Source organism: Dromaius novaehollandiae, chromosome 18 (genome assembly GCF_036370855.1).
Source record: "Dromaius novaehollandiae isolate bDroNov1 chromosome 18, bDroNov1.hap1, whole genome shotgun sequence".
Classification (NCBI taxonomy): domain Eukaryota; kingdom Metazoa; phylum Chordata; class Aves; order Casuariiformes; family Dromaiidae; genus Dromaius; species Dromaius novaehollandiae.
Window position 1 is genome coordinate 11993165 of NC_088115.1, and position 284954 is coordinate 12278118.

A 284954-nucleotide genomic window follows, 5' to 3' on the forward strand; every position below is an offset into this window, starting at 1 on the left:
GCACAACCGCGCGTCAGGCGGCCGGACGCGGGCCACGGGCCGGGCCGGAGCGCGGCGGGAGCGGGCGGCGCAGCCCTCTGCTTCCCTGCGCGTTTGCCCGGAGAAACGTCCCAGCCGGCAGCACGGGGACAAGCGAACGCCACGCTGCCGGGCGCCGCGCAGCCGCTCCGCTGCCGCGGGGGGAGCGACACGGGGGGGGAGCCGGCGGCGGCGCGGGGGGGCGGCGGCGCGGGCGGGACGCTGCGCCGACGACGCCCGACGCCGGCGGACGCCGCCCAACGCTGCCCGACGCCGCGCGACGCCGGCGGACGCTGCCCAACGCTGCCCGACGCCGGCGGGCGTTGGCGGCGCGCGGGCGGGACGCCGCCTTCCACTGGCTGCGCGCGGCTGCTGCTAGCCCGTCAGGCGCGGTGGCCAAGTGGTAAGGCGTCGGTCTCGTAAACCGAAGATCGCGGGTTCGAACCCCGTCCGTGCCTGCCGAGGGAGCGCGGCGCGCTGGCCGCTCTGCGGCGGGGGGGCCGCGGACGGCGCCTTCTTTGCTGCCGCTTTTTGTGCCCGGGGGCCGCGCTGCGGGGGGGGCGGGGGCCGCTGCCCCGGGTCGGGGCGCGGAGCGTCCTCGCCCTGCTCCCAGGGAGCCCCCAGGGGCCGGGGGGGCCGCGCACCCCCCCCGCGGAGCCGGCCCGGTGGCCACGGACGCTGCAGGTCCCCAGCGTGGAGCTGCCAGGCCGCTGCCTGCGCCGCCCCCCCGCCCCGAGCGAGACCTGCCCCTGCTCTGCGTGGGTCCCCTCGCTGGATGCACCGCTGGGAGCGGCGCGTTTCCACAGGTAAAGCAAAAAAACCACCAAAAAAGCAAAGAGAAAAGGTGCTGGAGATGGAGCAGGGGCGCGTCGGGCTGCTCCCCACTCGCCCTCCCTGGCTGGGGCCGGGGGTCTCGGCAGCTCCCCCCTCGCTGGCCGTGGAGGGGTCGCGTCTGCTCGCCCTCCCGCCCCGCTCCCAGCCACTGCATTGCGCTCGGTCAAGAAACACATCTCGTTCGGCCTCTTTTAAAAAAACAACTGCGGCTCTGGAGCGTCTGTGAACTTTAACCGGGGCAGCGGCACGGGCACGGCCGGGCGCCTGGTTCTGCTTGCCTTGGACCCAAGTCCTGCCCGAAACACGTGCAGCCTCACGGGTGGCCCCCCCGGAGGTGCTTTGAGACACTTTGATTTTCTTTCCCCCCCCCCGGGAAGACAGTGAGCGCCCGCCCTCTGCATGCAGCTCCTCTCTCCAGTGCGGAGTTAGTGAATGAGGAGTAAAGAGAGGTCCCTTTAGTTGCCTAATAAAAACACGTTGCAATTAATACGGACTAAATGATCGTTTCTGCTGAATATCTTGGCCGTGTTTAGAAGCAGAGCGTCCCGAGCTCCCCGCGTTGGTGAGCCGATCGTTCAGCGTCCGGACGTCTCTGGGACCCCCCTAAAACGTCGCTCGGAGTCAGTGCAGAGAGGACCCGACCGTGGTGGGGCTGCGGAGGAGATGTGGGGCGCACCGAGCCGAGCCGCGCTGCCGTCCCGCACAGCCCGGAGAACAGCGGCCGCCGAGGCCCCGCTACGCGGCCACGTAACCCAACCGCGAGCAGATAACCCCGCTGCGGGAATCGTCCCGCGGCCCCGGCACCGGGAGCCCCTTCCCGTCGCGCGCCGAGGTTAACGACTACATTTGTCCTGCCGGCGGAGCGGCTTCGTGTTTGCAGCTAATACCCCATTGAATGCCGCGGTGTTTCTAAAATCGCATTAAGAAAATGATAGAGATAGGAAATGAGAATTTGCAGAAAGGGTTTTTTTTCCCCTCCCCGGAAAGCTGCGTCCGTGGCCGTCACGCCGAGTCGGCCGTGGATGGCTGCAGCTCCCGGCCCACGAGTCGCCGTCCCCGAGCGGGGGTCATTTCCCCCGCGCTGGGCACCGCGGCGCCCGCGAGCTCGGGGAGCATGTGTTTCGCTTTAGGGAGGCGACGGCAGCCCCGTCTCGCGCTCCGGCGGCGGCGGCGGAAGGACAGACACGGGGCCACCGGGGCCGGGCGCCCGCTGCCCCGCTCCCCCGCCGCGCAGGAACCCCCCGGGCTGCGGAGGTGCCGCGCCGGGCTCCCGCTTCGTGGAGCCTTTGGGAGGACCTGGAAAGAAGCTCCTACACTGGCTCATGGCTCCTGTAAAGAAGGACCGGTGGGGGCAAGACGAAGACAAGGCGACATGCGCGAGGCTGCTGAAAACAGCGAATTCAGCCGTTGGTCAGCCCGTGAGCGAAGCAGCATGCCGCCAGCTCAACCAGGGAGGAACTTCATTCCTGGCTCGCGCTCCTCCCTCCGTGCGTCAAGGTACGTTATCTCCTGTGATTCCTTGTGCTACGCATCGGTCTGGTTGTTATGAGCAGCTTTTGGTACAGCTACGGAGCAAGAATGTTACTAAGAGCGAAGGCCAGCGCGTGCTGATACGAGGGCGCGTGGCTGGCGGGTGTCACCTGCCGTCTCTGCAGGCAGCAGCCGCGTCGTTTTCTGAAAGCCGTTGAAGACTTTTCTCGTTCAACCCAAGCGATTTCTGCAGCCCCCCCGCCAATTATCTGAGAAACGGCTCCTGGCTTTTGCACCGTCCTTAAGACCTGCTGGTCCTCACCGGGCACCGCCACCGTAGCACAAGTTACTGGGTGCTGCCATCCCGGGTGCTCAAGAAATGCTTCATTTCGGTGCATCTCGTTTCCAGAGTGCTCGTACGCCCCGTTCCCTCCGCCAGACCTTTCTGCCCGTGGTCGGTGATTCACTTTGCGTTTGCTCTGCTTCAAACAGCGTGTTCCCTGGCTCCGAGCGCTCCTCGGGCTGCCGGCCAGGGAACACTGTCTTCTGCGGGGGGGACTGCTCCGCAGCGCTCATCCAAGGGAGCAGCCAGGCGACAGATTCGGCGGTGTCCCCTCGGTGCCGCTCCGGCCGCGCGAGCCGCCAGGAGCCACCGGCCACCTCCGTGGCGGTGCTGGTGCCGCGAAGCGCCGAGTGCGCCCAGGCTCCAGCGGGATCGCTGCGCACGCGGCTGGTGCACGCGGCCTCCGTAGGGATACGGGAGAAAACCCCGGTGCAGACACCGGGGTGGGCACCCGGACGTGGAAGGGCTTTTGCAGGCCGGAACCTTTCGAGCCGCCCCGGAGGGCTGCTCAACGCCGCGCTGCCGCTGCCGCTGCCGAGCAGGCTGCGCCCGGGACGGTCGTGCAGCGGGGCTGGAGCCCGCCGTGTCGGAGGAGTAACGCAAGGCCAGGGAGCAGGAATGGAGCGAACTCTGCTGCTCGCGGTGTGCCGGCCGTCCCTCCCGACATCACCTCGCACCGCTGAGGGCCTGGGGACGGCTTCGTGACACCCTTTCTGCGCCGAGTGCGGGGATGAGCGCCGGGGCCGTGCGCGCAGGGACGGTGCGCGGCTTTCCCGGGAACACGCTCACGGTCACGGTCACGGTCACGGTCACGGTCACGGTCACGCCGCCTTGCCGGGGCGCCAGCAAAGGCCGCTGCCGTCTTCGCGACGGGCCAACGCGGCGCTGCGCTGGGGCCCGCGGGGACGCAGAGCCTGTGGCGGGGCTGCGCGGGGCACCCAGCTGCGCTGCGGCCGGCGGCAGCGGTCGGCCCGGCGGAGCGGCGCGGAGCGGCGCGGAGGAGCGCGGCGCGGCCGCCAGGGGGCGCCCTACACCCGCGGCCGCGGGGCGGTGCGCGGCGCTGCGCGGCTGCCCCGGCGGAGCCGCCGCCGGGCGGAGCGCGGAGAAAGGGAAAAGGGAGGGAAAGAAAAAGAAAAAGAAAAGAAAAAGGGGTGGGGGGGGAAGGCGACTGGCCGCGGCGCGGGCGGCGGCGGCGCTTCCTGCGCGGGGCCGGATGGGCCGCGGCCGCCCGCGGAGGGCAGCGGTGGGCAGGGCGCCGGGTGCGCGGCCGCTGCGCGCCGCGGGGGTGGGACCGGCCGCGGCCTTAAACGGCGCGGGAGCGGCGCAACACGTGGAGCCAACTTTCGAGGGATGCGCGGGCGCTGCGCCGCTCTGCTCGCCGCGAGCCGCTTTGGTGCTTTTTTGGGTGGTTTTGTTTTTTTTTTAATCGCTGCTTTGGGGTATTTCCCCCCCCCCCTTTTTTTTTCCTTCTCTCGCCCGCTTCTCCTCCGCTGCTCACCGCGCTGGGACTTTTCAAGCACGCCGGGGCGAGCGCGGCGTTTGGAAAACCGAGAGAAATGTTGCAACGTCCCCTGTGGCACGGATTTCTGTTTTTTTTTTTTCCTTTCCCTTTTGCAAGGGCAAAGAGGAAGGGTGGAAAAAAATCCCTCGGCGTGATCAATACCGGCTTGAATATCCGTCTGCTGCCGACTCGGCTGGCGGGGAGGAAAGGGGCACCGGGAGCCCCCCCCCCTCCCCCGGCGCTGCTCCGCACTTAGTTGCGGCTCCCGTCCGAGCCCCCGGCGCACGGGGGGGCCGCGGGGTCCCCTCCTCGTTCCGATCAGGTAACGGAGGGGCTCGGGGTTAGTGTCGTTATTATTATTTTTGTTAATCCGGGCTGTCGGAGCCGCGCGGGGCTGCTTTCCCTCCGCGGAGCTCCCGCAGGAGCGGGCCGGGCCCGGCGGTGCCGAGTCACGGTGCGCCGCGGGGCCGGGCCGGGCTGCGGGGCCGGGCTGGGCCGGGCCGGGCGGCTGCGGGGCCGGGCCGGGCCTCCCCCCTCCACCCCGCCGCGGGCCGGGCCAGCTCGCAAGTTTGGGGAGGGGGCGGTGCGGAGCGGTGCCTCTTCCCCCCCCCCCCCCGCGGCCGGGGCGCTGCTGCGGAGCGGCGGGCGCGGCTCTGCGCCTCGGGGAGGCACCGGGCGGCGAAAGGAGGGAAATTACAGATATTAAAAAAAACAAAAAAAAACAAAAAAGCAGTATCGCAGGCGGCGACCGACGGGGCGCGTTGAGGGCTGGGTCTTTGCGGGCGAGATGAGAGGTTCGTGTCTTCAACTGGCCTACAAAGTCCCAGTCCTCGGCGCCCAGGACCTGCCGCGGGCGACGACGGGGCCGCGCCGCGGGGCCCGGCCCGACCCAGCCCGGCCCGACCCGACCCGGCCCAGCCCGGCCCGGCTGCTCGGGCGCGGCGGCGGCGGGGGTCCCGGTGCCTGCGAGGACGGAGCCGGTTCTCCGAGCCGTAAGTGCGCTTCGCTCCCGCGGGGCCCGGCGCATCCTTCCTCCCGGCTTTCACTTTCGGGAAACGCACCCGCTTCTTTTTATTTATTTATTTTTTCAATAGAAACCCGCTCCCTCGCCCCCGGCGCGGCCTGGCTCCCTCCTCGCTCCTTCAGTGCTTTTCCCCTCGTCCTCCCCCCGCGCCCTCTTACCGGCTTTGATTTCACTCCGGCGAGCGCAGGGCGTTGCTCCGCGCTGCTTTTCTCGGGCACGGTGTTCGGCACGTACATACAGCCCTGTGCATGTGTGTGTATGTATATATGTGTGTGTGTGTGTATATATATATATATATATATCGGTTCTTGCTTATATAACACCGTCCTTACAACTGCGCCCTTCTGTGCTACGTTGCTTGTTGAGGTCCTACCTGAGAGTTATTTGGAGGCTCCTCGCAATTTTTTCGCGTGTAGGTGTTTTGTGCAGTTGAGGGTATTGATCTAGCGTAAGGGAGGAGGACGAGTGGCAACGGCGTTCTCATGGAAAAGTTGTATAAAAGGGAAAATTCTACTCTTCCTATGTGTTTTTGAGCCACTTAGTGTTGAATTTTGTCTCTGCCGTAGGGTCGAGCAGGGCTCTGCACCGTGTGTGGGGGTACACGGGTGCACACACCGCGCACGCACACAGCCTCCGAGCTCCCGTCCCGTGAGCGTTTTGAAGCCCTGATTTCTGATCTGCCTTCTGCACAATTTGCCCGTTAAAACGATGATTAATATTTACGTAGTGTTCTGCTGTTTGCAAAGACTTGCAAGCAGTGTTACAGGGCTCCGCATACTGGTTTTCCTCCTTCAGCCCTGTGTAGCCCAGCAGTCGTGCACCGCTTACCAGGCGTGTGCGAGTGCGAGTGGTCGCTGCTGCGACCGGTGCTGGGGTGTGCGGCCCTCGCCGCACCCGAACGACTCCCGCCCGCCTCTGTTGCGGTCGCCCGTTGGGGTTCCGGGGCGCTGACTCTGGCTCGTGTCCATTTGCTCCATAAACCTGGCCTAAGTGCTGGTTGGGAGCTTTCTTTGAAAGCGAATTTAAAAGGGAGGGTGTTTTGCGGGTTTCTTCTCCCCACCACCCGATTTTTTCCGGAGAGGTCTGTCTAGCGGCCACGGAAAGGAAAAGCGTGTGAAAGCGAGGAGAAAAGGCAGAAACACCGCCCGTCACTGCTTTGGAGAGGCTGCAGTGGGGGAAAGTGCTGCTGGCCCGCTCGCAGCCCTCTGCTCCCCGCAGATCTTCCGCTTTTAGCGAACGTAATCTGCAGTGAAATCACAGAAACCCGATTCTCGCCATCCGCCCTGGAAGAGGCCGGGCGCAGCGCAGAAGGGCTCCGCGCGCAGAGCCGCGGCGTCAGCACCGGGGCCGGGGGGGCCGGGGGCCGTGTCCCAGCGCTCGGCAGCCCCCCGGCCCCCCCGGCCCCACGCATCGCGTCTGGCCCGGCGGCGCGTTCGGGGGGCGGCTGGCACTGCTGCCGCCGGCCCGGGCGCCTGGACGCGGTGCCGGGTGGGAGCGGGGTTTCCCTTTCGCCGGAGACTTTCTCGGTCGCGGGTTGCTTCGTGGGCCGGGCAGGCTGCTGGGCTCGGCTTCTGCCAGACTCCTCACGATCTGGGAAACTTTCTTCCTGCAGTAATTGTTTTCTTCTTGCCTTTAGGAAACTTTGGCAAGTTTTGCCTCCCCTCCTCCCCCCAGTCTGCAAAGCTATACAGCACAGTTCGGGCGAACTATTTTTCTGCTTTAGGTGCTTCGTTCAGGATCCAGTAAAAGCCTGGTTCCTTTCGGGAGCGAGCGCTCAGCACTTTGCAGTCATCAGGACTCATTAAATATGTTCATCCGAGCTCCCAGCCCCCCAGTCACTTTAATTTGGTTTTTCCTTTCTCAGTGTCATTTGCCAAGGTGAAAGGACATGTATTTTTTTTTCCAAGCAACATTCATCTGTTTGAACTCGCGTGGATGTGGTTGTTCGTAGCTGCTAGGGCTCGCTGATATAGGCATGTATCTTTTCTCCCTTCCTCCCCGTTATGGGTGGCTGTTTCGGGTGCAGCTGTCCGTGCGGCGCCGACGGCTCCCGGGCAGCGTTCAGGGTGCCCCGAGGATTTATTAATACTGCTCCGAAGGCCGGGCTGGGGGGGGCCGCGGCTGAGCAGCCTCCAGACGCTGGAGAGGATGGTTCGAGCTGCTGCAAGCTGTGGACCAGCTCCTACGCTGCTGCTTGAGCTCTGCGACTTTCTTTAACATGCTTCGCTCCCGGGGTGCAGGTCCCCCCCCCATAATGGGGCTTTGGTTTATTTTCACCCCTAAACTCGCTGCCCCTCGCCGGTCTCCCCGCGCGTGCGAGGGTCCCCCCGGCCGGCGCGGCACCGCGCCGCTTATCGGGGCCTTCCGGGGAAGGTCGCGCGCTGCAGGGGTGGCACTCGCGGGGCGGGTAAATGTTTGGCAGCTTCTCCTGCTGCAACAAAAAAGGGCCATATTTTATCTGCGATAAGGCCTGGAAGAAAACTGCCTTAAGCACCCCGAGCGATGCCGAAACTTCATAAACGAGGGCCGGGCCCAGCTGGCAGTGCCCTGCCGCGGCTCCGGCCCCGCGCCGCGGGTTTTCGCTGCTTGGCGGAGGGGTTGTGGCTTTGGCTCGCGTCCGATGGTTTGGGGGAGCGAGAGGGGTTGTGCACGTGCGTGTGTGTGCCTGTCTGTGCATGCATGTGTGGCTGTGCATGTGTGTGCATGTGTGTGCATGCACATGTGTGCATGCGTGTGCACGGCGCGGTGCTCGCGGGAGGGCTGCCGCTCCGTACCGCAGAGAGGGGCAGGGAGCCCTTGCAGAGGGCTCGGTGCCGTCGCCAGGCTGCACGTTGGCACGGGCCGGCAGCGCCGGGGAAAATACCCATGGCCGCGGCGGGCGGGAAGCGAGCCAGCGGCGGGGGCTGCGTCCTCCTCCCAGCCCCGCGTGGGCGAGCGGGGCAGAAGCGGGATAACCGCAGGATCCCTGTGTTTCCCGCGCGGATTTGTTGGGGGCTGCGTCTGCAGGGTTCGTCCCGGGAGTCTTGACTTGGCGGTGCCACCGGCGTTGTCCTTCCTCGCTGGTGTTGATGCCCGACCGGGATCTGGCGAGTGAAATCAGGCGACTTTGAGGAAACACGATTTTTTATTCTTTGCTTCGGACCCCCGGTGAAGCTGCGATGGCCCCGTGGGCAGGTGGCTCGTGCCGGGGCCGGTTGGGGCCACGGAGCTGCTGGAAGAATCTTGTGCGAGAAGCCAGCTCGTCTCGTAAAGGAGACCTCGAATGCAGCTCGGTTAAAATCTGCAGGGTTTAAAACTCTTGCTGCTACTTGGACAGGCTGCGAAGGGGCAAGTGCCCCAGCTCTGCCTTCGCGGGCGCAGTTTGCACTCGAAGGACGCTGCGAAAGCGGGTTGCACGTCTCGGTTGCATTTCAAGTATTTTGTATTACAAAACCCGCTCGCACTACAGGGGCGGTTTGTGTGGTCGCGACCGCGCCTGTTAATTCCGAGGGAGGTATTTCGGGGGGGGGGGGGGGGGACGCTGTCACGCGCGTGTGGCGGTGCGGAGCGGGAGGCCGAGGGGTGATCAGTCGCGGGCCGGCTCGCCCGTTTCGCTTGCATTTACTTTGGACCGCAAAACTGAACAAATAACCTAACTAGTGAAAAACCTAGATATTCATGGTATCTAGTTTTTTTTCAATCTCATTGTGGATTATTTAGCAATAGTTGATGGTATTTTGTGTATTACGTTTTTAACATAGTGGGAGTGTTTGTTTGACTTACCTTATGGGCCTGAAAGACGGCCTGAATCTAAGTTTTAAAAATAATTTCTATTAATATTTTTAAAGCAATTGCACTGAGGAACAAAATTCAGCTGCACAACAGTAGCTGAAGTGCTTAAATCTGCGTTAGCAAAGTGCTTCTAAAACTTCGTCCCAAAGACACGGTCACAAACCGTTTCGCACGGGCTGTGGCTGTGACGCCAAGCGCTGTGCTAAGCTTGGGCTTACGTCACGCCAAGTCCCGGCCTAAATTTAGCTCTGGACTCGAGTGCTGCCTCCTTCCAGGACTTTAATTTCTGTATCGATGGCCACTAAAGGCAGCGAGAAGCAATGAAACGACGTTTTTTCCTGACAGCGTTCGCAGGTGTCTCTGCAAACACAGCAAGAAGCTTCTCCCCTTGGGGTTCCCAGCGGCACGGGCTTCCCCGTGCGCGTAACTGCGGGCGGTAGCTGCTGGTTCACGTGCCCCAAATAAAGCTGTAATAACTCCAAAGAGCAAGGAAAAGGCTTGCGAGACGGCCTAGGGTGTTATGTAATAGTTACATAAAGTGTTGGATGCTTTTATGCTTTTAAGATATTATTGCCTTTAAAAAAAGAAAAAAAAAAAAAAGGGGACATACACTGTAGTTTCATTGCGAAACATCTGGTAGGAGTTTAATCTTGAAATAGGGACTGGGGTTGCAGGTCGTCCGCATCCCAGGATGAGTTTTCAGCTCTGCAGAGCAGTAGCAGCCGGGCCCGTCGCGGGACGCAGTGCCTGCCCCCCCGTCCCACGCAGCTCCCCTCCCGCGCCAGCCGGGATCTGTGCCACGCTCTGAAGTCCCGGTGACCGGTAGTGTTCTTTGGTGAGCAGCCTTGAGCACATCGCTCTTCAGAGCTGCGTGTTTGTAAACAAAGTGTAAATTCTGTAACTCGCAGACTTTCGCTAATTTTTTCCAGATAATGGAAATACTTTATACCTACCGGTGCTGCATTAGCGCTGAGTTACAGTCAGTTGATGGCAGGCAGCAAGCGCAGAGTCAGGCACTTAAGGACAGAGGCGACGAGGCCGCTGCAGAGCGGCTGCGGGTCGGTGCGCGCGGGCAGGGGGGCTGCGGGCGGCCCCCGTGCGGGATCCGTCCCCCCGGGGCTGCCCGGCATCGGCAGCATCGCGGCGGCGCTGGCCCGACCGCCGGGAAGGGAAGCGCTGAAAACAAAAGCGAAACCGAGCGCGCGGGTGAGGGCGGCCGAGCCGAAGCTGGACGCGCACGTGTTTCTCGGCGCGTCGAACAGCCGTCGCTGCGGACCGGGGCGCCGGGAGAGGGGCAGCACCGACAGCACCTCATCGCTGCAGAACAGCCCGGGGGCTCCTGAATCCCGTGAAATGGAGTTAAATGACCCTTATTCAGCTGAAGAGCGGGTCTGCTCGCGGGCGCTCGGGACGGGGGTTTCGCCACCTCGCGCCGTGCTCCTGGACGTGCCGGTGCCCATCTTTGTCGGCCGCGTGGGAGTTGTCCCGGCGGAGCCGCCGCCGTGCAGCGTCGCTCCGAGGAGCAGCGGGCCTTGCCTGGGGGCTGCGGCCGTGTTCAGCAGCCCCGTCCCCGCGGAAGGACGCTCCGGAGCGACCGTCGTGCAGGAGGACTGAAATGGGGGGGAAAAAAGTCACGTGAAGCCCCCCAGACCTGGGAGCGGCACAAGCCCGCGCAGCGAGCACGGCGGCCAAGCAAGGAGGGCCCCTAATAATAGACTTCGTTTTATTTTTCTAGGGAAGATTTTATTGCGTATTGTGCAAAAAAAGCTGGTCGTGGGGTTGAGCGCTGCCGCGTTCCCCCGGGGCCGGCGCAGACCCCCTCGGACCCGGGTCCGCTGACGCCCGGATGCGCGGGTGGAGGAGCGTGAGCTGCTACCTGACGCCCTGCTCCAGCCCCGTAAAAACTCAGCCCAGAGCTTTTAAAACCTTGCTAATGATTAGCTCGTGTTTTAGTGCTGATAAATGCTGATAATATCCGTACTGTCGTAATACCCATAATCGGTGTTGGTGGAGGCGTGGGGAGAATAGGTACAAAAGTTAGCGTAAGACTATATATATTCATAAAAATATAGAGAATATATATATCTATATCAGAAACCAGACTTTGGGGGAATTCTTGGGCACGTGTGACTGCAGGAATGTTTTTATACTCGTGTCACTTATTAGGCCACAAAGAGCTGAGAAACGGCACACGAGGATACCTGCTAGGCCAACTTCAGGCGCCAGCTCAGCAGCAGGCTTAAGCGTGTGCTTAGCTTTAGGCATATGCTCAATCGCATCCCTGGTGCCCCGCTCATGGCTGAGCGTCCTGCCCGGCCGAGGTCTGCCCGCGCGCGGCTTCACCTGCTCCTCCGGCCCCTCCGCTCGCCCCGGGGTGCTGGCGGCCGGCGACGTCGCGTGCTCCCCCCGGCCGGGTTTGTGCCTTGGAGCGCGGCAGGGAGCTGGTCCCTGTGCCGGTGTCCTGACTCGCGCCTTGCTCCGTGCACCTTGCGCCGTGCCCGCTCCCCTCGCGCCTTGCTCCATGCCGCACTCCGGCTTTTATGCTTCCTTTAGGACCCCAACGTCGTTGCCATCCATAGGACTGCTGCTTTTTTATTATTATTATATTGCTGTTGTATTTTTTTTTTTTTAAGATGCAAATAATATTTGGATGGGAATCATGGCCCATGTTTTATTGCCAAATCAGGGCACACGGCTGGCTTTGATTTGACCCCCCCCAAAGCCCTGGAGGAGAGCGCGGGGGGGGGGCTGCAGGCGAGCGCGGGCCGGGGCATGGCGGGGGGAGCTGCTCCGCGCGCCTCTTGCCTGCTCGCGGGTTTGCAGAGCTGCTGAGCCTCCCTCGTTCTTCCCAACCTGTCACTGGGGGGAAAGCGTCCCTGCGAGGGAGCGGCAGCCTTCATGCAGGCAAAAAAAAGTGATGCATCCTCAGGGGCCCCCCCGAGGCCCCGCAGCCCTCACGCGCAGCCCGGGGCCCTGCAGGCAGCCCGTCCATGGAAGCGGCCAGCAGAAACGCTGCGGGAATCGGCCCCTGGTTTTCTGTCGAGTCCGGCTCCATCAAAATTCAAACGGCTGCTGCGTTAAAAGGAGAGTGTTGCTGCTCGCCCCAAGCAGGCGCGGGGCTGGGATCGCCGAGGGGACTCGTGAGCGAGCGCCGAAAAATCCCCGCCAGGCACTTTGCGCTTTTTTAGTCAGAAACCTAAAATCCCGTAGCTCGCTTTAAAAAAAACGACTTAAGCTGAATGCTGTTGAGAAATTGGTAGTAATCTCCTAACGACAATCCCAGCTTTACTAATAATTGAAAAGCGGTGGGTCCTGCCCCCCCCCCCCCCCGGTCCGGGGGCTTGGGCGAGGGGCTTGGGCTGCCTGTGGCACGAGCTTGCCGGCTCTCAGCTGGAGAAGGGCCCTTTTCGGGAGCAAGCGCCGGCGCTCAGCCCATCGCCGACACGTCGTGCGTTTGTAGGAGACGGTGCTGCTGCCTCTCGCCCCGACGGCGGGCGTTCGACGGCCGCCTCCGCCTCGGCACGCCGGGCTTGGGACGGGGCGTCCGCCGGGACGGGCGCCTGGGCGGCGCAGGAGGAGCCGGTCGCATCCCCGCGCTGCCGGGGACCTGGAGGGGACCGAGCGGCAGCAAGAAAAATGAGGGACTTTCAGGGGCAGCTGTGTTTTACTAACCCAGTCATAATGCCCCTAAAAATCCTTATTGTTCTTGCAATGGTCAACTGTGAGCCCGGCCCGGGGCGGCCTCGCGCGTGGGGGGCCTCGCAGGTAAGCGGTGCGTGGGGGGGCTGCCCCCTTCTCTCCTCGCCCCCCCTTCTCTCCTCGCCCCCCTTCTCTCCTCCTCCTCCAGCTGAACGCCCCGAGGTCCCTGCAGGTCTCTGCCGCTCTGCTCCCCTTCCCCAGCGCGTTGTTCCCGCTCTCATTTCGCAGCTCAGCGTATGATGCAGCCGTTGCACGGGAAGCTGTCAGCTGTTAAACAACCACACTAGTCTATTCTTTGCCATCTTTATGCATTTTGACACTTTATCTGCATTTTCTGAGAGCTTCTGTACGTTGAGCAAACATTTTGTTTTCATTGCACGCTGCAGTGATGCCAGTTTGCTCACTGCCTTCTTGGAAAGGCTTTGTTAAAACTTTTTGTGATGTTTATCAATTAATTGATATATTTATCAATCAGTTCTGCTTTATCTACCCGCTTTTGCCAATAGAGTAGAAATGCATGTACTTTTTTCTCTGCGCTGACTGCCTGGACTTGCCTTCACACTTCGCTTTTCCCTGTTCTCACTTGGGTCGTGCAGCTCTGAAGCAAGATTTACTCATTTGTTGTCTGTTATTCTCAGGAGCTTTTCCACCACTTTTCTTAAAGTTTAATCCTTTGTAAAGGAGCAGCAGCTGGAAACCCCAGGCTGCGGCCCGGGCCGTAACCGTGCCAGGCCCAGGGACGTGCTGCCGTAGGGGCGAACCCGGAGCGGTGCCCGCTGCTGGGGATGCCCGTCCGCGGGGAGCCCTTCCGCGGGGGCTGTTGCAGAACCGTCGCTCGACGTGGGTAAACCGGCCCCCAAACACCCCCCGCACCCCGGGGCTTCGCCAGCAGAGAGGCCAGACGAGGGGCACGTTGCTGTCAGCACCTCTGGGTTCTTCTTACCGAACCGGGGACGAGGAGACTCGCCCGCTGCAGCCCTGCAGGAGCGGCCGGAGCTCAGCCGAGAGCCTCCGTCGCGGCGGGCGGACGCCAGCACCGGGCTGCTTCTGGGACTGCTGCTGCGGGACGTCGTGTTTTGCCGCCTTTGATTTGGGGGATCGCCGCGTCGTGGGACGTCCTCGACCCTCTGCTCCTCTCCACGAGCATGTCCTCACCTAGCAGCAACCCAGTCGTCACCGGATGCTGGAACAAGATGGAAAGGGCTGAGCGGTTCCCTCGGCAAAACGTGTGGCTGGAATTAGTTTCCTCTGGTTTGGGTCTGGTACCTGCCAAAGCGACTAGACCCGCTCACCTCAGCTGCTAACGGGCTGGAGACCTCAACCCGCCCGAGTGGAATATTCGTGTGCCGAAAGCAGGAGGATCCGGAATGTGGTTTTGTAACTTTTTTTTCAAGTGTTTCTATGTTACGATTTTTATCTTTAGTATCTGCATCTTGCTCCAAGTACGAGTATTTATATGTTAAAATAAAGAGTTGCTCTGGAGTGCTGCAGGGAGCTGCCCCAACGTCTCCTTCCCGTCTCGGCTCCAGCGAGGAAGAGGAGGCCAGCCCTGGATGCGGACGTCGGCGGGAGCAGCGCACAGAGCCCGTCCCACCACGCGTCCCCGAGCCGCTGCCCGGCCGAGTGGAGCTTCACCCGCGGGCGCCGGGGGTTCGGCCGGTGGACGTGCCCGAGGAGCTGCGTCCATGGACGGCAACCTTGCTCGCACGCCGCCTGCTCCCCCCGCGCCGGCTGCACATGCACCTGGGGCCGGTGCTCTCTGCGCTCGCCGGGGGCAGCCGCTGGCACATGTGTCCCCCCACGGCGGCGGGGGACCGAGGGCCCTGGGGACGCTGCCGGCCGCGGGGGGAGAGCAGCCCTGCCGCCCCCTCTTCCCCCCGGAGCACCATCTCAGCCGGCCCATGGGGCCACGTCCCCGTGCCCCCGCTAAGGAGCTGTGATTTTTTTAAGGACAATTTTTGGCTCTTTTCTGTAAGGCCGTTTAGCACCTCTGACCTGGCTGGGGAAAATGCAGAAATACCTAAACTAACAGCAGTAAGGGGTTTTTTGGGGAGTCAGTGTGGGGTGATGGCAGCAGCCTCTGCTGCCCTGAGCCACCCCCCAGCCTGCCTTTGAGCTGCCCCCTCTATTGCATGTGAAGTAGTAGATATATTAAAGTAGACCCTACAAAAACAAACCCCCCGGTACGTACACACACACACACACACACACACACACACACACACACACACACACACACACACACACGAAGCCGGAGCCGCCCTCCCCGTTGCTCTGCGCACCCATGGGAGACGCGGAGCCTCTGGGCTGACAGCAGCGTTGCAGCAGCCCCCGAAGCCTAAACCAGCAGCAGCCCAGGGCAGGGGCTGCGGGGGGGGGGATCCCCGCTGGGGGTGGGGGAAAGTCAAATTGCTCCTCAAGTACCAGCAGCTCTATTAATGCCTTTCAAGCGGCAGGTTCCCGCGGCAGAGAGGCGGCCGCGGCGGGGGAGGCTTTCTGAGCTGCCCGGTAGCGTCAGCAGCTGCTTTCAGGGCACAGCTCCTGTCCCGGATAATTTCGCGTGGGACGTTCAATCAAACGGCAAGCGCCCGTCAGCCGCGTGAGCGGGACTCGACCCGTACAGGAAATACACTTTGCAGGCAAAGGTGCTGCGTGCTTTCGCTGGAGCCCTTTGCTACGTTGCTGCAGCTCCGGATGAATAGCTGCTTCACGCAGGAACTATGGTTATTAAGTCAAACTTCACTTTCCTTACAGTTTAAACGTTTAATTTTTTGGAAGACTGGTGAAATCCAGGCTCTCAAGAATCCTGTCGTTTTTGGCACATTGCTCGGTTTTGTCCTTTTAATTGGACCAGGTTTGGCCCCGTTTAAACGCGAGAGCGTTTGCAGGAGCTGGTGGGAAGCGAGCGGGTTGGCCGGCCTTCGCGAGAGCCGGACCCCGTCGCGGTGCCCAGTTCGCACTGCTGGGGGGCCAAGGGCTGGCGGCCGGGGCTTTGTAAGGGGGGAAACCCCAAACCCTCTCCCGGCCCCCCCGCGAAACAGCCTTCCCCGAGGCGCAGGCCAAGCGCCCGGCTGGTTCAGGAGGTTGGGGCGTGTGCGCTTGCCGTGAAGCATCCAGCTCGAAACCCTTCCCACCTGTTTGCACCTGGGTTTGGCTTCCCGAGCCGAAAGCCGGGCAGCCGGTTTTTTTCCCCTTAAACTTCTCATGACTTCAGCTCAGCGTTTTTTAAAGGGAAAATTAAAGGGAGCGCGCTGGTTCCTGCAGCCTGCGGATTAGCGCTGCGCTGCCGGGTGAGTCGGTCACCGCCCCGCGGCACAGCGGCCTCCCTAGCTGGGACCCGGTCTGCAAAGGGCAGCTTTGATCAGCACGTAACACAGCGGAGCACCAGCGGCCTGGGGACACGGCAGGGCATGGTGACGGCCTCCCGGCCCCCCCTACCCCCCCCGGCCGGGTCTGCCGAGGAGCAGAGCCTGTAGCAGCCGTGCCGCGCTCGCCGGTCACCGCGCATGGAGGCAGAGGCACGCCGATAGCCGCAGCACCGGCCTCGCGCTCCACGACACGAGCCGCAAACCCGCAGCGCCCCGTGTTTGCGCGTCCGCGTAGCTGTGGGTTGCTCTTAATCGGGGAAAGGCGGCCGAAGGAAGCCATGTGCAGCGGCGTCAAGTACCCTTTTAGGAGTGGGAGCTGCATGTGTGCACGGTGATTAAAACAGCTGCGGAGCAGGGCACGCCGGTGACTAATGGGCTCTTTCTGCGGGCTGACACGCCGTGTCCTGCAGCCCCTGGTGTCCTCAGAGAGGCCCATGAAGCTCAGTTTGGCCAAGACCTCCTAAAGGCCCAGGCTGTTTGCTCGGCTCTTGTGGTCCCTGTGGTGCAGGGCAGCTGCACCCTGAGGCCGGAATCACCAGGCAGGTCCAAAGTGTGAGTTACGTATGAGGAGCCACAAGCCAACGCGGGCCAGCGCTTGCTGCTGCCGCCTTGGCGGTGCCGAGCCGCCTGCCAGCCGGGCGCCCGGGAAGCGGCACGGTGCGGACGGGGACGGCGTCAGGAAAACGGAGAGGCGCCGGAATACCTGCTGCCGTGGTGGGCTCGTGCGGCCCGAGATTAACGTGTGCTGCTCAGCGGCCTCGCGACAAACGAGTGCAAGGTGTTAAGGAAGGAAGCGCTGGTGGCACAGAGCCGGCTGGAGCAACGCGGAGAGAGCAAACACGTGGGCGCGTGTGTCCCCCCCGCCCGCTCCCAGCCCGGTTGATGCCGTGCAGACACGCTGGCTTGTTTCCAGGCCGTGGCCTGGAGCATCCCGCCAGGCTGGCCACCGGCAGGGAGGAGGCACCACGAAGCCGAGCAGAGGACAAGGCACAACAGGACAAGGCACACCGGGACAAGGCACACCAGGACAAGGCACACCAGGACAAGGCACACCGGGACAAGACACACCAGGACAAGGCACACCAGGACAAGACACATCACAGCAAGACACACCAGGGCAAGACACACCAGGTCAGTCCTGTTCTAGAGCGAGGAGAAGACTGGAAAGGACATGAGCAGGGAACTTTTGGGAATTCCTCAGGTTTTTCCAGCTGCAGAGTAGGGTGAAAACTATCAGCTATAAAAGCATTACAGTTGATGCTGTTAAACAAATCATCATTTGTCAACAGGCAGCTGAATTATATGCAATCCAGCCAACAGAGCCAAAACTGATTCCCCCCCCAATACTATTGTACAGTAACAGCTGGCAAAAACCTGGCAAGCAGGGCTGGGCCGGGCTGCTGGATGAGCCGGGTCGCGGGATGAGCCGGGTCGCGGGAGCGGCTGCCGCCCGTGCAGGAATGCGCTGTACAAGCGCTTGCTAACAGTCGCTGAACAGGCGGTGCAACTGCCCGATGAAAAAGTACTAGAAAAAATGTTATTTAAGTAAGACACAGATTTCCTAGGATTAGCAAAAGAACACATCAGGTTTTAGGCCCAGGACTACGCAACCCCCAGCAGCAAACGTGAGCGTTTCTTTGCAGGCGTTTTATTCTTATCGTGGGTAAGAGGAGGAATGTGTGTGTCTGCGAGAGGCTGAGTGCGGGGCTGCAGCGCGGTGCGAGTGACGGATCGGCCGGAAACCTGGAGTAGATTAAATTAGGGGGCTAAAGGCTGAATATTAAAACATTTCAAACTTTGGATTCTTTAAAGCAGCAACTATGGGATAATGAAGCAGCCTGACAAAATTAGCAGGTCCAGAGTGCGAAAGGGCTCGGCTACGGGGGACTCGTTTATTGATGGAGATTTAAAAGGATTTTTTTATTATTTTTATTAGTAGCTGTATATGTCAACATGCTGTTTTCTCAGTGCATTTTGAGTCCAGCTTAGCTGAAGTTTTAGGTGTTGGCAGACTCGCTACAATAGAAGGGAAATGCCAATGGAATAACTTTAAACATGATCCAATCCCTGATGATTCATGGGATGTGTTAAAGTTTCCTTTGAGACCATGTAAGTAATGCGGGGCCGGGAGCGCAGCGCGCCGGTGACTCAGCTCCGCGCGGCCGCGGGAGGATGTCGGGATTACTCACGGGGACAGCAGGAATCTCATTTAGCTATTTATAGGCAAGGCCGCGATGAGCTCGGACCATTAAAGAGCTGAGTTTGCCAGTTCCCATGGGGGGCGGGGGCTTGTTTTAGCTGGTGAAATAAAAGCTTCGGTATCAGCCTCTCGTCTTTTCATTTCCATTTTCGAGCCCGCCGGCTCCGGCCGCGTTGCCTTGCCCTCGGCCCCGCGACCAGGAAGCTGCCGACGCCGGGCCGGCGGCTCCTCGGCACCGTGTCCGCCGGGTCGGCTCCGGCTCGGGAGGGGGGGGCTGGTGGCGTTTTGGGGTGAAGAGCACGAGCTCCGACCCGCAGCAGCATGTTTTAGCGGCCCTGGCTCCGTAACGGCACCCCTCGCTTTCCAGGGAGGCAGGCGCTCCGTGCCTGGCCGCGGTGCTCCCTCGCCGGGAAGCCTCGGCGGCGTTCCTCGGGGCTGTGCCTTGCGGTGCCGGCTCCCTGCCCACCAGCCGGGGACAGGGGACGCGCCAGCCCTGAGCCAGGCCCCACCGCTGCAGCCAGTTACATCATAGCCCACGTTTTGGCAGGCTCCTCCAGCGCTTCATTTCAGATCTCCAGCCCTAATGTCATTTGTTCTTGTGCCAGCAGCGTAATTTGGTTTGAACACTTCTCTTTTTCCCTCTGATCTTCACCTATCAGCTATATTTACTGCAAACAAGCCTATCTCCTCGCATCTTTGTTTCGAGGCACTAAAATGAAGCTCTCCTGGTCTCCCCTTGTTCTGAGCCCTCCGCTCATCCTCAGTGCCCTGCTCTGCACCCGCTATTCCTCCTCCAACGCGAGGGACCCACGTCTCCTCGGACTGCGTCGGCCTCCCCGCATCAGCCGGGGGCTCACGGTCCTCCCTGCGAGCAGCCAGGTCTGAGGCTTTTCCCCACCAAGTGAGTAATGGGATATTCTAGTTAGTCATGTCTAAGTGCCCGTCTTCATACTTTGTCTACTCCGTTTCAGCCAAATTCTGCCGTTCGGCGACTGCCGATTGCTACGCTGAGCCGCCTGCGTGTTGACGACGCCCGCGTCCTCGGCACCGCGGTCCCACTGCCCTGCCAGGGCGTTAGCGAAGCGAGTGAGCCCCATCTCGAGCCTGGCCCTCGAGGAGCTCCACTTACCGAGTGCCGTGCGGGCTAGTGTTTCCCTGCCACCGAGCTCCCTGTCAGCTCCGCTTTAGCAGCTCTGCACGCACCGTCCGCGCTAATCCCCGGCTTCTCAACTTCGGCTAGTAATTTCCCATGTGGCACAGTATCAGATCCTCCGCTCAAGTCTGGCTGGAGTAAATCACCTGTGTTTCATTTGTCTAGAAAAAAAATCCGTCATCAAAGAGAAATACCAGGTTAAGCTGAACCTATTTAATGTGCCAGCTCTTTCCAAACCCGGGGTGGAAATCTGCCAGCGCACCTTCATCTGAGCGTGCTGGATTCGCTAAGCCTTTCCTGCCGGCTTCCACGCCATAGTTTTCCTTCCCTTATGTACGTTCCCACTGAAAATCCTGTCTCTGCCCTGCCGTTCAATATGATCGCCTCTACTGAAAAGGTAGGCAGTGTTTTTAATTCATTTTTTTTTAGACCATATGTAGACTTCTGTCAATCTCAACCCCGTTCTCACTATATAATGACCACATTTCTCCTCTTCTGCGTTTATCTAGCCGAAACCTGCTGCCATCTGTTTTAATTTCCTTTTCAAAGTCTAAAGCAACTTTACTTTTGACACTTCTCATCCTACCGCTACATTTGCTGACCTTAGCAAATTAAAGCCGGATGACTGAAGCAAACGCTGCCTCCAGTCTCCTGCCCCACCACCCTTCTCTCATGCCGCCCTTGTGGCCCAGATGAGGGGACAACTCCTAAAGCAGGTCCGGAATCGCTGGGCTGAACCCGGCACTGAGCCGGCCGCTGTGCGGGAGCTGCTCGGAGAGCTGCTCCGTCCGGCCTGGGCGGCGGTGGTGGTCTCCATCCAAGGGCAAAGCAGATGGTTGCTCCCGACAGTGCTTCCCCTCCAGAGAGCTGATGTCAGCCCGGGGTTGCGTGAAAGCTCACACCATCCGCCCTCGGAGCACCCGCTTGCCGGTCAGACCTGCCCCGGCCTCGCAGGCTCCCACTAACCCCCGCATGTGTTTGGGGCGGGGTATTTACCCCACCAGGTTTGGAGCCGCTCGCGGCAGGGTTCATCCTCCTGCTTGTCCCAGCTAGTTTTGGAACCCCAGTTTCCATCACATTCAGCTCCTCAGCACAGCTCACGCTGCTAATTAGGTCCCTTAATTCCCCAATATTTGCCCTTTCTGAGATGAGCGTGCTGTGGTGTGCGGGTCCGGACAGGGCTGGAGACTCAGCCCTAACGAGGTGCCTTTAAAAGCTCCTGCTTCTAAACCAGAGTCTTCAGAGGCTCTGGTGGACTCAGCCCATTGCTTTAGGGGTGGTGGAAGATCTCCCCTTGCCTTCCCGTGTGTGACGCCCATCATCAAAGCGCAGCGTTAATGGCATGAGAAAACACGAGTATCTCTGTTTCATGGACGACTGAGACACCAAGAGCCCAAAGACCAAGTTTCAAACGATGCTCCGCTGTGTGGAGACTTAATTAAGTAGCTCAGGTGACCTCCCGAGCTCCTGCGCGCACGGAAAACGGAAAAAGGAAGAGACGAAACGGAAGAGCAAAGCAAACTCCCCTGCTCTCCCTCGGCCTCTCCCTCTTGCTCCTCTCCGCTCCCCTCTCTTGAAGGCGCTTTGCTGGGGGGCAGCGTGCCCCCCCCCAGGCCATGCCAGCCCCGCGTGGCCCCGCTCCGCTGGGCACCTACTGCCCTTGGCACTGGCACAGGGCTCATGTGGTTTTCCAGAAGAGTAACCTCCTTGTGAACAGGCTCCCGGCTCCGGGAGACACAAAGCCGGCTTGTCTTCCACGTGTCCGAGGCTTCTTTCCACGTCTGTTTATCCCTTCACTAGCATTTATTTTTGGCCCTGCAAGAAAAACACGACTCCACATTAAAGGGACGGCGTCCAGCTGCGAGCCGCAGGCTGCACCAGCCCTTTGCTCCCCGGGCAGGAGGCAGGGCAGGAGCCCGCGAGCAGGGCGAGCGCTAGGGAAGTCGCTGGCCCGGTGGGCACAGCACTGCTTTCCGCAGAGGAAGGGGCAGGGCAGCCTCGGAGGCACGCAGCACTGGTCAGACGGGACGCGGCTGGATGGCCGAGGCGTGTTCTGCCTCCGGGCTCAGCACGCATGGGGCCACGTGGCCGTCTGTCCCGGCACGTCCCTCCAGCTGGGGTTACCGGAGGAGCTCAGGGCAGCGGGACACCCCCGTTCCCCGACGCGGGATTCGGTTGTGCAGCTCTTCGGCAATCCCGGCCCCTGCAGCACGGCGCGTAGCCGTGTGACCGGGTCGGGACAGCGTGCGACGCCTCGCCTGCCCTGGCTCCGCAGCCTCTCGCCTGGAGAGGGCCGGTGCGTCCCGGCGCGGCTTGCTGTGCTGCGGGGAAGAGCTTGGGGGGCTGCAGGGCATCCCGGCCTCCCGGGATGAGGCCAGGGCTGGTGGGAAGCCACGCCGAGCCGCCCAGGCCACCCGTGGCGCGTGCTCACGTGTTGGACTCTGCAGCGGAGAGGCCCTCACGCAGCCAGTGCCCGGGCGGCTGCCGGAGGGCTCGAGGAGCCACAGCCCAAGGCGTGAAGCTCGGGGCAGCGCTCCTGCGTCCGCAGCGTGTGCTCAAGCCCAGCGTTCCCCCGGGGAGAGGAGGAGGAGGCGAGCCGGGCGGCATCACGAGCGCGTCACGCTGAATTTGCAAGGGGGACTAAGCTCACCTTGGCACCGTCCGTGTTCTGGGCCACCCGGCAGCCCTCGGCAGCCACGTCAGGCGGCGGCAGTGACCTCCCGCAGCGCAGCGCGTCAGCCGGGCCCCCGAGAACAGACCCCACCAGCGCCGGCTCCGGGGAGCATCACCCAGCAGCCACCCCGGCCCCGGTTCACCTCGCTCCTACATCAGCCCCTCGCCTTCGTAACGCCACTGACTCCCATAGAATCGGAGCTGGGGGGGGGCCGCAACCCTTGGCCACGATGGAGACGGACACCTCCGGAGGGGCTGTGCCTGGCTTGCACGCTCAGCCAGTGCTGCGTGCGCGGCTGACGTTGGCGAGGGGCACTTTGAGGAGGAACGAACTGCTTTTTCATTGCTGAGCATCTCCCTCCAGCCATAAGGGGAGCCCCCGGGATGCTGGTGACATATTGGTGCTGTCGTCGGAGAACAGCGGGGGCGAGGGCCTTACACCGCTGAACGGCATAAACAACCCTCGCCCCTGAACAGCACCTCAGTCCGGACCCAGGATTTACAAACGCAGAGATGGCCACAGGTGGGCTGTTCTCCCATTAGCCCACGAATCCAGCAAGAGAAAGAATAAGCAATTTTGTACTTTTTCCTTTGCATATAAAAGTATAAATTATTTTTAAAAAAATCATTAAAAATAATTAGAAAACCAGATGCATTGTATCAGTGACGAGCAAATTAAGAATTCAGTGGCGGTTGTTCAGGAACTCGCAGCCTCCTTGCAATACCAATAGTGATTATTTATCGCCTGCTAGGCAGGGAAATCAGTCCAGAGAAGGTGACTGGCTATAATGCAGTAGGGTCACCCAAGGGAGACGTCTGGCGCGAGGTGCAGGCAGCCAAGACACCATTTTCTTGTCTTGAATTAGGAAGCTTTTGTGAGTAGCGCCTGCAGGTTTGGTACAGAATGTCCTGGTTCCTCTGCAACACACGCTCATTTTATTCCTGCTGACTTTCCTTGACGTTACCCCTGATTTACACCTAAGAGCAGAGGCAGACCCATGCTGCCACTTCATATGTACCTCCTCAGCTGTCTGTCCGCGGGGACGTGCAGCTCTGCAGCAGGAGCTGAGAGACGAGCCGCTCGTCCGCATGCTCTTACCGCGGCCCCTGGACACGCGACGTGCTGTACGGGCACGCGGTGGGAAAGTCGCTGCCCTTGGAAGGGGCTGACAAGGAAAACGCGCAGAAGGCGGGAGGTGAAACAGGGCCGCAGAGAGAGCGGGAGCTGCCCGGCGTCACGTGCGGGCGACGGAGCGAGGCAGGAGCAGAGCCCGTCTCTCGGCCCTGCCTTTCGCCCTTTCTATTCCTGCACGTGGATGCGACTTATCTTTAACTAGAAGCTCAATCCAGACAAAGCCCTGTTTTCCTTCCCAGCAAGGAAATCTCGCTGATAGAGCTGAGGAGCATTGGGTTTTCACCACCACTAAGGACTGCCCAACTGGTCCAACTTCACTCCTGTTTTCTCTATAGAGTCAGATTGTACTAGTCTGGTCTTAACAAAAAGAAATGGGGATTAAATGCAATATATTCTGAAGCCGTGAAAAGTCCTAGCGACAGCCGAAAGGGAAGTGGAATTCATAAACGCCTCTTTCATCTTTCTCAAATTACTACTCAGCGCCGTTACATTCATTAATAACAACATCCCTTAAACCATGTTGTGAAAATCCATTAGCAATAAATGCCCGAAAACGTACGCCAGGCTGGAACAGATGATTTATTGAAGGCTCAAACAATTAAATGGTATAAGAGCAGAGTGTGCATTTTTATGGACTGTTGAGCTTGCCAGAGGGCTGTTATGATACAGGCAGAAGTGGACTGTTGCATGGTGGAACTCAACTCTTCTCCTGAATTCAGTCCTCTGCATCAGCGAGGGGAAGCACAGCTAATAGCATCCTCTGAGTTCTTCCTCATCTCGGGTCCCTGCGTACCGCCCCGCATCCCGCTGCTGATGGCCGTGGTTGCCCCCGCGGCGTTTGCCCCGGGCCGGGCTGCTGCTCCGAGGGGCTCCGAGGGCGCCGCGATGGCCCCGCGCGGGAAGGACCCCGGCGGGAGCCGTGCAGCCGGCCCGGGAGCGTCGGGCCCACCAGGACGGCCCGGAGGCGATGGCCGCGCTGCCTACCTACGCGGGCCAAGCGCGGGCAAGCGCAGCCACGCATGGCTGGTGCTGAGCCGCCAACGCGTAGCTCCTGGGGGAGAAAGGAACAGAAGAATGACGAGCGCATTTACAGCCCGGGACGTCCAGCCGGAGAGCTTGCGGCTTGCGGGCTGGCGCAGAGGGAAAGGCGAAAATCTCCTGGGAGCAGCGACAGACTGTGTGGCCTGAGATACGGAGACGTGTGTCACTGCTCGAGATGGTCGGCTCGCCTCGTCCAGCCAGACGAAGGCTGGTGAGACCACACCGGGCATCTCTCCGGCACAGCCGCGCTTGGCTGCAGCGTCCCCCCCGCCCCGGTTCGCTGCCCCCTTCCCTGCTCCGGACCCCCAGCGAGGGAGGAAGGGGCTGGACGGGGAGAGGACGGAGGAGGCAGCGGCTGCTGCCCGGGAGGGCAGGAGGGGAGCGGGGACGGGGGCGAAATGGATACCCTTCCCCTCCGGGAGGGTGGGCTGAGCCGAGGTGAGCAAAAACGGGCAAAAATGGAAGGGAGGAAGGCAGAGAAGAAAGATGGAACGAGGGAGACCAGAGCGGGCAAGGGGCAGCAGCGGCTGGGGGGGGCGGCGAAGGCTGGGGCTGGCGGGGAAGAGCGAGCAGGGAGAAAAACCGTGAGGAACACTGCAAAAGGCAGAGAGCGTATAAAAATTGGCATATAGGAGTGGCAGGTACCAGCGGCTGTGAGCAAAACCCCGGCTCACTTACATCAACCCATGGATGTGCCACCAACGACGGGATGGGTCCATCTCCACTCGAGCAGGGGCACAAGGCATCCGCTTTCGTGGCCGAAGGGCGACGTTTGGCTCGCCGGCACGGCGTGTTTGGCTTGGCTGTCGCGGCTCCGGCGCTGTTATTAGAGTAAGCAATAAAAACGCATTAAATACTAGCAACTACATTAAAACAACACGGAGCCTGCAATGCAAACCAAAAAAAGCAAGGGGCTGAGCGCGGAGGCTGCCGTCCCCCTTGGCCGTCCGCGTCGGCGGAGCCGGCGGTCGCGGCACGTCGGGGAGGCGCGGGAGCTGCACCCCGGCTCGGCGCTGCCCTGCTCGCCGCGGGCTGCTCGGGGCCGAACGGGGGCAAATACTCTGCTCTGATGCCAGATGCCGGTGCAGAAGTGCGGAGCCCCCAAACCGACGGCTCTGCCAGCGTTTCGCTCCGGTGCAACGCGCCCCGAGGCGACGGGTGCCTGTCCCCAGCCGTGCCTCCCCCAGCCTCGTGCAAACCAGCGTTAAACACAAGCGTGTGTGCTGCTGGGCATCCAACTGCTCCTCCTCTGCGGGTTGGGTTGCCGCAACGTGTTGCCAGCTGCCAGCCGGCCCCTGCAGCGCGGCGGCCGCGGGGAAGGGAGCTGAGCTGCTCCCGGCCGGCAACCGCCGGCACCGCGCCGCAGCGGGGCCTCTGCCAGGCTGCAAGCACCGACGCTCAACCTGGCTGGTCACAGCTTGACCTTGAAATCCTAGTTCACCTCAACAGCGCGTCTTCGCACGCTGCTACAATTAGTTGGGTGCATTTCAGTTCTTCCGCCGCTTGCCCAGGGCTTCTTGTGCAAAAGCAGGTCCCACTCCGCTGCAGCTCTTGGCAAACCTCAGGGCTCATTTCCCACCAGAACCTCGCCTCGACCTTGCTGCTGCTCGTACCCTCAACAAGCGGGTGCCTCGGCAGCCCAGCCACGAGGTTGCTCGGTCTTGAAGAACCTGGTTTCACCGCACTGATCTGCAGTGTGATGCCCAAAAGCCTCATCCGCCAGCTCCTCCGGGGAAGGAGATTTGTTCCTTAGGGACAACCCCCCACACAGGTCGAAGTATTTAACAGTTGTGACCGTGTGTGTCCAACCCCTTGCAGGCTGGTCATGCTTTAGTGGCATCTACCAAAGACCTCCAGATCCTGTGAGCTGTTCCCTGCAGCAGCGTGGAAGATTTCACCCCCTTTTCTCTCTAGCAAACGGCTCCCAGAACGACTCTGCAACGCTGCTGTCCCCTCCTGCGACTTGCTGCGGCGCTCCGGCCAGATGGGACTTCCACGCCTGCCCTGTTTTTGCCCAGCCATCGTTTTCTTTCGACCACATCATAAAGGAGAGATTCCCCCACCCACGGGGAGGCATTGAGGGAGGTCAGAAGTTACATGTCTGCCGCCTGCCCAGGCCGGCGCTTGCTGCTCTACCCCGGCTTTCGCAGCTCTATCAGATTTCTTGGTTTCTCCTTTGGCCTCGAGGTAGGACTCCTGGGATGCTGCGATCCTTCGTCTGCCCATTTGTTAACGTGGTTTTAGCCACCGTTGCATCCTCGCGTTTCTTCCGTACCCTGAACCCCACAAGGGTACGCGGTGCTTGGGCGAAGGGCAAGGTGGACGAGGAGGGTGCCTAAGCGTTACCGCGACACGGGGAGAGCGGCGCGAGGCTCAGCCCGGCAGACGCGGCGGGCGCGTGGGGCGACAGCCCTCCGTCAGTGCCGCCGTCGCTCCTGCTCCGGGACGCGGCTCCGCGGAAGCGGTGCGAGCTGCGGAGCTGCATCGCCGGCTTGAACAATGTCAGCATGTCCCTTCGAGGGCGTTCGCCCCCCCACGCCACGAAACGCCGAGTTATTATTTAACAGCAGACCTCACACAGAGGAATGTTTTTCTGTATTCATGACCTCTAACAAGTATAGCAATTGTTTACTACGCTGCGAGCGATCCAGGAGGAGCTATAATGTGATAATTATAGAGAAACCTTCCTAAAAATATATTTCTGATGCATCAGCAAAAACTCAGCAGGCCCCTCCAGCTGGCACCGAACACACGAGCTCAGCCCAAACGGAGACGCAGAGCATGCACTGCATCGTGTGCAGCTGCGCGAAGGCTCCAGCGAAGAGGTGTGGGGCAGGCGCCCCGCAGTCACGGAGGGACGGGCACGAAGGAGAGGCAGGCGCGGCAGGAAACCCAGGCTCTGCTCTCCCTGCCTGATGGCACAGGAAAATATTAGGCCCATTTTCCAGACGGATAAACTGAGGCACTGGAAATCAGAACATCGACATTTTCAGATCTGGCTACTGACTTGCCAGTATCTGCTTTTAGAGGTCTTGCCCGAGTCCGAGCTGTGCCTGCTTCCCAGAACTGCCGAGCCTCTGGGTTTTTTCCTGGAGTGAGATGATTGCTTATGATTGCTTTATTTTATTCCTGTGCACTGGAATAGCATCTGGAGGCTCCGGCAAGAACCAGCTCCTCCCCGCGCTCGGTGGTAGCAAACCCTGACTCATGTGCTCTGAGGAAGCATCTACCAGGGCTTCAAACATCACCTCGTTGCAGCAGAGCCACCAAAAAGTGACCATTCTGCCAGCGGCGCCCCGGGCCCTGAGGCCGCCCTGAGCTCATCACAGCTGCTTTAGCTAATCAGGCTGTGACGGGGGATGCCGGAGGCGCAGGGGCCTGCTTTCCTCGAACAGCAATTTTGAGGAGACCGGCTAGATCCTCCGGAGAGTCTCCAGGACCGACCCACTTGCATGCCTCAGTTTCCCCACCCGCCGAAAGGCCGGATCCCTCCACCCGGGGCCGTGTCCAGGCTGGGAAAACGCTTTCCGCACCTTCAACGACGGCTTCTGTGGCAGCACGAACTGTGATTTATTGCTTCAATTAAAAAAGTGTGTGTTTTACAATCCACAGCCTGTTTACACTTCCCCGTCGCACAGATGCCTCCCCAGAGGGACCGCGGCTCCGGTGGCCGGTGGGTTTTGGCAGGGCCTGGCGAAGGAGCGGGCTCAGCAGCCCCTGTGCTGCACACAGCGCTTCTGTGCGACCGCGCCGGCTGCGTGTGACTTGCCTGAACTTGAACCGTCACCGCTGACTGATCGGCGTCTAAAAATACCCCGCGGCCGTGGCTGCGAGTCCAGGGAGCTCGTGTTGATTTAGGTGGAGACCTTCTCGCCGGTGAGAGGCTGAGACGGACATCTGACACCCGGGCTCTTCCGCCGGCCGCCCCAGCGCCGCGCTGAGCCGCTCCGGTGCCGGGGGACAGCGGTGACCCGCGGCATGTCCCCAGCGAGAGGGGAAACGGGGAAAGAAAACGGGTAGTGGGGCCAGGCAGGAGCGCGGGAGCTGCGGGCTGGCCGAGGACGTCGCGGCGGGGCAGCGGCACCGCCACGGCAGGTCTCGGACCTTTCTCATCACTTCTCTCCCGGCACCGAAGCCGACAAAAGACAAAGCAAGGCTCAGTCTAACACGTACACGGGACACTGCCGCGGCGCTGAACGCGGCTTAACACAGCGGGATCTTTGCTAAATGACACATTGTAGTTGAGCTCAAGCCTAAATAATAAAGCCCACTCTGGGCTCCCTGGCAGACCACAGCTGCACGGCTGCCTGTGCACAATCCCTGGAGGAGATCGGACTTTCGACCAAAGATTAGCTTTCCTTTCTATAACGTCCTTCCTTGCGGTGCACCTATGGAAAGTGGTCCTCTCGCGTCCCCTCGGGCGAGCACCCGCGTCCGCTTCGGGTGCATCCTCCCCACCGGGGAGGGCGAGGGCGGCCGCGGCCGGGCGAAGGCTCGGCGGTCCCTCGCCCGCTGCCAGGAGCGCTGCCCGGCCTTGCTGGGAACATCTTGCCTAATACACGCCATGATCTCACTCGCCTTTGTGCTTGGTTTTAAATAGGGTATAAAGCAGGCTCGCCGCTATTGCACTTCATTTTATTTTAGGGTTTGTTATGTGGAAAGAGGAGGGTAGTTAAACTTTTTAATTAAATTCCTTTAAATCTTTGAAAACAATAAAGAAAGAAAGATAGCAAACAAAGTAAGACAGAAGAATTACCATGTGTATGAGCAGAGGTATTTTTTCCCGTAACACATTTATATATAAATCTCTTTTTCAAAAAAGTGCAAGATTTCTCGGTGGCTCAGTCTGTCTCCTGGGTAACTCGGCACCTCACAAGAGCGGCCTTGTGCCGCCGCTCCTCGGTGGGACCTGGGTCTTGGGAACTCCGCTGAAACCCTTCTCTAACTCAAAAATATTCCCAATTGCTTGGAGGCGAGGAGAGCTGGCAGCACCGCAGCCTCCTCTCTGCTTCTCCTTCATCCTCACCCAAGTCGGGGGGTCCGAGCTGTGGTCCCGCCGGGGTACGCAGGCTCTTCTACAGCTCTAAGAAAAGCACCTTGGAGTTGAGATTAGCAAGGAGAGAGCAAACAGGCTCAGGTTTGCTGGAAGAGGGTCCCTACCTCCAGCGTCCATCTGCTCCGCAAAGTAAGGGCAGGCCGGGAAGCCCCAGCTTTAGCCCAGCAGAGCCCGTCACCACGACCCCCCGCCCCGGCCATCGCCGGCCGCGAGCAGCGCGGGCGGATGCAAAGCACCGGGGGCTGCTGCCGTGCCAGCTCGCCTGGGGGGCACGTTAGAAAGCCCCAGCATTGAGACTGGAGCGCGCTTGGCTCTTCCAGCACAGCGCCGAGCTCCCGGGCCTGCGGAGTGAAAACCAGCCTCGGCTGGGCTGCGCGACCCCGAGCTGCGCCGAGCCCGACGGTGCTGCACGGCCACGGCCGGCCCGGCACGTGGGAAGAGCCCGCAGCCCGGACCGCGTTCCCCGGGCCGTTCCCAGCCCCTTGCCGGCTTCCACGCTCCCTGCGGGAAAGCGAGCTCGGCGCCCTCGCGGGGCACCGGGAAACACGGCCTCTCCCGCCCCGCAGGGTCCTGCTGCAGGGATTCGAGCTGCCGGTGAAGTGTCCCACAGATGTCTACGACCATCCTTACACCTGCTCCTTGGCGGGTTTCGCAGTCAGCAAAAGAGTGCTTCAAAGTCAGATCACCCCAAAATACAGGCGTGCAAGGCAGGTAACGCAACGCCTTTTTAGCTGGCTAAGCTCCAAAAAAGGGGGAAAAAGCGTTTCTGCAAACGTTGCCTCTGCAACGGCCTGGGATGCGCGGGGCCAAGCCCACGGGTCGGCTGCTGTCCGTGCTGCGGCATCCGGGATTAAATCAATCCCACCCCAATCACGGCATCCCTAGGTTCGAACGCATGTCCCCGAGCCCTAGGAGGGGATTCCTGTCACCGGAGCGAGGTAATGCTGCTCTGCGTACAGCCGGGGCTGCAGCAGGCAGAAAATCAGGGGAAACTGTAAGCTGTCTTTGGCACTGATTCAGGCTGCGTTTCCCAACAGCAAAACACGCATTTCCCAATAGAAAAACAGAGGATGGGCACTTACGGGTGGAACTCCCCCATGACACACTAAGGCTTGGCTATTAAAGAGGCGTTAAGGCACGCACGGGCCGGCTGGGAGCCGGCTCTCAGCTGGGAGCAGGCACTGGAGCCGGGCGCTTTCCCGGGAAGCTCCCACCAGCACCGCCTGGAAACCTCGGGTGCTGCAGGGAGAGGAGGGCCTCGATTTGTAAAATATTCCTGGACGGAGTTCAGCTTTACAGGAGATCGCTGCCTATCAGCTTTCAGCCCCTTTTCTCTTCCAACCTACTTAGCTGTTTTCACCAACAAGCAATAAAACTATCTCCACGTATCCTCCAAAGTCAGCCTGAAATGCCCTCGTGCAAAGGGAAGTAGTTTCTATCCTGCACTTCTTTAGATTTCACGGGAATTTCTTTCAGATTTGCAACGTATAACAATTTTTCCAATAGGAAAAAGTGTGTGACTGTAAGGCTAATCCAATCTAATACTTTTGTTTATAAGGATAACCCCCAGCTTTGAATGCCCATGAAATAAATGAGGATAACAGGGTTATACAGTCGAACTGCTTGGAAGAGCTGACGGACAGCAATGGCACCGAAACCCTGGCTTTCACTAGCACTTTCTGCACCTCAGAGACTGGGGTTTCACAGTTACATCCCTGTCTAGTTAGAGGGAAAATACTGGTTATTTCTTCATTATGATACAGCAACTTTCAGCAAAATGTTCCATAGTTACAGCTCTGTCCTAAACGTCTAATTGCACAATGCAGTAAAAATAGATCTAATACTTGCAAAAAACGTACTGCAATGTCAGACACACTGCCAAAAAACCACAATGGCAGGCCTTGATCCCGCCAAGCCCCACATCTCGTCATGCCGCTCTCCCCACACTGGGAGCAGCTTTTCTAAAACCTGTGAGCCCACCCGTAACACGCGCGGGGCTGCGGCCGCGGCCGGGGACCCCTCTGCCTGCTCCACCAGCACAGGATTAGATCCACTCGCTCCTATATAACCTGCTTCAAATAATATAGAATTACTGACACTTTACTGAAATTAGACTAACAAATAAATTACTTTGTAGCTGAGCTGATAAAACGGGACTGTTTACACATGATTTAATCCTAGAACGAAGATTACGGACTACTTCAAATACAGCCTGTGCCCAATACATCATACAAACCCCTGCTTGGGTGCGACAAGGCTGCGAACGGCTTTAACAACCTTGTTAATCCCAGACCGAGACTGGGAAAGACCCTGTTTGGCACCAGGTGTGCCATTAATAACAACCGGGGATGCAGGGGGGCTGCAAAGATGCCTTAGCCCAGGAGCCAAGGAGGCTGTGAGCCCTGGAGCGGTGCCAGGCCCGGAGGCGGCACCGGCCGCGGGACCCGCTGCAAGGCGCGGCGGCCCTGCACGCGGGTGGCTTTCGGGAAGGGCTGCCTCCGTCCCACTCGTGTTCGAATTCCCGCGACACTCAGCACCGGCTCCGCGTGAAAAGCCAGCAAATGTCCCCGGCAACGCGGAGGTGCCCAAAGAGGTGCTTCCGAGCCCCGATGGAGCGCTTCCCTTTGCGGGGGGCTCCGAGCCTTGATGAAACAAGGCTGAGGCTGATGTTCCTCAGAGCCCCTTTTTCAGCTGTGCCAGGTGCCACGTCAGGGTGGTGGCCAAGTGTCCAGTGGCACTTCCAGCCACCGTGCTTTTCCCAAGGACACAACGCAGAGGCCAGCAGAGCTGCTCTCGCCGCTGCTGCGCACGTCCCCAGCTCGCTCTTGCGAGAAAGGCAGAGCAGACGGGCAGGCTGGGCATGGCTTGCCCTGTCACCTGGTTTTAAAGATGATTGCTACAAATCTCTTGAAGGTGAGAACAAGAAGGAAAGCGTGGGAATCCTCACTTCTGCTCTGAGAAGACAAGCGGTGATTCAGCGTGAAAGTTTTTCTGAGTTTCCCCGAGTCCCATCACCACAGTGCCCAAATACCCCCTTGGGAACACAGCCCCCAGCGAGGCGTGGGGCCGATGCACAAGCCCCACCGCGGCGGGGGGGGGTCACAAAAGGGAAGAACAAGCCTGGCGCCCGACACTGAAAACGCCCTGCAGCCGCCTTTGAAGAGCAGTTCTGAAATCCGAGGTTCCTGAGATCACTCGTCATGTTTTATAATGGTGGTCACATCTCTGCCCTGACAGCTTTGCAGTGAAATTCAGGTTTACGGTGCATATTCCCCAGCCTTTAGCTGCTGCAGCCTGATGCACGCTGCAGACCCAGGCAGCTGCGGAGCACGCACAGAATTCCCCTCCCGTGACATCGCACGTGTTTCATATGGTTTGGGTTTCGTTGCATATTCCATGCTATTAATGCCTTAGGGTTCAAAGGCCTCTCCCACGCGCAGGCCTCGATACGCCTCAGAAGTGTAAACGAAGCTGAAGAACATCGTCAACACTGGCGGACCCCCTGGCCTTTCAACTGCTGTAACGACCTGCAGCTGTCCTTTAGCCGCCGAGCAGTGCCGCCACGCTCTTGCTCGAAGCCCACGCTCTCCCACAACGGGCCACCAAACCGGTGCGGGACCAGACAAGTTAATCCCTCGCGGTTCCTCTGGCAGGCGCTGGCAAGTGACTATTTTTTGCGGGGTTCGCACCCCTTCGCAGCTTAGAGCCAGGTGCTGATTTCCACGGGAAGCTCTGGAGAGGGGCAGAGCTGAAAGACCCACTGCGGTGCGGCCAGCCCCGCTCCAGCCCCTCTTCCCCTGCAAGCCGCGAGATGTCCCGGGAGATCTGAGCCTGCTCTGTGCTCGCACAACCCTGGTGTCCGAGATTTGCCGTGCGCCTGCAGACCAGCTGCACCGAGCGGGCACGTCCGACGCTTCCTGGGGAGGCCGGACTCATTGCACCAAATTCACAGATTTCTGGAAGACTAATCACCGCAACACGGCTTTTTGCAGGTCTTCTTGTGCCTCCGTGTGCCAGCGCGACGCTGTCACAAATCTCCAAGGTTCTGCAAAAGCCTAGGACAGGTATTGAGCCAGTTGGATTAAACAGGCCGATGAACAGCGACAAGTAACACAACCAACCGGACCTCACCAGGTGTTTGCAAGACCTTGTTCCCATGCGTTAGTCCCAAATACGACTCGATTTGGATTCCTGTCGGGCCACTGCACTTCGAACTGTTGAAGGCAGACATTCAGCTTTGGTTAAAACCGACTTCTTGTTGCGTTAGGCAGCTGAGCCCTGCTCAGTGCTATCTTCGGTTGGCTCCTCCGCTCTTCCCCGCCCCAAGTATTCATCTGAAGCCGGCGACAGCCAGCGAACGCTCGCTGGACCCCTCTCTTTGGCAGCTCGCTCCGGCTGTAAGTGTTTCCAGGCGGCTGGAGAAGTGGCTGTCACTTGCATCAGCTCACTTGCAAACCTGGACTCCCCCTCCGCGCCCATAACCCCTCCTGCGAGCTCTAGGCCACGTGTTTTACCGGCGTCCCCGGAGGAGGGGTGCGGGCTGCTGGCGGGGCTCACTTAGCTCCTACTGATTTACCTCGTCCCCTTCCAGAGCCGCAGATCGTCACCGCTTCCCCCGCCGCCACGTTGCTGCTGGCGCGACCCGTGGCCGGCGCTGAGGACCGCGTTGGAGGCTGAGTGCCACGGGGCCGGAGCTGCCACGAGGCCGGCAGGACGGGCTGTCTGCAGACGCAGCAAGAAGCATCCCCCGAGGGAGGGGACCGCGAGACGGAGCCTCCGGAGACCACACGCTTCCTCCTTGGCTGTAATTACGTGTTGCATTACTGCTGGCTTTTAATGAACAAAACAAGCAATTCAATCTTTTATAATTACACTTTCGGAAAAATTAAAGGCGGCTCTAGGTGCCCTCGCAGGGCGCTTGTCCTGCTCCGCGCGGGGCCGGCGCTCTCCTCGGTGCGGGGATGCACCGCGGCAGCGCTCGCCGGCCTGAAGCCAAAGGCTGAGAAATAACTACAGCATAAATCAGCATACATGGGTATTATTTATAAAGAGCTAATTAAATTGTGTTCTGTAATTTCAATACACAGGGTACACACGCATTACATATTTTTCCTTTTTCCCTCGGCCGTAAATGCAAGCTATCTACCTTATAATTCCCCTCCTCTGCAACGTGCCGGGTTTTGCACTGCTGAAGGAACATCTCAGCCTTTTGCAGCCCGCTGCAGTGCTCTATAGGATTTTTATTGTATGTTACAGTTCGGTTTGGAGATCATCCAACAAAGTGATCTGCTTCTTTTTAAAAAATAAAACAAAATACCGCATTTTTTGCAATGCGCATAAAGCCATACAGAAATCCAAGCACGGAAAATAAACACAGTGTTGCCAACCATAAGCACTTAGCAGGCCCGTCCCGGGCCGCAAAATCACAGGTTTGCCTTAGGAATCATGAGATTTCAAAGAAAAGTAATTTGGGGTTTCCTCTATCTGCCCTTCTTCCCTCTAAAGCTCTGGTTGCTCTTGAGCTACTCGAATCCCATCCCGAGCACGGAGGCGGCTCCCGAGTCCCGGCTCGTTTCTCCGGGCTCCCCCGCTCCGGGGGCCGTGGCCGGGACCCGGCAGCGTTCGGACCCGAGCGGGGTGGACCGCGACCCGCCGGAGGTGCTGCCGCCCTCCCCTCGCAGCCCGCCAGCGCCCTGGCTTGTGTCCTCGTAACCTCTGCTCCAAACAACGCGGCGGAACCATGAAGTAAGACAAAAGCAAGTAAAAAGTCTGGATGGTGCAAGAGCCCATGGCGGGGGGGACACACACTACTGACCTGGCGGGGCAGGGAGCAAACCTTGCAGCTAAAATCTCAGCTTGCGACAGCGCAGAGCTGCCCAATTTGGGGCAAGACACTTAATTTAAAATGCCACGAAAGCGCCTTTTCCGTAAGGATGCAGCCCCCCGGCAGCTCCCGCTGGGGCGGGAGGGCGGCTGCTGCCCGATGCGGCAGCGATGCTCAGCCCCGGCAGCGATGGGCGACGGCACCCTCCGCGGTGAGCTCCCCTGGGAGAAAAACAAACGTGCTTGAGGACAGGCTCGGACAGTAAAGGCAAAGCTAAACGCCCGACCAACGGCACCGGAGAGCCAGCGACGGACGGTAAAAGCTAGGAAGCTGCAAGCAGCCGGCGCTGCGGCCGGGCACCTCGGGTCCTCCAGCACCGAGCGCTAGAGCCAAAAATCTGTACTGCATACGGGATGAAAAGAAGACAAGTGTTCAGCCTGAGAGCACGTCCAGCTGGACGCCTGAGTGCGGCAGAGCACGAACGTCCCTGCACTTGCTTTAGCGTCCAGAGAAGACGTGGGTTCCTCAGCGACACGTTTCATAAGCTTTGCTGAAAACTGCGGCCTGTTCCAAGAGGTTAGTGTGGATTTACAGCAATGAAGCTACAGGGCAGATCAGAATTTGCCTCTCCTTCATGATGAAGTAGGAGCAACACGGGGTGTGAAACCAAATTGCCCCCCCGACTAGCACCAGGTCAGACCGAAGGCACTCTGTGTCCTGGCATGAAACCGCAGGGCTGAGGAACAGAGGCTCCCGAGCAGCGTCCGCATGCTGTTTCACAACGCTGGAATAGCAAGTGCAGCAACGAAGATTGAGCAAGAACGGCCATTTCACTCTTTACCTTCTGGGCATCAGAGAAGCCGCCCTCCACCGTCCCCTTCTGCAGCCCAGCAGACCCCCCTGAGAAGGGTGTCCGGGCCCAAGCACGGTGGGAAAGTCTGCAGGCTCACCTGCGCCGCTGCCCTTCGGCGCTAGCTTGATTGCTAACCTCCCGGTCTATTCAAAAGGGAAAAAAAGAAAGCACGCGGCAAAGAAAAACAAGCATTTGTAGGAGCATGGCAACGTTTTCCATACATGCTTTCCCTGTGAGTCAGGGTCCGTCCCGTGCGCTGACACATCCTGCAGACTAGCAGCAACATGTGGGGCAAGGCCTCAGGAGAGCAGAGCCCAGGCGCACGAGAAACACCGGGAGAAACCGAGGAGAAACTGCTCCCTCCCGGGAGCGGCCAGGTGGGACACGCTTTCCCAGCCCTTCTCTCCCAGAACATCGGCACGCTGCTAACGCGTTCAGTGCCTCGAACTGTGATTTATCGCATGGTGTAACAGCCCAAACCTCCTGGATGATCTTAATTAAACTCTGAGGGTGATAAAATTAATCACTGTAGTTATTTTATTATGCATGACCAGTAAAAAAAATCACCTGAAATTTACATAATATCTAATCGAAAATTCGTCCGTAGTCGCGCTGACACTCAGGTTCCTTCTTCATTAGTTAACTTGTCTTTTCACCAGCGGCGAGGGGAGGACCAGCCCGCAGGTCAGCGGCGGCACAGGACCGAGCTCTGCTGTCCCGCTCCCTTCGCTTTGGGACGTCCCCGAGCCCGGCTGGCCCTGGCAGCTGCCCCGCGGTGCCGGCGGGAGCTGCTCCTGCCCCGGCGCCTTGCAAGGCGCTCGAGTGACCAACTGGGCCCCGGCGAAGCGGGTCGCTGCCAGCCGAGCTCCTACATCCCCATGTGGGGAGGAGGTGTGGAATAACCCCCCCCGCTCCGTGCGTGTTGTCTTGACGTCTCTCTGAAGGACACTTACCTGGGATGTTCTCATGAACTTCTGTGGCCTGCTCACGCAGCCGCCCATCTGGTTTTTAGGACAAGGAAAGAGCCTTCCTTCCGACAGCTGAATAAACTTCTTCATTTCCTACCACCGCCTGCAAGGAGTCAGGGAGACTCTGCCATGGAGGGTCTCCTCGGAAACCTTCCCGAACCCTCTGCGCCGTCCCAGCGCTCGCTGAGGGCAAACATGAGCCTGGTGACAGCTCTGCCCGCAACACCAACGTATTGACCTCGAGGAGATCCGCCAACGTAAAGACAACACCTCTATATTGATTTATCACCTTAATGAGCCAAGACTGCAAAGACAACAATCACGCAAGTTAATGTCTTGATACGAAACTAGATAAAACAGAACATGGACTGGCATGATCTGTCCAAAACACAGTAGACTTCCAAAATCCATCAGGCCTATGTTGTTTCCATAAAAATACAGATTTACAAGGGGAGACAATATACAGAACATGAAGGGTTTTACCACCACTTGCATCAACTAGCTCCTGTGCTTCTCAATAAGGTTTGCACTTGTTGGAAACCTGGTGCTTTGGCAATTGCTGTGCATGTTCAGCCTAGATTCAGTTCTCACATTTGGTTTAAATGCCACACCGACAGGGCTAAACGCAGTATCTGCTAGGTTATCGAAAGGATCACAGCACACAGGAGCTTCATTTATAACTGCTCCTTATTTCTGGTGTACAGCTCCCCAGGGCAACGGCACGTGCGCCCCGACACCGCGCCACGAGTGCCACCCACCGACCTCCCCGTCCACGGCGTGACGGCATTTCTGGGCCTTTCTGCGAAGGACCCCGCCTGGGAAGGTAGCACCATAAAGTAACATCCTCGCAGTTACATCACCTCAATAGCCCCAAAGCTAACCCCCAGTTCATAACACACGATGTGCCTATGCCAAAATGCTGCTGGAGAAAGGCTCAAACAGCAATAAAGATCTGGAGGCTAAGGCTTCACTGGACCTGGAACAGGGAGGAGGTGATTTTAGTCAGTCCAGCATATATTTATACCTCAGTCTTCAGAGGACAGCAAGGCTCAGTTGTCCTCACAGGTTCATGTGCCCGGGGAGAGGTTTCCAGTTACACAAATTTATTGCAGTGTGACACTGAGAGATCTGGTTTCCTGAGAGAGATAACGAGGTCCAGGACTTGCTGGCGAGGAGCTGAAATGTCAGTATGACAAGCTGATCGCTTACTACCCCATAACTTAATACATCCTGTGCGTGTTTGGGAGGATGTTTTTGATGAACTAGCAACCAAAATTAGCAAGAAATTCTTAGCATGTGCCTGGTCTTCTCACACGTCAGGTATCAGGATTCACCCTGAACAGGGAGATCATGCCGTTAGCATGACTTCATTTGCTCTGGCGTTGTGATTTATGACTCCAAGGTGCTCGGAGGGCTGAGTGGCGAGGTGGGAATGTCCACAATTATTCAGGGAAAGCAGATGCTATCAGCCAAGACTGCACCATTTCTTTTCTGAACGTACAGCTCTCTTCAAACAGGGCAGCAGAGACAGCGGACACCACCGTCTGCCTCCTGCTCACCAGGGAAAAAATAGGCAGTGATAACCTCTTCTCCAAAATGCACAGGACAGTTTTGGAGTGATTTGTAACACTCCTAAGTCCGGACACCGGAGCCCTTCTCTCACAAATCCCTGCCGGAGGGGGAAGCCAGGTTGGTGACTTTTCGCTTCCGGCAAAGCGAAGGATCCTGCAGGGATAACTTGAAGGTGGTGATGGTGGATCACAGCAGGATGAAGCAGAACGGCTGACACGAGCCTATTGACAGCTTGTAACTCAAACTACAAGACACAGGCTTAGGCTTGGGGCTACTGCTTTGTCGGGCAGGTCGCAGCTCACCGGTGAGATCCTGTTTACAAGACTGGTGAACACAGCAGCGAGAGAAGTGAAACTGTTTACTCGTAGTAAACTGCTGATGTTCACAGCTTTTGCTCCATGTGCTTCTCGGGTTGCTTTTCCATCCTGCCAAATATAGTCTCCTGCGATCGCCAGGCTCTGGAAGGGTTTTGCGCAGGAGTCTCTTCCCAAGGGGCAGTGCGCAACGCAATTTGGCCTTTGCATATCGCTGGCACTCAGGGTAGAGGAAGAAATAATCTTTCTGGAGATTAGACAGGAATCTGTACAAGCTCAGAAACAGGGAGATTAATTGCTATTATCCACTCTGTTTGCCCTGTCAAGCACATGCTTGTGCGGGGTGTATGTGTGTGTTTGTGTGTGCATCTTTATCCTGTAGGCTGGGGCGGGGGGGGGAGCACGTGTGTATGTACATCCAGCCTGCCCAGGATTTCACAACCTAACCGGGTGGAGGGAAAACAAGGACGTGCGGAGGGGAGGGAAGGGAAGGACGCAGGCATTTCTTCTGTGCACAGTGATTCTTCTGTGTGTGATTTGTTAAAGGAGGAAATCCTCACTGCACCGATGGCCCAGCGCGAGCGCTGGCTGCTGCTTTCAGCATCTGACCCAACACATGGATCCAAATCCCGATCCTCCTTTGTGGCCACGGGAAAGTCACTTTTCCTTTCTGCTTCCTCTTCCCCATGTTCATGGGGGGATTCAGGTCCAGAGCTACTACGGAGAAAGACGCAAAATAACTTCCAAGAGCCAGGAGGGAAGCAGGGATCTGAGGACAGACCAGAAAGTGGCGGATCTGACAGAGAGCCCGACCCGCGAGTTAGCAGCACCGAGACGGTACCTCGCTGCCAGAAGCAGGAGGCTGCCGAAAGACTGAACATGTTTCAAGAGAAGAAGCTGAACAAGCAGAGATCCAGGTGACAATAAAACACGTGCTCCTCCCATAAAGTACTACGTGAAACCCTGGTCCGCTGAAGTCCACGGGAGTTTTGCCGTTGATTTTAGGGGGGCTGGGACTGCAGCCTGGTGCTTTATTTCCTTTGGTGACAACAACGTAAACAGCCTCACTAGGTCAGAAAGTGGGAACACAGCCAAGGCACTGCTAGTGAGGGGCTACTTTGCTGTAGGTGGTCACCAAACTGTAAATAAATCTGTAACTCTTTGGTCTTTGCCCCCAAGAACATCTTTTCCTGACCAGCGATTGAGGCTTGACAGGGAGCAGGAGGGAACACGCTGACTTTTACGCCCTCCCCGGGCAGCCTGACACAGAAGACCAGCTGATGCCAGCAACACGAGTAACCAGCTGCTCCATCTTAGCAAGAGTTATTTGTGCTCCATGGATTTATATCTGCAAAAGCTAGCAGGAAGCCCTGCAGAGCAGCGAGGTCTGACACGACCATCCCTGACATGAGTCTTTCTTCTCCGGGCCGTCCTGCAGGTCCACGCGTTCTAGCCTGCGGGCTCGGAGGGGGAGCAGGGCTTCACGGTGCACGTGCACCCGGTGTCGTGCTGACCACGCGGCTCCGGAGCTCTCCCAGGACCCCTCAGCACGGTGCCAGCTGTACACAGCCTACACCTGAGAGACATACGGGCGTTTAGATCTCTTAATCTGAGCTCCCCATCTCACTCAGGGCCATCCTTGGTTCCTCATGCATCTTTTGATCTCATCCTTGTCCTGACTTGCATTGGGGATACTGCCACCGGCAAGAGGTAAAGTCAGGAATGCAAGAACAAAGAGAGGTAGAGCAGAGGGAGGCCATCTGGGCCATCAACCCAACCTGAGCAAAACCCAAGGGCCTGTGGACTTGTCTACTTCTTCTAGCCATAGAAGCTTATCAAATAAAAGGTATCACATCAACCTGCAAACAAGCTTGTACAGTCATTTTCAATATGGTGAATGAACATCTGTTTTGGTTTTGCAAGTCAAGAATCACTTGTTTTCACATAAATGAGTCCAAAATCAATTTGATTATTTTCATCGTCCAGTCTAACAGAAAACTAAAATATTATTAAATTTCTTTTAACTAGGTTGATGCTGATTTAAGTTAGTAGGTGCCGTAGTAGCTGGCGTCTCACCGCCAAGCTTGGAAGGATCTGTCATGTCAATGGCTCAACTCATGCGCACGAGGCTTGCGTTGCCGTCCCCCGCCGGCGTCTCAGGCTGGACACGATGGACGGGAGAACATCTAATTCTCCCGCAGCCCCTGCCTCGTCCGGCAGCAAGCAGCAGCACCGCTAGCACTCACCACACCGGTAAGAAGGGACACGCTCTCCGTGCCTGCCAGACCCAGGGCATTATGGGAATATCTACCGGGAACGCGGGCTTTTCCGTAGCATTGCGCACGGAACGCCTGCTCCTGTTCCCAGCAAAGTTAAGAGCGAATCTCCCACTAGCTGCCCCAGGAATCAGGCCTGCTGCATATTTTAAGTTAGATCAGCAGCTTTCAAAGTCTCTAGAGGGTTTTTAAGATGCTCCCTAATTAATTCAGAAGCAAATATATTATTTCTCAGGAGGCGAAAAGCAGGAATTATTTAAAAGCTGCCTTTAGGCAAACTACCAGGGAATAAGAAAAATGTAACTACTGGTTTATGTCAGATTTCCTTCTCCAGTTCAAAATTCATGGCGTCAGCTCCTTTTCTTCGCTGTGCTTCTTTACGGGTGTAACGAGACCCCTGCGCGCGCTGGGAAAGATGGGGCTGTTCCTCCCAAAGCCGCCGCTCTGCAGACCCCTGTGCTGCCTTTCCTGGTATCCCCCTCCCCGAATAGACACCCAAACGGCCCGGGGCGGAGGGGGGCAGGCAGGGAAATGGAGAGGGAGGTGCTTTCCCTCACCCCCAGGTCTCCCGGGCCCGGCCCAGCAGAGCTTTTGCACATTACCTTCTGCAATGAAACCGATACCGTGGGGCCATTGTGCGACGTTTAAGTGGGGCCGGGCTGGAAATCCCCGTAATTCCTCAGACTAACTTCTGCAGAAAGGAAAAATAAGAGAATCCTTCTCCAGAGGACTTATTTTCTGGGGCTGGGGGGATGGCAGGGCGGCAGAGAGCCTCCTGCAGCAGCTCAGTGGCAGAGCTCGACTTAGGCAAGGCCACCCGCATCTCCTGCCACCGGCTTTGCACCCGCAGCTCAGCATGGACCTGCGGAAACCCCATCGCCGGCACCAGCGCCGGGTTTGCCCTGGAAGGCTGGTAAATGCTTTAGAAACTACGGCTGGCACATCAGGAGACCCAACAGGCGTTAAACACCCAAGTCCTAGTGGAAGTCAATACAGCCACCTTCCATCTTACCCCTCCGAACAACCCAGGCGCGATGGAGAGCGACGGGACAACTCTCGCACGCTAATCCATCACACGCGGGCAATTTAGAAAGCTTGCTTAGTGTTAGCTCTGCGGGAAAGAGGTTTGTGCTTCTTAATCCATCCTAAGCCTTTTAAGAGACTGGTTTTCAATCGAAGGTTTTACAAGTGCGAGGGTGTTAGATCCCGTCCTGCACGGAGAAGCAGGAGGGTGCCGGGCCGGCGAGCCCAGGAGTCCGGCGAGCCCAGGCGTCTCCCGGGCTTCCCGCAGGCCCCGAGTCCTCCACGGCCAGCAGTATTTGTGGCCACCCCACCGCCGCGCTCCAGCCCGCAGGGGACCGCGCTGCCTCCCTATCTGTTCTTTGGGGCAGCGGAGCTAAATGGGCATTTTGAAAACCTGCAGATATTCAAGCCTGGGCTTAGCCAGTTCGATCCTGAGCACTTCGGAAACAGCAGCGTGAGAGGGCTGGCTCAGGCGCCTGTTTTTCTGGGATGCCCTCCAGGTACCTGAGGACTGCGAAGCAGAGAAAAGGGGAGAGTCAATAACTCATGCTTTTCCAGGACGCAGCTCAGATAAGCCCGAGCACACCGAGCCAGCCATGCGCTCTGCTGGGGCTTAGCTGCTTCAGCCCGCAAATATTTTTGGCCGACGGCTCCTTTGAATTCTGACGGGAAATTAAGCAGCTTGCTGTTTTAAGAGGTTTTGCAAATCTCCTTCCTTGAGTTCTCCCCGTGTGCGCCGTATGGGTGTGTTCCCGCTGCAGCTAGGAAAGACCTGAAGAGCTTGTTTCCAGGCTCTTCAGCGCGGGGCAGACTCGAAGGCAAGTCACCGGGACGTGCAGGCAGAAGAGCTAATTCCCGTGCTCACCTTCTCCCCCCGCCTTGCCCCAGGTCTTCATGACTTTACTGACTCCTGGGTTTTTTTCTCAACTAGAGTGCCTAAATTTTATTTGATGTGAGTGTACCGAAGACAAGGTATTTTCAGTATTTCTTCAGAGAGTGCTCTAGATTTGAATGTATTTGCTGGCTGGGCCTTAGATGGCCCTGAAGAACATAACGGGCTGACTCAGCCCCGTGGAGTGGACGGGAGTCACTGCTGGCTCCGGCGGGGCTTAGGTCTCCAGTCCACCCGTCCGGGCGTACAGACCAGGCGCTGGGGCGGTTTTCACGAGCGCTGAGCGACCTCAGCCAGGGACGGCCGGGAGCAGAGGACCGAGCCCCACCGGCCCGCAGCCTTGTGCCAGGTCTGCTGGGCCCTGAGCAACCTCGGAAAGAGAAGCAGAACTCCTCGGGAAACCGCACAGGTGACGTGCTGGGCAGCAGACGCAGACGGGCACAGGCTCTTTCCACACGTCCTCCCAGGTCGCCCACGGAGTCTCGGAGAGCAAGGGAACATCACCGCGCCAGGCACCTCCCCGTTCCCCTCTTTTTAATGCCAAGAAAGAAAAAAAAAAGAGAAAGGATTGCCTGCTGAGAGGAGACCCTGGTGCAGTCATTACTGTGGAAGCCTTGAAGCAGCCCGGAGGAGGCTGCGATGAGGCCATCTACTCACCATCGCTTTGAGCCTTCGCAACGTTCACAGCAGACTAATGCAAGCAAGGACTCATTTCTGCCACATTCAAGAAACTGTTTACGTTGGCAGAAAATCTCCCTCTTTAAGGCCTGTTAGCGCAGCATTACAAAAGGCAGAACAGTGAGTTACTCAGACTGGGGATCAGACCTGCTCCCTCTGATGAAAGAAATGGTTAAGGGCAGCAAAGGGTGCAGCAGCGTCTGGCAGAGCAGCACGCTGAGCCCAGCTCTGCAAACGCTTCCTCTTGCGATGAGCCCCAAAACCCGGGTAACCCAAACGACACCACCGTACCCAGCAGCTCTGTTACCGATCAGGCCGTTTGTCAAGCTGCAGCCACGCAAAACGCAGCGGCATAAGCTTAAACGACACGTAAATAAATGACATTTCCATTAAGTTTCCATTAGCTGCTCGAGCCACATGCTGGCAGTCGTACCCGCTCGGCAGAGAGTGCCTGGCTTTCGCAGGCGCTCGGGGAGCGGTGGAGAGCAGGGACACTTCAGGGCGGTTTATCAGTGTTTTATCTATCTGAGTCTCCCGTGGACGGCTGCTGCAGGAGCCCTGCCCTGGCCAGAGACGCCTGGGCTGCCTCCGGGCAGGACGGCTGCGTTTGCATGGCCGCGACCGTGCTGCTCCCAGCAGGCAGCCAGAGCGTCTCCATCCCACGTTCCCGACACCGGGACACCGCTCCGGGCCGGGCTGAGCATGGCCAGCCCGAGCGGGAGCTGCCGGAGCTGAGCCAGGCTAAGGCTGGCGAGACCCGCGCCGGCTCCCGCAGGCACAGACGCCCGGAGCCGGGGCCCCACGAACACGGCGCGCGGAGCAGTTCAGACCCAGCAGGGCTTTTCAGCACCAGCTTGGCTCACGTCCCACAGAGCCGCTCGGGTATTTCACGTTACTCTCCCCAGCACCCGGACTATCTCAGTTCTGTCATCGCCTGAGCTATCCTGGCCTCTAACGCCTCAAGCGAGCTGGCCGTATTGGAAGTCAGCTTATAACAAAATAAAAATACTCGGGTGAGTTACAGCCCTCTGCAGCGCGACAGTCGGAGGCCGGACAGCCGGGCTATCACGACCGTCTGGTCTGGGGACAGAGAGGTCTTTCTGCCCACGGACGGCTCGCCGGCCACGCGCGGCTCAGAGGGGTGCTGGGTGCTCGCGGGAGCTGCAGCGGGCACCAGCCCCCGGAGCGGGCTCCCGGCTCTCGCGGCAGCTCCCGGCTGGCAGCGGGCTAAAGCGCCCAGTCCTGCCTCCGTCTGTAACGAAATCAAGTGGAGTTTTGCTTAAGTAAGGGCTGAGTCAGTCGTGAGTCAGGATTCATGGACTTGGCCCAAAACACACATGCATTTAAAAATAATTGCCTGGAGTGCTTGGATAAGTTTTCAGCAACGCTGAGGAGATGTGAATAATTTTGGTCCAGCAGGAAGATCAAAGCACGCTGGAAACCTCCGTGCTGCCCAGCCTCATGGGCACTGTCCAGCGCGACCGCGGGACCTGCCCGCTTCCCAGGGCGAGAGCCGCAGCCCAGGGGTGTCGGGAGTGAAATCACAGCTCCTCTTTGATGTGCTTGTATGGGTGGAGATCCCAGGTCATGCAATGAAACAGGATTACTCACACCCTTTTGTTCCCAAGGATTAAAGCCTTTATCTTCAATTCTAAGCAGGAACAGCATAATGTTTTGGGAAAGAAACTCTAAGATCTATACCAGTTATACACAACTATTCTTTTGAATATATATATGTGGTTAGCCTTCAGGACAGAATACAGCGGCATAAGAGCAAACAAATGAATTAACAGTAAAGGATGGAGTATTACTGCGAAGAACTGAGTAAGGTCTGTCGGTATGGGCCCAGTCTTTTTTCCCTCACTCCCACGGAGCACTCATCACTCGTAAGTATATAGGAAAACGGCACCAGCAAAATAATGTATTGTTAATATTTCTGTGTTGATTCTTCTCTGCCTGTGATATCTTGCCCCGGCTTGAACAGCCCCAGGCACATCCATTACGCCCATCCAATGGAGACAGCTCCCCATGGTTTGAAGGCAATGAGGAGATGCATTAAGGCGTTTGCCTGCTTGGTACCACATTCATACCTTAAATGATGAGCACGACCCCAACACACAAAGCAGCTTTTGGAACAGGAAGAAAACTCAAGTGAACAGGTTTTCTGTGATAACGTCTGTGTGCTTGCTCTCACCCCTTGGCAAATGCAGAGCAAGCCAAGGTAGTCTTCCCCTTCCACGAGACGGCGAGAGCTGCGGTGCGTTCACTGGGGCAGGAGCATGAAGAAGGCAATTGCGGTGAAGAACCTGACGTGCAGGAGCTTGTTGCGCTGCGGTAACTCGCCTGCACGCCAGAGCCCTGCGGGCCAGCAAGACAGCATCGAGGCAGCTCTCGCACTGGGGAAGAAAACGTATCACGTTGGGAAACAGAGCTACTGAGCCTTCAGTGGTGGATTACAAAGCCAAGCCCTAGCGTTACGCACTGAAACCACGCTGTGCCGTGCGGCACCGCGGTAACCGCCCGGCCGGCCCCCGCGCGCAGACACCCGACCAGCCGAGCCACCTTCCCGGGCTCAGGCGGGCACGGGCTCAGGGCCACGCAGCAGAGCTGCCGCAGCGGAGACGGTGCTTTACGTCAGGACGGGAGAAAGAGATATTTTTGTGGCAGCCCATTAGAAAATTGGCGAGTTCGCCTCCTGACCCAGCAATTTTTATCTTGGGTCTTCAATTATTTGCTTCAGTGACATCTCTTTGTGATCTGTCTCAGCAAAAGAGAAGAGGTGTGAAATACAGCAGCTATTAGGACTAATTACCATTATTTGCCTTCAGCAAGGATTGAGAAGCCACACACCGCAGCGCCGGGGCCCTGTGGGACACACAGCAAGGAACAGCATGTCGCAAGTCACACGGTTTGAAAACAGGTCTCACAGTGTCTGTGAGCTTCTCAGTCATTTACCAAACCAGATCAGACCTTAATCACAGCTTCTGAGGGACTTTGCCAGGCAGTAAATCCCCTTTTCATTCCTCCAGCCGAGCCATGAGGTGAGACTCCTGCATTCGCTGCAAAGGACTGTGGTGACTGGTGCCCGCGGTTGCAAGGCAAAGCGTAAGGAGGTACCTCGAGCACATCCTAAAGCAGAGACAGCACATCCCAATTTTATTAAAGTCATTTACATTTAAAAGTTTATCTCATGATTTTTTGATGCTAGTTCTTTTTTTTTATGTTTGAGCATGTCGGAGACTTGGTAAAGCCCAGAACAAGTTAGAGAAAACAGCTGAAGACGGAGGCCGAGCGACTGCAAGCGACGAGAGCAGCAGAGCACGCGGCAGCCGTGCCACGGGCATTGCCCTCACTGCTCAGCATTTTGCAGGCGTATCTGAGAGGACCTCAGTAAGAGATTTCGTGCTCTGATCCTTCACTGGACAACCACAAATTGCACTCGTCTGCCATCAGAGCAGACCACTGACCATAGGCGCAGAAAAAATGCTTTCATGGGGATCCCAGGGAGAGGCTCTTCCCATCCCGACCTCACTCGGGTAATCGGCACGACGCGGTTGTGACTGCGAGAGGGCCAAGGGCTTGCAAAAGATTTAAGCACATGCTTAAGGCTGAGCACAAGAACAGCTCTGGAGAAGTGAAGCACGTTCGTGAGCGATTTCGCAGCGTCGGGCTGAACTCTGCAGCTGCTCGGCGCTTGGGCTGATTGCATCTGCCTCAGTAAAAGGATGGTTTCAATAACAAGTGCGCAGCATCAGCTGGGTGTTACATGGAAGGGAAAGGTGAGGAGAAGAGAAATCAAGGCGGAAAGCCGATTGCTAGGGCAAAAGAAGGGACTGAGGAAAGACTTTCTGGCTCCTCCAGTAATTACAAAACCTCCCCAGCTCCCAGAAGGGAGAGCTCGAGCGAGCTGCCTGCCATAGCTGCGTCTCCAGTGCTCACAAAGGTCAGCCTGGCCGCAGGAAAACACAGGCACAGCCAAACGCTGGGCATTTGCTTGGCTTTAAGAGTCGCTTACTGCCTTAAAAACTGCAAATGAAATGCGGCCTGAAGCGGGAGCACATCGGGGCTTGGGCTCCCTCCAGCAGCACGGAGCCGCGGGAGCCTGCCCAGCGCTGGCAGCGGTCAGGCCAGGCCTGCGCCGGGTCTCCTCACCCCGTCTCAAAGCCATCGCTCCGCCCGGACCCCCGTCAGCCGTGGAGAGGTCGGTGACGACCCACCGACTGGAGCGAGGTTCATCCGCAGGGGAGGACGGAGGCAGAGCGAGTCGCTGGTCTGCGACGTGGCACCCAACGAGCAGCACCGGGACTGCCAAGAGCCGGTCTGCGGTCCTGCGGGGGAAGGCTCCGCTCCTCCGTTTCCCCCTCTGCGAAATGGGGTTACTGGGACCGACCCCGGTAAAGCATGATGGGCCAGAGAGGCGTCCTGCTCGCAGCCACTGTCCCGCCATGGCCCGGGCACATCCCCGTGCCTCCCTGCACTTCGGAAGAGCGGGGACAGCGCGGTGCCGGCCACGCTTACTCGCCCGCTGCAGGCAGCAGCGGCTCTTTCTGAGCGTGCCGGGCACGGGGACACCGGTCGTTACGCGAGGGCGACCAGGCTGCTGCGGGGACCTCGTCCTCCGCGAGGGCTGGCGGCTGGAAGAGCAGCGTTGCCCGCGGGCAGGGCGAGCTCTCTGCCGGCCCCGGAGCAGGGCGGGAAGCCAACGGCAGAGCGGCCTGCTCGGAGAGGATCCCCGCGGGCGGACGGAGGGACGGCTCAGCCGCAACCAGGGCACCAGCGCAGCCCTCCAGAAAACAGGCTGAAACATGAAAACCCACCGAGCGATGCAAGCAAGAGGCGAGCAGCTGCAGGAGGCTTCACAGCTACGTGTGTGTGTGCCTGTGTGCATGCACCCACGTATCCGTATGCGTATATAGGTGCACACACACACAAAATCCCCCATTCCCCCTCAGGGCATCTCACCGTGCTGTTAATTCCCAGGCCGTAACCTATTTTGCATTAAGTGGGATGTCAAACGCTGATAAGCCATGGGAAACCTCGCTGCCAGACAGGCATCAGCTGGAGAGGGAGAAGGTGAGATCCGCGGCGAGACGAGCGGAGCTGCTTTTGGACGCGGGCACAGCAGCAGAGCTAGGCAGGTGCCAGGGGTGGGAAGGGCCCCGTGGAGGGGGTCGGCCGTCGCCGCCTGCCCCACGCGCCCCGGCGTGCCCGGCACCGGCAGCTCCCGTCACCAGAAGGCCTCAAACTTCCCACGCTCGATGGAAAGCCGGTCGCTTGTACCTCCAAACACCCTCGAGCACCCCCACGGCCATGTGCCACCGCTCAGGTCAACACCGCCACCCAAAAAGGTGGTGTCACCAGCTGCTCCGGGTCCCGGTCCATCAGTTTGGCTATTAAAATTCCTTAATTGTCAGCTTAATTGGCACAAACCCAAGTGCATTTGTTGGAGGCTCAGATTCCCTGTGTCACCGGTTCCCAGAGCCGGGAACCTCCCGGGCGTGCGGCGCTCCGGCCCGGCTCCTGCCCTTGGGACGGCAAGGAAGGCAGCCGGGATCACTGCTGGCAATTTCCCGTACCCTTTTGGCCCCGAGGAGCAGCTCGGGGCCGCGGGCAAGGTGCAGATTTCCACGGCGGCCGGGCTGCGCTCGCCGGTGCCGCTGCCCTGGGCTCTGCCGCTGCCGGGGTTGCCGGCCCCGCCAGCCTTCCCCTGCCTCCGAGCAGGGCAACGGGTTTGGTGCCTTTCCGAGGGGATGAAGGAGGCTCCAGGATCGCACCGCCGGCCACAGCTAAGGGAAGGGAGTGAGGGCGGCAGAGGGCACCAGGACCACTGCACGGAGGACGGCGTTGCCAGCACCATCCTGCGAGAGGGCTGACGCGGACCACAGCAAAGCCCGTGACCTCCATGCGCTTTGGAGGTCTCTCTTGAAGTCCTGCCTTTTCCAGGACGGCCTCATTCTGCGCCCGTTTCGGCTCGTCGCACAGCCCGTGGCGAATGCCCAATGACTTCGATGGCAGATGCGTTTGAGCAGAGCCTCCCTCAAACGGAGCGAAACCCCCTAAGGAAGGCTGCAGCGAGCGGCGCCCGCGGCAGCCCCCTCTCCTTCGCCCTCGGCCGCGCTTGCACACCGCAGCACGGCGTTTGCAGAGGGCCAGATTCTGCTCGGGTTTAGCGCCGACGCGGAGCGACACCCCGGCTCTGGTTATTCCCAGGTCACGCTGGTGGCACTCGATCGCAGCGCGGCTCTCGGTCTGACATAATGGATGAGTTAATTAGGTGAAATGAACTTTTTTTACTACTTCAATAGCACCAAAATCTTACTAATGCACAGAAATCGTATTTTTAGCAGGGTCACTCGCTTTGCTAAAGTTCTGTGTCAGGACTCTTGTTATACGAAAAGTCCCTAACTGCAGGCAACTCTTCGCTCCGGATTAAGAAAAGACAAGTTAGCCAGAAGAGTGTTTGTTTTTAACTGCAAAACAGTTTTCTAATATACATCCATGTAAGAAGGCATGGATTTTTTCAAAGGATATTCTTCGAAATCCAAAGAATATTCAAAGACCGCTTAAATATCTTTGATATTCAAAGAATATTGCTATATAACTGTGAAAAGCTGTCACTGCCTTAAGTTTGGATTCGTTTTTCTAAGAAGAGAGATACTGGGAATTCACTAGTTACATTTCGCAGTTTCACATAGAAGTGAGCGAGCTGTATCACAGTGCAGGGCTGTTTTATTTTGTGACGGATTTTAAGGGAAATCCAACCTGGATCAAAGCTATGTCCAGTGCTACAGCACTGCTCCAGCCAGCACCGCACCATCCCTTGTTCAGGCAGGCTAGCTCCAACAACCGATAAAGCAGGTTTAATTTCATTTAGAGCCCGATTAATTTCAGCAGCGCCAGACTGGTTGCTATTTGAATTACGCACGTTTTATTTAATGTAACGCTAATCGAAGGCCTAGGACGACGGCCTCTACGCAGACCAGGCCATCACAGCACTACAGAAGGGCGGTGAGACGCCGAGACCCGCTGCAGCCTCGCAGCAGCGCGCGTTTCCCTAAAATAGCTAATTATGTGTTTTCCCAAACTAACAACACTAACATTTAGGAAATGGAGTTGGCATACTCTAAACATTCACTTCTACGAGGTGGCATGCTTAAAAATAACACGCTGGCTGTGACACGTGCCCGCGCCAGAGGCCAGCCGGTGACAGCCCTCCCGGCGGCACGGAGAGCGGGGCCGGAGCCCCCGCCAGCCCCGCCGCGCTCCGGGGCGGCACAGACGCACATCCCGCTCCAAAGCGCAACGCGCAGTGAAGCAGAGAGGCAGAACCGCTGCGGGGCAGGACGGCAACGCGGGAGAGCCGCCAGCGCGGTCCCCGTGCCCCGCGGCAGCCCCAAAGCTCCGCGCTGCAGAGCCGGGGAGCCAGCAGCCCGGGGAGCACGGGGCAGCGCTGGCTGCAACCAGAGAGCAGCGGAAACACAAGCGGCTTCAGAGACGGATATTTTAAGCATGTGCCCTGTAACTGAGAGAGTAACGTGACTGGAAATCATGTGTCTTTAGCATGCGAGCGAGCAAGCCACGTTGGGCAAAATGACAGTGTGTGCAGCCCAGTCGGTGACACTCGGCACAGAATATTCCCCAACGCCCAACAACGCGGATACACCGCACACCCTCGAAATGAAGCTGGGCCTGAGGCACAAAACAGCCATTGCCTAAAATAGCATTTTCCGCACGGCGGTTTTGGAAAGGACGGACTGCTACGGCTCAGGCGCACGGTGCCGGCACGGCCGGAGCCCGGCTCCGCTCCACGGCGCACCGGCAGCCTCCGACCCCGCTCCAGCTCTGCCTCGGGGAGCACCAGGGCTTTTGGCCGCCTGCCTCCCGTCGAAGGTGGCTCGCTGGCCGGCAGGTCGACCTTCCTCCAAACCCACCTGCGGCCACCTTAGGAGCGCTCGTCCTTTGGGGTCCCACGGAAATCAATGTGGGGTTTTTCGCGTTGACCTCAGCACGCCCCGAATTCAGGCCCTGCGAGTGAATGAAAAAGCTTAGGGCAGGTTTTGCAAAAGGAGGGTTTTACCCTGTTGATCTTGCCCTCTCCCTTCGGCCCGCTGCGGGCTGCTGCCTTTCCCAACAGCGAGCTCCCACGCCGGCCCTCGCCAGCCTCCCTCCTGCCGCTCTCCTGCCACGGGCACGGGACGTTTCTCATCCTAAGAAGCAGCGGAGGTGCTGCCCAGGACACACGCCAGGAGAGGACTCCATCGCCACGTGGTCCATTGGTCCATGGGTGCCGGGACCACGTTAAAAGCAAGCGTCACATGCACTTGCCCTGTTCATTTCAGCTGAACGGTGAAAAAGGCTGGGAAAAGCTACTTTGCAGTAGAAAGAGAAAAATCTCAACCAGCTATTAAAAAAAAAAGTTACGAGCTCCTCAGGCAGCCAACAGGCGCTTTACAAGGCAAGCGGGTCAGGGTGTGCTGCACTCCCCGAACCCGAAACGCTGAAACGACCACGGCAGGCACTCGTGCGGCGTTGGGTAGGATGAGCTTAGATCTCACCAACCTCGCTACTCAGATGCCTGTAAAAATAAAGAAGGACCTAAAAAAGAATGACATCAGCCATAACTACTTCTTCTATGACAGATTTGGCAGGTAAAAGCCAGCGAGGAACCAGCTGCGCTGTGCTGCCTGGGCTCCGCGCCTGCTTCCCATCGCGCCGGGAGCCGCGCCAGCTCCCGGACACGGCAGCTACTTCTGCCCAGCGCCAGCTCTTCCCGGGCGGGCGGCCGAGCGCTGGGCCCCTCCGGGGTCAGGGAGCCGCTGCGGCCCCCGGCCATGAGCAGCGGGGCCGGGGGTATAATAACACCCCCAGCATCGGGCGTCCGCGCGAGCTGCGACCCGGCAGCTGCCATCGCACCGCGCGAGGACAGCGGGCGCGCACGCCGCATCTCGCGTAAACGCCCAGGTTTGCCCCGAGTTTCCAGGCTTGCTCAAGGACGAATACAGGCTCTCTCCTTCCCGTACAGGAGCTGGACAGCGGGAGATCGTGGTCTTTTTTGTGCATCCCGGCCCTGGCAGCACTAGTTTGGGGGCAGAAAAATAGGCATTGCCCCTATCGTCAGTCGTTGCCCAGCCTTCGCCCGGTGCGCACAGGGACTGCGGCAATTACTCTGCTGCCCTTCGCCGCGGGAGCGGGAGAAATCGGCTCCGGCTCTACCGAACAAGCGGCCTCAGCACTGTGAAAGCACGTGGTGCCGGCAGCAAGAGAAGTATCACCACCTCGCTCTTACCAGGCGATGCGATCCACAGTCTGTGAGCAGGGAGAGGAGAGCAAAGGCCTTACGGCTTTATCACAGAAAGCGGGTGGAAAGTTTTCAAACGGCTAAAAATGTCCTTGAAAAAAGAAAAACCCACAGTATTTTGAGCAGCTCCAGCGATGAGCCTCGCGCATCTCTGCAGCAGTCGATGTCGGCACGCGTGTGGCTGCCCCGGGGATGCTCGTGCCCCCAGGGGCATCGGCACGGACCCTGCCGCCCCCGGGCAGGGGTGCTGCTGCGGAGAGCCCCCTCCTCCTGGGCATCCTCCTGGGCCTGCTCCTCCGCTCTGGGAGCGGTTCACAGACACGAAAGCAAGTGTTAGCGCACGACGGCCCCCCAGCACGGCGGAGGGATGCCGGCAGCCCGGCCCCGGACAGGGCAGCAGCCCACACGTGGGGCAGCCGCGGGGCAGGGGGATCTGTGACCCCCCCCAGCCAAAGCGTGTCCATACCGACGTCTGCACAGACCTCATTTCAGTTCTTCCCAAAGATTAAAGAACATGACATTTCACGCCCAAAGCATCTCGCAGAAGCCCTCCAGCGTGGGGACGAGCCAGCCCAGCGCAGACGCCGGCACAGCAGGACGGCAGGAGGTAGCTCACAGTGGGGACCGCGACCTCCCGGGTGGCATCAGGGAGCGGGGCTGCTTGCACCCGGCAGGCACCTTTCCCGCGGGATGCCGTGCTCCATCTAGGAGCACCTAGGGCACCCAGCCAAGCCGCGAGCGGCAGGGTCAGGAGCCGGCGGCGTGGTGTGGGGCGGCCCGGGCTCCCCGGACACGCTGCCTCATCTCCCTCCTCCTCCCCAGCCTCGCTTTCTCTAAAACAGTGACGAAACTTCACAGGAGGCTCAATTCACGAATGCTGGAAACATTCAAACACAACAGTGAAGATTCACCATAAATATGCAAATCCTCCAATAAAAAAGGATTTATGGGGGGGAAGAAACCATGGGTGGGGCTGGGAACGCGGCGATTTCCAAGCCTCCTCCTAGCCTCCTCCTCCGGCAGCCTCCTGGGAAAAGGCAGCTCTGACACCCGCGCTGCTCTTGCAATACCATCCGTGTTCAGCAGCCTAATATATCATGTCTCCGTTTGCTAACACGGGATAGAAAACCATCTGTATTCCTGAAAATCTGCAAGTCCAGCAGCTCTCACACACACAAACAGGAGCAATTCCCGACACCGCGTCGTCTTTAGAAGGCTGCTTTGAAAATCTGGCTCTGAGCATCACCTTTGGTTGCTAAATAAACTTGTCTGGAGATTAACCACAGCCCACACAAAAATAGTTACAAAACAGTTTTACGGCTTTGAGTAGAAATGGGTGTTGGCAAAGCAGCACAGCCGATTTTTTTAACTAAGGCTGAAGTGCAAAAAAAGATACAATACGGCCTCTATGAGCAGGTTCTTCACGGTATATAAACACGCAGAGACGGGGAACGGGACGTGCTCGCTTTCAGAGCATGCATTTTTGGCAGGGCGAACGCTTGCAGACCCCGCGCGACATCTCCGCCCGCAGAGACCCTCCAACTGCCGAACGGAGACGAGGAGCAGCGCTTCATCGCTCGTAATCAGAGATTTTTTTCATGACTGTGTTTAGAATAAAGCTGGATTGCATGCGGAGTAGCGTGGAAATCCATTGCCGAGCAATGTATATAGTGCAGCAATTGTTTTTGTACTTCCGAGTCTTCCCTCTCCGTTCAGGAAGGTGCGGGGTGCCGCCAACCTCTCTTCTCCCCTTCTGGACACCAGCGGCTTCACTGCTTTCCTGCACCGAGCAGAGGTGCCTCCTCGCACTGCCGCGAGCTACCTACGCTCGCGGAGAGATCAGACACGAACACCGCAGAGCAAACTGCCGTTCAGAAAAACAGCTCCCTGGAGCAAGAGGAGCGTAGCGGGGCACGGCGCAGCCGAGCAGCCTCGACATCGCGGCGTCCCTCCGGGCGCGGGGCGGCCTCCACGCAGCAGCTCCCTGCTCCTCACTCTTCAGACCTCTCCCTGCGGATGGGGAACCTGGGGACAACGAGGACAGATGTTCACCACCACCCCGCGTACCGCAGCGGCCCGATGGGAGCGGGCGGCTTGGTCCCTTCGGACATAGGTTGGGAAAGCTCAGGAGCAGAGCTGGAAAACAGATCTCCTGATCTTGGGCGACCTAGTGGGAATCCGGCTGCTCAGCGCTCCCGAAAACACCAGTCCCGAGCGTCTCCCGCCGCGCGGCCAAGGAGCGAACTGCCAATATTAGTCAACGATCTGGGAAGCGTCGGCTCGCCAAGGTCACGTAAGTCTGTGGCAGGAGCAGTACAGGATCATCTGGCTCCTCTCCTGCTTCTCAGCCGCAAAACTTTCTTCCTCCCCTAACAATTACATCTGTGGGTTTCCTTAGCAGTTTCTTTTTACATTCCTGTTTCAACAGCACAGGGAAAAGGAAGAGGAGACTTGATGTGGAAAATTAGTTTTGGAAATGTGAAGCAGTGTAGATTTGCCAACTTTGCTCCTCCAGTCAATTCACTTTAGACACTCCTAGCTCTCACCGAAACCCTATTTTTAGGCTGTAAGTCAGATTTTGCAGCTGAGACTGACAGGACTTTTCTAAAGGCTTTTCCCTGAGAAGCGAGAAGGGAAAACAACATGGAAATCGTGCTTCTCCCTTGGTGCTGCTGGGGCTCCAGCACGGCGACCGCAAGGCAAACCTCCAGAGGGACCCAGCCTGGCAGAAACGGCCTCCCCGGGAAGCGTCCGGGATTACCAGCACGAGGGAGACGTGCGGGTCTCGCTCCCAGCACGGCCAGCCGAGCCTGGAAAATGCCCCGGTCCTGCCTCCAGGCTCGCGGCTCTCCCGGCCAGGCTCTCCGGGCTTCACCGCTTCTTCGGGCATTCGGTGGCCCGCACCGAGCCGCGGCATCTCTCAGCCGGGGAGAGAGGACCAGAACCACCGAGGTGGCACCTTCTCGACAGCCGCGTCTCGGCGAAGCCTGCGGCAGCCAGCGCGCTCTCAGCCGCGGCAGTCGCTCAGCGCTCGTCGTGCCGCAGGACACGCGCGTGACAGAAATCTACAGTTTCTGCACGGTTTTGTCCCAGAGCTAACCGGTGTCTGAAGCCAGCTTCCAACCTCGTCGTGCCATCCAAACACAGGGAAACTGAAGCCAGTTTGACTTTTTTCTGGAGCTTAAGATCTTTGCTTGTGTCTATTGTGCTCAGCCCACATCCACACTGACAACCCCGCCTGGCACAACGGCGATGTGGTGGGGACATGTCATCCGCATCTAAAGCAACGTCTTCATCTCAATGAATAAAAATATTGCTGTGAAGCATACGCTATTGCAGTGTCGCTACGCATTTTTATCCAATATTCTCACGGATATTTGAGAATGGCTGACACTAATGCAGAGCGTGCTGAGATCATTCCCGAGCCAGTTAAGCAGAAGAGCCTTTGGACAAGTAATCTAGCTAGATTTCGGTTTGCGGATCGATGTGCCTGGATATTTGATTACACATTTTTACCATTGAAAATGTAGAGCCGCTCGGCTCGCTGAGGGCGGGGAGTTCACACAGGTGTACCCGAGCGCAGAATCCATCTCCCAAGGGTTCGCTGGTGCTTCCTGAAGCTGACAAGATTAATTTAGCGATTCGGAAATCTGTTGCCAAGCCGAAGGCCCCAGAAGACTGCATAGCAATAGGGAGATTAAAAGCAGATGGTTCAGCAAGCAAGGTTTTATAGTTACATTTTTAACAGACTTAAAATTCTTGGGCTTCATATCAGCATCTTCGTTCTTTCCTTCAGTCCAGCATGTATCAGGATTGTCTGAGCACCTCCAGAGGGAGCGAAGCCGAGCGCGTGGCACCAACCTTACAACGTCAGAAGATACGCACCTTTACGACAGGCTCAGTACGAGGCTCCTTGAATGTGGACTCCTGCTCAACCAAAGCACTGTATGGCTCGAGCACCTCCGCACAGCGTAGTTCATTCCCACAAAAGGATGTTGGTATTTCAAATATGAAGAGAGAGAACATTTTAGGGAGGGGTTTTGGTAGCTGCGCCTGTTCAACACAATCTAAGCGCCGTTGCAGTCGACGAAGAGCCTCCTCCATGGAGGTGAGGAATTTGAACAAGGGCTAAGGAACGGCTCTTGGGACCCAGCTCCAACTCACCTCTCCACACCCCCGGCAGTAAGCTCAGTTTTGGGCACGGCTGGACGCTCTCTGCCACCTCAGCCCCGAAGGAGGTGGGTGGCTGGACCAGGTGCTGCAGGGGTTCAGGCTGCCCACGTGCCCAGGCCGCTGGAGACCTCAGGGCGAGAGGGGCATGAGGGGAGCAGCCAGAAGCAAAAGCAGTTGTGGGATTAACCTAGCGAACGTGAATTGCTCTATCTGGCCTGCTCTCTTCCTTGTCCCCCCGTCCTGACTTGGCTTTCACTCATACCCGGCCGGCCACGGCTCGGGGGCCACGCAACCAGCTTCAGGGTCCCCATCAGCTAAGTGAGATTTTGACCCCGTCCAGGCCACCTCCAAGCCTCAGGGTGTCCATGTTATTTCTTCTCTAGATCTTTAGTCCCAGGTGCTAATCCTGAGCACTAATTCATAACATGAGTGGGACAGACAAGGAGGCACATCCAAGCAAGACTGTGCCTGGCTGAATCCTTAGCTACTTGCCCCAAGCTCCCGATTAACCTTAGAAATGAAGGGGAGAGAAGCGTCCCCCGTTTGTCCACAAGAGATCTGGCCTCTGTGCAGAAGCAGCAGTTAAAACAAACCCCCAAACTTCCCATATAACGCCCAACAAACACCAAATACAAATCAAATACACAGAAAATCATCTCTATTGGGGGTTTCCCCCTCTCCAGTATCTTAGGAAACATCTTTATAACCGGACACAGATTTCCCACCTTCCCTGCATCTGAACAGAGCAACGTAGCCCCAGCATTTGAGGCTGGACCCCTCCGCTTCAGGACATAGCTGGCCTCGTTCTCCCAATCTCTGCAAACAGATTTGCAGGAGTGTTTCAGACCCGTCCCCCACTTCTGGGTGCCCACTTTGTCCCGCAGATCTGCATGCTGCAGTGCACTCTCGCTTTCCCCTCCCCAAATGTGCATTTGAGGACAAAAAACTGCACCTGCAAAAACTGAGGAGGCCTGCTTTGTAAAACCAAACCCCCAAATACATTTGGACTGATGAATATAGTGGCCAAACCTCAACTTAAATCTTCCATATGAAGTGTAAGGAATCAAATAACCATCCAGAAAAGATGTCTGCAAAAGAACTTGGCTCATAATATTTTCATTTGGGTTAAATTAAAATAATTGTAAATCTTCACTGCACAGCATGAAAGCTCCATTCTGTGTAACACTGTACGTATCCCATTAAGCTTTATAGTCAGCTCAGCCCTACAAAAATGCTTTGAAAACCAGACTGAGTTGCCTTTCCCCGGGAAAGTGAGCCTGCACCACTTGCAAAATTGGAAGAAAGCAGAATAACCTCTGCGCATGAACCTTCTCCTTTGCAGTTCACCAGAGCTAAAAGAAGCAGGGGAAAAGGAGGGGCAGGAGACACATTCCTTGGAAGTAAGGGGAAAAACATCGTTTCACACTGATCTTTTTGGGCAGCAGAAGCCTCAGCTGTGCATGAATTAGAAGCTAGTGCCAAGTCAACGATCTCACACATAAACACGGTTTATCTAATGACCCATCCATAACGAGCTCCAGGTTCAGACTTCCTGGGCGTCCCGGAGGCATAAGGAAAGGAGGTATCCAGCCTCGGAGGTCCCCACACACAGAACCCACCCTCCTTGCAAACTCTGCAGGGAGCAAGAAACTTTGGACATCATCTGCCCGGCTTTTTGCTAAACGCAGGGGATCGAGAAAAGCAACGGAGGTGAAAAATCACCTCCATTCACACTCCTGTTAAATCATAGCTCACCACCACAGACCAGACTTTGATAACGTGATCCGAAAGCTCAGTTCATGCGTTGGGATGGGAATTTACAGCACATCGTATGTGCAGTTGCCTGTGAAAACCGTGCTAACTCCTGCCTCCCGGCCTGATTTTGGATCCTCTCGCTTCCACTCTCCCCTCCTGACAGCCCCTCAAGGCATCCACAGAGGAGCTTGAGCAGAACGGGGGAAGACTGTCTGCAGACCCTGCCTCCACGTCCAGACTCAAGGGCACTCCCAAGGGGGTGAAACACAGACACTCTCCGCCGCGTGACGACACTGCTCAGCTTCCTCCCATCCACAGCACAGCTGCATCTGGCCCTTGAGGCAACTGCAAAATGCAGATGCTACCGCAAAGGTAGTGTCCACCCAGCACATCCTGGGCCACCACCAGATCACCGTACGCTCTGGTCTCCATCCAGCACAGGGAGCTCTCATGGAGGCCGACATACCCAGCGCCCTGCACAGTACGGAAACCTTCTGCAGGCTCACCACCACGCGCTGCCGGCTTGTGCTTTCCCTGCGTGGCAAGCTGGATCTTGCCCTGAGAGCGAAGCGCACTGAGAGTCCCTGCTTCACTTGTGAGCATCAAACTGTGCTGCCCTGGGACCTTTCAATTGCTCCTTTCCAAAGCACTGCATTTGATCGGAGCTCAGCACTAGCCCATGTACTTCACTTTATAAAGGACAGAAAACAAGAGAAAACTAAACCTTCATCTCCACTTGTGGGGGAAGAGAAAGGATTTGGTTCCTAAAGGTTGGAGCAGAGCAGCCTGGGTCTTCTTATTGAAGCTCTCATCGACTTTGCAAAGCTTAGATTAATCATTCCGTTTCTCTCGTCCCATTGTAAACTGACTACTAAAATCCCCATCCCACAGTTATATTGGCACCAACTAACAACCCTGAAGAGGTTTAAGGATCTTGGCTAATGGGGGCATGGCAGGGCAAAGGTTAATGATTAACTGGCACAATTCTGCTCATTAGTCCTTGTAGAGGAAGAGTTCAGAGTAAGTTAAACCCCAACACATGAATTCATTTCCAGAGCTCTTTCTGAAATTCTCCTTCATAGTGGTGCCAATAAATCCTGCATTCCAGCAATGCTTCTCTAATACAGACATAAATTCGTATTTCTAGTTGGCCAGATTCATGACAAAGGGAAGAATAAAGCAAAACTGCATCTAGTCATTTATCTATCTCCATCCTGCAGCTCTCCCTTCCCAGGACTCCTGCAGCTCTCCCAGCTGGACGCAGCCAAGGGCTCCGCACGCGGCGCTAACGGAGCCCCTCTCCCACGGGACACGGCTTCGGCCGCCGGCGAGGACCGCAGCTGCAAGCAAAACTCCCGCGAGCTCCCTGAGCAAACCCAGCGACGGCGGTGGGGGCAATACCTTGCACATCCGCAACAAGAGCCACCCCAAGACTTCAAAGTGCTCTACAGACATTCACAATTCAAGACAATCTACATCCTCCTAAAGAAGGCGACACCGGATCCTCACTTTGCAGATGAGAACCAGAAGTATTAAAGGAGTAAGTGGCCGAGGGGCACAAGGCAGCGTGAGAGCACTGCGCAGCGCCCTGCGTGCAGCCCACGCCGTCACAGCAGCTGGACTTTGCGATGGTTTCGTCAGGCGCTGTACCCATTGCCGTATGCTTCTGACGTTTGCTTCACATAAACCTTTCTTCTCCCATGTTATTTCCTAAGTTACCTTCCTACATATCGTTATCCCATTCCTGTTGCGCATATCCCTATTCTGAGCGTTGCAGTTTCACACCTGTACCAGTTACGCAGTGCATGTTACCTCTGCCCTTTCCACGTGGTTCAGACCCGGTCTGCTACTACGTTTTAGCTTTTCTCCATACACCAGATCAGGAGTTTCCTAATGAGCTATTACCCAGCCCTGTTTTGCTGCCTTCCTGCCCGGGGTGGACGCTTCCTGACACGGCAGAGGCTACGGCTTTCCCGAGGCGAGCTCGCCCTTCCAGGAGGAAGCTGGCTACCCAGTTTAAAAGTTTTAATTGACGCACAAAACCCAGTTGGACGAGCCGGTGTCTCTCCTGATGGACTTCCCCCAGCAGAATTCGCGACTGGGGAGTTGAAAAGCCAAGATTTTGCTCCTCCACTTCACTCCCATAAAATACACCTTCTCACTCCGTAATTAATGCCAGCGAAATGAAACACAGCAGCCTGACAGATTCACCTGTTGTGGTGCAAAGTGCAAAAAGGCCGATTGAATATACGGCTTCTGAGGTGCAGCTTGGCTTTTCTAAGGTACCTCTTTCATGAGCACCTTGTGCAGGAAAGCAGCAGAGTACAAGACAGGCCGGAGAGATAACGACAACACCAGGGTTCTCAAAAACCAGATAGAGGAGAAGCAACACTGCGCTATACTGAATTATAAATGAGAAAAGCAAGTGTAAAGACAGGCTGTCTCAGGAAAAGCCAAAACCAAACACAAGGCTCACTCCAGCCAAAGTACAAGCGGAGAGCAGAGGACACAGCTGGCAAAGGACTGATCTCACACCTAAGGAAGAACGATGGAAGAGAAACCACACGCAGCAAATGCATCAGGAAGACAGCAGCATTTGACATGTGCATGGCTCCACCTTTGCAAAGAAGCACCGGGCAGTGCGATGCATCTCCTGTGGTCCCTTCCACTTCTGTGCTGCAGAAGCTGTCACTGGGGTAACTGTTAGAGCTGGATACTTAAGACGGCTACAAGAGGAATATCAAGGGCACAGTCAATATGACTTCATGAAAGAAAAGCCATTGCAAGTACTTATTTAGGCTTTTTTATGCACGGAGCTGTGCAGGGGTAAATTATGTCACCCTGGGAGGAGGCAGACAACCGCTGTGCTGCTGAGCCAGCCGCTGGGCACCTTCTCCCCTCCTCACCTTCTCCAGGCAACGGCTGGAGGAGGGCAGAGTCCAGGTCTGCCCTTGCCCGCTGGGTCACCCAGGGAGTAACCCCTGAGCACCGACTGCTCTAGCTAAAAGCTCAGGCCCACGGCTCTGGCAGGCTGAACACGGGAAGTTCTTGCAAAAGGTGATGCAGGCCTAACCTAGCCCCCGGCCACGAATGTCCAACCTCTGCGCTGTAGGCGAAGACAAGAGCCCAACCGGCTGAGCGGCACACGGGGGACGCTGGGGCCAGGGTGACGTGTGCTTTCACCTGCATCTGGAGCCTTACACACCCTGTGAACTACCCGCTGGCCTCCTCTACACCCATCTCAAATACATCCCTTTGGATGAGAATTTATCTTCTTCGAGAGAGATCAGGACCTGGCACCAAATAGAGACTTCTTAGAAATGCATGGAACTTGAGAGAGCAGGGAAATCCTAAAAGATAGAATTTCCCTTATCAGAAAATAATAACAACTTCTTCCTCAAGGTCATACTGGCACTGTGCTGAGGGCATGCTCCGCAGGTAAGCCACAGGCTGGCAGCTCAAGTTCAGCTGTACTATCTGCAGCACAGCTCTTGATGAATGTGTACAAAATAGGGCACTGCAGATGCTGCTAAATAATTTTGCAGGAGGATCAAGCAGATACAAAAGATGAACAATATTATGGAAGTGAAATGACATTTTATACTTCAGAAGAACGGGATACAAAGCTGAGATTTTAGTGCTGGACTTTAGTGAAGGAATTAGTCATCATTATGTAATAGTAATTTGAATATCCTAGCAAAGGACGTGTCACAAGAAAAATCATTCAAAGCTTGGCTGCATTTTAGCTGTATCAATTAAAGTTGTACAACCCAGTACAACATCAGATAGTGAATCTGATTCCAGCAAATATTTATACAGTGCTACTAAATGACAAGGGTTTGGTTTAATTGGTGACTCAGTGGAGCTGGAGGTTGCTAAAACAGTCTCTAGCAACCAAGAAGATCACTGGGGCAGAACAAATTGTTTTACTCTGTTTTGTGTGCCTGCGTTTTAAGTCTTCCAGACGCTATAGTAAATGTAATAATAACATTGTATAATGAAGATTGGTTGAAATAATGAGTGTAGGGTGAGAGGGTGAAGCAGTGACTTCCATAGCAGTATTTCACAAGGGAAGTAGAGAGAAGCTGACAGAGTTTCTGGCCGGAAAGGGGTGAGGAAAAGTGGATCACTGTGATACAACTAAGTGGAAATCTTTCAGAGGCAAGGAAGGCAAATTAGATATACAAGACAGCTTTATCCAGGCTCAGTGAATTGCTGCAGGACCAAGAAAGCTTAGTGGTAATGTAGGCAACAGGCAGGGCACTACAAAATGGTGAAGAAAGGTTTGGAAAGCATGGACAGCCACATCCACGTCCTTCATAAACTTTCACGCAGCCCTCACTGGAACGGAAGAGGCAATGTAGGACCATCCCCGCAAACAGCGCAGTGCCGGTGCTGAGACCACGAGACTGCTCTGGCCACAGGAACACATCTTCACAAGTCCTCAGCACTTCACCTTGCCCTCAGCATCTCCGTTAGCAAACGTGACTCCTCCACGTGCCTCCAAAAGAGGCTGCAAATACCATCTGGACGAATCTATGGGCCAGGATAATCTACCCTAGCTGGAGACTTGACCCCACTTATTTAATGCAACGGAATAGTCGTGATTTTTTTGACTAAGTTCTACACAAATCTACTGAAAACTCTCTAGGCGTTGGGACATCTGCCACAAAAAGCTGAGTGGAAATCCCCAGCTAGGAAAAAATATGCATGTTTAATAAATGGCTCTTTAGACAAAAAAGAAAGAGGGGGAGGGGAAAGAGAGGAAAAGGTTTGTCGCTGTGAGATTGTAAGAGTCCAACCATGCAAGTGATGACTAAGTGTAATCTTGTGTTTCAACAAGATGAAGAAAAACATGTTTTTGAAATTGTTGAGTCTGGTGTTCCCAGCCAACAGATATTCTTTTATTGGCCTGCAAGTGACCCTTTCAGCTTGGGCTTTCCTCCAGCCTGTGGGCCCATGGCAATGATTAGAGAGCAGAAAATCCCTGCTACTGGCCAGCTGTGCTCCAAATTACCTTAGTCAACTGTGCCTATAACTGCAATTACTTGTTTCTACAGAATTGCATCAGAATGACCTGCTCACCCCTCGCATCGTTCATACCTTGGCAATCGCTCTCCCTGCAGATAAAATCTTTCTTCTGCACATGCATGAAAGCACCGTGAGGACACAGCCAGCTCTTGATTGCCCAGGGAAATGGGGGAGCGGATAACCCGGAGCTCACACAAGGAGAAAACCAAGTCCTAATTCAGGTGAGGGCAACCTGGAAGGAGCGCTTTGCAAACCGAATGACCGAGTGCCCCTCTCCTGCCTGAGCTGAGCCTCTCACAGCCTCTCCTTCCCACACGCAGCCAGCCTTCGCCCCCTCCTGCCCCCTTCCCCTTCCGAGCCCTTCCACCGCAGAAATTGGTACCAATAATTTCTACGTTCAGTGAGTGCTACTCTGTCCCACAGCAGCCAGTGGCAGAGAAGGCTTTCATGCGGTCCAAGCCAAGGGTAAAGTCATTTCTGGACTGCCTCGTAGACTGCAGAAGTACAAGCAAAATCAGAGGAGAAGGATGTTTTGGCGGCTCAGATGAGAGAAGAGTGCCCTGGTGCAACCAGCAGTTTGAGTCACAGCGGTGGGAGGGAAGAGGAGAGACTACAACATCTCAGAAGGCTGGAGGACAAAGTTAGGCAAGAGCCTGCATGATCTAGGTAGAAATTTTTGGATCTAAGACAACGGTACAAAGGAAAACCCCTGGTGTGGTTTCAAGATGGGTCAGGACAGTCATGAAGCGAGAAAGAGGGAAAGAGGAGCTGAGCTGAAAATTCACCTCCTTTGCTTTTAAAAGCCAGAAAGAAGAGGAAAATCAACTAAATGTAACAGCCAGTGATGTAATAAGCAAGAGGTCTGGGGGAAAGAGGCTATTTTCTTAATAATAAGTTAATGTAAGCAAACCAAATGGACTCCCTCCACGCAAAAGCTGCCGTTGGAGGGACATTCTTGTTGCGGTCCCTCCCACCCCACCCCACGGCCGCTCTTTCCGGTCAGGCCCTCGCACGGCAGGGCACTCCCGTTCTCGACAATTACTGAGGCCCGGGACTATTGTAACATGTAGAAAAATAAAATATGTTCCCATTAAAAAATGTGGATGATAGCAATTAATTCCACATTTTTGTGAATAAATATCATGTGTTTTGTGCCAGAGCAATTTGGCTCGTTCGCAGAAGCTAACAGTGACACATAAATCTAGTTTCCCTGTTGCTCAACAGACCATCTCACTCTGCAGACCAGATTTTGCAGCGGAATAGGTTTTTCTTCCTTCTTCCAGGCAACACTTTGAATGGTACTTGCCACCCATCTTCCCGTTGACCCGTGGGTTACAAAACTCACTCAGAGCTGCTGAGGTCAGAGCAGATTTTCAACTACGTGGGGTTTTTGCCTGGCTCTGACACTGGTTATTTTGATTGCAAGAGTTGCCCCACTGTTTCCCAAGAGCGATAGCATTTGAAGCAGGATCTCCCCCTTCTCTTTTGGAAAAGCACAGATGTGCTGGGAGCACCCCGCCACCACGGCTCTTCGGAAGGAGCCCATCCTGCTTTCCCCATCACACAGGCAGGGAAGGGCTCTTCCCACGGGTCGGTGAGCCCAGGCTTGTGAATAACAGGGAAGGACCAACGTCTGAGCACAGAAAGGTCAGTCCATTCAGAAGAAAAAAGCTGAGGTACTCCTAGCTTTTCCCAGCTGTATTTATTTTGTTTTACTCCACTGATTTCACCAAACTGAAATCAATGGAATTACCAAAGTGTAAAACTGAAGCTGGCCTGCACGGATTCGGACTGTCAGCTCTGAAGCTTTACAGATGTCTGCTGGCCTTACATGGGAGGAGCGTCATTATTTTATTGACCAAACTCTTTCTTGTTTTAATATGGAAAATCTCAGTGGCACTTCACTCCATTTGTCTTTTTTTCTTCTTTAGTCATATGATAATGTACACTTATAACCGGTGAATCATCCCCCCAAAAAGTCATAAAGAGAAAAATAGCTCATATGTATGCCTCAGCGGTCAATGAATCACTGACGACAGGTATAATGGGAATAATTATATACTGCCGAGAAACTTTACCCAAAGCCCAGCTCAGAAGGCTAGTTTCAAAACTTCTGAGCTGTGCAGTTGGATCCAAGGCTGTGAGTGCCAGGTTAGGAAACAGCCAGGAGAATTTCAGATTTCTGTTATTGCAGGGAAATATCCTCTCCAAGTGTCTGCTATGTGTTGACAAACTGTTTATACTTAACCAAGCAATAATAATGAATAGTTTAAATAGACATTGATTTCTATGTTTTTAATTCACTTTTAGTGGGAATATATTCTGGCAACAGAAATATGGATGTCAAGCTTTGGATGCCAGACACTGTTCAATAACCAAGCTATTTTAAGCAGTCAGATGTATTATTTGGTATAATAACATATATTTTTAGGGTCTAGTCCTGGAAGTTCTTACTCCAATGAGCTCCAGCCTTCCAATCAACGCTTCTGGGACTAGACACATAAATGTGAATTTGTAGCAGACAGTGTCCAGACAAGAGCAGGTTTCAGTCTCAGCGCAGTTAGCTTGCTGCCTCCCAGAAACCGTCAGTCAAAATACAAATGTCAGGCAAGTGCTCCAGAATGCAAATGCAACTCCCTTCCTAAGCCAGCTCAGAGAAAGGCAAGGACAAGGCGACACGTCCACTGCATCATCCCAGCAATAAAACAGGGGGCTCTGATGTCCCAGAGCAGTGACAGTACCTATCTTGAAGGGCGCACATTAAACAGAGTACACAGGGCTGCTCAGCAGTGTGCCTGAGCTAAAGGCTCCACTTTTCAGCTGGATTTGTCTGCTGTGCTGAGCTCAGCTCCAGCTCCGGCTCTGGTAGCACCCAGGCTTTTGCACATCTCTAATCAAAGTGCAGACGGGTCCCGCAACCGTCCCTTGCGGGCAAAGGCAGCAGCTCTTCTGTTCTCAGATCTGCTGAAGCCTGTGACTGCGAAAGGACGCGCAGGTGTGCTCCCTCCCAGCTAACACACCGTGTCCGCTCTTCCTCAGTGTACGATATGAATTCCTCCCACACGGAAAAACAGCAAAATGGACTGAGGACGAACCAGACCAGCTGTGTGCCAACGGCAAACAGAAGTCCATAAGCCTCAGACACGCTCTCCCTCCCAGATATGGCAATGGCGCGAGGAAATGGTGCCCCGTGGTGCCATCTGCTCCAGCCGCAGCAGTACGGAGCTGTACCCCAGGCCCCGCACGTACGGCAACACAGCAATAACCGCCCGTACCTGCGAGGAGGAGGTGGTTACGTGACTCCTTCAGCGGAGAGAAACAAGCACCTTCTGAGAGCAATTCATCGGATCCATCTTAGACGTCTGCCTTAGGATAAGCTGAATCACCCTCCGGAGGTTCCCATTCCTCCTTGTCATCTCTAACGCGAGCGCAGCTCCAGCCGTGACCGGCTCAAATATAAATGTCTCATTTCTGGATGCCTTGAGTTAGAGCAGAAATATCTCACCCTTAGTCAGGAAAGTAGTTGAAAAGAGATGAGTGGTTGCTGTTGCATTTCTGGGAAATGTGAGATGTTATATGATTTGTTAATTTATTCCAGAGTTTCCCTTTATGCTTTAACAATACTGTTCAGTGTTCAATGCAAATCATAATGCTTAATGGCCTGTGGTCAGCTAAGCTTGTCCTGCATTTCTGTGCCAGCTTAAAAAATAAACAAAGCTGTGTCTACTGAATGGCACAATTAGAGGGATTTATCCTGCTCCTACTCTAAAACCTGCACCAGGACATAAAAATACTGTTTCAGTTAAACGTGGAGAAGATGGGACAGTGCTTTGCATCCCGCTGTAGAGGACGACGAGAGCTGCACAGCGTGTTCAGGTGAGACCATCATCTCCAGGGAACACGCGCACTAAGGACAGCTTTCAAACAAAGCTGCTTTCACTTCAGAAATGTCCAGCGGTCTCAGATAAGACTGGGGATCCGATGTGTTAGGGGCTGCACATTTACTTAGGATGCCTTTCCCCCACGGAGCTAACTCAGCTAGTAACCCAAGCGCGATCCTCACGCCCGGTGCAGGGCACCGCCTGCGCTGCCGCTCTCCGGCTGCCTCGGAAGGGCTGAGCCCTGCCCCAAAGCCTTCTCAGTCAGCCCCCACGAAGCGGGTAGGAGGCAGAGACACGAAGAGACACAGCAGCTCTTGCAAAAGCAGGTCAGCGGCGCAGCTGGGAACAGCGTCTAATCCCCGCTCGTCCCAGTCCCGTGCAAAAAGCTGCCGCTTGCTGAAGACGCCGCGTCTCAGCCAGCAGAGCTGAGCTGGCCTCTTCAGCCTGCAGGGGTTTTTCTCTCTCTTGATGCCATCAGCTCTTAAGCAAAACTGAGATTACAAAACTGTTTAAGGCAAGATCCAAAGCTGACAAACAGTCAGTGATCTACAGGAAAGGACCTGGCCATCAACATGCCCCTCTTGCTCCTAATCTCTGCTCCTTCCCAAATTTCACTGCAGGCTTCTTCTCCCGTCCCCAGCTTCAGGTCTCGGTGGATGCACGTGGCTCCTCGCACACAGGCTCCCCTTAGCAGAGTAAGTCTCCTGCAGTCGGGTGCTGACGGCCAGCCCAAAGCGCTGGCCGCTAAAGCAACCCCCCGACAGGCGTAATATTGAAGTCCTAATGCACGGAGCATGTGCCAGGCCGAGCCGCTCTGCACGAACTCGCCAGCGCGCCTCCCCACTCGGCACCCGCCGCCCGTCGCAGACCCCTCCCTCGCGGGGCCGACCTGCCTCCTCCCGTTCCACGCGTAACTCGTACGGGCAGCTTGTCCGCTCTCGGCCCCAAAACGCTCCTCCGGGGACATCCAGCCCGTGAGTCTGCTGAATGGTCCTTCTCCACGTGCTCACCTTCCTGGTTTAAAGTCCAACAGCCAACCTAAACATCTTCATTTCTGCAGAATCCTGCTTTAATTTAATTTTGGCAAATCAGATTGCAAGCGTTTAAAGCTGGTTTGTGGGTTGTGTGAAGATCAAGAAGATACCACGAGAGCAGCTTGAGAAAGTTTCCGCTGGTTACTCCTGTGCTCGCCTGCCCTTCCGCACCTTTCCCGCTGGCCGCCGGCCGTCCCAGCCCTGCGTTCCCGCTGCTCTCGCCTTACGCATCCAGCGTGCTCCTTCTCCGCCAAAAGCCTAACGCTTACCTGCTGGTGCCTTCACGAAAGGCAAGTAATTACTGTTCGTTACATTGAAAAGGGAATGGCTTAGCCCTACTTTAAAAACCGTAAGGCAAATCTACCAACCCGATCTATCTTTTCTGTCCTTTGCTGGAGAGCTGTTCAGTTATAATCTTAGGATGAAAGGGCATTTTTAAATATATCATGCAATGAGGCAGGCCACTTTATGGTAAGTGGCTTATACAAAACTTCGGAAATCTATGATAGGAAAAGCACAGAGCTCAACGATGGGGTCATCTCCAAAAATTCAAGCTCTTTCTCAAACCAACCCCAAAGCTGAACAGAGGGCAGTTGGCTGACTTGAGGGCAAGCAGGTGAGGAAGAGAGGGCATGGCCTACAGCTCAGGTTTCGTTCAAATGGAGAAGAGCTCTCCCATCACACGCTATCCTCTCTTTCCCTCCCACCCCATGAAAAGCAGTAGTTAACTGCCTGGCGCCTTGTTCCCTCCTTTAAATGTCTTCAGCATCTTCTGGTTTCCCCAGCTGCATCCTCCTACCCTGCAGACTCGTATCTAACTGCTACAGCATCTTCTGAAGCAGGATCTCCAAGCTGTGGAGTGAATATACGTTAACTTAAAGCTGCCATTTTAGCTGCACTAAAAATCAACCGGATCAATATTAAACAACACTGATTCAGCACAACCTTCACATCCAGCCCTACAAAAATCCCCCGGTAAGTACGTTTGTTTAATGGCTGGATCAATGGACTACCCCCGAGGGTAGGGACCTTGCCCAGGAGCCAAGTAGGGGCATCCAGCAGCCTGGCCTGACATGGCAACACAAAACCAGGGGCTGCTGGCACGGCTGCCGAAGCTGCAACACCAGCACAAGAAAACACCGTTACAGGCTTTCATCCGAGCTTAGCAGAGGCAAATACGGTGACTTTTGTCAGAAGACCCTCGGTGCAAGAGACCCTCTGCACAGGGAGGGCAAAACCCCAACCAGCCTTTGCTCATATTTCCTGCAGGCTGCTAAAATCACCTGCTAATCCCGTCAAAGCTTTCTGCACCCACCGCCAACAGCACACACATAGATCCTCCGTCTGCACCAGCTGCTTTGGACTAGATCGCAGTGGTGGTAAGCGCTGCTTGCTTACGGCTGAGCCCTCAAGCTGGACCACCACGAAAACTCTCCAGCATCGTGCTCTGCTCTTCAGCCGTCTTCCAGTCTGACCATGACAAACCCATCCACTGCCTAACGAGAGGCTGGTCCAACGGCCGCGGGGACGGACGTGGGAACTGTTCCCGAGACGCGGTTGAGGGGGTTGGAGCAACCCGGGGCAGCGTGGAGCCTGCCGTCCCCGCACCCCATCCCGTCCCGCCGGCGGAGCGACTGTCGAGCCGAGCGCCGAGGGCACGGGCACTGGGGAGGGACAGGGCACGGACCGGCAGCAAAGTGGGAAAGTTTGGTTACTTGGGAGTCACGGGATTTGCAGTGAAATCCTGGCCCCTTGCATGAGGTCACTGAACTTAGCCTTGGCTTGCCGTTGCCTGCTGGGGGACGGCAGGTCAGCCGGGCAAACCTGCCTGCCTCAGTTTCCAGACCTGTGAAGGCAGGAAAACGAACATTTCCTCTGCTCCAGAAGGGCTTGTTGAGGCTTGGAAGTTTGCAATGTGCTGCAAGATCAAAGAATCAGAATAATATTGCATATTCAGTACAGGTCCCTGCACTCTGCAATGTCTGGAGGCGTGACAGATTGCTTAGCTTGCAAGGGAAAGCAGCAGAACAGGGATTTCACAAGCCCGTATGTCCCAACTGCTTGGGGCTTGCGCTGGTCCTCTGCACGATGGCCATGCAAGGCTGTTGCAGTTTTAAGACTTGCCCCAATAGTATACGAGAAGGGAAGACACTGAGCTGATTTTTCTCTTTGTGGAAACACAGAGTGTGTGAGCTGCCTCTCCACCGTTTGCCCCTTGCAAACTTTTCTCTCTCTTTCTTTCTTTGGCCCTTCAGCTTGGTGGGAAACCCAACACAAATCTTGGCGTTCACAACGCTGCCTGGGGCGGTGGCACCCTGAAAGGCCCCGTATTTCTGCAGAAGTAACGACCCTTACGCTGGCCACAGCCAGCCAAGGTCTTTCTTACAGCAGACGTGCACAGAGCAGAAAATAAATGTACTCCAGGGAAGCGCAGGGATGAGTTTGCAGTTACAGCACTGGAATCGGTGTTTTTATAAACACAGGCACACAAATATATGTGGTATGGATCTCTTGTTCCAGCTCTCATGAAAGGTCACTTCAGTTAGACGACTCGACCAGGGACCTCTCCAGGGTGGAAGCTTTTCTCTGCTTTCGGACAAGACGGTGTCCGCTCTCCTTGCTCCTCTGTCCCCTCGGAAACTCGTGCCGCCGCTCGTGCAAGCGCAGCGACTGGCTCCGTCCTCCCCGCGATCCCGCTGCCTTCCGGCCAAACAAGTTTTTGCCATTCACGATAATTTCAGGATTGTCACAGCTTTTCCTAACTCCCCTACCACGAAAGCTACTCACAGTGCACACATCTGCCTCGCTAAAACCAACCTCCTGCTCGTCGTCAACTCAAGCCCAGGCACAGAGGACGGCCCCGGCGCTCCCGCGGGTGCACGCACCCCCCCCCACCCCTCGCCAGCGTCGGGGGAGCCGGCGGCCACTCCTCTCTTCTCTTCATGTATCTGAACAGGCAGGAAAACCTTTGGCACAGATTAAATCCTGATCCAACGCTCAAAAAAATCAAAGCTAGTCTTTCCAGGGGCTTGAGTGAGCTTTACCGGCCGGGGCGGCGAGCGCCCGCGCGGTGCTGGACACGCTGGGTCACACCGCCTCCAGCCAAGCCCTCGGCGCTTGGCAGCCCCGCGCCCTCACCTTGCCAATACAAGCAAAACGGACAAAAGGCAAGCAAAAATCAGAATAGGTGTTTTTTATAATTCACCTAGGCTCCTGATTTAGGGCTGACAGACCCAAAGAAAAAATTTTAAAAGGCGCAGAAAAACACAATGAGACGAAAATGCAGCGAGTTTCGGGGCCCACGGCTGCCAGGAAAGCTCGATTTTTGATCGGCGGCGAAGAGCGCGTTACCAGAACACACGAGCGAGCGGTGGAAAGCTTCAGAGGGCACCTGAGCTGGTGGAAACGACTGAAACTTTCCCGTGAAACTTCTAAGTGCAAGAATCTGCAGTCTGACATGAAAACTAAAAAGCAACCAAGAAATGTCTTGCTTGCAAAACCTTAAGGAAAAGGGGTCAAATGAAAGCCCCCGTTAATGCCGGCATTACCCAAGATCATCACTTCAGAAACAATGCTGGTGAGCAGACAGCAGCAATTTCTGGATCAACAGCAAAGACAGCCAAGATTTTATAAAAAGTTTCTCAGCTAATACAGACAGCAAATAAGGGTCTGGGGAATGATGCCAAGTGCAAGAGGAAGGACCACGAAACCAGATCTGAAAGAACCAGGGAAGAAGTTTACGTGGATAATGTCTCCAAGTTTGACAACACGACTGAAAATCTCAAAAAAAACCCCAAAACCCCAAACCCAAACCCACCAGCACCGCCGCCCTGCGTAGCTACACGTCCCGCGGCCGGAATCCCCCCTCTCCCCGCGGGAGCGACGCTGGAAAGCTTTGCCACAGAGGGTGCGAAACGCAGCCAGCTACGCTGCGCCCTGATGGGCTACTGCAAGCAAAGCGCAGTGATTAGAAACTGAACCAAAATTACTGAGACAGGAAATAAGGCAGAAACTCTTCACTCTAATTAATGCCTGGGTATGCTCACATAGGATGTGGCAGCTGGTCCCTCACCTGAAGTCTTTTGAGCTGAAAGACATCCTGTACATATCTGGAATATTAGGAATTCATTTACCTCCAACTCTCTGAGGTCCTTTTTGAAAAAAGCAGCTTAAAGCAAGACTGGATGTTGTTCTCTGAGAGATGTTCCGGTTCAGGCACGTGCTAACGGCTGCAGTGCAGGAAAACCTGGGATGAAATGCCACTGGCTGCAACACGCAGGTGTTCAGGCAAAAGAGTCACCGAGGTCCCCGCGGGCCGGAGATCAGTGAACTGCGCCGGAGCAATTAAGCACTCACACAATCGGAGCTGCCGTCGGTTTCCTCTGCTGAAAGCTGCGCGTGCAGCTGGTCACTCCTTACGCTAAGTGCTGCTCGGGGACCCGCAGCGTGATGACAGAGCAAAATCTGATATATGTGTGTCTGTGTGTGCATATATATATCTATATGTGTGTCTGTGTATATACATATAAATATTTATACATATATTTATATATTTTTATATACATACATAGAGAGAGTCCTTTTGTGTGACATCACAGAGAGAGACAAGAGAAAAGGGATTGAAGAGAGAAAGGAGGAGAAGATCTCGTGGGGTATTTGCAGCTCTTCAGACCATGCGTGCTACAGCGCAGTGACCCTACCAATGCCATGGTCACTGGTGCTGCTCTTAGGTCAGGGCTTTGGCTTAGTAGTCAAATAATATCTAAAGGCAAACTAACATTCAAGTAAACTGAGAACTGGGACACGGGGAGCTCTCTGCGTCCCTTTTATCAGGCTGTTACGGGCAAGTAATTCTACCAACAGAGGTACTAGAGGTAGGTTCAAACCGGACATATCCTTACTCCCAGCTTTGCTTCGTAGCCTGTGCAGAGCCATCGTCTCGATTTGGGAAAACATCTCTATTCACTAAAGCACTCACAGACATGCTTAAAGTTGCCCTGTGCTCACGTGCTGCCCTGAATAAAGGTCTTAGACTTAACATTTTAGAGTTTTTCTGTGCTGGGTATTTGGAAGCATACTGGGGAGCCAAGCAGAAAAGAAACATGCTTGTCCTCCTGCCAGTTCTTTTAAGGAAGAGAAATAAAAAACAGGCATCATCGAATAGGAGTATCATGCTGTGGACGTAAACTAAAAAAATGTACTGATAAAAGACCAAGGAGCAAGGAGGTTTACAAAACTATACGCTGAAATGAGGGACAAAAAGGATACAGAGCACGAGTGTACTGAGTACGGAGGAATGTAATATCCTGCATCTGCAGGGCATTTCTCACCCTGCTATTCAAGGAGGAACGGGAATCCTCATACTCCAGGGAGAAACCGAGGTGAAGAAAGGTTACGTGACTTGCAAAATGCTTCCTCGGAGCCGGGACCCAGCCCTGCGGGATGACTCGCCGCTCGCCGCGCCGGCGCGCTAGCAGAAGGAACGGTCCCCAGCCGGACACCCCAGCGCCCTGCGGCCGTTGAGAAGACAGGGCCACGCGAGCCACCGCGTGCCTTGGTCGTGATTCACACGGCAAAGCCTTGCAGATACCTGCTTCAGGACGGAGGCTGACTATTTCTGATAAAAAGTTTAGAGTATGCTACAGCAAGTCCACATATCTTACAGATCCCCAAATCTCATCTGGAATGAATTAGTATCAATTCAGACTTTACTTAAACATATTGTTTAAATACAGTTTATCCCTCTTGATGCTGGGTTGAGAAGTTCATACTTTAAACTTTCTTGCTCTGAAATTTTCTTCCATTTAGGAACTGCTTGAAAAAAACACGAACACAGAATTAAATGCTCAGATATCTTAATCCTTTTATCAATAACCTGTGACGCTTTTCACGGGACATTACACCGACACGGCTGTGGGAGACTGTGTGTGTACACAACACGCCACGGCGGTACAACGGTTGGTGTAACCGCAGTCGGGACCGTAGGACTGTGTAGCGCACCACGCCATACGCACAACGTACGCAGCTTCAGCATCTGGACGGAAAGCTCTGAACTTCCACATGCAAGAGAATTAAACCCAAAATCTAGCTCCGTGATCACATCTTTCCATTTTTATATAACATTCTTTGTGACAAACGGCATCTTCCTAGAAATTCAGTTCAACTTCATATAAGTTTGTCCTCTGAGCAATATTATTTGCTGTTTCTCCTCAAAAATCATCTTCTGCTGATCCCTATATTACTTCCTCCTTGGTGAAATAGCTAGTATGGCCACAGGAAGGATGACGGGCAAGCTTTCTACATCCGAGCATACACTTGTCCAGGATTATAGGATACTTTAAGGAGATAAAAGCTTAAATCCCATTTTCAACAGTAACGTAGGGCCAGATTGTAAGACTATGTTGGCTTCTAAAGATCTAGAGAAGTTCCTGTTTTTATCCTAAATGACTATCTACTCTTCAAAAATCAGGCTGCGAGGAACCAAGGAGCGTGTTTACACTGAACAACGGAGGCGGCACAGAGACCTCTGAAGCCAGCAAGCAGCCCGATCCATCCGCACACCGGAGAGGGGAATCGTACAGGAATATTGGCTCAGGCCTCAAGAGCAACCGAGCTGAGCCGGCAGGGCACAAAGAGCCCAGGACCCCTGCCAGGTGACACAGCCCTATTCCCCCGCGATGGCTGGCTGGATTTTCCTTCGGAAATCATGGCAAAATCCTACCCCACAACCTGCCGACCTCTTTCGCTCCGCAGGACGAATGAAGGCCATACGGCGGAGCGCACCTAACAGAGGCAGCAGACAGACGCAGCAGTTTGGGCAGCAGTTCACGCAGAAGGGCGCAGAAGGCACCTTCGTTGCCAGTCCCAGCAGCGTACGCTTCCTCCGACATGGTCCTGACGCCGCCGAGCACGTTCCCCAGGGGCTGTCGGAGTCGCTGCATCAGCTGCGTCAGAGGCTTCGACCCAGACAGACAAACTCACCCACTGAAGGGATGATTCAAAGGACGGTGGGCACTATCAGTTTCAGTGGTGTGAAGATCCAAGAAGAGAAATACAGGAGAAATACGGGACTCTACGCTACAAGCTTTAGAGACGGCTTTTGTCCCTTGAAGCCAGGCTCAGACGGAGCAGGGGCTGACAGCGCTCCCTCCTCTTGCAGCTCGAGTGACAGAGGGAAAATGCTGCTTCTGCTGATGGCACAAGATGCCCAGCCTGAGAAAGAAAACCTTTCCAGTGAATGCTTTCCAGTTATGCTTTTTCCGCAGAAGACACTACAATTAAAGACCTCTTCCTCTAGCTGTGGGTCAGCAGACCCTGCACTTTGGTTTAGCCCCATTCAGCAAAGCAAGCACACACATGCTGAACACCAATATGACTTAAAAGCCCATGCTTCAAATTAACCGTGTGCTTAAGTGCTTTCCTGGCTGAAACCGGGCTGTGGCCTGGGACCAGCAGAGCACCTTCTGCCACCTCCCAGCATGCAGGGTACCTGGCTCGGAAGAGCAAGCAGCTACCAGTTTCCACAACACTCTTCCACTTGGGTAAGCACTGGCAAAACCCAGCTCAAGAGTACCACCTAGCCTCCCGACACCACTTTACAAACCCTAACCAGGGAGCTCCAAACCACCAGATCAGCTGGTTAACAGCTCAGGTACCTGTCCTGCAAAAGACAGGCAGATTTGGGAGGCTGGTGACCGGGTTAGGTCCAGCTCTACAGCAGCATGGAGAAGAGGAGGGGACGCAGACCTTCCTCCCGCGGCCCGTATGGCCTTTGCGTACCAGGCATGCTCCCCCCCATCACCTCCGCTCCCTCTGCGCCCGCCGTGCCGTGCCAGCGCTGAGCCAGGGACAGTGGAGTCCCCGCCGCGCCCCGGGGGCGGACGCAGCCTCGGCCCCACGGCAGCGGTGTGCCTCGGAAAGCCTGGAGACCCGGCAGAGCAGGGCAGAGCAAACGTTTCTGAGCCTAATGATGGACTGGAGAAGGTCTGTGTGTCTCAGGAATATTTAAGAGTATAATATAAGAAGCTGCAATTAGTATTTTATAGCCCCAAACCCCTTTGGCTCATACACGCTCAAACTGATACCCAGCCCGCTGCACGGGTTCACTGCACCCACCAGTGACTGCGGTCACGTCTGAGCCGAAGCAGAGCAACACGCAGCAGCAAAGAGCAGGGCCTTATTGCAGCTTAGGACAAGAAATAGAGGATACGAGCCCACTCCAGGAAACACAGGGCATCTCCTACACTGGTGGCACCTACAGCCCTAAGCTGAGTCCTCCCGCAGAGCTTGGTAACTGGGGAGTAGGAGACAGAAGCAGCAAGGCAGCGTGCGGCAGGAGCTGCATCGTGCGGCAGGAGCTGCACCGCGCGGCTCCACGTCGCGCTGGCCAGAGGCGAGTCCAACCGGGCTGGGACGCGGTGAGCGACACGTGCAGCAGCACCGTCCCCGAGCAGAGGCGGCCAGACGGCTTCTGGGCACAAGCGAGGAGGCCCTGCAATGCCGTGTTGTGCCCTGTGGACCGACTCGCTCGAACCTCCGATCGCTCAGGAAACTCTACTGCAATGTGCAGTGGAAACATACCTGGAGTTATCCGACCTGGAACCCCGCCAGACCTCTGGCATGAAATCCCTTTTACTTGAAAAAAAAAATATCAAGACGATCTGAGGGAACAAGAAGGGACATGTTGCAAAGGCAAGGCAGGAGATTTGGGTTTTGTTCTTAGCTCCACCCAAACCTGGCGATGATAATCCTTTGTTTGCCTTTTTTCTCTATTTGGATTGTAAGTTCTTAAAGACAGAGACAGTCTCTTGGCATTTGTTTATACAGAGTTTATACATCAGTCCCAGGGATTACTGCAATGATTAGAATAATCTTTAATGACCACAAGCCGCTGAGACCCTGCTTTGTGAGCCCTCTGAACGCATGCATGTCAAATAGGTGTAGAAGAAGAGGCTCCTGAAGGAATTACAAGGTATAAGATACACTCTACAATATTTTCTCCATGCAGCTTATTGCCCTCATCACTCGTAGCACCTATCTCGGTAGCTTCTGCACATCCACAGTGCCGCCTCCCCTCTCCCCAGGGCAGCCCCGCTGCTACCGTGACTCCGGGGGAAGCAGAAGCAGGTCCAAGCAGTGCCACTTTGGGCCTAGCGCAGATGAAATGCGTGTTTGCGTGTGTGTGTGCACTGCAAACCCAGGATTTGTTTAGAAAAACAACTCTGTTTTACTTCACATGTCCGTTCCTATATGCTCTTCTTTCCAGTCATGATAATTAACCTTCCTGAAGAAATATCGATTGGTCGTCAATATTTGTTCGGTCCTGCAGAATGAAGCTCATTTTAGTTCTGCAGTCAGTTGTACTCAAGTAAAGTGTTTGTTTGCATTTAAGATCTCACTGGATATTAAGATGAATCAAGTTGAAAGCTTAATATCTCCAAATTGTTGCCCAGATTACTTTGAAATATTTATGTAATGTACCTTTCTTTTCTGGCAAATTACCATTAATGGGAAGGGAGGTTAGAATCACCTAATAGAAGCAGTAAAGTCCCTTTAATGGAAACAATTATTCATTCTAGCCTCTTTTTTTTTTCCTGTAGTATCTTAAAAATACCAACATTCCAGCAAAATGTTTTATGTTAATCTAAACTCTGATTGCATCTTACTCATTTTTCTCAAAGCTGCTGCCTTGAGGAAGCAGGCAGAGTTGAAAGCAACAGATAAGCACTGATTTCACTGCTCCGACTATGCTTTTGATGTGAAAAATCCTTTTGCTAATGTAGGCTGCTTTCAAAAAGGCTGAAACCACTTCAGTTGGAAAGTGTACTACCACAGGCTCAATCCAAGACTTACTGAAGCCAAGTGGAAAAATTCCAAAAAAATGTTCCTCATAAGGGTTAATAAGTCAACAGTGGATATTTTCATACGGAGTTACTCAATTCTTACCAATTAGCATAGTCAGAAAAGTCAGTAGGCTTTCTCTTGACTACCTAAAATACTCAGTAACATGTTCATTAAAGTTCAGTTAAGAAAAAAAGAACGTATTTTGAAGGAAATTGTGATGTCCATTCTGAAACGCCGATATAACGCCTCATTCCCTGCTAGTGGGACAGTTGCCCGTTGAGACCCATTCCAGGAGAACTGCAGAAAACCGGGGAACGGCAGTCGGAGGGGAGAGAAGGCCGCGTTGGGGCCGAGCGCGCAGGCAGGGCAAGCAGCAGACCTGGGTTCCTCTCCCAGCATTGCTGCGGACTCCCCGCGCGACCCTGGGCCCTGCGGTACCCACCTGCAACGCAGAAATAACAGGGCCCCGGCGAGGGCGGCAGGGCTGGGCTGGGCGGACTGCGCGCTGGCGGGCAGCGAGCCGCCACCGTAATCCAAGTAACAGCTGCTGAATGTGGCGCAATTTATTGCCCTGCTGCGAATGGTGCAGCAAAGCAAGAAAACAGCGGCTCTGAACGGCAATCGCCGTGCCACGTATTAGCCCAGGGCGGCTCGGCTAATTTTTTTCTGATGTCCCCTGGGTGATTTCAGCACTGGTTTGCACTGTGGCCGCAGGGCAGTTTTAGCAGCAGCGAGAAGCTGCGTGCCAGCCCCACTGCCAGCCCCCCACGCCGGGTCGCCAGGCCTGCGAAGGGCGGCAGCGACTGCAGACGCTCCCGGCGAGACGGGGCCTGGGCGAGGAACGGGCATGGCCTGCGGGAGCACAGCAGACTGCCCACGGGCGATGCTGCTTCAACGGCCTGGTGCATTTGTTTGGTGTGTCTGAACCTCGGATCTGCGGCGCTCTTCATCTGCCCTGTCGCAAGGCCTCCCGCGCTAGGCAAAGCTTATCAAATCAGCAGGTCCCAATGTTTTGGCTGATGAAGCCAGAGGAGCGACGTGGAAGCTACGAGGACAAGTCCCCATTCGCTGCCATCTGTTGCATTTTTTATTGGTTCTTAATATTCTGTCCAAGAGTCTGTCGTGAGGTTTGGGGCCTTTTTAGAAGCAACACAACACAAAACCAGAGGAAAAAGTTGCCTGTAAATTCCTTGCCCTTGCTGATCTGGGGAAGCTTTCGGAGAAGATGGGGAAGACGGAGCTCCCTCGCCGCTGAGGGACGGCGTGAGACGGAGGCAGGAAACTCAGCTCTGCGCTAACAAGATCCTGGGACAGAGCGGGCTCTCGCACCCACGGAGCTGAAAGCTAATGTTATTGCCCAGTAGGACAGCAGAAGAAATATAAAGATAGAAGAAAATGGAATAAAGCTGTTGGGAAAAACCCCGCGCACCACCCCTCCAAGAGGCACCCGATAAATGACCGGGCACCCGGGCAGCTCAACGGCACTGCTTTTCCCTCGAGCTGATTGCGGTGAAGAGTCAGATGACGAGATGATATTCTCATGAGACCAAAACAAAATAAAAGCAACAAAACCCGGCACCCCTCCCGGGAACTGCTGCCTGTTTATAAAAGCCAAACCCATTAAGGCTCTTGCAGAAATGGGCTGCTTGGGCCCGGCCGAGAGCAGACGGGTAAGTAGCAGCGACATCTAAAAGCTCTGTAGGGCTCTGCAATAGAGCCGCAGCTCTTTCAGTCGAGTGCGAGTACTTGCCTTCACCGCTGCTGGCTTCAGATCAATCTCATGTGCCCTATATTTACCCCGCGTGCTCGTGCTCCAGCCATGCGGAGACGTGCCTCTGCGACCGCCGGAGAGACCGACCTGCTTTTTTTTAAATAGATGTCTAGACAGTTGTCTTCGCATCAGACAAAGTGATCGCACAGGAAATGCAAAGGCAAATTGATGCAAGCGGCTACGAAAGAGGCGTTCGGGGTGAGGACGGCAATTTTGTCCGCTGGCCCTGCGGCCGGCTCCGGCCGGGCACCGGCTCGAGCCGCTCGGGGGGCGGCCGCTGCCGCGGGGCGATGCCCAACATCCGAATGGGCCACGGGGCGCGCGAGGCACGGCTAAAAGAAAGGATCGAGTGGAAATAGGCAATTCCCATCAATCGGCAGTCACTTACTGAGTGGAAAATAGATGCTAAAATGAGCTTCTGCCTCCCTCCTCTAGGCATAACGTGTACTCAAACACCAGATCTTTGAGCCATCGCCGCAGCACGAGATGACACATTAGGTTACCCGTCGTCACACGGATAAGCGACACGCGGTCGGACCACAGACAGTCCAGCACCAAAGACAGAATCTGGCTACTTAAAAGAAACCGGCGCGAGTTTGAGCCATCCATTTTGATAGTAACCATGTCTCTACATGAACTGATTAAAAAAAAGAATTTAAAAGTACTTCAGACCTTTCTGGAGCTACATTACCAAAATAAGAAGAGCCCAGACACATATTTCATGTTCTTCTGATTTTTCCATCTCTGCCACTGGATGCGTTACAGTCAGGATGGTCAAAAACTAAGACTATTTAATCAAAAACTGTAAAGCTGCCCAGTGTATGAAGTAGACAGATTTTTCAGTTTGTCTTCACTTCATTTTTTTATTTACATATTGTGTAAAAATGTTGACATTCTCCTATTCCACAATGGAAAATATCTACAGACTTTGATAACACTTTAGATGAAAGATTAAGCTACAGTCCAAAAAACCCTCCCAGTTTTAAAGAAAAATGCATTTTTGTGGAATTTTCACTTTCGACAGAGGGCAATTTCTCAATGAGAACCTTTCCCAATAAAAAGGATCTTTTACTTTTTGTGTTGCGCTTCCAAAACTCTACAAAGGGCTGGAGAAGCGAGAGGGAAGGAGTGCGGGGGGATGAGGTGGGGGACACGGCTCCCCCGTAGAAACTCTGACAGTTCAGCTTGGATCCGCAGGCCTATCGCATTTATAGAGCTGGTCCTAAAGACAGAAAATCCATCTTTAAACAGAACCTTTGCTAACTGCAGAGCACTTGCAATTAATTATTAAGTGCTTAGATCCCCCAAGAAAGACACCCATTGTTTTAATAAGAGCACCTAGTTAATATGACCATGTAAAGGCAAAAACGATTACTGAATTGCTGCTGTCACCCAGATGGCAATATTTTAAGAGACCCTAGGAATAACTCCTCCAGAAGCAATTGCTTCATCTCCTATAAAAAGCAGTGCCATGCATTAAGAGAGACAGTGTCCGTATCAGACCAGCTGAAACTCCCAAAGCAAACATGAAACGAGGATTCCTAGTGGACCTTTTAATGATCCCATAACATTTTTTCTTGCCTTTTTTGGTTTCCAAATAACATCCATCATTTTTACTGCCAGCAAAGCTGACTGGTATTTTCATGCCTAACGGTCAGTCCTGGTGGAAATCAGAGGCAGGGATTAAGGAAGATGCTATTTTTGTGTTTCTGCTGCAGAAGCTGCTTCCCCCCGACCCGGACGGAGGACGGGAGCCGCGGTCGCGCCGCCCTCTCGCCCCGGGTGTGCCCTGGCTCTGCACGGGCCGAACCCGAAGGCGTGAGCGGGGAGCTTAGCTTTGGGCTTGGTTTTTATTAAACCACTGTATACCGCACAGGGTGAAATCCGCCCATGTAACAGGAAGCTGGTAAAAATCAGGCAGGCATCATCCGCGTGCTGCTTTGAGAGACGAGCGGCAGGCAGACAGCCCCTCATCGGCTCTGCCAGGCTCAACTTCATCTGACTTGCATCAAATTCAGTTAATAGAAGAATTGCAAAATTAGAGGAGGGGGCACAAACAGCGCAAGGAAAATGCTTATTTCATCGAAATGACCGCGAGAGGTGCGGCGCGATAGCAGCCCTGACCGCACTGCCGGCCGCTGCTTGGGCGGTTGCAGGTGCAGACTACTTGCTCACTCAAAAAATCAGCTAAAAAGCGTTTCTGTTGGAAATGGTCACACGTGGCACATCTCACCGAGCAGCCCCGCGCTCCTACCCGTGACCCTGTAACTCCGGCGTTTTTCTGTCTCTGTCGGACGCGTTTGCTGAGCTGGGTAAGAGGAAGGATTCGGAGGGCAGTGCACGGCGCGTGGCAGCGCAGGAGCCCGGAGCGATGCCCCAGCCCTCGAGGCCCAGCCCTCGACCCCAAAGCCTGATGCAGAAACCCGCTCTGTTTTCCGGCACTGCGGCTCTGCGCAGGTTCGAGCTGGGGGAGCCCGTTCCAGCCCGATTCTGCACAAAACGAGCCCGGAGGCTGAACGGCGACGATCCCGTTAGGCAGCGCGGGGTCACGCGACGCTCACAGCCGCCAGCTCCCCATCAGGAGCGTTTTACCTGAATTCCTAATGCTAGACACTTAAAAACCATGCGTCAGGCTTCTCAAAATCACAAGCTGCTGTTTTTTCAGGGTCTCAGTCGTGTTTTCAAGTTCTTTCTGAAACCACAAAGACAAGAAACTCACTGTGTCACAATGACAGCCGAGAGTTTTGGGCAACGTCTCAACACCAGCGGCTGGGACTTCCCAACACCGCCGACCAACGCGGCGCGCCCGAGAAGATCCGGAGAACCGATGCTGCAATATTTGCAGGATAAACAATAGTAAAATTAATCGCAGCTATAACTCTATGTGCGACTTCGGCTACCTCACATAAAAATCGCTCATAAAACGGGAAACCTTAACTTCTCCCAAATTAGGTTTAATCCCGGTTTGTTTTCTGTTTAGCTTGTAAATGTGCTTGGGCTGAGTTCTGTCCTGCTGTTTACCCAGCCTCCAGCACGCGGGGGCAGTGAACCTGTCCGGCACCTCTAAACATCGACATAAAGCAAAAATACTAGCGTGGGGGCATGTCGTTTTGGATCTGGAAATACGGGAATTCCCTAGTGCAACATCTCTGAGGATACGGACGTGATACTGGGGAATCACTGTGCACATTAGACTTCTTAATCATTAGAGAAAAGTTCTTTTTCTGGTGGTTCTGGGCTTATCAGAGCACAGCAGAGATAAGGCTCTTTCCCTGCAAACGAAAGATAAAACAAAACTTTACAGTTTGGGTTTTTATGGAAGACGAGTTAGAAAAACAGACTTGAAGCAAAATTATTTCCTAGGTGTTCGTGCAGCTCTTCCTGCACAGCTGCCCCATTTCAAGGAAAGAAGTAAAAATAAAGAGAAATCAGATGTGAGTTGTGACGGGGACCTCCCAGCATCAGCACACCACCAGCTAAAATCAGCACCGAGATAACCGGGGGCCGTCTTAACATTTTAACTTGAAAAATCTTAACATTTCACTCACTTGCCAATTAGCTCATTCTTTACGAGACGTATCCGAGAGCTGATCTGGGTTCTTTTAAAACTGCTGCTAATAAAGTAATTTGTAATTAGCGTACATTTGCAATTAGGACACATTTGCCCACCTCTGCGCAGTGTCGGGGCCGCAGGTTGAAGCGGCGGGTGCCCCGCAGGGTCCCCGTCCGGCCCCGCTCGCGGCGGCGTTGCAGTTTGTGTATCTGCCAGCTATAGGTGCCAGTGCCTAGTACGTACGGGGCGACAGGAAAATAAACGGAGTTATCAGGCCACGTTTAGATCCCCGTCCTGTCCCTGCCTCCCCGTCCCCAGCCCCCCGGGGTGTTTGTCTCCTTTTTGTCCCCAAACAGGAGCTGCAATGTGTCCACGTGTCCTCACCCATATTTGCGATGATCCTTATAGCCCACATTTTTCAAGTACGGGATATTTCCTCAAGGACTTGACCCTTTATCCTCCCAAAGCAAAAAATTCTCGCCAACTTCATTAGCCCTTTATAAAGCACCACACAGCTTTCTGGCACTCCCAGCACTCCCCACACAGCAGCAACGGAAGAAGTGCACCAGGTTTGAGGCCGGCAGCGATTTTCCTCCCCGGCTGAGGAAGCAGCCCGAAGGCAGATGAAGGTCCCTGCAACGCAGCTATGGAAGTGCTCAGGCTTTTTTTTCCTGAGCGTTCAACTTTTAAATCTAAAGCTGAACCAAAATTTATTCCTCAAATAAATTTTTACATGTAAAATACGGAGAACCCTAAAAATGAAAATTCCAACTCAGAAACTGTCACATAAAAGGAAAAAAAACCAACTCTTAAGTTGAAAACTGCTCAGAACTGAAAAATTTGGATTTCAAGCTGAAACCGAGAGTTCTGCATTTCTCACACCGCAGGGGACCGGGACCCGCTCCCCTCCTCTCCGTGAAGGGCTGAACACCAAACCGCTCCGAGGGTCCGGCTGCTCCAGCGGGGCTCTGCCAGGACCGAGCTGGCCTGCCCGGAGCCGGGATGGCCACCGGGGACACACGGTCCGCACGCACCGCACTGTTCCCCAGTTTTGGCCAGCGAAGGGGACTAACAAGCACGAGGACAGCATTCATCCTTGGGTGGCCTATCCATGGGACCACAGCGTCCTTCCTCCCCGTATACTGCGATACGTTATGCAAAGCATAGCACTGGGGAGACTAAGCGAGGCCCACCGCGAAAGGACTTCCCGTCTGGTAGGGCAAGACGAGGACATCTCCCAAACAGGAGGGGGTCAACCCTGGAGCTCCCACCTTGCAGCTCAGCATCTCCACCAGTAAGTCACCGTACCGCGTAAGGGTCAACATTTCTGCTGCTTTTTGCAGTTTGGCAAACCTTGCTGGGGACTTTTTTCCAGCACAAGGTCCCAAAAGTGAAGCATCCTCTTGGGGGCTGAATGGTGAACGGAACAGTTTGTTGGACACAGCAGCGGTCCAGGGGGTTTCTCTCTTTAACTTCTTGGTTGTCAAGCCAAAAAGTCATGCAAGTATACAGGCCATTAGTGAAACATGCAAATTGTTAAAAACCCTGAGTACTCGCCCTAACAAAGAAAGCTTTCGCAAGCCACACGGGTGACCAGAAAAATTGCTATGATACGAGAGCTTCCCAAAGCTCAGCATTTCTGAAAACCTGACTGCTCTTTATACCCGCAAATGTGGACTCAGGTGGCCAACACGAGACACGAAAGCTTAAAAATACCGGCACCACTTCTGTGCAAAGCTGGAGGTCCGCTGGAGCTAACGGGCTGGGCGATGGTAACCTAACTGCACCTCCCCAGCTGACCCTGCCCCAGCTCGAGTCGGTGAAACAACAGCTCAGGGCGGGTGACAGGTACAAGCGAGGAACACCGGAAGCAGCAGCTAACGTTTACGGAGCAGCTGCCACCCTAAAGACTCGATGTGCTTGACGCAGGCAGGAATCATTCCTCCCAGCCGCGAAACGCAGCTGCTTCGGGGAGGAGATGCAGCAGCTGCGTTGCAAGCCGTGCCCGTGTGACGGAAAACGCTGAGCTGAAAGCAGATACCGTCATCTAAGAACGCACGTGGCGTTTTTGGTAGGCAGAAACCCAAATCAAATTACCTGCAAGGTCACTGGCACTATTTTCGCCATCCTTGCAAGCAGTATCAAGAGTTCTTTAACATTAAAGGGAGAAAACCTTGTTCTTGTAAAGGTAACACTGCAAAGCCATCAAACCGAGAGACCGACCCAAACTCCCCCCACCTATGCAGCTCCTAAGGAGACTGATCAGATCAAAGATCACCGCGAGACCAAGACCTTTATCGCGTAAACTGGCCCCGTTTCCTGAAATCATTCAGAAATGCTAAGCTCAAACAATTTGTCATCTCTACAGTCATTTAAAAAATATGTAAAGAGAACCACTGTATTAAAGCCAAAATTAAAATGGTTGAAAACTTCTGCAGCAGCATCTTCAAGCCGGGAGGAAATTATCATTGTATAGCAACGCTAAATCCCTGCTAAAGTAAATCAGCAGCTACATTTATGCGTTTGCACCATCTGAGGATCTTGGCCCCAGAGTTATTTCAGAGGAGGTCAAAGAACAAGTCTGAGAAGCTATGTACTAGTTTCCTAATAAGACTGCCTCGTCTCACATTTCTGCTGATTTCTTTCATACCTTCAAAGTTGTTATAGCAGCTCATAAAGAGAAAATAAAGATTAGACACAAGCCTTTGCCCTTGAGACCATCCCTGACCTCTGGTTTGCCATTTACATTTATTACAAAAGAGCCTGAAATGTTTTTGAGTCACGGAGAAGCATCTGATCGTTACAGAGGGTTTTGCACCACTAATGCTCTGCCTGCCGGTTTCCTCAGACAGAACCGTGCAGGATATCGCAACTCCCCCAGTCCCAGGCAATAAACCCAACTATGCCGGAGCCGGGGAGGAGGGAGGGCCGGGGGGACGGAGCCTCGCGCACCGCTGTTCGCTTATCCATCTGGAATTAGGAAAGCACGCCTGGAAAGAAAGAGCCAACGGCTTTGGATAAGTCAGCTCAATTCCTCGGCTATGACATAGCCATTGTACGCACGCGCAAGAGAGAAGGCGAGCAACTCATTTGCCTTAGTTCAGCCATTACTTAAAATAGAAGAAATTAAAAATTCGTCCATGGTAGTAGCAAAAGACCTCCTCTAAGGACCTGCGAGCCAGCCTGATCCCAGCTGTGCCCCTTCCTGCACGACGGGAAGCAGTCGGAGGTTCGGCATCGGATTTAAGGATTGGGAACGTGCACGTCTGGCAAAACCCGCGCGCAGCCCGGTGCTTCCCGCAGGCCTGTGCCACGGAAACCGGCGGCAGTGACACGGGGGACACGAGCGTGGTTAGCTTGGAGTCGCAGCAACGAGGGGGAGGCGGGAGCTAGCGGGAGCGGTGGGCTCCTGGCGAGGAGCATCCCCCCTCGACTCCTTCCCCTATGGCTCCAGTTTTCTCTGTTAAAGTAGCTGTAATTTGTCCTTGACTTTGCAGAACGGCGATGGCTCCCTTTGCATCTGCCGCCCACAAACTGCCCGTTGCTGCCACGCTGCACCGCAGCCTCGAGGAGAGACACAAACTCTCTCCTGAGCGCTCATATACTCACTGCCGTTCAATTTAAATGCGAGCTTCATTACGACCTTGTTAGCACCCCTCTCCTGTTTACTCCCCATTAACATGCAGACTGTCAAGCTTTATTAGCGCAAATGACCCTGGAAATTGTGAGCCGCCTGAATTCTCGCAGTTTGAAACGTACTTAGCGGGTGAAATTCCGTCTGGGCAGGCGGCCGGGGCAGCGCTCTGCCGCGCGCCGGGCTCCTGCTGACCTGCAAATTTTAGCAGCGTTCGCAACCAAAATCTGATGACAAGAATTAATCTCTCTGAGTTAGGGAAAGCAAAATGACACACACGACTGCCAGGCAGCCCGTCGCAGGTAAGCTAAATTTGGACTTCTTAGTATTACGGACTGGAGAAAATGTGAAAGGGGGAGGACTGAATTTTTTTCACATTAGAAAAAAAATAGAACATCAGGAAAAAAAAGACCCCAAACCCAAAGATACTCTACAAACAGCTAAAAGGGGAAGATAAAGGCAAATAAATTATGTGACTCATAGAGCTCTGCAAACTGCACCAGTGTTTTGGATGCAGCCCACACGGTCGCCTCTGTCTGGGGAGGAGATGTCTTCTGCACCGAACTCGCCCCTCTCCCCTCCGGTCTCGGCTACATTTCTGGTCCCCGGCAGAATATTATAACATATGGTTGGCTTTTCCACATAATACCTAGTTCATAGTCTCACACAAAAACTTCCACAATATATGTCATTTTGACACGGGTTTAAACATGATAAACAGGGTAATACGATCTCCAGCTGTTTGAGCAATTCTGGCCATAAACCGTCCCGCTGCCTCGCCGCCCCGCGGGGCCGGGCATCGCGCCTGCGGCTCCTCCGCGCCCTCCGCTGCCACGCCGTGACGGCCCAAAGGAAAAAAGCAGAAAAGTAATGGTAAAAACCCTGAAAAAACCCTGCTTAGGCCTGTCTGAAATATTGTGTGCAACGCTTCAGCGAACGCTTGTATGAAGCACTTCAAGAGTGGGAGAAAGGATCCGAAAAGAAAATCCAGAAAAACTAAATCATCCCAATTCTCCAGTTCAAAAGACCCATTTCGATATTTAGCTCGCTTTCACTAAAAAAGCTTTTAAAAGATCAAAGAGCTTGTAAACAAAACTTTCTGCCCAGTTTTCTGAGCTGCCACAGAAAAAACGCTTTGCTTTCAATTGATTGCAATGATTTATTTTCTCTATTTTTCAGTATAGCCTAGAGGATCAAGAAACATCTTGCCTTTATGATTTTTCCACGGTGCTGGTGAAGTGCATGAGCACCCGCCGGGGCAGCCGATCCCGCCGGCACGGTGCTTCCCGCGTCCTGATCCCGCCGGGTGAGCCGAACGCCCTGCCGGCCAGCCCGCGTGCGGAAGGAAGAATATGTTTTAATATCGGAGGATTTTAGTATCGGGAGCGTGCCACCTCGGCAGCGGGCTGCGGAAAGGGAGAGCTAAGGGGGAGGTGGAGGGGAATTTAGGTCTCACGCCAGGAAAGCCATTAATATAACTGAGCACCGTTGACAGGGCAAAAAGATAAAAATTGCAAGCCAAAGCTGCGCAGGGAGGATTTGCCTAAAGACGGCCTAACTGATTTAGCAGCAATTTAGGCAGCTCGTCAAGCGGTGCAGCTCCCGCCCGCCCCGGTAACGCTCTCTTTCCATCCCGCGCTTCCCCGGCTCCAGCTCCCGAAACAGCAGCGGGAGGAAAGGCTCGGCGTATCTTGTTTTTCCAAGAGCTGCTCCCCTATCCCGATGGGAAAGCGCTGCTCTGGTCACCTGCGCAACACCTTCAAACCCTTCCCAGCAGGATCAAAGCTGCTGAAAGAGTGGAGGTCTGCACACAAACCCTGCCAGCCCGCTCCTCCACGGGCGCTGCTCACGGACCTCAGCTCCATCCGCGGTCCCTTCCCCGTACGGAGCCCGGACCAGAGCTTAGGGAAGGGCACCGGAGGACCAGAATGAATCACAGCACTGCACAGGATAACCTATCTCCTACCGATGAGTCTAAGGGAGCTTTACAACCCGTTATTAATTCCAAGTGCACCTGCTAGGGAGTTAATATTTTTATCTCTTTTTTATTTATATATAAACTGAGGCCCAAAGCATTAAGACGTTGCAGTGAGTCAATGGCAGAGGCAGAAACAGAAGCCGGGGTCCTATTACAACGGGAATTTGTTCACCAGATAAGTATGTGCTTTGCATGTGTGTTTTAGACCAGCATAAACTAAGAGAGATGGACACTCTTGCCTAAAGTTTCACAGTGAGTCAGTGCCAAAGCCTGGAAAGGAACCCAAGAACTCCCTAAAAAAACTGAAAGCTTTGTCCTAAAACGTTTTTAGCCTTTGTGCTTCACTGTACCCGAGTCGCGCACCATACCAATACCTGCAGCGCAGCTGGATAGCGGCATTCACCCCAAAGAGCAGCAGTAACGATCCCTGCCTTGGACACAGCCGGGCTGAAACTGCACCCTGCGAGCCCAGGACAAGAGGCTGCAGGCAGCTGTTGCATCTTCTTTGTGCCCTATTTCCAACCAGGCTCCTGCCTGAAACCTCAAAACCACAATATCAGCTACCTGAAAATGCATAATAGTGATCAACGGGGCAAGGCTGCTGGTTTAAGACTAGTAACACATGGCGTTGGGCTTATGCCACCCCTAGAGCTGAGTTCTCCAGCCTTTGCTACACACAAAAAAAGCCTACCTGCTGACTTCACGGGAGCCGTGCAGACGGATGGTTATAAAATCTGAATTATAATACCTGAAAATCAGAAGCAAAAACTTGCATCCAGCATCAGAAATACAGTTTTGCGGCTGTACATGTAACCTGTCTGACTGTAGCAAGCATTTATGAGCAGCCAGGCAGACCAGCTCCCTCTCACACGCACTGGCCTCCTCCGCTCAGCTTCTCTGCGGAGAAGAAAGCAATGCCATCATGGCCGGGGGGTTGTTTGGCTGGTTTCTTAGTATAATCTGATCTTGGTTATACTGCAAATCTTAGTCCCTGGACAGAGATGACCACAAAAAGCCTGCAAATAAACTCAAGTTTGACTGCTCCTTCTCCAGGGAATTCTCTATCCCAAGAACAGAATCTGGTTAGAGAAATTAAGGGAACAGCAAATCTTTGCTGCTTGCTAGCTCTCCCGCAAGAGCATCCCACACTACAGCAACAGCAGTGATGGAAGACGGGTCAGTGTGCATCTAAGAGTGCCATCTGGTGATTGCAGCCCGAGCCATGAAGCTGTGCTTTGCACGTCTACTCACACGACATATCGCATACGTAGGTATTGTGATAGTTTGTATGGCAATCGCGATTTTGATTTATTCTTAGCCGTGGCCATGGTCTTGAGGCCGCTGATAGGGACGTCTCCCGATTCTGCCACCGAGCTCTTCTGCTGCTGACAGAGGTTTCACGCTAGAAAGAGCCGCGCTGGACTGACTTGTCCCGGGAGTGCCGACTCCTTCGAGAAGTCGGTCTCCTCCTTCGGGGATGGGGCCTCCCCAGCTGCGTGTCGGCCTCATGAGTAAAAGAGGTAATTCTCGGCCAGCACATAGGCACACCCGGCACCTGAGAAAGACCTAAGGACGTAAGAGGAGAGAAACGGATACATCTAGTTTACTTACTAAAGTTGCTCCGTGTGAGGAGCTGTGAACAGTGAACTCTAAACTACAGGCTCAGGAGGAAGCAGAGAGGCTTGGGGAGAGCAGCTGAGCGTCCGGGAGCCTGTGCAGGGATTCAGCATCTGCAAAGTGACAAGAACAGCAACGGCACATACGTGAGCTGGGAGGATGCTCTAGCGCGGGTCAGGACGGTACGACGGGTGGCCATCAGTCTCTGCAGGAGAAGGAGCTCTTCCTTCGCGCCATCTAATTACTGCCCCACTCAGCTCTGCGCCATCCGAACACAACTCCAAACCACCCCACGCGCAAGAGGTTTTGGAAGGCACACGAACGGGAGTCTGGGGCAGAAATCGCCGGATTCAGGGCATTCAAGCGTGAGTGCACAGTCAGCCCCGCACGAGCGCCCAGCAGTTTCCCAGTCAGCGCCCGGGCAGCTCACGCATGGGTGCCCCATCGGCTCGTGCATGGGCGCCCGATCCGTTCACCCACGAGCACCCAATTAGTCTGTGCAGGAATGCTCCAGCAGCTCACGCATGGGCACCTACTACGTTAATGCATGACTGCTCCATCAGCACGCGCATGAGCACCCAATCGCTCCGTGCCCGAGCGCCCGGTGAGTTCCCCCACGAGCGGCCAAGGGGCTCACGCATGAGGGCACAAGCAGTTCCTGCACGCGTTCCCGCTTCGCTTACCCAGGAGTGCCAAGCTGTCTGCGCTTGGGTGCCCAACCGGTGCATGCATGAGCACCCAATTAGCTCGCACACGAGTGTCTAATTAATATACGCTTGAGCACCCTATTAGTCCATGCTTGAGCGCTCAGTTGCTGCTTGCATGAGCAGCCGAGCAGTTTACGCCCGAGCGCTGTTTCACAGGCGAGCGCTCCGCTGGGACCCGCACGACTGCCTGACGCGCTCGCGCTGCACTGCCCGGTTACGCCACGCCCGGGATCCCGCTTCGCACGCGCATGAGCCCCAGCCAGTTCCTGCATTAGACCAGTTAATTCACACGAGAAACCAACTCACTCGCACAGGGGCAGCCGGCTGGCTCACGCCTGCGGGCCGCGCGGGGCACACGTGGCAGGCTCGGGTGGCCGGAGCTGCAGCGCTGCCTGCGTGGGAGGACACCCGGCACTGCCAGGTGCTGGTCACAGCCAGCCCCAACTGCTCTGAAACCCATGGAAACGCCCAAAACACCCGCTCAGAGGAGCCCACAGTGCCCTGGCTCAGACACATTTAAGCAAGAGCAGCAGCTGCTAACGGAGGTGTGTGGAGGGAAGGACGGCGGAGGAGATGCAGGGCTGGAGATGCATCTTGGAAAGATGTGCTCCGTGACCCAGGAGCATGAGCCCAAAGGGCCCGCAGCCATGCGGGACCCACATCGGGGCAGCGACACCCCGGGGGACCACGGGCACGGGCACCTCACGCCGGGGCAGGGACACCCCGGGGGACCACGGGCATGGGCACCTCACGCCGGGGCAGGGACAGCGAGGAGCACGGAGGAGCGGCAGGCGGAAAGCGTTACACACCACCCGACCTCCTGCGCTGCCCGCTGCCCCCCCAGAGGAACTGGGACCAACTGAGCACAACCCGGGGTGAAAACGGGGGAAGCTGAGGCTAGGAAGGGGGTTTGGCTTCAGCTGAGCTTGGGAGAGGGCAAGGAAAGGTGTCTGCTGACATGTTTAACTGCTTGTCTTTTTCTTCCTCTCAGTACCTGAATCGGTGATCAGAAGTTTGTGTTAATTGCAATTATTAAATTACTTTAAAATTCCCTCAGTTGAGGCTGTCCTGCATGTGACAGGTGGGGCCCAAGGACCTGATTCAAGGCTATTGCTAAATCAGTCCCTGAAACACTAAGCTTGCAGTGACATAAATGAGCAAGGGCCCATCTCTTTCGATCAGCTTTTAAAGAAAGCTTTGCAGCAAGAAGCACTAAACCCTGCAGATAGTGCTACTATTCCTACGGAGTAAGCTTCCCTCCCAAGGCTGGGTTGCTAGGCAAGGAAGAGAGAATAACACTGGAAAAATTCAACCCATGACAGCATTGTGTAAAGACAGAAATACAAGAGTCATACTTTTAGCCCTCTTTTGCTGCGCTGGAGCCACATAGAACTTTTTAAAAAAGTTTAAGGAAGATTCATAGTTATTTTATCTTCTTTACTTCTGCATGTCTCTTGCAGAAGTATCAGAAACATCAGCTCGGGAACCAGGAATAAAAGTTGTCTGGAAGCTCTGACACAGGCCCAGGTGCTCGCGACTCTGCAGCGTGCGGGCAGGATCTCGCCATCCGGGGAGTAGCGACCAGCAGGCTCTAGAGAGACATTTCACTCGAAACAAAATAGATTGGCTTAAGAAGGATAAACTCTGTAGCCTGTGCTACACAACAACTCAGACAAGATGATATAATGACGCGTTGTGCTCCTAAAATCTGTGATCTAATCAATACAGCTAGATTTGGTCTCTGAATAAGACTGGCATCACTGGTAAGTCCAGCCTGCACAACTGCCCTTGTTGAGGAACCAGGAAAACTAGGCGGCATGCATTATGCCTTGCTCAAGCAAATAGAAATGTACCATAGCAATGTCTGTATCTGTTAACCCTCAGCAGTGATGCCAATGGTTTGGGCTCAACAACAGTTCCCTGGTTTTGGAAGCAGGGTCACAGATCTCTCATACTGCTGAAACTTGCCCTGGAGTAAGGAAACCTGAAAAGTCTGAGCTGGATCTGGCTGCCACGGAGGACAGAAAGAAAAAACTGGGCTCTTGTAAGACTATGACTCCCTCTTCTACCAGACCTCCCTTGTCCTTTGCACTGGGACGGGACATTTCTTCATCCTCTTGCGTGTTGTGTGCCTAGTGCAATGAGAGGCACATATCCTACCGGAGACCGTTCACACTCACCTCACCAAAGCACACGTAGCATTTGCCTATGTCCAGTCAACTGGGATCATGGTCAACCAGGGCACTTTGGATGCATTAAAATAGGCATACGGGGTGCAATTGTAACGCTGGCACGTTTGTACAACCTTCTCCATTGAAAATAACTAACTTCAGAGTCCCATTTCTAAAGGCGGCGTAAGTTCTTAGGAGCATACGTCCTAGTGAAAGCCAATCAAAATTATGTTCCTAAGGCCTAGAGCATCTAAATTTTACTTAAAAATCTCCACCTAGTGATTCCCATCCACCGGCCTTCTCCCTAGGTCACATCCAGCCTCGAGCAAACAGCAGGCACAGGGCGCAAGGCTCGACCTGAGGAATCTCTTCTGAAAAGGGGTCCTGGCCTCTTAACTCCCGAAGCCGTTTCTGAGAATGAAAGTCAATCCACTACAGATTCATAGGTGAACAGACAGTGTATGGCTGGAGAGGGAATTAGTGAGTGGATTTACAGAGATGCATTTGGAGAGACTCAGCCTAAGCTCTCAGCAGAATTTGCCAGACAAGGCGATTTACCGAGGCTCCTGCTCTAGCACCAAACCGACACCCTCCCCTGGCCGAAAGCCAGGCGAGCCGGAGAGACGCTTCTCCTCAAGCAGGCGGGAGCTGTACTTGCAAAGTCACTACCCTCGCCAGACTGATTCATCCTACCCAGCCCTAAAGGAGGGGATTAGCCCATGGATTTTACCAGCAGTCTTTTGGATTCAGATCTCATTTACCCCCTCCCATTAGCTCAGAATCAGGGACCTTTCCCCCTCTGGACATGCTCTGGCTGTAGAAGCACCAGGCTTTACTTTCCTCCAAGGAGCATAAAAGCTTTCTCATTTCTTAAGCAAAATCCATCAGCATTTACATTTCTTCATGTGTTGAAATCCCTGCTGCCAGTGCTGAAACTGAACCTAGCAGAGGTTGTGCTCAAGGAGACCATCAGCAGTCTGTGGCTAAATCCTCAGCGGGAGATAAGGCACCTGAACACCTGCAAGTACCTGGATTTATAGGCTTTCAGCAGAATCTCTTCTGCCCATAATACTCAACATAAACATGAAATACATAGAGCAACACTGCAGAGCCAGCCCCCACCTTTCCCAAGAAACTGGCTTTCTTCTTTCGCCCTCCCTGCCTAAATGGGAATTTATTCAGGGGAACCTGGCCAATAATCCTGTGAGCTCTTAACAATATATTTTGGACAAAGGACAATGTTAGGGAAAAAAAATTAAAATAAAAAAATCACCTAATTATGACAGGATGTGATGTCATTAGTGATCTGAAGTGCCATTAAATCTACTAGTGCAGTTAACCAATTAAAGGCTATAGTTTTACAGACATGGATAATCTTCAGGTAACTAAATGGTTCACAAATCACTGGCATTAACTCTTAGATTTGAGCGTCAGGGAGTTTCCAGAGGAGACAGAGAAGGAAAGGATGTTGCAAGAAATCAGCAGGCTCATTTAGCAGTCCATCCTGATCGTTGTTTAACAGAGTTTTGCAATTAGGCTAGAGGATGCCTTGCTACATGTATACTTAATGTTCAGACTCAGTGGTTGAGAAATAATCAGTACAGAAATGGCAGTTGAGCCTAATGCACACAGATGGGAGAGATCCCACGCTCCTCCTCCTCCCTCCACAGACAAAACAGCAAAGTTCAGACCAAGCACGCAGGGAGCTCTTTTGGGGTCCCTGCACCGTCTTCGGTACTCACCTGACCCTGATTACCACCACCGCATCGCATCACGCTTAGCCTTAGGTGTATCGATCCTCACAATAATCCTGTGAGGCAGGAAATGCTTTAACAACTTTCTTACAGATATTAAAAGGAGGCACTAAACGATTAACTGACTTGCCAAAAGTCACCGGGGAGACCCGCAGAAGAGCAGGGAACTGAACCCAGGTTTTTCAACCTTCAGCTCAGTGCCACAAGTTTGCACTTCTCTCCAGAGCTCCTTCTCCGTGAAAGATGTCCCAGCTGCAGCTGTTGAATTCCCTCCGTATCGTAGTATCGGATTTGTTTGTAGGAAGGTGTGTGCGAGGTTTGCCCAGGAACTGCGAGGAGCTTATCTGGTTTCCAGTTACACGCTCCAAGCATTCCAGAGCAAATAAAAGCAACCTTTAGCTCTACCGAGCGTATTTTCTGTTCCAGGGAAGGTTAGTTCTGCTCGTTTTAACAAACTAATCGCGGTTTTGGCTTTGTCATTCTCACACAAGGTGTTTGCGCGGGTAGGTTTGGCCCCAGAAGACCTCGGCATTGGGCAGCGGCTTGCTGCCTTGAGAGCCGCCCTCAGACTCCCAAACACAAACAGGCTGAAAAAACTCTCTATCTGATAATATCCTCATAGGCCCACGCAAAGCGCACGGAGATAGATACGCTGCAGGCCTCCTGGACTGTTTTATAGAGTTTGATTTTCTCTGAGGGACTTCATTGGCCTCAGATACATGAATTTAAACCTGGAAAATCCAGGCCTTCCAAGGGTTGTATGCATCGACCTGGCAAGATATGTGTTTGACTACAGAAGAACAGAAGTAGCAGGTAACTCATCATGCCCATATACACACTAAGCACTAAAAAGCATCAGGGATTTAAACAAATCCCCACTAACAGGAAAACACAACTACTCCTGGAAGGAGAACCTCCGTAATAAAGATGTTACAGCGTTAGCAAACACAGCTTAGTAACATCCTAAGCTGAACTGCACTTAAAGGGCTAACTTGCATCAAATCAATAAATCCTGCGATGGTGGCTGTTGACAGGCCATCAGGCTCGTAACCCGACGGCCTTTCATTTTCCCCCTTCGTCGTCCGAGTGCTCTCTATTGCTTCTGAAGGCATCGTACCTCGTGGCGGGTATTTTACCAAACGTCTCCATGAGGCGTAGTGAAGAGCTCTTTGCTTTCCACATCTGAAATTCCCTGTTTAGCGCAGATCCTCGGAAAGGGAAACATCACCGAGAAGCTAAATGCTTGTCAGAGGGAGGAGACGCACACACGCACTTTACTAAACCTGCTTTATCAGAGCAAACTTTCTTCCACAAAGAAATATTCACAGCTCTGGCAGAGGAAACACACTTATCGGCTCAGCACTGTTTGCAAAGGAAATGAAAAATGGTCAATGTTTATAACTTGAAGTGTTTTTAATGAGCTTAAGTGCTGCATTCTGACTTTGGAGGGAAAGTAAAAGTACTCAGAAAAATAAGCAGGGTAACAGAAATTAAGAGAGGCAGTTTATTCATTTCCCTCGAACCACTCTGTACTAGCACACACAGTCTCACCATCTTTGCTGGTCCTGTTTTACGGCACACGGGATAAACACAGCCTGGCGTGGCAGGAATACGCCTTCTGCCAAACACAAAAGCAAACTGCCACTACCTCTGTCACCTCCCTGCTGGATTCAACACGGCCACGGCTGAATCACCGGCCGCTTACTGCACTTAACTCTCTGGCGTGATCCTTGCACCAAGAGCTCTGAGCGCAGCAAAGCACGCCCTGAGTTTTCCTGCTCCGGTGGCGAAGGCACAAGGGCTGCGTTGCAGGTAACAGCGCGGACAAATCCAGGTTTGAAACCAGTTGAAGACAGCAAGTTAAAACAGGAATCTGGGAGTGAAACCATTTCATTAATCATCTTCATTATCTTGGCATATATCAGGAACTTATTAGCAAAACTTGGGAGCTAAGCAAAGGAGTATGAATCCTCCAAAAGAGGTGCAATTAAAAGAAGACAACACACACCCAAGGGAAGAACAAATAAATAGGAATCTGTTAAAAAGCAAAGAACACAGCGTACTGGAGAACGGGTCCTTATTCCCAAAACGCAGACCACGTCACCAGACCCCTCTGCCTCCCCAGAGCCCAACCAGGCTTCACTCCTCCCCCCAGACCCAAGTGCAGCCTGGGAACCATCTACACGAACAGGCAGAGACCCACCCCGGCACAGGGTAACTCAGCGCAGACGGTGAAAGACAGAGCAGCTGGGTCAACCTGCAGTGGTGTATAAAATCTTGCAAATTTGGATTAGGTAGAAAGCCCGTTGCTACGGGACTTTTGTTTTTTAACATGTTGTTTAAATTACTGTTCTTGCTTAAATTTAGCAGGGAGAAAGTCACAGTACCAACCTGTTTTTGGTACAGTGAAACCAAGGACTGTCTGGGTTACGCACGGAAAAACTGAGACTTGCAGGAATGCGCTGAGCCACTGGCAGTCCCAAGGCACTGCGATGGCAGACGCCGAGCTCCGGGCAGGCCACGTTGTTGTGGAAACATCAAGCAACACAATCTTGGCTGAGCTCTGCTGGCAGAGGCTCCAGTCCGACATTCCTCAACATTGCAAAAATCCCCTCTGCGTGCCAAGCTGCCGGTCCTGCGAGGGCTGGTGAAAGCCCATCACCCGTGGACCCGTTACCTTGAACACGGCCGCACAACGGGAGATAGCAGAGGTGCCTCCCTGCGACATACTGAAGCAAAGATAGAAGAGGGATAGTCACGGTGACGCAAGCCCGGAGGCAAGGCAGAGTTTCACATACTGCGATTTCTAGCTTAGGAAAAACCCTCTGTTTCGGGACATAACAGGCAGGGTCCCATTAACCTCAAAATGGGGAGAGTACGCGCCCCTGCAAACGCACTCCTCAGCCGTACTACTGGAAAACCCTCGAGGAAGAACTTGATCGAACCACTTGGACTATATTTGAACAGGACGTCACATCTCCAAAGAGAAAATTAAATAGCAGCAGATGCATACACCAGCTGATACATAAAGACAATTAAAAAAGAAGACAACTCCCCTTCTACCTCCTTCTCCAAGTACCCAGCAACTGAATGAAGTATTTAAACACTGCAGATCTAACCTCATATTTAAACTCGGACCACTTTACACCACCTTGAGGGTATATTAAATGGCCTGGAAGTGAGTATAAATAATTACGTGTAATCAAAAATTCAGGCTCCCTTTTGCCTGAGGTGAAAAAAAACATATTCGTTCCAAATCCAAATTCCTTTCAGAAATGAATTTTCATGACTGATCAGCGTATCTGCTAATCAACGTTTCGGCAGTCTAGCTCTTCAGCGCGAATGCCAAGAGCAGATGATGCTGATGACAAAAGATGATACGATCTGCGCGTTCATTGAATTTATCCAGGTTTGATGGATTCCCAGTGCCTTGGGCACATAATTAAATCTGACTGATTAGGGTTGAACTGGACCAAATTGAAATCCATTTAAAAAATCTGATTTTTCCTCCAAAAGCACAGCCAGGAGCAGTGACCACGTCCTCAGGACACAGTCTTTTCGGTCACTGCAGAGACCCACGCCGCGGCCGCTCTGCGCGGCTCATCGGCCAGGGCGCGCGGCGGGACCCGGGGCGGCGGATGCCAAGACGAGGATGCAGTCGCAGACCCCCGCCGGCCACCACGCCGGTGCCTCCAGCCCCCGCCCCGGCCCTCCGACGGGCCTCCCCTCCCCGAGGCAAGGCCGGCAGTCGCTCCCGGGAGTATGCCTTAACGCGCTGGGATAAAATCGCAGTGGTTTCACATCGCGACAGTGGCGACAAGCGGCTCCTTCAGCCGGTGACTCGCTGGGACTGAGCCCACGCCAGCACTGCTTCATACACCTGAGGAAACCCAAGCGAGGGAGCAGGCCGGCAGATGTTTGCAACCTGCTCCTGGGCACGGCTACAAAGCCAGAAGTCTTCAGCACAACCCTCACTATTTGTCCAGCCCAACCACGGAGCCACGGCGGAAGCGCCTGCATTAAACTAACATGAGCCCCGGCAGCTCTGCACGGGCTCGGTGAAGCGTTGGCCGCTCAAGCCTAGAAACGTTAACTGGAAAGTGGAAACCAAACAGACCTAGACCACTACGTACGAGCACGTGGATTTAGAAACGGGCCTCTGTTACTGCTGCACGGGTCAACTACCTGCTAGGTACAGAGGGCTGGTTCACAAGCAGGAGCTGGTCCAGAGCTGGTCCTTGATGAAGCCCCCGTGGGGTCTAGCACTGCCTAGACACTGCTGTGGCCGAGGAAGAGCTGGGGGAGATCGGACACAGATGCACTTCTGTTTCTCTGCCTCTTGCTCAGCCCTTACTTTCTGCAGCCTCACCACAGAGAAAAAAAAAAAAGAAAAAGAAAACAGGAAAAAACCCAAACACGTGACAACATTTCGAGAGTGACCTAGTTAGTAGGTTTGGATCCTTCGCATTCCTGGCACCCAGCACTCGCAACGGCATACATGAAAACCAGCACACAAAAACAGGGATTATTTTTCCCATGGCACTTCAAAATAAGGTAAAGGTTGAAAACGGCCTGGCAATTCACACTGAATGAACCCATCTGTCTGCAATCTGCAGGCTGTAAACAGCAGAGCTGCTGGCAAACAGGAAAATGATTATTTAAAGGGAAAAAATATCTCACCGTGCCTGTGTTTTCACCCACTAACAGAGGACTGCAGAAGTAAATGAACATCTACTAATTATTTAAACCTAGGAGTGGAAAGGCAACATCTCTTCTCTTGGCTTCTGAGCTGGCCTAATTCCCATGTCTACCCACTCCCTGGAAATAGTTTACTATGATCTTTGACACCAGTAACTCGGAGCAAAGCAGAGCTTTGGTACATGCTCTGTAACGGTGCTCGGATTTGGCTCTCGCTCCTTGGCTTGTTACGGCAAGTGCTGAGACACGACAAATGCTCTCCCGGGTGCTCCATTCCCATCCACCGACCTCGGATGTTGCAGCGTATTTCTGTGCAAAATCACCCATTATTCAGCAGCAAGGATTAGCTGCTGCAGCTAAAACCCGCGGGCCCTGGTTTCAGACCTCTGTGCAGAGTCATTAAATCAGGAAACTAAAAATTTGCACTTCGGTCTAGAGACGATTTCAACACCCACGCTGGATTTGAAACTCCCGAGCAGGCGGGAGGACCAGGCTCCGCGCAGCCAGCTCTCCCTCGGACACCTCCGGCTCGGCGCGTAGCCCGCAGCTGGCTTCTCCAGCCGAGCACGCCGCTTGGCACAGCCGGAGGAAAGGGCACTTTATCCTGCATCCGTCAGCATCGGCGACAGGCAGATTCCACATAAGGGCATGAAATAGCACATGTCAGGGACAAGGTGCTCCTGAGAAACAGGCGAGATTTAAACAAGAATTCCCATCTTTGCACTTCTGCCCTGGAAGGACAGGCTTGAGGATGCTGCTGAGAAAACGGAAAGATTTTTCCAGAGCTGCCCAGGAAGCTTCCACAGAGCGACAGCAAGTTTTCCTCTCCCTGCTGGTGTTTGCATTGCACGCACGACTGCCATGAGCAGCGGCGAGCCTTCTGCGGCTCGTTTGTGCTCTCGCTATGATCCAGCATCCCTACCGACAAGTGCAAGCTCCCTGCTCCCCCAAGCAGCCTTGGGCAGCCCATCGTTTCGACAGCACCTCCGCTGTAAGCCAAAGGTTTTACTCGTGCCGCTGCTCTGAGGACCAAATCCACGCTTGTTGCAAAGTCCTTAATACTGTAATACTCAGATCTGCTCTTACCTGAACAGCAGAAGATTACTAAAACAGTAAAAAAGCCAACAGCCACTCTTCTGGGGCTCACTTCTCCCTTTATAGACATGATAGACAAAACAAATTAAAGTACCTCACTCATTAAAGCCATGTATTTGTGACTGTGTTTGCACACATGCCGCCCGCCATGCCTCGGCTCCCAGCAGCGCCACGAGCTCGCCCCCCGCCCCGGCTCATCGGGCCGGGCTATATACGGGCAGCCGCTGCTGGAGCAACACACGCTGCTGATTTATCCCCGCACATCACGCCCGGGACTCGACACAGTCGGATGCCAGCGTGCCTGGCGTGGAGCCATGCCCGCCGGGCCAGGACGGCCCCGGGCGAGCCACGGAGCCCATGCAAAACACCACCAACCTGGAAAAGGAGGGAAAAAGAGAAAAAAGGCCAGCCGGCACTCACTGTTCAGTGACACCCGCTGCAGGGAGGGGGCAAAGCTGCTGTGTGGCCGCTCCGCGAGAGCTGAAGTCAAGGCAGAGGAAAAGAAGAACCACAAATAGTTTGTTAGTGAATCAGAGATGCAGAAGGAGAGATGGAGCGAGCAGCGGAGCAGCACGTGAAGGAATCCCGCTGGAAAATGAAGGCACGCGTTAGCATGTACGGCACACAGAAGGAGGGAGACTGAAACAGAGCTACTCCAAAGCAAGTATTTCTGCGAATAGAAAACATTTTAAAATAATCTTCTTCCTATTGAGTCCACATTTTTGTTGCTGTTTTTTGCTCTATGTGACTATTCTAGCAAAGAAAGTTATGAGCAGGAATGTTGCAAACGAACATTTTAATCGTATGTTGGCATATACTCAGAGAATTCACGTGCAAAAGCACTGAAATCCTATTTCTAAGGGTTATGTTCATCCAATCCAAGAAAAACAAAATCAAATGTCTGTGAATTTGATTTTAAAATACACTATTGCCAACTCCAACCACCCAAAAGCCACCAATGACCTTTGCTTTCCATCCTTCTCATGGAAGCCAGGAGTCTCCTATAAGCTGGAGACAACAGCATCTAGCATTTTAAGAGATACATGACACGTAAATTGAAACAGTCAGTAAAAATGGCTAATACATTAATGAACTAAAAGGATGCATTCATTAAAATAGTCAGACTCAAAGAGCAGCAGTGGCCAAAAACATTTTTCACAGCAATTCTATCAGCTGGTCGAAAAAAAAAGTCATTACCTCTCCCAACAAAATCTTATTTCACCTTTGCTGGGTGAATGGATATTTCTGAAAGACCTATCTGAAAGATCATTTCCAAAGGCATACAAGTTTAGCAACAGCTGGAGCCCAGTTACCGGAAAATAAATGAAGACTGTAGATGGGATAACCCTTGGGACAGCCCAGGTCACTGTCCCAGTAGTTGATCCCAATGGTCTTCAGAGTACGTGCCAACATGAGGAATTGATGCTGCACAGTCTTTAAAGTATGTCAGTGGTACCTAGGCAGTAAAAACTGGAGACATTTTTAGAGCCATATATCAAACGTAATGAATGTAAAGAAAACTTCTTAGAAGTAATTTGCTGTCTCTTTTATGTGGGAATTGAAATGAAAACATTGATTTGCTTTATGAGGAATCACTGAATTCTGCTCTAGTCTCAGGATATCAAGGTGCAGTAATTAAACGAAGATTTCTAGACCTGCAGCAATTCCATCTTGGAAAGGTTTCCCTCAAACTAATTGAGAGCAGGTGCCTTTCTCAGCCTGTTTGAAACAAAGGGCTGACACAGGGTACGGAAAACACGGACCCTTGCGGGGGGATAAGGTTTGATTACCAAAGACACGACAAAGCAAAGTTCGGTCGAAGCCTTCTCCGCAGGCTCGGCTGCTTTGGGAGCTCCTCCTTCGGGCGCCTCCAGCCCGCGCCCCAGCCGGGGCTCGACGGGCGCCGCTCTCCCCTCTCCGGGGTAGGTAAGCCAGCACCCGCCAAGTGCGGCTCAAGGCTCCTGTGCACGTTGCCAGGGGCATCCCCTGGAAGGAGCCGGGCTTGTTTTAATCCTCTCACGTGATCTTGTTCCACTTTTCACAGCAGCACAGGAGACTTCATAACATGGAGTGAGTCATATACTGCAGGTTTTATTTGCTTCTGCATTTTTTATATATAAACAGTTTAAAAAAAAAAGCAATTTATAGTATTTATTTCTCAATACAGATAAGGGAGTTACCATGGCTACCAGTCTCCAGTAACATAGTTTAAAAGGACAAAAAAAGAAAGAAAAAAAAAAAAAAAAAGGGAAACCAGACTGAAGCTTGAAATAGTCAGGTTGCTCTGCCCGATACTCACACAACGCAAGTGGCAATAGGAACAGGGGACTGAAATCAGTTGGGCTGGAAAAATACAACACTGAAAATAAAAACACGAGAAAAAGCAGTCAAAAAGATATGAGCCATGCACGCAGCTTCACAATCAATGTATTTTCAAGCACGCAGAACATCTCACTAGGACCTAAACTGCCCAGATTTGAAGAAAATGTAGTAAAGGCCCTGAAAAACGTTCAAAGACAACTACATCCTAAAGAGATGACTTGGGCTCCATGGGCAGCGAGCACAGCACATCCCATACGTGGGAAGAACGCCCAATTTAACGCTCGGGGATGAAGATGAAAACCAGGTCCAGCTCCTGGGAACGCCACAGACCAGCTGCGAGTGACTCTGAAAGCTCCTCAGTATGTCCATGCCCTGCTTCCCCACGAGTTAAGACGTGGATAAAAGTCATTCCCCGTGTTACAGGCACACGCTAGGATCTTGGGCTTGACAGGCTCAGGTGCCCTGGCCGTGAAGACAAGAAGGGAGAGCACAGTAATGCCGCTGGCCAAAGCTCTGCCAGCAGGACACTGAACAGCAATGTCCTGTATTAATTAAAGGCCAGACAACAGTGTCACACATCTAATACTGGAACAGACTCCAAGGAGAGAACACTATTACTTTGCTATGGAAAATCAACTTAACACTTTCATGCTGACACACGTATCGCACTGCAGATGCTTTACATAGGAAGAAATACGCAGCCATCTGCCCCCTCCAAGTGCCAGCGGAGCACAACTCCAACCCTTCCACTCCGAACTCCCTGCAGCACCTCCAGCTCCCCATACACGTCTCCACCTCGCCGGGAGGTTCTTCCAACTCCACCCACTACAAGGTGTCACACAGAGGCAGGAGGCACCCGACGGCCAGGAGAAAGTCTGCGCCTGCCACCCACAACACGGCATGGCTGGGGACAGGAGACAAGCTCAGTCCACGGCCCCAGCGAACGCGCAACCAGGGCGCGCAGCTTCAACGCGGTGTGGCCGAGAAGCCAGGAGCGCGCGCGGCAGGGCGGGTGGCCCCTGGTCCTTCTGAGTAGGTGGAGGGAATTTGAGCTCACTGGCACTGCAAGGAGCTCTTTTAGCTCTTGCCTTTTGGGGAAGGATTGTTACACAGAGGCCAGAGGAAGGTGGAAATCCTCAGTTAGCTGAAATATGAGCTAGACACAACAAAGTAGTCACACCTGATACCACGTTCCAGTCCTCAAAACCTTCGGTGACAGCTCCAGTTGGTCACCTTGAGTGATCAAGTCATATCAGTAAAAAGAGACTTAACACATCTCTCCTGCACATCAGCTGCTATATTGATACATGAATATTTATAACGGGACACTCACCCACACGATGGGAGTTGATGGCACTTTGGTGAACCTCAAGACTTAGAAGTGGAACCAGCATAACTCAATTCTACTGGAGTTTTTTCATCCTTCTATTTTTATTACAGAAGAGAGTTCAATTGTGCCTTCAAAAAAATGAAATCTGCTGCTTTATACATTTGATTTTCTGATGCATTGAAGGGCTTTAGATAGATACGTTTAAATTATTTTGTAGATGGAGTAAGAATGACTCCTTGTATACCAGACTTTCCACTAGGGATCTGCAAAGAAATATTCTTGTATTTCACAAGAGCTGAGCAAAGGATGTGTTAAACAAAGCCCCGAGAAGAATATGTGAATGTGATTCATTATATATTGATACATATATTGTTCACAAAAATGTAGCCTCATTTATACAGTGTAATACATTTGGAGGAGGAAAAAATTGCTCGGCTGCAAGATGATGCATTTTTGCAATTCACTGTCATATGGGTGAGCTGAGTGTAGTGATAATTTATTGAGAGAAAGGGATAATTTGTGCTTATATAATTGGGGCTGTTTAAAATTTAAATGAAGACTATAATCGTGGGCCTCAGTTTTTTCAAACGGATCTTTCTTCCCTTCTCAGCTCCTCTTGTATCATCCTTATGTTACCTTATGACTGATACCAGGTATTTAGATGCATTTGCCCATCTAGCTAAGGCCTCGCTGTGTACATGTTCAAAGGCAGTGGGGAGGGCCTGGTCCTTTAATATGATCTGTCTCCTAATTTGTGTCATTCCGAATTTCCTCATTACTTTAAATCATATGAGCAAAGAACAGCAAGATGTCCCCTTGGCAATGCCAGCAGCATCAGCAGATTTTAACAATAGTTTGTTTGTGTGCTTTTCAGCCTCCTGATGGCCTCTGCCCGGCTGACTCAAGAGCCTGATGTTTGTTGAAAATTTTGCAGTGCCAGACACAATCTTTGTGGAAGAGTCAGAAGTATGAATTGTTTCCAAAAGTGTCAGGAAAATATCTCTTTGAAAGACAAAGGGACAAACAGCTTTACTATATGTTTAAATTTTTAACTGGCCTAATTATACAAGCAAAAATTATCTTTCTGTCCCTCACTGAATTATCCCCACACGCCGCTCAGCCACAGGCCGCTGCATTGCAGAAGGATTGCATCCTGCGCGACGAAGCAATTCTTCCTCCAGCTACGAACACGGTGCCTTGTGTAGAGATGTGACAGTTCAAGGTGTACGTTATTTTAATGAAACATCACAATAGCTTGTTAAAAAAAGATGGCAACTGTCATTAAACGGCGGATTCCCTCCTGCTCCCACGTCAGGTATACAGATGAATGCACACTTTCCTCAAAAGGTACAAGCGGAGTTCAGCCGAGACAGATGTCTGCTGCATCGGTTGTTCTAACAACCGTCGCTGACAGCCCGGCTCCAGGACGGGGCTCTGATTACCACAGCCAGACCCAGCTTACAGGTCACTTGGGAATTATGACTAGACCACATATATTTTTCTTAGAAGGCAGAAAAACAGGATAGGACAAGTAAATTTTGGCACACGAGAAGCTTTTTTTTTTTTTCCTTGGGATGGAGATGCTCAAGTTTCTAATGAATAATACTCCAAGCAGCTGAACACAGAGGAAAGGAGGGAAGATAAAAACTGCAGTCAAGAAAAGCAAATAATTTGGGCTTGTTGACTACACTCTGAAATACCCTCTGGAAAAACAACATGGGGACCTAATTTAGCAGAACAAGATGCAAAGGAAGAGCCTCTGAATGACCTGCGTTTCCATCGGAAAGGACGCAGGGGAGCTTTGCAAACACCCCCGAGCAGGTTTTGCAAACACGAGTCAGTTCAGTAACTTTTATAATTCTTATCTGTAAAGAGCATTTACTTTTTCATCACCTCGTTGGGTATCAACTACAGCACGCTTCTTCCAGAAAGAGGCAAAGAGCAGCACACCGGTGCTATCGCCCAGCGAGCGGCACCGGAGGCCCCAGAGGACGAACAGCCCAGTGGCAGGATGCTACTGGGGCCGGTTTTGCTCCTTGCTGCACTAAGGACTTCGGGTGAGACCTTCGCAAGTCATCAGTCTCCGGGCCTCATATCTTAACTCACTTTTTAAAAAAGCCTGTGGTTTCTAGACAGATAGGTAAGATGAAGTAACTCCAGTCTTTGCCGTGACAGAGTTCCCCCACTGTTTAGCCCCAGCAGGGCGTTTGGCCCAGCACCTCTGCTGCGACGGCCCAGCGCGGCTGCAAACAGCCCGGGGAAACGGCGCGAGACGCCGAGACGGTACCGGGACCCTTAACCGAAATACTGGATGTTCAAATGCCAAAAGCTCACAGCGAATGATACGGTTAAACTCTTCAACCAAGGAGATGCCTAGGAAAAGCTTCCAGAACAACGGGAAAATGGCTCAACAGCAAAAAACACCAGCAAAAGGGCCTGAGGCAACCTAGAGCCCTTTGAGCAGTCAGTCTTCTGTTTCCATCCTGAACAGGACACGGGACGAGGCGGAGGGGGAAAGAAGAGCCCACTCAGTTCGCTTCAACTTAAAGATGAATACCCAATTCAAAAAAACAAAGCTGAAAAAGAACTATAACGACCGGGATTTATGCCTCTTTCCACTCCTACCCTAATTGTTGTGGAACCTCTTATTCACATCCTTTTTTCATTACAAAATGTCATCACGTTCAGCAATATACTTACTCACTGTTATAACCTGCACTTTGGCACGTGAGAACTGGAGTAAAGAGGAGACTCCGGCCCGGCCCCGCACAGGCCGCCGGCGCAGGCAGGAGGGACACCGCAAATCCCCGCAGCCGCCTCCGGAGGAGCGACTCCCGCGAGCATCCCTCTGGCCGTGGCATACAGCTCACTGATTTATGTGCAAACTCGTTTTAAAAACCCTGAATCTACCTACATAAATAAAAGTTATAATCAGTTCAAAAAGACTTTTTATACTGTTAATCCAATAATGCATTTTGCTTCTATTTTTTTGCCACGCTTGATATTTTTCCACCCATACTTTAAGGCAATTTCATGACAATTAAATCCAGGCAATAAATATTTTTGTGGAGCCGCATCTGTGAGCTATCAGACCTCCCGACACGCTGACACGGCGCGTTCGTCCCGCCCCGCGCGGTGTGCACGCACGTCTCCAGCGCCGCTGCGCGGGAGGGCCCACCGGCTTTAATTGACGTGGCTCGAACGGGACCGGGCCCGCCGGCGAGCGGCGAGGCTGCGAGTCCGTCCCGTCTTCTGCCGGGCGTGTTGGATCGAACCGGAGCTGCAGACCAAGCTCGCGGCCGACGCTCGGGAGGGGAGAGGGCTGTTTTTGTGGGATGACCTAGCGCGGGAAGAATGCGGAGGTTAGCACGCCCGCGTGCGGAGCGCCTCGCTGGCACGGCTCGGCACTGCTGCCGGAGGCCAGGCCTCTGCTCCGGTCAGCACGCTCGGCTCTCTCGGAGGAAGCTTGGCAGGATGACGGAAAAACGTACATCCCGCTCGGCGAATCCTCCCCCCGGACACCGGCAGGACGGTGCTGCTCACCTGGCCCAGGATGGCATCCAGCGCTATTTTTAATCACTGTTTTCCACCCGGGGGAATAAAAGGTTTAGTCAGAGTGTCCTTGGCACCTCCCAAAGAGCCAGAAGGGGATGGGGGGAAGGGAAGCACGGGAATACAGAGCGCACCACTAATCACAGCGCCCCGAAGAAACACGGCCAGGCTGAGCCAGGTTAAACCGACTGGGTTAAGTGGCTGATTAGAATTCAAAATAAACCATATTGCTATGCCACGACCAGAAACAGGTCTGCTTTGACGCGCTAACAGGCGTTACTTCCAGTCCAGCGTAGCCAAACCCTGATGCACGCGCACGCGTGGCAGCGGCCAGCGCGGCCCCGGCCTCCCGGCCACGGATGGGCAAGGGGAAGGCAGAGAGGACGGGAAAACAGGACCAAGATTCACGCAGCAAAAACACGAGGCTGCTGCTGTGCTGCCTGCTACGGGGAGGGGGAGTTTGTGCAGGGCGAAGGCAAGGTCCGGGTTCGCCCAGCCCGCAAGCCCGCGCTCCCGGCCGAGCGCCCCATTCCCAGGCGGCAGCGGCCCTGGGAGCAGCGGTGCTGGAAGTGGGGCACAGCCGAGCGCTCGCTCCACCCACGGGAGGGCAGAGCTGCTCACACACGTTAAACGTAACGCCACAAGCCCATTTCCACGTGCTATCACAAAAGTGCATCACCCCGGTACCATGTATCCCTCACGCAGCTACGAAAAGCACCGGCTTAGGTTAGAGGAAGCAAAACGCTTCTCTTGCCTCTTTAAATGGACATCAGGTGTCTGCGGGGGGCAAATACACAACTCTGCTCTTCGGGAAGACCTGTAAAAGTGGCGAATTGAAGAACAGATGACTGAGGTGGCAAGGGGATGCAGGGAGGGTATTCGCCCTGCAGAGCGAGAGGCGACTACTCGGGCAGCAGCATCGCCGCTGCTGGAGCACGGCGGCGGGGCGGCAGCGGACGGGCGGGCGCAGCTCTGCCCCGGCCGAGGCGACGGCAGCACCGCGCGAGAGGCAACGCAGCTCTGCCACGTTCGGGGTGAAGCTGCCCGGGTTTGCTTGCACAGGGATTGGAGGATCAGTCCTTGCACACACAAACCTTCCTAATAACGGTCTAACACTTCCACAGGATTCCTATTTCAAGTCATTGTTAGGTGACTGCAGGCTAAGCCCAGGGCTCGGTAACCACACCGATCTCGGCTCACGCTGTTCCTAACCGTCACCGACAGAACGGGGAGGACTGACTGCAAACCACACACACTTCTTAGGCTTTTCGTATTTTAAAGTGATACTTCACGCCCATTTTTATTCATAATGGTTTTAAGCTTTTCACTCCATATGGATTTGCAAAAAGTTAACCCATTAATTCACATTATCGGGTTCATCGGTTTCAACTCAGAAAGCAAAATTTCAATTCAATTTCAACAAGAAAGTAAAGCGAGAGGGGCAAGACAGCACGCAAACCAACGCACAAACACAAAGCACCAATCTTCTGGCAAAAATTTTAGTCCCCGCTGTGACAAAAAACAACACAAAAAGGTAAAAGTATCCTTTCCACAGGGCAGCTACATTAGTTTATGTTATTTTCATGAAGCAGACCCAAGTTCTGAATTGGGCGCACGTTATTCAGCAGTCCATATAGGAGGTGCGCTGCTCTGGGGCCTGCTTGCTAAAGCCAGCCCTGAAGCCCAGGCTAGCGAGGCTTTCCTCAGCCCCCGGAGGCTGCTCAGCCGATCGCTGCTAACCTCAGGTGGAGGGGAGCAGCACCTCGTCCTTCCCTGTGTCGACTCCTAGATACAGCTGCCCTCCCTGCCAGCGTGGCGGGTCTGCACATCATGAAAAAGAGCTGCGAATACTTCAGCAACTCCTCAAAGTCCACTGTTCTCAGCCCACGGACAAAATAAAGCGCAGAGACAGATAAAATTAGCAATAGGTAACGCAAAACTACTCTAGGTAACGCAAAACTACTCTAGGAGAAATCTGAGCTTGATCCAATATCCACAGAAGTCAACGTGAAACTTTCTGTTCCTCAGTAGGTGCTGGACAGGAGCTACGATCCATCACCCCTTACTTTATTGAAGGGAGGGTGATAGTAATTCCCAGTCTGGGAGCCTCGGAGACCCTATGCTTTCTACGGAGACAGAGATTTAATCTTGTCAGCATGATCCTTTTTACAGACAGGTGTTAACCAGGAGCAAACCTATTGAAGCCAGGGGATTTATGCCGGTGTAAAACCAGCACATCTGAGAGAAGAGACAGGGTCAACACGAGATGGAGATAGCAGAGGCTGCGATTTTGAGAACTGCCTGTGGAAAAATGTTCACACATACTTTGCACACATCATTGCTATGGTTAATTTCTTGTGCATGCATGAAGTACTCAAAATGTGGGCTTGAACTTGCTAACTCCCGCAGCATGAGAATAGACTTGTACAGCAGATCCCCAGCTGGAGTAAATCTACATTACCCTACTGCAGCCAAAGGAGCTACATCAATTCACAGCACCAAAAGATCTGGTCTGGAGGCATTCAAAAACCACATGGAGAAAACAAACCCACCAAAAAACAGAAACAAGAGGAAACACATAGTAGAGAATGTGCTTTTCTATCTTAGAAGGCAACTTTGGTTTTCCTTCCCTACAGACGTACCGATTTATCCTGCTCCGCCGGGAGCTGCTCACAAAGCTCTCTCACATCGCTGTCCGTTCAGTGTCAGGTTTCACTCCCACCAGCCACTCAGTTCAGGGCTCCCTTGCTGATTAAGAGACTCAGAGTAATGCAGCAACGGTCCAGATGCTAGACACTGCCTCTCTAGGTAGTTATTTGAGGCCTGGTAATTTGAAACCTTTTATTTAAACCCCCGTCATCTTCCAAAATACAGCTTTAGAAACCTAACTTACTGCGCTTTCAAATTACTGAAAGCAGCAGGTGGGCTATAAGGAAGCAATTTGTTATAAACACGATGCTGCCTACGTAATGGTAGCTGTTTAATCCCTGCAGCGGGTAACGGCCAGCACGCCGGAGAAGAGCACGGAGCAATTTATGAATTCCAAATATGTTTTTTGTAACAGAATTCTGGCATCCGCGAAGGGTAATGTGATACACGGCGCCGACTACTCCGATTATGCCTCAACCCTTCTCGTAGGGCCTGGGGAAACATTTCAGGCTACTCACAACCTACGGTGGTTTAGCAGCCTAATCTTCAGATTGGAAACACCTTGAATCCCTGGGGTGGATTTAGCTTTTCATCCTTTCAGTGCACAATAGAGGCATTGAGATGGGGAGGGGTTTTGAGGATGAAAGCCCCGCAAACAGTGCAGGAAGCTCATCTCTGATCAGACCATACAGATCAAGAGTCTCTGTGTTGCGTACAGATACCTACAGCTTGGTGGCACATATGGGTATCACCCAAAACCCTGACCTCCTGAACAACTCCAAGGACGATTTTTTGTTAATGTACTTGAATCTTCAACATCTCTCCTGCAAATGGCCTCTACATGTGCTGCTGTGTAGTGAAACATGCTGCTCTCTTCGAGAACAGAAGATTTTCACACTTCACTAGTGTGCCCGGGAGTCCCCCCGAAAGCTCTGTCCCAGCAAACATCCCGGGGCCTGAGCATCACTCACCAAAAGGAAAAAATCACCAGGTGCTCCAGAAGTTGCAGGCCATGATGAACATTTCCTACTGCCTTCTCATATTACTGTAACGATAACACTGAACGCTTGGAACATGCAGTGGCCAGAAACTCAAATGCCTCCATCCTTCATCAAAACAGAAAAGATCACATTTTTGATAGATTTTGTACCGCAACTGGAAGACGGAAATGTAACAAAACGAGCAGCAATCCATGTTGGTTTACATGGCAAACCCAGTGAAAAAATTCACTGATAACAGCTGACATTGGAAGGTTTGGTCGTTTGGGGGAGAGGCGGGGGTTCAGCAAACATCCGAGTAACGAATCGAGCTGTATTGATGATGCATCACCAAAGATCAACGCTGCACGGAGAGCAGCGGGGGCTGTATTTATGAATCCTGGATTCAGGACTGAACCCATACTTTCTAGTATGCATAGCGAAAACCCAAATGTGCAGGAAAGGAAACAACCTCACATAAAGAATAAGAGAAAGCTCAAAAGTGATGTCCCTTCTAAATGAACTGGAAAGAAAATGCACTTACCGCTTTGACAGCAAATCACAAGGTAATTGTTTCTTCCCGCAGACATTATTGTAACATAGACAAAAATTGGTCACCATTAAACAAAGTTTACTCAGTGGCACTTTTACTGTTCTGCTGATCGGCCAGTTAAGAAAACACTGAATAAATTATGAAACAATAGAAGGAAGATGGCTCTTTATAAGCAGCGTTCAATATAACAATTTTAAAAGGCTATAACACAAGTTTATTGAATTTGGCAGGACTTATAAATCCTAACTCCCATTACTGTGCTGCAACTTAAAAAGAAACACTCTTCAATTTGTCATTGGAAATTTCAAGCTTAAGTGGTCCCAGTGCAAAATGGTAACTTACTCGCATGCTCAAATATTTCTGTGCATGCACCACAGGTCAAACAGCTGGATGAATGCCGCACTCCCTGCCGCTGCCTGTCTTGTGTAGGCAACCATATGGAAGACATTGGTCTTTATAGATCCAGTTGACCAAGTATTTATCTCATTCGAGATGCTTCATTAGCAGTAGGGTTCTTTTCAAGAATTCAGCTCCTCCTGAATAGCCTTCTAGGGGGATCTGGCTTTGCAAAAGCTCGAAAGGATACCAGAGCATTTCAACCAGGATTGCCCACAACCACACCCAGCTGGTTCAGCAGCGGTCAGGTAACCACAGGGAGTTTGGGGGAACCTTTGACAGGATTCTGCATCTTTGCAGGCACCAAAGTGCTTGCCTACAGGCTGCTGCTTGCACACAATGAGCTTATTTTGTGGAGGAATGCTGCCCGATATTTAACTTCGGCTTGCAAAAGCATTTTTTTTCCCCCAACATATGCTGGGGTCCTTGTCCAGAGGGAATCGTCAGATCTTTAGAGCCCTGATTTGCAGTAGGGAATGGATCAGACACAAAATACGTTTGGACAGAAGGCCGAACTCTCAAACTAAGCCTGGAGAATTTCAAAGAGAAGAAGGAAAGGGATGGGGACACAATTTCAGCTCTGATGACAATCCAGGTCTGCAGTACGCTTGCAAAGTGGAAGTCCAGAAGAACTAATGCCCTGCCCTCCCTGCCCAACACAGCTTTCACACCCATTTACCTGGGTTCACTCTGGTGCTAACATCTGCCAGGAGCAGCACCCTACGTACTCGCTAGTGCAATCCAACACCTCTGGGAGGCAAAGAAGAAACTGTTCATCATCATTCTCTTTTCAGGGCCCACTCCTCTCCCGTTTAAGGCAAGAGAGGTTTTGTTACCGACTTCAAAAGGAACAGGATCAAGCCTAGAAGTCTGTTTTCTTTTACTCTTTCCCTACATAACAGCTACTCTGCATAGTCATCTTTTTTCCAAGCTACTGCCTTACGGGTAGTTCCAATTCATTAAGAGCAGAACAAGATAGAAGCGTTTTGATTTTATTACTCTTTAAAAAATGTAAAAAGATGTACAAGGCTTAACCAGTGGGAGCTGAGCCCACTAGAAATGCAGCTGCTCCAAGACTGAAATGCCAAACTGTGACTAGAAGTAAATTATTCCAAAATTTTCCAAAGAAGCCTGAAGCTTTCTAGTCTGCTTTCATTCCGTGGAGGATACAGAGCTGGGAATAGACTTCAGGTGAAAAGATGCAAATGTTTTGCAGTAGCAAATTCACATCAGCTTGTTGTATTTTTTTGTTCATTTCTGCTTCAAATTCACAGCTGAAAAGCTGAAATAAAAATCCTTGGTGTAATAAATGTGAATAAGATCTTCCTATAGAACAACCATTACCTTGAAAAATACTTAACTAGGGAAGGGCCTGAACCAAAGACCACCAGGAGCTGATGAAAAAGTCTGCATGCCTTTAACAAGTTCTGAATCAGGTCACTTAAAGTTTTAATTTCTCTGAAATCAGTGGATTTCCAACAGAATCTACATTTCTGGGACATTTCAGGTCTAAGCTTGATACTATTGAAGTCAACAATAAAATTCATATGACTTAGCTGGGTATAGAGCCCAAAGCGCTGAAGACCACAAATATCATTAGGATCTTGTTCTTCTGCACCTTTGTACAATTCAGATTGGTGACAATAACCATATATTACACGGAAGTATCAGACATTTATACAGCACCTTGATAAATCTGGACAAAATGCAGATTTATAGAGGCTGGCATGCCTGGCACTAAGGCAGAGCTGTGCCGATCTAGGCTAGACCTGTACTTGACTCTGTACTTTGTAGGCTCAGTGTTATTTAAAAGACTCTCCTTTAGCTGCTTGAGAGCAACACAGATGTCTCCAGACAGAGGGTAAAACTGGACCTATCTGGAACTCCAGAGAGACACAATTTGGCTAAATCTCTACATATATTGCAGCTTTCAATTTTTTTTTTTATAGAGGACTATGATCTGCTGATACATATTCCTTAGTTGCCAATATTTTCTTGTTTTCCCCTACCCCAGACCTCATTCAAACAGAAGTTTGCAGTAACAGCTCCCTTCAGCGAAGGGGAGCTTGACTTCAAGTAGCATTTCACAAGCTCCTCAGGACTCGGACTGGCACGTAATCTATAGAGAAATGTGTTTTTCTGGAGTAGGTGGTCCTTTCAGTCTCTCAATGTTCCTACCATAATAGCTTTATATATCTGCAGGAAAGATGAACTGCCTTTTCACTATGACAGAATGACTAGTAAATGGGCACTTCTACAGGGAATAGGCTATGACATCTATTTTTAAGTCCGAAGAATACTTCCCAGAGTTATGCACTCCAGATCTACTCTGAACAAAATGCAGCAGCATTAAAAAAAGGATGAGAGTATCCATAAACAGAGGCAAAACTCTTATCCTCCAGAGCCACCGACAGTTAATTGAGAAGCTAGAAGTTCATTACTTGTTGTACTTGCACACAAATACAAACCTCCTGACAAGCTCCAAGTTCCTAGCCAAAGAATGGCGATGTTGTGACGACTTGGCTCTACTGCCTTCTGAACACCAGCCTTCTTTTAAGAGCTCTTTCTTTCAATAAGAGCAACAATATTTGGACAGCTCCAATAGAGCCGGGCTTCCACGGCCCCCCTCGCTAGCATGAGTGCTTTGGAAATACTAATGACTTTTTAAGCCTCCTTTTCTTGGTGAGGCACAGAGAGAGTAACAGCTTTGCCCAAGCCAAGCGAAGCGAGGGAAGCGGTATCGCTCAAGGTCGTGCAGAAAACCCAAGGCAGAGCAAACATCTCTGCATTCAGATCATGAGTCTCAGCTCCGATCCGGGAGCCTCTAACATCAATGCGAGTCTCTCTGCTGACTTTAACGGGCAGCAGAGCAGGACACTGTGGCCTTCACCTGCAGGTTAATCCTTGGCACAAGCCTGACGACAAGAAGTAATTGCAGAGCAACTGCGTTCCTCGCAAAGCCACACATCACTATGACAGCCAGCTCTGCTTCATGTGGACTGGGTACGTGCAGGGCACTAACACCACAATTCTCAGTGTTATCGCACTGTTAAAGCCTTCACAAACCTGAGAGTGAAATCTGCTTCTCTGAAAAAACAAACAAACAAGCAAAAACCTCCCCACACACGTCCCCATCACACGCCGGTGTTGTTGCAGGGTCACGCATGGTGCCAAGGTACAAAAGCTCTGCTGCTGTTCAGGAACGCGAGACAACACCACAGGACGGACCTGGGTAGCTGCCACTTGCTCACCTACCAGTGCCAACCCTTTTCTCTTAATTCAGGTAGACTGACAAGGACTGCAAACTGCTATATGAAAACAGATGAAATCCTGGTCCCACAGCTATAAGCTATGAAGAAGGAGATCTTGCTCTAAACTTTCATTTTGTTTTGAGATAAACAACTATTCTCCACAAAGCCACTGAACCCCTACAGCTGAGAAGCCAGCTATACGTGGATCCGAGCTAATCATGTTAGGCCAGAAGCTGCCTATATCCTACGAAAACTTTTCTTTTTTTTTGAAATTTGCTCTGAATAACACATTCTAAGACGCCCACAGATTCACTGCAAGCAGAACCGGAGTCTTGACAAGGTCTACATATAAATCTATATATACATATATATATTTTCCTAGAAGCTGCACTTTATGGGACATATCACACAGTGCTGATGGCCTTGGATGCTTTGCCAGAGCCAAGATTAATAGTCCATTTGAAAGCCTGAAAATGTTTCAGAACTGAAATGCTAGTGCTGATGGCTGAGCTCCCTCATGTCCCACTGAGGTCAATGAATTTGAAAGCTTTTGGCATCTTACATGATGGGCGAGTTTTGCTCTAGCTACCAAATCTTGATTACTGCAAAATAAAAGAACTTTGAACACAGACTTGGGGAACGTAAAGGAAAATGTGAGCTGTCATGGAAGAGGAGTAAATCTCCTCCCTGCCAGCCAGAGTAAATCTCTGTCTCTCTCTCCCTCTCTCACCAGCTTCCCCTTCCCCCCATCACCCCAAAGGGAAAAAAATTGAACTTCATGGGTAAGACTCGACCACCTGATAGCGTATTTCTGACCGGTTATGTGTGACCTCTTGGGAATTTCAACAAACATCATAAACAAAACCAGGTGGGAAACTGCCTCCATTTATTTTCATTTTACAGAGAAGTTCAGACTGAAATTGGGTTGTTTACAGAACTACAGGACCTTGAGGGCCAGAAGAGAAGCCTATATGTCAGCCTGCAATCCACACAGCCCACAGCTCACTAAAAGCCACAGTATGTTTATGTTATGTATGTGCCCAGAATTAGCAATAAATAAAGAAACTCTGTTAAGATGCAGAGGCAAAATCTTAGTTTACACAGCTGCACCAACCCAAAGCATTTTATAAAACTATACAGTACCCGAAAGCGGTTGCGTTGCAGCCTCCTATGAAAGAGGGTTTCACAGCAGTTCACAACAGGATGTGAGGGTCATCAATACACAGTTATAACTGCAAATTAATCTTATGATAGAAGCGAGAAGCTGGAATTTAGTCAGGATAGAGGGATAATTTGCAACCTGAGTACTTTAAAGCCGAGAAGTTATTTGGAAGTAACGTTTCATCTCACTGAGCGGACGGAGAGCACCCTCCGTGCCGCGGGAAGAGGGGCTCGGGCTGAAAATGGGGACGTCAGCCAGCGGGTCGTCCTGAGTATTCCTCCAAAATCTCTCTCCCGAGCCTCTCCTTGGGAGACAGGTACTCAGAAACTACTGGTGGAGAATACAAAATGAAATCTTGCATCTCGGAGGTTAGGTGAAGCCCTATCTGTGGCTGTATATATATATTTGGGAATACCATTATCTCAGCTGGCCGCAGCTAGGATTACCAGCTATGTGGTCACGCAGAGCTCACTGTAAACAAGGACAAGTTAAGGCTGTGGCATGAACTCTTTGGACTTGCTTACTCTTTCCTTCGAGGTCAGCAGCCCTACGACAAACATGCACCAACAGCTGAGTCAGGAGCACTCCCAAGCACGGGCAAAACTTCAGGAGGAGAGAACCATGTGTGTCTACGCGGGCTCCACGGCTTCCCAGCTCACAAACGGATGAGTCTTAGCTGCTGAGCATGACGATGGGCCACAATCATCAGCGTTTCTCCATTCTTCTTGACATGACAGTAAGTGCATGTCAAAGAGAAAATCACAGCATTTCCTTAATCAAAGCAAGGAGCAAATTTTCGCCAGCTGAAAACACATAGATTAAGACCTAACTCTGATGAAGTTGCTGTCAGATCAGCATGATTGAAAAAAGATTCACACCCTTCCAGAAATAGGCTCAAGAATGTCATTTAGAAGAAAAAATAATTTGCCAGCACTAGCTGATCTGTGTGCAGCTCCTCTGCCATTTTTCATGCAGATTCAGAAAATGCAATTTCATGAGAAGAAGAAAAATTGTGACTCTTAAAGAGCTGATAATTCAAAAAGCCAGATTCCTTTTTATATAAAAAAAAGTCTCTTTCCATCACTTAGCTGAGTAAAGGAGCCTGAAAATACATTAAATTTACGCTAAACCCCCATTAGGCTGCTGAGGTGGTACTGGTGGTCTGCCATGTAATTCAGAATGAAGCCACACGGCAAGTTACAGGCTCCCGAGGACCTTTGCCAGCCCAAGCACACAGAAAAGCAACACTCCAAACTCCAACAGCACGCAGCTTTCCCCGAGCTCTTCACCAATCAGCGCAGCAGTGCCGGCCCCAGCGGGCCAGCTGCACGTGTTCACCATCGTCCCTGGTGCTACTTCAGTTCTAAGAGAGGAGAAAATGGACAGACCGGGCAGAAAACGGACGGGCTGCCACCACCAAGAAGCGAGTCACTGTGTCCGAGACTACGGCTGATGGATGAAGGCAATGGAGGCTCAGCATTTCCCCAAGCCTCGCAGCACAGGTACGCAAGCGGTGATGCTTATCTGAAGAGCACGGCCACCTCCCTCCCATTGCTCGAACCTTTGCTCAACTCTATTACTTGTCTTTCCACAACAATAAACCCTTGGGTTGCAGTCACAGGAGAGGGTCTTCCAAAAGATCATAGGAGTGTATCAGTTTCAAATGTTTGCAGATCATACAGAAGGTAAAAATGTAAAAGGAAGAAAGATTAGAATAGGGTCAAGAAAAAAGCATAGAGAACTGATCAGGAGGTGTCCCGCGGTAGTTGAGTCTGTCCCCCAGCACTTCCGAGCTCCAGCTAATCACTTCAGTGTCAATTCAACGGTCGTGCAGCCACCCAGTACAGAGGAATTCACTTGTACGTACAGCGTTAAGAAATGACCTTGGCTGCCTTCCACAGTCCTGGCTTTGCCAGAAGCTGCCTCTCTCAATCACACAGCACCTCCTAGCCAGGTTACCTACAAATGCCCGATTTATCTCTTCCCTAAAGGAGATGACAGATGTAAAACATAGGAAGCTGACAGAAAATAATAAGAAAAAACCCTGACTGAATTGCACCAATATTCTAGGATGAATATGTTGTGGAGCTGGAAGCGCCAGGTAAATCCTTGCATCGTGCTGGTTTTGAAAGACGAGGATGTAACACGAGAAGGAGAAGGCCAAGGGCTATGCTAGAAGAGAGGCAGAGAGACTGTTCTGTCCCAGAACGAGAAGTATTTTGGGTTGATCTTTGCTATGCTCTGAGTACTCTGAATTGACATAGAAAAACTTTGGGGAAAGACATCTGGCTTCGCTGTGCCTCAGTTCTCTAACTAACAGGGTATGATAAACATGCTCCAAGTCAGAATATATTTGTACCCTACAGCAGGATGCATACAGGGGCTCCATTGCCATCACGCAAGTTATACTTACTCAGCTCCTCTCTCAGGGATTTTTGGATAGAAATGCAAAGGATTCATGCAGTTCCCAGGGAGTCCTGTGATAGTGTTCAACAATAAAGCTTAACCAAGTATCTCTTGCAAAGTATTCAGATCACTTATCTAGCCTGTAACTTGCAAAAGGACAGATTTTTCAGCTAAAACATGATAGCGCTGCAATGACTTCTGGCAATTTATGCCAGGTGCAGTTGTAGTCCTGGACAGTGTCTTTCCTTCCTTTTTTTTTAGTTTGTTTTGGTATTAGGATTGTGCATCTACTGTTACAAAAAAAATAAAAAAGAGACTTTGGAGTGTCAGTTTAAAAAATACACATCATCTCAGAACAAAGTAGTTTAGAGAAGAAAGAAAAATCAATTTATTATCAGTTGAAACTTAAGCCAACTTTGTGAAGTAATATTCATATCAGACATGGCACGGAAGTGGCCTACACTGAAATCTGATTGACAGAGCAAGACTAATACCAGTGGGGGATCGCAAGAGGAGCAGGCATAAAAGTGCAAATGCAGCTTTAACTCAGGCAGACAAGACCTCCCTTGTACATGCTGATCATTAACAATTTTAGCGTCACTAACAGGGCCAGTTTGTATCACGAGAGACAGTAGCTCAGCTCTGAAGGTAAAAAGAAAACACCACCCACGCATTCACTAACAGCATCATTTCTGTGTTCTTAGCACTTCTCACATCTATCCGTCGGCCCACTCCTTTCTGCCTGGAGACCTCCCAAGATCCTAATGCAGGCATTCTACGGAAATGCTGATCTCCTTTGATCTGTTCTTTCTCTTACCCTTGCTTTGTGCTCTCAAAGAGGACAGATTAGCTATTTGTATTAGGAAGATATTTGTGGCCGATGATTCAAGCCACATCTGCTGAAGTAAGGCTTTAATCCATTTGATTTGGGAATAACCACAGTTGTTATGCTCTGATTAGAAAGTCATTTTTCAGTGGAGAATCCAACGTGCATTTCTGAGAACTGATCATTTGTTTCATTTGTAACACGCCTGCTTTCACAGTGCAGAGAAAAACCATAAACCAAGACTGAAGAGTATAATGTAAGCAGATTATAAAATTTTAAGATTATAAAGTATACAAGGCAGATTTGACCCTTTGGCAGTCTGCATTTGTACCTCCATACAACTGGCACTTTGCTGTCCACATTCACATGGTGATCCAGTTATTAGACACAGATAATTTACCAACAGAGTTTTGAATCATTAAAAAAAATCAGAAATCATCTAATTGAAGATAAAAAGAACAAAAACAATTTTTTTTCTTATATGCTTTCTCAATTCCATTAATTCAAGGAAAACCTGTTGCCTTTGTGGCAGGCTGTGGTCACACGAGGACAGCTGTGTTTCACGGCATCTCTTTGTACTCAGAAAGAAATAATGAATTGGTTTCTGTATTCAACAGAAACCCCCAAAAGGGGTAATGGGTAGCATACACTGCAGGTGTGAAATATAGTCGCTTGCCCAAGAATGACAATTTCCATCCCAAGTAGAATTTCCAGCAATTCCCTTAACACACAAATGTACTGACCACTTTTGTTATAGGACAAGACAACATCTTGTCAAAATCAGAAGGAAGTGAAGACTTACAGACAAAGCAAGTTTTTCCCAAAGGTTTCTCCCTTCCTCCAAGTGGCCCTCTTGTCTTGCCTGGAAAACCAATTTTTACCTTTATAACATCCACAGTTCTCCAATTGTCACCTCTTTTTGAGGCAGCTACTGACACTTCCTAAGAAAATTTGAAGGTGCAGCCATTTGTTTGACAGAGACTAGGGACTTTCGAGGCCTGGAGGGAATCTTGTAGGCTACAGCATAAGAGGCAACAGGCCAGGATCACATTCAAGGGGTCCAGCTTCTACTAGCAAAGGCGGGAAGAAAACAACCAACCTTAGAGTCTACTGCAAGTACCCACGAAACCTACACTGGTCTTACAGAACGGTAATAGTCTAAAACACCACAGACTACAATACTGCTGAGTTTTTTTGTTTTGTTTTTTAATATATTTACTAGGTCTGCATATATGTGAACTTGGTAGAACTATCAGAGGGATCTCAAGAGAATTTCTTGCTCAAGATGTGGAACCACCCAACAGATCAGCGGCACAGTATGTAGTGAAAACTCACACTTACTACAGCTCCGAAAAGCTTCACGAATCACTCTTACAGAAAACTCCTACTTCAGAGACCTTATTTTTAATCCAGAAGTTGCATTCTCAGAAGTCAGTATAACCTCAAAAATCTTCTCCTGTGATTATTCTTCACAGAGTCTCCAACATGATTAATTTTTCTTTTTGCACATACTGTCCTGAAAAAATTGCAACATGAAAAAAACATCATTATCTTCAGTCTGATGTTGAATTTATGCATTAACTTGAAAAAGTTATAAGATGTGTAATTTAATATGAAAAGCAACCTTTGCCAGCCACTCCTGGTATTTGTAATGCTTTGTATCTTCTGAAAAATTAATAACCGAGGGAAAAGAAGAAAGAGAGAAAGAAACTAGCACGAAGCCAGATTCTCACTGAGCTGAGCTGGTATTGATCTGCTGTAGAGGACTGTTTAGATCACAGGTTCCCTGAAAGACCTCATCTGTATCCAGGGTTTATTACGCTCTATTCTGACAGCCTCTGCCACAAAGGAAACTTAGAGCTGAAACACAAAATAGATTGAGAAGGGAAAGCATCACAGAAAGAGATTTATGATGTACTCGGAGCAACTCAGCAGCACTGTGGGAACAAGATAAAAAGAGGAGAATGCGCTCCTTTATTCCACTCAACTGAGCCCGGAGGGAGGGCAGTGCCGCTGTGACCTTCCCCTCCGCTCCAGGTCCGGAGACCTCCTCAGCAGCCCTGCCAGCTTCCACCTGAAACTCCAATGGGTTAGAAAAACTCCAAAAGTCTGATCTCAACCCTTGTGCCACAGATGCCACAAAAGCCATATGACAAAGAGCTAAGCAGGTGGACTTTGACACTGCTGGAGCAGGATTTACAGTTGTGTGTCCACAGTTCATTGGCCACATGCTCCAGTCACCTCTTCCCTTCGACTGCCTTTTCACCTTGCCCATTCCGCCTGCCTTCTACTTATCCCTCCATCTCCTCCACCACTCTTCTGCTCAGCTGATGTCTTCCCAAAGAACACCACACAGTTACAAAACAAAACGCACTAAGTTGCTGTCTCCAACCCTTGCACCATATGCTGTGACTGCGTGCAACATCCTTTTCTCCCACGCTAAATCAGTCTTGTCGGTTTAGGGGAGATCAGCTCCTCAATACTTACGCTTCTACACTGCTGACAGATCTGTATCCTTATCAGATCCTAGGCTCTAGTATAACATAAGTAATGATCTATCGAGGAGACCGAGTCACCATTTTGGTCAAAATTGCAACGACTCACATCAGCTGATGACCCAAAGGGGCTGTAATGACACCCCCTGACGATACCCACACTCCACACTCAGCACCTTTCTACATCAGACAAACCACGCCAACTTGGCAAAACTCTCTTCATTCAACTGGGAACAAATAAGACTTCTACTGTCAAAGCAGAAGTAAAAAGCAGCCAAGAAGATTTAGTGCTTGGACTTGTAAATCTCCTAGAGTCTCCACAAGGCTAACCAGATGATCTAAGACTTGCATGCATCCCCCCAAGCCGTGGATTTAAGGCCTCAGTTTGTGAACCTTCAATAAACAGTCCTCAAAGTTTTGGCAGCAAGTTAGCTCATGCCAAGGGTGTTACAAGCAAAGGAGCATAGCTGCAAAAAATATAAATCATTAATGAGTTGGAGTATATTGTTATGCACCTAAAGAGCACATTGTGTTCCCAGCATCTAGTGACACCTTAGGACAAGATGTAAGACATTTTTGTTAGCGTACAATTAAAACAAAGAGTGCCAATAAAAGCGAGCTTTCTGCCATCTCCTCCCCTTTCGGGATGAACAAAATCTGCTTCTCTTGACATGACACAAAGTACTAAAAGTGAAGTCAGCTCTGCTGTTCTCCGTCCTGCTGATGCACAGGAATGGTTTCTGTCAACAGCAGTTATTTGACAAGTTGCCCAAAGGTTTAAATCCATGGTTTACATGTGCATTTAAGAGATGTATCCTCACATCTTCACTCATACACACACTGAAAGGGGCAGGGGCACATTATTAAGCAGATCAGCCTAATCCTGGGATTTTCCACAAGGATTGGTGTAGTCACTCTAAGGCTCTGCCTTCACAGCACCCCACCATGGGCACAGTACAGTAACTATTTCCACGCATTTACCTGTTTATTTCTTCAAGACAAGTTAGCTACCTCTCTATGACAATCTGACGCAGAAGAGAATGGCTCACAGCAGCTTGGGAATCCATCCCCACGGAGCAAGCGACAGTTAACACAAATTCTCTTTAACACACTTTTCCTTCCCCCCTCTACCTCTAACTCTCTATTAATGATGAAAAAACCATGTTTAAAGGCAAGGTTTGTTTTGTTCAAGGTTAGAGAGGAGGGACAGTACTGTGTTGGGGGTGAATGAGCGGAGACTTGGAATTTAGCTCAGTTATCTTCACTCCGTGTGTCATCCGAAAGAGTTACTGCTTTCTCTGTGCCTCTGTTGCCAATCTGCAAAACGGAGTAAGACTTACCTTCTCCCACCTCTTCTCTATCTTGACTTTTTAGACGGTAATTTTTTGGAATGAACTTTATTTACTGTGATGCTTAGCAATCTAACTAGTATCCCTCAAAAACTAACAAGCCCCCCCACACACAAAAAAAAGAAAAACCCCACCACTTCTCCATTTCTGGCCTTTTTCATACTCCGTTGGGTATGCCCGTGGAGATACAGCGCGCGTCACCCACGCAGAGGTCTGCAGGGGTTAAACCTTTGCCTGACGCGTGCTTGCCCAGAGGAAAGCAGATCCAGCCACTCCCCAGCCGCAGAGGGTCAGAGGCACCGAGGAAGATCCCGATCCCGGGAAGGTGCAGCAATGACTAACGCCCAAGCAGCGCGTTTTCCAAGCCGGAGCGAGCCTGCCCCGCTGCTGTACGGCAGGAGCAGAGCACCGTGCGCTGCTGCCAGCTCCCTGCCCGTGCTGCCTGTGCTGCCCTCGCCCCTTCGGCTTCCGCCGAGGCGAAAAGGAAAGGAGCGGAGCAGACCAGCCCTCCCGCGAGGAACACCACCCTCAGACTGCAGCCGCCACGCCGAAGGTGACTGATTTCTATGGATATCTATTTCGGAGCGAGCTAGTAATGCAGGACCGTCAGCTACGGCAAAGGCCACGTTACAGAGTCACCATCAGAGCAGCGGTCCTCTCTGCTCCCGGTATTTGGGGGTTTTGCTGCAAATACAGGGCATACATCCTCAGAAGACACACCATTAATCCACAAGCAGTTTCACAGCTACAGACAACATCTCCAACATGCTGCTTACATTTGTCTGCAGCTTTGCCAGCTATCTGTAGACTAAGTTGAATAATACCATTAATGAGAATAATTAGCAGTTTAGATCTAAGCCTCTTTCATGATAACATCCATAGGAGATAAGTGCCTCTTTTACAGCATCTTTCATAGTGTGGTAAAAATTAACATGGGACAAACTGAATTACCAAGAACAGTACTAGAGCAAGGCAGAAGCATAATGAAAGTCTGATTCTCGGTTCCCAGCACGGCCTGGGCTGCACTGCTTCCTCCCGGCGTGCAGACACCCCCAAAGCCCACACGCTCTCCATGCCGCAGAAACGCTGAGGACAGCTGCTCCGAAACAGAGTTCACCAGGAATGAATTTATTTTATTTATTCCTGGGGAAAATTCAGAACACCACCAAAAAAAAAAAAAAAAAAAAAAAAAAAAAAAAAAAAAAAAAACCCTCTTCAGCAGAAGAGAAATTCCCGTTTGGAAAGGCTGCCAGTGTATCCCATGGGAGACGGCAGCTGCAGCTGGGGCCCTGCTGAATCGGTACATGCTCACCCTGCTGCAGCTCTGCTTCCTTAAGCAAGACACGTGTGGGAGTCTTCAGCCATGGGACACGGCATGAAAATAGGCAAACGAGGAAGCCCAGTCCCAGCAAATGTAACGTGAAATGCAGGGAAGCAATCTGACATCTCCTAAAGGGGATACACTCCATTTCAGATAGAAATATTTCAGATTTCAGAAATATGGATTTTCTTCAGAAGGAAAAAAAAAAAAAAGCCAAAACTTTGGGCAGAAAGCACTCCTCTTTTTGCAAAAGACTGACTGCAACAAAACAAAATTTGATTTCACAGAGAGTTTTGATTTTGACCAACCTTAATTCTGAGCATTTAAGCTGAAAAGTTTGAGGAGAAAACCAGAAGCTCCATACCTTGAAGAAAGCCTTCGCTTTTACGTAACATAAGTGGTAAGAGTCCACTATTTTTCTGATCAACTCTTAGTTTTTCTACCTCAGCCCTTGCAGGACCCTTGAGCCTTTCGCGTGTTCTGTCCATGTGCTGCACGTTGTTGCACATCTCACCTAAACCGCAGGTACAACAACAGCACGATCAAGCCTCGATCAAGCGCTCGGAGCTCTGCTGCGAACACATCAGGCAGGACGAGATCTTCCTATCTGCCCTCCGTAAGCTCTGGATCAGGTCCAGGACAAAGCGAAGTTTATTAACGCACACACATTCCTACCGGCCTTTGAGCTCTTTGGCAAAAGCTGTTTTGAACAGGCCCCTGTAGAGACTGAATGAGCAGAATTCAAATATTTACATCGAACAACAGAGTTAATTGCACTTAAGACATTAGTAAGGTTCACTTTGCTGCAACCTCAGCAACATACTACAGCAAGCCAGCAACCCAAGCCGCTTCCCGCAGTCTGAGGCGGGCAGCTTTCCATCCGCGCTTCGGCTACGGCAGGAATGTTTCTGCCTACAATAGAAGCTCGCTAATCAGCACTTCGCTAATCCACACGTTTTATTAACCCCGCCAGAAAACTCGCAGCCTCTCCCTGCCCCTCAGCGAAGATTTAATAGCAGACCTTGAGCAAGGTCTTTCGTTCCCCAAACACGTTTTTTAAACAAATGCTACGTGCATTTGAATCAGACATTACAAAGCAGTTTGATAAATAATTTGAGCAAAACGGAGCTGTCAAAGAAAGAGCCAAATCTTGTGCGTATTTAGAAAAGAAAACCCAAGGCAACCTGAAGTTGCATCTACAAAAGAACATTTTATCAAAAAACACTTAATCCCTAGCATCTCTCAGGATTTGGCCCTTTGTGAACAAAACACACACAGACATGAAACTTGCTTCCTCCTAAGTTAACGCTGTATTTGACCGCTCACTGGCTCACAAATTCAGGAGCTTCCAAAGAGGTCTCCCTCCAGCCACTGCGGACACCTCTTTCTTCCTCTCGTAGAGTCGTCAGCATTCTTTAAATGAAAGCCGACAGAAACGGCAAAGCCAACAAAAACATTTAACTATGCACTGGGAAGAAAACCTCTGTCCATCCTGGTGTCTTAGCTCTAGGCTTAGCAGCCTTTCCTACTCTCTGAACTGGATCATGTAATTCAGCCCTAAACATCAGCACTTAAAGTCTGTGGCTATGGCAGTTTCATTTTTCAAACCTACCAGATATTACCCACATGCCATCCTTAAAAATGAAACTAAATGACAGCTCATCCGTAATTATCCTTCTGCTTCCAAGGGCATTTTTAAACAAGTTAGAAGATAACCAAATCTACTAACTTGCTTTTTTCCCTCATCAATTATAGCTGTTGCTATAGGATATGAATAATACAACATATGAATTATGCACATATATTCATAGAGCAGCATATAAGGGAAACTCATATACAGAATACCAATAAATTGTATGACATTTATATTGATCCATTTCAACTTCCCTGTATGAAACATTTATTCATTTTAATTACACATAGAAAACAATGCCACGTAAGTACTACAAATGCTTTTTGAGTTAAGAGAGACCAGACATTTCCAAAAGTTCCATTATGGCTATTGCTTTTTGACTTTTTAAGCTGAGATATCCATCAGAAATCATACAATTAATTTTCACAAGCATGAATAAGTACATGCAGAGAGCAGTTTCCATTATTTTTCTTCATTCCAGAAAGCTTATTATAAAAGCTACCTTCATCTGACCAAGGAACAGACAAAAAAAACCACAGGACTTAAGATGTTCTTCTCTTACATCACCATGTTTGGGGGTGGAAGGAAAAGTTAACTGTTTCGCTTTATATATTTTAACCAGCGTACTGCTGAAGATGTCTTCGCTCAGCGCAGTCAAACCCCTCACTAGCAGCGTTAGTGACGCCCCGCTCCTCTCGCCTGGGTAGCGACCAGCCCCGCCGGATCAAAGACACTGAACAGCTCCAGTCATTGATAATTTGTGAGACTGTTTCTTTCCAGGTCATCAGCTTGAATGGGAAAGCTATTACATACCGAAAGCTGTATGTCCAGCTAAATAACCTGGGATGTCTCTTTTCCTGTGGCAGGCATTCAAAACCCCCCAGATTCACACCTTTGCACGGGGTCTCAGCAGACTGGCCAAGCGCTAACGTTGCGCAGATGCAACAGGCAGAATGACAGAACATGGGCAAAGCAGCGCAGAGCTATTTCTCTCACGTAAACGAAGCAGACCAATGAGTTAGTGTCCAGATTTAACCAAAATACAGTTGGACGCTCCCCACGAGCAGGCCCCTGCTCAAGAGGAGTTCTGTGCCCTGGGCTCCAGCTGCCCTCACAGTCCTGGGAGCGACTGAGCCCGCGGTGATCCTGCTAACTCCACTTCCCCTGCGACCAGACTCGCACCTCAGCCCAACCACCTCTCCCCCAGCACCCTGGGGTCTAACCCAACACAAGCGTTCCCGAGTCCTCTTTGGGGCCCTAGGCCACGGTGGCAGGCAAAGATGCACTACAGACCCCACAGATCCCCCTTGGAAGCCAAGAAACGGCAGAAGGAAGCCCTCAGCAAGCAGGACAAGATCACGGAGGAGAGAGGAGAGGAAGGGAGGACGCTGTGATCCTACACATCCAGTCCAAAAAGCTACAAACACCCCTGCTGCATATATCATCCTTCACACTGCCAGAGCCCAGAAGAGCCCAGGGCGCTCTGGCACAAGACTCGCTTAAGGAGCACATTTTTAAATGAGCATCTGCTGGTCAAAGAGTAGATGCAGGCAGATGCGGCTGCACAACAGGCCATCAGCTTGCCCATCCCTGTTCGGCTCTGGACATCTTACCAAATCACTTGCCCTCAGCCGGGCAGAGCTCAGACGACACATCAAGCCCCGCGTGCTCCAAAGCTGGCAGCCCTAGCAGCACCCCCGTCACCAGTGCACTGTGCTGGATTTACAGGGAGCAGCACCACGAGTCTCCGGAACAGGACGGTTTATGTCTGTGAATGATCTAGCTCAGTTTATTGCACAGGGTTTGACATTTTAAATTAATGTATGCTCTTTACTTAAAGAGGCACAGAAGAAACCCTGGTGAACCATATCATGTCTTTAAGTGAGACCCATAAAAGTAATCCTTGTACCGAGTAGTAATGCTGTCATTTGACTGCATGTTCAATCACTATCATCATTTCTCCTCTAATCCAGGATTTCTGTTCAGCCCTTGCTGATTAGCAGAGCAGATCAGAACTGGACACGACCACACTGCACTTAGACAGCTGAATGCTGCCTCTGTCCTTGGCAGTACCAGTAATGTTGAGATATTCAGACCTTCCTCTTGTCTCTACCTGAGCAAGAAGTACACTGGAACGACAGGCTCAATGCGAAGCTGGTGGCAAGATGCAGGCACCCACTTGTATGTCATTCTCAGCTTCCCACTAATGTTCACTGGAGGATATTCTGATTTATTCAGATAGATTCCCTGCACAACACCCACTTCAGCAAAACAGACACAATACCACTGCAGGCGTCTGCATGGCTCATCTTTCCTCATTAGTCCTGCAAAGCCTGCATTAAGTTTGGAAAACTGCTCTGCTCAAAACCTCTTCACTTGAAATGTATTTAATAAGAACATACATTTTGTCCTTCTATATCGCATATTGCCCACGAGTAGCAACCAGGTCACACACGACTCTTCTGCACGACATGGAGGTTCTGTCATTTTCCAGGGAAGGGGGTCCAGAGGCAGCGAGGTGAAAAGATATGTCCCACACGCGCAAAGGTACATGGCAAAACGAGGAACTGAAGAGAGCACTGCTCATTCCCCTGCCTTAAACTCGATCCCAAGTATCCCTTTTAAGAAAGCAAACACTATCCCCTTGCAGGCGGAGCAGGAATAGAGGGTGCTTGAGAGCAATCCTCCTCAAGCTTTGATGCGGCTCATGGAACTGCAAACACGGCAAGATGTCCCTCCCCAAAAGCCGTGTACTGCGGAGAAGCACGCAGGAGCTAGCTGTCAAGACACACATCTGCAAGCTTCTTCCAGGGTAGAGTGCAGAAGGCAGGAAGACTCCTAAGCAATATATTCTTTCTCAGTGATTTGCCTATCTGAGCAACCCTAGCCATTCCCAAAAATTAGATGCATTTCCAGTTTCCAACACTGAGATCTCAACTCCCTGCAGAGGTTACAGAGGACTGCAGCCATCACTCACAATCCAGTCAGTCTTACAGATGTTATCAATGCCAAAGGCTTCCCCAGGGTCAGAGATAATTTTGGGTCTCATGAGCAAGTTTAGAGCAACTTTGCTTAAATGGCTTGTGAGTTCAGGTTGTCCGATCCACGCTGACACACGGGCTCCTCTCCACTTCCTCCTTGCCGGGTTAAACCCCACTTTGCATTCTGGATTCACCAATATACCTCATTAGTGAAACTCTCCATGTCCTACAAAGCATGGGTCTTCAACAAACCAGTCTGAGATCAAAGGGAATTCCATTGTGTTCTGCTTTGAAATCTGAAGGGTTAATGTAAAACTATAATTTTACTTTGAGCATTAAGGGACAGACGCGACAAGTATTCGCTCCTCAGGCAACTGCTTTGCATCCAACAGAACAAGGAAAATACACCCTGCGCTGCTGTACATGTGGAAAACTGTATCTGGCATGACTATTTCAATGAACTGCAGGACATGTGGTATGAGGTATATGGCAAAGAGACTTCCTCCATCAAAGAAGCATGTAGCAGCCTAAAGTAAATGACATTAATGAGAAAATTCAAACAAGAATATGTCTACAGATCGTTTCTTATTTGGAACCATCAGCTGTCGCATCTAAAAAATTTGCAAGCTCCATTTTCCTACTGAAAAACTAATAGAACATCTCTCCCACTTTATGGATGATACTGTATTTGTTCTTGCTATTCCAAATTACATTGTTAGATTTCAGTTATATTTAGGCAGAGGCAGGATGCCAATGCCATATTCCGTACATCACCAAACCATGCGTGTAAGCACACAAACATCTATACATAAACATGCATATGATTTAGATAAACACATATATACATACAAATGCGCTTTATAAACAGAGGCAGAGCACACCTCAGTCTTCCAGCCTGCAGAGATCCATTCCTCCCAGCACCACCTCCTGCACCACTGGGAGTTTCTAGATACGTTCAAACTTGAAGGCAGTCCTGGGCGTGCTTCGACCCCTGAGTTTTTGGGCCTAGGGCAGATCTGAACTTGCACAGAAAAGCTGCACAGATGTCTCCTCAATTTCCACGTCAGACCTTATCGCTGAAAGAACCAATTTTGTTGGCAGTGGCCAGTGGAAGGATTACGGTGCTTAATACAGACCTAAGTTAACAGCCTTTGGAACAAAGCAGCTTGATTTTTGTTACTTTTATAAAGGAATTTATAATGCCAAAAATCAGAAGGAGAACCAGCACGCATAATAAATTCAGTCTGAGGAAACATCACAAAATTCGTGAGGTCTTTGTCTCCACCTACTGATATGGAGGAATAAAACTCCTTAGAGAAAGGTATGGAATACCTTTCCCATTACGAAAAATAATCTACTCCGTATGGATCACAGTACTTTGACCTTTACCTACCATAAAAGTCAATTGTTACAACAGCTGCTGTTAAAACCTAACATTCAGAGATAACTACAATGTCTTCTTTTACCTAGAATAGAAGAGATCATTAGTCCATAATTATTGCTGAGTGGCAACCATTATGGTTTTATGGTACACTCTTCCTTTAAAATAAGAGGGTTTTGAAATCCAAGAAACTCTGTTGAAAATAACTCACGTCAGCATAAAAGGAGGTTTGGAAACTTCCTGAACAGGAATGAAAATTAAAAGCATTCGCAACAATTTTTTTTAATAACCAACAATTATGTTTAAAAAAAAAACACCCACAAAATTGCAGTCTAAACTCGTATAGGCCTGTGAATACTCTCAGGTGTAAATGCAGCAGGAATTAAACAGAACACTCTTAATTAAAACTGAATTAATCTGTCAAAATCTGGGAGAGATTATAGAGAAGTCTGATCCATGGTTGCTCTATACTTTGCACTTCTTAATTTGACACAGTTTTTCTAAGGATAGCTCTTTCCAGCTATTTTAGCCCTTAGACTGGTTTATTTCTTTTCTACCTGCCATTAAACTTCTGGACAAGAACCTTAAAATAAAGCTTTTCATTGCTAGGGACTTGGGAAGACTTGAGCCAGTGTCTGTCTGAGCAGAAACCGGGGAAGCCCCAGGAGTCCGCTGGAAACGCGATGGAAATGATGGCCCAGGCCAGTGGCAGAGCCGCAGCCACCCTGCGCAGCCCAGATGCACCCCGAGCAATCCGGTGTTTTTCTTTACTCAAACCACCCGAGGTTTCCGATCCTCAGAATGTGTTTGGGCAGCAGACTCCAAGTAATCAGAAAATTGGGAACACAGCTGTCTTGGTGAACAAGCTCCTTCCGAAATATGCCCTGGATGGGCCTAACTCGGTATTTGTACAGATGCATTTGGGAATCACTTGGTTTTCATGACGAGCTACCTTGACTGTATGTTGCAGATCACCTACGAGGGCTTCCAGCTATTTTCAAAACCGTCTGTAGGATTTAAATGATCAATTCTCTGTTTATGTAATATGAAAAAGAAGATATGGATACCTTGATGGCTGTGAAAATAATTAAGTTTTAATCCTGTTTTTCCTCTGTATACAAAAGTGAGTATATTGATTGTTCTCTCTCCAACTCAAGAGCATACGAAGAGAAAAAAGCCTCTTACAGAGCAGGTGGACCTAAAAGGTATTAAAAACTTGAAAGAAGTGTCTTCCACTCAATTCCACAATAGCCTCAGCAAGCTTGATTTTTGCAAGTAAAACAACGTTATTGCAGTAACCACCTATATATTTCATCTGACATAAACAGTTTCATACAGCAACTAGGACATTTTATGCTCATATCCAAGCTGCAGCAGGAGTCGCGGCTGATACTACCTCATCACTTGTTTTTCAACCTCACTGAAGGAAGCCTTCAAGCCCTTCTAATGCAAAAAGGTTGGAGCCAGCACAGATGACGACGGCTCTGGCCACACGTGGTACATTTGAGACCTGCATCCTCCTCCTCTGTGGATGCAGCAGGCTGAAAGGAGTCATTGCACGTCCCTGCAGCTGCATCGCCTTAGCCCACATCAGACAGGATCGCGAGGAAGGGAATGGGGAATTCTGCCATCAGGAATGCCGTGGCTTGGCCAGATGTGCATGCACGCAACAAATGCCTGAATGCTTTCACATATCCTGTCAGATTTGTCTTCTTGAAGGGCAAAGCTTTGCAGCTGTAAAGTCGGTTGACTTAATTCAGCAAACACTTTCCCTCCATTACTTATTTACATACACGCACAATCATAAGCAGCAGTTCCAAATCAGATAAAGAGGGTTTGATAATGCACAGAAAATCCACATCCATAACAAGAGAGCCTTTGTTGCATAAAAACCGTAGAGGACATGGCGGGAACACCTAAACACGCTCTTGGGCTCTTTGTTATAAAGGAAACAATCCCTAACAAAAGCAAGCAGTGTCAAAAACACTTGGTCTTTGACCTTTGCTAGGCAGACATGCTGCTAGTGCAGGCCAGATGCCAAAGGAAAAAAACAAAAGGATTTTCGCTCTGCTTCACACTGTTTTGTTTTTATAACCTTGCTAATATTGTCATTTATTGAGCTCAGCAAGGAAAGCTGCAGAGAAATTATCAAACAGGATCTTACTCCAGGGCTCATATCCATCCCTTTACAAGAGCTGTATTTTCTTAGGGATTCACAAACGTTCTGCAGCCACAACGGGGGCAGCACCAGGCACTTGGGAGGAAGGGAGCCCTTACAGAACAGTAGTGGCATATCTTGACCACAGAAGTCATACCTTCTTAACCTTTCCGTTTACTGGTCAAGTTGTACTTTACAGCAGAAGCGCTCAAGAGTAAATGCAAGAGTCATTTCGAGAACAAGTGGGCATAAGCCCCTCATAAACAAAGATGCAACTACGCATCCTCTTGATAGCATGCACCAGAGACCCACCACCATATGTGTTAGAAGTTTATCCACATTTGGTGGGTCCCTGTGAGCTGCACTTGTCCTCCAAGGAAAGGATGGTCACCTCTGCCCTAGAGTATAGATCTGAAGAATATAAACATAATGACATTCAGTTCAAAGAGGCTGGGAAAAAGAAGCATGTGTTTTGAGAGCAGCAGTATGTCTGGCTTTTCTGACTCCTTATGGCAATGAGTTCCACCAAGCAAATCATGCTCATTAAAAGCACTTTTGAAAGTTCTATTTGATTATCCTAAAAGAATTAAAAAAAAAAAAAAAAGAAAGAAAAGGAAAAAAAAAGAAAAAGTGTGCTCCTTTGAAGTAAAATTCATTGCAGCCCTAAAGCTAGTGATGCTTTGGTAACCATAGCAACATTATATTTTTTTTATTATAAATTTTAAAGATATTTAATTTGAAAAATCACAGACTGACATTCAAGCCATTTTTTCCAGTGGACGCAGGCTTTTCAATACATGAAGCCATTCATGGTCACCGCCAGTGAATTCTGAAGCACTTACAACACAGCTACCTTCAAAATGGAATTTTCGCAACAGCCTTGACAAAGAAAATTTGCTAAGTAGTTTCTACTTTTGCTATTATTGCCCGTGGCAACTCTTCCCCCTCCCTTTTTTTTTTTTTTAAGCTAAGTCTAGTGTTTGCAAATGTTCATTTTTTTAGGACAACAGAACAGGCAGTGTTCTGTGGTGACTAACTCAAAGCTGTTAAATAGCATTTGAAATATTTTGTCTTCCAAATCGTGTTCAATACCAAAGTTATTCTGAAAGTATGCAACTGTATGGATGAAAGATTATTGAATAAAGCTGGCCCTGAACTATACTGTAAAGTGTTGCATCAGAATAAAATCCACCTGCAAAAGACCTCCTGAAACTTGCTGCTGAAGACAAGACTGCTAAGCAAGAAAAAACATGTTCTTTATTATTAGTGAACTTGATGAAGCACTCAGGCGTGGAGACTTACTTTACCACTGAAGAAGAAACTACATTCCTCTAGTATGCTGCAGACTGCAAAAAGCTTGAAAACAAGCAACCATTTCACAGAATCAGAATTTTCTCAAGATGATTATGACAGTTCTTGAACATGATGTATTTTTCGGTGGAGAGTCTATCTCTGTCAGATCTCGAGCGTATTAAGATTTAAATATCCACAGTCAGCATGTTAATAAAAATATCAGCATTGAGAATTTGAAGTTACAAGAAATTTAGGATAGGTCACCCTGTATCACAGCATGTTCTATCAAGGTGTACCAACGCTGTCATATTTCAGAGGACTTCATCCTAGAGTACTAGTTTGCTACTAGAGTGCTGGTCCATGCTACCCTGTTTCAGGGTGGGAACATGGAGATAAGAAGTCTGGTACGCATGTATGTCATGTTCTCTCATTTAGTACAGCCACTGCCAGCGAGCTCCAAAGGGAGTGGAGGCATCCAGAACATGGGTTTGATTTGGCCATCCCGTCAGGACCAGGGTCCTACCAAAGACGGGACAGATAAAACTTGGTGCTTCATCTCACAAGAAACACAGAAAATGGGAGAAGTATCACCACTTTCATCAGCACCTGATGCATCTAAGAATATACAAGAAAAAAAAGATGTAGATTTTAGTGCTCATATTCTATTAAACAATGCCATAAAGGCTAAACACAACCAGGAGCTCCACACAAGATCCAAGAGAGAGTAGAGACTACTTAGCAACAAAACCGGTCTTAAAATTCTCTTGCCATCATTATTATTGTTTCTGAAACCAGTAACAGCTTTTCACTCTTATATTTCACTGTAAGAGTCCTCAAAGGGCTAAAATAATACTTCCATTTGCACAGGTCAGGAAGATAACATGCGAGAGATTCTGCAAGAGCAATAGTACTTTTCGTGCAAGGCTTCCAAGCTCTACAGAGATTTCAACTAAACTACATAAAAGCCCAGTGAGCCATGGTAATTAACACTCAAAATAGAACTCAAAATTAGTACTCAAAATCTGTAAACAACATAGATTTAATCTAATGCTACAGAAGTAGTCTGCAGAATAGCTGTCCTTCACTCTCAAGTACAACATCACAGCGCTCTTCTCAAATGACTACCACTTTTTGAAGAGAGCTAAGTTTGCAACAACAGCCTAGGTTCCCTGCTCCCTTTGCAATACTATCTGCAAGGAATTTCCAGCATGTCTCAAACAGGCAACAGTCAGCTCTTAAATCACTGTTCTGATCCCTACAAATGGGTTGGAAGGGGATGAACCTGTTTGTGTCATGGACCAGTAATACTCAGCTATGAACATTACCACGTGGCACAGTGCACAGCAGTCGCCAAGGCTGCTGCTTGCCTGATGCAGCAGAGAACTTCAGCTCCAGATTCCTGAATCTCATTCTCGTTCCCCATGCAGGAAATCCCTCATCTTCCAAGCATAATTTTATTCCTACTAAATTCAGATAGCACTAGTTGGTCTGCACGGTTCAAACCCAGATTTCCTCATCCCTACAGCTAGCTCATACTCTTAAGAGTGAGGGCTACCAAAACCTGGTGATGTACACAAGCTACTTGCTCCTTCAGTCCGACAGCTCAATCCAGCAGCCCTGACGTGAACTTTTCCTTACCTCCTAGAACATCATCCTAAATGTATTAGCATAATCAAGATAAAATGAATGCCAAATCCTGTAATCCTACTTATTTTAAGCAAAGAATTCAGCTATCTATGCAGCAAGTACCTATTCCTAGATTGCCGTCCCCAGGAAGAGATGCAATGAGATCCCTCGGGTGGAAGTTTGGAATAGCCAAGAATAAAGAAACATCCTTGTTATTATTAGAACATGGAGGATATTTGATAAGACATGGAGAAAACAGCTGTTGCCTACATCATTAAAATAGCATTGCACGGTCAAACAGAACCTGCACAGATTAATCATGGGAAGAAGTGCTAAAAATAAATATCCCCCTCTCCTCAGTGTAGTATCTAAGGTAACATTCCACAAGCAAGTACAGCAAAAAAAAAAAAAAAATAGGGCACTCTGCTTAAACTAGAGAAGGCAAAGCTCTCTGCTCAGTTAGGTGAGACTTCAATTAATCAAAGAGGAAGTAATCAAATCGGGTTTGAAGTGTGCTCCAGTGGTGAAAATGAGCCCAGTTACTGCGCTCTGCGTCTCTTTGAATGTTCTGCTGTATTTACCGCTTTTCAGCCTCCTCCCACACTGATTGTTGGTACAATCCTCGAGTTGTTACACAAGGCAGAAGCTATCATAATAGTCAGAGGACATATTTCTTCTTCTCTTCAGCTAGCACCCATAGCTGGGACTTAGTACTATAGGTAGAAACAAAAACTACACATATCCCCAGGCAGAAGCAGCCACTGGGAACAAAAAAAAGTCAAAAGAGGAGAAGAATCTTTCCAAAAAGAAAATTCAAGCAGAGAGTGAAACACAGGTCATAGTGATAAGCCCTGAAACCACTAAAACCCTACTGCCAGGCCTTGAGGACTGACATGTGATGGAAGCCATCACCACAGCCTTAGCAACCATCCAAGACCGAGGCAAGCTGAATGGGAATAGCTGAGCGAACCTTGAAAGGGTATGTCGCAAAAGAGGCTGTTTCCCCAGTACCCAGAGTCTCAGTTATGGAACAGTTAAGTTAATTCTCAAGATACTGAACGAACTTGGCCCTTTTGTTTATAGGCAGTCAGGATCACAAAGGCAGGGTGCTACCGGTGTCCCCAGTCCTGTATCGCCAAACAGCCGGGCTGCTACGTGCTGGCCAAATGGCCACATCTGCTCTCTTTTCAAGTGGAACTCAATTAAAAGAAGATTACTGTAATATGTAACATATAAGCAACAGAGACGTGGCCGATTTAAGACTGGTACATCCTTCAGAGTTACACCTTGCGGAGGAACAGAAGGTGCCTTGGGCAGTAAAACCGCGTTCCTGCTAAAGGCCTCCCTCACTGCCAGTGCGAGGTGCTCATTTTATGCAGGCATTCCCCCACCACCCTGCACTAGAGAAACCCGGCTGCAGTTAATGGGACAGACGATGGAAACTCCCCATTCTTTGGTCTGAGAATTACCTCTGTACATAATTAGAAACACCATCATTAAAGCCAGAATGCTCCAAAACTGCAGACAGGAACCAGACACACAAGTATTCCTATAGGGCTGCAATGCACTTCAGAGACCACATAAGAAAAGCCTGATCTCAAACCAAATCCCAGATCTGTCAGAAGAACAGTTTGACCATTTCTCTATAAAAGAGCAAATTAAATCTAACCCACCCACTAACATGACTACAGAGGATAGAACTAAATGTAGTTTCTCCGCCCGAGAAACTTTTATGTTTCTAGCCAGTTTCTAATGGCTTTATTTATAATGTCTGACCCATCCCACTGAGAACACCAGACTCTTCTGGCAAAGTACAAGCTGCAGAGTTAGACGCTCAATCAGATAAATCAAGTGCAAACGATGCAGAAAAGCAAGAACTCACCAAATCAGAAGATAAAAGGTGTTTCAGCCTGGGAAAATAATGGCTTGTTTGAAGAATACAGAACTGAAAGTAGAGAAAAACATTACATTGAGAGCAAGGGGAAATTTCATATTCTAGCAAATCCAGTAGTAACAACAGACAAGAAAATGCTGATGGCTTCTGCATTAGCACGATGGCTGTTTACAGGCTCCACTTTTGTGCATTCATTTCAGATTACCACTCATCCAGCTTCAGGTGGACAACATAATGAGCTAACCACAGTTGAAGCAAAATTCGCAAGCTTCCCTTAAATGTTGTTGCCCTGTACTATGGAGAAGGAAGCAACTTCTTCTCGTATTTACTGACCCTTTCTTGGGGGCTGCACAAAGCAGACAAATTTGAGAATCAAGGATTGCCTCCCTTCTTCCCTTCTCTGGGTCAGCCCCCATGCCCCTGCAGAAAGCTGCCGTATTGTGACAAACATTCACATTGGCTTCCTTAAGGAGAGAGGGCCAAACAACTCCATGTGCTTCTTCAGGTTCGATACCAGGCTCTAGTACCAAACATGTCCCCCTCCCAGACTGCTTCTGGCTTCCACCTAGGGACAAGGGCTTATCACAGCAGATCAACACTCCAGCTACTATTTTGTTCAACATTTCATGTTCTTACATGTAGTTATTAAACTGGTACTTACAGCCTTAATTTGGCCATGAACTAAGAGCTTATTAACGCTATGATATCAACGTGGAAGAAGAATTTATTCTGACACAAGAATTGCTTGGCTGTATCCCGGGCAGGGGTGTTAGGCTACATGACCAAAGCGATCCCTCTGACATACAGCCGTTACAAGTTTAAAATAGCAGCTCTACTAGTTTATTTTCCCCCTTGCAGGCTCCCCCTTTTCCCTTGGGGAGCTTTAAGAGGGATTCTGAACTAGTATTCAAAAATCATACAGTTTTTTATATGAGACCTGGTATCTCTAGTAAAATGCAGTAAATGAAGCAACTGGAGCTGCAGAAAATCCTCTGGCTTCAAGCAGAAGCAGCTAACAGGTGTGCACAGCATAAACCCCAAACTTGCCTTGCAGTCCTTCTCTAAAGATATTTTATGTTCACAAGAGGTGCCGTTCTGGAGCAGATGCTATTCTGAAGTTTTGCAACATTATCCTCTTAGGGCTATATCAAATGCAGACAAAACACTTAGCGTGTTTCTCTCCTGACAGAAAGGACCACTTTGGGGGCCATTCGGTTCAGCCCCCAGCTCCCTGCAGAGGTTCCATCTGAGCCACTACCAGCTCGGTATTAACTAATGCCGAACACCTCAATACGAATAGGCTTGTAATTGCATTGGCTTCCAGTGGCTGCCTACCCAGGCTAGAAAGTAACTGAGATCTAGCGCTGAACAACGTTCCAGTCTATTACCGTTCCTCCCAAAAATTACTTCTTAGGACAATCTCCAAGATATTTTGATTTGATGCCCATACTTCTGTTGGAAGTATCAGCTATTCCTCTGGCTTTGCTACGGCAATTCTAGCCACACTAGCGTCACAAGCATTGTGCAGATCTGCTCAGCTAAAATACTTTTCCCTGTTATTACTCCAGTTGCACAGAAGGAGGTGTCACTCTCTGCTGCGGAGTACAGGTCCTGCTTAATCACTGTCTCACTCCTATTTACTTTCCCAGAAGCATTTGAGCATGTAAGATACAGAGCAGCAGACGGAGTTACACAATTCCCAGCCAACTGCAGCCAGCTCTACATTATAACACTGCCCATTTATTTACAACCCAGTAAGGAGGCGTCTGGACAAAAAACACAGATGAAATATTACTTCTGCTGTGATCGAATCGTCAAAAAAGACAATATATTTCCCAGCATGTGTTAAGTAACTGAAAGAACAATTCCTTGGTGAGAATGTAAGGGCTCTGAAGTAGTTCCAGAGGCAGAGATAGAACTACTAAATAACTCGTTTAGTGTCAGAACAAGAGCTCATATTACTGACACTGATTAAAATTATAAAGCAGCATAGTGAGAACTCAAAGTTCTGTGGTACTCTAGGTCTCCCATAAAACGTATTGCTCAATTTAAATATTAGTAAGCACCAATAGCTAAAAAAGGACTGAGCAGAATTAACTGGCATTTCCTCTTGAGGGAAATAAATCAGCCAATTGAGCCCCCAGTTTCACAAATGAATATGTGCAACCTAATCAGTCTTAAATTCATGCACCATGTAATTAAAAGATTTTACAGGTCTAAATACGGAAGCTGTAGGCAGATCAAAAATGGTTGAATTCAGGCCGAAGAATCAAGACTTGCTAAACTATACAGAGATCAACTTTCCTAGGCTGAATTTGGCTACACATCCTGAAATTAGCTATCCTCAAAGAGGAAAAAAAACAACCTCCAAAGAAACAAATACAGGCACTGAGCCACATTTGTGGGTTTTTTTGCTCCATGAAGGTCAACAGAGCTACAATGACTGTAAAGAGAGTCCATTACATCAAGAGCTAAAATCTCCTGCAATAATGAAACACTAACTGTGAGCAGTAGCTCAGAGGTATCACCCGGTACTGCACAGGGGCAGATGTGACAGACCTGCCGCTTGGGTAATGAGCTGCAACAGTTTATGCCAGCTGAGGGTCTGTCCCAAATGCCGGAAGGAAGCTGTTTTCATGACTAAACCCGAATATTTGGACTGTGTGCTTTGCAGCTTTTTATAGTGGGTTACACAGTTTCTTTTGCCACACTAGGAAACTCCACTAGGAACAGCTGGTAACTGCCAGGACTAACAGCTCCACCACAATCTGATCCTCCAACGCGCGAGTCTCCGACATGTATGTTTGCAATAACAGGACCACAGAGGGCAAGAATCGCAGGTTTCCTTCCTGCGCCTGCAGAAGCTTACCCACTCGCTTCACAAAACGACCTTGCTACAATGGGATCTAAATTGGAGTCCTCGGAAGCAGCAGATGGTCAGGATGGGCTGCTGCCATCAGCATTTTTCCTTCAGTCTGTGAAATTATTCACATAGTCCCACTCAGTGGAGGCGTTTTCTCAGCTTAAGAGCCAAAGCACACTAGTTTAAAGAAGGGACAACACAACAGCCAAGCAGTAGGGTCTTTTTTTAAAAAACACTAAAATGGGCTGGATATTGTGGTCATGTAAGAGCAAGAAACCGGTACCCCAATCTGATGAATGAATTAAATGCTGTACCTTATCAACAGGAAATATGAACACATTTCCTTTAATTATTTCCTCCTGCAAATCATTCCCTGTAGGTCTCAAAGGAAACAACAGATGCACCCAAAACAAGTTTTAGTTTCTTTGCTGGTCAGTTCAAAGAAAATGTAAAACTCTTTAATAATAACACCTCACTGTTTAAACAAAGCTTCTCGTCCACAGAATTTGAAGTGCTTTACAAAGAGGCTATTATCGTTATCTCCATCTGTAAAAAGGGGAAATGAAACAGAAGATAACAGGAAAGCAAGGGCACACTCTGACTTGCGCTCTGCTCATCTTCTGGGTCACTGTACTACACCATTCTAAGCCAAGCCTCCCCCACAATGTAAACCCAAACATTAACCTGCAGTAGAGCCTTTTGCCTTTTGAATGGCATTTCATACTGAAGGTACAGAAGGGGGAATCTCATTACAGATGTATGCAAACAACTGAGAAATCTTTAACACTTCTCATACATTTTCAAACCGACTTACATACTGCCAATGTGTTTCTTGCATGCACAGAATATTTACAGTCTTCGTCCTGCACTGGGACTCTCTTCCCTTCTTTCATTTGAACAGAATGAAGAGTTGATTCTCTTTGCTTGAATTGTTGGTTCATATGCTACCTTATGTTGTTTCTAATTGCAAGATATTCTTGCCTAGAATGACATGCTTGTGTCAACACAAAACAGACTCGGTGCAAGATTCCCAATGGAATTTGAAACACTCTGTAGTGCAGAAATATTAGAAACCATGAGCTTGGTTTCAAATCCGTCCAGGGAGAAGCATTCTGAGAAGGTTGCATCTGGTTTTCTAATCCCACTGAAGTTTGATAGTATTCAGATCAGTCTTTACACTAAGCCCCTTCCCTAACAAGCAGGGCCAAGATGAACAAAGTTACATTTGCCAACATATCCCTAAAGAGAGCAACACATCTCGGTTGTGAAAGCCTCACATCTTAAAAAACACACCCACACACGGCTGCGGGGAGGTTGTGGTCAGTTTTAACCTAAAAGGAAAACTGAAAACTAATCGCAGATCTTTTAAGTTTACAGTCATTTAACACACAAACAGCTTGGCAAGGCAGCCATTCACAACCATTTCTCCTCAAATAACAAAACAGTCCAGATAGACGAGGCTGATTCCAATTAGAAGTATAGGCTGAAAAAACAAATTTGATTTGAGATGAGCCTTCCATTTATGCAGCACATAAGAAAGGGCTTGGAGACTGTGGGACTGATGGAATTCTGGAACCATACAGGAAGAAATCAACCTAATCATTTTTAAGGACTCTTTTGTTATCCTTTTAAGTCATAATTCTCAAGAAGGAAGCTTTGCTTCTACAGAATTCTGTTAGCTTCATCTTTATTAAATCCTATGGGATGTCTCCCTCAAGCATAGTAAAATATATATATAGAGAGAGATATAGATATATATAGATATATAAAGCCCAAAGTCAACTGATGTTCTTTTCTCAGCCATGGGAGAAATTTTTCAGTCCAGTAAGTACAATTTGAGGGTGAAATAAAAAAGGAGAAACTAATCAGGGCCATGAATCAGGCTCACTGGGGAAAAACAGGGCTGTGCAGAACCCAGATCTAAATAGCTATTGTAATGTCAGAAATCCAGCCCAGGGATCTGACACTTTCTGGTGAAGTTTATTGCCAAATGAAAGCACACTTACAGAGTAGACAATTTTTTGCTGCCCTCTGCAGGGTAGCATTGAGCACTGCCATCCTTGAAAGTAATAAATGGGCTTAGAAAATAAACAATGCTTTTTCAGAGGAACTTTTATTATCTAGTGGTACACATTGTTACTTCAAAACTAATCTGTACTCAATATATATTTATTTATAGTGCATTTATAAATGCAGAGCAGCAACTTTAATCAGTTGGTGGTCAGTCCTAGTTACACTCTGAGTTTCATTTCTGTTTTCTAGAAAGAGAAAGACGCTGCTATATATCCAAACCTGAAGAGTCTGGCACAGTCAATTCTTACTTCTGTTCCACAGAGGCAAATGCAGCTCCTAACTAAAATGCAGACCTCCACTCATCATAAGGAGCAGTGAACTGTCTCTAACACGCAGCAGTCAGGCATAGAACAAAACCCACCTCCTAGGCCAGAGAGCACAGCTAGTACTTTCCTGCTGTGCAAGGCTAAGAACAAAGTTAGAGTGTGCTTTTGCTGTATATGCATGTGTCCTGGAAGCATGCTGAAGTAACTTCTGATGGAAATATTACTCCTTAGAGCACTCCATCACACAGGAATAAAAGAACAAATTGTCTTCGCTGCAACCTCACCTCTAGGCTTCCAGCCTTTACTTGGATTGTTTGCTAGGGACTAGTATTTAACCAGAAGCTGCAATGCACCAGAAAAGACTCTTCCAAGCTCTTGTCCTCCTCTACTCTCAAGGAAAAGATTAAGGAAATATTACTGTGTCATTCACTTCCTCCTTCCAAACTAATATTTCAAATTATTTCAGTCTCATGTACTGAATGATTAAAAAACAAATAATCTTCCAATGCTAAACGTTAACTCCTTGACTGAGAATAAACAAACATGGCTACTGTGCTTCAGTATCAACAGTGTCAAAACACAACATCTTAAAGTTCTTGAAAGAAAAGTTATTAATGAAACATTACCTAAGCCATCAGCCACTCAATCCACTTACATACTTCATTTGAGAACATTTCCTTTAACTCCAAAGCAAGGGCAAGGGGGATAGTGTTCTAGTTCCAGCTGTTCCCTTAAGAGGCATTTTGCAGATATTTTGTGTTGCCATTTCCTCACTTATCAAAACACAAACACCACCACAACAAAAATATCAGCAGTGAATTAAGGTTCATGACACTTTCTGCAGGACACGCTGAGATCATATACTGCAAGACACTATATAAGCACTGATATTTTCTTCCTCATTACATGTCTGACATCACATGAGGATGCCATAAAGACAACTGTAAGACTGGAGGGCAATACACCCAAATACAAGAAAGTCTGATGTGCAGAAAGCTCTGCTGGAAGGCAGAGCCTTAAACACCCAGCATTCTTACTAGGTACAGCAGGCCCAACTATCCAATCCTCATTAATGTCCACAAGTGTAAGAGCAAAATGTGTATCAAATGCTTAGAACTCATTCATACTGAAAGGCATAAAAAAATAGAAATAAAACAATTCATTCTGTATGCGTCATGGCTAATTTTGTCAAACACCAGAATTAGATAGGGAGTGAGAAACTGCAACATAGCATTACAATACAGGAGTTGAAAGGAAGAAGAGTTTTTAAAGCTATCTGAACCAATCTGATAGCATCAAATGGAAAGGAAAGAAAACTACAAGTTAACATGCTGATCCCAGTGTGTCAGCCTGTATAAAACTGGCTACACTTGGCAATCAAGCTGATGTTTAGAAATCAAATACTTCCTCCCAAGCAGTCCATCAGCAACAATGTAGAGCTATATAACACAAAGAGCAGTCCAGAAACGAATGACTCCTTACAGCCAGCACCTGCACTCTGGTTCCTAGAGGTCAAGCATGGCCAGCTTACATACACCTCAGGAACAGCCTAAGAAAAACTTCAGAGATGGTGCAGCACTTCTGACCTCATACACAATTCTGCAAGCAAGCCAAAGCGCTTGACATGACTTATTCAGTGAAGAACACAGTCCAACTCAGAGGCCAAATTTAGTTCTGACCAGGGGCAACCTCATTCTTCAGCATCATCAAACTGGCCAGTCTCAGTCATTCTAATTGGCGATGTAAAAGCAACACAAGCTGCGTGGTGACACCCTGGGTTGTACACTGAATCCTCTCGCCATGAATATGAGGCCAAAAGATTATTTTCCTGAAAGCTTCCACAGTGGAGATCGCCAGCATCTAAAGAAGATCAAAAAAGAAATTTAAACCATGGAAGGTATTTAGAAAACTAGTGGTGTAGCGTAGCAAGTTATTTTGCAGTTCTACAGCATCTTCCAGTCAAGAATTTCAATCTGATCTACCAGCACTAGTGAAATGACCCTACAAACAAAGCAAACAGAAAGCTGAGTTTGGCAACAGATTCATTTTAAAGAAGGCTCTTGCCACAGAGACAGCTTAAAACAGTTTTCCCAAAAGCTCAGTCACATGCCTGGATCCAGAACATCCAACACCAGCTCTTACGATTCATGCAGTTCTTCCACATTCTCTGCAGGTATAAGAGGCTCACAAAGCCACAACACTTATTCTCCGCAACCACATCCCCAATTAGGAGCCCCCAAACCTTTCAAGGACAGGGTCAACCAGATGGAAATGGAAGAATAGATCCTGTAAATGCTAGTTCTAAGCAACATGTCCACTAGCCTAGAACTAGCCTATTAGAAGTCTAATAAACTGGTTATTTAACAAACCTAGCACAAAAATAAGGCAAAGTCCTTTTAGAGAAGCAAAAGATTTCTAGCCAGCTGATACAGAGGAGACTAAGCAAATGAAAAGCCCAGATTATGGGGCAGCAGAGGACCCAACACAATATAGCACCTTGCCATTTTTACAATAGCACTGCAGAACAAGCCATCAGAGCAAGCATTCTCAAAAGCAATTAAAAATAAAAAATAAAATAAAAAAATAGGACTGACCAAGCACTTTTTTGATTTGCAGCAGTTAACAACTAAGATAACCATAATCAGGATCCTTCATAAGCACCTGAACCCAGTAATCAGAACTTCCTCCCACTAAACTCATGAGGGCTTGAAGAGAATAAGCTGTAAGGAAGGATGAACTAATTAAACACAGGAAAAGAAGAAAACTTGTGATAGTTTCAATCAAAACTAGCAATTTTAAAACATTACATAAATTTGAGCAGATGACAAGGATGAAAAGGATATCCCAAAAAGGAAGGAAACATCCAGAACGGAAACAGCAACCAAAAAGGAAACAGCATTTTTCTCAGATTACCCAGCATGAAAAGTCAGCACTGTATTTTCACTTTAAAATTAGAATGATTCTATAGGAAGACCACAAAAGCTTTCCCAGATCCTTCTACTGCCAACCTGTGGAACTCGAATACTACAGCCATCTGCAGAATGATAATAAACTGAGAATTGATATTTCCTACGCAAGGAGCTGTTTGTGTTAATTCCAAGAGATGCATTCTAGTGAGAAAAGGGGAAATGATACCATTCTACGTCCACAAAAACTCAGCAGGTTATCATTCACTATTGGCTAAACACGGTCCATTTGTTTTATCCTAATATACAGCCTGACAAATAGAAGGTTTAGAGACTCAGTTCAAAGCAAGAGTCATTATTAAACTTTTTAAGAGCAGAAGGACTAATACTATTGTAAAGATGGTGGTGAAACTGCCATTACCACCTTTGTCCGTGGGACTGATGAGAATGTAGTCAGTTACATGCACAAATATTTGCAGAATTAAGCTTAAAAACAAACATCCAACAGCAACAACAACAAACCACACTGGACAGAGACTGAGTACTTGTACCATTCACCTCCAAAGATCTCCATGTCTAGAGGGACATTACAGTTGTATAATCTGGATGAATTTTTCTGGAGTGAAGGAGGACTTTTTTTGGTTTTGGGTTTTCTTTTTGGTTTTTTTTTTGTTTTCTTTTTTACACAAAAGATGTTACATTCCTGCAGTCCCTGAAACTGTCTCTTCTGCTTCAGAATAACAAAGATTCACTACAGAGTCCTAGCCTCTCCAGAGAAACTCCATACACAAACAGCCTTCCTTTTACCATCCCACTCCTTAAGAATTCAATTGCTCAAGCAAAAAAGGAGTTGCATGTAAACTAGACAATACTGCCTTTAAATCTTGTATTTTACAAGAAAATAAAATTATGCAATACAAATTCATGAGGTAAACCTTTTAAAAAAAACCTACACACTTCCCAAAATAAAACATGGAGTTATTTAAACCCATTCACCTGCAAAGCATCTGCCTCCAACCATGTACTAGCCAAAACTCAAACGAAGTAAGTTTGTACTTACCATAAGGATTAAATTCAGAATCTTCCAGCTCTTTATCCCAATCCTCCACCTCATACTCAGCAGCAGTTTGAAGCTCAGGAAAAACTGCAGCCCCAGGCACACTGGATGCTTCACCATCCCAGTCTTCCAGATCAGAGCAGAAGTGAGCAGATTCAACTGAAGATCCACTAACATCTTTTTCATAGTGAGATATATCAGAGAATTCACTTTCTTGAGCCTCGCTATCAGCAATATTTGGAATATTCTTCGGTAAACATTCTAAAAATAACAGCAAGAGCCAACAGAGAGCCTCAGGAATTAAACAGGAACAATGAAATGCTTCACATGCAATGACTTTTCCTGGTATATGAAAGGACAGCACCTTGTGGCTACAAAACTAATCTTAAGAGATGCAATTTCATTCAAAGCCTACCCTATGGCCTGCTACCACTACCGTAGCGCTTCAGGTTTCAGCTGCTTGGGACCATCAGACACGGGCCTGCATCCCAACACTCGCCCAAAGCAGGATCTCCCACAGATTCCTGCTGGAACTTAACTCCTTAAACTGCGCATGGGACCCAGCAGCCCTATTTCACCACATTCAACCCTTAGTATTTCTTAAGTGAGTTACTTTGAAAAGCCACAGCTCTGGTCTACCCAGACAGGACTTTCTGTAGTATTGATTAAATACTCTTGTACCTAGGAATCCATATCTAAACAGAAACCATAACTCGAGCCATTTCTCATGCATAACCAAAGAGTTTTAAGTAGCTTTCCTTGAGCATGAACTTCATCACTCGCTTCCTCTTTGCTTGCCCGAGTATTTTAGGCTTACCTTTCCTGGGCTTCCAGGTCGCAGTGCCCCCTTGGCCGGGGAGCTGCTCCTCCTCGAGGCGCGCGTACCCCACGGCGGCAGCCATCACCTACGAGACAGTTTGGAAGGACCCAGTCGCGCCTCCCGCCGAGGCCTCCCCAGACTCACCCGGGTCCTTCAGCATTTGGGCGTTTCTGAGCCCTCGCACGTGATCGAATTGTTTGTTCCCTTGATGAGTCAGAGGTTTTTAAACCAGACAGCTTTCCATTTCGGAAAGTGAATCTGCCGAGGGCTGGCTCACGCTGCTGCCATCAGTCATGTCAAGCAGCGGCCAAAAAATAGTAATTAAAAAAAAAACAGAAAGCAGACTTTTGGGTCACAGCAGTCATCTCGCTGCTGCCCTGAATGGCAAAAGAAGCGGCAAAACTGACCCGGGTTACGTCAGCTCGGGACACAAAGGTGGGAACGAAGACGGGCAATGGAAGGGGAAGCAGGGGCCGAGGGAGAGGACCAACGGGCGCGACGCCGCTGCCCCGCGGCGGCCGGCAGGCCAAGGACGGAGCCGGGCACCAGACCCGCCGGAGCCCCGAGGCGGGAGGCGCCCAGCCGGCAGCACCCCGCGGGGCCGAGGGTCCCCCGAGGGGGAGGCAGGCAAACCCCGTTACCCGCCGCGTCCCTCACCACAAGGGCGGGCCGCTTCGAGGCACAACCTCCGCCCGGGGGGCAGCGGGGGGACGGGACGGGCCCGCCGCCGCCTCACAGCGCCGCCAGCCGCCTCCCGCGAGCCGCGCCCGGCCCCCCGGAGCCCGACCCACCTCCACAGCGGCTCCCGCCCCGCCCCGCCCCGGGCGGTGCTGAGGGCGCGCAGGCGCCGCAGCGCGCGGGAAGCGGCGCTGAACGCTCGCGCCGCGCTGCCTCCGCGAGGGCGCCCGCTGCCGCCCCGGCGCTTTTGAGGCTGGCGCGAGGCGGCCCGTAACGGCTCCCGGCCGCAGCCCGGGTACGCGGAGAGCGGCGCTGCCGCGTCAAACTGTGCCCGGTCACGCAAACGGAAGGGGCAGAGAATTATTAAATTTACCACGGAATTATTAATTTTACCACGGGAAATTATTAAATTTACCACAGAATTATTAAATTTACCACAGAGAATTATTAAATTTCTCACTACATCTCTGTGAGCTGTAGAAGAGGAAAATGAGGCAACGGGGAAGGGCTGCTTCGGAGAAACCCACCACGCTCGCTCAAAGTAGTTTCTGTTTCTCCCTGTTTGGGCTAATTATTGGTATTTCCATTGTACAGACCTTTCCAGTGACTCCAGGATTCTGGATCATACAATCTTTTGCTAAATGTTGAGGATTCATTTGAACTGGATTAAAATGAAGTATCTTCTCTGCTAACTTTGAAGTCTCATTTTGCTAGCAGAAAGGGAAACAAAAATATAGAGAAGTGCTGCGTTGAACGACGCTCACCCACTGACAGCCAGGATTGAACTTACTCCGACACATGCTGTCAAATCAAATTCCGATTACGCCCTTCACAGCAGCTAAACTCATGATTCTTCATGCCATGTACAAGGACCTTAGAGCTACGCAAGACACAGCTGAGCACCCACCACGTTCAACTCAAAACTTGGTCCCGAAAGACCAAAAATCACACAGCTTGTGTATGCAAGGCTCCATAGCTGTTTGGCAGGCAGGAGCTGTAAACGGGCTATGTGCTTGAATAATTGCTAGGTTTTTCGTGAACGAGAGGGACGAGCCCAGCCTGAGCCTTCCCTGCGCTCAATGCGTCAGTCAGCAATGGAAGGAGGCTCCGACCGACGCTACTGCCAGATCTGAATTTAGCCTTGAAGCAGCTTATTAATACTGATGGTCAGTCTTTACTCAACTTGTTAAGTAAATGCTTCTGAGCCTTTCATAGATTAATATATAATCCCATGCAGTTTGGCAAACCAAAGCACGAGCAATACTGGAAGACCGTTTCTATGACCATCATGATCAATGCCCTAAGGGTGGCCCCTTTCAGAAAAGCAATAGCATAACGGCATCCTGCAAAGCTGAATGAACCAGGCAACACACTAACACAACTTTAGAGCACTTCAGCAGACGTGGCAGCTTATAAAAATGTTTCATTGCTATCAGAAACAGCCATCTTACAAAGTTGGACTGTATTTTCTATTTGTTCTATTCTATTGTGTAACTCCTCTGCTTAGGCACGCAGCACTATTTATGCTATGAATAAAAGGAAATAACGACTGTCTGATTTAAGGGCAGAAACAAGCAATTAAACAATAGGAGAAAGAGGGTGGCGGAATACACAAATATTAGCAGTAAGAGAACACGTTTACATTCATCAAGTTGTAAATAAACTTTTAATACCTCCCCAGGCTCCCTAGTTTTTTATCTCCCAGAGGCTTCATGATAGAAGCATGCCTAGAAAAAAGCATTAAAACAGAGGGGAAGCACCTCTACAGAACAGAACTGGTAGCTGCTCCATGAACAGGAGGCACCGGGGAAATAAACATGCTTTTAGAAAATGCATATAGCTCAAAGGTGCTGTAGGTAGTGGAAATTAGTGGCAGAGTTCTGTACAGTACCAGAGCAGGTAAAGGAAAAGGTAAAGCTACAAAGGGCCCTAATAAATTTTAAATTTGCAAAATTACAAACAATTCTTTAACAGCCACTTCTTCCATCAGTAGACATCAGAGAGTCTGCGCTCTTTAAAAGAAGTAACACTATTTGTAGTTGGGGAAACTGAGGAACAGAGTGAACTGTTTTTTGGGTCAGCAAACATGCCAGCACCAGTTCCAGACCACAAGTCTCAACCCTTACTCCAGGCCTGCTATGCTAACCCCGCTTTCTGAAATGGTGATGTTTTTGTGTTTTGTTGGATTTTCTTTAAAAGCTTTGCAATAAATAAAAGCTTTTTTGTTGTACTGAAGAAGCAAGACCAGAGAGTCAGGGAAGGGAATAACATAATAAAGGACAGAACAACAGGGTTTAAGAGGAGTGAATACTGGGGGGAATGCCTAATACCAGACATGAAACAGCTGAAAACCACTGGGGAGATGGAAGATGGCCTGAATAAAAGCTTGGGAAAGACAAAGCAGCACATACTTCAGCTGTCATGGACATAGCGATCTGAACAGGCTGTTGCTCCAAACCTTGTTTACAGTTCACCAAAAGTTACTGGAATTCATTGCTTGAGGAGTTGCAGGTTCTACTTGTGTGAGACATCTAAACAAAATACTTTTTTGTACTAAAATGTCATTAAGGAGCAAATGACTTTAATCTTGAGAGAGATTAATGCTTGAAAAACATGTATCTACTATTCAGAAGGAAAGCCTACCTTTCTGAATCAAGGTCCTTATGTCAAAAATCAGCACTCTGAGACTATCTCCTTGAAAAAACGCACCATTCAGACACGGAGAAATTACATAAAGGAATTATTGCTGTAAGTTCCTAACTTTCCCTAGGCATCCTCTATTGGCTATTGTTAGAAAAGAGAGACTGAGCTAACGGTCTGATGATAGCGGTTATGTTATTTTAACCAGTTTGACATAGGAAAATGTAGCTCTGCAAACAACCAAAGACAGGACTGTCTCTGAAGAACCGGTATCCATATTTTTTAGGGTTTGAGGACATAAGGCTGAGCTGTAGGTCAGAACTTTCTACTGTGACATCAGGGACATTTGTGATAGATCTCAGCTTACCTCTACCTTTCACAGTAGCTCTCAGAATTACAGTTTTTAGGATACAAATACAAATTGTATTTTTTTGTTTTTAAAGAGGGGATTACAGGTGACTTCAAGGTTAAGAAACAAGATATAAATATCATTTTACAGATTATTTTTCCATTGTTCCATTTTTCATTACTGAACTTAAAGGACATATCAAGAGGTGTGGCTTCTGTGGTTTGGGGGGGGAGGGGGGGGTTTGCATTTATGGGCTGTAATACTAGCTTTCCAGAGCGTAAAAGCTGGTGCGTTATGACGATGAAGAGTTTACTCTCAGAATTCTCAGTAGAGAACACCCTCAGAGCTGCCTTTGCTTTCTCTTTTAACTTTGCACTTGAACCTGCCATTGGCAGAGGCACCACCACTAACAACTGCAATAGGACAGATGACATTCTTCCACATGTGAAAAAAAATCAAGAAAGTATATTTTAATATGATCCAGGAACATATTTACCCTTATACAAAGGGGCTAAAAAAATTCTCCACTGTCTTGTTATAATTGATTAGTTACAGTTTTTCATAAGTGTCCAGTTTGCAATAAAGTGTATTTGGAAACAAAGTTTTCCACCAGGTCTCCCTGTAACATCTTCATAGCTCGCCAGTGAATGCTGCCGCAGTTTTCTGGTTTGCCTTGGGGATGATTTAGCTCCTCTTTAATATAATCCAGCCAGAGATCTTTAAAAGAAAACAGAAGTTTCAGTTAGGTTTTGAATGGGTATTACATAATAAACATACCAATACTAACTTAGAAATTCTCCTCACAAGATGTTGCCTATGTTAAATGCAATGAGGTTTACTTGAGGACCCCCCCTCAGGGTCCAAACGCTATTCCCAGCTGGGACAGTAACGTCATAAGAAATAACGCAGCTCATCTGTAGTAGTTTCCTATACCAGAAATCTCAATTATGAAAAGCTAGTTCCATACTGTTCACAAATCCAGATTAAAGGTTATGTGTGTATCATGCCAGCCTGTGTCAAAATCTTACTTGCTAGCAGTTCTGCTGAAGCCATCCTACTGTGACCAAAGATCCTGGACTGAAAGTTCAGGGTCACTGCAGAATGTCATGCACTTAATGGAACAGAATAAGCTGCACTCTACATGACAGCAATCACAGGACTAGAAAAAACAGCTACTTTTTCAAATGGATGGAAATAAAAGGGACAGCACTGAATTAAAAGAAAAAAAAATCCCTTACCAGAATTTGTGGAACCAAACTCTCGCAAGGCACGTTCATAGTACTCTCTCAAATGAAGCATTTTGCAGGATTCCTAGTAAAGGAGGTAGTAAAAGGCCATTTACTTTGTACAGAAGTGGATCTTGCAGACACACACACACATGCACACACCCCCCCAAGCAGTTCAAAGATTAGAAGTTCAAAGTTAGAAAGTGAGTTTACTAATACAAGGCACTAATTGGATATTTAACTTACTTGCTCCTTTTCTATTTGGATCATCTTCCTGAAGAAGTCAAGTGAAAATGGACGATTTTCATGCAGGCTAGAGTAAAAACATAAATAACTTCAGACTTCAAACCTTATGAACATATGCCCTAGAAAAATCAGGTTTCCGTTTTTTATTTGTCACCTGGTAAAGACTCTTTTTACTTTCTTATAACCGCCATTCCTGTAGGCCCAGTCAAGATATTTTTCTTTCATAGTCACAGACTCAGCAGGAGCTGTGGCACGCAAGGATCTCTGCAGGTTAAAAAACACATAAGTTACAATTAAAAGGCAACATGGGAGAAGAAACCAAGCAGTACCTTCTCTCTAATTAGAGATCTGACATTAAGTGGATCTTGTAAGTGAGACAAGGTATTGGACAAGAGCATCCTGAATGATGTCTGAAAAACAGCATTGAGTAATACATCCAATATTTTGCAAATTAAAATATAACCTTACATACATCTCTCTTCCAATATTCCAGACAGCTGGGGTTTGGCATTCCCCTAACATCCTTCATGTAGAGGGTTTCACTATGCTCTACAAACATTTGAATTTAAGCTTCCACTGGAAATAAGTGTTTTATGTTGTAAACAGAAAAAAAAATAGGCCAAAGAAGTAGTGTTTTGCCTTAAGGTATTCACAGAATTTAGAGTGGGACTAAAGTCCAAGTTTCATTCTTGAGTTTTCTGTAACATGGTTGATGTTCTCATACAGAGATTGGAAAATGCTCTTTTCTGTGTTCAGACAGACATCTGAAAATAGAACAAAAAATCCTAGACCACACTGTTACGATCAAAGTAAAAAGAAAAAGTCCATCATTAGCTATGCTTACAAACATCTAGATGTCTCTGAAGCATGGAAACGATGTTTGTGCTTGTGAGCTAACATCCAACCGATTCTCAGCAACAGTTAGCAATTCATTAAAGTTTTATTTGAAATGCTATAGTACCAACACATCCACGAAAGAACTGCAGTATTTTACTGCCCCCATCCTTTCTTTTTTACATGCTCTACACATGCTGTTCCTGCTTACTTTCACACTGTCAGAAAAAGTAAATTTCTATTAGCCAGCCACCTGGTAGAGGGCTTCTGTGTCTTCCTTGCTATTTGTGCCTTCACTCCATTCCACCCAGAGGCTCCATAATGGCAAGGTGCCCTACAAGATAAGCAGGCAGGGAAATCGTATGATTGAAATACAAGTGAGACTCAGATTGATACACAGAAACAAATACCAACACATCCACCAGGTTCTACGTTACAGCTGCTGTTAAACTGTCCATTAGACACGGCTGTTAAAAAGCTGACTTTGCATAACACACTGAAATCAATTTTTGTCTCCCTCCTCACTCACAGACTATTACTTAGCTGGACAACTGCCAGAAGTGTTGCCAGGGATGAGACACATTCTTTTGCATCACTGAACACCACAGCCCAAAAGTAGCTCCCGAGAACAAAGGGGAGCAAAGAAGTTTCCTCTCTGCACTCCCTTGTATCCAGGGTTTGAAACAGAACAGCAAGAGAGCACAGAGCTAATCCAAGGTTTGAAATACCACACACACAAACAATATATCAACACAGTGAAGGAAAGGAAACATGTTTTTCAAGCCAGACATGAAGAATGTCAGCTGCCTGCTAGAAAAGCATGCAAAATATCACCTGTCATTCAGACATTAAAAATTTGAATTTGAAGTGTATTTGCAGGTCCCTCATGTTCCTGGACACAATGTGCATGTGAAATGTCAAGTTCTTATTTCTGACCTTAAAAATGATTTGGGACTGAGTGCCTTACAAAAGGAAAAACCTTTCAAATAAATATCGGAGGCTTCCTGTCCAAGACAACTGCAAGCAAGTCCATAAAGCCAGCACAGACCTTAGATTTCATGTGTTTAAGAGCTTCCTCAAAACACTGGGTCACATCGTCGCTCTTCAGTTGGATCAGCACCTGCAGCCTCATCTGCCATACTTCCACTGACAGACTGAAACGCTTAGTTGCGGCTTTTGCCACCTCCACAGCCTTTTCACAGAGGCTGGACTCCAGTAACAGCTGAAGCTAAAAATCGGCAGATACAGGTAGTCACCAGAAGAGATCTGTACTATTTTGATAGAAAACAAGGCCCTGAATGCTATATTGCCCACCTTACTATCTACTCAAAATGGTAAAGTTAGGCATGCAAGCAATGCAGGGCAGTCTCCCAGTCTATTCTCCTGTGTCAGCTCTTACCCACTGCTTATATAGACCTTCCGGCAGCAAACTGGACTCATGGGCTTTGTTGAACACACTCAGTGTCCTCTCCAGCCTCTAGAGCCAAAAGAGAACAAAAAGGAAAGAAAACAAACATTATTGCTGCATACACCAGACACCGGCATTACAAAAAGCCTGGTGGATTTTTCTGTCCAAATCTCCCTGAAATTCAATAAAGTTAGGTATCTAATGCTTGAGGTATCTGTATACATTCCAAGATAAAGGTGAGATTTCAATATTTGAGTTACTCTTCTCCCTTAAATAGCAAAAAAACCCACATAGCAGTGTTCTCTGATTGTAGTAAAGGGGACAAAACTGCACAGGATTCATGATTAATTCAGTCAGTCACACCCAAGCATAGATGCATAAGAAAGGTGCCCACATGCCAGCACCAAACTTTGCGCAGTCTTATTTACAAGAGTTATTTTAACTCATCCTTCCTTTTGAACAAGCCCAGGTTTGCAGGACTATCAGTGAACATTAACAAGTTTGGCCTCTTAAGAACTTCCATCCAAGGTGGTCACAGTACTTCACTGACAAGTAAATGCCTGAGTTATTCATGTTCGCGTCAGACCACAGTAAGGCTGACAGTAAAGCTGATTCCCTCAGATGGGGACTAAATGATCTTCAATGACAATCACAGGTCAACACTTCAGATGAAGCATTTCAAAATATACTTGCTCTTTGTTTGACAGATTACAGAAGTCCGTAAAAATACGGATGCTCTGTTACTATGATTTCCTAATGAGTATTTACCTTTTGCTTTAATTCTTCACTGTTGGTTTTCCTGTTATATCTCTCTAGGCAAAAAGTGATATAGCATTTCCACATGTCCTCTGCAGGATCAAAGGCATAATATCAAACTTTACAGAATCACAACAGTAAGCATAAATATTTGTCTTTAAGGTAAGGAAGGAAGGGAACTCAAGCACTAAATATTAATGCCAACTTTGTATTAAAATGTTATAGCATAGAAGAGTCCCCCACATTTATAACATTAACATTTAAAAATGGCTCCCCAGTATACGCCGCAGCCAGTAACTCTTCTGAAGGGCTCTTAGTTCAGCTGAGCACTTCAGCACATTGTCACAATCAACATTCACTGCATCCTCTGCCTGTAGTTTTCAATGCACCTGTATAAGTGAGGACACTCGCAGGCAGTGGAGAGAAACCTTGTCTGCCTGACTTCAAAGGCTCTGTGGCAGCAAGTTTGACAGACACAGCCTCTGTTGAGAGTAAGGATGTTGCCAGGTGTTGACATCAGATATCCATTCCACTGGCAACTCAAGAACATTGCCTACTTACAGGTAACCAGCAATATATTTGAGTTTTACAAGTTTCCTTTATTTAGGCAATTTTCTCTGTTTACAGTTCCCAAACCAGCACTGATCTTACTAGCTGTGTGCCTCTACTTTCCTCATGGGTTAAGTCACATTAATAAAAACAAGCAACCAAAACCACTTTCAGTTAAGCAACTGTTTCAAAAGCATAATTCCACTGGAAAATAACCCATAAAACAGATCCCCAAAAGGTAGCACCTACAAACTGTTTGCTTTCTCTTAGATATGGGAGAGCTTGCCAACATCTGCTTCAAAATTTTTACAGTATGCTGTATGCAAAAATACCAGGAAAACCCGATGTTAAAATGCAAGCAGAACATCTCACCTGTGGGGACTGCTGTCACAGCCTCCTCAAACACTGCACAGCACCGTTCCTCTCTCTGGGTCATTTCAGATACTTTCATCTGTTTTGTAGTATGTTCTGTGGACTGCAGGGACCCCAGCTCTAGCTCACGACGGGCCATGTAGTCCCATGTAAGAGGGTCATCAGCATAGTTGGCCTGCAAACTAATACACCATGTCTGTAACACCACTGAACTGCCACTGACCTTTTGCAAGTATGCTTAGAAGGGTTGTAACATAGGTACCATGTACAGAGATGCTTAATTTTCAAGCAATCAAATGCCAGAGAAAAAACATTTTACCTTTCCACAAAGCAAAGACAAAATATTGGCCTGATTTTTCTCCCCACCGCTCTTTTTATGATGGTATATTCTCTAATAATGGCTTGAAATAGACTGGCAGCTTTCCTCTAAAGAGTGAGCAATTGGGGAAACTAAATATACAAAAGAACAACCAACAAGTTAAATTTTCAGTGACTTATCTGCAGGAAGTGTGGAATTTCTTATTTAAGTGTTATAATAATTCAGTGACAATTGTATCTTATCTACATTTTCTTAGCAGGTTCTCAAAGCCTATTCTGAAGTTAGATACAAGTATCCTTTAACAAATAGCATGCTTTCCTCTCATGTTTTATTTTCTTTAAAGGATTTCCTGTATGACTTAACACTCCATTTCCCTAGAGGAACCGCCCTTAGTCATTAACCTGTCAATCACTATAAATTAGGGAAACGGAGTGTGTTTATTAAAAAAATTCTCACCCTTCAAGAATTTCCTTTTGCAAATCTTGTGTAAAATCAAAGAGCTTTGCAATAGAAAGCACAGCCAGATGAAATTCAACACCTAGATGTCAAGAAGAAAAAAAAGTTATCAACTGGAATTAGAATATTACATCCCACCGCACCCTTTCCATTTCAGTATCTTTGAAATCTTTACATTGAAGTGCCTAGACAGATTTTCTTTTCTATAAATCTCAGTGTTCTGCCCATATGGTAAGCCATATATTAGGATGTTAACTGCCTGAATACATGCTTCAAAGAGCTCATGCTAGCCAGTGACAAAAAGGGCCGTGAAAGGCAGGACATTCCAGACTCCAAAGTGATAAAATAGTCCTGTCCTCTGATATGTTTCCAGATCCTCCCAGCCTGGGTCCATTTGCAAATTTAATGAGTACCTCCTCTACTCCTTCCTTACTCTCTCTTTAATGAAAATTTTATGATGTATATAATGAAAACTTTACTATTCTTTAATGAAAATACAGTATGGCTCCACACCTGGGACAGATCTCTCCAGAGCTGCACGCAGTGTATGCCTCCAGTCAGATGGAAAACTATTCTAACCAGGATACTCCAATCAATGAATTATCCATCCATCCTGTATCTCCCTACATTATCTTTGAGAATATCATGTGACATGATTTGACATAAGAAGTTCACGGCAAATCTCTATCAGCCATTACTCACCTCCTTATTTTTAGGTACTTATAAATCCTTTGCATGCCTATTCATTCCAGTATTTCTCCAGGAATTTAAATTATGCCAACTGGTCTGTAATTTCCTTTAACATCCTCTTCTTCTCTCTACTTTTCAGTGTTGATATTACATTTTGCCTTCTGTTGTCTTCCAAAACATTCCCATATTTTGTGCTTTCTCAAAGATAACTGCTATTGATTTTGTAATTATTATAAGCCCAGTTATTTTGAAATCATCTAACCTACTTTGTTTATTACTGTAGTCTGAATTCTTACTTGTAGGTAGTGCTAGCAAATCAGTTGTGATCAAATGTTCAGTAGACAAGACAGCAAGGAAGGCATATAATTCTAAACTGTCCTCCCACCCCACTTTGTTTTTTTTAAAACAACAGATTTTGAGACTGTAAGCCAAACGCCTACGTCACTTCAGTCCAAAAGCTGTTGTACCGGAAGAGGTGCCTGCCTGCAGAACAATTATGAATTCAGAACAGTCAGCATTACACGGTTACGCTTTGGCGTTACTTAGGTTCCACTAAAGGAATGGTATATTTGAGAAAGCGTTTTTGTGTTTACATTGGAACTAGGACTACCAGAGAGCTGAGTTAAAGGTCACCATTTTCCTACTGAACAAGGACAAGTAATGTTAGACTACCTTTGATTTTCTGAGCAGCGTCCCTGTAAATGATGCGAGCCATTTCCCCGTTAAGAATCTCTTCAGAATAATTGAATTCTCCCTGTGATATCAAGCATAATGTTGTTAAAATTATCTTCCTTTCTCAGCTACCGTTTTTGCAAACATGGAAAAAATACCAGAGAAAGATACTAATGTTTTTCTTCATCAGAATCTATCTTTATCTAGTTTGCACAAGTCAAGTAGAATGAAAGAGAAAATTAGTTTAACTATTCCTCACCAGAAATAAGCACTAGCTTTCAAACTTGGGGATATAATGAGACTTTACAAATGACTTCAAATACTTTATACATTGCCTTTAATTTTTCTTAAGGAAGCACTGACCTGAGCAACAGCCAACATTTGAAAAGCTTAACACAGGCACAGCATATGAACAACTTTCTCTATGCTGCTCTCAAATAAACCATTAACACAGATCCCTTGAAGGATCTGCATTCAGACACGTGATATGCAAGCAGACAGTATCTCTGGGCAAGTTTAGGTGACCTACCAAGTCCATCTTTGCTCGTTCAAATTCTTTCTTTTCTTTCCTCTGTTTTTCAGCATGCATCAGCTCCATTCTGAAATACTGCAAAAGGGAGAATAACACGAAAATACAGGGGAGTAAAGCATAAAACACCTAAGTCCACAAGCATGTGGTAAAACAAGCTCTGTCTGAGGAGCTACAAACCTAATATCTCATGTATGTCTTACACCTTGGTTTTTAATGATTTATGTATATAGCTATCTGCTCTACATATTTCCCACATTTAGAAATTTCCACGTTTCAGTCATTCTTTAAACCTTAATTTGCTGTTAAGAAAAAACATGTTCCCTAGCAAAGGCTACAGATACTTATTCTAATCCAGAGAAATTGCAGAGTCCATAAAACTTTAGAGGATTCTGACACATTCATTTATAGACACCGTAAAACCCTCAATTTGTATACATACAGGACTTGCTAAACAGTTGTTAAGAGCTACCAATACAAAGCACAAAAACTTAAAGAAAAAATATTTTTGACAACATTCCACACTGATGGAAAAGCAATTTTTGCCAGATTGATCTGAGAAATTTGCTGGATTGATCTGATCTGACTGAAAATAACTGCATATAGAGGAAAACCAGCAACTCACTTCTTGATAAAGTTTTGAACACTCTGGATGGAAGCGCAAAGCACGAAGAAACAAGTGCCTGGCACTTTCTGACGAGAGACGTGCCTCCATTTCCCATTTTGCTGCCATAATCCACAGCGCTGCAACAGAAAATATGAATGAGTCCATTTCAATGGAAAGCAAGTGGCTGGTCATGAGAACCCATTCTGGAAGGTACTGCCCAGGATACACGAGTTGCTTTTGTTCGATGTACCCCCATCCCAACACACCCGTGAGCTCAGTGATGGCATGGGACTCTCGATCTCTTACGAGAGTCCTAGTTAAATGACTAAAAGCTAAGCAGATCCAGGAAGCTTAGTCTAGCATAGCTACACATATGCTGTACAATGACATCCTCAAAAGCCAAAAAGAAGCCATGAGTATTCAAGACCTTCTACCTCTGGAGTATTTATCTAGTCCCCAGCCAGCTGGAAAAACATCAGTCAAACCATGGGGACTCCCCCTTCACAACACCTTTTGATTGTTCAGCACAATTCTTGTCAGAGCCCTTCTCTCTGAAGGAGCAGCAAGGCAAATCAGAAGAGAACAGGTATTTTTACCCCATAGCTTGAATCAAGATCTGTAAGAACTTAAACCAACAATATTCTAACATTCAAACGTTATTCAAATTTGAGTCTTTTCTGCAGGACTCACCACTGTTTTACTTACCTGGCTTATTGGGATGAATGGCTAACATACAAGAAAACACCTTACTAAGCTGATGTTTTGCATTCTGTAAAAGACAAAAAAAGAGTTTAGTTTTACCTATTCTAGTACTGAAGTGAACCACCAGCACCAAAGTTTCATTATGGAAGGTTACAAGCTCCAATGCATTTGTGGCAGAAAAGACTTCTCTACTCCTTTATGTTCAGCAGAAAGCTTTTCATATTTGTTTAATAGTGACCAGCTTTTAGATGTTACCATGACTGCACTGGGATATGTAGTTAACTTAAATCTCTTCTGAACTAGCGAGCTAACACAAATCTTGCCTGAGTCACAAACCCACAGCCTCACTGACCACTCTGAGGTAAAGAGTGTATGTTTTGGTGGCCATATTCCTTACTATGACAAGACCACTTTCTTCAGTACAGTAAAGTCAATGCCTGAAGGGCAGGAACGACATGAAGACTGGCACGGAAAAGTTTACAAAGTACAAAATTGCCAAAATTATACCTTTCAGCATAACCACCGTAAGAAATGTTTGGAACAAAATCACAGATCACAGACAGATGATCCATGCATTCCAGGGAAGCAGTAACCAATAGTATGCTTCTCACAAACCAAATTATACTCCAGATTCAAAGCAATCAGCCCCACTTTTGCCACCTGCAAGCATCAAATTTGATACTAACTCATTCCAAGTCAAATTCTGCACTTGTTTACATCACTGAAAAGCTCAGGCAGCTCCAATACTACCATCAAAACTATTCCAATACTGCATTATGACAAAGTAAAATCTCTTGTTCTGTCTTATAGTTTCCGGTGCTGGACTGATTGTCATTTCAGGATCATCTTGAATCAGGCAAGATTCATATTCTGAAAACTCACCCACTGCTTGCAAAATGCAACATGCGACAGCCACAGTTGGACATCTTCCTGTTGGAAATTCAAGGGAGAAGAGAATTAACCTTTCAATAAGGCAAGCACAGAATCAATTTTTCACACTGACAAGCAGAGAATATGCACTTGGTACGACCAGAAAAAAAAATATGCAGATAAAAGTAATTCTGAATCTCAAATCCCCTTTCTTTCGGATCTTCCAGTTCCTGCAAAGAAAGCTAGCCCTCCACCTCAAGATACACCCTCACAGCCTCCGCAGCCAGATTTGTGTCGTGCAGAACTCAATACAGAGCTCATTGTGATGACTCCTTAGGCACCCATTTAGGTACTACCACTGGATGTCTTAAGACAATCTTTTCCCAAGGCAGCTGAAAGTTCTTTTCGTTCCAAGTTTCTAGTTTTTGGAAGCTGGCAGACCAAACTCACATGGAAACACATGGCTCAAGACAGACGAGAAGTAACGACTCGGAAAGGACAAAGTATTGTTTCTGCACAAAAAACATTTATCTAATACGAATGATCTATTTCTAGACTACTACAGTTTCACCTAACTTCTTCTTAGTTTTTCAATTACACTGTCCTATATCACTGCAAATATTTTTGGCAGTGATATCTGTATTTACTTTTTAAATCACACCATGCCAAAAGAGTACTTCTCAACCTACCAGTCCAAATGAAAGAAACAGACTTACTTTCCATTTTCCTGTGGCACGTTTGAAGAGGCTATGGACTCTATGCACAATGGAGTTCTCGATTTCATCCTTCTTAAATGAATAGCCAATACGCTAGGAGAAAAAAATACTAATTACATTGCACTAGAAAGTTTGATGTATGGTATTTTGCATTCTAAGTAGTTCAAAAAACTTACTGCTCTTCTCTTCTTTATTAGTTCCAGCAGATTAATTTCATACTAGGGGAGAAAAAAAAATAAACCTAGTGAGGAAGCATGCAATAGCAAACAAATGAACAAACAGATCCAGGTTTTATAGCTAATCAGGTGGGCAATAAGAATTATATCAAAAAAAACATAATCGAGCTTGACAGGAAATAAGTTTGCAGCCAGATACTATGTTTTGAAGGCTGACTGAAAACAAGTCAGAATATTTACACTGTGACATTTCAGACCTCAGCCTCCAGCACCCCCCACACCCCCAGAACTGCAATGCAAGCGCCAGACTTCTAGGGAAAAGTAAACTACACTTCACGGTAACTTGCACAGCACGTTGGGGAACAGGGGTCTCTGCGTCCCTGGAGAGAGAAGAAACGGGCAGGGAGGAGTGGGGACAAGGGGACTCGGTGCCAGCAGCCTGGGTGAAGAGCTCTGCAATAAACCATTTGCAGGGAGGATTCGGCTGGAGAAACTGCCCCTTTCTTACACAGGTAGCGACACGATTTCTAAGGGAAGTGGAGCTGAAGGGCGCCCCGAGCAGCCGCGCTAACCAGTAAGGCCTACCTGGATGTAACTGATAAAATCCTCCTTCCGCAGCGCCCTGCGCTGGATCTTGTACTCCAGCGCCGAGGCCTTCCTCAGCACGGCCCTGCGGCGGGGGGAGGGGAGGAGAGGAGAGGAGAGGAGAGGAGAGCTCAGCTCAGCTCGGCCCGCCCGGCCCGCCCGGCCGCCGCTCCCCGGCCCCGGCCCCACCTGATCTCCCTGCGCGTGAACAGCCCGACGCGCTCCAGCTGCTCCAGCTCGGGGACGCGGTCCTCCAGCCGCTGCTCGATGCGCTCCGCCATGGCTGCGCCGCCCCACGCGCCCGCCCGGCCCCGGCCCCGGCCCCGCCCCCGGCGCCGCAGTTCCGGCCCGCGCCGCCGCCGCCTTCCGCCGCCGCTGCCGCTGCGGCGCACCCTGGCGGCCGCGCCGCGACCTCCGCGCGGGAGCGCTCGCGGCCCTCACCCGGCCGTCGGGGCGGCGGCCCGCGCCCCCGTCCGCCGCGCTGCCCTGCCGAGGCGGCTGCAGGCGCTTGCCCGTGACGAGCGGGCGGGGCGGGAGGAGGCAGCGCGCTGGCGGCAGGAGGATTTCTGCCTGACCGTTTTCCGTGTTTATTAGCCGGAAAAGCTGCGAGTTCTCTGTGCCTTTTACTCCCGTAGAACGGCCTGAAGGAGAGTTACCGAGCGCGGAGCTGGGCGCTGAGAAACTGACTTCTGTTAAAATCATGCAACAAAAAGCTTAGCACGAACTATTAAAAAAGTGGATGGGGGGCTCTTATAATTTGATTTTTTAAAATCTATTAGGCACAATTCAAAACCAAGAATGAACTCTTAGTGGAGGAAGTGTAGCAGCTTTTCACTGTCAGGAAATAATGACACTGCTTTCCCTGAAGTGATCAAACAGGAAAGATACTGGGAAGGCGAGGGGCATCATCCAGTCACAAGACAGAGACAAGCTACGGTTTTGCATATTACAGTGCTATCAATTCACTTGAATAAATCACGACAGAATTTGCAAAATCCGGCAGCTGCCTCAAAGCAGTGGAGCCCTGCTTGCCGCCGGAGGGGAGGAGAGCTGGAGGCGTGGGGGGATCGGCACAGCCACCCGCGGTGAGCCATCCCCCCCTGTGAGGCAAAGTCTTCATCGCTCAAGACCCAAACTGCAGCAAGTACCTGCAGCTCCCACCGAGTTCAGATTTCAGTAAAGCAGCACAACCGGCTAACCCTTCTCAAAGTGGAGGTGTAAGAATGTTATCGTTCATGTTCATCAGTAACGTTAATTATTTTGAATGTTTCGAGATTCACCAGCTCAAACTGACCCTGATGTAAATCCCCAGACTTCACTACAACAGTACTTACTTCAGGAGGGCTGCGCTTGGCATGAGATGTGCAGTAATATTACTACACTGAACCTCTAAGCCAGAATGTGGTTGGAATTACTATGCTTGATTGTTTACTCTAGCTTATTTTGTTATTTCTGAATCTGACTGCATGATTTTATATTATAGAAGCATTCTGTATTTACAGCTTATCTGTCACAGTGCACTTAGATCACAGCATATAAATGAGAACACTACATACAGTGCTGGAGTTCAAAGCTTGAAAGGTAGATGTCAGTCATTACCCGGAAACCAGAAAGTGTTTCTGTCTTCTTGCTCTCCTCGTTCTTTAAACATCAAGCATCCCTTTTTGTTGAAAAACAGCAATAACTGCAAAGCAGAGACACAAACATAAACAATACAGTCATCTTCTGAAACTTTATGATTTATCATTCTATCAGCCTGAAAACATTTTCTGTGATCAACACACGCTGCTGTACCAACAGCAATCAGTTAGGAACTTCAACACAGAAAACGCCATCAAACCCAGGTCCAGAAGTGTGTCTCCCCTGAGAGGCGGCAGCAACTACCACCTTGCGTTGTGCCTCCAAGAGAATTCAGGCATAGGCACATATTTACCAACAGGTCTTTGACATATGTGAGAGCTCTTCACATGCTATCCATATAGCGATAACAATGTGTGTCCACCAATGCCTCTTAAGGCATTAAATCCCTTGTTAGCACTTGTCAAAGCTCCACAATATCATCTGATAGAAGTATATAGGCACAGCACAAACCACTCTGCAGGACCCATCACTGCGGGACTTCAAAGGAAGAAAGGATGGCGTGCACCAAAACAATAGACTCCCCAAGTTTTTAGTTTAGTGGCCTAATATTTTCCTCTCCGAAACACACACAGTGAGTAATAATGACATTTACAATGCTGAACTTGTTGATGACCTCACAGCACTATTTACAAATAAACCCCATCACAAACTGCTTGAAAAAAAATTCTGCTCTCTCAGATATCCCTTGTTTCCTGTAAATGGAACAAGTACAAAAATAAAAAAGCCTCTCCTTTTCTTCCCCAGGCAAAACAATCCTTAGAACAATTAACATTACGGACTGTCACAAGCGTTCAAACCCAAGTGACAAATGCGGTGAGTGGCAGGCGAGCCCAGCCCGACCCACCAGAACACTGCATGCTGGATTTGTCATGCAAATCCAATGGAACCTGACATACTCTTTGTTCATTTTCCTTTCAAAAAATCTACTTTAAATGCCTCCCATGTGCCTTGTTTTGGGAGCTGACATTCCAAATGCATCAGTGCAAATTAAGGGAGGAATCTATTACCAGTAAAGATGCTGGCATATAGAGAGTTTCAAAAATCTTATTGGGAAGTCTGGAGCAAGAACTGGTGCAGCTTGCATCTGTACTGCTCACCAAATTGGCTGTTGCTCCTGCTCTTATGAAGTCTCTCTAGAAAAACTCCATCAGTAGGTCCTTGAAGGAGAAGTTCTGGCAAGCTGTCACAACCTAGTATTATAGATTATAGTCTGCAAGAAATGAAATTATGTATTATATTTTGTTCATATATATATTCACAATATATTGTGAATAAGGAATAATAACAGTGGTTTTGCTTGATTTTGATTTAAGGTTTATCTATATTAAAATGCATGAAGGTTAATGTGCATAAAGAAAATATTCAAATGATGAACTGATTTAGATATATCTATTTTATTTATTTCTACTGGTTCACTAGATGAGTGTATAAACAATTATGATTTTTCAGAAAATGCCAGCAGATGTACAGTATATTACAATTAACTGAAACTGTATGAAGATGAACTTTTAAACAATGAGAGTGATATTGGGACCCGATGAAAATAACTGGAAAACTTTCACTGACTTCATCTGGGCCAGTGGTTCATCCTTAGGAACACTTGTCTAGCAAAACCCTCAAAGAATTTACTGAGAATGTGGAGCTTTGGTTTAAAAAAATATATGAACACATATATTAATAAAGCAGCTTGGAACATACTCTCAAAAACAGACTAACCCAAACTTTGGCCTATGTTGAACTCCTGCAGGATCATTCAGTTTTGCATCTGCTAACCCTAACAGTCAATAAGCATAAACAGTGGTTCCAAAACTGCATTTCAACTCTGAGCCTCCAAAAATGTATTTTAAGACTGTGCAATTGGCCAATTAGTCTGATGCATACCTACATTAACGCTGTACCTGTCCTAGATGAATGTTACTGATGCCATTCTGACAGATAAATGCCTGTTTCAATGCAGCGCTCCGCTCCTGCAGCTTGTTGGCGCTTATCCAGCAGCATTACATGTGAATGCTTCTCAGAATTTCATTTACTCACTTATCTCTTCAATTTTATCAGTAAAAATAAACGTAACAGCGCTTTCATCCAATGCCTTAACAGTACTATCAGACAATTTACCCTTATACACAGTCTCTCAAAAAAGGCAAGAGCTTTACTTGCTTCTCTCCACTGGCTCTGAACCTGAACTTTTATGAATCAGATTTCCTCCTAGTTGTTTTCAGACAATCTGTTTCTTCTCAGTTGCCCCAAGATATGAACATCTATACACAGGGAATTTTCAGTGAAGGGGAATTATGCCTCTGGAATTGCTTCCTTGCCAATTCACATCCCGTACTCAGTACCAGATCCATCTGTTTATCTAGGGGCTTGAACAGTAGTGGCTGTAAGTATGCCTTTTAATTTGATGTTGGCATTTGGCTGGGTAGGAGGTAGTTGACATTCTGTCTAAATGCGGTGGGATAGTTATAACTATGAATGATCATATTCCAGTTGATAATTCATAATCAGGTGGAATGCCACAGTCACATTTCAACAATTTAAAACTAGATCAGTCATCTCCTACACACTCCCAAATTGTCAACACCATGGAACGCATTGCTTAGTGACCTTTAATTTAATATTATTTCTTGCACATACATTTTCATTTAGGAGTGTTGCCAGAGCTCTGTAGAACAGAGTCTTGCTAATCTTAATTTATCTCACTAATCTGTCTAGGTGCTGAGAATGAGTAAAACTGTGGCCTGGCCTTGGGTTGCCTAGCCATAACCTAAGTAACAATACAGGTGGAGATAAGAACTTCCTCAGAGCGAAGCCTTGCATTGTTTAAATACAAAGATGTCAGTACCAGCGTCAATTAAACTGGAATGCCAAAGAGCATAAACTGCATCAGATACAGATTTATTTCTCCTCCCAAAAGGTGGGAAAAGGAGTGGTATTTTATAATTCTCGGTCACAATTTCCTCCTGCTGTTTCTCACCTCCTGCCACGGAGCTTTGCTTTGTTTGGTAAAGTACTTTGACCAGTCACGGCAACAGGCATGTGGAAACCCAGTAAAACTACTTCTGGAAGTATGGATAATTTAGATTATAGTGTGCAGAATCATACACCCCAAACAGCACTTAGAAAACAAACTAAATACTTGTAAATGCCTTCTGAAGCAACCGCTAGCACACAAAACCTCAGAAAATGTTAACTTTCTCAGGAAATGTTTGGATAAGCTTTCATGTGTGTGAATTTTGTACAGCTGGCAAGCTGGGAAACATTAGGAGAATAGTTTCTGCCCTGATCTTCTCATTTAAGTCACTGCTGATAATAAAATTAAAAAATTCTCCTCTTACTAGCCTGTACACTGCTCAGCCACAAAAGAAAGAATTTTGATCCCTGAGTATCAAATCTTATCCTTTACTTAAAGCTAAAATTAATTTATCTTTTGACTAATTAGAGGTTTCATTTTTACTATCTATTGACATGTTCTTTGATCCTCCTTTTTTTTTTGATTGATTGAAGCTTTCGTTCCTGCACTGTCAACAGACCTTAAGGTGAGAAACTTCTGTTCACATGTGTAACTGACTTAATCCTCACATCTTCCCAGCGGTTTCTCTTTGATCTCTGCACTTCTGAGTTTAATCATTAAGTTTGCATCAAAAGCCTCATTTTTTCAGTTGCCGTATCTTCACTGTTTTCATGACTTGATTAAGAGAATACAGTTCCTGAAAGCTCACTTAGAGTTATTTTAGGATAGTTTTGTAGTAAGTACCACACATGGTGGATCTTTAAAATTACAGTATGAACTAGCATGATCCCTATTCCTTTTTTCCTGTGTTAAATAACGTTTATACATCATGATTTGGCATGAGATTTTGCTGTGTATTTTGGGGGGAGTCATACATTAAACTTTATAATCTTTTTTCCCTGAATTTAGCATATACAGATCTATAGATCTGTAAAAAAGGCAAAAATCTCTAGATTAAGACCCTAAAAGCAAACATTTTTCTTTTCTGGAGTTCAAGTTAAGAAAAGCAACACCTTGGTTAAGCCATGACAAAAATCCGCAATTGCTCCAAGGCTAAAGGGATGAGAATTTTTATCCACCTCACCTCAAGCAGCTTGTTCAAACAATTACAATTTTGATTAAGAAACTCGAAATGAAGGGCTCCAAGACAGTTTAACATAGACAGGGCAGCTTAAGGTCTGTTCCAAGTGCTGTGGGAGCTGAAGTGAGCAATGGCATTCCACCTTCAGCACAGAGCCCCCCCAAGTCCCCTTCCTGCCTATGGGGTCTTCGGTGGCACATGGAGTTTATTCGGGTTTTAACAGAGTTGAATAACACTACCTCATTCTCCTTTTACAGGACACCTACTTCTGATTTTGATAAGAGCTTATATGAATAAAAATCTTGTTTCAGACTTTTCTTCAAAACTAAGTGAATGTTATCCTGGACTGAACATGTTTACATTATAAACCTTTTTTTTTTTAATTCACTGTGTATTTTTCTGTGATGAATGCTGTTACTGTTAGTAGACATCTGGGCTTACAGATGAATCATCTTAACAGATATGTTACTTTTCTAGAGCAAATTAATATATTGGGCTTGAGCTTTTCATAATGCTTTTGAAACAATTTTGATATTTTTAGTCCACTATCTAAACGCTAAAGATAAACTATACCAATAAAAACCACCGTGCAGAAATAAATCATTAACTGAAGATCAGGAAACACATTTTACTGTAGAAAAGTCAGGAAAGATGTATCAAAATACCACTAAGAGAACTCCAAGAAACAACTCCAGAGCAGTGGCACAGATTTCTACTGAGCAATAATGACTGAGTAATAATTATCACTTACTATTCACCATATGAATTCAGAAGAAAAGTGATTCAGCAATGCAAAACACTCTGTGCATTCACTTTTCACTCCCTACAGTAAGTCAGACATGTAAGCAACCTGCTCACCAAAAGTGGTGCATTATGGGGGCATTAAGATTCCCTGAGGGCCAGGTTCCTTGAGTACTGTTCCTGAAATACATTTGAACAGCTCTGCACAAAAGCAGTCCCCAGCCAAATACATGAATGAGAATCACAAGTGGCTGCTCTGTCAATCTCCCACACATGCTGTATTCATAGCCATGCACCACAGCACTTGCCCTGCTACGTAAGATCTTCGCTCTTCCCTTTGCCGTGCTTCAGTAACGCTGTTCCCTTTACAGTGAAGTTCATTTTCTTAGTTCCCTGCTTATAAAAACAGGGCAGCAGTTGACATTAACATGCAGAAAAGCACACTGAAACTGAGAGCTACCACCCCAAATGCAATATAATCCTGCCATCCTAAATATACCCAGTCCTGTGCCCACCCACTCTCACACTTCTACCCAGAAGGCTGCAGTGACTCCCTTTCTCAGGTTGCAGCATTATGTAGTCTTTGTTTACAAGGCACTGGGAAAGCACAAAGTGGGAGTTGACTTCTGCTTTCCACGTAACTAGGGAAGAGCTGCTTATCTAATAATTTCCATGGCCTGTTGCTGCTGCTGATCGAAGTCAAATCAGAGTGAAAATGAAGAAGGGAAATAGGACCACTGACTCAACTGTGAGCAAGGAGTACATTCCTCTTTCCTCAGTGACCTGAAGAATGAATAACTACTGCAGATGAAATTATCTCCACATCTAGTGAAGTTAGTTCATTTTAGTAAAATAAAGAGATACCAGTGAAATGTATCTGTATTTGGAGTAGGAGTGATACAGCTGTAGGACCCATACCTTCATGTATGCATGAAGTATTTGCTTATGTTTGTCTTGGTTCCATAGCATATAATTCTATAGAATTATACTAACAGAACTTTCATTTAGTCTAAGCTCCAAGTATATGGGTATTGAATTTCCTCTTTAAACAAGGATTTCTCTTTTAAACATTTCTATGCTGAGGTACAGTAATTTGAAGGACTGGGAGCTGGAAAGTTAAGTAGCATAGGAGCACTATGGGCAATCAAGAAAAGCACGTAATAATGAAATGAAGAAAAAAGTCATAAAGTGGTATAAAATATACCTACACTTTTTGATACATATCTGTAGGGGTAAAAAGCGCTGCACTTTAGTGTTTCAAGATGACAGGAATGTTGGGTATGTATAGACTGCAATAAGGCTTGGGAAAAAGAGATTTAGAAGTAGCATATGTTTTCAATCAGCAGGAAACAAATCTGATCTTTTGGATATCAAATGTAAATCCCACTAACAGTATGTGAAAACAAGAATGGATTGGCCATCTTGAGCCATAAAAACTGACATATAAAAACACCACTGCCAACTATTTCTGCTTTTGCTACCACAAATTTGTTCCAATAGTAACACAGGTTTGTGAATGATTGTTTCTTGCATTGATCATATTGAACTTCTTAAGCTGTTTTTTTTTTTTTGTATTATGTTAGGATATTTTTGCATTTATGCAAAGAAATACACTACTTGTCATCTTTTACTTCTTTAATTTTATGAGCTGGTATAAATTTTGAATAAGTTACACCATATTTCACTGCTTATCTTTATTGAACTACTTTATTAGAAAACACATTTTCACTAGCTTTGCAGATACCCTGTCATCTGCTAAATGTGGTCATCTTCTTTCTGTTACCTAATATATAGTTAGAGGGTTTTTTTTTTAATCAATTCATCTGTAAAACCTACAGCAGTCTATATTACTAGGCAAGTCTATGATGTTACAGCCACAAGCTATGGCTCATTTCTCCTGAAGAAAGCATGAGAATTCCCTGAGTCTTTCAAAGAAAGAAATACTTCATTTCTTGCTTCTACCTGTGCTAAAGTTCCTTCTGTTCTTTCATGGCCTGTGCTCTTTCTAGCCACTCATACCACGAAGTCCCAAATATTTTATTTCAGAGTTTTTGAGACTTTCAGCATGCATATGAATAGTACCCTATACTCTTTTAAGTACACAGGAACAGCCCAAGACAGGAGCTCTAAAGAAACAAATGAAAAAATGAGGAATCTTTTCTTACAAATTAAGGAAAACATGCTAAAGCTATGGAAGCTATAGTATTTGGCGGTCTGTTCAATGTTTCCAGAAGGCCCATATGCACATATTTTGTGTTGTGATATTCTGCCCCACTCAAGGCTAGAGTTGCATCCGTAGTTTCTCCATTCACAAGCAGATCTGACTCCAGTGCCAGAGATTAATTGCCTCATTATCTTTCTTACTCCCATTTGGAAAGTTGCCCTCTGGCTCCTCCTCCTGGTTTTGAAATTTAGAAGGATGAGCCACCAGAAGTATCCCAGCCTTGTAAACAGAAGGGAGGAATCACTTAAGGATAGGTTTTTGGCAATAAACAACTTCCAAGGACAAAATTGCAGCTATGCAACATTTAGGAGCCTCTCTCACACATACTGCAATATTTGTTACCTTTTGTCACTTGGCACAGGATATCACTGACCTCAAGATCAAGCTTTGACTGCTTGAAGATACTCTTCATTTTACATGCTGTTGCTTTCTAGTCTGCAAGTCTTCAGAAGACTGGCAAACACCCAGTGCAACAGAAGCATCACCGGAAAGTCCGCTGGTATTAAAAGGACAGAGGTTACACGTAAAGTGTTTGTCCTCAAAGTGTACTGCATCAAACACTGTCACTGCCAGCAATTAAAGATTGTGTTCAGCAACAACAAACGAGTGGGCAGCAGAGAACTTCAACAGGAAGATAAGAATCAGGAAACTGGAATACTAAGCGCACAAATACTATGATGATAAGCAGGATAAAGTATATAAACATGTATTTTATAAATAAAAAAGTAAGAAAATTCATAAACAGTAACAATTTATTTGCCCATATATACTTTTTCTCTCTTAAAAACCAGTATGGTTAATAACAGACAATTGAGACATCAGATTAAAAGTCCCTTCTGTTGGTAGAGGAAGGCACATTTACAGCACAGCCGAGTTTGATAGGTAATTTTCCTCTTAATATTGTCACTTTATTTCCCTTAGCTCTAGGAGTCAGAAGATAGACACAGGTGGCGCAGGCCAGGCTGGTACCAAAACTGAGGACGCCTTTCACGCGCGCTCTGGTTGTACCCCGCCTCGCACGACCACCCTCGCAGTTTCCCAGGACGCAGCCAAGGTAACCGGACAGCCGCCCCAGCCCGCAGCGCACCGAGCGGGCCGCGCCGCCGCCCAGGATTACTCTGACTAAGCGAGGCCGGTGCTGCGCTTCCCCCGCGCCACACGCGGGAGGCCGTTTAACCGACGCCCCCGCCCGGCGCGCGGGGCACAGCCCCCCCCGGCGGCCCGAGGGCCCTCGCCGAGCCGGGGGGGGGGGGGGGGGAGGCTGACACCCGCCCCGCCAGCGGGGAGCCAAACCTGCTGCGCTTTACCTCAGGCTTCGGGCCGCCCCGCCCCCGCGCGCACCCCCGTCCCGTCCCGTCCCGTCCTCTGAGGAAGCCTCGCGGGCCGGGTCCGACCCAGCGCGGCCGTTTTTACCACAGAACCGAGCCCGATTTACAACCGAGACGCGGCTGCGGCTCCTTCAACGACGCCCCCCTCGGGCGAGCGGGACGCCGGCTCCCCGCAGGCGCCGGGGCAGACGGGGGCGGCCCGCGGCGGGCGCGGGGCCCCGCGGAGCGCGGCGCGGGCGGGCGCGCAGGGGCGGGCGGGCGGCGGGCGGGCGGCCCTACCCAGCATGCCCCGCGCCGGAGGGCGAGCGGCCCTTTCCCGCGAATTCAGTTCAAAGGAGGGGGAGGGGAGAAGCGCCAAGCGGTGAAGCGCACCGACCAACCAAACTCTTCCAGAACCATCCGTGCGTCACGCGGGGGCGGGCCCGGCGCCGGCCAATGCGGCGGTGCGGCGCCATCTCCGGAGCCAATGGGCGAGTGGCGGAGGCGGGCGCGTCGCCGTCGTCGGGTTCGGCTGGCCGCGGCGCTGAGGAGAGCGGAGCGGAGGAGACTTAGAGGAGTTGGAGCTCGGCGCTTCCCCTCCCCCCTCCTCACCCCACCCGCCCCGGCCGCCCCCTCCCTCCCCGCTCGGTCTCCGTCCCGCCGCGGCCCCCCCCGGGCCAGGCCCATGGCTCCGCAGAAGCACGGTGGCGGCGCGGGGCCCAGCTCGGGCTCCGCCGGCGGCGCCGCCGGAGGAGGAGGAGGAGGCGGCGGCGGCGGCGGAGGCGGCGGCGGCGGCGGGGGGTTCGGGGGCTCGGCGGCGGCGGCGGCTCCGGGCGGTAAATCCGGCGGCGCGGCGGGCGGCGGCGGCGGCAGCGGAGGAAGCGGCTACTCGGGCGGCTCCTCGGCCTCCTCGGCGGCGGCGGCAGCGGCGGCGGCGCTGCCCCCCGTGAAGAAGCCGAAGATGGAGCAGATCCAGGCCGACCACGAGCTCTTTCTTCAGGCCTTCGAGAGTGAGTGCCGGGCCGGGCCGGGAGGAAGTGGGGGCCCGAGCCGGCGGCGCCGGCCGGGGCCGCCGCAGAAAGGGCGGGAGCCGCGGCAGGGGAGGGCCGCGGGGGCTTCCGGGGGTAAACACGGCCGGGGCCGGGGGCGCGGGCGGAAGCGGGGCTCGGGCCGGCGCGCCGGGGGGTGGCGAGGGGCCCCCGGGGCGGGCGGGCGGCTCCGGCCGGCCCCCCTCGGCTGCTCGCTGGCATCCCGGCAGGGCCGCGGGGCTCCCTCCCTCCCTCGCTCCCGCCTCGCCAGCCCGCGGGGGACGGGGGCAGAGGCGCCTCTCCCGGCTGCCCGCCCGCCGCCCGCCCCCTGCCCCTCCGGGGCGAGGGTGCGATCGCCCCTTCGCTGCACTTCGTTCCTCTTTGTCTGGTGCGATTCTCCCCTCGTTGAGGTTCCGCACCGGGAACTGACCTCTGCGACCCGCCCGCCGCCCCGGGGGAGTCCAGGCAGGAGCAGAAGCCCCCCGGGTGCCCAGAAAGTTGTTAGCGGAAATCTAGTCCGAAAGCCCAGAGTGGTGATAAACTCACCCTGTACCAGGAGGGTCCCGTGCGATGGACAGGGTCGGAAGGAAATTTTGAGTGTCCTGCTAAATACACGGTCTGTTTCTGGGACTGGTGCTGTCACTGCCTGCACCCGCTTGCTGCAGACAGCGATAGTGTTGATAACGCGCTGGAGTTTTTGGTGGTGCGTCAAATCTTCGATAACGTCGGCTTTTTTTGAATCTTAGCCCTGCTAACAAAGCTATGGGATCAATAAATGCCATCCCGCAAATAGGTCAAGTGATAAACAGGACCTCTTAGAGGTTTGCTCGCTGCTGAAGGGCTGAGCGTCAGAGGTGGGTGTGTGGGGGGATTCTCCTCTGCCCGCCCCGTCTGTACAGGTAATGATCAGGAAAAAGTTACAGTGCAAATCCATCCCAATGTGCTGACTTCGTAGTGTGGTTATTGTGAGAAAACGGCAATGAGTAAATAGTGGATTAAGAAATCCTAGCACATGTAAAATTGAATCACATTCTTCTTGAATGTTTTTGTCCCTTTTCAAGGTCATATGCTAGAAAAAAGATAAAAATGTATTTTTTTTTTTTTTTTTTTTACTGAGTAACATGGACATGTGAGGCATAGGTCTGTCTGCAGGTAGAAAAGTGTGTTATAGAATTTTCCTGCTCGGGAAAGCTAAAGTTCAAGCAGCACTGCACTGTCTTTAAATTACATATTGCATGCTTAAGAGCATAATTAATGTTTTCATATATTTCTAAATTATGAGTACGTCATGGTTTCCGCAGACTAAAATATCTGAAACATTGCTTTACAAGTTGTGAATACTTAGTATTTTCATTTTTTATCAAAGTGCACATCTTCCTTAATTTCTTTCTTCTTGATTTCAAACATACAGATTTTATTATGCTTGTAGTTCTTAATTCACATTAAGCAGAATTTTACTGTTTTTCAACAGACTCTTTAATGACTAAGATCACTTATGATTTCCTTCTCTTTAATAATAAGACACCTCTCTACTAATATATTCTTATGGTATATTCTTAAGTGTAGAAATAAGGCTGAATTGTAGCTTTAAAAGGGAGGAAGGATTTTAAAATGCTATCCTTGTTTAATTCTGATTACAGAATTCCATAAATAACAATATGGTTTCCAGTTATTTGAAATAAGTGCTTTACAGGAATATAAAAATGAAGTATTATATTACTTACAAAATAAGTAGTTGGTTAGTTTCTTTATGGGGGAAGAGGAGACAGTGCTGACAGCCTTAGTATGGGCACTCGGGCATTCCCCGTTCTCTCTATCTCCTCTCTTTGGTGTGTTTTATCAAGCCTTTCCCAAGCCTCTTGCTGACATTACCTAATTAAGATGGCTCTTATTTCAGTTTAAGAATAGTATATTTCTGTTGAGATTGGAATTCTTTGTAGATATAACCTGACTTAGCTCTGAACTTTTTTTGTACTGATTTCACTTCGGTTTAAAACTAAACTGAAGGTCCCCATTTCTGTAGACAATCTTGCTTTTTTGAACTTTGTTGTATTACACCTGTTTCAAATGATGCTGCTCTTTCATGTTAGTATTGAGCGTAGATCTATTATCCTCCATCAGTTTGCACTTTGGAACAGTAGTTACTTTACCCCAATAAATTGATCCTATGAACGTAAAAGGTTTTGGATATGACTTTCCTAGCTTAAAATGATCTGTAATGTGCCATAGGTAATAGACACACCCTAGTGTCATCTTGGTATCTTGTGCTTGCCAGTGACCTTGGTATTTTCCAGAAGGATAAAACAATCAGATACAAAATTGTCCGACTATATAAATTTCATATACTATTTTGGTATCATATCTGACACACTGTTCGTTATTTAGGGGAAGAAAACTTAGTTGTTCAACAATAAATTGTAGTATGTTGAGCTTTTTTTTTTCCTGCCTTTTTATGACTTTAAGGCTCAAAGGAACATATTTTGATAGAAAAACAAGAACAGTCATAGCTGTCTGAGTTGTGATGCTGATTTACGGTAGCTTAAACAAGAAGTTGCTTCATGTTATACAGTAGGTGGAGTAACCTTTGACTTGTTAACTGAGACTTGCTTAGAGATCATGATGTTTCACTTAAACTGCGACTTTGGTAGTTGTTTAAAAAAAAGTCAACATGTTAAATTGGATACTTTTTCATCATCATAAAGCTGTCTTTCTAGAGGTGTAAGGTATGTTAGATAACATATGTTTCTTTCTCTCAGAACCAACACAGATATATAGATTTCTACGTACCCGGAATCTCATAGCAGTGAGTAATTGGTCTTTATCACCCTTGTACTTTGGGCTTGTAGGAGACTTTAAAGCATATTAACTTTTTTCTTTTTTTTTTTTCTGCAGCCAATATTTTTGCACAGAACTCTCACATACATGTCCCACAGAAATTCCCGAACAAATATCAAAAGGTAAAATTATTTTTTGAAAAGTAATCTTAAAATATTAGCCAAGTAGCAGAAGTCAAAAATAGTGGAGAGTGATTTGCTGTTTTCAGATGGTGTGTAAAACATTAATTTTGCTTTTGAAGAGCTTCAAAAACACATACATCACTTTTCAGTTATTTCTGAGATCTAGGAACTTGCTTCTGCATTGTTAAGTGTGTGTATAACTTTAGGCTTGTGACTTAATTGATACTGGGAGTACTCAAATGTTTATAACTATCTGCAGGATCCTAACCTAATTCTTGAAGTTTGCTTTCCTCTTGAGGGAAAACTTGTGGGGTGGCGGAGGGGGAGGAGGACAAAAACCCCAAAGGCGTAACTTCAGGGTTTATGAAATCAGTGGCGCTTAATCTTAGTTATATGGAATGTTCTAATTTAAACTGTCACCTAACCACTTGTTTTAAAAGAACTTTTATCAGCTTTGTTAATAGTCTTGGAAAGAACCAATGTACTAATATTATTAATATCAGTAATTACTTGAACAGTTGAAAAATGCAAGAGGTTGGTTTATAGCATTTTACAAAAAATCCAGCAAATATTTCCTTTAAAAAGATTGCTTTGAACTGGATACATCTGAGAAATGGGCTTCAGTTTTGATGTTGCAAAATGGTCATCCAGCTCATCTGAGGGTGCTGTGGCTGCGTGTTAATTGACTGTAAAATACATAAATACTGTGGACTGAAAAGTGCATGATATAAGTGTATGCAATTATTAGTGCAATTTCAAAGTTCTTTTACTTTTTTCCCCCCTCTCACTGAAAATCATTCATGATACTTTGGTTTTTTTTGTAGCTTAAAGACTTCTAAAATATTTTAACACTGAAGTTCTTATTGGAAAGTTGCTGTGGGACTGAAATACTTTATTGCTATTTCTTAAATGTTCATGATTAAATTTGATTATACAGATGAATAAAACTTAAAACTTACTTGTATCCAAGGAAGATAGCTTTTGGATTATCTATTGAGCAACAGAACTTACACACTTCTATTTCAATTGAATAGGCTTTATTTGGTATTCTCACATATCTTGGCTATTGTTCAGAGTACTGTTCTTGCCATTTTGGAATAAGGTGTCATCAGTTATAAATCCTGCAGCTACCTTAGTCTCAAAATTGTACCAGTAATGTATAACTTGAGATACTTTGTTTCTTGATGTGTCTTGAATGTATCCTGACTTTTGATTGGATTTTTTTTTAACTTGAAGTTGCGGCTTATTTTTTTCTTACAACAGTTACTGAAGTGAACTGTTTATTTTAAAACAGGGCAGAGCCAAATTTTAAGAAATAATGTTTAGGGCTTATTTATTTAATTTTTTTTACAAGTCACCTAGGTATGTGGAGCAATATATAGCCTTTTAAACTGGGCAACAGAAATATGTTCCTGCTTATTATTTACACTAAATTACACTTGAGTGATGTGCATATGTCCTTCTTTTACCTGAGTCTTGTTCTGTTTCTTTGGATGTCTCCTGTAGTTGCTGGGAAACAAGCAGTACTTTGCATGTACATTGTGTTGCCCGCTGTTCCAAATTCCTGTTCCTCAGCTGCCCGAGTAATGCTTAGTTTCTCTTTGAAACATATTGATTTTTACTAATGGCCATAATACTCTGGTTTAGTACTATGATTTTATTTAGATAGTGTTTTGATCCATAATAGACAGATTAATGGCCGTTTCACTCGCTAGTTTTCTGAAAATATTGGCTTATTGAAATCAATTTGGTAATTAGATCTAGGAAGAATGAAGTAAAACATTTCAGTATACCTTCTTTACAAAAATACAGTAATGCAACAGAAGTAAGCTAGTTTAGTTTCCTGGATGTTAGCTGGGGAAAAACCCCAGAACTCAGTTGTCAGTGTGTTCTTCTCATATGCCCCACCACCCCCCAAATCTTTCCATGCTCTGTTACTTCTGTGGTCCCTCTCCTCAGCAGTCTAGTTAAACTGCTGAAAGGTGTGGCTTAAATGTAGCTTTAGCTATTTAGATGTAGTGAGGGCACTGATTGAAGGACTTGTGACAAAACAACTTCGGCTGAATTTCCATGCAAGGTTAGCGGGGTTGTTGTTGGCAGGTTTATACCAGCAAACGCTTTTAAAAGTGCGCAAGGCCTTAGTTGCCATTTGATATTGCTGTTCATTCAATAGGAATGGTTAATATATGGTCCTGTCATTTTGGTGAACAGAAGGCTTTAAAAGAGGAGAAAATACAAATTGGAGCTGGAAACCTTACTGAGGCTTACATTTGGAAAACTTCATATACCTAGCTTCAGAATAGTAAAAATGTTAGTGGAGTTCTGTTTGCAAAGGAACATCTTTTGAAAATGTATCAGTTAGCCTGCTTATATTGACTGTTACAGTATATGCATATTATTTTTTTTCCCTCTGAGACTTCTTAATTTTCCCATATTCTAATTGCTGTTCATTGTGTTGATTGCCACTTCAGTAAACAGTATCATATGTAAAACATAGAGAAGTTATTTCCAAGCTTGATATAACTTAACTAGTTATCACAATAGTAATTATAGCTCCACATCTTTTGTCTCTAGCTCTACAGTAGTCTGAGAAAAATGCCAGACAAATTTATCACTTGGAGGTAGGGAAGTAAAATTGCATTTTTACCAAGAAAGTATCCATTGATGTTGGTCCATATGTTTTATAAGGAGAATATTTGTGATGACCAAGATGCTTAAAATACAGAGAAATATTAATATGTAATAAGTTAATGGGCATGTGTCAACTTGGGCTAATAGTCTATATTATTTAAAAGGAAAAAAGCATTGCAATTTTTTTTTGAGAGGTGATATGTTTTGGTAAAGTGATTCTTGATGAGAATTGAAATGGGCTTTTGGCATGTTAGTCTTTTTTTTAGGTGTTACCATCTATTAGACCAAATGATGGAATTGGAGAGGGTATTAACTCTGTTTACCAAACTGACTTCCCATGAAGTGTTTGAATAAAGGAATAATTTTTTATTTATTGGCAGAGTAATGGCATGCTATGATGTGACTTTTAATACTTTGTTAATTATTACTGTGCCTGACTGGAATAAGAGTGGGTGGAGAAAGGAATGTGCAAGATGCACATACTTGTAGCGCCAGTAAATGCTGTTTTAAAATCCTGGGTTCTAGGGACAATTATTGTAGAAAAATAAGTTTTGTCTGTTATGACTGAATTGGGAATATGGTGACCTACAAATAGTCATCTAGTTGAAAGGAATTTCCATATTTTTATGTTCTTATGAATTCAATATATATGCAACACATTTGATTTACTGGGTTTTATTTATTGGTTGCTATTTTATTTTTTCTGAAAGATTTTTAGGAGGGCTTTTTCTGGTCTTGACTAACCTGAATTTGACATTTGGAAAGGTTGAATCGTTGTTCTTTCTGGATCAGTAATACTGTACTGCAAATACTAAATACAAGCCATGTCAGATATTAGTATACCTTATCAAAGATCGTTAAACCTTCCCCTATCTCGAAACATGTCTTGTAGCCAGTTTCAAGCCTATATGGAAGATCATGACAGAATTTTGCTCTAGAGCTGTGTTTTAAGCAATTCCCTAGTCTGAACAGTAGCCCCAGTTTGTGGTGTGGTAGGATCACCCAGTGGCCTTCCAAAGATAAGTGTGCTGCTTGCTGTTCTGCAGAGCAGGAACTAATTTTGATAAGCTTAAGCAAGGTGCATGTTGGGACTACTTTTTTTTAACCTTATAATCCAAAACTTTCAACAAATTCCCTAGTTTTTAATGTGCCTTGCTCTAAAGCTGAGCATCACAAAATGTTCATTTTCATAATCCCTTCCTTAGTGGAGGCGACTCACTTCATGAATCTGTCATCTTTATGAACCTTAGGCTGAGCACAGCTTTGGGTCAGCAGTTGTTTACTCCGCAGAAGATAGTTGTTCTTCTCCTTGTTACCTGACAGCAGCCCTGTGCTTCTGTAGTGTTTCTTGTCCAGTGCTACTATTTAGCTGTTAAGTGATTTGTAACAAAATCATTCAGGTGTATTAGATGCTGAATGTAAACAATGTGTGAGGTCCCAGCCTTTCTTCACTCGGGAGGTTTATGGGTGTAGACAGTGCCCCCTCATTTTGGTAAGAAATCCAGTATTTGGCAACAGCTTGTGTTCTTTCATTACTATTGGGTTTGTTCAGAGAGTAAGATGCAAAGCAAGGATGCCCTCGCTACTGTTGCATTGTCAGTCTAGTCTGTGCAATTTTGTTGGCATCTAGGGCCAAATATTAATGTCCTTTTAAAGAGAAATTGAAAGACTATTTAGGAAACTATTGAATAAGCTCTGTTCATGAGTGAATTTTATTTAGCAATGAACATTTAATTGTATGGGGTATATGTTGTAGAACAGGCTGAACATAGGAGCATGAACAGACGAAGAGAGATGATAGGAAGTGATTATTCCCTACTACATTGCAGTCATGTTTCCCCCCCCCCCCCCGAGTGTTTTGTATGAATGCACTCAGTGAGTGGCTTCAGAAGTACATTGTTCTTTGTTTTGTGTCCTTTTAATGTAACTTTGTGGAGAAAGAAGCCTTTTTGATAATTAGGTTTTAAATGCTGTTTTGTCAGATAAGGTTTTAAGTGTTTTTCATAATTACGATCAAGGTTAAAATAGTAATGACCAGAGAGCTAGCTTGTACCTGCATGGTTGGCATAAGCATCACTAAGGTGTGAAGGTTTTCTTTCTGAGCAAAGCTGAGATGTTAGGTACGTTTATAGCAACATTTGAATGGGATGCTGTTAAATGACACTTCTTAAAAACAGTAGGATTATTTCTGAAAGACGTCTTTCTAATTATTGGTATTATTTTGATACCGTTTGAAAAGCTGCATTGTAGTTGCATTCCTATGACACAGTTGTGATACTAGCCCTTCTAAAAAGGTCTAAAAGGGGTGTTTTGTGGATAGAAGGCTAAGATTGTATGTAGACAGTTTTAGGTATAAAATCAGTTGAATCAAATTTAGACTGAATAAATTCTCTTGTTATGTCATGGGAATAGCAGCTACGTGCAACTATTCTTTCTGCTCTTTCTTCACAGGAAAACATTCAAAGTAGATGACATGTTATCAAAAGTAGAGAAAATGAAGGGAGAACAAGAATCTCACAGGTATTATTCTGCGTATATATACATATGTATGTAAAAATGAGCATATGTGCATGTTAAATCATCAAGAATGTGAAAAAGAATAATCAGAATGAAAGTTCTTGCCTTTTGAAAAGTTGCTTACGAAGCTTTAAAGTATGTATGTATGCTAATCTCTGAAAAACTTGGAGAAAAGCAATGATGGGATAAATTTCTTAATATTTGTACTTTCTTAAAACTTATGTAGAAGCCTGAAATAGATATTTGCCTTGTTTTGGATTTTTTTAAGGTTGTCAGCTGTGTCAGTATCTGATCTGTGTGTTAATATTAAAAAAAAAAAAAAAAAAAAGCTGTGGAAAATAACATGAAATTATAATATTTGGGTTTTATGTAATTGCTATTTTAAAGTTTGTTTTCAGAGTTACTTAAAAAAATCTTACTGAATCTTTTAAAAATATTTAAAAGATGTCTGTTACAGAACTGCTTATCTTTGCTTTTGGTCAGTGACATCTTTCATATCCTTATCCTTCTTAAGTCACAATAAAGTAACTAGTTATAAAATCTTTTTAATAAAGACTGCAGGACCTACAACTTCCCATTCAAATTTTCTAGTGAGAAATATTGCTTAGTCTGTGATTTTTCTTGGGATCTAGCCCTGTATATCTGATACTGAAACTTTGCACAGTTCCTCTAGCTGAATTTTGAATTTTTGGGAGAAGAAGGAAGGAAGAATAATAAACTTTCCTCTTTAAGAAAAGGTCGAATAGTTTCAATTTTTAATTCAATGTGGAATTGTTGCTTCGGGAAAAAAAAATGCTTACTCTATAAATGCTAATTGTTAAATTATAGTTGTACTGGAACCTACTGGATTCTTGATCATAATTTCTTTCCTGAATAATTTACTTTCTTAAAATATACAACACACTTAGTTTTAATGTTGGAAAAAGCTAGTATTTTGCCAGGTCTTCTTATTCTACTTCAGAAAAATAATATTTGAGATGTGAACTCCTGCTGAGTTTGCAGTATTGTATTTGGCAAAAGTCAAAGTTCAACAGAGACGTGAAATTGGGTGTGATGCATTTCAGTTCATTTTCATCCTAGTCTGTCCTTGTAATAATGGAAAAAAGAGGGCACAGCAAATACTTAGTCTGTTGTTTCTTGACACGTTTCCTAGTGCTGAAATAAAATGCTATAAAACGTATAGTCATTTTGTTTTTCTGAACTTCATGGCTAGCTGCTGTTTCACTTCTGCGTAATGTATTTTGAGAACCTTAAAATGAGGTGAGATGCATCTTATTGGTGTTGGTGTGTACAAGGGACTGCTAATTTTTCTTCCCCTTTTCTATGGGGGAATAATACATTCAAATTTAAATGAATGAAAACTGACCATTTGCAAAGTGTTGTCAAATAGACAAATTAAGGTGGAAAAAAGCCCTCTAATTTTTCAAGTATTGTTACTTGCAGTCTTAAAAATAAAAGTTAATATCCCAGTACCTCTGTTTAGGCATAAGCATGTTGAAATTTTTTGTATGGAGTATATACTTGATTTCAATTTGCCTCATAGAACTGGAGGAAAGATCAGTCAAGTACTTTGACTTTCAGCATAAGATAGCCCTCTCTGTTAGGCTTTGACCATAAATGTTAGCATCCTCTGAAAGCTATTAATACACTGTCGGGGTTGTAATGTGATGGTCAAAGATATAAATGAATCAAAGTTTGTAAGGAGACAAAATGATTGTTGTTAGATTGGTAGACAGGTTGGAGTTTATTTAAAAAAAGAAAAAAAGGCAAGCTTTCAGGCATATGAACACTAATAACAGTGTAATTACTATTGTAAACACTGAAGAAATGCAGTGAATACTATTCCTTTTATCAAGCATTTCTATATTCTCAGCAGCTGTAAGTGCATGTAATAATTTCAGTGCAGTTATTCTTGTAACATTTTTTGTTCCAGTTTTTTTTCCTAATTTGTAACACTTCTAGTACTTAACTTTTGATGGATCGTTCTCACAATATTTTATGGCTATTATAAATTCATAAGTTAATTTGATTTTATATTAAATCTGTAATCATTAACAAACATCAATACCATGCAAGTCAGCTGAGAAATGACTTAGCATGTGATGTCTTTAGAATATTTGAGTAGTTAGTATGGATGACAATACTTTTTTTTTTAAAGCTTTATGTATGATCTAGCTAAAAACTGAATTACCTAAGTTTTTTGTGAAGGTATATATGATGGAAATTAACCAATTCACTGTAAGATTTCCAGAACAATTTTGTTCTATTCTACACGATTCAGTGTAGATTAGACAACACAGACCCATTTTAGTTCTTCATGTTGGCTTTATGTTCTTTTTTGGTAGAAAGGCTGTAGTTAACTTACAACCCCCCCCCTTCTATATAATTCACTGAATGGATTAGGAAGTGTGAATCATTCTGAAATTATAAAGCAAAACCAGACATTGAAAGGCTAACCTAAGTTGCTGAAATAGGTAAAGACCTATTTAGATGAATCTTGTGGATTTTTTATGAACTACGCTGTAGAGTGCTTCAGAGGCAACAATGCTAGATACAGTTTAGTCTGAAATTAATTTATAATTTTTGTGTTCTAGAGGTTTTATAGATTTACTGTCTATTACTTGATCTAGTTATGTTGTATTCCATATTGTGGACCCTTGCTAGGTAAATATCCTCTTTTTAAGGATTGTTCTGTGACAGGTTGAAACAAAATAATCAGATTATAGACTTGTGTGAATTTTGTGTTTTCAAAACTATAAAAATTATGCTTGGAATTGCATTGGTCTGGAAAAGTAACACGAATAAATGGTGTAAGCTGGTATAGATGTAATCTTTCAAATGTTAAAGCTGTTGGGTACCTTCTCAGACTTTAGTATGACAAGAAATACTGATCACCTCAGCGTTTGAGGAATGTTTGTGTTTTAAAAAAAAATGTTAAATGCCAGGTTGTGTCTCTTTGAAAAGCTGGTGAAGATGCTTAAATTGTATCTGGTGTTCTGGTGCAATGGACAATATTTTGTCAATACTCTGTACTTTAGAAATGATAAATAAGCATGTTTGAGACCCTTTTTAATCTGGGTTTATGAATAGTTGCTTTGAACTAAAATATATTCTGTGTTTAACAATCTGAATTAAAATGTGTCTACAGTGAGCAGATTGATCAAAGCTATAAACTGCAGGACTCTGAAATGAAATAGATGTAGCTGTTATTTTGATTGCCTATGTCAGGGGCAATATGGACTAGATGTGACTGGCAAACAATTTCTAAGGCCATCTACCATTGTAAAGATTCTGCTTACCAAACTTCAAATACTTGGACTAAAACTTCAACACCAAGTGCATGCTTCAGGCTGAAATACTGGAAAATTTCATCAAAACGGCTCTGCTGTTGATGAATATCTAGGAAATGCTTGCCAACCCATGAAGGCAAGATCAGGTGCCAAGCTTCAGACAGTGTGCTTTTACTGTTGTGTGAAAACCCCTACCTTTTTATGTCTGAAGTTATGGATTAGAGGAAAAGAATCATTTGATTTGCGGAGAGAAGACCCGTCTATAACTGCATCAGTTGCAGCCTTACGCCTGCTGTCTTTTGGCAGTTTCCAGGCAGTTGGAAGGATGGACTTCCTCATTATGGTTCTCCCTCTCATTGTAGCTCTGTCCTGAAAATCAGTGAATTGAGTGTCTGCTGTGAAGAGCAAAATGCTTGTTCTAACACATCCTTTCTTTTTTTCTGTTTAGCTTGTCTGCTCATTTGCAACTCACGTTTACTGGTTTCTTCCATAAAAATGGTATGTTTGCAAAATTCATTCATCATACTGTTATCTTGTATAGCACTTTTGAAATTAGTACAGATTGTGAGGGGAATATTTAAGTAGTCTGTTATAATCTCTGCTCTCTGGATGCAGATTTTTTTTCTTTATACTCAATTGTCTCATTAATTACAGTACTTCAGATTTTACTTTTAACGGCTGAAAATTGTGCAGCTTTTCACTGTATGTACTTTAAATATGTTTTAGCATATTTGTAACATTAAGCAAATAAGCCTTCCAGGGTTTTAGTCAAAACACAGTGATTTTGATAAATACTTCAAGTCATCATCCATGCAAACTTTAAATAGACCTTGAGGAGTTCCTGAAGAAAGTGATTTTATGAAAATGTGACTTTGGGGAATTTGAAGTAGATTTAAAAAAAAAAAAAAAAAAAAAAAGAGAGAGAGAGCAAGCTTCAGGTGGTGGACTCAATGCTTTGGGATTCAAAATAGAAGTATGAGAATAAATGGTATCAGGTAGAGCCTTAGAAATAAGATTAAAGTCCATGTCAGGGTTTATAAAAGTGACTTGTATTAGTGTATATTAGTATATGTATTAGTGACTTGCTGTTGTTTTATTGTGTCTTTATGCATGACATTCAGCATTACCTCTCAAAATCATTACCTCTCAATATTGGACTATCAAGTCCAGAATGTAGGGTTCTATTCCTTTAATGAAAGCAAAAATTACCTTCTTTATGCTGTGTAGGCATGAGTAAATTCACTTTTTACATCCCTGCAAATAAAAAATTAACTCAGCTGTTTATTCATTAAAATAAACTGGTGTTTCTAATCTTTCAGTTAAAAATATCCTGAATGAAGCCTTAAGTCTTTGGATTTAAAAAGCACTTGAGGTCATGTAACACGTTCTGTGCTCTGATCTGGAAGCTGTCATGTACAACAAAGTATTTTGTGCTTAACCAGATCTGCTCAGTAAGAAGTATGAAAGTTACAGTTGCAAATGTCCAGATTTCAGAATCACTTTATTAAACTGTAATTTTGTTCTGAGAAAGTTCTTCACATTCTCTTGGTTAAAGATCATTCTGCTTCTGGAATTTCAAAATACTGCTGGTCTCACTGGGTAGTATTCATCTTGTTTCTGCTCTTAGGAACTTCATGTTATGTGTTGCCTTTAATGCTTTAGCTGGGAAACTGCAAGAGATAAGAGCATCTTGGGTAGCTGGTGATAAGAATAGAGAAGCATAGAATAAAGGTGGCAAAAGAAAGTGTACACTGCTGCATCTTAAATGCAAATATATATCTTCAAAATCAGGTCCTTCCAGGAGAATATATAAACACTAAATCTCATGTGTGGAGTTTAAAAAACCTACTGGAGAGGATAAATATTCCATATTCTGCTGCCAGACTTTGTCTTTCATATTGCTTTTCCCTTACAATGTAGTCTTCTATAAATGTAGACTAGTAGCTTTTCGAAGTGATAATATATTTGATGGCCTTCTATGTCTTTTGGAATGTTTAGATTATATAACTATACAGTTAACTATGAAAACCTTCATTTACCTTGAGAGTATATATACAATGAGATCATGATGAGGGTTTATACCATGTAAAAGAATATCACTAGCATAAGCAATGTACACTATACTGAAAATTAAATATAGAAGATATTTTAATGAAACTGACACTGTTGATATACTTATTTGTCTGGATATAAACTCGTAGAACTGTGATTTATAGATTTCCCCCCCCCCCCCCCCCCCAGAATTTATACTTTTGCTAAGGAAAGACTTATTTTTGAAGTTTTGTATAAAAAATTGGGGGGGGGGGGAAGATAAAGAAAAAATCCATATGCTTCCCAAAACTGCCAGTGTCTCTTTAAAATGAGTTACCAGAATTTTTAGCTGAAACACAATTTTTTTTCAATGTGGATATAGTGTCAGGAGGAAAGCAAGTGAAGAGGTGTGAGTTAAGGTGTCTTTAGTATGCTAAAGCTTTGGTCTTTATTTCTGTTGAGTGTAACCAAGTATTTCATTCAATGTCAGATTCTTTGTGATCTGCACTAAGCTGAAGCTGTTGTGCTTTAAAATGCATGTGAGCCCAAAATGATGTTTATAAGGTTCTAAAAGAGCAGATGTAGCTTCATATAGAGCCATTCAGTTTTGGCTGATTTTTTTTCTTTTCTTTTTTTAAACCAAATGTATAATAAAGTCTAAGGATTTTTGTTTGTTTTCTGTATAAAGGGCCCATTTCCATATTAATATGCTTACCCAAGTTAAAGCTCACATGATAAAAGGTTCTCTTAGTATATAGTGAAATTCATTTTGAAAGGCAGTTCTTAATTGGCATTGTTTTTAATACTGCTGGTAGTAGCCATCTTGAAGATTCATGGCTCTAGGAAATTTATAGTGCAGAGACTGTGGAGCTGAATCTTATTTTCAAAGACTTTTTTTTCCCCCCAAGTTCTTGCAAGAGTCTTTTGACAGCTATTCTGTATGGGCTTAATCTTGCATAGTCTGAATTTTCTGTTTATTTTTCTAGCTGATAGCATTTGGATCTTAAGTTTTGATGCACACCAAATTCTGGGTTTATAAGCAGTAAAGAAGAATTTTATAGGAAACAGTTTCACTCATCTGTAACTAGTGTCTTCTGACTTTTCTTAAATCTACCCTTATCCTTTCTCTCCGCTATAAAAGTGTTTTGCCTGGTTCATCTCATAATATGTTTTTGGGCTGTTTTATGAACCTGCACAGAAGCTTCAGTTAGTTTTTACCTGTAACATACATTCATTCACATATATAGTGTATGCTGTTCTTTGGTAAATGGGTTGTCTTTACAGTCCATCTCCATAAATCCAGTTCAAGAATTGAGTTTCCTTTTTTTGTTAGTTGTTTTCTTTTCATGAAAGAAAAGAAAGAAGGAGCAAAGAAAGCCAAAGGTAGTGAACTTACTCTTTTAAACATTAAAGATTACTATGCTGCTGCTTTTAATTTGGTAGTAGTAGAGTAATTAGGTAGGATATGGTCTCAAGTGGGAACTTGCATTAAATCTGGGGAAGAACTGAGATTTAGAATTTCACCGGAGGCCTGTGTGTCTGAAAGTGACTACAGTTAAAAAGTTATTTCAGGTGGATCTACAACATTGAATAGACTTTTATCTTTTCAGAACTTAAAATATTTTTCTGTTTAGATAAGCCATCACAAAACTCAGAGAATGAACAAAATTCTGTAACCCTGGAAGTACTGCTTGTGAAAGTTTGCCACAAGAAGCGAAAGGTAAAAGTGATTTGACAAACTATTAATATATATGTTAAAGCAGAAGGTTTACTTGATTCTGGAACATCTATTTAACATTGCCATACTAGAAGCTAAGGGTGAAATGATGCTGAAAAGTTATTTAGCCTTGAAATTTATTTACGACTAATCTATATAAATTGTTTTCTATTGACTTGCTCTAGTCCCTGAGAAATAACTGGAAGCTTTACAAAAACATTCAGGTGTATTTTAATTGAATTTTGCTTGCTTGTAAGTCATACTCATTCCTTGTGAATTTCAGCCACTTCTGTTTTCAGTCCAGTTTTTTATATTCCATTATTAAACTAAATCCTTATTTCTAATTAATCTATTAATTCTGTTTTGATGTCCACAGGCTTAAGTAAACTAGGCACTCACAAATTCAGAAAATAGTCTGCTTTTCAAAGTTCAGAAGTAAAAAGGAAAAAGTTGTCATTGTTTTGAATTCCTCAGTCATCCACCAAGTCTTGTCTCTTTCCTTGCTTTTTTCTGTACCTGTGTTTTTACATCGATCATCTCAATGATTGCAGATTTTAGATATTATGGCTCATAAACAATTTTCATATCTCTCTCCCCCTTTTTTTTTTCTTTAAGCATCTTTGAATTTGCTTGCTGCTTTAGCTATGTTTGTTTCACACCAGTGAGAAAATTATCCTCACTGCTATGGAAATACAGAAGGCTCAGTAATGCAAGTTGTAATTTTTAACGAAAAAAGAGATTTACACTCAGCACTTCGTATAGTTTCCCTAATCATGTCAAGCTGTCTTGATGTGATTTTAAGAGTTAATGTTGTTTCTAGCGAATTTTTTTTTGTCTTGCTACAGTATGGACAAATATGATAAAAGCAGGAGGTGCTGATGGTTATTTTAAATGTTTTGTTGCAAGTTTCATACTTAGGCTTTCTTGCCTTGTTTTTCCAATATTACACAGTGTTCCATGATCTATTTGAGAAATACTGAATATAATAAATCCTAGGTAAGTGGTTCTTTATCTCTCAGATAGCTCGTAAGTGCACTTTGTAATATTGGAAGGAGAAGATAGGAAGCCCTTGGAATATATATATAACCAAAACATTTAATTTCTTTAGGTAAACAGAATTAAATTAGCATTAATGACTGTTCTACAGTCTTTCTGAATGCCTCATGTTAGCATTAATCACTTTGAAAAAGATGGCTGCTGCCAGAAGTGGTTATAAAATGCCAGTTTTATTTACACTTTCAGGTATCTGTTTTTACATTTAAAACCTGGGATTGTTATTCCAGATTTTTTTTATTTATATCTGTTAGAAGGCTTATTTTCAAAAGGACAGAAGGACAAGTGCAATTCATAAATTACATAAATTTAACACTTAATGTCTTCATTTTGTATTCTAAAAAACTAAACCATAGCTTTTTTGTTTTCCTGCAGGATGTCAGTTGTCCAATAAGACAGGTTCCTACAGGTAAAAAGCAGGTGCCTTTAAACCCAGACCTCAGCCAAATAAAACCAGGCAACTTCCCATCACTTGCAGTTTCCAGCAATGAATTTGAACCAAGCAACAGCCATATGGTGAAGTCTTACTCATTATTATTCAGAGTAACTCGCCCAGGAAGAAGAGAATTTAATGGACTGATCAATGGTGAAACTAATGAAAACATTGGTAACTTCAATCTTTATGGTTTTTGCAAGGTTTACCTTGTAGTCTTGTATACAGTCGTCTTTATCTGCACTGTAGATCATACTCAGGGCAGGGCAGTAGTAAATGAGTGACTGAATTGGCTTTCGCTTGTTTTCAGTCTTTTTCAAGAGAGGGCTAAAATGTATATAGTTGGTAGCTAGAAACTTTGCTTCTATTTTTGTGTAAATTTAATACCAATTTTTAGTAATTTGGGATGATCAAAGGGAGGGCCAACACTGGTGAGGGGTGAGTAATGTAGGAGAACTCTGTGGTCTCTATATACAAATTAATAAAGCTATTTTCATAATCATATCAAGGCATGATGTGCTATATCACAAATATTACAGCCTTGAAGAGTACCTGTAGAATAAAAAACTTACTTTCTTTTCATTTTATAACTATAAGTGGAAGAAGGCCAAAGCCCACACTCTTTTTGCTGACAGATTAGTGTGACTGGAATATAAGTATACATGAACATATCTAAACTATGGTTACTGTTCAGCTAAGCATTGTCTCCATTGGCATTGGGCGCATTAATTAAATTCTTCATCCTTTTCTGCTGTATATCATATAGCTGACATAATCAACAGCCAGTTGTATTTTACAATTGCATAGAAACTGTTCAGTCATTTGAATTTATGTCTGTATAATAATTAAATACAATTTTTGCTATATACAGATGTCAATGAGGAGCTTCCAGCTAGAAGAAAAAGAAACTCTTCAAATCGTGAAGATGGGGAGAAGACATTTGTAGCACAGATGACTGTATTTGATAAAAACAGGTAATATTATCCGAAATAAACAGTGTTTCTGTTAGTTGTTAGGAATTTGTTTAATATTAAACTTTAAATCTGTTTTTGGATTTCATTGTTGGCAGTCTTTGTTTGCATTTGAGTTGGTAGTTAAAGTCAGTGCTTAGCCTTTATTGTTAAATTAGTCTGCTTTAAAAAATGGTCTGTGGGTTTCACAGTGCACATTTTATACTAAGAACTATTTACAATTGCAGGTAATTCCCTTTTATGAACTTGAGCAATGTTCTGTTAATCTGCATCAATTTGTCTGTTCCTGATCAGTTTTTTTGACAGGTCTAACTTCTGTCATTCTGTTACGGACCAGTGACAGCGTAACTAAAAAGAAAAAAAAATCCGTAAAGTATGGTTGTTATTTACATTTATTTGATAGCATAACTTCCTACCCAACCTCCTGCTGATGCAGTCACAGATCTTGTTCTGTTAGCACCTAAATAACACATCCATTACTATGGTGGGATCCCAGTAATTGTAGATTGCTCTTTTGAATAATATGCTAGTTATTTAAATAAAAAACATGTTATGTAACTTTAAATGTTACTGTTGAAGTGTTTAAACAAGTAATTAAAATCATAATAAGCTTACTCTGTCAGGTAGTGTAACGCGATGAAATGTTTTTATATTTGTTATCTTGACATTAGTTAATATACTTAAAGTAGGTGGGATGGGGCAACGCGCATGTAGCCATAGCTTAGAGCAATCCTGATAGTTCAGAAGATAAGTAGCGTACCATTTACTGGTAAGTGAGTATTGTGTTGTTTGTTCTGGGGGAGATGATAGTACTAGCAACGACAAAAATATTGGCATTTACAATGAGAAACAGTCTGTTCGTTGTGCTGAGAAGGAAGTGTAGCATACGAACATAAGTGTTTTATCTATGGGAAATCTAGGACCCAGGTGGAAGTAGGTATCTAGATTGTTTCTTCAATAATAAAAATATGGATTCAAGAAAAAGCTGCCTAAAATATACCCCCCCCACCGATTCTGACAAAGTGCTTATTTATCCAAATATGTTTTTAGAGAATTTATATTTTGAGTAGGTTTTTTTTTCTTTTAAGAAAAGCTTTATTTATTCACCTACAGATTCCCATCATAGTGTTAATTTTTATTAATGTTAGCATTCTTGTATCCTTTGGAATTATTTGGATGGGGGTGGGGGGTTGAATTAATGTTTGGCAGTAGACACCTTTTTCATTCTGGATGATGTTTACCTAGAGACTCAAGCTAGTTACCAAATAAATTTGCCTGAAAAACTGCATTTAGTTTCATGAAAGTTGGTGTGAAATATTTTATAGAAATGTTGAAATATAGTCTACATTTTAATGGGCAAACAATAAAAATAAGTGAGCGGCTTTACTCATAATACCTACTTTGTGTTGACAGACGCTTGCAGCTTCTAGATGGGGAATATGAAGTGGCCATGCAGGAAATGGAAGAGTGTCCCATTAGCAAGAAAAGAGCAACATGGGAAACTATACTTGATGGGAAGGTATGGACTGTTTGTGTTACCTGAAGGACTTGTCTTCATGTAAAATAGTCTTGATTAAGGTGGAATACAAATTCAAAATGCAGCAGCTGTTCCTTTGAAAATGGATTAAGTTAAACAGGAGATGCTAATTCTCTTTCAGGATATATGAAAACATGTTTTGATTTAGTTCTTGTTTAGAAAAGCTTTGACCCCATTAGATTGTTATACAAGGAAATGTTAACAGCTACTCTAGGTATGGCAGTTGTCTTTTTTAATACCTTCTGAGTTTCTATCTCATACAATTGGGCAAATTAAAGTCAGTTATTGTAATAAATTCAGGTCAGACAAGCAAAACGGAACAAACTGCAGAAGCAAAAATTTTGGAGAAAAGAGGAACCCAGGACCTGGAGATGTCTTAGTTGTGATCGTGCACAGACGTTCGGAGAATGCTGATGAAAGTTGGTGATTAAAGGAGGAGGAGATGTCAGTGTAGGAGGAAAAACTGTTGTACAGAGAGGAATTTTGTTAACAGAGGAGTGAAGTGAGTCAACACTCAGTGGTACTGAATGCAAGGTCTTGCACTTATATAGTCACATGTCCTCAGAGAGTATCAGTTGGAAGTGACTGAGGAGAATAACGTGAAATTTCAAGATAGTTTCAATGTAATTGTGACTCAGCATGATTATATAACCATGGAAAAAGCAAAGATGATTCAAAGTGTGTAACAGAAATTCCACTCACAAGACAGCAAGGTAAAAGCTCTATTATCCTGTTCAGCCTTCATCTGTAGTAGTACCTCTGATTCTGGTAAACCGTGTTCAATAAATTAAAATTGGAAAAGGCTGAAAACAGCTTTTAGAAAGGTCATGGGAGGAGATCGTCTTATGTAAATGTGCTTTTATATATATAAATATATATATATATATATATATATATATAAAAAATTTTATATATATATATATATATATAAATATATATATATAAAATTTGTTGTAACTTTTGCTAGACTGAGATGAGGAAATGGTTACTTTCTGTAGGTGGGAGAATGAAAGAGAAAACTTCTTTAGGGTAGAGATGCTGCCCCAAAGAGAAGAAAATGTATGCATGGCTAATGCATATATCACCCCTATCTGATGTGTACACTGTCACTGGGTTTCTGTTTTTCAAACAGGTTTTCAGTGAAGTAATAAGGCCTGAATACAATAAGCATCTCCTAAGATGGAGTTCTATAATCTCATTCATAAATTTATGGTATGATCCTTCATAATAATAGGGATTTGGACTTGACCTGGATGTGTCTTCCATTTCTGTACTCTTTATTTTCTTGATAAGTGAATGGAATATAAGAACATATTCATAGGGGAATATTGCAGCAGCATTGCTGCAGCAGACAGTGTATTTTTTAAGCCCATGTGTTAATACACAATACTGGACTGCAGAATTAGGGATTGGTATGAGTGGAAAGAGAAAGAAGAGTACACTGGCAGCAGGCTGGTTGGTGCCAGATCCATCTGTGGGCCACAGTATGTGTGAGAAGTAATTGTTCAGCAACATGCAGGAAACTGTATAGCCACCTTTTTCATCTTTTTTTAGTATATGTAAATGTATATGTTGAAAATACAGGGGCTTTCTTAAATTTAGATGGTTAAAAGATGATGTGTACCCCCTTCTGTGAATATTTTTGCATGACGTGTTTTTGCGCATGGGAAGACGCTAATACTGTCTGTCTTTTTCAGAGGTTGCCTCCATTTGAAACATTTTCTCAGGGACCTACACTTCAGTTTACTCTTCGCTGGACAGGAGACACAAATGATAAATCTACAGCTCCTATAGCTAAGCCTCTTGCAACACGAAATTCTGAAAGCATGCCTCAAGAAAACAAGCCCAATTCTGTTAAACCTACTCAGACTATAGGTAAGCAAATTTTATTTGGCACCGAATAGTAATTTGCTTAGCGCTTCCATGCCATAAGGTTCCTGACGTACCAGTGCAACTGCTTCAGATAATTTTAAACATGGAAAAGCAAAAATGAATGGGCTGCATGTATCCCATATGTTGTACTTTTTTAAAGGTAAGTTTAAAAGCTAAAAATAGTTGTGGCATTAGTCATGACAATATTGAAATAAATAATTCTATACGGTGCTCATAAATGCTGATATGAAATAATCTTAGAAGTCATATTCACAGATTTTCTTCATGATTTATCTGCTTTACTGTACTCATTTCAATTACTTCCTATTCTATAGATATCTGGATTTATAGTATTATTGCATTCCTCTTTTTTATGCTTTATAGTGAAAATAGTCTAAACTTTGTCTATCAGATATATTTAATTCTTGGAAAACATAGCTGCCACTATGAAAACTGATAGAGAGAAAATTTCTAAAATGTTGCACATTACTTTGTACATTTGTGGCGTCAAGATAACTCTTGCTCTTTCAGAAAGCTTATGAACTGGTACTTTCTTCCTTGACACATAATATGATGTCTGGGCATGGTACCATGATGGAAGCACAATACATATTTTTATTATTATGTGCATTTTCTGCATATTTATGCAAATTATCAAAGACTTCTGTCAAGGTATAAAGGTTTTTTTGTGCTTTTACTCATCTTGGGCAATCTAAGGCTGTCTAGATAGAATGCAGACTTACAATTAGTACTGTATAAAAATAATTCTCTACGTGTGTGAGAGAGAGAAATGTAGCAAGTCTGCAGCTCCACTGAACACTGAAAACTTCTAGAAAATCTTACTGTGATGTATGTGAGGTAAGTCTATCTGTTCTATGTAGATTAACTTGTATTTATTACTGAACTAGTTTCCAGCCATTCATTACTATTATTTAAAGCATTGTAGATTAAAACTCCAAATGCTTTTTAGTTTCAAAATTGTTCAGTACTCTGAAATTAACTGTTTCCATTTCCTTCTGCAAGTTTTCCTATACATTTTTTTTCTAGAAGGGATTGTATGTTGGGTTTCAAATTGTAATGATCAGCTTTTGAACTGTTTTATCATAACATTAAATGTGTATTATTTTTTAAAAAAGCAATATTGGATAGACTATTTAAAATGGGGTTGTCTCACCTTTAATTCATGATGTATCATATAGGGAAATGGCTTTTCGAAATTCCCACTTTCCTTTTTGTTTCATTCTGGAAACATTTTTGAATAGCATTCAATTATTTTGTGTTTGCTTGTTTAGTATTTAAAGTAGTATGTGCCATTGATCAGCAACACTTCTATGGAGGCTACTGTGCGATTGAAAATTTAACATAATTACCAATGTAATGTAGTCAGTCCCTTTGGAGATTATGTTATATGGAAAATATTAATGCAGCCTGCTAATATTCACTGCAAATCTAAAATTACAGTTTTTGTTATAATATATCCCTTTATATATTTAAACACAATTGTTCAAGAGCTATTAAAATGTCTAGAAACTGCTCATTCTGCTGTTACTTCTAGAGTTGAAAAAGCTGTCATTAAAAAGCATATCCCCTGATGCTGCTGAATATAAAATTGTATGTATTCTAAATTTGCAGGTAGGATTTTTAACCACTGTTTTAGAAAAAACTTTGTACAGTGGCATTTGGTATTTATATAGGTCTGTGTCAGAAAAACAAATAAGTGTTTTCCAAATCAGTTTCTCTAATAGGAAGTTGTCTTCTGCCCCTACCTGTTACGGTAAGGTTAGCTAGTCGGTATCAGTGCTGGGCTGTTATTCTGAACACTTCAATGGGCATATACAGTTTGACCCATAATAATTTTCAAAGAATGTGTAATAGTAGTGTGTAGCATGCATTTTTATTGCACTGCTGCATGTTTTTAAAATGTTAACAGAAATATCCTTCCTGTGAAACACTTTGAGATGACTGCAATATTGAAACATGTATTAAAAAACCCTTGTCCCATTTTTGCTCCCAGAGTTGTTTAGCTCTTCCTACCAAATACTCAGATTGTTGGCTTTTTTTTATTGATTGTATACTGCAGTAGTTGTACAGAAGGCAGCAGTCTGCCTCGTCACTGTTTAAGCACTTTTGAAGATATCTGGACTCTAGACTGACACCTGATTCACTTCAGAGTGGTCAGTGTTTCCAAGCTTGTAACTGGATTGCAGCTGTGTGATTAAGGAAGCTTCTGGGTCCCTGTTACTAGCACTAATTATTTGGACTGCAGTGGTTCTTATCTCCTGGCTTCATCTCCGGGGTTTGTAGCCAAGCACTATTTGTGAAGAGTTGTATTGCTTAGAGTGTTGAGGTTCACCTAAGGCTAGTGCATTCAACGATTTGTGCAGAATTGTATTTCAGTCTGGCTTTGTATTGGTTGTAGACCTTCGAGGGTTTGGAGCTGTTGTAGTGGTAGCGAGGGAAAAAATACTAATATAAGATTGCTTTTCTGAAAGTGCCATTTATCCAGTTATTGCAGTTATGTTGGAAAACTCAGTGGGTCAACAATGGCTTGTCTCTGATCAGCTTTTCAAGAGTGGGAATTCTTTTCACTGCATTTAGAGCTTTAGTCTCTAGTAGTACAGAACTTACAGCAGGAAAATTTTCACCTTCACCAGCACAGAAGCTTCTGTCTAGGGTGAGCCCTGATGTCCTCAGCCAGCTTACAGACATCTTTGTCTTTGGATAGTGAACAAGACTGTTCAGAGTGCGACTGATTCCTGTCTTCTGAACTGAATGTTTTACCTGAGCTAGGGATTGCAGCCATCTAATTTCTCCGTAAGTCAGGATGGCTGGCTGGCACTTAGGGCACAAGAATACAAAGCAATTCCCGGTAGAAGAAGGGAACAGAAACAGGGAAGTATTTGAACTTTCACTGCTGTTCTGACTTCCTTTTACTTCCTCGTACCAGGCCCCGGTATCTCAGAGTTTCTTGGAGACCTATATTGTAATGTTAGGCAGCTTTTATGCTTAGACTTGCAAAAGAAATGACTGTATGTTGACTAACTCTAAGGTGTGTACGAATTTACTACATAATAAATACATGGGGATATAGAAAGGCTGCATTGCTAATTTACTAATGGAACACACTTTTTTTCTATCAGAGAAACTGAGTAGTCCAGTAAATTGGCAAAGTTACAGCAAGTGTTACTTTCTAGCAGATTCTTAATACAAGAATATATCATAGTACAAAGCCCTGCATTGGAGGGTGTTTCTGATACTTACGCTCTTTTCAGTCTCTGGGTGCCAAAAAAGGAGGAGAGTGAAAAATGATCAGAAATTTTTATCGTTTAAGGGTTCTGGTAGTCAAAGAACAAGCAGCAGTGCGTCTCTTCTAAGGATATATGAATTTGGTGCTGTCATTTTACTTTACTCTGGCCTGTTTCCCAGGGCAGACGAGTGGAATAAAGACCTCAAAGACCCTCTAAATGTGGTGATACATGCTATACTATAATTATAAAGCACTCAAGGTAACTGACCAATGGAATTCTAATTTTTCTGATGTGGTACAGGCTGAAGTGTGTCAGGCTGTCCTTCATACAGGAAGAGGATGAAATTTCCCTTTTCCCCCAAAGTATTAAATATGGAATAAGTGCATTTTCTATAAGATCTCCTTATGTCAGTAGAGATTGTTTTGTCTTCTTTTTCACCATTCAGAAACAAGTAGTTGTCATTATTTGTTTTCCTGGGGTAAACGTACTTAAACTTACTTAAATATGTGTTTATTCTTGTTAATTGTATGGAATGAAATGATCTTACTGAGATAAAAATGTATAAAAAGGCTAAGAGGCACCTGAGCATTGCCATTACTCTCAAACAATTTTATTAAGTGCTTGAGGATAAGAGTTAAGGGTTAACATTTCAGTTAAAAATTTTTGTTACTTGTATTTCATACTGTTTTGTCTGTTGTGTGACTTACAAAACTTCTGAAATTGAATTTAAGCAATGTATTTTCAGTGCACCCATGTGAAAGCAGCAATTATTTTGGTATTTTCAAGCCACCTCTGCTTTCAGCTACAGCTAAAGAATTACCCATTCACTTATATGGAGGAAAGAAAGTGTTGCTTTTTACCTGATAATTTTTTAAGTTCTCTGAAGGGTTCTTCAAAGCTAGGGATACATCTAGTGTTTAAAAGTGGTGTTTTTACCTGTAAATTCTGAAGGAAGCTGAGCATCAAGCCTTTCTTCTTGCTGGTATGAAGAGCTACCTAAACCAAAGTTCACTAGAGTAGCCCACTGCCTCCAGAAGGAGGGTACCCTTCACAGAACTTCCATAGTCAGATAAGAAGCACAATGTGTGGGTCTTTTTTTTCCCCCCCTCCTCATGCTAAGCAGAAATGCATGTCTTTCCATGTTTTTTCAGCTGTGAAAGAATCCTTGCCAACAGATCTTCAAACAAGAAAAGAGAGAGATGTTTTAAATGAACCTCGACAAAAATTGCGAATATTTTACCAGGTATTGGAAATAAGTGTTAGCAGGGAGAGAAATAGGAAGTAAATGCTGCATGGAATTAAAATGTTCACATCTCTTCTGAGTTGGGTGCAAGCTTCAGTTTTGTCCATAGAAATGTCTTATTTGTATTCTCAGAGGATGCCTTAAGGGGTTGCAGATTCACATATTAAAAGCCGTTCCACATATTTCTTTTTACAGGAAGTATTTTAGAAAATTAATCTTCCTGGGGCTGTGTCTGACACATCTTCCAAAATACAAAGGACATCTCCCATTAGGCATCTGGAGGGGGACAGGTGGTTTCCTTATGGGGAAAAAAATTCTTGAAATACCATTGTTTCAAAACACTGAGCTGATCTAATGTTCCTAAGAACTTACTATTACGGTAGAGGTTTCCGGAAGTAATGTCCAACTTGTTTTTATGGGTGGAAGGTTAATGAATGAAATGTATTTGATGCTAATATTTTCTATTTGTTTGCATCAGTTCCTTTATAACAACAATACAAGACAGCAGACTGAAGCCCGAGATGACTTGCATTGTCCGTGGTGCACACTGAACTGTCGTAAACTGTATAGTTTGCTCAAACATCTGAAACTCTGTCACAGCAGATTTATCTTTAATTATGTTGTAAGTGATCTTGTTGTTTATTAGTATGAAATATAATGCAGTCGGTACGGATGCTATATATTGCATTGACTTCATTGCTAGCCTATTGAGTTGTAGGACTGTACCTACAGGTTAAATGCAACTTCCTTTGATTTTAATTAGATGAATGTTTGCATGTTACATGGGTAATTAAAATTTGTAGGGTTTTTTTTTCCTCCCCTCTCTGATTACTGGAGAGTGAATTCTGTCTATAGCTGCTGCTTTTGCATTAATTATTCTTTTTATGTGATGTAGTAAGCAATGTAATTTATACTTGGTTGGAAGTCTTTTGAGGCTTTAGGAAGGCAGGAAATATTTAAAATCAGTATTAAATTTAATTATGCTGATAAGGACCTGTTCCTGCCAATCTGACTGAAAGAAATTATTTCTTATTTATTTGAGAATAATTGTTTCCTACCACCACTACCCTGCTTGGAAGAATATTCCAAAATTTTACTCCTTCTAACTTCCCGGCTGTTTGCAATCTTCTGCTAGTATTGTCTTTTTAATTTATAATTACTTCTATTCTGAGTGTTTTTCGTACTTCACAGTCAAATGGTATATAGAACAAGGAAACTTAAGTAGTGTAATTTGTTTCTAGAGGTTAAAAATGACTTGGGTGTTGTAAAAGGGAATTAGAGCTGTGTGAAGTTACTGATAGGGTGTTATTTTAGGTATTCAGAATTTAAAAGGTTGCTTGTTTAAACCTTCTGAGATGGTCATTACTGTTTGCTAAATATATTTACAACTATCTGTTTCAGTATCATCCAAAAGGTGCTAGGATAGATGTATCTATCAATGAGTGTTATGATGGCTCCTATGCAGGAAATCCTCAGGATATTCATCGCCAACCTGGATTTGCCTTCAGTCGCAATGGACCAGTCAAAAGAACTCCTATCACGCACATACTTGTATGCAGGTAGGTAGATTTAAAAGAAAGTCTAGGTTTGTGTGATATAGCATATGGACCAAAATTTATGAAACCACTGGATCTGTTCAGCCATAGCTCCATGTAAGCAGAGAGTTGATTTTCACTTTCATTAAAGTACATCTGTTCCTGACTAGATAAAATGGTGGTGAGAGATGGTATCTTCACCTGTGGTTTTTCTACAGCTGTTCAATTTCTTCATGAAGTACCCTTTTTTGACTGCTTTTTCCTAGAACTTCTGTTACCCAAAAGGTGTGGCGTTTTTGTTTTTTCTCTTATGGGCTGTTTCACTGGTGATAATTTTTTTTTAACATTTTTTTTGCAAGCTAGAGCCTAAAATGATAATGTGTATTAATCTATTACAGTAGTTAGTATTTGCATATTTGATTTGATAGTTGAAACTAGTTTTTCCCTTCTGCTAGGCCAAAACGTACGAAAGCAAGTATGTCAGAATTTCTTGAATCTGAAGATGGAGAAGTGGAACAGCAGCGAACATATAGCAGTGGACACAATCGGTTATATTTTCACAGTGATACGTGTTTACCTCTCCGTCCACAAGAAATGGAAGTAGATAGTGAGGATGAGAAAGACCCTGAATGGCTACGGGAAAAGACCATTACTGTAATTATTCCATTTATACAAGATGATTTTTAAATGGATTTTACTTTTTAAAATATGGTCTGCAGTTGTGGGGAACAAATGGGGTGTATATATATAGTGAAAGTGATACATTCACTTTGAGAATAAGTAGAACATTTTGTGAAGCTGAACCACTAACATGTAGTATGTTTAATGATATAAATTCATGGAATCAAAGCGTGTGTTTTCAAGTATGTCTTTAGTTGTAAATCTAGCTCAGTCCACATGATCCCAACAAGTTCTTTCATCGCTGTTTGTGGTTATTTCTCGTTAAAAGAGGAGATGCTGGTGTCACAGGAATACATAGTGGTACGTGTATAATATGGAAATAAATTAGCATCATAGATCTCTACACAATCTGACTTTGTTCTGACCCTTTTGCCTACAGTACCTTAATCTTCAGAAGTAGTTATTTCTGTGATGTGTAGGTGGCATAAGCAGAATTTTAAGTGTGCTTTCACTACTTGTCACCAGATGTGGAATTCTGATGTGTTTCTCCCTTCTCCTGTCCTTTCCCCAAATTGTTTCTCTCTCCAGCAAATTGAAGAATTTTCTGATGTTAACGAAGGAGAGAAAGAAGTGATGAAATTATGGAATCTTCATGTTATGAAGCACGGGTATGTTGCTATAAACTTAGTTTTGATACAGATAGTATAGATTTGGTTGATCATTGTGCATTGCAATTCCCTAAGCATCTAAAAATTTATTTCAGCTGTTTAGGAAAGGATCATTGAAGGATGATTTGGTAATATGCTTTCTATTATTTTAAGTTTAAAAAAAGAAAAAACACCTCATGCGTAGTAGCTCTATGGCTTTGAAAACAGAAACATTGCAGATACTGAGACTGTGTAATGGACAATCTCTGCAGTTATATTGATAAACTATATTATAGCATATCTTTTATTTTTGAAAACGTTTAACTTGCATAATGATGGATTTCTAATTTGACAGGTTTATTGCTGACAATCAAATGAATCATGCCTGTATGCTGTTTGTTGAAAATTATGGACAGAAAATAATTAAGAAGAACTTGTGTCGAAACTTTATGCTACATCTGGTCAGCATGCATGACTTTAACCTCATTAGCATAATGTCAATAGACAAAGCTGTGGCCAGGCTTCGAGAGATGCAGCAGAAGTTAGAAAAAGGAGAATCAGCCTCCCCAACGGATGAGGAATCTTGTGAAGAACAAAGTGGGACGACAAATGGATACAGTGAAAATAATATGAGAGAGAGAATTTTGGAAATGGATAGCATCTCAGGTGTCACAAAACAGAGCAAGAAACAGAAGCTCTGAAGTCAAAACTCAAATGCCATTCAACGGACAAACATTGAAGTGACATTCTAGGGTGCATGAGCTCTATAAAGAATTACACACACAAAATACAGAGATTCCAAACAGGCACTGCTGGATGGAAATAAATGATTTCAGCAAGGATATTGTTATAACAGGGTTTCTATTCAGTTAATTATGCAAGTACTACATGTATATCGGTTTTGGTGATGTAATGACAATATTCTAAGAGTTTGAGCATGAAGAGCAATATGAAAATCTTTTTGTAATTTTAGTAATTAGTGTCTTAAGAACTTTATGGAATTTACATAATTTAAGTATATGTAAAACAATTTTTATATTAAGATTTTTGCATCTGTATCTGGCTGTTTTTTCCTACCATGAAGTTGTGGAACATTGGGGAAAGGGGGTTGGGATACAGTTTATGCTTTTCTTATTTAGAAATTCTCCAGTTAGCTTTTTGTGAAAATAACGTCTCACTATTTAAAGTTTAACCTTGATCCTTGTATTTGAAATCATTTATCAATTTGATCATAAATTACAAATTAAATCTTTTTTACACTAAAATTATGAAATTTCGCAAACTTAGCACTTCCTTTGTCTTGTGCCTGTTTGGAAAGATCTTGGCTTTTCATGTTACAGACACAGTGAAGTACCACCTTGGCTTTTTGAGGTTACCAGCAGTTTGGTTTTCGTGGATAATTCTGATGTATTGATCACCCAGTGTACCATTTTAAACTTGAACATTAGCTCCTTTATATTTTTATTACACATTTACACAGCTACACAAACTATTTGATGTAAACCCCTTATAGTGGGGCTGTGCATCATAGTGTGCCATGCTAAAGCCGAGAGTCTATCGTCAGTATGTAGGCATTACGTCAATGAACTTCTTTTGAAGTTTATGCCTGCTGTTTTGCCTGAGTACAGACTGCAAGTCCAGGCCATAGGTTTAGCTTTGGCTTTTGAGATGCCACTCTTGAGGGAAAAATGCACTGTAAAATTGGACCAGAAAATGTGTTGCACTTCTTATGCAAGTATTCTGTGATGTATTGTATTCAATACAGATACTAAGATGCTGACTAAACTATATTTGAGCAGTTTTGCACTGCTGTTAACACATTTTATGCATACGTTTACAGATTTTTTCCAATGGAAAGTGGTTTCACTACTGGTACAGTATCAGCACCGAAGGGTTTATTCCAGCAAGCACTGTGGTTGAGTGACATCACCTCAATTTTTTTATTATCCTTAAGATATTGCATTTTTCATATTCTTTATTTATAAAGGAACAATGCTGCTGTAAATACAGGTATTTTTAATTTTTTATTTCATTCCATCACCATGAGATGCAGTTCCCTGTTTGTTTAAGGGGTATATAAGCTTTCTAATGGTGTCTTCAGAAATTTATAAAATGTAAATACTGATTTTGATGGTCCTTAAGATGTGTTTAACTGTGAGACTATTTAACTAATGGTGTGGATGTGATTTGTCATCCAGTATTAAGTTCTTAGTCACTGATTTTGTGTACAAAATAGGAAAGAGGGAAACTGCAGCTTTCATTACAAACTTCTTGAATTTGCCAGCTCTCTTGAGTTTTAGCAAACTCTAATTATGCCTCTGGATAGTACATCAAGCATTTCTCTCTGGCTTTAATTTGCTAAAGCTGTGCACATATGTAAAAAAATAGATTATTTTAGGGGAGATGTAGTTCTAGAATTATTGCTTATGTCATTTCTTAAGCAGTTATGCTCTTAATGCTTAAAAGAAGGCTAGCATTGTTTGCACAAAAAGTTGGTGATCCCCCCAAAAAATAGTAATGAAATTACTTCTGTCCAGTAAACTTTGTATGTCATGTCAATTTATAATAAAAGCTGAAAAAATCCCTTTGTTTTCTATTTATAAAGATGCCTTTTCTATATGTACCTTTGAGAGATTTTGAAGATATCATGTAAGCTGGTTAAAAAGCATTTGAATGGTACAGTAGATGTAAAAAACAAAACAAACAAGTTCAGTTGTTTAAATGAACCATTGTTTTTACATTAAATGTTTTATTTGAAATCGGCTTTTGTACATAAAGTTCAGTAATATAAAATCTGCCATGATGGTTGTCCGGTCATTTTGTGTGCATGTAGAAAGGCCACAAGCAGCATCTCGTACAGACTTCCTCTTCTGCTTGTCTGTTTAAATTTACATTAATAGGCTTCCTTTGTCAGATTGTTACAAAGGTAGCTAAGAACCTATCTAGTCCTCTTGTTATCCTTAGTGTCTGCATAAATTACCAAGTCTGTGGCTAGATTATGAAAACTTTACTTCTCCTTTCTTGATGGTAGAAGTGAATACCTGAGATCTAAGTTGTGTGTATTGCTGTTTAGAACTATAATTTATCTAACTGAAGCAAAGTTACATGAACGAAGCTTATCACTGTTGCCGTTTCAGTTGTAAAAATAACAAAGTGACTCTCTTTCTTACAAGCAGATGGTTGATGTTTCAAATAGATCTTACAGGATGTAACTATGCTTTAATTGGAGCAGAGTTTAAAATCGGTATCTTCTCTGGGACTGTAAAGGAAGAATCGGTAATATGGAACAGAGCAAGAGGAACTGCACTGCTCATCAGAGTTTACTGCTGTTGAATAGCAGACACCGAAAAACTTTTTCCCTGTTAAAAATAATTCAGATGCTGAAATAGAGAATATGACAGCTAGATTCTGTAAACACCAGACTGCAGTTGTCTAATGTGCCTTTTTCTCTAAAACTGGCAAAGGCTCTTTTAATTTAGCCTTTAGTATGTTCACAGCAGATTTTTGTGATCTTCTATATTTGGTGGTAACCTTAACACAGTAGGTCTCTAACTGCAAGCTGGAAGCTAACATTTGACGTGAGTATCCAATTCAGTGCATTGAATACTGTATTCAAAATTGTTAGCTGAATGTAAGTTGTTAACCTTAAGTATCCATTGCTGCAAGTGTCTTGACTGTAGTTACTGCTTTGGTCCCTGAAATTCTGGGGGGCAGATTCACTAATGACTGATAATAATTTGAACTGTTGTAATTACAGCAATTGCTACCATCCTATGTCCTACGTGCCCCCCCCCCCAATTTGATTATACCTTCATTGAGAATTGACAATATTGTCAAAACTGTCCTCACAGCATGGTTCCTACAAAGTTAAGTATTTCTTAATTCACAGAACATTTTGGTGCCATCATCAACCAGTGCTTGAGTGAAGGTGTTCCTGTTGGACCAGATCCTGCTTATAAATCTGATAGTCCAGGGTTGCCCAACCAAGAAAAGGAGCTTTGGCTGAAGTAGGTAAGTTTCTCCTTCCAAGACTGTCTTACTACTGTGATACCGGCAGTACCCAGGTTGCTTGATCTGAGACTGAAGCAGCACTCTTCAGGAGGAGTATTCAGATCATTAAGCAGGATCTTCATATGAATGCTGTATTTATGAGAGCAAGCTGCCCTGTCAGCAAGCTTACTGACTGGTTGCATGCGTTAGTTCCCTTTAAAAGAAACCAAAGAAATGGAGCTGGCAGCAGAAAGCAGAAATGAGTTAAAGTGAAACTGTGCATGTTCAATACGAGGGTTCAATATGATACCCCTTTATTAGAAAGGGATTAAACAACCTTGCTGCTTGATCAGTCAGGAATAGTGACCAAAAACTACCCTGTAGAAAAGTTGCACCATTTAAAGGAACTCTAAAGACATGGCAACAGTAAAATAGAAGACAAATGACCTGTGATGGAATATCGAGCAATGTAGTTGAGAAATGTTGTAACTGGTTAAAAAGAAAGGGGGGGGGGGGGGAATGTAAGAAAGTGATTGTAGCTGTATGAGATGTGAGTTTAGATCTAAACCTCACATGGAAATGAAAGTAACTGCAGAAGTGAGGAAGCTGAACGATAACTTTTTTGGAACTTCTGAGGGAGTAAAGATGAAAGTAATTAGAAAAGAAATGGAGAAGCTCTTAAACATAGGTGCAGCACTACATACTACCTGGTTTTGATGGTTGTGGTTAACTGAGCTCACCGATACGCAGCTTCATACCCCTGATTAACAATTTACTAAAACATACACAGTTGAGGGATAAAACTTTATTTAAAAAATTCAAATATCACTTGACACAAATGTCTTAGTTGAGGTAAGTAAATGTACTAGCTTCAGAAAACAACTTTCAGGATTTCATAAGCAGTTAACACTCTGTTGCTTGCAAGGCTCCCAATAGCTAGAGGTGAAAGGCTGTAAAGGAAGTGTCAAGTTTCTTATCTATCTAAACTGTGTTCTGGAGTAACAGAATTTCAACTGTTTTAATCCAAGCCTCTTCAGGTTTTTTAGATACCTATTACTCGGGTCTCTTACCCTGAGATTCGTTACCCCTCCCACATTTAAAAGGTGCAGCTCTAAGAGGCAGCTGAACAGTACCTAATATGTATTTCAAGCAGCTAGTCTTACATGCTATATAGCTAGTCTTATTTTTTATATTGAAAAAAATAAGAAAATTGGCAAGCTGGCCCTGTTCTAGATATAGCTAAAGACTAAAGTCAGAGAAGCATATTTAGCCTATTGCCATCCTCAGCTCTCAGGAGGAGCTCGAGGCGCATCCTGTACTAGCCCTTCACAGTCATCGTAAGCTGCTTTGTACGTATATTCTGAACAAACTGACAAGGTAAGACCCTCCCGAAGTACCTGAATTGAAGATTTACACTTCATGCTCTAACGTGCTGGTAAATATCCCCCAGAGCAGTAGTCTGACTATTCGATAGTCTGACTAGCCCCTCCAAAAGCAGATGAAAAGGCACCTGACCTTCGGTGCCTCAGAAGTGTAGATATTTGCTAATTTAGCTTCCATACAGTGAAAATATGAAGTTACAACTAGTACCTGACACCTGAAGTCTTACTAGTAATATAAATCTTGCTTTAATTAATAGTGGCGATAGTGAGCTGCTAGCTACAGCGCCAGCCTGACCATCTCTAAACAGGACTGATACTGTCTGACCATCTACTGCGCTTTCTTAGCGATAGCAAAGGAACTGGATTGGGATGCAGTGCATTATGGAAAATGCTCTTTGCAGGCTAGTTGAGAGAAGGAGCCCCAGAAGTACAGGATAAGCTAGTATCCTCCGACTCCCCAACAGTGAAATAGTTAAGCTTGAGGAGCTGAGAAAACAGCAGGCTTTGCTTTGCTAACACGGGCTAATCTTACCTGCAGGTGTCCAGTTGTCTTCACTTCGCATTTTATAGCAAATTCCAATTTAACTGCCATATACGTGTTCTTTGCATACATCTGACTATTTTTTTTCCTTGTAAATGGTATAAATACTAGCCTCTATTCTCTTTTGCAATTCATGTACCCCTACTACAGAGGTCTAGGGGAAAAAATACAGGTAGGATCACTAATCTTTTTGGACTGATAATTTGACTATGGGGGGGGTTAATCCAATTAAGTTTTTTTTATGCTAGCACAGAGGGCTCATGCAGTGTGTTAACACTCAAGGAAGAGGGTAGGATGATTGTCTAGGTTTTATAAAAATACTGCTACTCTAACATGCTAAAATATATATACATATATTTATCAGTCTTGAGGTAAGAGGCCTCTTTTAAAGCCCTCAGCATTTCTTTAAAATATTCTTTAAATCCAGTAGTATTGCAAATTAATCTTTTGACCAGGAATAGGACTCTATTTGACAAATGCATTATTCTAAACCTCATTTACTATTAAGGCAATACTGGTAACATCATAACTTTTATTTTAAAAGTTGACTTAATTCACAGGAAATTCTTAGCCCATGCTACTAGATGGGGGACACAGCTGAATTAGCACCATCTGCTCTATTTTGAGTGGGCTAAAGTCTGTCTTAAGCCCGTAAACAACGCTCATCTCCTTTAACTCCTGACCTGGATCCCTCGCCCCAGTCCCCGTTGGCTCTGGACGTGCGCTACTGCTTGCAGCGCAGGCTATGCCCAGCACCGGGCATATCAACCTGCGCTACTGCACTTGAACGCAAGGCGTTTGCCGGTATCTGTCCTGCATGCGCTGTTTGGGATTTCCAGGAATCCCCTGTTTCACTTGTCTCTGATGGACAGTTTGAAGGCAAAGAAATCATCTCCGCGTCTTACAAGGGCTCCGTGAGGCACCACGGCTGCCACCTGCACGTCGTGCCTAAAGAGTAAAGCAGCAAGGCCTGCTCCGACATAGCCAGCAAAGCGAAGCAGAGCTGGGGCAGGCGTTTGAGCAGGTCGGGGTAACCATCCCACCCTAGGCATCAGTCTAGTCTGTCAGACAAGTGTCAGCATTAAAGTGAGGACGTAAGCATTGCCATGCAACTACTCTAGAAAATATATTTCAAGTGACAACACACAAAACAATTCAAGAAATATCTGAAAATAAGGCACTTGCATAACAGTGAGACATTTAACAGACTGGCTACATATTTAAACAGACACTTTGGCTCAGACATCCTTGTTCTGGGAGAATGAACAGTACCGTGTGTGGAATAAATTGCTGTTGCATGCAGAAGCCACTATCTGTTCAGATTAAGGCAGCATTGTGTACAAGGAAGCATGGCAGAACATCACTGTGCTAAATACTTTGCTCTTTTTATGAGTGGTATAAATATAACTTTGGTCCGTTAACTCCAACCCCCCAAAATTACAGGCTTATTTCACAGAACAGCAGCATTAAGCAAAGTCAATTCCACACAAGCGTACCCTGAGACTAGAGTACAATGAAATACTGACAAAAATCAAGTCTGGAAAAAAGAAAAAGTAAAAGTCTTTATGGACTGTTTAAATTAATTTGCCTAAGCAAATGCCTGTTTAACTTTTTCCAGAGTAACAGATCAGATGATGTTTCACAATTTTTTTTTTGAAATGAATCCAGTAGAAAGTACAATATAGTGGAGTTCAAGTAATACAAAGACAGGTTTTTGTTAACAGATTTTTGATATCAAACAGCTGGAAACCCAGATTTTAATATTACATTTTAAACCAAGAACAAGAATCCCTTCACTTGCTTGAGCTGCTAGAACACCAAAACCTTCCAGCCTGGATATGAGAACGAACATCCAAAATACAAAGAACCACAGCATTGATCAAGTACCCAGTCAAAGACCACTTCCCTGTTGTTAGAGCTAATGGTCACTCTAAGCTTGGAGTTTCCTCCCTCGCTGCTGGAAGGCCCTAACTGCACAGCCTCCATGTCAAATGTCACAGTCGATCCAGAAGTGACAGCAGGCAGTTGGTTTGTCATCTCTTTCCCATTTACAAATACTGCCCCTGAAACAGCCAAGATACCAAACATTACTTCTCGCTCTGAGCATATACCAGCAGGTGCAGTGCTACGTCTCCCTGGTGCTCCAAGTTACAATACTGCAAGCAGGAAAAGGAGACTCGTGATCCCACCAAAAATTTTAACCGCAGAAGTGGAACGTACACAAAATGTGGTTAAAGTTGCACGTATGTTATCCAGGATGAGGGCTAAGGAAAAAGGGCTTTTGGAAAAAGGGGATTATGCTCTTCAATTATGCGATTCAAACTCACCGTTTGTGCTAATGCACACGGCTTTATCCCGCTGCAGAGAATCATAGCCGTTCTGCTGCTCCACGCACACCCCTAGGCTGTCTCGTCTGTCTGGCTGACCCACGGTTTCAATTCTACCAAGCAAAAATTGAAGTCAAATCCTGAAGCTTTAAATCAAAACACACAATGAAAACCAGAGAGAACAACCCTGTCATACCAGACCTCTGTATTGCTGCTCCAGGGTTTTCAAAGCCAGCCAGCCTTTAGGGGAGATTTAGCTGTTGAGTGACCAAAGGTCCCACCAGCCCTTCCAACAGCTCCACTGAGCAATGCTGTAACTGTTAATCTGTACAAAAGGTAAAGCCGCTGCTTTCAAATTGTCACTGCCACTTAATAAAATTCTCTGCTATTACAGCTTATGAGTCTTTTGAAATGATTTCCAGTTGTCTGAAATATGTCTTAAGAATCAACTAAAGTGCACAAAACTACAATCTATAGTCATCTATAACAGATTAGTGGTCAACACCACGTTTTATGGCAAGACAAGTGTAGTTTCAGCAAGTATTTAATAAGTATTCACATGGTTTAAAGCAACTTCTTTGATTTCTCTGTAATTCTGCTTTATAAAGGGGACTTTGGGCAGCGGGGGAGGCCGAGTTTTGTTTTTTGTTTTTTGTTTGTAATAAATCTGCTTTGTGCAAATGGATATTAAAACCTATGCCTAGAAGAACATTTACAATCCCGGCTTCTGCTCAGCTGCATTTAAGATTTTGGTCCCAAGAAAGAACTGACACTGACACATCTCCAGACAGCGAGGAACCAAGCCGTGCGGATGCCCTGGGATGCACTTCCCCGCAGGCCCCAGCAGCTGAGAGAAGCTGCACAGTTTGTGCGCTTCTACATCCAAGTCCTTCCTCTTCTATTGCCATTTCTCAAAGGTGCCAGCTAAATCATACTTTCAAGAGAGCCCGAATGACAGACGAAACGCCGTTTTACTAACAGACCAACTCAGCTGGTCTTTTTCAGAAAGCAAAACTGGTTATTTTCATTACAGCATAAGAGAAAAAGCAGTGCTGATGCTTAATTGTTGCCAAACAACAGGAAAACTTAAGCAAAAGCTTTAAGTGCTGGAAATCAAGTTGAGCAGCAGACTGGCACACAATGGGTAAACTCTTTCAAGACAAACAGGCAAGATCAAACTGGAACCATGTTTTACTTTTGCGCTCCATTACGTTTTTCAGTCCCCCGGGAAACATCATTAAGATAGCAAGAGCCTTGTGTTGTAAAGCAAAGCAAAACAACAACAACAAAAGTTAAAACATCCAACAAGCTTTTAATGTGGAAGTGATCCACAACGTTTTCCCAAAACAACTTTAAATGAGATTTACGATTCCTTTTGGTACTATATTCTAGTTTTTTTAAACTCAGTCACGAGTAAAGTCCTATAAACAGCTATTATCTGTAAACTTGAGAGGTAAAGCCTTTGTACATAAGGTAGCTAATTAATTCCATTCCCAGTTAAGGGAGCCTTTCGTCCATTTTGGATTGGAAATACATGCTTGTACAGACACAAGAATGACAAAAGAATACATAATTGAAAATCCATTAAAGTGTAGGATTTCTATCATTTTGATTTGTACCCACACTTAGTTGCTCATTTATATAGACCCCATTTTTGCAAAACACTTGTTGAAGTAACCTGGACCAGCAGCAGTATGAAGAAATAACTGTCACACGAGCAACAGGACAGAAAAAACTCTGAGGTAGGAGCAATGGCACACCCAAAGGGGAAGTGTTTACGCGGGAGTCAGTCCAGCACCCCCTAAATTTATTAGGTTCAGCTCTCTCAGTGGTAGCAACACCGAATCCAGGCTGTAGCCACATTCTGCACCATGCACTTCAGCATCCACCATACCCAGGCTTTCCAGGGGCAGGGTTACCTGCTCTCCCTCTCTACACTGCTTGACTTCACAGAGAGCAGAATGGGCCGTACGCGAATCCACAGGAAGCAGGAAAGAGCCAAAACTTCCTTACACCATGAGGAAGAAGCTCAAAGTAAGTGCCCAAGACGATGGCCAACCTGTAATTCTCCTGTGGCTTCCCTCTTCTTGCATGCATGGGGAAGAAGGCCAGGATCTGGCTTAGGTCACCATTCCTTTCCTGACTAGATTTTGTTTTTTCAGCAATTAATAACCAGCCCAAGGCAAAGAGCCCGAAATGAAGGAACAGTACAGAGCATCACTGTAAAGTCTCCTAAGCTTTGCTTTACTAGACTGATATTTACTACCACATTAACAACTTTATTTTCCAGCCCCCATGATCCCTGGGGCTTCAAATTTTTTAAAAGCCTACAAAATACATGGTAGGAACAAGGCTTAACAGAACACAGTTCAATCCCTTCTCACTCCTTCCAGTGCTGCAGAGCAAAACCTTGTGCCCTCATCACTGCAGTACATGGACCCTGAACCAGTTCACCTGCCACCAGTTCCCATTTGTCTCAGAGCACAGAGAAGTACATCTACGGGCGATCGCATGCGCTTCATTTCTGAATAGCTGTCAATAGAGTGGCGCAGGCTCCTGACAAAGTCCGTGTGATCTCTGCATAGTGTCTGCCGGACGATCTCAAATCGCTAGCCTGGCCAGGCTGACTGCGGCTCCCTGCTGCAAGCAGAAACTTTAGAGACAGCTGTGGAGCTGGACACCATGCAGAAATATCCCCTCTCCTAAGTGCAGCTCCCTGGAGGCTGCAAAGAAATAGAACAAGTCTTGACCTAGAGCAACGATGTTATTCTCCAACTTGCCCAAATGCCTTGCCTCAGAGGATCTCTAAAGCAGCCTACCTTTAAAAAGCAGATACAAAGCACTGCCTTTATCACAGCTTCACTTTTCACTGATGAGGCATGCCTGTGTCCCGAATGCACAAGAAGATTACAAAGCTGCCTCACAAACATCTGTAACACGAACCTTGCTTACGTTTGCTCAGCAGGCCACTTATCCCCTTGTGAACATACTTTTGTTTCAACAGATGGAAAAAGCCAAACGCCAAATACTACATCTCACTGTTCAGCAAAATCTCACACACGCTTTGAAACAGAAAGCTACTCTCAGGCCTGGGAAGAGGAATGCAACCTATTTTTGAGGTTGACTTCAATCTTAAGATTCATCTCATTACATCTCTTGCAGGCGCATGCTTGTTAGTACTCCACCATGCTGAAGCAATCTCCTCTTGGAGAGGAATCCACGTTAGCAAACTGTAAAGCAGAAGATTTTCATGTGTTACCAATAAAAGAAGATAAAAGACATTGGTCTGAAACAGAACCAAGGGAAACCTCAAAGTTCTGCCTTTAATTGCACAGGCACTTCTGAGCCAAGAGATATTAAATCTAAAGACGGATTTCAAATAGAAGCTTTGAATCCTTTTATCCCATCTCAGACAAGGCAGCTGAATACATATCCTTATATTACAACCATCTAAAGTCAAGATAATTCATTATCAGGAAGGCAGAAATGAAACACTATGGAATAAATTATAAAAATACCATAAACCAGCCTCTTAAGTTGCCTTTGAGGGTTGCCTACTCTACAGCAAGAGCAGTTTTATTTAACCAGGGAAAGATGGAATAGAGCTTCAAAGTCTTTGAGGTCTGTAATTACAACTGACATATCCACAAGGAAGCTCCTCTTACCCAGTTAAGCAGCAGCATCTCAGGGATAGGACTGAAAGCAGCAAAGATGCTAAGGCTTTTAATCTCGTTTTGTGTCAAATTAAAAGCTTGCATTTTGCAAGATACCTTCTCCCCTCCAGAGTTTCTAATGCCAGTTGCAAACAGTAGTGTGATCAGCACTCCAATTATCTCAGAGGTTAGAGACACCAGTGCCAGACTGTCATCCTTACCTGTGCCAACAAGACACGTCTCCAAGGACGCAAAGCAGGTGGACAGTCGGGGAAGGAAAGAACGTGGTGATAAGGCAGCTTACCCAAAGCTGAACAGAATCAATGGACAACCTCCCCTGACTTCTGATTAGCCAGCAACAGCTGCTACAAAAACTAAGAGGAAACTGAATTTTCCACAGATATGCTCAGCACAGTCTATTTTTTGCCATCCCTCGGGAGTTCTCTCTAGCTTCTGTTCTAGACAGGCGTAGATCCTACAAAAACATCAGGTGTTGTCCTAAAGAATGAGGAAGTAGAAGTAAAGATAGAAAAGTTCAGACTTCACACAGACACGCTACCTTGACTGGGGCTGTGCTGATGTAAAACACGCATCAAGATTCATGCTTGCAGACAATTCAAAGGTAACAGACTAGAGAAGGAAGCCTGGTTTGCAGCAGATGCACCAGACAAGAGCAGTCCAGAAAGTACTTGCCTGAATGTTAATGTCTGCCCACAGAAGTAAGTAGGAGCTTTGGAGTAGAGCACACCGCATGACTGAGAATCATTTCGAAGCGCTATGTTTCTTCGACTGCTCAAACTGTAGCCCTCCAAACCAGTTGTCCATTCTTCAAAGAAAAATAAAAAGGATGAACATCAACTAGACTAGATACTGTCTGTGCAAAAAATAGTCCGCTGCAAGGTCCACATAAGAGGTATATTTCTTATGAAGTTTAACTTATGTTAAGAATAGGGGCTGTTTTCCCCTTCCTCTGATGGACAAATTTCTTTTTCAAATCATTTACAATTACAAAAAATATTTCCCAGCTCATAGAGTTCACTAAAAGTTCACTCTTTGCTCCGATCCCTGTGAAGTCTTATCGTAGGCAAAGGAAAACCTTTGTGACCCACTGCCCTTAAAAATTTGAAAGTGAAGATAAAACGGAAGTTTTCTGTCTCCAGCCAAGATAAGAACTAGTTTTACGGATGGATTATAAACTTGTTATGTGAATGCAGGTCATAAAAAGTGCTGGAGTAAGGGTGGGAGACAAGGGGGGGGGGGGGGGAATCATTTCTGGCCTGTAGGCACTGGCTAAGTCTGCCTGCTTTTTCATCAATCTCTTACTACTGAGCTCGTTTCTAAGGCAGCAACACCCTCCTACCTTAAGGAGGACAAAGCCCTGAGGCTAACACAGGAACCAAACAAAAGCTGAAACAGCTCAGATTCTCTGCTTCTCTTCGCACTCAGTGCTCAGCTGAGCTTCAGAGAAAAAGAGCTGCCCCCACCTCAATAATAAGTCTGAACACAGCCCACATTTATTTCGTAAAACATGAATCATAAAAATGGTGAACAATAAAGTTTTGCACCGACGCCTTCCAAGCCCAGACATGGAGCTAACCTGATGGAAATGCTCGCTATCACTCACACCACAAAGCTGAAATCCAAGTTAAGCAAAGAATAAACTCTAGTATGGAAGACTAGATAATGTATCGTGCATTACATGCATACACTGCAGGTCAGGAAACCCCACCGTGAGACAAAAACCAAGCTCCATAAATCAGACAGAAAACACGCTCCATAAATCATTCAACTATAGACCTTCAGGAGTCCTGCAGAGAAGACACGGACTTAAGATGAAGATAAATAGCAGTGAAACAGTACCATGGGGAACTAGTGTGGTATGGCCGGTCTGAGGAACACTCCACGGACTCCACTCTTGCCGTCCATCTCCTCGGGCACAGACTCTGAACTGGTAATCGACGTTAGGATCAATGTGCAGTACTATGAACTCTGTCTCTGAGCCGACATATACGTCTTCAAAGTGATTGGCAGTGCTCTTACGATATTGCAGTCTGTAATCTTGTGGTATAAAGTCATCATCCACCTAGAGAAACATTTATTACATGAATGAGGGACCCTGCTCTTCTTTTCCCCCTTCCACCTCTGAGACGGGACATGTTAGGATAGTATTGCAGGCTGTCATCAAAGGTGATTCAAAGAGTCACAAAGTATTTAAGAACAGAAAATGTGTTCCAGAAAATAAAATCAGAGTTTGAATCAACTAATACAAAAGGAGTATAAGACTGATTTGATCACAGTTTAAAGTAGGAGTCTGTAGGAGAAGAGACATTGAAAAAAAGGCTTTTCAATCTAGCAAACAAAGATGTAACACAATCCAGCAGCCAAAAGTGAAGACAAATTTGGAAAAGAAATTTAGTGCCAATTTTTAACAACAAAGGGAGTTTGCTATTATCCTTCTTAAATTGTTCTAGAGGATGATTGCCCATTCTCTGATATCTCTAAGTCAAAAGACAGAGGGGGTTTTTTGGGAGGAGGGGGAGATGGGGAAGGCTCTACTGTCATTCAAACATGACCAAACTCAGGAAAATCCTTGTTAGTGCAGGCAGTCAGATTAGATGCCACTACAGTGCCTATGATTTTATAATTTGAATCCACATCCTTTGCAAGGTAAGGTGACCAATGACTGGCTGTTGCTACAACAACAGTTTGTTTCATGCTGCCAAGGAACATAGAGCTGTCCAACAATGACTAAACCACATCAGAATACAGCAGTGATTTATTCAATAAAAATATTTCTTGAATATCAAAGAGAAAGATTACTTGAGTATCTTATGCCAGTATTAGAATATTTTCTCTTTGCATCCACTGCATCTCCCTAAGAACGCAAACATGTTTAGAGGTAAGAGCATAACAAAACAGGTTCAGCCTCCTCTGAATGAAAACACTGGCTCTTCTAAACTGTCTTCAAAGGGGGACAAAAGCATCATGCCAGCAATGAAGTTCAGTCTCAATGACAGCATCCAGCTATTGTTGCCACACAAATGAACTACACAGTTCCACAGCACGAATGGCTACATGTCAATCACATCTGTCAGAAACGGACACCAGGATTTCTTGATGCCACTGTACAAATGGCAGTCATGGACCACAGATATAATACTCTTCATTATTCATTTGTTTAGTGGCTGTAGTACCTGAAGGTGGCATTCCTTGCTTGTCCAATAGCTTCTAACTACACACAGGAGTGGACCATTCCTTTGAAAGCAGTAGAAAATTTAGAAGGAAAGTGGCATTTTCCATTTCTTTCAAGAAAACACAAGTTCGAACGTTTTCTCCCAGGATATTCTACCTACCTTACACCATCGGACTAATATTCCTCCAGGCTTCTCAACAAATTCCTCTAACTGTACAGGTGGGCGAGATGCTACAGTCCCATGTCTGAATATTTGATTTTTCAGTATAGTAAGAAGGCAGTCATCCAACTGGGCAGATAAACAAGGCACATCAACCAAGGAGGGCACTTCTGGTAAGCTGAGAAAAGAAAGTTTGCCAAAATGAATGGGGCCAGCTTCCACAAATTCGTATGTCATCCATACATTTGAATCTAAATAGACTTTGTGAGGAAAGAACAGCTGTGTCATGTGCATTTCAAACTTAAAAGACTCAGAAAACTTCCAGTGTTTCAGTCCTAACCAGACTGTTTCTCAGGAAATACTCTGAAATACAAGCTGTTCCATAGGGAGTGGTTTCATCATTCACAAATAAACAGCCTATATTTCTACAGAATATAGGCAGATTGAAAACTACTCCATCTGTGACTGTCAACTCAATGAAAGTCTATGAAATAAACAGGACAGCAACACCTCAAATGAAACTTTTATGGCAATGCAGTGGAGGGCTTTTATTTCAAAGGAAAAAAGATCCTCTAGAGGGGAGCAGCACATGTGCTGCTGCCTGAGATCACTTCAGTGTGTCAGTATCTTACCTATCTAGCTGAATATGTAATGCTTTTTTTGTAAAGCTGCATAGTTTCTCATTCTCTTGTCCCACTTCTCCATGGACTGCACTCTCTCCTGGAATCAAATGGTAAAAATATTCCTAATGAGAAAATGTCCAAGACAGGCATTCTTCACTTCAAAGAATAACCAGTTCTGACACGAACAACCAATTAAACATGCAGCATTCTCAGCACTTTTGCTAGACTCTTAGCCAGAAAACAAAATTATAGTTAACAATATAAAGCCTATCTAGCAACTTTTGAAGCTCTCAAAGCTTTCTGTAGACACACCCATAACAGATGTAATAATTTGCCCCAGGTCTCAGACAGTAGCAGAACTGGGGGCAGATGCCAGGAATCAGGATTCTTGATCCTTTCCTCCATCTGCTTTAAATGAAGGGGAAAAAAAGCAAAGCACCTTCACTGGACAAAATATCAAAAAGCTGAAGCTTAAAAAATAACTTCAACCACCGTTCTGCTTACTACAATCTAGATAATCACTATTGTCATAATGTATGAAATAACCTGTACATTAAAGTGTGGAGCTAAACAGAAATCTTTTCATAAGCTTTCCGTATAAAGTAGTGGCTCACACTTCAGCTGACAGAGATGTATGCTCCATCTCCTGTCTGACGACTTTATGGTAATTTACCACATTAGCGAGCTCAGTCCATTTCCAAGTGGAGGATTACAAATCTCTAATGAAAAACATACGTCACAACTGGCAGCAAGAGATTTAGTAAGCATGGAGGCTTAACTCCTTTCTGACTCAGATGTAATCTCTCTGCTCACTTTAACGACACGACTTAGCAACGCTTGTATTGCTACAGAGAGAACTGTGACCCATGGGATAGGAAGGGCTCAGCTGGCCAGCGTCTCCCGAGATCTGACAGAAACTTGTATACAACACAGGCAATCTTTGTCACTGCCTTGCGATGCAGTAACTCTATATGTGAAATGGAAGCAAGGTTACTACCAGCTGTCCCGGAGGCTGCAGCACTAGCCAGAAACCGACGATTCAATTCTTAAATATTGTGCCTTCCAAGCCAGCATGCTCTTTAGGCACTAAGCTCGCATCTGAGTGCAAGCTGGTAGATTTCCTGCTCATGGGAGACTGCCCAATGCACTTTAGTTCACAAAACTGAGATCATGTTGAAAGAAAGTTAAAGTTGAGACACGAGAACAATGCAAGGAAACTGCCAACATACTCATGGCTGAGACATGCTCCAAGTAGGTTCTCCAATGTGGGGAAACAGTCAAGAGTGACGTTCCTTTCTGGCTAGGTATTTAGCAGCAGTAGGGCACATTCTGCCCTTTACTGTAATCTTCCACACATCTATTTTTATCTGCTCCATCCTCAAACCTTTTGGAGGAACCTTTTTCCATACAGCAGCATACATATTCCTCATGTTCTTCACTTAACAGGAAAAATAATCCTTTTACTTCAGTTGCTACTCCATAAGCTAGGAATAACTTCCTTCCAGTCACAAATGTTAGAACAAACATTCACTCACTCAGTTTGAGCAGTAACTCACTTTCCAAGATTAAATAAATTCAAATTTTAACTAATTTTATTGTGGTAACGAGAACTACTGGTCCACAGCAGATGAAGTTCATCCTTACAGAGCATTGACATAAGATTTATTCATCACTGTACTTCTGCTGGACTCAGCTGCTAACTTAGTGAGACCAACAGAGATTTTTTGTTATTATGGTACCCAGTTTATATTTTATTTTAAAGCAGCCTGACATAATCCTCTTTCTAGTGTCCTGAGGTGCAGGACAACTCTGCGGTAAGATACACTTCTGAAAGCAGATGCTCTCTCAGAGTAGCTATGCTAACACAAGTACAATTAACCCTACGTTTGCAGTGAAATATTAATATGTGTTTGTAGGAGATAATATTGATTGGCTTTTTCCTACATCTACCCACCTGTAATCTCTTTGCAACAGTTGGTATGGCCCAAAATGAGCCAGATAAACTGACCATAACAGGAAGATTCCAGTCTTCAAGAGAAGACGTACTAGAAGGTAGAGCTAAGACTTAATTTCAGGTCCTGCCTTACCTTCACGGAGCAGGTCATCAGCTGTACTGACTCCATGCTCTATTAGTTTCTGGCACTCATCCAACGGTTTGATGCTCTCTTGTTCTATAGTATCTACTTCCTGCAGCAGTGACATCAGTCGCTCATCCAACAGCTTCTTTAGGGTCCCTTTTAAATCATTAAAATGTTGCTCAAGTACATCTCTGGTCAATGTTGCACTCTCTCTAATCTAAATTGAAGTAACAAGAAAGAAGGATTCAGGATAAAATCAAAGATCACACACATCTTTTAGTTTTCTGAACCACCTTATCTGCATTTGCCTGTGAAAAGCTGTGTGTGAAGTAAAAAGGCCACAGGCAGTGAGCAAATTAATGTAGTCTTTTTAGTATATGTGCAGCAGGGAAGGAGGCACAGAAACTAGCCTGGACAAGAGGAAAGGCATATTAGCTAAGCAAACCAAGATAAGTCTAAGGCTAGAGCTAAATACAAATTGGGTTATTTGTACTTCAATTAAATTTTCTTTTCTCAGAAAAATCTGAACGTTCTCTTGGTCTTTCCCCCCCGCTTTCACAACTGCTGTAATCCTACTCGAAAACTACTCTGCCATCATATACAGGTAATCCTCGTTGGAAAGAAAAAGTACCAGTCTTCTATCTATCTAGAAGCACTTTTCCAGAGCATAGCACCACACTAGACTTTTTTTAAATCCTACTACAGCTACTTTCTTTTTAACCTTTTCCAAATAGCCACCTGTGAACTCCTTTGAATGCATCTGTGCTCCTGGGTTACAGGATAGGGTGAACAACAGATCTGTTTCGATGCTGGACGAACAAGATCACAGAAGGTTCTACAAGTGTTTATTAAAACATTTGCGAACTTGCTGAATCTGATTTTTAGGGACCAAAATGCATTCGAACACCCTGAACTAATGATCCAAATGTCAGAAGTAAACATCTCCTGTGAACAACTTTTCTAAGTTACGCACACAAGGAAATACTGCAACATGCATGCTGCCTTACACGTAATTTCTAGATCTTTAGATGTACAGACAACCAACACAGGAAGTTCTCTGGTTAGGTAAAATAAATTTCCTCTTCAAGTAATATTCATGAACCTCTGCAGCTGCCACATAGCCTCGTTTCCCTTCTCTTGTTATTTCAATGCTTCAGAAAAAAAGGAAGTGTTTAGCTTTGTACAGGGGTGGGGTGGAGGAAGACAGAGAGAACAGCCACTTCTCCAAGCCCCGTTACCTCCATTACAGGCAGATACAAATTCAGCAAGTCAACCTCAGAGTTACGACCAGCTACGCAGCCAGCCCAGTGTAGAGGAAATACAAGTCCTTAAACGTATAGAGCTGCACAAAGGCTTTCGAAAACCACATCCCATTGGTCCAAAAGAAAAGGATGTGACATAAGGGATCTAAAGAACTTTCCTATCACATTCAGCCACCAGTCTCCAAACAATAAAGCTTCTGCTACCTGAACTCCAGCCTAAGACACTTGGCACTTCTGGACATCCAGGTTCTTTGAGTGCCTGTTGCACCGCCGCTTCTTTGTGGACAAAAAGGTGAGCGGTCCCAAAGTTGGAAAGAGGGAGAACAGAAACAAATGCACACAGGCAAAGAAACTCCCTCAGAGAGGAAAAGGAAAGAAAAGTGAGTTAATTAAGCAGCCGCAGCCACTGCAGTGAGGCAAACTGACTTGCTCTCAACACGTTTTATCTGGCAACACTGGGATGGCAAGGTTTGGACTAAAGGCAGCTACAACGGATACTTAGAGGGCATCTTAGAAGGGAAGCCAGTCTTTCAGTGGCTCTCCACAGTCTCCCTACCCACACTTGCATAGCTTATCTTGCATCTTCACTGCAGAGCGGGTGGGTTATCAGCCCCAATGAAAAACCCTCCTCTGGCTTTAGTGCACAGCCGCAGAAAAACCAGCTAACCTGGAACATTAGCAATACTTGCACATGACACGCGGAGGACGTGACCCACAGAGTTCTCTGCGTGGGGACGAGAGGGTTCGGGACAGCATGTGAACCAAAGCCTGACGTGCAGATGTTTTTGTTATAGGTGAGGGGAAGGAGACATGCAGGACACTCTTTAAAATGAGGCTTAGCATCCCACCTCCTTCCGAAAATCTAGTTCTTTAGATATTTGTTCTTGCCTAGAAAACCTTTCCATCATCTCAGGAAATCAGGTTCAGTTGAAGAACAGACTCCTCTAACTCACACCCCCTCCCTCCTAGTACCTGCTCCATCCGTCCAACACCGCCCATCCTCCCCGGCACCTGCGGCTGCCACATCCAGGTTCTCCTGAGGCAGCCGCGCTAACCCCAGCGCCCGCGTGCCCCCTCCGCGCCGGGACCCGCCGGATCCCCCCTCCGTCGCCTTCTTCGCCTAGAAATCCCCACCCGGGCTCGACCCGCTCGCCAAGCGGCCCCCGAGGGGCGAAGCTCGGCCCCCTCCCAGCACAGCGCCCCGCCGCGGGGGCAGGGAGCGGCCCGCGGGCCGCGGGCGGGCGGGAGGGGCCCCGGGCGCGGCCGCCCCGCTTCCCCCACCTGCTTGCGCGCCTGCTGCAGCCCCCGCAGCCGCTGCTGCAGCTCCCGCCGGTAGCTCCGCGCCGCCTCGATGCTCTCCCGCGCCTCCTGCAAGAGGAGCCGCGCCTCGGCCTCGGCCTCCATGGGCAGCCGCGGCGGCCAGGCCCCGGCGCGGCGGGGCGGAGCGAGGCGGGGGGCGGGCGCGGCGCCGGGCCTCGCCCCCGGAAGGGCCCCACATCCGGGCGCCGCGCGGGCGGCGCCGCGCTAACGGCCGCGCGCGCGGAGGGAGCCCCGCCAGCCGCCCCCCGCCCGCTCCGCAGCGCCCGCCACCGCCGCGAAGTTTGGCCCCTCTCGGATCCGGTGCCCCCCCCTCCAGCCTCCTTCTGACGTCACGCGCCCCCTCCCCTTTCCACATTTCGCGGCGCGAAAGCCCAACTGACAGCGGCAGGCCGGGGTAGGGGGGAGCGGGGCGGGGCTCTGGCGCCACGTGACCGACCCCTCGGGGAGCGGGGGGGGCGGGCGTCGCCGCGCGCCGGGTCACGTGAGAGTGGAGCGCGGCCGGCCGTTGGCAGCCGCGCGCGGGTCACGTGGGGCGCGGTGGCGCCGCCTCCTTCTGCGCGGAGCTCCGAATCGCGGCCCGCGCGCGCTTTTCTGCCGCCCGCGCGCCTCGCGCTCGCTCCTGTCAGCGGCCATCGGGCGGCGGCAGCGGCGGCGGCGGGCCCGCTCCATGGCGCCGGCGGCCGCCTACCCCCGCGGCTGAGCGCTCCGCTCCCCGCCAGCGCCCGGGGTATGGTGGGCAGGGTCGCCGTGGCCGCGGCGGCCGCCTCCCTCCCCGGGAAGGACGGCGACGCTCAGGTGGGGACGCGGCGGGCCGGGGCCGGGGGGCGCGCGGGGCTGAGCTGCTGCTGCTGCGCCAGCGGCTTCTAAACGCGGCGATTATTAAACTTCGCTTGATCGTTTGTAATGACCGCGGAAGCCTAACTAGGCGGACCGCTCTTTGGGATCGCTTTTTTAGGGTCTGATGGCGTGATTTCGGAGCAGTTCAGCTCAGTTCTAAAGCTTACCAAAATAAGCAAGGAAATCATGAAATTCTTAGTCTTCTTCCTCAAAACATGACAAGCTCTGTTTTGTGATGGAGTAGGTTCAGTTTCTTGGAGTATTTTGAAAGGCGTGGCTGCTTCTTCAGGTGTTCAGATGTTTTCCTTACCGGTAGAATCATACATCCTTCGTCAGTTTTGTGCCTCTTTGGCTAAATGCTCTGCAAATACACGCTCTGGCAGCATCTCACGGTACCTAACGGGGGAGCGTGTGGCTTGAAGGCAGTCTTTCCCAGCTCGGGTGAGGAAGTAGCAGGTCTCTGCAGAGCTGTCCTGGGGACCTGGTGGTCACTCTCAGTGTTGGGGGTCTTCAATGTGTAGAGCAAGTTTCAGGATGGGGTTTAATTCTTTCTCAATGGCAAAATCTCTTTGAAGTTTAGATGCCTGTTGAAAAAACTGAGATAAAACTGACACGTATGCAGTCTTAGTGCTTTGATGCAAGTTTTTTATCTTCCAGAAAAATACTGTTGTCACTACTGTCACTAATAAGTGCTGCATACTGAACTGCTTTGTATTTTCATATTACCTGTCGTTTTAGTTTTTTTTAAAAAAACTAAGATTAACACTGAACTTTTTTCTAGTCATGCAAGAAACGGCGAGAGGAAGATGCTTCTGTGAAAACAATCACAAGATACTTTTCACCATTAGCAAAACCAGTGGATAAAGTGTTGTCACCACCAAAACCCAACAATATACTGGATTATTTTAGAAAGACATCTGTAACTGAGAAAGCTACATCACCAGTTGTAGCTGGAGAAAATAAAATACAGTTGGATGCTGATGACAAAGATTGTAACTTACCTTTGAAACCACCTTCAAAGCTGAAGAGGAGAGGGAAGAGAGTTAATTTAAATAATAAGCTAGGAGAGATGAAAGAATCTGAGAATGAACGTGTAATAGAAATTAATAGCGATGACAGCAGCAGAGGAACAACAGGATCAAAACAAGATGCTAATGATTTTACTGCCACCTGTACTTTAGTTGACCAAAACCGTGTAGAAGAATTAGCAGAAGATAATTTGCAAAGTGAGAACATCTCAAACAATGTCATCTACAGAAAAAATGCTAAGAAAGTTGGCTCTGAAATAAATGGAATGAAAAATAGTCTAAGAAAATCAAGGAAAAGGAAGTACAAAGTAAATATGGACTTGTCTGAAAGTTTTTCAGCTGAAAACCAGTTAAATGAAAATTCTAAAAAGGAACCTAATGATAAGAAAAAAATGGTATCTCCTAAAATAGAGTGTGAGGTTGCTGTTAGTGACTCAAGTTTTGAAGTTCTGATGGATGATATGCCATCACAGGTAAATGATAGCATAATAACTGTGTCGTTTGAGGACTTCTTGAAGAGTCAAGGAGAAGATAATCTAGATCATGTTGACGAAGGCACAAAGCTAACACTGGACAATTCTTTTACAGCAAATGAAACTGTCAAAAGTGATAGCATTAGTGATCCTGAAAAGTGTGAGGAATCTCCACAACTACCACTTAAAACAGTAACTGTCCTTGCACAAATTCATTCCGTTCCCCCCAAATCACCTTCTCTACATAAGGAGCAAAAAGCTTCCAGGAAAGTAGCTTCCATTTTTTTGAAGCAGAAAGGATGCGTAGGGGAAAAAGATAGCAGTCCACTGCTCTTGGAGAGTGAACAAACTGAACAAATTACTCAGAAAAGAAAATCTAATGTCGTTATTGAGGAAAAGGAATTGGAGTTGGCTGTACTAGAGACTGCAGGATCAGAATCTTTAAAGTCAAAATGTTCCCTAGAAGAAAGGCATCAGTTTATGAAAGCCTTTAGACAACCGACATCAGATATAACAAAAAGTGGAGTTAAAAAGGCACCTGGAAAACTAAAACAAGTCATTACAAAGTATTCAAAAGAAGAAGGAACAGGAGGAGGTGACATTGCTTCAAATAAGAGATTAGAAAGTGAAATACCAGAAGATTATGTGGACAAACATTCACATTATAGCCCTGAAAACAGTAAAACTAAAAACAAAAGACCTAAAAAGTTTCAGAAAAATGGAAACAGAAGAAAGAAGGCCTTGGAAAATAAGGAAATGTGTGTCTTAAATAGTAGCGATTACAACAAAGATGAGTGTTCAGGAGCTAGTGTTCATATTAAGGACAATGCTTTAGATGTAAGAATTTCAAGTCCAAAAGTGAATGAGTTAAGGAGGAGTTTAAGGCAGAAGAAAATTGAAACATCCAAAAAGGTTACACCTAAAAAAAATAGAATTAAAAATGCTTTTTGTGAAAATGAATTAAGTGATAGTCCTTTACAGACTTCCACACCAAAAGCAAGGAGGAAATCCTTGGAGAAAAGTAATGTGTATAAGGCTGAGGTGATTACAATACCCTTTGAGGCAAACAGCCCAATAAGGTAAACATTTTAGAATATATTCTGTCTTTTTGCACTTTGTTTTCTTGCAGATATTTTAAGAGTAAGACATAATAAATTCATTGGAACGCATACCAGTGCTGCATGAGTATTGAGCATGTTGGATAATAATATAGTGGAACCAGAGTTGACTCTAGAATTGTGCTTGTGTTGAAAGACAAAAACAATACACCTATGAGGGGGTTTATTTCTCCCTGCAGCACTGTATTTTTAAAGGCTCTAGAATATGAAATTTAGAGTAATATTTTCTTTTATTAAAGTAATTTCATAATACTTTTCCTTAATTAGAATGAGGTTTACACGGATCAGTGGAACTAAAAAATCAAATAAAGCTGAAGCAATGAAAAATGAAGAGTTTACCTCCAAAAATATAAAGGTAATTTATGAAACACTTTTTGTGTCATATAACAGTATTTTGTGTCACTTACTGTATGTGTGTAGTTATATTAATATTCAGTATTGTGTGACTGTGTAATAAAGTTAACTGGAGGATCCCCTTGTAGGGCTCTGATTCCCTTTTGAGAAGTATTTTATTATTTGTAACTGGATGTTTAGCTTGTCACAGTTTGCTCCTCTTTCTAGTCTTTCACTTCTTGTTTTTGATATAAACTTCAAATCATATGCTTTTATGAGTGTGACAGATGATATTAATATGTGAAGTACTTACAGGATAGATGGCTATAAATTGCTAGATATTTTAGTTATTTTGTACTTTGTTAATAGATGAGCTCTACTTCTAAAAATATATCCAAAGCGAAACAGCTGGTTGAAAAAGCAAAGGCTATACGGCATAATAGAACAAAGGTTAGCGAAGACTTATCGACTCCTGTGAGGCGCTCATCACGACAGCAAGCTCTTGCTGAAAAGAAAAAATTGCAAGAAAATGAAGTAAGCCTGTATACTTTGAAAAAAAAATTTTCCAAGTTTTGTGACTTATTTAAGCAGAAAAAAATGTTTCTCATCTTGCAAATGTTTCTCTTAAGGAATCAAATAAGGTACATAGTGATAAAATGGTATGCTAAATATCAAATAGTGATGTAGAACTGCCAGACTTGGACTGCAAAGATCATCCTAATGCAGATCTATGAAGTCCGGATAGTGACCAGGTAGTCACACTCTAAAAGTGACTGTTTCTTTACCTTATGGAGAACAAGGTGTCTGTCTCCGATGTATATGTTTTAGACTTCTAAATTTAGATAAGTAATTTTGGCCTGCATTTATGTATTGTCCTTAGTAGTTAGGAGAGGACAGTAGGCTTGGGAGAAATTAATCCTATATACTATTTCCGTGTAGGCAATACTAATAAAAGTATTTTATAACTTTCAAATTATGTTCACTAATTTCCAAGCTCTCTAGCTGTGTGTTCAGTTTTCTAAGTACCTATCATTAGTTGGTGGTGTTAACAAAGGAGAAAAGATTGCACTTCCTTCCTTATTTTGTTTGCTTTCCCTCTAGGAATCGGTAATAATTTTAGATTCAGGCCTGAGTAATGGCACTACTACAATGCATAATGTGAAGCAAAAACAAACGAATCTTCGGAGCCTCAATGATGTTCTGGGGAAAAAGTCTAGAAATGTGAATGTTACCAAGAACTCAAATGGTAATTAGGTTTTTACTAAACACATGTTAAATTTTTATTATGATTATTAAGTATTTTAACTTTTATTTTATAAAATGTCCTCTATAGTACATTCCTCTTCTGTTTTGATAAATACAATATTCATATACATAGCCTTCCTTTTTATGACATGAATTATAGTGTAGAGATTTTTTTACATGTTTCTCTGATTGCTCCCCCTTCCTTCCTCCCCCGGCCTGCCCCCCCACCCCCACCCCAACTGGGGGAAACTGTTTGAAAAACTAGTAATATGTAACTGCCAATAGTAGAATACTACAAAGCACTGTATGCTAACTTAAGCATTTTTTAATGTTATGTAAAATAACGTCTATAGTTATGTAATAACTAGAAATATAACAATATTAATTAATGTAGATAGTATGGTTTTACATGAAAACTTTTTTAGTCTGAAAGTCTCCTCAATGCAGTGCCTTTACAGAGGTTAAAGTACTCAGCTTTCCCTTAAGAAAAGGAGACTCCATTAGGAATGTTATTAGATGGAAAGTATAGATAGTGAGGAGGGAAGCAAAGTTAGAATCTAGACATGATGAGAGAAGAAGGTTGAGCTGTATATCAGTGGTAATCCAATCATAATCCTCTTCTTCCCCCCCCCCCTTTTTTTTTTAAAGGAAAACTGGGCTGTCCCCCTTCGTTCCAAGGCAAAAATGTTCAAAAGACTGCAGATGCACCAATTGTGATCTTTGATGAAAGCAGGTCAGTGGTCAAAATTACAGTTGCTTAAGAATTAAAATGTATTTCAAGGTTACTTTAATATTCTCTCATTTTACAATTTTAAATTCACTTATTGAAATGTGTGTAAATGTTCATGTTTTATACCGATAAATATGCAGCTTGTACACTTCTGGGGGTTTTTTTGTTTGTTTTTTTGGAGGATTGCTTCTTTAACTATTGTTGAGCCATTTTAGATGTTTCAAAACCTAGTTTATGACTAGCATAAAGAAATTCATGCTCTTGATTCTGTGTTTTTATGTGCAGCTCAGGATGTTTTAAAATCTCTACTAACACAAAACTTTAAAATTAAATACAAACTCATTATAGTTGAATTAATTTTAACAGTTCTCCCAGACTATTTCTTACTTAATGTGTAAAGTGAATCTTATTAAATTCTGTTGTAGCTCAGTGTACCTAGTAGTTGTAATTATTTTTTCCTTAAACTTCTGTTTTCATTAAAGCCGAGATGCATCTGAAAATTCTCAAGATGGTGATCAGTTCAGAGCAAAACGTGAATTCTTGATGAGTGGTTTGCCAGAGTCACTGAAAAGACAGATTGCAAAGAAAGCAGCAATAATGGAAGCATACTCTGTTGCAAGTTCCTGTTTTAAGACAGTTGTCCATGTACAGCAGAAAGATGAGTGTAAGCTTTTGTTCATTCATTGATAAATCTATATAATAGTTTCAAGTAAATCTTTGGGAGATCTGTACAGAAAAGAAAGTTGGAAAACAGAACTTATTATGACTCGAATAATTGGCCTGCCTTTCTTGTGTTGCAGGAAGAAATGAATGCTTACAAGCTTCCAGTTTTTATATGCACAACTTTCATGTTAAGTTGATGCTAGAGTAATATATACGTTTATGGGTAGGGATGTAATAGTCTTAATGTGTAATCAAAAAAAATCAGTCTTTCAAGTTCTAATTTGGAGAATAAAAGTCATGTTGGACTGATTGGGGCAGAAACGATTTCCTTCAAACACAGGCGAAATGCTTCTCAAAAGAGCAGCCCAGTTTTTTTCCCCATGCTAAGTGAGGGAGTGTGCTACAATGCTCTTACTAAAGGGCATGGCGGAAGGTAGAGTAGGACTTAACTTTTATGATTACAAACCAACCAGCAATCCTGGGGAGGACAGCTGTCCTACAGAGAACCGGTGAGGTCACAGGTAGTTATTTAAAGTGATCAGAGCCCAGGAGCAATTTACTGGAGAAATGTTTTATATACAAGTGTGCAAATTTGTGCTTGTGGGAGGTTGAATTAGGAAAAATACAAAGTCAGTGTAGTGTAATTAAATAAGCTTGGCTTTGACATGATCAAGCTGTAAATGAAAGAGCATTTACTGCCACTTAGTGTGGGGTATTGTGTCAGTGGCTGCATCTCTGTTTTGTTGAAGGCTTACTTTTTTTTTGTAGGTTATCCATTGTGGAAATTGAAATCACCATCATGTCCTATATTAACTAAGCTAAGGAAACTGAATACTGAAGTCACTAATGTCACAAATATCACTATCTCACTTGGTGAATTTTCCACTGTGAATTCCAAACTAACTGGAAACCATTCTGCATCTGTGGTTAGTACTTTAAAAATATTTTTTGTTACCATAACAATGAAGAGTAAATTGAGAATTTTTGTTACTTGTTAGAACTTCTACTAAAAAAAAATCTTGTAGCTTAAGTCAATGTCAGCCATGGATTGTGTGTGTGTGTGTGTGTGTGTGTGTGTGTGTGTGTGTGTGTGTGAGAGATTTGCCCCTTCTGCATCACAACAGTAGGTGATTTTTCAGGGCTTTCTGTTAATCACTGGTCTTAAGAAGACAGCTACCAATGTTAAATTATGAAAAACTGTCATTGCTGTTCTGTATAATATTTTTGAATGACTTTTTATTCTATATTACAGTTCTCTGGTGAGCGAACAGTTTTTCCTGAAATATTCAGAAAAGACTTACTAGATGAGATCATGTTCTTCAACTCCCAGTTTCCTGTACGAAAGTATTTTTACAAGCTTCTGAAAAAGCAAACAGAACGATTGCTTTTTGAAAACAGTATACAAGGTTAGTAATTTACATAGTAAATCTCACCTCCCACAAAAACAAACAGTGGCATAAGAAAACAACTTGAAACTTCCAGAAATTGTTCAATGAAAGAATATTGTTGTTGGAAATAAACTGGTCCTTATATTTCAGGTCATTTTGACCAAATTCTTTCAAATGTGGCTTAAGCAAATATACAGCTGTAATGGGCATAGCCTGAAATTTAAAAAGATGTAATATGTTTTCTCATAGAAAACAGAGATAGCACTGTAAAGTCTGAAGTAAATCAAAAGCATTCTGACAATTGGAAAGAAACTAAAAGGAAAAGGAAAGAAACTGAAGACCACAAATCAAAAAGAAGAAAACGAGTTGAAGTTACAGAGGCTGAGATAAAATCCAAAGCTTCCAGGAACCTTAGCACTCCCATAGCTGGGAAAAAACAAGCAGAGACAGGACTGGCAACACATTTGGGAAAAGACAAGACCCAGAAATCGGATGTTATGACAGAAGACGCTGAAGTTTTATCAGAGCCAAACGTAGTTTCAGGTAACTACATTTCAAGTCTGATGCATTTTATCAGTGCAAAGAGATTTAAATATGTGATACGTCATCCTTCCACTGTGGTGCAGGACAGTTCCAGATTGCCTCCAATGAGTGTATAGAGGAAACAGGGGAAACACAAGAACATTATAAAATAAGTAGACCACATAAAGGATTCAAAGGATATTCACTATTGTCGTTATTACTTTGTGTGTCTTATGAGACAGACAAGAATTAACAGTGAGTTTTAACCTTAAGTTGTGTAAGTTCATGCATGGAAGCTGTATAGGAAGCCTGTACTGGGACATGTTTATGTGTATCATCTAGTGGATTTTGTGCTGTCTTTTCCTCTTTCAGTTTTCATAGCTTTCTCCATACAGCCTACTTCATATCCTTATAGGTAAGAACTAATTTTCTCTGAAATACTGATCTGAAACTGCTTTTATGTTCTCTGCTTATAAGGGTTTTTCCTTGTCTTAATCCCATGATCCAAATTCAGCAATCCTATTCAGTCTTAATATTCTGCCAGATTTGCTCAACTCTTTCAGATGAAGAAATACTTTAAAAGTGGATAATTCTTCTGTAGGTGTTGAAAAGGAAGATGTGCTCTGGACAGAAAAGTATCAGCCTCAAGACTCCAGTGAACTTGTAGGGAACAAGAAAGAAATTGAAAAGCTGCACAGGTCAGAAATGCGAGCATGGATCCATTGTCTTAAAATAACCCAGAGCATTGTACTACTTGATTATGCTTAAAGTGAAGCTAACAATTTGACACTGTGCTTGAAAAAGACTTACAGAGTGTGTGTTTTGGGGCCTTGCTTTGGTTTCTCTTCCAAAAAGTTGCAGAAAAAAATTGTCGGTTGGTATGAATGACATGTTGGTCATAGTTTACTTTATAGCAATATCATAGAAATTTGTATGGTACCAAATAAAAACATACCTGAAATGCTACAGTAGATCATGGGTTAAAATGGAATACTTAATTACTTAATGTCCTTACAATTTCAGTAAAACTGACTTTTGTCAGGTTATTTTATGTTTACTCCACATGAATGAGAGATAGCAACTTATCAGTACTTGTCTATACTTTCCTGCAAGCATGCCTGAGCCTGATCTTGATGCACTGCCTCTGCTGTTGACGGTAATTTAGCGCTCAAGTCCATCTAATCTATTGTGCTTTCTGTTAAAGTCTGTGTTGGTTTAAGTTATTGTTGTGACTCTTATGCAGAGTTTAATGATCCATCTGCCAGACAGTGCTTATCATGAATGGCAAAGTATTCTCTAGCGAGAATTTGCGAAGTGACTTGTTTTTATACAAGTCAGCTAATAGAAGGATTCCTTCTTCATTCTTTAAGGAAAAAAAAATCAAATGCCAAGCAAAACTTTTTTTAATCTGAAGGAACTCGATTTAGTTTGAGAGGGAGAAAAAGTGGCTGATCTCTTCTAATTTTACATTATGTTCCATCTGAATTTGAGTTGCTTTACTGAGTAATAACTTCTTTTTCTGTTCTTTCCCCTTATAGTTGGTTAAAAGAATGGAAAAAAAGAGCTGATTGGGAAGAAAAAAGAAATCAGAAAGGGGCAAAGGAGGATAAAGAACATCAAGGTGCTGACAGAATTAAAAATAAAATAAAATATGTATACATAGCTGCTTCTTGTTAATGTTGGCATAAAATGACATGAAGGGGTAATGGTCCAAACAATCCTTTTCTCCTTTAAATAATTCTACAGATTCTTTGGACAGCCTTGACTTTAAAGATGATAAATCTGATATTGAGGAAGAGACTAGCCTTTGCAATACTGTTCTGATAACTGGCCCACCAGGAGTGGGAAAAACTGCTGCAGTATATGCTTGTGCTCAGGAACTTGGTTTCAAGGTTGGTGGAGTCTCTTCAGTGGCATTTTTCTTAATTGTAACTAGTGATATAAAGCAACTGTAGTACAAGAAGTCTAAAATTTCTTTTATAAATTAAATATAATTGCAGATATTTGAAGTTAATGCCTCTTGCCAGCGCAGCGGTAGACAGATACTGTCTCAACTAAAAGAAGCGACTCAGTCTCATCAAGTGGACAAAAAAGGCATAAACGCACATAAACCTTGCTTCTTTAACAGCTGTAGCAGTGCCAAGTCACCAAGTAAGTTTCGTAGCTATAGCTGTCTTTTTTAGAAACTGACTTCCCAAAACAATTTTTAGACATCAATTCTCTGGAAAAGATAGCAAATTTCAGTTTACCTGGCCACCATAATAGTAATAAATGCTCAGCTGGTTTACCCAGCTATGTACCAAATTTAATGACTTTCTCAGAATGACTGACTTTTATCTTCATCAGTTATATCTCTAGTGGTAGAGTAAAAGCTATGGCAGTTGAATAGAATGTTGAAGGGAAATTGTTCCCTGTAACAAGAGAAGAAAAGTAAAATGAGCGGAAATATGCACAGTAAAACTATCCTGTGCTATATACAAAACAGCTGAACAGGGATTTGCTTTAAATTTGCCTGAGAAATGTCAGTTTGAAATTATATATTTCAAGCATAAGTTTAATGAAAAACATATCTTGCAGAAAAAATATATTCTCCTAAGAAAGTTATTTCGCCAAGAAAACCTCCGCTTTCACCAAGAGGAGCAAAACGAAGCTTACCCCCTAAAACACTAGCAAACTATTTCAAAATTTCTTCCAAACGGAAAAATAATGATGAAATAGTAACATCGCAAGAAAAAAATAAAGGTAGGTATCACTATTTAATGATCAGTTATCTTCTTTGGAGATGGAAAAGCTATACTGTGCTACTGTGTATCTGGAGATAGGTGGAGAAACGAGTAGAATAAGTATATTTATTATACCCTAACTGCCAGAAAGGGCTTCTTAACATCTCTGATGCACTTATCCACATAGAAGGTGCATTATGCTCCAGTACAGGAGAGCTAACTAGTGCACAGACCATCTAACACATTGTTAAGTACACTTGGCTTGCTTTCCCTTGTCTTTTTCAGAGCTTTTAGTCAAGAGAGCATAAATTTAAAAACTGTCTCTGTCTGTAGTAAACACATTTATACTACTTTGGTGCCTGTTTCAGATTGGGGTGAAGTGGTCATTGTGCTACATGGTGTATGTGCATACAAAATTACTGCCACAGAATTAGGGTGTCCCCCAAAGCCAAAAAATGTTTGATCACAGAATGTGGATTTTAATATATAGAAAGGCAAACTGAAGTCCATGAGTAGTACATTTCCAAATGTTTCATGGGATCACGAGTCTTACAGACAGATTTTTACAAAGAAAATATTGTATTTAGACAACCAGTATTTTTGCATAGGCAGTAGAAAGGAATGAATGAGCAAAGCACTGAATAGGATTGGGGTAATCAAGTCTAGCCCTTGTATTTTCAGGCAATTGCATTACTTTGTCTTGAAGGACTTAGACAGCATCTATGCCATGCCCCAGCACATCATAGCTCACATGAATTTTTTGCAAAGAGTCAGCCCCATCACCACACACTAGTGAATTTCCAGCAAGTTTCTCAACTTTTTTTTTAACGAGACATCAGAAAAGGATGTAGGTCAGATATCTAAAATTTTGTGTCAGTGTAGGGTTTTTTTAAGTAGTTTATACACTGGGCAGTCTTTGAAACCAGTGTTTAGAATGCATATTAAATGGTTTCAGTCCTCCTTTCCTTTACTGTTAATTGTTCACCCATCTGCAGAAAATCAGGATTCATGTGAAGAAAAGAAAGATGCTGAAATCAAGTCAGTAAACGAAGTCGAAGGAGGAGAACACAACAGAAAAAGTGCAACATCTCTCATTCTCTTTGAAGAGGTAAAACTCAGGTGAAATACTGATATGAGCAATGCATACTTTTGTTATGTTTAAAGAAATTAATGTTTTCCTCTGTGAGACTTCTAGGGAGATTCAAGTGTAAGGCTTATCAACTTTTAAAAAACGAATTCAGTGCTTAATTACTTCATCCTCCTGAGTATTTTCTTAATCAGACTTGCACAAATTTATCACTGATCATTATTTTACAAGCATATTTTAAAGATGAAGAAACTACCTATTGCTTGACTATCAACAGTTGCTCACTGTTGGAACAGTTTGCAAGATTCTGCTACCTTAATTTCTTTGGTTATGTCAAAAGTATTGATTTTAATTTTAGACTAATTAAATGCTCTGAGACAGTTTGAAACAGTCACCGTAACCATCCCAGTAGTTAAAATTTCTAAGCCCATATTAAATTTCTCTTTTCTAATGAAGTCCTCTTACCCAAAACCATCTTTAGGTCCTAAATTAAGAATGCAAAATTACAGCCCAGAACGTAATTTTAACTAGATTAAGGCTGTATAGCAATGTTGCCAACTGTGGGTTCATCCTACAGAACATTTTTATTTAAAAAAACAAAAAACAAACAAAAAAGGCAGGGGGAGCTTGATCACAGAAGACTGATCAAACGGCTGTGTGAAGACAAGTGGACCTTACCTGAAGCATGTTTACTATCATGGCCCACGTATGTTCAAAAAATCTATATTAATGTTAAAAGCCTTATTCTGTAATTAGCATTGTCTTACTGCATTCACAGCTTGTACCTGTTGTTGAAGCTATTGGCATTTTGCACTTCATTTGTTTTCTATAGGTAGATATAATATTTGATGAAGATGCAGGGTTTCTCAATGCAATAAAGACATTCATGGCAACTGCAAAGAGGCCTGTAATTCTTACTACTAATGGTGAGTAGTGTTTATTTCAGTAATTAGGCTTTCCACACATAAGAGCCTATTTGAACAGGATGATTTAAATAGTAATGGTGGATTGCAGCTCCCGGATGTAAAATTTAATGAGTCTGGAGACTATAAAATGAGTTTGTTAGTATTCAAGTAAAGATGCTTCAACTGAGTGCTTTAATGATTAAAGAAAATAATTAGTTTTGAATGTAATTTCATGACAGTTAACTGATATCTCTTTATGTAGATCCAACATTTAGTTTAATGTTTGATGGCTATTTTGAAGAAATCAACTTTAAAACCCCTTCCCTGGTAAGTCTGTGCTTGGAAGTGCGCATACATCCCAAGCAAATATTTGTCAGTTAATTTAAGCTTGACACTTAAATGTTGATTTAGGTTTATATCTAGCTTATATCTATTTTATTGGAAAACTACTTTTTTTTTTTTTTTAATGCAGGGACATATAGGAAGTACTTATCTTTACATGTAGAGTTATTGATTGTTAGCCCGGAGGTTTTATTTTTGTAATCATTTAGTATTTGTGAGGGTATTACAATAAATACATCTCTTAATTCAGTTTTCAGTATGGAATAATTCATTTCATACAAGCTATGTCTAATAATAACTTTGTTTTGAAAACTGACTATGCCAGTGTTGGTTCATTCATTGAAAAGTAAAGGAACTATTGTAAAAATATGATGGGTTATTTCTTTAATGTAAACCTTTAATACAATATATTAATTTAATATAATATTGGTATTCTGTATAGCAAATAGTTATATATTATATTAGAAACCTAAGTAAATGAGAATCAGTAGGAACTAACTTTTGGAAAAGGGGTGTGGGGGGGTGTAATATTGAAAGTCTTTTGGGCTACCTGATAAAGAGGAGGCTTAAAAGAAAGGAAAGCCTTTAAAGTGAATATAGTTCACTAAAACCTGCTGTCTTGTGATGAGAAACAAGGTCCATATGGTTGAATTCTTAAATTGAACTTAGTTCTGTGATGTGGGCTGTTTGGATTTGGCACAAAATTCTGCTCCTCTACAGAAGTTTTAATATAACTGTAATCTACTTTATTAAATTGTTGTGTACTATGTTAGAAGGAAAAATGTATTGCAAGCACATATAGAACAATTTGCTTCTGTGTGATTTATGTCTGGATGGATGAGTTGTTTTTCAGTAGTCTTTGTCTTAACTTTTGTTTAGATAAATGCTGCTAGCTATCTGCAAGTGCTGTGTTTGGCTGAAAATTTACGAACAGATGTGAAAGACTTAGCTGCTTTGTTAACTACAAATAACTGTGATATCAGACAAAGTGTTCTCTTCTTACAATTTTGGGTTAGAAGTGGAGGTGGATGCTTGAAAGATAAACATTTGGCACTCCATGGTAGGTTGAACTAAATTTTAAAAATAAATTCTCCATCTTAACATAAATTTGAATTTGATTAAATCATTCTTAGACATGTATGAAAAGTTGGTAACTTTAAGATGCCTAAACATTTTTTTTGGGGGGGGGGGGGGGGGGGGCTGGTTTTCTGTGCATGAGGGTTTTTTTTCCTTCAAGATCTTGTTATATATACATAAGGGTCTAGAAGTTTGATTTACTTGTACCTCTGAAGTACAGTAATGATGGGTAATAATTTATCTCCCGTTCCTCTTATGCTAAAGTGGGCAGAGTAGGGAGACAGTAGCTCAGAGTTGGCTGTTCTTTTAGTCATCTGAGTTGTACATAACTCACCTAGCAAGCAGGTAGAAAAGGTAAGGAGAACTTGATCCCAAAGGATTCGGGAAGAGTATCCTCAGCAGATGTGTGAAAGAGGGGCTATTGGTACATAAAAGGAAGAGCAGCCCATTTCAAATGGTTGATTACAAAGAAGGGAGAGTGGGCAAATCAACAGGACTTAAGGAAACGGTGATGATGGGGATGATTGATTAAAAAGTTGCTATATTCATTCAGAACTACAGTAAGAAGAATTTCTTAAAGACTTTTTATAGTATCCTTTAAAAAAGTAATTGAGGCAAAAAAGGGGAAAAAATCAACTATTTCATGGTGCAACTTTGCCTTTTCAAGTAAAGCATGTTATATTTGTGCAGGAGGAGATGAGACAAATAAAGCAGATGAAGGAAGTAATTCTGAAAATACTACTGATTCCAAGACTGATTTTTCTCAAGCTGATACACATCTCTGGGAGTTTCCAAAATGTGATACAGGCTGTGTAGAGACATTGCTTGGCCTTAAGAATATCTTGTTGCCTTCAGAAGACTTGTTTATGTTTCTTAAGGTATTTTTTGTATTTGACTAGCTAATACTTTGAATAATTGCCATGCATATGTTCCAATAATTGTGTGTAATCGTTATTATGAATAGCATCTTAGAAGAAAATGATTTTGGAAAAAAAAATGCTTCTAGAAATTGATATCGTGTAGCAATTAACCCAAACTGGTGCAGCCTCCTTCAAGCAAACAGTCCCTTGCCTTATGAGTTTAAAGCTAAAAATAGGAGACTTCATGTAATAACATTCTTACTTTTCAAAAAAATTATTTTAATGTATTAATAAATTTTTTTCACAATTACTGTTTTACAGCACAAAATCACAACTATGGATGAATGGAATAAATTGATACAGCTTCTCACAGAATTCCAGATGAAGAAAGTGGATTTTATATATAGTAATCTTGAATTTATTCTTCCTTTACCAGTGCATGTTCTTCCAAACCAGTTTGAAGCCTCTAACTCCATACTTGAAAGGACTACTGTAGGTTCTTCAAATAACAGAGCTACTAATAGTTATTGCACTGGGAAAAGTAGCTCTGGAAAAAAGTCTAAAAAGACAAAGAACCAGAAAAAGCTTGATATATTGGATGATAGTGATTTATTTGATACTGGACTGAACTACTCAGCTGAATTTATAACTTTGCCAACAGATAGCCCTGTATCATGTGCTGAAGTAAACAAAGAGGAATTAAAATTGATGAATAAAGAAGAAGAAAAAACAGAAATTAAAAAAAACCCAGCAAGTGAGAAAAGATCTGCTCTTGTTTTTCAGTGTCTAAATTCACTGACTGAATTTGTGGAGAACATGTCTTTTTTAGATTGCTGTATAAACACTAATACGAAGGAACCACTGGAGTTTTCTAAAAATGAAGGATTTAATTGGACAAATGGCAAAATCAAAAATGGTCTTTGTGATGAATTCAGTATAGAAAATACTGATTGGTGGAGTTCCCAGAGCTGTAGTGAACTCAAGGCAACTGTTGAAGCACTCAGTTTTCATAAATGTTCTGTTAATATTTCAAAAAACTTGGAGGCCTCTTTGGGTACCAGTAAAACACCTGAAAGTGAACTTGAGGGACTTACTTTGCATATTTCAAACACAAGAAATTATGTATCCTTCAGTCAGTCAGCTGATTCAAGGTAAGACCTTGCTAATATTTCCTGGGATATAATGCAGTTACTTGTGGAGGAAAGCATTTCACAGCAAGTAGGACTGTTTCAGATGCTGCACATACACATTCATACCAATGTGAATGTTTTTGTTGTATCTCAGAACACTAGAAGAAATCGTTTACTTTTAAATGATGCTAAACTTGGCAATCACTGCAAAAAGATGACTTTCCTTGTTTGAATTACCTGATTGTAATGTTGCTCAGGAGTGGTAGCCTTAATCTGGTCAGCTTATTTACAAAAAGACAAAACAAAACAGCCTAAGGGAAGGGCTTTTTTAAGGTAGATTACTTCTGCAAATGCCAGACATAGGGATTTTTTTCATTCAGTGGCTGGTTATTGAGTCCATATTAAAGGTATAAGTGTTGCTTGATCAAGACCCAACAGAATTTAGAGCAAAGTTACTGCAGTATTTTTGTACTAACTTATGCTGAAAAAGAGTAATACATTTATAAAAGATCAAGAAGTCCATTACTGTTAGCAAGTATTGATACGAAAGACTGGCTTTAATAAAAAAGGAAACTAGTCATCATACATGAAGTTGGCATAATAGGTGAAGAAAACCTATTTAGGTGCCTGAATAGGAAATTAGGTTATACTTAGGTTTCTGTAAGTCAGCACCTGATTGAGCCGCAATGTCAAAATGGATGCAACTGTCTAAACACATGACCAAGTTCAGCCAATATATGATGAGTAAAACATTGACCTGATTACATACATTACAATACACTGATCTGATATTGACATTCTGGCAAATACCAATCACATGACACTATTTCTGAAGACAACAGATGCTTTGGGATAGCTGGTCTGGCCGGTGTACTAAAGTTCACGTACATAAGGACTAGACTGTGAAGACCTCCCCAGATTAATCTCTGTAGTTAAGCTTGGAGGATTGGCAGAACAAATGACTGTCCCTCATGTTTCTGTCTTGTTACTGCAGCTTTTGTGGTGCTGCATAAGCAGCATGGGATCAGAAGTCTCAGGTGTCTAGTCCAGTGGAAAGTGGTTTTGGACATCTGTATCTTTTAATGGTTTTAAACAAGTGGATTTGGCATTAAAGGTATAAAATGGACACTAAACGTTCTTGAACAAGAAACAATAAAGATTCATTCTCCGTTTTAGCATTCACAAAAAAGCACAGAAGAGGCTGGCAGTCATCAGAACTGTATTTTCCAGAACGCCTTTAAACCTGGGTAATAAGCAAGCCAGCATAGTTGAATACCTCCCCACTCTTCGCAATATCTGTAGGTCCGAGAAGCTTAAAGAGCAAGGGAAGACTAAAAGAAGGTAAGTTTTGATTTTTCCTAAACCTTGTTACACTTCAATACACAGGGTAGTTAAGAATTATAGTAAAATACTTTGTCAAATAATTCCAGACAAGAAAGATGAATGTTTGCCTTCTGTAAACACTGGAAGTATTGCCTAGCATTTGGAAATAGCTTTATCCTCTTGTAGTCACTCTGATTTTTCTTTTTATAGGTTCTTGCATTATCTTGAAGGAATTCATCTTGAAATACCCAGACAAACTATCAACAGCCTGTCTTTTGAATTCCCTTAACATTCCTACCACCAGGAATACTTCATGCGGATGGGCCTAATAGTGGTACTCTCACCATAGCTTGATATTTCTTTTTTTTCCTTCCTCACACATTATTTTATTGTATATTCAGAGCCATTTGTATATTAAATTTCTATAAGTATTTAAAATAATGTATATACCTGCTGTCATGATACTGCTTTCCACAGCTGAAATGTGGGTTTGTTTGGTGCTTGTCCAGTAAGTGCATTTAGAATACTAAATGCACAGACTAATCAGGACTACTTCATATTTCCTTCCACAATTTATGTATCACAGCAAGAAGTGCTCGTGTGATGAGCAACTGGCACAACTTCCACAGTAAACTTATTTTTCTGAGGAGACCACTTTACTAAAATAGACTTTCTGAATTTGCAGATGAGTGCTAAATAACCTGCATAAGGGGTTTAGGGGGACACCTCTAAAGATGTAAACTACTAAAACCAACTCTTCCATCACAATAACAACTGGATAACAGTCTTTGCAAACTACTGTGCCTCAATGTACATATATTTGTATACGGTGGTTTCACTTCATTCATTATTTACAGCTGTCAGACTTTCATGTTAATCAGTTAAAATAGTAGGGAAATGATGACTTTAGCTCAAGATGGACTCAAAGATTAAGCAAGATTTTGTAAATAACAATTATACCAGTGTTACTTTGGGTTCAGTAATATTTAATTACTTCTAGTCTTGTATATTGTGTTCTATTTTTATACTGCATTTTGCATTTGAGAAGACTTCAGTCCATTTGTGATTGAATCTGTTTTTATATAAGTAAATAAATTTGTGAGACTTTGCTACAATTCTGAATGTTTCTGATGTATGAAAAGACTTTTAAAACTTAACATTTTCAGTCCATAAAGATGATTTTAATTTTTGTGTTCTTGTTTTTTTTAACTGGAAATACTTAACCATGTACTTTATGCTCTTTATATTACAGTTGGACTGTTCTTTCTCAAATTGAGTATGAGATAAAATGGGGCCATGCAGTGGCACACAAATTCCCTTAATGCTTCTGTAATAATAGGGGAGGTCATTTTCTAGTACCCTCTGTTCTCATCTTTTATTCTTTATATCTTAAAAGATGTTCAGGATAAATGAAAAATTATTTATGAACAACAGTAAATTATTTTAAGCTTTTGCATTGTGGATAGTTTTCTTCATAGCTTACTTTTTCAGTAGCCCAGAATATCCAATGAGAGTGAACTAAAGTGGTGGCTGTTAATCTTGAGTTGTATCAATGGTCTAAGTGATTCCTGTACAGTTTTGTGAGGAAAAAAAAATAATAAAGTAAGACTAAAAAGAATTTGTTCATTCCTTTTAAAGGCAATCTTAATCTAGCTAGGTTACAAGGGAGAGTGATATAATACTTCATACTATCCAGCTCGTTTTCTCTTTATTATTTTAGGAAATATGCAGATAATTTAAAAAACATAAAGCAATAGGAGGCAACTTTATCTTCTTTTAAAGTCAACTCTATGGTTCTAATAGTTTCCCTAAGAATCTTTTTTCATAGACTCTCCAGGTAATGGTGGTATAATAACCAGTCCAGAAGGTAAGGTGGAATTCCACCTATTTCACTTCCTGATGATAAGATTTGAGTAGCAGCTTTGCATTTCTATGCAGCAAGTATGAACATCCCCCTTATTTATATTTATTTCACTTCCTTTCATGACTTTAAAAAAAAAAAAAAAAAGTAACCATATTCTTCTTTCTTTCATGACTTTACCTTTTATTTTATTTTATTTTATTTTATTTTTTTGCCAGTCACAAACTGGCAGCTGATTTTGATCAAACTGAGCCCACATAACTTTACAGGAACAAAAATAATGTCCACAGTGCTACTTTTTTTGCCTAAAACGAAGGGAAAGTTTGCTTCAGTATTTTTAAGTAATAACACATCTATAACATTTTTTATAACGCAAGTCTCTGCAAAATGAATGGATTTTTTTTTTTAAACACAAATTTAGGCATAAACTTTACTGAATACAAACTGCCTGCTCTTAGTGCTTTACTAATGTAAGAAACTTAACTGTGAAACTCCTTTCCAAGTGAAATGTGTTTGAAGACCCTTAAAATATATATATATGTTTTTATATATAAATATATATATAAAGTGCAGCTTTAACCTTCTTGAAAATCTCTCCCCTCACGGTTTTGTCCTTCTCTTTCCCCGCACAGTTAAGCCCGGCGTCGGGCAGCAGCTGCCTCCCCGGGAAGGGGCGCCCCGCTCCCTCCGCGCTCTGGACGCACCGGCGGCGGCGGCGGCTCCGGGCCGTTGCGGGCGGCGCCGAGGCCGGGCGGCCGCCAGGGGGCGGCGCGAGGGGGGCGCGGCCGGCGCCGGGGCCTGGGCGCCCCTGCGGCCGCTCCGGTTCCTCCTTTCGCGCCCGCCCGCAGAGCCCCGGGCGCCGGCGGCGATGATGGACCGCGACCGCAACAAGTCGCTGCTGCTGGAGCTGCTGAGGGCGCCCGGCAACGAGCGCTGCGCCGACTGCGGGGCGCCGGGTAAGGCTGGGGGCTCCCGCGCGGGCCCCTCCGCCGCGCCCACTGTCCGGGCTCTGCCGCCCGCCTGCCGAGAGCGGGACCGCGGGCCCTTCCGAGGCCGGCGGCCCCCAGCGGGGGCAGGCGCCTGGGAGCCCCCGCGAACGGGCAGAGCGCAGCGGGGGGCAGGAAGCGGCCCCCGTGTCCCGGCGGCCTCCCTGGGGTTATTCGCCGGCGATGCGCGGCTGAGGCGGGAGCACGAGCGAGGCGGTTTTGTGCTGGCGTGCGGGAGCGGCTCCACGTGGGGAACAGCTCGGCAGACCCCCTGGAAAGCCGGCGGAGGGGCTGGCGACCCGCGCCCCACCGAGGCGAGAGCTGCGCTGCCTCCCGAGACCTTGGTCAGCAGCCTGTGGAAAGGGAGGACGAGTAGCTCGTGCTTGAGGCGGCGAGGGCAGGCTGCGAAAGCGAGCTCGCCGGAGAGCCCGCGGCCGCTCTGCGGACCGGCTCGTCGAGGCCATTGCAGGAGCGGGAGCTGTCGCGGGGCAACAGACACTCATGGTCCTGGCTTGGGGCGGTTGCGCTCACAGTAGCGCTTGCTGTCCACAACATCCTGCCACAGTCACTTCGCTAACGACAGTCGTTCTCGTTGAATTAGCTTTTGCAGCGCTGCTGGGCTGCCTGCACGGTCACATTAATTTTTTAACAAATATTCAAACAAATAGTGGAAAAGCCTGTAAACGCGGGGCCGCATTCTCTGTTGGTGAAATGCAGTTTCCCTGAGTACAATGAAGCTATAACTGAAAACCCACCAGGGCTGGATTTGATGCGTGAAGCCTGGGCTGTGCATCACACGTGCTTTTTGCCCTTGCCCGTGGCCGTGCCTTTCTCCATATATTAGCATGTTCTTTGTGTTTGTGTCTAGATACAGAGTGGGCTTCTTACAAACTTGGAATATTCATCTGTTTGAACTGCTCTGGGATCCATCGCAATCTGCCTCAAATCAGCAGGGTCAAATCCCTTCGGCTTGACTTCTGGGAGAACGATCTCATAGAGGTACGGGAGGATAAAGCAGGAATTCACTTTCCTTCCTGCATGTTTCAGCATAATCTTCTCTGTCTCGCAATTCCCCTGCCATCCACCATGGACAGAGGAACGGAGCCGCACAGAGCCGAGCTAACTCCGTGGGCGAACAGGGAGACTTTATGCGTCTCCTTGCTCAAATCGCACTGAAGGGCTGTTGTGCTTCTAACAGCCTGCAGCGCCTTTCTGTGTAGCACATAGTAACTGCAGGTACTTTCAGATAGTGCCTCTATTTAGGAAGCAAAACACCCTTCCGAAGTGTTGGTTCAGCCTCTCATCTTTCTACTGAATTGTGTTCATTAGATGATCTGCAGTCTAGGGCTAGGAGATGGTATAGGGAGATCATGAACAGATATATTTTCTCCTCGTTTTCTTTTGTTCTTTTAATCAACAACCACAATCTTGTGATCTTTTCTGTCTGGTTCAGAACTATAAACAGATTTTGAAAGGGTCAGCCACCTAAAAAGTGCAAGCTGTAGTGCCAAGGGAAATTTATAAACTTACGCAAAGATACACAGAGAGTTATGGCGGGACTGAGCAAAAAATGCAGGGCTCCTTTTGATCAAAGTTTCATTTTATGTTAATGATGCAGCATTGATTTTGTAGTTGTCTACCTAATGGAAACTTCTTTTATATTTCAGTTTATGAAGAGTCATGGGAATCTCTGTGCTAAAGCTAAATATGAGGCAAAAGTTCCTCCCTACTATTACATCCCTCAGTCCAAAGACTGCTTGTAAGTTGCTGGTTTATTCAGTGCCGCAGAGCTCCTGAATCCCTTCTTCCCTCTACACGTGTCTTTGGTTGGTTGGTGAAAATGGATTTGAGGCAAATCAGCCTTATCCATGTTTTCCTCTTTCAGGGTTTTAAGAGAACAATGGATTAGAGCAAAATATGAACGTGAGGAATTTGTTGCCACCCAGGTCTGCCAAGATCCTTGTTCTGCAGGTAAAAGTTAGGATTGCCAGGGAAGAGGTGTTAGCCTTACAGCCAGCAGCACAGTGCTCTGTTTGCAGCTTTGAAGACGTTTAGGGATGGCTTGTCATATTTGAGCTGTTAGATGTGCAGGCCTTGCTTTTGAGTCTGTAACCATGAGAAGAAGCTCCCCAAAAGGCACTTTGGACAAGTGCGGGGAGCTTTTAGTTCACGCATGTGATCTTACAGTTCTCTAGCTTTCCACTGATTTTTTCATTTCAGATGAAAACCTGCAGATGGGAAAGCGAGTAGAAACTCTGTGGTACATTACTATGTAGATAAATGGTCCTGCTGTTGTGCTGCTTTTCTCTGACATTTGTCTTGGTCTGATCTGCAGGTAGCCGTGAAGGATTCCTCTGGAAGCGTGGACGGGAAAGCAGACACTTCCAGAAGAGGCGATTTATTCTGTCAGCGGGGGAAGGGGTGATGAAGTACTACACCAAAGAAGTGAGTTTCTCAGCCAGAGTTGGCCGTAGGTAAACTGGTCAACATCCAGCTGCAGACCCTGCTGTTTACCAGCAAGTAACAGCACAGGTAGCTTTGTCTCTGGCAGCCTCTGTTTGGAGCAGCCAAGACACTTCCCCACTGACATCTGTGGTACCTTAGGCAATTGCTCTTTTGGGTGTAGCCCTTTTCCTTATCCCTCATCTTAGCCCCACAGCTGCCTCCTTGTTTAGTGAACAAAGGAAAGGGATACTGGTAGTTGAATGGCAAGATGAAGAAGAGGTCTGTTGGCAGCTGTTACCTCTTATATTACCAAAATATTCTCTCAGCAACTTCTCCAGCATCATCTCCAACATGTCTCTCTTCCATGGGAGAGTGTTTTTACTTGCTTTCCAACTGTCAGGCTGGAGAGAGAACCAGTCCCTTGCAGTTCAGAAACATCCCTCTCAAACAGCCACCCAGCACTGTCAAGGAAAGGGAGTCATTCTCGTAAGTAATTTTATGTGACACAGATAATCAAAGCTTTATATATCAGGTATATCTGATATGCAGATATTTTAGGATACTGGCTTTCTGCTCAGTAGGGATCTAATTCTCATACAGTTCATCTGTGAGCCACTACCTTCCCTAAGAGCACTTTAATACACTGATGCTTTTCATTCCACAGTCTAAAAGTCCAAAAGCCATTATCAGCATTGAGACTCTGAATGCGATGTTCCAGACAGAGAAAATCAAACATATTCATGGGCTGCAGATCACATACCACACAGATGGTCAAACAAGGAACCTTTTTGTCTATCACGAAAGTGGAAAGGTAAATACCAGAGAGATTTTGGAATGAACAAGATTCTCAGATGTTGGATCTGTATTTTGGAAAAGATATCCTGCTTCTGCAAGATCTGGTTTTATCTGAAATTGCTAGGGCTTGTAGAATATAGAAAGCTGTAGAATCTGACATTAGTAACTATAGTTAGTCTCACCTTGCTCCTGTTCTGTGACGGCATATATTCTGCTTCACACACTGAATAGTCTTAAGGCTTCAGTGGAGCATGTACATAAGTCTCTGTAAGATACTTATCTAATGGTTTTATACAATTCAGTGATTATATTATTTGAAGCCTTCTTGACACACATGGAAGATATTCTATAAATTCAATGTATTGTTGTTCTGCATTACTTCCACCCAAAACATGATAATTTTAGAAAGAAGAACCTCTAAAGGGTTTTTTAGATTGCTGACCTTTCACTTGCCGTAGTTCTCAAGTCTTTCCAGGTACAAAAGTTTTTAAACAATCCGTAATTGAATCAACTGAAAAAGCCTGTGTACCCAGAACAGGGAGACTCCCCAAGGAGACATGCTACGGGTGTCTGGGACCTTCTTAAAGGGGTATTTAAAATTATTTTGGAGGCTCAGTGTTTCTCAGATGTCTGGAATAAGTCATTGACACACTGTCCCTTTAGGAGAAAATGCATCTTTGCAAAGTCGCAGGAAGGAATAAAGCACTTTGGAGAGGCAGCACTCTTACCCCTTTGTGTTGTTCTTATCTTTATGTTTGCATTTGCTGTTTCCCCTAGGAGATTGTTGACTGGTTCAATGCCATTCGGGCAGCACGTTACCATTACCTCAGAACGACTTTCCCAGCTGTTCCTGAGCCTGAGGTGAGAACCACACAGGGCTTGAAGCAGTCTGTGCAAATACAGCATGAGAAAACATTTTCTCACTTCTAGTGGAGCCAGGTGCTCAAACAGCAGCATGCAGGTTTCAAAATGCCAGCCACAGTCACACTTCTTCTCTGGGAAAAGGAGGCTGTCATCCCAAGCTGTCCTGGAGACCTGCACAGTGCCCGAGTGCTGGTGTGCCTCAGCCTGGTGCTAAGGCCGTGATTCGGTGGCAGCAGCCTTGCAGTGTACGAAGCTGGCATAGGTTTGAGTAGAACTGCTGCTGGAGTCTGACTGTGATGGCATTGGGTAAAAATACATCTGCAGAGCAGATGCACAGAAACAGTTGTGCAAGAAACACATGGAGATCCAACTTCAGAGAGAATAATTCTGTAATGCTAACTTTGATAACTTCTGTCAGGAGACTGTGCCATTGTTTTCCCTGTTATGTGATATCTGTGAAGCTCTTTCTATCTGCACAGCTAGGTATGGATGAACTTCTAGATAAAAAAACCCCACCATCCTTAACCTTTGTCCCCCCTTCTGGTGGGGTTTGGACATACAAGCTAAATCTTCTCTTGTTTTTCAGAATATATTTATATTTAACCACACAAACTGTGATAACAAGAAGAGCGACACATCTGATCGCTAATGTTCAATTTCTCTATTAGTGCCAACACAAATATTCTTTAGTACTCTGTTCCCTTAGAGACAGAAATGAAGGAAAGTCTTTTAATGGCAAACACAAGGAAGCAAGAATTTTAATTTGGGGGTCTGCTCTTACTCTGGTTAGGTTTATCATCTTCTTGCCTGGCAGGAATATCAGTTTCTCAAGTAAACACAAAGATGCTCTGTCACAGCCCCTAGGTTATTCCTTTCTAGGCAGTGGGCATCACTGAACTTTTTTTTTCTTCTGATGTCCTTCGCATTCCTTAATATAGCCTCTACTTTGATCACAGGGAGGTAGAATTAACATCTCTTTCGGAGCAACCAGGCAATAGCCAGCCTGCATATTGCCCAAGTTAGTAGGTGAGCCTTGGGAATAGACAGAAAAGGTAGAAGGAATTGCCACCCTGCAGATAACCTGCAAAAAGGAACTCAGTGTTAGAGGCCAAAAAGTCTCCATGTGATCCTTTTAAAGAGTAATCTTTCAAAAAAAAAAAAAGCCCCAAAACATTATGTTCCTTCTTATTTCAAACTTCCCTTTACTGAGTAGCCAAAAAAAACCCAAGCCCCAAAAGCCAAAATTGATGGTGATTTCCTTTGACAGAAACAGAAAGAAAAGTGAGCTTGAATGACATGGCAGACATTTTTTTTGTGTGTGTTCTCCTAGCTCATACCCAGGATTACAAGAAATTATATCAAAGAAGGCTATATGGAGAAAACAGGACCAAAGGTATGTTCAGCTTACATATTTGGCAGTAGGCAAACAGGATTCTTCCAGATGGAGAATATTTGATAATGCTGTGGTGATTACTAGTAAATGATTTGTTGAGTGACAGATTGCCTCCTGAGTCGATAAAAGAGATTATAGTCTAGTCTGTAGTGTTCTTTGGAATTATGTTTAATTTTGTATGGAAAATAAGACAGGGAAGGAGGATCCTCCTTGAAAAGTAAGCAAGATGGATTAAGTGACAGTGGAAATGCAAAGTACCGTTATGCGACCCTAAGTGGGTTGCTGTATTGTGTGCCTGATAACTGCAGCTCTGGAATTGCGCAGCTCTCTCTAGAACAGAAAATCACATGCTGACTCCCCCTACTTCCCTCTTAAACTTGGTAGCACAGAAGTCGTATCTGTGTATAGCAAGGAAGTATGATTAAGCAAATACTTTGCAGTGAAGTCTGTGGTTTGATTTGTTTTTTGTGGGAGAGTATTTGGCTGCTACTTCTTGGAATGGAATGGGAGAGGGAGAGTTCAGACTCTGCTTGAGAAGGAGAGAAAGACCTGAGGTCTTTTTTGAACATTGCTGCCTCTTGTCTTGCTCTCCAGTGAATGAGCCCTGAGTCAAAGTCCCATTAAAAAGTTCAGTAGTAAAATGCTGATGTTGAATATGCTGGGTTTTTTTGGCCAAAGTTAGTGCTAGTGTCCCAGGAGATCTTCCTGCAGGTGCTGGCACAGAGTATGCTCACAGCCAGAAGCATGAGAGATGGTTTGTTCAGGGTTTTTTTTTTTTTTTTTTTCACCTGAGGCCTAAATTCTGCTCAAACTGCTGTGAGCCGTAAAAGAGGGCCCTTAATTCGTCAGAGGAGTGAATAGATCAGGGCATGTTCAGACGAGCACAGCTGATGGAATTAGCACTTTTTTAAAAATTAAATTTTAAAAACACCTCCCCAACCAAAATAATGAAACTGCCTGCGCGCACTCCTGACAGCCCCTGGCCCAGGGATCATTCTCTGCAGTGCTTTCAGTTAATCCGTTTGCTGCAGCTTCCTGAAACCTGATAGTTTGATCACTTGTAGAATGAAACTGTCCTGCCTCACCCAAAGGATTGTCATTGAATACAAATCTCTAGTGCGAACCCAGAGAGAAGGGAGCTGAGGTCTGCACGCAGCAGTGAGTCACCTATTACCAGTTATTGGGCTTAAGTGAACCTGAACTCAAGCTTCAAGTCAGAGAAGAAGCCCAGCAGTCTGCCCTGAATAGGCAGAATTCCCCTTTGGGACCTGGTCTTTAAAGAATTTCTGCCATCTCCTTGCAGCAGAAGGAGGCCTTTAAGGTGCGCTGGTTCAGCCTGGACTCTCAGGAGAGGATCCTGATTTACTTTAAAAATCCGCTGGTAAGAAGAGAGTTCTTCACTATTCCACAAGCCCTTCCGCGGAGTGGGGAGTGCTGTTCTTATCCCACTCTGCCAGTGGCTGCACAAGACTGAGGCAGGTGCTTCCCAAGAGCTCATCTCCTTTGTTGCTGGATCTCTTTGGAGCTGAGCAGTTTGGGAACTCTGGCCCTCTCAGTAGCTGCGAGGAAGATCTAGGTCTGTTAAAAATCACTGCACCTGCCATGAAGATTTATAGCCCACTCACTCCCACCAGTGTTGCAGGTGTTTATGTAGCCTTAGGTGAATACTAATAACAGAGGCTTGAGAGCCCCAATGTCGTGCTTCCTAACACTGAATGCTTCCTAACGCTTTCTGACACATTTGACCCCACGAATATCCTCCCATGCTCCTTCTGAACACTGCTAGCCAGCTCTGCAAGGGTGGGTCCTTACCGCTTTCTTTGGAGAACACCTGTGAGTGCAAAAAAGCTCTATTGTGTTTCCTGCTACCTGTCATCAGAGCAGTGTGCCGTCCAGGGGTCCCCAGTTCCTGCTCCGTGTCGAAGGATAGAACAGTGTCTGCTGGAACCACGCTGTCAGCTAGCTAACGGATGTCTTCTGATTCCTTCTTTCTAGGATGCATTTGAACAGGGCCGTGTTTTTATTGGAAGGACGGATGAGGGGTATGAAGTACGAGCTGGCTTTCCCCAGGGAGTCCAGGTGAAGAAGAGGAAACCAGGGATCACTGTGGTCACACCAACGAGAGAGTTTGTGTTTATGTGTGAGAACGACAGGGAGCAGAGGGAGTGGATAGATGCTCTGAATGGAGTCCTTGCCCAGCCTTTGACTGGCTAAGACTAGCACAGAGTTCCAGGGAGCTGCACTTTTGGTTTTGTTCAGCACTGCTCTGTGGCCTCTTTCTGTTGGCAAGGATGGTGCTCAAGGCCCTGCAGTGCGTGACTAGTGCAGAGGACTTGTTCCTTGAACAACTGCAGGCACAAGGGGGGCAGCAGAGAAATGAGTAAGAGGGGGATACGGGTGGTTAGAAAGGATCTGTGTCCCTGCAGAACTCTGCATGAAGTGTCTTCTCTCCTCCTTCCCTTGTCTGTTTTTGAGAGGAGGAGGCCTTCCTCTCCTGCAGCGGGGATGAACCAGCCAGTGCTGTCTTATGGAAAAAGGAACAAGGTCAGCAGAGAAATTCTGACCCCAGGAGAGACTGACATGCATTTCCTTGAGGATTCCTGTAGGTGCTGTTATACCAGATCCTCCCCCTCTGGCCTTCGTCTGAGGTCAGAAGAGGACTCCTATACATCCTGTAGGATATATTTGACAATCCAGCCTGTGGCATGTATCCTACTGGTGAGTTGCAGGAGTACATAAAGCCGGTGACCAAGAGGCAAAGAGATCATCACCTACCAGGAAGATGCAGGGTGTCCTGTCGGATAGACCTGAGACACCAATTTGTGCTGGACTCACTGGCTGTCTTACTTTGGGAGGAGCAGAGCCAAGCAGTGCTGCGCACTCTTGCAGCCACTGAGCGTATGTGAAGCTCAGTAGCTGTGCTCCATCCACCTGCAGCTTCTCTCCAGACAGGGACAGGGTTGTTTTCAGTGGGTTTAATGTCTTTTACAGTGTTATATTTCTGGTACAGAAATTATTAAAATAAAAGTCATGTTTGAATTGTAGAGGATACTGTAATGGAATCAATCTGATGACAAACACCCCTCGCTGCTTTTGGCAGTCTCTGCTATTTGACTCTTTTATAAGTGGCAAATCTGACACATGAACAGCAAACTTTTACAAAGCAACCCTGGACAGTGGTGCCCCAACCAAGACATTATGAGTTCAGGATGAAGATATGCTGATCTGTCCTACCTCCTCGAAGTCCAGCTGAAGCTTTGGGTTCTGGATTCACTTAATGAATTAGTCTAATCTGGGCATTGAAAGGCAGAAGCTACTTTTTTAAAAGTGTTATCTTCAGTGACCTGCTTGAAGACACTTGGAGAATGAGTACCAGCACTGGAAGTGGGGAGTGAACGCCTCCTGATCGGGTACCACTTAATCCATTCCATGTGGGAATTGGTGAAGATTTACATTGGCTGATACAGGGCACTGAGCTTTTTCTTGCTGGATGGAGTGTGAGGTTTGGGTCTACCAAGCAGCCAGTCATTCAGATATTTGATTCTTCTCTTTTAATACTGCCTTAGTTTGCAAATCAAGCGGAAGTCTTGCAAGCTAAGTTTCTGGCAAAGCTGTCACCTCTTGCTGATGTTTGCCAGCCAGTCTGAGATACCCAGAATAGTTCTCCTCCTCTGCAGAAATGAGGAAGTGCTGATATGTGCAGGGATTAGTGTGTGTGTGGGGGGGGGGGGTTGTGCAATAGTGTGGAAAAATTGTTTGAGTTGGATCTTCATTCTGCCTGACTCAGCCAGCTCATCACCGGCTAACCCTGAGCAATCTGCAGCAGGAGTTTTGCTTGCTTATATGTGCCCGTGAACTCCCGTGTTCCCCGTCTCCCCACGAAACCTGAATTCCAGCTCAGGTGGTTCAGCAAATCTTGTAACAGCCTGATCCAGCAGCCACCAAAATCAATAGCAGAGCACATGCTGACTTGTATGAGGAACAGTATCAGTCTTGGTTTGGTTTTACATACATTAATTGTTGTTTTGAGATGAGCTTAGTAACGGAGGACGATGCTCGGTAGGGATCAGGCCACCCCGTAACCCAGACTTCCCGGACGGGGCTGTGCCGGTCTTGCTGAGCTGCGCTGCTTGCTTTCCCGGATGGCGCGGTAGGCCAGCGCTGCCAGCAGCTCTAGGGTGGCTTTGTTACAAAACCAGGAAACTCCCTGAGAAAATGAAAGTGCAGATGCAACAACTTTTTGGGGAGAGTCAGTAAAAGTCACGGCCGGATCACCCAGCGCTCTGCATGACGGTTCATTTCTAAGTCAAGGCAATTCATGGACTAGAGCTGCCGGAAGAGGGGAGTGCTGGGCCACACGCTGAACCGCCCAGCTGCGCCCACGTCCCGGGCTGCAGCTCTGTGGGAGCCTCCTGGCTCATTTCTGCTCCGTCCTGCCTGGGGCGAGCTCGGTGGCCCCGGTCAGCTCTGGGGCCCAGCCGTGCAGGTGGACCCATTGCCGCCGCAGCACAGCGGCTTCAACGGACCAGTGTCCGAGGAGAGGCACCATCCCGCGGTATCCTCCGCTCTCTCCCTTTGCTCTCGCAGGGGACGCCCTGTCCCCGCCATCCTGTCACTGCCTGCCGCTCTCGCAGGCGGGAGCCTCCGGGGAGGCGGGAGGAGGCGCCTGCAGGAAACGAAACTGAAATAGCGGAGGCCATGGCGGCCTCTCTGGATCTGCGGCAGCTCCAGGCCCACCTGGACCTGAAGTGCCCCTGCTGCCTGCTGTACTTCACCGACCCCGTGCGGCTCGCGGTCTGCAGCCACAGCTTCTGCCGCTCCTGCATCACTGCCTACTGCAAGACAAAGCGGAGCGCCAGCTGCCCGCTCTGCCGCGAGGCCTTTGAGCTGAAGGACTTACGGCCCAACCGGGAGCTGGCCGTTCTGGTGAACTTGATCCCCAGGGAGGAAAAGGAGAAAGATTTGGAGAGATGGGATGTACTGGGACTGGACGGTGCCGGTGCCAGCGCCAGGGGCAGCCCAAGCTCAGCGGGGCGGAGAGATGCGGAAAAGGTACAGCCAGAGGCTGCCCGGGGCTCCCGCCGGTGGCAGCCCCCCAGGACAGGCAGGGACAGCCCGGGGCTCCTGCCCTCACCCCGCCAGGACATCCCGGGGCTCCTGCCCTCCGGATACCCTTCTCCAGGGCTGTGAAAATGGGGGTGTGGCTGGGACTGAGTTAACTTCATACTTCTTCTTGCCTTTTTTTTCCCTGTCTTCCTGGCTGCTCTGCATTTCACGTGCCAATTTAGCATTCTCATAACAGTATCACGTTGAGAGGGCTACAGACACGCAAAAGGGGGTGCTAGGAGAAGGATGCTGGAGCACTACCTGTTGAGCACTGACGGGCTAGAGACCTTAGACATCTGTAAATCTATCTTCACCTGTTTTCTTTCTCTCCATCTCTCTTTTACTGTCTTTTGTTTCTGTCTCCATTTTTCACCCTTGCCTTATTATTCCTCTAGTTAAAACTTGCAATGGGCAAATAGTGTAATCCCAGCGTGTGGCATCCCTCGCCTCGAGCACTGAGCGTCCTGGAGGACAGAGCGTTGCTTCAGTTGTTTTGTATCCCAGTCCCTGTCTGTTCTTTCCCTCCTCTTTTCATAAATGTCTTTAAGCAGTGTTATTTATTGCACAGTCTTAGCACTGGAGAGCTCTAACCGAAATGTTATTTATACGGTGCTGCAGCTCCACCTAGCCAACTGGCACAAAATGGCTCTGGTTCATTACCTAGATCTCTGCTTAAAGAGAAAAAAAGCTTCAAAAAGCTCCCAGATTTTGATGGAGGAGATGAGCAAAATCTGACTATTGGCCCTCATTATTTTAGCCCTATACACACAAAAGACAGTTATCTTCAATCTCTGCGGTCAAGCAAAGGGCTTAAGCTCATAATTACATTTGAATATATAATTGTTGAACATTGACTTTGCTGTGATCATTTACACTCAGAATTAATTGTGACCTCTATCCCCCTTTTGAACCAGTCAGTGCATAACTAATGATGTAGGCGTTTTTATTACTCTGCTTTTTAACCTAGTCATCTTTTCTCTGAGTGTTATATAGATAAACTATCAAATGTGTCACTTTAAAGGAGAAAGCGATAAGTGAGATCTCCAAGCAACTGGAAATGACCGAAGAGACCATCCGCCTCTTGAGGAAGGATCTGAGTAAAACAAAGGTATGGATGTGTATGTTCATTAACTTCACTTAACTTTTATTTCCACATCCACATGGAGACACATGACTGACTCCAGTGTAGCCTTCCAGCCCAGAGGAGGAATCTCCTTTCTGTTTCCTTCTTTTACTCTCATAACTCTTTATTTTTTCTGCTGAGAGTGGACGACAGCACCAGCTGCATTAACCTCTGTCTTAGCTGGCACAAGGGCCGCAAGAGTTGCATGTTGTTGTCTTTTTCTGCCTATCCCAGGAGTAGCCTGGATGCCTCTGGAAACTTTGGAGGTAAAATGCAAGGCATAAAGAGGGAATATGGATCTTTATGAAGATGTTGACCAAAGACTGATCACCATAAAATAGTCAAGATCCTTAACATGCTCAAAATCCCATTGCAAGCAATGCAGGACAGTGCAAATAAATTTTATTCCTTTGAATAAAGACAGCTGCTACTGATCTGTAGAGCTCAGTCAAAGAGTGCATTAGATGAGGTAGTAGATTCTCATATTACATACATCTTTTCTACAGACACAAAGAACTCCATGTTTTCTGCCTTCCAGGAATATACATCTCAGATCAAAAGCCAGATTACTAAAGATTTCTGTTGCATGAAGGAATACATTGAAAGACAGGAGAGAAACACACTGATGTTCATTGAACAACAGCAACAAGCAACTCAACAGAAAATTGAAGAGACTATTGACCAGCTCTGTGCTGAAGTGAACAAGCTCACAGGCATCAAAGCCCAACTGGAGGAAGGACTGGTAAGTGATGAAATGAAGTGGCTGAATGTAGGCAGAAACTCTTCACCTAAATCTCTTAAAAGGCTAAAGAGGTACAGAGTGCTTTCAGATCTCCACCGTACTATTCTCACTAGAGACAATGATACCAATCCACCACCGTTGCTGCTGCAAGTGAAAGCTTGGAGTGGAAAATTCAGAGGGGAGAACATACTACAAAAGGCATAGGCTAGGGATGCAAATTCAGAACTAGATTTGTTTCAAGGAGGTTAGTGAGCTGGAATGACTGTGCTTGCTTAAATTCAGTCCTGAGTCAAATCTAAGGTTAAGTTAAGAATCTTTATTATATTTTTATTTTTATATTCCAGGAAAAAAAATACATGTATGCAAGCTAAAGGACTCACAAAATCATAACGTATGCTCTAATAACTTTTTTTGTAAAAAATCTGTCAAGGGCTCTCAAAAGAGGCAGTAAAAGCACTTTTAATTCTGCAGAGCCCATTTTGATGTGGAAGACGATGCTAATGGTGTTAATTAGCTAGTGGGAATTTGGAGTAGGGCTCACCAGGTATGGAAGTGCTAGGAGACAGAAGTGGATTGCCAGGGCAAGGCGCAGAGGCCTGCACTGGAATTCATCTCGTACAACTTTATATATTTACATCTGACCTGGACTCCCGTTATAGGCGATTAAGAGAAACAGGTACTTTTAGAGCATGAGTCATCTGGCCTACTTGAGACGCCTACCTTCAGATGAGATGAATCAAGCCTTCAAAATGCCTGTTTCTTTCCACAGGCTGTATACATCCTAATCTAGGCAACTGAGGATTACCCCTCTCTGGGTATTGCATGCTAGATTTCATCCTAATGCATTTTAGAACTGTGGGTTTGGGCTCCTAGAACAAGAAGAAAGCTTAAAAAGAGAAAGAAAGTTTGTGATGCATGTGTATTGTATATGTATGCATATATATATATTTAAGGAAATTATAATATATTTAAGAAAAATTATCCCATTCTTAGTTTTCTTGGTGAAAACAAATTAGTTTATTCTTCATCAAGATCATATTTTCTGTGATTTCCAGTTATTCCTCTCAAATACATATTCTATAAAGGAAGCTCTCCACATAAAGAATAAGATTTTAGAGAGGTCACTGCTGCCTTTCCAGTGGCTTTATAGTATCACCTGATATGTAAGATGAAATAACTGCTATTGTTTACATCCCCCCGCCTTGATTCTTGTTTTATGTCCTTATTAGGGTTACTTACCTGAGAGAGATGGCTACAAAGGCTCACCTTTAATAATGGATAAAATTACACTTGATGAGGAGAAGATTAATTTTGTCACAAATGCTGTAGAAGATCTTAAGAAACAATTGGAAATGTTACTTTTGGAGAAATACCCTGGGCGGTTCCCCACAGGTGAGTTTTTTGAAATCTCTTGTTTTATTATAGGGAGTTAATCCAGCAGGGTCCTGCATGTGGCCTCTCCACCTCACTCAATCCCTTACATGTGAGACTGCTATATTTTGACATCGCTTTGACCCCACGCTGAAGATTTGTGGCAGAGTCATTCTTACAAATAGATGGGTCTGTAACATTGGAAAATGAGCCAAAAACTTCGGAGAAGACAGATGTGCATATTGTTCTAAATCTCCTTGCAGTTTTGTAGATAACCTGACTATATTATACTTCTTTAATGGGAGCCCAAAAGAAAAGAACTGATAGACATGTAGATTAGAAATGGAGAATGAAACATAACTGGAAAAATTTGGTTTTCTAAATATAGAGGAGTCTAAAAGCAAAGTCTCTCCTAATATTAGGCATAAAATTCCCTCTCACCAAAAGCTGTGTCCAGGCAAAGCCTTCTGGAATTGGTCTGGGCTTTGCTATGGAGTTCTGCTCTTCCCAGCACAGTCTCCTCTTCCCAGCACAGTCTGTCTGCTTTAGAAAGCCCAGTGTGCATTTCTGAGAGCAACTTAGACTGAACTAAAACCCCACTGCTACTGAGGGGCAATCCTCCTCTTACCACCCTTTCCATTACTACTTGCCTTTTGCAAGCACTAGTACTCAAAAACCCAAGTTACTTTATCATATTTTTACCTCAGTGTTTTTCTTATCTGGATTATTTCAGCAGTCGAGTTTACAACTTTGCTCCACAATCATTTTTAAGAACACAACTGAGGAGTCAGTGGGCAGAGACACAGGGCAGGAAATCCAGCTTTCCTGACAAAGCAAATGTATCATGTAACTATACCAGAAAGTGTCCGCAAATAAGTCCTGTAAATATGCCTTATGGTATCACAGAAAACGGTCCTTAAAGCTGTAGGACTGAATGTCAGGCTTTTCAGTGGGCAGACTCAAAAATTTCTTGGTGCTTGTGAAATGCCTGTGTAAGTAACACAAGAAACATGGCATGCTCAGAAAAAAACAAAAGACCACTGTAAACACAGTGAAATATGAAAGAAACTGGCTCATATGCATACAGAAATGCAACAAGACATCGAACTGCCCCACATATCTAACTTTCTAACTGCTCCATTCTGGCCACAGTGAGTACAGTTGCATACAGTGTTTTGATAGGTTTGGATATGAATAATGTTTGCCTACACATCCTTCAATAATTTACACAATTGAAAAAACAAATCTTTGTTTTGAACTTTAACCACTAGCTGGTTTTATTATATTTTATGTTTTCCTTTGGAAACATAAATACTTCCTATTTACATTTTGAAGAAGCACCTTAACACTTTTTTTTTTCATATTTAGAACAACTTCCAGACTTGCATCAGGAAACAAGGGTCTGCTCATTATCTTCAGAGTCTGCAGCTAAAAATCCAGAACCAGGGATTTCAAGCCAGTTTTCTCAGTGTAAGTATGCAAGCCAGTGTGACTCTTCAATAACGATCTTCAAGTGAAAACAAATTAATACTATGACTGTGGATCTGCTGAAGAAAACTGTACTTAAAAACATCAGCAGGAGATCTGGCTGTTCAGCTGAAGCTTAGAAACACAATCATGTTACCGTGAATGAATCAATTACTGCAACATAATGTAATACTATATCTGACTGCATAGGCAAGATAAAAAGGATAAGAAACCTATTTTATGGAGGCACATAAGCCTGTGTTGTAGCTTGTGCTGGCTGCAGATTATGAGTTGGTGTATGAGCAGTTACTGCACCCTACTGATCTTTACTGCGTTAAGCTGTAGTGACTACATTTGGTGTCTGAATTCTGCCTCATTTTTACAGAAATGTTTTTACAGTCAATGCATAGCACTACAGCTGTAGCTTAAACACAAAACAAATATTTTCGCTGATAAAACATGCAAAAACGTGTCCCAGTGAATTGATGGTTATGTAGATTTTCTTAGGCAAGGTAAGTATCGCATTTATTACTGTATTTATTTTATATTGCCAGTATTTATTACTGGCAAAAGGCTAATTTTGTTGCAAGACTGTGGTTGAGAATCAGATCCATCCTGTGGGATGCCAAGTGCCGTCACCTTTCATTGGAGTCCATGAGTCTTCCATGGATGTTTACTTGATTATTTCTGTTAAATGTTTCAGCAATCACTGGCCTCAGGATACAGTCTTCAGTGTTTGGTTGACGATTCTTGCTGATGTGCAGGATTGGGCTTTGGTTAAGGTTTACTGTATGATCATGGGGTTTCATTGCTATTCTTGAGAAGCAATGCACATGAAGTATTATGAAGGATGCATGTAAATACTGAGGCGATCTGTCTTCTTGTCGCCTGCAGGTGTGAATATTTTCCTTTCTCTCTTATAGGGGCAGAGGATGTGACCTTTGATCTCACAAGAATATATCAGCGCTTAGTAATCACAGATCAGAACAGGAAAGTAATGGTTTCCCACTGTCCCTGTGATTATGTACCATCGCCCAAGAGATTCTGCATCAGCCAAGTGATGTGTTCCCAGAGCTTCTCTACCGGGTGCCACTACTGGGAAATAATTACCAAGGACAGTGATGGATGGGCTGTTGGAGTTGCCCATGAAATGATTGGTAGAAGAGAGAAATTGGGAAGATCAGAGCATTCCTGGTGTGTGGAATGGGTAGGTCCCAAAAAGCAGCTGTCGGCATGGCATAAGGATCAAGAAACATTATTAAACAGGGAGAAGCCATTGAAGGTTGGAGTTTTCCTCGAGCTACAAAAGCAGTGTGTGTCATTTTACTCCATCACAGACAAAGAAATGCTCTTGCATACTTTTAAAATCAATACCTCAAATCCTTTATATCCTGCTTTCTGGCTATACAGTCTAGATAGAAATGGATCTTTAACTATAAGTCATACAAGCAGGAGGTAAAACCTGTTCAGGAAAGTGAAAATTTTGGCTGGCTGCAGAGCTTCTGTAAAAGCTCTAGTGTTTAGCATGAGAATTTACCAAGGAGTATAGCTGCACAGGAAATCAGCAATTCATATTTTGTCTACTTTGCCTTTTCTTGGGCTGTGCTCTGATCTAGCCATACTTCATTAAAGCAAGTCCAGTGTGTGTTAAGGGTGGTAACCATCCCTGAGAGAGTGAGGTGGATTTCTGAAGCAGCATTAAATAGTCCCAAACCTGCACCTAGCAAGGAAGCTCTCCTTCTTAGCAACTGCAGAAGTGGGGACTAAGCCCACCTGGACCAAATGGACCTCATCATCCTACATTGATTAAAAAAATACAGATTGTGCCATTTCATTGTGTGGAGTGTACTTTCTTTAGAAAGGTCTCTTTGAGCAGAGAATGCTCAGAAGGCAAAAATGTTAGTGATCTCATGTGTGAAAATCTTTCCCTTTAGGGTAGGTACTGAACTAGAGGAAATAGGCCATGTATTTGAGGACCTGACAAAGGATGTTCTGGGAGACTTCCCTGCTGTCTCACAGGCACCATATCTTGTTTCAGTCTAGCTCAGGCTGGATGGATGTCAGTCCTCGTGAGGTTGTGATCATGGGGATGTTTTTGGAAGCAGCTATTTTCAAATACGTTTGTACCAGCTAATAAATCACATGTTCATTCTATTGCTCTTTTAAAGAGTGAGAGCAGGACTGTGTCATGGCAGGGACCATCTTTTCCTGCCAGAGAGCCTGAGGAACCAAGAGGTTCTGCACGTTTCCTTCCCAGTGTGCAGGGGAGGTTTCTGTCCTGCTCTGTAGAGTCTTTCTGGCTGCAGGGAGGTCCCTGTTACCTATGAGGGGTGAAGGGGCCAGGGCTGAGAGGCTGCAAAACCTACTGGCTCTGCTGAATTTTTAAGAGGACTGCTGCTTCATGCAGGCAAACTGCAAATAAGAGTTCTCGAGAAGCAAAAGCTTTTTCAGGAAGATAAAGGCACTCCAGTGCACCTTAAAGGTGGTGTAATGCATGCTTTGGTGTACAGAATCATCAAAAAGAGGAGAAATCTCACATGAACAGACCGTGGAGGATTCAGCTAGCTCATTTAGCCGAGCGGACTCACATGACCTTTGAAGTCAATGACAAAGCTACTGTTAATTTTCTAGGATGGTCTCATTTGCTGTTACTGAACACTGTAATTTGGAAGCATTTTGGACTAAAACACGTTTGTAAGATGTATACAGGTGGGTGTATAAAATTCTGTGAGACTGAGGTCCAGATCTGTTTGCATGTAAGAGAAAAATGATGACAATGTAACGCGAGCTAACGACGCTGCCTCTCGTTAGGACCGAGTTGTCCATGGCTGGTCCATCTGGAAAGAGAGATGAACAGCAAGGGATGATGAACTCGCTGGACATCTCTAGGTTCCCAAATAATAAGTTATTCTGTATCGCCCAGAAGTAGCAGTTTGTTATGGTTTGACTACACAGTTTGAAAGTGCTTCTGAGGTATTTATGGGTGTGGGGGGGTCTCACTCAGCAGCCTCACTGCCAGCACATGAAATCCCGATCACGGCTCCTCAATGCCCAAAGCCTCGGGCATCGCCCCAGGGAAGGCAGGAGCACAACCTCCCTCAGGGGGAGGGGGGAGGAGGGTCCCCAGGGCGGGTTTTCTGCGGCCTGTCCGGCCCCGCGAAGGGCCCCCGCGGCCGCGCGCGCATCGCCTCAGGGCCGCGCGCAGCCGTTGGGCGCGGGCAGCGCGGCGCCGCGCGCAGGCGCGCGCGGGCTCCCCGCTCACTAAGCTGTCCCTCTCGCGCCGCCGTAGGTTGCCCGCGCCGGGGCGAGGGGGAGGAGGCGGCGGCGCGGAGGGAGCCGGCGGAGGGGGCCGCGGCGCGAGGGGCTCGCAGGCCGCAGCGGCCCCGCTTCCCCCGCCCAGCCCCATGTGAGCCGCCCGCGCCGGGCCCAGCGAGCGCGGCCATGAAGAAGGACGTGAGGATCCTGCTGGTGGGGGAACGTGAGTGCGGGAGGGCTCGGGCCGGCCTGGCGGCGGGGCAGGGCGGGGGGGCCGCGCCGGGCGCGCCTCCGGCTGTCAGGGCGCTGCGGGGCGCCGAGCCCGGCCCGGCACCCGCCGCCTTGGGGCGCTGAGCGCGGGCCGCCGCGGAGGGGAGCGGGACCGGGGGCCGGCCCTGTCCGCCGCCGCCGTGACCGCCCTGCGCTTCCTCGCGGCCGCGGGAGGGACGCGCCGACGGGCCCGGGAGCCTGCGCGGCGGCCGGGGGCTGCCGGCTGCCTGCGGCCTCTGGCTGGGCAGCGGCTCCGCGGGCTGCTTGCGGCGTTGGGTGCGCTCCTTGGCGGGGAAGCCGGGAGGAGATTCCTGCCCCGTGTATGGTCACAGCCTGCCTAAATCCTCTTTTTTGTCAGCCGAGCTTTAGTCTTATGTGCCGGGTTTGGAAGTTGTAGACACCTCTGTGGGCAGCTGTGTGCTCCAGGCAGCTGTGAGACGGGTGCTGTGGGCTCGTGGTTAGGACGGGGCCTGGGAGTCCGCGTCCCCGGCGTCTGCTGTTAGCTTGCTGCATGACCTTGGGTGAACTGTGCAGGCTTATACACATGCCAAAGTTGTAACGAGGTTTTTCTTTTTAATATGTTCCTAAAATTATGCCTTTAGGTTCTTACTTAGGTACCCAAATCAGAGGCAGGCTTTCAAAGATACAAGGAGCTTCCGTTTTATTAGTTTGTTAAGTGCTCTTAAGTACCTTACAAGAGAAGAGTACAAAGTAATTGCCGACTCTTATTAGTAAAATTTTCTGATTATACTAACAATATAGCACTACTAACAAAGCATCCCTGTGAATCAAATATGTAATGTATTTTTAGTACGGTTCATGAAATTATATTACAGTGTGGGTTGGCTCTGTCTATACTGTCTAAAGAGATCCTCTCCGGCCTCTTTAAAGGTAATATTTAGCAAGATGTTACCCTGCAGGGAGGGAGGGTTGAACTTGTGAAACTTCTATTTGACCAGTTTCACAGGACTCAGTTTATTTAGAAATGTATTTGTGCATTTGAATACGCACCTGAATTCCTTTTCAGAATGTATGCCGAATCCACCTTACTTTCTTTGGCAACGAGTTCAGGGATGCACGTTTTAGAATTATACTTATTGGGCAGACTGATTGCTAACTCAAAGACAATACTGCTTAAAATTGGACTCAGCATGTGTTACTTAATAGATAGAGTTTAATCCAAAAACAATTGGTCCTCTATATATAACTATTATGATGGAATTATATATGTGTGTGTGTGTATGTATATATGATAATTAAGTAGTAAATGGGAAGAAGAAATCACATAAAATTATTGAATTAAGAACTGTCAAAATGCCAGACTTAGTATTTTGTAGCTGCAGAATATGTGTTTAAGGAAGGAATGGCCTATAATGAAAAGCTACTCCTCTCCCTTTTCCCTCAAAGTAGCCCCCTCTAAAACCCAACTTATTACACCATGTTAACACTGAGAAAATTTGCTTAGTGTATTGCAGGAGGAAGAAGAGTATTTCCAAGTTGCACTGTATAAGACTGACATGTTCTGAGCTGGTTTGGGTCAGTGGTTTACCTACAGGTGTAACACAGATTTGTTTGATTTGGCAGCTGGGTGCATAGTGTGTCCTACTGTGTAAATCTCAGTCTACTACATAGATTTTTATATATAGCAACCTACAGTATGTGCACGCATCGGAGGTTGTGAGCATCTTTATATTATATTTCTACTGGATTCGTAATGAACAGAAGGAAGAAATTTATTTTACGTATTGATGAAACTTGTCAGTTATATTGTTAGTGGTGTTTTACATGCGTGTCTTTTTATATATGTTTATTAGTCTGAAACAGCAAGTTAATGCAGACCATGCAGTACCTGCTAGAGTTTAGTAGCAGTCTGTCAGCTTCAGACTCTGAAATGTTATGGGAAAATCTTTTGATGTAATCCTGTTCCAAAGCATAACTTTCTTCATCCCCAGTGATTTTCCTTTTAGGTTTAGGTTGTTTTAGTTCCAGTATTCAGGGTGCAAGCATCAATCTTTAATAGCCACTAATTTTCAGAAAATGTCTAGCATGCTATTTTTGCCCAGCATGATCCAAAAGCCGCCTGTATATGAGGAAAAAGAGAAGCCCAGTTAATCATCAGAAAGTGCTGTGCTGTCTTTTTCATCCTATCCCGTTGCTACTGTTTAGGCTGTTATTTCTAAGACTATAAACAGAATTGGAAAGGTAAATGGCTGACCTAGATTCAAGCAAAATAAACCTCATCTCTACACTTCAGCCTATGGTCTTTCGTAGAAACAACACTAGAACACTTCCTCTGAATTAAATGTTCAGGAAAAGATTAATCATAACAAAGTTCCTTCAGTAATGTGTTTTCTTAGAACATCTCAAATGCTCCACAAATAATTTTATTGCCTACCTTTGTTCAGAAGCATCTTGAGGAATATTAAGATGAAGGCGTCAGCTTTGCTGCTGGCCTCGGGGCTCTGGACGGTTGTGAAGAGAACTGGAGGCTGCTTGATAAAGCCATGAACGCGTTCAGGAAGCTGGCATAATGTTGGCTCTGTTTGGGGATGTTTGTCTGCAGTCAAAGAAGTAGGTGTAACTTCTGGCTTAAAGTGGAAACACCAAGCCTGATAACTTTGTCCAATTGTCTGAGCAAACTTAATTTAAATTGCCTTACTGGGCCAAATGCATTTTTTTGGCATCTGATAAACATATCAAGAGTGCAGCTGGAGAAATCTGGCTGGTTTTGGTGTAGGGGGTTGTTGTAGTATTTTTAAATTCTTTTCTGTTTCCTTTGCTGTGCTCGTCAACCTAACATCATTTTCCAAAAAATGAAGTTTATAATAGTTTAGTTCAGCTTTAACTTTATTCCCTTCTTTGGGTAGAATGGAGAGAGAAATATATTTTACCCTATGTCTAAAGGTAACATGTAGTTCAGAATTATTATTATTATTATTATTTTTTAGTGTAATTATTACTAGAAGATCACATCAGTTTAGCCTGACTTTTAATTTTTGGGGGGGGAAAAGGAGTGCTGTTTGAACTCAACAAAACTTAGTATTCTGCAGTATATCTGAGTTGATTTATGGACCTTCAAAAGCAAAGACTGTAACTTTACACCCTTGTACTGCAAACTGTAGTCACGTCTATTGTGCTGAAGCTGTATTTCCAAAAGGAGTTGGTTTTAGCTGGAAAAAAAAAATCCCATACATCAAATGGCAGGTGATTCAATGGTAGTTGCAGGATCGGGGAGGGGGAACTTGTCCGTACTTTCCTATTTGTGCAGCCATGTGTGTATTTTTTTTGTTTGTTTGCTTCTTTTCTTTTCTGGCAGATTCCTTTCCAGAGTAAGGACTATTCATTTGTAAAGAGTGGGTTGCCATAATGAGCCTTCAATAAATTATATAATTTTAGGAAAGCGAAGAATTGCATTTTTTTTTTTAAGTTTGTTGTGTGAAAGTGAGAAGTGTGTGTAAAAGCTTGTAAATATGCAGAATAATCAGCTATCCGTATTCATTTATTTTTAGTCACATATAATTAATAAACTGAATTTCTATATTTGCAAGGCCAACATGTTTTGCCACCATTTCAAATGAAAGTCGACCTGGCCAGATGCAAAATATACTCATGCATTTTCTGTAATTATATAATAGCTTTACTTGTCTATCAGAAAAGAACATGTCCAAGGGAACAAGAGACTTTTTAAAGCTGTCTTGGTTGTGTCAGGATGAAACTTAAGATGTAGTCTATACAGGAGGGCACCTGTAGATGTAAATTATTGTTTTAGCTCATATGAATATCCTTTATGAAGATGCAATCATAAGAAACCTGCATCTTATTGCTCTTCAGCTGATACCACTGGGGGATAAAAGTCATCTTTTCTCCCTAAGGAAGAACAACAGTCTTGCTGTCCAGGGTAACTTTTTCTTGTTTTTTCATAATTTTATAAATACTCTTTAACTTACAGTGATGAAGAGAAGCTTTTGTTTCTGGGTGTCAGAAGGCCCTTTGTTACTATAACAAAAATAGACTTGGATGAGTTGAATGTACTTTGACTAAAACATCGATTCAGTAATTTTCTGCACGCAAACAATCACTTATGATTTCGTTTCTTTTTCTTCCTCTTGCATTTAGCATTACATACAATTAAATAGACAAGTGTAAATGCAGTGATATCAGCAAAACAGCTTCTGTTAATAGATGGCATTTTGTATTGCTTTCAGCAGGAACAGTGGTCCTGGCTCTGACAGATGACAAGCAGCATCTGGGTTAGTGAAATACACATAGTAGCAAAGATGTTATTTGGACAGGATGAAGTAGCTTTTGTTTGAATTGAGGTCTGTCAAAAATGGTATACAATCCCGGATAGTACTTGAATCTGTTTTGGTATTTTTATTTTAAAGAAATGGGTCACAAACAGTTAAAGCAATAACAGTCTTTCAAGGCTTTCCAAAGCACAGAAAGGGGGTAGGTGAGGGCTTTAGGGATGGGGGTACCCTGGAAAAAGTTACTAACTTAATTCAAAATGATCACATTAAAGACAGTCAAAACTAGGAAATCCAATTATGATGCCAGAATTCTTAACTTAGGAGGTAAACTGAGCTATTTGTTGAGTTGAGTATTAGTTGAGTTGAGTATTGTAGAGTTGAGTATTGGTATTGTTCTACTTCTTGGCTTAAAAAATCCTGTGCCTTTAGATGTTTTTCACTTACTTTTTTAGGGGAAAGCTCATTTGTATCGCAGGAGACTGTGCTCTTGTTGCACTTCCAAAGTGGTCAGACTAGTTAGTTTGTGGAGACTTTGTCCATTGATGATAGACCCGTGTCTTCTAGCCAGCTCTTAATTGTTGATAGTTTGCGACTGAGGCCTAATCGTGGTATCAAGAATACTCTTAAAAACAGTTAATTCTTAAATTTCTGTCTGTGTGCTTTCTTCGTAACTGTTGAGCTGTATTAATGCATTTCTAGTTTGTTTTTGTTGGCTTTGTTGCTTAAGTACTCTACATTAAGATTAAATGCTGCTAATTCTTTTCTGTAAGACTGAATGAGATTTGATTCCCTTTTTTGCAAAATGTTGAAGGGTGAAATGGAACCTAGAGTTTTACAATAAAAGAACTCTGAGAGAATAACTTGGATCCATATTCAGTGTGTTTAAACAGCAAACAAAAACTTTAACATGGTCAGTTGGAAAATGTTTTTAAAATATTTCCCACTTTAAGATGGGATGCAACTATTAAGTATAACAAAGCCAAATTATCTAATCTTTGTTTTTCCTTCTTTTACAGCCAGAGTTGGGAAGACATCACTGATTATGTCTCTTGTCAGTGAAGAATTTCCAGAAGAGGTAGAGCATCCTTATTTGTTTTCTAAATAAGTTCTGTTGTGTTATGTCATTTTTTTGAAAGAGTAACTTAATAGGCTCCACTTCAAAATAACCTTTTCAATGAAAAAAAGAAAGTCTAAAATTGCAGTGAGGACTTCACCTGTAAGAGTGATTTATGTTAGTTTAAATAGATCTCTGTGGGAAGATCAAGAATACAAGTTTTATCTAAATCGCTTTCTTAGTTTTCACATGCTTAATTAAAATAATATTTTTTGATGCCTAGGAAACATTAGTTTTCTTAAGCAGTTGAAACTGATCAAAACTGGCAGCATGTTTCAACATTAAAGACTCGTAAATAGAAAGATGCTGAAAGAGGCAAGATCCTCCATATTTTTGAAGGAGTGTTACATTTGTAGAGCAGGTAGATTGAAAAATAAATGAGAATGAGGAATTAAAAAGTCATATTGTATAACTTGTAGATAGCCATTTTTTGTAATCAAGACAGACAATGCATTTAATTTTACTTCTGAGGAATATTTTCCTGACTCAGTTGAAGTAAAAATCCCAGAAAACTCATGCTGCTTACTTCCAGAATAAAAGTAGAGCTACTGAAACGTTTTATTCCTTTACAAAAAGCAGACCTCTTAATACCATGATGGGACTGCGACTGCTGCAAATAGTTAAGATTTTTACATATAAACACGGATGTTTATTTCTTCTGATCACAAGTCTTAAAATAGCCATCATGTGCTACTCTTTGAAATTACACTGCCTTATGTTTAATGCAAATCAGTAGGTTACCACAGCTCATAAGCCAAGATCAGATTGTTAACACAACTAAATTTAATCCCCAATCTTACAGGTAAAAAGGAGTTCCAACTGCTGTTTGTTCTTAAACTGTTAAGGGACGCTTCTTGACAGACTGTATGTTGATGCATTTAATTAATTACAGGCCTCTATTAACTTCCCAACTTATTTGTTCTGTATAGTCTGGTACAATTCTTTAAACTCATGTTGAAGGAAAAGCATCATTTATATTTAACACACAAATCTGCCTGAAACTACAGAACCTTCTTTAAAAAAAATTGCTACATCCTATAAAAACTGCTGAAAGATGTATATAATTCCTTCAGGTCAGTCATGCAGGTCCGAGCTATGTAGCTGTGTCTAGCAGGCATCTCAGTCTTTAGAATACCGTTTAATGTACTGAGTATTATCAGTAATCATTCTTGCTGAAGATTTAAGTAGAGTCTGAAGCTTTACAAAAAAACATTCTTTGGGTGGTTGGGCTTTTTTTTTTCTTTAATGCAATGAAAGTTCAGTGTCAGCAAGTAAAAGGCCATAGCTGTGCAGTTAATTTTTATTAAAATTAAAATTTAAGTTAATTCTTCCTGAGTATGGATTAGTGTTCTCTGGAAAAGAAAAAGAGTCAGCAATCATAGCAAATTTACAGTATCTTGCAGAACACTTTTAATAGGATTATGTGTTACCTTTTTGCAGGCTTTTCTAAGCTTAATGTTTAGCACTCTATCAGAGGAAAGGAGGTTGTCAAGTTTTGTTTATGTAGAAATTAAGACCTGTATTTTGTTTGTTGTGTCTGTTAATTAGTTTGCAATGTCTTGAAAAAGAATTATTTTTTTTTACAGATGCCATCACCAGCACTGTTAACAGGGGTAGTACTTGCACTGATTTCAATGGGAGTAGGATCAAACTCAGATGTCTTGTGCAAAAATTAAAATATAAACATATATAAGCAGTATGTAATTTGTCAATAGTGTCATGCTAGCTCTGATGTTACTCTCCTGCTAAAGAATGTGGAACTCTTTACAGTAATTTGTTGAGTTTGATTAGCCAAAGGATTATGAAACTTTTATTTATATAGCATTTTTGTTTAAGATAATTTGCGATTCAGATTTTGTTTATCGTTTGCAGTGTTTTAGTGGTTCTTACAGATGTTTGGTTGTAGTGGATTTGAGTTTTATTGAAGCATTCATTGAATCCCTTAAAAACATTGCTTTCTTGCATAGCATGCAGGAAATTGGTTATGCAGCAAGTATACTATTAAATAACAAAGTAGCAGTGACTTTCAGAACACGGCAAAAAGAAGTATTTAAACTATTAATAAACTGTTCTATTTAAAACTGACTAATTGGCAAATAAGTTGCAGTATGCTACTTTCTGGACCTCTGGATTTTCAGTGATTATCTTTTAAAGGCTTTTTCTTGCTGTTTGTTTACACCCCAAGGTTCCACCCCGCGCTGAAGAAATCACCATTCCAGCAGATGTTACCCCTGAAAGAGTGCCAACCCACATAGTGGATTATTCAGGTAAAAGGACTGCATAGTACAGTTAAGGTTTGACTGATTTGGTGTGGAATTGCTTATCTACCTCAGTAGCCTCTTCAACGGTAATACTGGTATGGGACCAAAGCTACGTGTAGGAAAAGACTAGATTGAAGTTGAAACTCATGGGATCAAACTACATCAAGTGATGATGGCTGATCCCATTAATTCAGAGCCTAACAGGAACTGCTGTTGGTACTTCCATGGAAGACAGTGGGGGCAATATTCTAGTGAAGTTAATATTCTTTTTGTGATGTGCCTATTTAGAGGTTCATGACACAGGTGGGTACTTTCATGGAATTCAGAGCTATTTTTCTTTCTTTCAGGGAAGAATTTACTAAGATGCAGGAGACCTAACTTATTCTATATCTTTGTGGCACAGAAGCATAAAATGTCAAAACTTAAAATTCAGCTTTAAGTTTTTATTTTCATTCTTTAACATATTGCAGTCTCCTTGATCTTACCGAGTAAATACATTAAATAGGCTGAGTATCAAGTTCATATGCTTGCATAAATATATGCAACTGTTGCACAACTAGACAAAAATCCAAGTTAGCAGTTAAGTTTTAACATGCTTCACAAGTCAGTGTATTCAATCTCTGTAAAATCTCTGGTGAAAACTCTCTTCATCCATTTAAAATGGAAGCTAAGAATTAGGCCATGTTAACAGATTCCTTCCTGCTTCCTCTCTCCTTTCACTGTTGAGGATATCTTTAGTGTGTTCCTTATTTGAGGCAAATAAATAATACAGGATTTTTTTTCATTGGACTAAGGCTTGAATTTATATGGAGTCAAAATTTCCTTTCTGTTGGATGAAATATTCCATAGATTTGGTTAACGAAAGCTTGGTCTCACTAAGGAATTCATTGACTCTGCAATAAAATTACTCCGTGCCATGTTCTGTGGTAGAAGTTTACATTATAGAACAGATGGTGCTACTTATTATTCCAGCAAGGGGCTGTTGATAAACTTAGGGGATCCAAACTATGACTCACTCCATAGGGAACCTGTCTGTCTACAGATGTAATTATTCATCTTTAAAATACCTACTGAAAATCTTGTGTTCAATAGACTATCCTACGAGTTACTAGATCAATTGAATTGTTGTTACAGTAGAAGCACTTCTCTTAGTGCACTATAACAAGAGCTTTCACAAGGCCGTCTTATGAGCATTGTGAAATATCCTAGTTTAGTTTCTTAAGGTGTGCAGTTTTATTCGCAAAAATGTTCAGTATTAATGAATGGCTTATTCTATTGAATGCAGAAGCAGAGCAAAGTGATGAACAGCTTTACCATGAAATATCACAGGTAAGTATATTTTAGGGTTTGATAGAAACTAGTTTCTGCTTTTGAAGAAATCTTTCCTTTTAATTTCTCTGCTTTAGATGGGTTTCAGTTTTAATTGTAGGAAAAATCTCTCTTGCTCTTTCTTCCTTGGCATTTCATTTGGTTTTGTTTTTTGCCCTATGCAAAAACCTTCCTCTGCTTAACAAGTGACTTTGCTTTGGTGAATTGGGTGTAAGCTTTTGCCTTTCTAGATGAAAGGATGGAACCCAAATATTTTTAATTAGTAGACCAAGGAATTGATTTTTTTTTGGTAAAGAAATAATCCTACCTTGGAAAGATCTGTTTCACTTCTTTTTGTCATACCATACTGCTGCATTTACAAATGGGAGAGGATTCTTAATACTTTTATAATTCTTTCTATTTCCTATTCCCAGTTCTTTCTGAGCACCTTTGCACACTTTCTGTGCCGTCTATCATGGTGTTGTGTTACATCTCTGGCAGTTAGTTTGGTAGTTGAGTAGAGGCTGCAAATTACAGTTCTTCAATTTAGCTAGCTTGATAGCACAGGACTCTGCAGGCATAAGCTGGGAAGGTTAGACTGCAAGAGACACTTTCTGGCACTTCTCAACATTTAAATTCTTTGTTTAAGCTATTTTTAAGCTATATATTCCTTAAACAAGTTAGGGATACAGATTTTGACTAGCAGTGAACTGTTCTTGCTCTTTGAAGTTATTACATATGTTTCTTAATTGTCTCTCCTCTAGAGACTAAACATTGGCATTTCATGCTTTTTTTTCATTTTAGGCAAATGTAATTTGCATAGTATATGCTGTTAACAACAAGAATTCTATTGATAAGGTATGGTAACACATTTTATCCAATTATTGCTTGAAATGTAACTTGTGCGTCGTTAATTGTTGGCAATCCAAATTGACTTTGGATGTTTAAAATCCATAAGATGGCAGGCATTTGAGATCAGGTGGTTAATAAAATGGATCAGGTCCATTTCAGCACCTGAGTTTTCAGTCATTTCAGTTATCTGAGAAAGTTATTCATTAATCAACTTCAGTTTTATTTCTTTTCTCCTTTGTGGGTAAATATGTGCTCCTTTGTCATCTTCGCAAAGGAGCAGTGGTAGTTGTAATGAATTGAAGCCTGTGTACAATTCAGTCATATTACATTTGAAGGTATATTTTTGTTTATTTGTTTATTTTTTTCTTCCCCTTCCTCGACCCTTTAGGTAACAAGCCGATGGATTCCTCTCATCAATGAAAGGACAGACAAAGATAGCAGGTGCATAATTAAAAGATGAGAAGTGTGAATTAGGCTGCACATCAATGGGTGTCAGTGGACAGTATTAAGGATGATAATTGTTTAAGAAAATCAAATTCTAAATTTAAAGTTTATGTAAGAAGTCCAAGGAGCAAGAGATTTAAAGTATGTAGGTCTGTTACATGTGCCAGCAATGCCATATATTTTGAATTTCACAGACAGCTTTTACCAGATGTGTTTGTATTTGTGATAATGTAACTAGTTTTGGCTGCATGGCCTGTATAGGTTTTCTACTGATGGTAGCTTTGTTTAATAATAATATGATTAGTTACTCTTATGTTTAACAGTGTATTTTTGAGAATCAACAAGAAGTGCGTTTCGGTCTATGCGTGTATCAGAATAATTTACTCAAAATTGCTAACACTTAGTTTTGCCTACTGGCTGCTCGTAATATTTAGTCACATTATGAAAATAATATAATGGCTTCTAGTGGGAAGTAGAGCACTGAATTAAAATATTCTGTTTATCCATCTGTCTGTAAAGCTTGTAAAACCTTTTTTCTTTTCAGGCTGCCTCTTATATTAGTCGGAAACAAATCCGATCTAGTGGAATATAGCAGTATGGAAACTATCCTTCCCATTATGAATCAATATACAGAGATAGAAACATGTGTAGAGGTATGCAAGACTTTCTGAAATTGGAATGAGTAACAAAAATACATTCTTGTCAAGCATATGATAACTTTTTAATATTTGTAGCAGTTTTTGTTCAGACTAGATCAATAATATCTCAGAGCAATCATTATCGTGGTGAGTTTATGTTATTTTTCTTTAGAGAAGATTCCACTATTATATTATTAAATATTCCTAAAAAATTCCAAACCGTTTTAATATTCAGAGAACCTCCTCAATTCTTTGCCAATGGCAAGTATTTTAAATGTATTTATCAAACCAAGCAGATGTCAAATATGCCGACAGATGGCAAATATTAAAAACAGAATGAATATATTTATATATGCCTCTATTTTTAGGTTATGATGCAGCTTTTTGATTTCTCTGTTCCTGATATGATAGCAAATTAGAGTGAGATCTCCTTACTAGTTACTCAACTGATACAGGAGCTAGCCTTTTGTTAATAGCAGTGCATCCACAAGGGGGGGCTGGATATTAGCGTTTGCTCACTTAGATTTCAGACTAAATCATCAAATAGTCAAGAGACTAGCAAATCAATATAAGGATTTCTCTTGCAGTGTTCAGCAAAAAACTTGAAGAATATATCTGAGCTCTTTTATTATGCACAGAAAGCTGTTCTGCATCCTACAGGTCCTCTTTATTGCCCAGAGGAGAAAGAGGTATTTATATATAGATTTTAAAAATAAGTAATACAGGAGGGGAAAAAAGTTAATTGCTTTCCTGTTCTTCCCTTTTGAATGGATTTTGCATTTCTTAGTGTGTTCTGTCGCGCGCACACACCGCTCAAATGGTCAAGCATTATATTCCAAAACAGTGTTGACCGCTTTGTGTTGCGTTAATCGGATCTGCCTTTCCTCTTCATCAAAACAATGAAGACAGATTTTCTTTTCTTGTATAAATTGCAAAATAAAATAAGAAGCTTTGGTAATGGCTTTTTAGTTGTGTCAAATGTAATGTAAAAAAAATCATGTGTCAAATTGTTTTCCTTTAGATGCACATTTCACAGTAACTCCCTTTCTTTCAGGGAAATTGTTCCACATTCACCCTGATTTAAGGAAAAGAACTGTTCTGAGCATGATGTGAGACTTTGGCAAAAGGGATCAAAGACAAGTGACATAGCTGGTTGTTTTTAACTACCATAGGAAGTTAGCTGAGCATATTTTGAAGGAGTATGATTTTTCAAAACATTAATTATATAGACAATTGTTAATAAAATCTCTAAACTTACCCAACCATGTGGTTTTTTGGACATGTGTTTTGCTTTAATCCCAAATATTTTGTTAATGTAGAAAACTAGAACATAATCCTGTTTTGATTTCTTCCATCAGAATCATCTTTATGAGTTAGTAATGATGTGATAGAATTGTTATGCTGAAATCGTTTTGGTTTTCCAAAACCAACCCCTATGCAATCTCTATGACTTCTATGAAGAGAAGAGTCCATCCTCAGTATAGTTGTTGGGAGAGAATTACTCCTGTCTCTGTTTTCTTTCATTTGGAAGGTATCCCAGCAATTCTTCTGTCATAGAGATAGTTCATGTGATCAGTGCTTTGCCTGGCAGATGAATGAGCTCTGTGAAGGTTTTCAGTATTTGATGTTTGAATTTCCTACTTCTGAAGCCATAGTTGAAACAGTAAATGTGGATAGTGTGCTTGTTTAGAAAAAATTCACTATAGTTCTAGAGCCACTTATTTTTGCAAGGCACTGGAATTGTCATGCTTTTTTTCCCCCTAAAAACTGTTTTGAAAAAAAGATTCTACTGTTTTTAAAGCTTTCCATAACAATAGTACTGAATTTAGACAACTGATTTTGGGGGGAATAACTAATGAGTCCCACCTGCAGCCTGTGAAGAGATTCAGGCTATTCTAATAATTGAATAAAAAGATATTTTATGTGGGAAAAGCTGCTTTTGATTTCTGGATATAAATTTGCTAGTTTAAGATTGTTTCCTCTTATTTTTGATTTTTCTCTTTTGTGTATGTATGTGTGAATGTCTCTGTTCTAAAAATATAAGATAAAAGCTAGTATTTGCTTTAATTTGGTTGAGCTGCCTGATGTCATTCAGCGTAATATTTTTATCTACAAGCCCAGGAAGATACTGAACATTCTTTTATTCCTTAGATGAAACCTGCCTGTATTAAAGCACTCACTCGTATTTTTAGAATTTCTGATCAGGATAATGATGGTACTCTCAACGATGCAGAGCTCAACTTCTTTCAGGTAATTCTGTTTTGCTTCTCATTTCACTATTCTGAATGGTTGAGTTATGTAATGCTACAAAAACAATTGATTGTTTTTGAAGGAACAGTAATAGAGTAAAATGAATGAGAAGGGAATCAGGCCTAACTTTTGAAGTCTCAAGTGCAGCATAAAAAGAGGAGATCTGTAACAACTGAAATGGTGCTAATGATTTCTAACCATTGCTCAAGTTTTAGTTCAAGAACAAAATTAAAAAAGAAAAAACTATTTAAATGTACAAACCCCAGTGCTAGTATTATTTAAAAAAAAAAAAAAATTTCTCCGTTTATATCTCCACTGAGAAACTGGGTTGCCCTTTACCAGCTTATCAAATCCTTTAAGGCTGCATTTTATACAGGACATGCTGTTTGTATGGCTTAGTGTCCAGTGGTCCTAACAGACTCTTCTCATTTTTGTTAGAGAATTTGTTTTAATACACCATTGGCACCTCAAGCTTTGGAGGATGTAAAGAATGTAGTCAGGAAAAATCTAAGTGATGGAGTTGCTGATAATGGATTAACATTAAAAGGTAAGCATTATTTAACTTTTAAAACATGCATTTTTTTTAAAGCTGATAATCATTCTCAAAGTAACTGTTTTGGAATATGAACTCTACTTTGCTCCTTAAACCACAAGGGCTGGATGTGGTGGCAGTATCATGTCAAAGGATGAGTAAACAGAGGGATAATGGGGGTGAATAAAATCTTTTTACTTCCTGTTGTTGCTGAAGCTTGGAATCCAAGTGTCTAAAATAAGTGAACTTAGTCAAAGAGATTGTTGTAACCAGCGAGACGAGAGACAAGCTACAGATTTAGCTAGGAAACACTCCTCAGCAAGGTGTAGCATCTGCCAACATTTTAACAACCATGTTGTACAGATTTGCTCAGAGCATATGGCAAAAGCGAAAGGAGAAAATGTGTTTTCTTCCTGAGCATCAGGATAACTGCTTTACTTGTGGAGCTTATGTATGTACTAGGTTTAGTGAGAAATTGTAAAGAGTGAGAATCTTAAGGCATAGCCTTACTAAGCAGTGAAATCTGTGTCTGTTAAGCCCTGGAAAGTGCTAAATGATCATCCTCCCCAGTTATTTTGGTACAGGAAAACCAAGGGCATTCTTCCATGAAATTGCTCTCCAGGCTTCTTGCTGAATGGCTTACTATTTTTGAATTGTTGAAAACATGCTTGTCTTTATTTTCATACAGCTAAGTTCTTCTAAAATGTTGGTACTGAAAAAGAAAACATCAGAAAACCAAGTGGGTTGTTTTAAGAAAACAGTTACTCGAAGGACAGTTTACAAATGGCACACTATCTAAACCCTCAGTTCATGCAGATAATTCTGTAACACCACCCAAAAGGTTTAAGATCTGAATGTGTATTTCCAACTCTTTATTTTTATTCTGATATTGAGTCTCTATAGCAGATAAAGTGCTTCAGGGCCTTCAGATTTTATCATTTGATTTCAGGTTTCCTTTTTCTACACACACTTTTCATTCAGCGAGGAAGACATGAAACAACTTGGACTGTTTTACGTCGCTTTGGATATGACGATGACTTAGAGCTCACACCGGAGTACTTGTTTCCTCCGTATGCATTGCTTGTTTTAGCTTTCTTTAACTTAAATGTATTTATTTTATGGTGCCTTTGTGGAGGAGGAAAGCTTATTATAGTGTGTTTATCCAAGACTTACTGTTACATCAAGTAATCTTCCCTACTTTTTGCCCTACTAGCCAAAATCTTCATGCGCCTGAGAATTACAAAGGGAGAATTCTTGTCCCTTTGTGCCCTATCATGCCCTCCATCTCTGCTTATAAGTAAGAGATGGCAAAAGAAACAATACAAGACTAGAACCCGCAAGCAAGCAATTGCAGATTGTATGTGGCACTTGGAATCTTTTGGAAGTCCGCAAATTAAATAAGTTTTCATATGTTCAGATGGAAATTTGCTGTGTTTCAGCTTGCTTTCTATGGCTTTTCAGAAGCATACCTATATACTTTTTCTAAAACATTGCTGGTTATTAAATATGATGTAATATAAAGATACTCACTGATACCTTTAGAATGCCTAATAAAAAGTACTTTGTTCTCTTTAAAGATATTATTAAAAGTGAATACTAAGGTGAAATTCCAAATGTTGTAATTTTATATTTTGTGAACTCACTTAAGACTTCCTGTCTTTGTTTTCAATAAATAGGCTAAAAATTCCTCCAGACTGCACAACAGAATTAAATCATCATGCATACTTGTTTCTCCAAAGCATTTTTGATAAACATGATTTGGTAAGCTTTTAACTTGAATTTATAAATTCATCTATCTATCTATCTATATCTCTGTCTCAAAGCCTTAGTAAAATGGAATTTTTCAAGCAAAATTTTTTTCTGTCATTCTGTCTTTTCATTCAGAAACCAGCTTAAGCTATACAATCAAAAGGAGTCTATTGTTTATAAGATAATTCTTTCTGCAAGGAGAGCTGGCAGTTAGGGTTGTACTACCAAACTAGCTCATGTATTTAGTCTTGTTTAAAAACAACAGGAAAAGAATGGTCATGAAAAAGAGCACCATTTTTTCAGCCAGTTTCTTTAGCCTAGCAAATGTACACCAAGAAAGTATTGGTTTAGAATAGACAGGAATTAATACGTGTTATTTATGCCTGATATCATATGCTTGTTTTCAGGATAGAGATTGTGCTTTGTCTCCCGATGAACTGAAAGATTTGTTCAAAGTCTTCCCTTATATGCCGTGGGGACCCGATGTTAACAACACTGTTTGTACAAATGAAAGGGGATGGATTACATACCAAGGGTTTCTCTCCCAGTGGACGTAAGTCTGGTACATTATGTTTTGGTTGCTGCTGCTTTGTGGAGGTGATTGCTTTCATGGAGAGCTTAACCTTATGGAACATCATCTTATAGTAGCTGCTTTACCAGCTTTTAAATACATTATTCAAATCTTCTTTTCAGGTGTTAAATACCTTTTTAACTTATGTTAAAGTGTTACTTAAGCATTCTAGCTTCTTTTTAAATATTACATTCTGTGCACTACTAAAACTCCATTTTAAGGAGTAAATATTGACAAACAATATTGAAGACTTTGGGTAAGATAGTAGTTGAAAATTCAACCAAGCAGTGAAATATTTATAGCCATCCAGTGGCCTGATCTTCAGACAGCCACAGGCTGTTCAGGATTTGGCCAGTATTCAGTGGTAACCGTAATGTGTCTTTTCAAAATTTGGAAGGCTCCTTGAAGTTTTTTGGAATATTTGTTTCTGGTGGTTGGTTCATGTTTCATTCTTCTGACCTTTAGAAAGGTATAAATAATGCTGTTCAAGAATGATTTTTGGTGTTTTTGTTTTGTTTTTTTTCTTCTTTCCCTCTTGAAGTCATAGAGAGTGAGGTGAACATCGTTCCCCCTGCAAAAATTACAGTGTAGATTGATAGGTCTCATGAAGACCTGCCTTCACAGTGTTTGGCTGAGTATTAAGACCAGATAAAGTTGCCACCATTTACCTTCAGAGTGCTTGTGTCCTTCAGTACTGGGAATATTCCTATTATGTCAGTCTGGAGATATGAGGGGAAAAAATGTTTTAGTGCTGTAGAGAATTAATTTCGGGGACATTAATGGTTTAGAAATTCTTTTTTGTTCCCTCCACTAGACTAACCACATACTTAGATGTACAGCGCTGCCTGGAGTACCTGGGTTATTTAGGCTACTCGATACTTGCAGAACAAGAGTCTCAAGCAGCTGCAATTACAGGTAATTGCCAAAAATGGATTTGGTACAATACAGGTATTTAAATTTAGAAATCTGCCCAAGAGTAAACTGTTTAAATAAAATGTCCTGTCTTTTTTGAACTTCCATTCTCTTTTCCTTCATTGTTTTCTGTTCAAATCAAACTTGATTTGATGTTTTTGAGAGATACTGTTTTGTGTGCATTTTAATGTAAGTGGACAGTTCAGATATAGCTATCAGTGACTTGACTGGATAAAAACAATTTTATACAGATTGGCCTCACTAAAAGAAAACTGAGAAATGCTGTAGGTAATTTGTTTGCACTGCAGTAGGAATTTTTGCATGATGTTCCACTGCAATTAAAAGGCATTCCTGAATACGTAAGATTAAGCCAACATTAATCTGTTTTGCTTAAAATCTCGCAAAGATACCTAGACAGGCATATTTGACTCTTCTCTTGTCTTGTTTTAAATTGATTTTGAAGAACTGCAGAACGCAACTCAGTTTTTTAATTAAATCAGTAAAATTAAATACCAATGAAATGGCTCCACCTCTGTTAAACAACACAGCAGCTTCAGATCTCATGTTTTTTATGTACGTACACACACGTGCATGTTGTGAAAAATATTTGTGTTTTTTCAAAAGTAACTAGAGATAAAAAAATAGACCTCCAGAAAAAACAGACTCAAAGAAATGTTTTCCGATGCAATGTTGTTGGAATGAAAGGCTGTGGGAAAAGTGGAGTTCTTCAGGCTCTTCTTGGAAGAAATCTAATAGTAAGAGACCTTTGTTTACATTCACACATGCATGCTTTGAGTTAATTTTGGACAGCAAAACCCTGACGGACCTTAGAGCTTTGCTGATTATTACTGAGCTTGGAGAGTCCTACCATGGATTATAGTTTTGTAGATCAGCAAATAGGCAAATGGATATTGCATTGCATAATTACTTGTTTGTCACGGAGTATAGCTATGCATGTACTTGCCAAAATAAACTGGGGACAGATTACTGTTATTCTCATTCATTAATAAGTGGAGTATAACAGCTGCTCAAACCTGGTTTAGAGAGGGGAAAGTTGCTATTGTCTAACATGAAATTCTGTATTTCCAGCGACAGAGGCAAATACGTGCGGAACACAAATCTTACTATGCCATTAATACAGTCTATGTATATGGACAGGAAAAATACTTGCTGGTAAGGCTGCCTTATTGTTGCTTGCATAAGACTGATTAATTTTAAAATTCAATGCAATACTTCAGAGCCTTCTGCAAACAAATATAAAGAATTTCTGTTTTAATTAACTCTTCTTAAATGTGGAGTTTTTTCTCCCCTTCCCCCCCCTTTTTTTTTTTCATTCAGGCTAAAATAGCCTCTGGTTTTGCATGTTGCTAATACTCTGAACAGAATGTTCAGGCTCTATCTGTTATTTTTGAAGCCTTCACTTAAATTGTACAAAATCCCTCCATTATGTTTGTACTTTTGGGCATCAAATTACAACACTATCAGCAAGCAGTCTATAACACGTTATCAGCAAGCGGTCTACTTTATTTATAAAATAAGAACCTGTCAGGTGGGATGATTAGGATGGCTAAAGTTAAACTTCAGGGGGTTAAATATTTTCTTTAAAGCTTTCTTTGACTGTAGTTTTCCTTTACTATAATAACAAATCATTCTTTCTTTTCCAAGATCTAGTCTTCTGCTCCGATTTTTCTCTGTAGGATGAATGCCAGTTTCTACAGGAATCTAAGGTTTTATGTGTTAGAAGCAGATGTAACTTCTTATGCTGAGGTTGTGATTGCCTGCAGATGTGATGTTAACAGCTCACATATGTTAGCTGTATGGTAAATTCCTAGGGGTTTTTTTTGTTCATTCTGGCTATTGTCAGTCCATTAGTTCTAAGGATACGTAAAAATGAGCCATAAAATTATGAGAAAAGGAAAGTTATAAAATTCCTTTAACTGCATAATGACAGAGCTTTTCTCCCATTCCCACCACCTTTTTTCCAGCTACATGATGTCAGTGATTCTGAATTTTTAACCGACACTGAGACCATATGCGATGCTGTCTGCCTGGTATATGATGTCAGTAACCCTAAGTCCTTTGAGTACTGTGCCAGGATTTTTAAGGTTTGTGTCTTATATATGTTACTGGTCTTTTATGCAGTTCTTCTAGTTCTTCTGCTTAAAATACATATTTTGTATGAGTGCTGGTTATATATGGTGACTGCATTAGAAATGTTATGGAAGGTTTTTCTTGTTTCGTTTTGTTTTTTCTCACACAAAGCTAAGGTATACCAGTCTATTTAAAATATTCTGCTTCTAAAAACACCAGACTTAGCGCAATGAATGTATCTTACTGTTGCTGCAGCCAGCTAAATTCAGGCTGTTTCAAGCTGGATGCATCATCTACTGTTTCTTTCTCTCTTTTTCTTTAAATTTGCAGCAGCACTTCATGGATAGCAGAATACCTTGCTTACTGGTAGCTGCAAAGTCTGACTTGCATGAAGTTAGACAGGAATATAGCCTTTCCCCTGCTGAATTCTGCAAAAAACACAAAATGCCTCCGCCTCAAGCCTTTACTTGTAATACAGTTGATGCTCCAAGTAAGGATATCTTTGTTAAACTGACAACTATGGCAATGTATCCGTAAGTACCTGAACCATTATACTTTTCATACTGCATGGGTCACACACAATACCACTGCATATCATTGTTAGCCATGAGGGGGGAACTGCCTTGTTGAGGTTTAGCAACAGAGAGAGATGTAACAGCAACTTAAGTAGAATCTTGAAATTATTTCAAACTAAAGATAAGATAGCATCAACTATTGTTATTAACCCATTTTTTAACGAATACGCTATTTCATCCAGTTCGTGTTGCATTTTAGATGTATTTATTCAAAACATACTCATTGGATAGAGTTGTGTTCTGTACATGTTGTGGATGCACAACTCGCTTTCTCAGTGTTCATATCTCAGTAATTTTGAGATACTTTGAATAAGTTGAGCTATTAACAAGAATTATGGCACAACTTTACGGTACAATTTTACAGCTGATCAGAACTTATAACACTCATTAGTGAACAGCAATTCCCCCAGTGCACAGCTTAAAGCTTTTTCTTATTTGGGATGTTTATTAGCGTATGCTTCAAATCATGAATCATATAGATCTATTTCATGTAGTGTCTGTATAAACATCTGTTGGGCTTCAGACATAATGTACTTCAGCTCGCATTCTTTTTCAATACACATCTCACTGTTGCTAAGCTCAGTTTGCATCTCTGTTTGGTGGGTGGAGCTTTTAATATGGTGATGTACTAGATAAATATTATAGCAGATAGAGTCTAGTATGACAGCTGACATTTGCTTTAAATTAACTAAAACTAATGTCACTTTCGCCCACAATCTAGCGGGTTTTTGTTTTGTATCTAAAAAAGAATTTATTGAATTAGATCTGTAAAGCTTTTGTTTTCATTCTCCTGTATTTATTTTGTAGTGCTGAAATATTAGGACACTACTAAAAGTGTAGCACTGGCTATAAATGTCTGTTGTGTCAATATCCCTGCTTCTCCCCTGGTTTTCAAGCATGTGTGTTTGTTAGGGTGGGAAAAATAGGGGTAACTGTCACTTTGTACAGTGTGCATTCAAAGTGGTAGAAAATGTGGCTTACTTTCCTTTAAAAAGGGGTGTTATCTATGGCTGTGCAGACATACTCTGAAGCCCTTAGATGCTTTCCTTAAAAACTTGAAAATATTTGCTGAATTACATTCATTGATGTTTGTGTTTTTGCTATTACGTATGCTCCGCGTATGGGTGATAATGCCAAAATGTCCAAGACCTAGGATATCTAACCCTAAAATTCTGCACAGCTGTAGTTTTACCCTTGCTTTCCCAGTGGTTTTTTTTTCCTCTCCTTACTCATTCAAATGTATCTTTTATTCCTAAATCTCTCTTGGTTGTGGCACAGCCCTAATGTGCACCTGATTTTTATGAGCAAGATTTCAACTCCTGTCCTTCTGTGTGTTTTCGCAGCCATGCCCGGTTACGCTGTATGTGCGCCTGCAACAGGTGTACATTTTGCATCTGTCAGAACTTCCTCAACTCAGACTTGCTGCAATCTGTAAAGAACAAACTCTTCACTGCAGTTCTTAACAGGTCCTTAACTTTATTT

At 45.9% G+C, this 284954-nt stretch overlaps 8 protein-coding genes, 2 long non-coding RNA genes and 1 other non-coding gene across 24 annotated transcripts in view; 7 read left to right on the forward strand and 4 right to left on the reverse strand.

Annotated features, from left to right (window-relative positions):
• The first annotated feature begins 404 nt into the window (after positions 1 to 404).
• On the forward strand, positions 405 to 476 carry TRNAT-CGU (transfer RNA threonine (anticodon CGU)). Its single transcript has one exon. It is a non-coding gene; the product is annotated as a tRNA-Thr (tRNA).
• Positions 477 to 11317: 10841 nt separating this feature from the next.
• Positions 11318 to 29057, forward strand: LOC135330266 (uncharacterized). Its single transcript, XR_010392168.1, has 2 exons — positions 11318 to 19778; positions 19891 to 29057. It is a non-coding gene; the product is annotated as an uncharacterized LOC135330266 (long non-coding RNA).
• COPRS (coordinator of PRMT5 and differentiation stimulator) lies at positions 23750 to 150030 on the reverse strand. Of its 8 annotated transcripts, none has more exons than XR_003259009.2 (5): positions 149217 to 149865; positions 148403 to 148660; positions 139223 to 139285; positions 24909 to 25050; positions 23750 to 24373 (listed from the first exon to the last, which is right to left on the reverse strand). XR_003259009.2 is itself a non-coding variant. In XM_064522690.1 (5 exons), exons 2-5 carry the CDS (start codon positions 149299 to 149301, stop codon positions 24277 to 24279), a joined length of 582 nt encoding a protein of 193 aa, XP_064378760.1. In that variant the 5' UTR covers positions 149302 to 149304; positions 149877 to 150030; the 3' UTR covers positions 23750 to 24276. The 8 variants fall into 8 exon arrangements, 4 of the variants coding, with proteins under 4 accessions (XP_064378760.1, XP_064378761.1, XP_064378759.1 ...); XM_064522690.1 differs by lacking the exon at positions 139223 to 139285 and adding an exon at positions 149877 to 150030 and having other exon boundaries at positions 149217 to 149304; XM_064522691.1 differs by lacking the exon at positions 139223 to 139285 and having other exon boundaries at positions 23750 to 24240; positions 149217 to 149861.
• Positions 150031 to 153331: 3301 nt separating this feature from the next.
• UTP6 (UTP6 small subunit processome component) lies at positions 153332 to 164944 on the reverse strand. Its single transcript, XM_026098984.2, has 19 exons — positions 164789 to 164944; positions 164600 to 164684; positions 164015 to 164056; positions 163839 to 163931; positions 163135 to 163182; positions 162256 to 162319; positions 161569 to 161687; positions 160944 to 161021; positions 160415 to 160496; positions 159053 to 159134; positions 158278 to 158459; positions 157369 to 157448; positions 156592 to 156669; positions 156241 to 156420; positions 155446 to 155526; positions 154513 to 154622; positions 154359 to 154425; positions 154125 to 154197; positions 153332 to 153603 (listed from the first exon to the last, which is right to left on the reverse strand). Exons 1-19 carry the CDS (start codon positions 164878 to 164880, stop codon positions 153446 to 153448), a joined length of 1794 nt encoding a protein of 597 aa, XP_025954769.2. The 5' UTR covers positions 164881 to 164944; the 3' UTR covers positions 153332 to 153445.
• A 2512-nt stretch (positions 164945 to 167456) lies between these two features.
• On the reverse strand, positions 167457 to 174992 carry LOC135330267 (uncharacterized). Its single transcript, XR_010392169.1, has 3 exons — positions 174604 to 174992; positions 173670 to 173792; positions 167457 to 171465 (listed from the first exon to the last, which is right to left on the reverse strand). It is a non-coding gene; the product is annotated as an uncharacterized LOC135330267 (long non-coding RNA).
• A 94-nt stretch (positions 174993 to 175086) lies between these two features.
• Positions 175087 to 206732, forward strand: SUZ12 (SUZ12 polycomb repressive complex 2 subunit). Its single transcript, XM_064522694.1, has 16 exons — positions 175087 to 175613; positions 178388 to 178434; positions 178524 to 178588; positions 183671 to 183739; positions 187475 to 187524; positions 190692 to 190777; positions 192203 to 192434; positions 193132 to 193234; positions 194645 to 194750; positions 196466 to 196643; positions 201040 to 201131; positions 201610 to 201753; positions 202533 to 202690; positions 203122 to 203320; positions 203876 to 203955; positions 204290 to 206732. Exons 1-16 carry the CDS (start codon positions 175091 to 175093, stop codon positions 204633 to 204635), a joined length of 2478 nt encoding a protein of 825 aa, XP_064378764.1. The 5' UTR covers positions 175087 to 175090; the 3' UTR covers positions 204636 to 206732.
• A 1982-nt stretch (positions 206733 to 208714) lies between these two features.
• CRLF3 (cytokine receptor like factor 3) lies at positions 208715 to 224636 on the reverse strand. Of its 2 annotated transcripts, XM_064522695.1 has the most exons (8): positions 224425 to 224627; positions 221891 to 222098; positions 219813 to 219900; positions 219181 to 219358; positions 217688 to 217910; positions 216521 to 216653; positions 212175 to 212287; positions 208715 to 211910 (listed from the first exon to the last, which is right to left on the reverse strand). In XM_064522695.1, exons 1-8 carry the CDS (start codon positions 224545 to 224547, stop codon positions 211657 to 211659), a joined length of 1320 nt encoding a protein of 439 aa, XP_064378765.1. In that variant the 5' UTR covers positions 224548 to 224627; the 3' UTR covers positions 208715 to 211656. The 2 variants fall into 2 exon arrangements, with proteins under 2 accessions (XP_064378765.1, XP_064378766.1); XM_064522696.1 differs by lacking the exons at positions 208715 to 211910; positions 212175 to 212287 and adding an exon at positions 213467 to 214897 and having other exon boundaries at positions 224425 to 224636.
• Positions 224637 to 224974: 338 nt separating this feature from the next.
• On the forward strand, positions 224975 to 243699 carry ATAD5 (ATPase family AAA domain containing 5). The gene is made up of 23 exons (XM_064522693.1): positions 224975 to 225258; positions 226082 to 227880; positions 228187 to 228274; positions 228622 to 228786; positions 229354 to 229498; positions 230146 to 230230; positions 230710 to 230891; positions 231659 to 231816; positions 232143 to 232296; positions 232528 to 232821; positions 233402 to 233498; positions 234339 to 234421; positions 234547 to 234692; positions 234801 to 234951; positions 235378 to 235542; positions 236519 to 236631; positions 237443 to 237536; positions 237778 to 237842; positions 238737 to 238917; positions 239625 to 239812; positions 240116 to 240945; positions 242101 to 242265; positions 242458 to 243699. Exons 1-23 carry the CDS (start codon positions 225193 to 225195, stop codon positions 242534 to 242536), a joined length of 5493 nt encoding a protein of 1830 aa, XP_064378763.1. The 5' UTR covers positions 224975 to 225192; the 3' UTR covers positions 242537 to 243699.
• Positions 243700 to 244901: 1202 nt separating this feature from the next.
• ADAP2 (ArfGAP with dual PH domains 2) lies at positions 244902 to 253635 on the forward strand. 2 transcript variants are annotated; one of them, XM_064522697.1, is made up of 10 exons: positions 244902 to 245064; positions 245963 to 246093; positions 246762 to 246853; positions 246980 to 247065; positions 247430 to 247539; positions 248204 to 248350; positions 249112 to 249195; positions 250529 to 250591; positions 251895 to 251972; positions 252587 to 253635. In XM_064522697.1, the coding sequence occupies exons 1-10, from the start codon at positions 244977 to 244979 to the stop codon at positions 252803 to 252805; spliced, it is 1098 nt and encodes a 365-aa protein (XP_064378767.1). In that variant the 5' UTR covers positions 244902 to 244976; the 3' UTR covers positions 252806 to 253635. The 2 variants fall into 2 exon arrangements, with proteins under 2 accessions (XP_064378767.1, XP_064378768.1); XM_064522698.1 differs by lacking the exon at positions 251895 to 251972.
• Positions 253636 to 254414: 779 nt separating this feature from the next.
• RNF135 (ring finger protein 135) lies at positions 254415 to 262234 on the forward strand. Its single transcript, XM_026098839.2, has 6 exons — positions 254415 to 255643; positions 256719 to 256805; positions 257359 to 257562; positions 258792 to 258954; positions 260302 to 260403; positions 261324 to 262234. The coding sequence occupies exons 1-6, from the start codon at positions 255290 to 255292 to the stop codon at positions 261857 to 261859; spliced, it is 1446 nt and encodes a 481-aa protein (XP_025954624.1). The 5' UTR covers positions 254415 to 255289; the 3' UTR covers positions 261860 to 262234.
• A 1396-nt stretch (positions 262235 to 263630) lies between these two features.
• The window catches only part of RHOT1 (ras homolog family member T1), a 29756-nt gene continuing 8432 nt past the window's right edge, over positions 263631 to 284954 (forward strand). Inside the window, exons 1-19 of one of the 5 annotated variants that reach the window (XM_064522700.1) lie at positions 263631 to 263878; positions 269192 to 269250; positions 271475 to 271556; positions 272836 to 272879; positions 273663 to 273716; positions 274099 to 274151; positions 274699 to 274807; positions 275380 to 275481; positions 276944 to 277042; positions 277481 to 277589; positions 278524 to 278644; positions 279251 to 279335; positions 279731 to 279876; positions 280709 to 280809; positions 281431 to 281561; positions 281896 to 281979; positions 282792 to 282911; positions 283231 to 283430; positions 284816 to 284938. In XM_064522700.1, the coding sequence (XP_064378770.1) occupies positions 263842 to 263878; positions 269192 to 269250; positions 271475 to 271556; positions 272836 to 272879; positions 273663 to 273716; positions 274099 to 274151; positions 274699 to 274807; positions 275380 to 275481; positions 276944 to 277042; positions 277481 to 277589; positions 278524 to 278644; positions 279251 to 279335; positions 279731 to 279876; positions 280709 to 280809; positions 281431 to 281561; positions 281896 to 281979; positions 282792 to 282911; positions 283231 to 283430; positions 284816 to 284938 (1859 nt within the window). In that variant the 5' untranslated portion in view covers positions 263631 to 263841. Of the gene's footprint in view, positions 263879 to 266349; positions 266497 to 269191; positions 269251 to 271474; positions 271557 to 272835; positions 272880 to 273662; positions 273717 to 274098; positions 274152 to 274698; positions 274808 to 275379; positions 275482 to 276943; positions 277043 to 277480; positions 277590 to 278523; positions 278645 to 279250; positions 279336 to 279730; positions 279877 to 280708; positions 280810 to 281430; positions 281562 to 281895; positions 281980 to 282791; positions 282912 to 283227; positions 283431 to 284815; positions 284939 to 284954 lie in introns of those variants that run through there. The other 4 variants (XM_064522699.1, XM_064522702.1, XM_026098988.2 and 1 more) reach the window with 4 other exon arrangements.

Coding starts and splice junctions, on each gene's coding strand:
- COPRS (XM_064522689.1), bottom strand. CDS start 25,946: ATGAGGCTTTTGGGCATCACACTGCAGATCAGTGCGGTGAAACCAGGT. Junction 25,051..25,671: donor TGCGAAGACGCGCTGTTGAG/GTGAACTAGGAT, acceptor CTCTAATAACAG/CGCCGGAGCCGCGACAGCCA.
- UTP6 (XM_026098984.2), bottom strand. CDS start 164,880: ATGGCGGAGCGCATCGAGCAGCGGCTGGAGGACCGCGTCCCCGAGCTG. Junction 159,135..160,414: donor CGCTGCTCAGAAAATCAAAG/GTAGTCTAACAT, acceptor CTTGACATCTAG/GTGTTGAATTTCATCTGGCT. Junction 153,604..154,124: donor GTTTGGTTCCACAAATTCTG/GTAAGGGATTTT, acceptor TTTCTTTTAAAG/ATCTCTGGCTGGATTATATT.
- SUZ12 (XM_064522694.1), top strand. CDS start 175,091: ATGGGCGAGTGGCGGAGGCGGGCGCGTCGCCGTCGTCGGGTTCGGCTG. Junction 175,614..178,387: donor CTTTCTTCAGGCCTTCGAGA/GTGAGTGCCGGG, acceptor TCTTTCTCTCAG/AACCAACACAGATATATAGA. Junction 192,435..193,131: donor TGAAACTAATGAAAACATTG/GTAACTTCAATC, acceptor TGCTATATACAG/ATGTCAATGAGGAGCTTCCA.
- CRLF3 (XM_064522695.1), bottom strand. CDS start 224,547: ATGGAGGCCGAGGCCGAGGCGCGGCTCCTCTTGCAGGAGGCGCGGGAG. Junction 212,288..216,520: donor GGGCAGACATTAACATTCAG/GCAAGTACTTTC, acceptor TTTGCTTGGTAG/AATTGAAACCGTGGGTCAGC. Junction 211,911..212,174: donor CGTGTGCATTAGCACAAACG/GTGAGTTTGAAT, acceptor TGGCTGTTTCAG/GGGCAGTATTTGTAAATGGG.
- ATAD5 (XM_064522693.1), top strand. CDS start 225,193: ATGGTGGGCAGGGTCGCCGTGGCCGCGGCGGCCGCCTCCCTCCCCGGG. Junction 227,881..228,186: donor GAGGCAAACAGCCCAATAAG/GTAAACATTTTA, acceptor TTCCTTAATTAG/AATGAGGTTTACACGGATCA. Junction 234,422..234,546: donor GGAGGATAAAGAACATCAAG/GTGCTGACAGAA, acceptor ATAATTCTACAG/ATTCTTTGGACAGCCTTGAC.
- ADAP2 (XM_064522697.1), top strand. CDS start 244,977: ATGATGGACCGCGACCGCAACAAGTCGCTGCTGCTGGAGCTGCTGAGG. Junction 246,094..246,761: donor GGGAGAACGATCTCATAGAG/GTACGGGAGGAT, acceptor TTTATATTTCAG/TTTATGAAGAGTCATGGGAA. Junction 250,592..251,894: donor TGGAGAAAACAGGACCAAAG/GTATGTTCAGCT, acceptor ATCTCCTTGCAG/CAGAAGGAGGCCTTTAAGGT.
- RNF135 (XM_026098839.2), top strand. CDS start 255,290: ATGGCGGCCTCTCTGGATCTGCGGCAGCTCCAGGCCCACCTGGACCTG. Junction 257,563..258,791: donor CCCAACTGGAGGAAGGACTG/GTAAGTGATGAA, acceptor TGTCCTTATTAG/GGTTACTTACCTGAGAGAGA. Junction 258,955..260,301: donor CCCTGGGCGGTTCCCCACAG/GTGAGTTTTTTG, acceptor TTTCATATTTAG/AACAACTTCCAGACTTGCAT.